This window comes from Bactrocera neohumeralis, chromosome 6 (genome assembly GCF_024586455.1).
Source record: "Bactrocera neohumeralis isolate Rockhampton chromosome 6, APGP_CSIRO_Bneo_wtdbg2-racon-allhic-juicebox.fasta_v2, whole genome shotgun sequence".
Lineage (NCBI taxonomy): Eukaryota > Metazoa > Arthropoda > Insecta > Diptera > Tephritidae > Bactrocera > Bactrocera neohumeralis.
Window position 1 is genome coordinate 19,844,747 of NC_065923.1, and position 288,358 is coordinate 20,133,104.

Below are 288,358 nucleotides of genomic sequence, written 5' to 3' on the forward strand. Positions count from 1 at the left end.
ATCTTTAAGGGGACTTATTAATGATCTTTCATGGTTCGGATTTCAGAGTTTAAATTTAAGTGTCCGGAACAGGAATAGGGTCTGTTTTATCATTTAGCTGACTCACCAATGATTTTTTCATATATCACTGTTCAGATCCTTTCTGTGAAGTATTTGAAGGAGAAAAGGCTGCATATCGAAAATAGCAAAAAAAAAAAAATCAAAAGAAGAAAGGACTTTAGCTTCGGTTGCACTGAGGAAAAATGAATCGATATCTCAAAAACTGAGGAACCAGCTAGACAGATGGACGGAATTATGCATCGTATATATTTTATAGTCTTTCTAAATGTTCCAAGCTTCGGTGGCAAACTGTATGTTCTACCTTGTTCAGAGTGTAAAAACACGAAATCGTCGATTCTTAAGGGATGATGAGCCCTACTGAAGTCTCATTTCAGACATTTTAAAGTTCTAAAATAATGCTTTTGGAGGAATTGACTATCGTGGAATCTCTATGAACTCTAGTTTTTTGGTACTGCTCGAGGGTGCAGTCTGCTTCAGAGAAAACTCACTCAGTCGAGACTACCTACTTTGAGATAACTGTCATATGCACATCTGGCCATTACGGAACTGTGGGAACTGCAAAGGTGATCAGCTTGCAATGATACTCACAGCTCATTTTCATTATATTGGAAACGGGACAATACTTGAGGTTTACTGCAGCTCGGACTTTCATGAACTTACCGAGTGCTCGTCAATTGAAATTGTTTCCGGCCTGAATCGTTTTTCTGACGCTACGTGGAAGTACCTAAGGAATTTAGAAGATTCTTCTCTCACTTTGTGAGGTACAAAGCTAAACATACGCTTTTGCTGCTGTCATATCTTCAACCATGCAAGTAAACCAGTGGGACTCCAATCAAACCTGTCCAATTATGATCTATCAATAAGATACTAAGCCTTAATATCTAATCCATTATGTTCCAAAGTGTTTCGTTTTCAGTCAACACATTCAGAAATTACAAATCCCATTTGTTCTTGCAAATACCGGTTCTATAAATAGATGGTTCACTTTAACTGTTTTAACCTCTTTTTAGTCGGAAATCATAGCGATGGTTGTTAAGTTCACTAAGTATAAGAACACTTCATTTGAGTTCCCGGTCACCGCAAAATCGTAGGAAACTGGAAAGTTGAACAGTTTTCGTTAAACATTTCTCATTCGGTTGGAAAAGCTTCGGTACTCCGTTGTTCTCTTTGGTTCTAGTATTGAAAATATGGACCTCCCGTGGGCTCGGCAAACGTTAGTCAACAATCAGAACTTGTGCAGCTGCGAGATTATTACTTGCTCTTAGCTTAGCAGTATACTGTACAAAAAGTCGCGTGTGAACTTTGTGCGGCTAAATATATTTTTTTTTGTTCAAAGCTGTATGGTGGAAGACAAGGTAGATGTTGTCACTTATTCCTTTATTTCCTGGCTTTTGCCATAATGGGATTTAAATACCTTAGTAGGCACATCTTCAGAGAACCATTAACGGCCTTAACAAATTTGTGGTAAGCTCAAAATGATTCGTCGATCTGTGAAGATCTGGTGAACCATTTGTAGGAGTTTTTGTGTATCATTAAGGATCAGAGTTCAAAGCTGGCCGGCTGAGATTCATCGATAGGATCAACCCTACGGCCTAATCGAAGCTAAGAACTCTTTTTCTATAAACTTCGATCACTCTGTCGGTGGAAGAACCCACACTGAGTATCGTTTCGAACCTTGAGATTCGGCTTCCTTTTAACCATTAAGCCGAAAGCGCATACGGATCAGAGTAAGGCTTAATTTTTTTGAATTTGGTCGGGGAGTTTGAAACCTTATCGCGCATGAAATTGAAGTTCGTGATCTCGGCGATATTTGGTTTCAATAGGATGACGCCACTTTATTATTATTTGGATTTATTGAGAGAACACTTCGTTGGGCAGAGAATTTCACGTTTTGGGCCGATCGATTGGCCACCAAGATCGTGTGATATCACACTGATATACCTGAGGATATGTAAAGTCTAATGTCTATGCGGATAGTCCTGCTTCGGTTTAGGCCTTGGAGCTATTTTCCACTTACCAGTCGAAATGCTTGACCGAGTCATAAAAAATTGAGAAGTATCCGCGACGGCCAACATTTCAAAGAGATAATCTTCAAAAAATAAATCCGAAACTTCGAATGATTGTAACATTCTCCATTAAAATTGAAGTTTCTGTGATTTTTTCTTTAAAAAAGTAAGGAACCTCGATGTGGATCATTCTTTATATGTTCAGCAGCTTTCTCTATCTTACTCTTGGCTTGGGTGGTCTTGTGAAAGTTACACCGATTGCGATTGCGGCATACCACAATCTACATAAGTATACATACATATATAATTATACGTTCTAATATGAATATTGAGATCGAATCGAAGATTAAACGCCGCGCCACAATAAAATTAAATGTCATAATAAAATAAGAACTCCAGAGCAATATTATAAATTTAGCATAATTAATTTTATATGTCTGCATATACGATAAAATGTTGAACAGTGCACCAACCATATACAAATATTTGTACTCGTATTTATGTGCTGGCAAGCTTTGTCGGTCATGTGCTTTTGAAAAGAGTATATCGAGCATTTTTACTCTGGGGCACTTAAAAATGCATAAAAAATGCCATTAAGTTGTTAATAAAAAGCGTAACAACATTTTCATTTTATGCCCAACCATTTTGAATGTGTTCTTTGTTGCATGTTGAGCCGCTAAACAATTTTAACTACTCCACATGCCGAAGAAGTTCAAGCAATATTTGACGAGCATACAATTAATGTCTCAAGTTTCGGCTATGCAGTGCTTTCGAGTTGATAATCCCGTTCTACTCCGATATAAAAGTAAAATGCAACACTGGAGAAATGGGATTCTTATAGAAAAATGTTATAAAGTTTATTTAAATAAGGTAAAAAATAATGTTGTACGTAATCCAAAATTGTTTTACGATTTCGCTAACTCCAAACGCAGAATTGCCAAATTTCTGTCCGCGATAAAATGCAAATAAATCATGTCATGTGACTATCATATTATTTCCAATATGTTTGCTTTTTCATGATTTTTTAAGACTACACTACTCTACTAACTCTCCTAAAATGTTTTCTTATCAGTACGCGCTCTGAACGAGTACTTCAATTTACGCTCCACTTATTTCAGAAGAAGACGTCTTCCTTAGTTTAAATAAGTTAACACAATTTTTTAATTACGGCTCGCCCCGAGCTTCCTGTCAAATATACCAAATACACCTTCTTACCTTTGACAAGGATATTTAATTTCTCTCTTAAACAAGGCATATTTCCTTCAATATGGAAACCGCCATTTATAATCCCTTTGCATAAAAGTTGATTTAGATCATACATAAGTATATAGGGATGGGGGAATTTCGAAACTGTCAGTTATACTAACATCAGCTATCATTGCATACCAATAACTTTTTCGATGTCTCCGTTAATTTATTCTTCTTAGTATGGATTTCGTAAGAAGAATTTACTCCAACAAATTTACTTGAATTTGTAAACCATGTATCAGCGTGTTTTAGTGGACACAAGAATACGGATGTTATATAAGTATGTACACTGACTTTAGCAAAGCTTTCGATAAAGTAAATCTCTCGACTCTCGTACATTAACTTGATCTTCTGGGCTTTCAACCAAGATTTCTTCAATGGGTATTTTTTATCTTTATAATAGGACACAACGAGTGATATTTGAGGATACTCTGTCAGACTCAATTAATATCGCTTCAGGTATTCTGCAAGGTAGTCATCTTGCCCGTAGTTCCTCTCTCTTTATATAATAAAAAAAAATTTTATTTAAGCATGTTTTTAACTTTATTGATTGGGTGTTATTATGGACCCTAAGCTTAATTTTAGTTTTCATATTGATACCATAGTCTTGAAAGCAAAAGGTATCTCAGCTTTATTCAACGTTGGTCTAAACAATGTAGAGTTCCGTATGTTACTAAAACCCTTTTTTACAACTTTGGTTAGAACTAAGTATATTAGAATATGACTCTGTTGTATGGAAAGCTAGTTACTATACCCATTCTGGCAAGTTAGAGTCGGTTTAGAAAGAATTTTTACTTTTCGCCTTAAGGGCATTTCCGATGGGATTCTAGGTGAGACTTAACCTAGTCCATGTAATAGTCCTTTAAAACTTATAAATCAACCTACACTTACGAGTCGGATAGAAATGATCGTATTAAATTCTTAGTAAAAATGCTGAGTGGAACAGTTAGCAGTTCTTTTAACTCCTGTCTGAAGTTAAATGTAATATCCCAGTACATTTTTTGAGGCAGTTTAGACCCTTATCGTTAAAATCTTGTAGATCAAACCATGTTGTATGGAAGCTTAGGATAGCTAATATCGAAGAAGAATAATAATTTGGGCTTAAAAAGTGAAAACAGGATTGGCTCCAAAACCACTAAAGTTTTTCTTAAAACAGCGTCTCTTTAGCGTATGTAAAACAATGCTTTTCGACTACCAGGATGTCATAAAACGTATCACTATTATCGATGAGTCTTGGATCTATGCTTATGACCCGATAACAGACGACCAATTTAGTGAATATCGTGGCAAAGGTGAACTGAAGTCGAAAAAACCACGCCAAAACAGGTCAAAAATCAAGATTATGTTGATAGTTTTCTTCGATTATCGAGTTATGGTGCACTCTGAATTCCGTCCGACCGGCCAAATTGTCAACAAGGAATACCATTTAAGTGTTATGCTTCATTTTCGCTAAGCTATTCGGAAAAATCAATCCATCAAAAAGGAGACCCCACAATCTGCGCCAACTACCGTGGGATTAGCCTCCTCAACATGGCATATAAGGTTCTATCGAGCGTATTGCGTGAAAGATTAAAGCCCACCGTCAACAAATTGATTGGACCTTATCAGTGTGGCTTTAGACCTGGCAAATCAACAACCGACCAGATATTCACCATGCGCCAAATCTTGGAAAAGACCCGTGAAAGGAGAATCGACACACACCACCTCTTCGTCGATTTCAAAGCTGCTTTCGACAGCACGAAAAGGAACTGCCTTTATGCCGCGAAGTCTGAATTTGGTATCCCCGCAAAACTAATACGGCTGTGTAAACTGACGTTGAGCAACACGAAGAGCTCCATCAGAATCGGGAAGGACCTCTCCGAGCCGTTCGATACCAAACGAGGTTTCAGACAGGCGATTCCCTATCGTGCGACTTTTTCAACCTGCTTCTGGAAAAAATATTTCGAGCTGCAGAACTATATAGAGAAGGTACCATCTTTTATAAGAGTGTTCAGCTGCTGGCGTATGCCGACGATATTGATATCATCGGCCTCAACATCCGCGCCGTTAGTTCTGCTTTCTCCAGGCTGGACAAGGAAGCAAAAGAAATGGGTCTGGCAGTGAATGAGGGCAAGACGAAATATCTCCTGTTATCAAACAAACAGTCGTCGCACTCGCGACTTGGCTCTCACGCCACTGTTGGCAGTCATAACTTTGAAGTCGTAGATAATTTCGTCTATCTTGGAACCAGCGTAAACACCACCAACAATGTCTGCCTGGAAATAAAACGCAGAATAACTCTTACCAACAGGTGGTTCTCAGGTCTTCGGACTGAGTTGGTAATTGAGAAGCAAAGTCCTCTCTCGACAAACAAAAACCAAACTCTATAAGTCACTCATAATTCACGTCCTGCTATATGGTGCAGAGTCTTGGACGATGTCAACAACTGATGAGTCGACGTTGCGAGTTTTCGAGAGAAAAGTTCTGCGAAAGATTTATGGTTCTTTGAGCATTGGCAACGGCGAATATCGCATTCGATGGAACGAAGAGCTGTACGAGATATATGACGACATTGACATATGTAGTTCAGCGAATTAAAAGACAGCGGCTACGCTGGCTAGGTCATGTTGTCCGGATGGACGAAAACACTCCAGCTCTGAAAGTATTCGACGCAGTACACGCCGGGGGAAGCAGAGGAAGAGGAAGACCTCCACTCCGTTGGAAGGACCAAGTGGAGAAGGACCTGGCTTCGCTTGGAATATCCAATTGGCGCCACGTAGCGAAAAGAAGAAACGACTGGCGCGCTGTTGTTAACTCGGCTATAATCGCGTAAGCGGTGTCTACGCCAATTAAGAAGAAGAAGATTCGGAAAAAGAGACCGGAATTATGGGTCGATAACTCTTGGGTTTTCCACCACTATAATGAACGACGATTGATTCTATGTGAGTTTTTCGCCAAATTTTCAACTAATACCGTGCCGCAACCTTCGTATTCGCCTGATTTAGCTCTGTATGACTTCTGGCTGTTCAGCAAACTCAAACGACCGCTCCGTGGAAACCATTTTGAGTCATTTGAAGTCATTAATCGCTACGTGCATTGAATCCTATTCCAGAAACCGACTTTATCAACTGTTTCGAGGATTGTAAAAACCCTTGGCACAAGTGTATTGGGATTGGATTTTGTAGAATATCTTAAGAATTTTAAAATTGTGAACTATCTTTTGCTTATAGTAGTAAACGGAAAATTGGATAAAGCGTTGGTACGATTGTAATGGCTTAGGAGCCTGTTTTAAAGGCGATAATATAGCTTTATATCTGAAAATTTACTTTTTTGTTAGTCTCGGTTAAATTTGATCAGATGGCATAAAACTCAACAAGTCAAATACTAATAAGAAAATATTAATAAGAAACCAAAATTCTGTATCTAATGCAATATTTTCGGGATTTATATCACTCATGGTCTCAAGTGCTCTCGCATACCTTGCATACTTCAGATACATACATACACACTTTTCGATATAAGTATGTAAATATGTTTGCATGATAAGCAAACTGAGGAATGTGCGCCACAGCTGCACGCTTATTGTAATTCGACAGACTAAAATTTAGTAATGAAAATTCATAGAATTCAGCTACAACATCCGTAAATGAATCACAGCACTTCGTATTAACTGTTTGCCCAGCGCGCATTCTTAACTCAATAAACATGCATACATACATACATACATTTATGTATTAAGAAGAAGAACAATATATATACATACATACATAGTACATATATTTATATAAATTTCTATTTGTGTCTACGCATGAGTCTCGTATCTCTCTATTTGTCAACCGCTGGCTGGCTGCCTCCAGCAATCTACAGCACAACAACACAGTCTTAACAACAACTAATAGAGCAGTTTCTTCAATGTTTCTGACCTTATTTGTTGTTGGCATACTCGCTGGCGTTCAACTTTTCATGCTTATTCATTGACAACCGAAACACAACAAGAACAACAATAACAACAATCGAAAAGCACAAATAATTTAATCTCCACAACTAGCTAGCCGCCGCACACCGCCACTTTTGGAGCAGCCCCTCGCACGCTGGCACAACAATTGCGCGCTACGTTTCACCGTTCACCGTTCGGCGTCATTCATGGTGTTGGCGCTTATCGACGTAAACAAACAGCATAAAATTCAACAAAACAACAACAAAAAATCAAAAATAAAAAACGACGAAAAACCGAAAAAAGCAATAAAAACAACAAGTCTTTATACATACTTATATATACATAAATGTTGTTGTTGTTAAAAAAATTTTTACTCGCATTCCATTTTGTGCGGCGGTTTGTTTAGAATATGCATAGAATGAGCGATTGTGTAAAATATGTGAATGGTGAATGGAAAGTCGCGCGCACTCGAGAAATACTCGAAAAATGCTTTAATGCTTGACGAAAGAGTCGTTTTGGATTCAGCGCCACGCCGCACACACACACACACGCATACAGCCAGCCAGCGTTGGTGGGAATGACATAGTTTAAAATGGTTGTTTTTTGTTGTTTTTGTATTTTGTATTTTTGTTGCTCTCTCCCGCTAATTGCACAATTTATGGTTTTGTTATGGAATTCGTGTGTGTGTGTGTGTGTGAAGCTCTGTGCTGTTTGTCTGTGTGTATGTGTGTGCTTACATTGCTGTTACGTCTTTGTTTTTAATTTGCCTCATGTTGCTTCTCTTGGACTTTTTAACGCTGGCATTATTGTTGTCATTGGTAATTTACAGCTAAAAGACGTGTGAAAATGATGGCGCTGGTGACATTCCTCTGCGCATCAATTCACCTGAAATAAATTCTTGGCATTTCGGTGTGTTGCAACTTGCCTTCACAATCCAAAAAAACAAAACGGAGCATGTATTAAGTGGCAGAAACGATTACATTCTAAATATATGAGCTCATACATATGTACATGTGTGTGTATGTATGCATTTCTTATTAGATTAACTGACTTAATTAAATGAATTCGGGGAAATAGTTCTCTGGAAGTGTGCTACTTAAATTATTTGTATGTATGTAAATGGTTGTGTGCGTAATAGGAATAGGGTGGATCCAAAAACTGAAAATTTTATACCTCGAAATTTTTTTTAGAAGCGCCCTCAAAATAAAATTCAACCAACTAAGAGCTCTTAACAACAATATGTAGGTCCCCCCCTTTTCAGTTTCCTATTTTTGTACCCTGAGCAGGATACACTAAATTTGCCACGAAGCCCGGCAGGAAACGTCGGAGACCTTTCAATATACTTACGTAGCTTGTCTTTTATTTGCCGACATTTGGCAACCCTATTTTTGCAATTTGGTAACTAACAACTTTATCGTGAAGTTTAATATTTTTGATGGTATGCATACTCAGAACATTTTGACATACGAGCGCTACTTGTGTTGCTTACAGTAACTTAAAATATTCATCTCGTTCAAAAAATGGAATTAAATCATCATCATTTTCATGCGTTTTTTTTCAACTTTCGAAGGGGATTAACGCAGTAACACCACCTTTGGCGGTGAAACTCCATCAAGGAACAGTGTTTATCGATCGTATGGTGAATCCAATCGTGGTCGTACATCACTACAAGAAGAATTTCATGAAGGTCGTCCAAAATCAGTTGTTGTTGTACAAACTGATGTTCATAAACTAATAAATCATTCGTCATATTATCTATCGTGAGATAGAGGCAACAGATTTATGGTCCTTTGCGCATTGGCCACGGCGAATATCGCATTCGATGGAACGAATACCTGTACGAGATATACGACGACATTGATATAGTTCAGCGGATTAAAAGACAGCGGCTAGGTCATGTTGTCCGGATAGACGAAAACACTTCAGCTCTGAAAGTATTCGACGCAGTACCCGCCGGGGGAAGCAGAGGAAGAGGAAGACCTTCATTCCGTTGGAAGGACCTGGCTACGCCATGTAGCGAAAAGAAGAAACGACTGGCGCGCTGTTGTTAACTCGGCTATAATCGCGTAAACGGTGTCTACGCCAATTAAGAAGAAGAAGAAGAAGATAGAGGCAACTATAATCAATAGTGGGACGAGCATACATTCCACATTGCATAAAAATTTTATTGTAAATAAATTTTGTTTAGATTAAAACGCACACAATATTTCAATCACTGAAAGCAAGAGCTTGGTTCGATCGAGAGAAATGTTAAAGAAATACGATCGCTATGCTTCGAAACACGTTTATGACATTGTGTGATGAATTATGGATTTCTGAACCAGAAAGTAAACAACAGTCCTCTGCATGGGTGTTTCAAGATCAGCCGAGAAGATCCAACGAAAGTTTTTCGTGCACACACTTCCAAGCAAATGGTTGCCTGTTTTGTTGAAAAACCCGGACATATGTATAGAAACCATATCAGTAGAACAACACAGAACAGTAAACTCCAAGTCATTCACAATCTTTAGTTTGCCGATTGTCTTTCAAGAAATCAGTAAAACCTACTGGGAAATTAAATCAATTTCACCGCGACAATGAGAGCTCTCAGATATCGACTAATACAACTGCATTTTTGAATACTTAAAAAATCGGTTTGATGGGCACCTAATGACTCATTTTTCTAGTAGTTAAAAGACAAATTAAGAGGCCAACGTTTCTGCACACCTAATGAGACGGTTGGTGCATTCAGAACGCATGTTTTCGATATACGTACATACCTTTATCTAAGTGGCAAAAGTACTTCGAAAATTGGTTCAAACGCATTTAAAAGATCTTAAGTTTTAATGGAGATTATTTCGAAAAGTAATAAAGCGATTTTCGATGATTTAAATCGGCCTTAAATAATCCTGAAATATAAAAGGCAACCTACATATAACTGGGAAATTGAATTCTCTACAAAAATGTTCTCCCACAATTTTTTCTTAAACTTCACGGTTAAAAAGTTTTTGAGGGATATATCCGCTTGTTGATTTCAAAAAATCAACTTTAAAAAGTCATTAAGAGTTTATATCTACTTATCTCGAGTACATTTATTTAAAAATATTCTCCGAAAATTTGAAGTAGATCCGCCAAATATTTTCGGATATACGGGCGTATTCTTTGGTAGGTAGGGGGAGTGGCTATAGGAGCACCCCCGTAGGAGCCCCATTGTCATACTACAGGGACAAAATGTCCTTACTCTATTGTCTTCCTTCTGACTCATGCAGTTCATCAATACGAAAGGTTTTATAGTTTTATATGTGAAAACTCCGAAGCGTCGTCAAGAAACCCTCGATCGATAATTGTGATTATTTTCCTATATACTTGTACAGCTTTGCAATCGCATAGAAGATATTTCATAGTCTCCTCCTCTTTTACCTTCTTATATCTTCTACAACGCACCAATTTTTATAACGTTTTTGTCGATTAAATATCTACAAGTAGCCAATGGCATATAAATTCTCTCTTTTCCGGAGTCTAATTATAGGGTGGTACCTTCTATGGCTAGTTCATATGCTTTACAGTTACCTGGTATATCACTAGGAGGTAAAGGCATTACATCACTATCTTAGACGAAATGCTATGGATTTTTAAAAAGCAATTAGCTAGCTATCCATATGTATAATAGATAGATTCTTCGTTGTGGGTACAGTTCTTGTCAAAGAAGGCCTTCTTTGATTGCTGTGATCTCCGCTTGGAAAACACTTCAGCGGAAGGTACTTCTGGTTTCTAATTTTGCTGAAAAGACACCACCTATCACTTGCTTATCTAGGATGGACGCATCCATAAAGATGCTTGTCGATGCGTAACTGACCACCTTACCGCTTTCCCACTCTTCATTGGAACGGAAGGCATCATTGGAGACTGAAATTAAGTTAAATTGCAATGAATTTCTGTGGTATTGGGTAGATATGGGGACCTATTAGATATCATAGTATGTCTCTCAATGCAGGCGTCTAATAGGAAGGATTTCCTCAGTCGAAGAGCTGATTAAATCAGAAATATGTCTTAAAATAATTAAATTTTAACCGTAAGTAACCACCCTAGTGAGCACACATGTTGATAAGTAATTATGTCTGTATGTAAGTGTGATTGCATAAATTATGTATTATCTTAATTCGGTTTCCATGAGAAGACGTACATATTTATATACTTAAATCTTGAAAAATACCACCAAAGTAGAGCTATAAATAAGATTTTGTGGTTCTTTTATGACTTTTCTTCACCGCATAAACATACCTAGGTTCATCAATTTGATCAGCTAAGAAGACAATGGTACAACACTTTTCTTGATACACACATACATATATTATGAATTTAGTCAGAACTATACACCCATGCAATATAGAACACTCATGCTCTCTTGCAAAATGACAAGCCTTGAAGCAACACTTGCAAGTTTTAGACTAACAATATCCTTTGTTTTCTACTGAACTATTATACTTTAATCGGTTAGCTTTTGAGGTAGGCTAACTGATTAAATTAGAATCCCATCCTTATATAGATTAAAAGCTCTCGAACTTATTTGAATGAAACCTATTCAAGGTCTCCAATAGAGGCTTAGGTTCTCATTGGTCGTCTCAATCTATGTAATATCTGCTATTATATTTATATGTATATGTATCCTGCATTTGGGAATTTCTCGCTGCACTTTTAATATGAAACTTTAAATATGAAAACGGTTAGCTTAAAAGTCTGAACTAGCTGCCGCTTCGTTGTAGAGTTTCGATCTCAAAAGCTTTATGGATCATCAAAAAAATAAATTGACAATATTAACAATAAATTTTCTGATATCAGGCAATTCTTTACCGACATATTCAAATCTCAAAAAAAAAAAAAAACATTTTTACAAAAAAATCATGTGGAGGCGGCTTAAAACTTGTACGTGACCTTACCTGTCGGGCAAAATACAAATTTATGTCACAAAACAAAGCCGCAAATCAGAATTTATCTTGTTGTTCTAATAAGCATTTTATCAGCGCACCAGTCCTTTTCGCCGTTTGGCGAGATTCCAAGTGTCCTTCTCCACCAGGTCTTTCCAACACAGTGGAGGTCTTCCTTTTCCTCTGCTTCCCCGGGCGGGTACTGCCTCGAATGTTTTCATCCATTCGGACGACATTACTTAGCCAGCATAGACCCTGTCTTTTAATTCGCTGAACTATGTCAATGTTGTCGTATATCTCGTACAGCTCTTCATTCCTTCGACCGCGTTATTTGCCGTTGCAAATGTCCAAAAGATCTTCTCTGTTCAGATCTGCAGCTCGAATTATTTTCTCCAGGAGTATATTGAACAAGTCACACGATTTGGAGTCTCTTTTTCTGGAGCCTCGATTGGTATCGAACGGCTCAGAAAAGTCCTTCCCGATCCTGACGAAGCTTTTGGTATCGCTTAACATCAGTTTACACAGCCATATTTGTGTTGTAGGGATGCCAAATTCAGACATAACAGCATACCGGCAATGAACAACCATTATGTTCACCTAAATTGACAGTTTGGTATGGTTTTTGGTCTACTTCTTTTGAAATGAAGCTGATGGCACCGTTACTGTCAATGGAGAGCGGTATAGAATAATAACTACATTTTTCTGTTCGCAAATGGACGAAGTTGATCTTGACAACATCTGATTTCAACAAAACGTGGCTACGTGCCACACAGCAGGTGCAGCAACCGACTTATTTCAAGAAATTGTGACATATTCTCGAAAAAGTTGTGATTTAACACCATTAAACTACTTCTTGTGGGTATTTGAAGTTATTCGTCGACCTCTTCAACTGATGAAACACACTCCTGCTCAAAAGTAGTGGTCGAATTTAAAGCCAAAAACGCAAAGAATACCATCGATCAACCATCGTATTCACTAGATTTGGCTCCGATGGATTTTTTCTTGTTGAGCAGACTTTTATTGCCGCTCCGTTGAACTCGTTTTCAGTCGATCGAAGTGATAAAACAAAATTCGCTGAAGGAGTTGAAGGCCATCCCGAAAAGTGCTTATGAAAAATGTTTCGAGAATGTTTTTTCTGACAATGTGTACCATATATTTATATTCGTATACATTATACATATGTATGTAGTTATATAAACTGTGGAAACTATTTGAAAGACGGGCTTATAGATATACTTTTGTACCTTGAATTGGCTGGTTAATGATTTGGAAAGTGTTTAAAGGAACTGCTAGAAGTCTCCAAATCACACCAGAATTTTACAAACTTCTGTATATAAAATGTATGTGCATACATATGTATAGTATATCAATTCTGTGCGTACTTAAGTTGTCACATCTCAATGAGGAAATGATGCCGATGATTATGATGAGTAAGTTTTTCAGTTTAAACCAATGACCACATTTCAAACGACTGCAAGAAGGTGTAACTTTCCATTTCATCGCAATTAGAAACCCCAAAGGCAGACACCATGAAAATACAAAATTACACCTTGTCTTGTTGCTTACTCAGCAAAATTCTGTGGCTGATGGCACACACCAAGCCTTCTTCACTCTCTTCCTTCCGCTCACTCTCTCTCACTCTTCTACCCTCCCTGACAGCCAACTAAATAGCTACATCAACAAACTACTGCGAGCGCGTAGACAAATTATCGTCTAGCTTAGATAAATCATAGCAAGCTAGCGTCATATAGGGGTTGACTTAGAGATGCATGCATGCCAGGCACGTTCGCAACGCCACAGCGACCTAGCCGAAAATCTATTACAAAAGAACACACACATTCGTACGAACTAGCATGTTGATTTCGCCTCGCTTCGTTGGCTGCGACGTAGATAAATGCACGCACAGCGAATTCGAGGCAAGCGAGGCAAATCCGTATGAGCGATCGCTCGCTGTAGGTGTGTGTGTGTGTGCTTCTGGGTGTGTGTGAGTGCGATTATGTGTCGGCAATGTTGAGCGCTGGGCGAATATCTAGCGGATAGATTACTAAAATGTTTGTGTGAGTGTTGATATATTTTGTAAGTCCATAGCCGAGCTGCGTAGTTTCATAAATACAAATATCACACACACATACTTACATGCATGTATATGTACAGCGCTGTATCTGCATTCCATACATGCATTGGTGTGTGTGTGACTTTGCGCTGTCGACGCCAACAGCGGCAGCGATATCAACGCGCTCACCTTCATACCTACTACATGGCCACATGCACACTGCACACGCACACACACACACATACAAGTATTTGTGCTAATCGAAGCATAGGACGACGAGTACTTGGGACCGCATAGCTAAATGTTGATTTGGAATTCTATTTGATATTACTTGTTGTTGTTGTTTTCAAATTTCGGCTACTCCACGCCGTCATTTATATGTGTGCGACGACAAACAGCGTATTTGATGGCAGCAAGCACCAACACTACCACTACCAACACACACACATTTCAACAAGGCATTTTATTGGGATTTTCTAGTTTGGCATTTTCTAGTCAATCGTCAGTCGTGGAGTAAGCGTCATCATAGTTCGTCATTATTGCGTTTCGGTTTTGTTGTTGTTATTGTTATTGCTACGCTCTTTCTTTCAACATTTTTTCGGCGTTTTTTGTTATTGTAGTGACGTTTTCGCTTGGCTTAGCTATTTAATTTGGAGTTATTTGAAATGGTTGTTGGTGCTATTGTTGTTGCTGTTGTCGTTCTTGTTCTACCACTTGCGTATCGGAGCGCATGAAAACGGCGCGATGTTTGAATAAAAATTTTCGGGCTTCCTGGAAATCGTACAACGCGACCATGCGTCAGTTTTGAAGTGTTTGTCCGTCGTGTCGGTGTGTCGTTGAAACTAGGCGGAAACCGGATTTCTTAGTCATTGATAAAAAGAAAGAAATAGCAGCAACAAACAACAAGAAACAACTATTTAATAAGTAGAGTCAACGCATTGGCTAAGTGGAGTGCAGACGATCACTGATTGATGAAACAAGTAAATGCCTCGAACGAAGTGATAAAAAACAAACGGATTGCAAAACAGAATATAAAATATTAGATGAAAATTAAATAATCACTTTAATTGATTGAAAATGAAATTCTAGTTCGAAAATTTAATTAGTTTAGTATTCTTGATTGTTTTTGAAGAAAAATTAAAAAAGAGTTATAAAAATATTTAAAAATAATAATAAAAGGAATTTTAAAATAAAAAACTGTCGAAGCAAACGTAAAAAAAGTATGAAAAAATATTTCGAAATTTATTAAATTTTGTGAACAATGAAATATATGAAAAAAATATTTTGAAATTTATTAATTTGTTTGATATTTAAAAGACTGTTGCAATAATAAAAACATTACTAAAATACATATAAACTAAAAGTAGCTGTTTTGAAGAGCATTATAATTTATTATTTATTTTTTTTTTGCGTATTAAGAACTTAATTGAGTTAGAAATAAAAAAAAAATCACTTTATTTAAAATAAAAAAATTTTATATAAATAATAATAAAATATTTTTATATGAAATAATAAGGAAAAATATTTAAAAAAATAATGATAATAATTTTTTAAAAGTAAACAAACAAAATATTCGTATGTAAAACGCAAAAAAAATTTTAAATATTTTTATATAAAAAATTTATAATACTTAACTAAATTACAAAAAATAAACACTTAATCTGAATGAAAAATTATTAAAAAATAATAATAATAATTTTCTCATATTGATAAATCATAAAAATATGATATATGCCGAAATTATTTTAAAAAATATTTAAAACTACATATTTTGAAGAATAAACAAAAATATAAAAAAATCATTATAAAAAACACATAAATAAAAATTTCTTTCAACTAAAAAAAATAAATACTTTCTAAATAAATGAAAAAAGTTACATTTTAACAAAAACTAAATAAAAAAATATTTAACAAACTATTGACATAAAGATACTTAAATTTAACGTAACTTTATATGAAAAAATAATTTTATAATATTCATTAAAAAATTAAAAAGAATATACATATATATTTAACTAAAAAAATAACTATTGAAAAATAAAAATTAATTTCCTAAAAAAGTAATTAAAGTATCCTATAATCAGACATTTTTTGAAAACTACCGCTAATTTTTAAAAATATTAAATTGTGATAAGTAATTATATTTTAAATTAAAAATACTGAAACTGAATTTTTTTTTAATATTTATTTTCAAAGCTAATTTTATTTTTAATATTTAAAAAACAGTTTTAACATATTTGAAGCTTATTGAAAAAATATATAAGTAAAAAGTTATATGGAAAATAATTTTATAATATCTACTTCAAGAAAAGCACAAAACAATATTTAAGTAAACAAAATCAATTGAAAAATAAGAATTAATTTTCTTAAATTTAAAGATTTTTAATTGGAAATTTTGTTATTGTCAAATGAATTAAAATAAAATTTATAATTTAATTTTCTAACATTATTAAAAATATTAAAAATATATTTTCTAGTATAAGAAAATTCAAAAATAAATATTTAAATTTCTAATATTGAAAAAGAATAATATTGAACATAATTAATAACAGCCCAGAACTCGAAAATTTTTCTATTTCAAAATAATATTTTTTTTCAAGAAAATATTTGTTTTTTCAAATAATATTTGGTTTTCAATAATATATGTGTATGTCATTTTTTTTTTTAAATAATACTTTTTCATAATTATTCAAACAGCAAAAATAAAAAAGATTTATTTTTATCCGAAAACAACAGAAATATTTCAAAAATTAACAAAAAGAACTCTCTGTGATGCGAATCTAGTCATATATGCCGCTAAATATGAGGATCCATGTGAATCCAATACAAAAACAAACGAATAAAACTTACTAAAGTACCTCAGCATGCAACAAACAACCAGCGCTAATAGCCAAACTACTATCAACAACAACAACAACAACACCAGCACCATTAACAATAACACCAACACAAACACCACCCATACATCGGGCAGCACAACTGCAGCTGCATCAACAAAACCAAATAATAATAATCTTAATAGACGAAGAAAGCCACAAGAAAAAATGGCACAACAACAACAGCATGCTGAGCAAAGCGATACGTCGCCGCCTGATGACAACAAAAACAAAGGTGAATAACATTTCTATATCAAATACAATAACACTTTTGTCTTTACTCACACTGTTATAAATGATAAAAAATGCGACGTAAAAAACAAGAACAAAAAACAGTTAATAGTTCGCCAGCGCGCTTTATTTTTATTGGTTAGCCATTAACTGTGATTTCTTTTGGCCAATCAGCCGTAAGCAAATTCGATTTTCGCAATAATATCAATTCGTTTTTTATTGGCACGAAATTAAAGTGAGTGTGTGTATGTATGTGTGTATGTCTACATATGACTATATGTATGTATGTACTATATGTATGTAGATGTATGAAAAAATGAAGTTAAAACACTCGCAGTATTATTATAAAAATTTGCCAGCTTCAACCCTCTGCGGCATTATTTTGATCGAACTAACATTTATGCATTTAATTGTTCGTACATAAGCAGTTCGGGTGGTTTTCCAAGTCAATTGCATTTTAGGGGGTGAGGGTTGAAGCTGCAATTAGCACCACATGCAGTTTACAGTATCCACCTCCCTTGCCCATAAATGCTTATAAAAGTGCATATGGTGCACCTATGAATCCAGCGATCTAATCAGCAGCCCTCTAAATAGGCCTATTCAAAGTTTTGTAGTTTAGAAATAATCGAAAGGATGCATATGTATCAAGATCCGGCATCCGTATCTAACAGCATTTTTTGACGAATTTACTAACTATTTTCCAAAGGCAAGTACAGGTCCCTTGTATTAACAGATGGAGGTTCATTTTAATACCCGTTGAAGTTTCCGTCGGGCAGGTTGTTAACGCTTTTTGCGAATGCATTAGAGACTTCATATATAATTCTGGCACTGCATCCAGTCTTTTGAGCTGTGTAGCTGCTAGAGTTCTAAGTTGAGTTCTAGATAAGACCGGACAGAGGTGAAGACAGTATTCTAGCGTCTCTCTCTCTCTCATTCCTATATCCCTTCACTTTCTCTATTCGTCATAAGTAGTGCCCATAGAGCTCACAGTTAGTTGTGATCTGTGACTAGGCCAACAATCGTCTTGTAACATTTTCCAGACTGTGTGAGTACAAACTTATTTTCTTCTGTTCCCTTACACATGATCTTGGTTATCCTTCATATCTTTAAGGCATTCAATCTCACCCTGATCTGTCTGTCAGCCATTTCGGAAATTTCATTGTGTACTGTTTGTAGCGACTTGCGTATTTTCTGAACCGTTCAGTAGACAAACGAATAGCTCTTTTGGCAATCTCATCGGCTATTTCGTTTCCCGTAATGCCCTTGTGTTCTTAAACATAGTATATATGCAGCAAGTTTACGACAGTGACTATATCCACTATCTCCTTGCTAAGGACATTCTTTGACAAATGCGATGCAAGACTATCGCCCTATGCACGTATATATTGAGGTTTTTATGTCGTTTTTTAGGTTATAGCTGAAAGGGTGACCTAAGATCTAGCTCCGCGCAGTAGATCCAGGCGTACACTTCAACAGCCATTTTTATATCTGTCCGTGTAGATGTTGAAAGTTTTACTGGTGGGACGCATGCCTCTGTCCATCTATTTTCTTTTAGCGTAATTTGTAATCATATCCGCTAGATAAAGCGTTCGGAAGAAATGCTTATTCACTGACCCCCATTTTTATCAAGGTCTTCTACATTGTTTTCATGTCTAGATCAAGTTTTTTTGCAAATTACATTATTCTTTTGCATATACTCAGTAAAGGAATCAATATCAAATCATCTCCGCCTCCAAATTTATCTGACAATCAAGGATGTTTAAAGCAATCTCAAGATAATAGTCCATGTAACCGAGGGATCTGAGCTAGAAAGGCTGAATTGAGCCAAAATTCAACTTGCTTTAACCTCTTAATACCGTATGAGATCAATATCTCAATGAGTACAAGAAAAAAACGTTTAATTCGGCTGATTCAAAACTAGAATACCATTGACAGGTGAATTTCTTTGAAGCTTATATAGCAAACTCAGTCAGTTTGTTAGGAGCCGTAGCAGTGCTTTGGATAGCATATCGTGTCAAATAAAAAAGTTTTCCATAAAAGAGATACATTTTGATGATAGCTTTATCCTATAGTAATGTATTTCAATAACAAATGGCTTGCTTCTTAGGGAGAAAGTACGTATACAAATTTCAACGTCGATATCTCAAAATCTGAGAGACTAATTTGCTTATATAAAGACGAACAGATCTCTAATGTTCTCTTCTGACAAGCTGGCCGAAAAGATACGGCGACTAACAGAAGATTTCTGGACCAAAGCATACTCTTGTAGAACCCCCAGAGATGATATAGTTATTGATGCACAGAGCATAGTGAAATTATAGAGGGAACGCTTCTCCAATCTGTCCAATGGGAGTGAAAGCAGACCACCTGAAGACGGAGAACCCAATTGTCCGACCATGAAGAAGTTCGAATAACAAGTACCCGTCTGAAGAAGGGTGACGATGGTTTGCCAGCCGAGCTACTCAAATGCATCGGCGAAGAATTGATACGGAGCACTTATAAGCTTTTTTTAGTGTGCTCTGTCCAATGCACAAAACGGAAGAGCCCACAATATGCATCAACTAGGTGCGGGCCTTTCGATTCCAAACGAGGTTTCAAAGAAGACGACTCCCTACGGTGTGCTTTCTTCAATCTTCTGCTGGAGAAAGTAATTTGAGATGCAGAGTTTAACCGAGTAGGTAAATTCTTCTTTAAGAGCATACAGCTGCTGGCGGACGCCGATGATATTAGTATCACTGGCCTCAACATCCGCGCTGTTAGTTCTGCTTTCTCCAGGCTGAATAAGGAAGTGAAGCAAATCGGTCTGGTAACGTGGACAGGATGAAATATCTCCTGTCATCAAACAAACAGTCGTCGCACTCGCGACTGGGCTACCACATCACTGTTAACAGTCATAACTTCGAAGTCGTAGATAATTTCGTTTATCTTGAAACCAGCATTAACACCAACAACAATGTCAGACTCGAAATCCAACGCAGAATAGCTCCTGCCAACACGTGCTACTTGGGACTGAGTAGGCTATTGAGAAGTAAAGCCCTCTCTCGACGAACAAAAACCAAACTTTATAAGTCACTCATTATTCCCGTCCTGCTATATGGTGCAGAGGCATGAACTGATGAGTTGACGTTACGAGTTTTCGAGAGAAAGGCTCTGCGGAAGATTTGAATGCATGAAAACGCTGAAATTATTCGATGCAGTACCCGCCGGGGAAGCAGAGGAAGAGGAAGACCTCCAATTTGTTGGAAAGACTAGGTGGAGAAGTACCTAGCTGTACTCCAGTTGGCGCCAAACAGCGAGAAGGAATAGGTCTGGAGCTGATTGGTTCGAAAAATAGGTTATATAAGGTATAAATAGAATACCAGAAGTCGTAGCTGCTAAGTAAAATATTTTCTCTCACTTTCAACAGCAGATCGTCTTAAGAAATGTGGAAATGGCTAAAAGAGTTTACGCTTCCATAATTAAAGCGGTTGCATGCATAATGAGAGTGAGTTCATGCGAATGAGGAATACCCACATATATACATAGATACGCGTAACGTCATAGTTACCAGCGGCAAAAAAAAAAAAAAACAAATTAAAACTTATATTTATGTAAATTTACATTACAGAAGGATTTACAGCAGATGCACTGTGAGCAGCCAACCGGTTTCATGCTCTCAAGGATATATGTAAGGATATATGAATATATGTAAGGATATTTGTAAGGATATAAATATGTATGTATGTATATATGCATGTTTAGGAGAATATGAAGTTAGCAGGCAATTCAGGTTTCTTGTAAGATTTCCAGTTGTATGGGAAAGGAAAGTGAGTTAGCAGAATTGTTAGACTAATTTAAATGTATGTTTGTATGTGTATGGGAAATACTAAAGTTTTTGGCGAGTGTATAGCAATGGAATGCTTAAAGTAATGTAAAGTGATATCTTCACCACATAATTCAAAATAAATATAGCGATGAATTGCTTATAATTAACCGCTGAGCAAGCAAAAAGTAAGCGTTGCCATGGCGGATATAAATGTAAAAGGAAATGAAGAAAACATAAATGATTGCAACACGCGCTGAGAAATTCGTTATCCTTTAAATATTTATATGACTATATGTTTGTAGTACGTACTTAAAGGATATATGTATATATATACATACATACACATGCAGTCAAATATTCACAGCGAAAGAAGTGCGTAGCTGCGAGTATATTAAATGACTGCTGACAATTATGAAATTGACGCAGCGCGAAGGAGTGGGAAATTGCCAGACTTGGATATGAATAACACAGAAAAATATTCAACGTTAATTTCGGCTACACCGTAGCAATAATACCCTTCACATGTATTTCTTAAAGCATAGAAAATAATAAAAAGATTTTTATCATAATTTTGAACGGTCAAATTGTATGGGAGCTATATGCTATAGTGGTCCGATTTATACAATATGCTCAGAGATTATAGGGTTGTCTTGGAAATAATAGTTGGTATAAAAGTTTGTGAAGATATCTCGTCAAATAATCAAGTTTTTCCTGCAAGGACTTGATTTTGAACGGGCAGTTTGTATGGCAGCTATATGTTATAATGATCCGATATCGGCGATTTCGACACTTGAACAGCCCCTTGAGACAAAAAGAATGTATGCAAAATTTCAGATCGATATCTCAAATACTGAACGACTTAATAAGCCCTGTTCGGTGTATAAAAATACTAGATTTTGTATGGCAGCTATATGTTATAGTTGTCTGATCTGAACAATTTCATTGAATGTTTTTGCGATGACTCTGATAATAATCCGTGTCACATTTTGTGAAGATATCTCGCCAAACAAAAAAGTTTTCCATGCAACGGCTTGATTTTGAACGGTCAGTTTATATGGCAGCTATATCGTAAAGTTGTCCGATCTGAAAATTTTTTTCGGAAGTTGTGGTATTGCTGTGGATAATAACAAATACATAAATACAATACAGATATCTTATCAAATAAAAATTTTTTTCATACAAAGACTTGATTTTGGGCTGCCAGTTTGTATGACAGCTATATGCTATAGTGATCCGATATCGGCGATTTCGACACTTGAGTAGTTTTTTGAAGCTGAAAGCATGTATGCAAAATTTCGGAACGATATCTCAGAAACTGTGCTACTTTATATGCCATATTGAGGGTATAACAAACTGAGAAGAATGAAGAATCCAATAAGCATTCACGTAAACCGAACGCAAAGAGCGTGTGAATACTTCACTTTACAATTGAATTGTAGCACCACAACAAAAGCAAAACAACAAGAACAAAAATAAAATTCCCATATTTGAATGACCCTTTTAAAAAGTATGGGTACTTGTGGTGTGTGATTATTTTTAAGTCAGAAAGAAATAAGGCGCCCAAATTGTGGAGTCGTTCACCCGCCCTTTATGTGGGTTAGTAGATAAGATAGGGATAACAACATACAAACAAACAAACATGCACATATGCATATGAAAATACAGGCATATATGTGTACAAAAACACATACATATAAGCACACATACATACCTATATATTTATAAAAGAAATTCACATAAATATATTTATAGGTTTTCCCTCAATGAATGTCATTTGAAATAACTATGTCGGTGTGTATGTGTATTAGTATGTCCGTCTGCATGTTTGTACAACTATTTTTATACTTCAACTTTGAAATATGATATTTACCGTACAAAGCAAGCAAAAATATGTCCGAATAATGTATGTGGCTTGTCCAAAGTTTTCATTCATAAAAATTAGTATTTATTGTGCGCGTATATGTTTGTATACACATACATACATATATAGATACATAAGTATAATATATACTTAAACAAATAGCGTACAACGCACTAACAGATAACAGATTGATTGTGCTGATATGAGAATATGTACGGACTCTAGCTTTTGTCACAAACATAAAAAATATTATATTACGCATAATTCGAAAAAGTTAATGAAGGGCAGTAAATACACCCTTGGGATTTCGAAATTTACATATAAAGAACTAGAAATGTTTCGTTTCCTTGGAGTTCACAGTCTTATATGTTCTGATGAAGGATCCAACTAAGCTCCAAATATTAGTTTCGGGATTATGTTATAGTGGTTGCGGATAGTTTTTGTAGAAACTGTATAAATACCAAGAGAGTTCGCGTTCTGCTGCGGTTCCAGTAAAAATATCATCTATCTGTAGAACTTTTTATAAAAATATTAACGGATTACTGTATTTCGTTTTTATCCTTCTATCACGTTTAATTCATGTGCTTTTTACTTAGTTTTCCTTATCTTCTTTTGTAGCTTATTCCATCAACCTTTAGAGCACTACCGAAAAGAAAATAAAAAGAAAAATAAAGTTCTTTGAAGGCAGTGAAGGCCTTCTCAGCCGAGGCTAACAAGCGTATGGAAATTGGATTAACCATTGGCATGCTCTCATTTCCTCAGCCTGTTTTGAAGGCGTTCATTAAGATTTATATTAAAATTATGAAAGTATGTATATGTCTGAATGAAATTTGGTCATTTGTTATGTAGTAGATACATATGTACATACATGTACGCCTTCAAAACTGGCTGAGGAAATGAGAGCATGCCAATGGTTAATCCAATTTCCATACGCTTGTTAGCCTCGGCTGAGAAGGCCTTCACTGCCTCCAAAGAACTTTATTTTTCTTTCGGTTTCAGCTCATTTTTGTATCACCATTGACTAGCTTGTTGTACACTTTCGACGTCATACTCGTAAACCACGTAGTATATAGAGATTTCCTCAGCTACGTTGTCAAGCATCTGTTTTGCGATCTCTACTTAACGTTAGCTTTGCAAACGATTCAAGTATACCTACTCGTATTGGTACAAGTCTAGCATTGATCCGCTTCATACCCAAAACATTAACCAAAATATGTTGAGTCGATTCATGAGCGATGTTGAGATCCTGTGCTATATCTTTGATGTCAACACGATGATTCTCAAGCTCTGTTTCTTTTGATTTATCGATGTTATATATCAAAGGAGATCAAACTTCACACGAACACAAAAAAAAATTGTATACCAACCTAGAAAAAATATTATATCAGTTCGATTGTGATTAAATGATATTTAGTTTTAAAGAAAAAGTCTTTTAATATGAATCTACAAAAGTACTAAAGTAGGAAACACAACATAAAAGTATTAAGTATCTCAAAAGGATCATCCCAGATGTTTCTGCAAATGGAATTCGACTAAGCAAACAAAAATAGGAACTTACTTCTGAAACTTACCGAGCCCTTGGCGGGATAAAATCCGGGTCAATTCCGTGACGTACAAGTAGAACCTGTCGTTGTAGGAATTGGCGAGTGTATGATATACATCCTTGACATCTAACACCCCTATCCCCAAATTATTTGAACCTTACCATTCCAATGAACATAGATTTTTGCACGTTTCTCTCAAATAGTTTTATATGTATGCTATAATAGCAAACTAAGGTCTAATTGTGGAACTGACAACAATTTGTTTTCACATCAGAAATTCTCATTTTTGATCTTCCAGTGTTACTTCATGGATAGCCATTTCATTAATGAAGCCATTTTCGGTTTTTATGACGTATTATATAAGGAAACACAAGTACTAAACAAGTTCAGATTGTCTAAAGGACTTAGATGCGAAAATATTTGTGATCAGAAGCTTAGAGTTCTCAAGATTTCTTTTAATAACTTTTGGAGGTTTTCACAGTAAGATCAAATAAATGAGTGAATCATAAAATCCTGAAACTGTAGGCCTGTTCTGAGTCAAGAAATTATTAGTCATTGTCCTTAAATATGTATGTTTGTTAAAATTTTTTTTGAATCATATAATGGTTAGGTTAGTCTAGTAGGCCAATGAGCCACGCATAGACCAGTTTTGGTCCTTTGCGATGCGAGATAGCCTTACTATCGATGCCTATTTCATTGTATCGTACCATCAGTAACCCAAATGCTTACAGCATTTTTGGTCTTGCCAATGCAGAACAAGTGCATAAGAGATGCTTCATTGTTTCCCTGGTGCCTTGCGTAACACATTTCCAACAGCCTTCTCAATCTGTTACCCTTATTCTGCGAGCGTATGTCTCTACCAGACGATAACCAGTTAGTATTCCGATCACGATCCCACAATCTCTTCTTTCAAACTCCAATGGGAACCTCGTCGACTATTTGATTGCTCTCGTTGTCCTTGTGGCCTGAAACCAAGTAGAAGTGAAGTTGCTTGCTTCTGGCATTTCCTTCCACTGCTGCCCTGCTTCCCAAGACACTTCTAATATAGATGCGATACGAGTTTACTGCCTTGATTGCTGCTTGGCTGTCTTGGCGAATTAGAGGCCAGCTCTGAGGCTTTCGCAATAGCAAAGATCTCAGCTTGAAATATACTGCAGTGGCTCGAAAGCTTAAAAGGCTGCTTATGCCTAACTGTGGACAGTATATCCCCGCACCAACTCTAACCACCATTTCCGAGCCATCCGTATAAATGTTTAGAGTGTTGCACGTAGCTAACTTACCTTTACGCCAACTATTTTTTTCTCTGTTTACTTTGAAATTTATTTTCCATTTGAAAAGTGGGACAACGTAGTCGGTGATTTTCAAACCGCCATTACCTATCGAGCAACTATCGAGCTATGCCCTAAGGTTTTATATTCTCCTTCAGCCAGTAGTTATTCTGCAGATTTTCTGTGCTATTTTGAGCGAAGAGGTCTATAGTTGGCAGGTTTAGTGCCAGTTCAAGAGCCGCCATTGGAGTTGTTCTTAAAACTTCCGTACGCCTCTGCACCGTAGAGCAGAATTGGTATTACAGTAGCTGTGTAGCACCAGTTCAAGAAAGAGGTAGAGAGCAGTTTGCTGTTCAAGACTACCCTAGACTACGCGCTTAACTTAGCCAAGAAGCTACGGAACCAAAATCAGTTTTCTGTTTTCTCACTATACTTATTTAAAAAAGTATTTATTAACTGGTAAATCAAAACCTGAGAGAAATATTTATCTGTAAACAAGAGATTGCTTCTTTATTGCCCTTTCGACACACGGTTGAATGTATTCAAAGGTCATTTCAGTATTGGAGTGGAAAAATATTTTATGGTTGCCATATATCGCGTATGTATTTTTCAAAGCTCTCTCTCTTCAGGTTCATCATTCAAAAGACCATATTGTTCCCATATAACTACAACCTATACTGATTTGTTATGTGTTAGCTAATATGAGGATGGTGCATATCTTTCAATCATAATCTTGAAAAACTAGTCTGCTTACCAACAACAAATAAGCAAAGCGAAATTAATAAATCCACTTTTTAAAGCTGTAAGAAAATGTATAAGTAACAGCTTTATTTCATTTATGTAGAGCATTTCTAATGCAGCAGCTATCTATTTGCACTATTTCCACCCTTTCGAAAGCGTTTGTTGCTTTCAAACCGGTTGACAGCTGAAAACTCGCTCTTGATATGTAAAATCAAAGCTTACGAATCCAAAACATTTCCCTAACTAAACCAAAGCAACTGAAATGCCAAACATTCTCTCCGCTTTATGTGAATATGGAATGTTGCAAGACGAAGTAAACAGCAGCAAGGATTCTTTCTACTTGCTAAACGTGTTCTATACAACGAGTAATGTCAGTTAGATCAATGCTGAAATGTCAGGTAGCCGACAATGGAATAACAAAGGTGAAAAATGTGCAAGGATAGCACTCGTCTTCGTCCACGCTCACAAATAGGCAAACATGCAGCGCCTTTGGCATATTTCATTTCGCATTATTGTTGTTATTGTTGTCATATACAGTGCATACTTATATCTACATAATAGGATACTCATCTACCTGTATTGTAGCTCCTTGTTTGACGAAATATAATTACAAATTTTTTCCATTATAGTTTTAATTATTCTACAGTTTTGTTTTGCTAATGCGTTTTGGATATATACATATCTCCAGATACATATCTATAAACTTATATGGGTATTGTATTTATTCTTTGTAGCAGAGTTGTTAGCTAAAGGAAAATTAATCTAAGAAATCATATTTGAATATGTAAGATATTGACAGCCTTAACTGAGAGAGTAATGAATCGAAGAAGCAACTGGTATAAATTGAAAGTACTGGTATAATTAACTCCAAAATTGGATTCTACTTCTTCTTCTTTATTGGCGAAGACACCACTTATGCGGTTAGAGCCACGTTTACAATAACGCACCAGTCCTTCTTCCTTATCAATGTTTGACGCCAATCAAGATTCCAAGTATAGCCAGGCCTTCTCCACCTGGTCTTTTCAACGAAGTGGAGGTCTTCCTCTGCTTTCCCCAGTTGGGTACTGCGTCGAATACTCTCTGAGCTGGAGTGTTTTCATCTATTCGGACGACATGACCTAGCCAGCGTAGGCGCTGTCTCTTAATTCGTCGAATATCTCGTGCAGCTATTCGTTCCGCGGTATACGCCGTTGCCAATGCCCAAAAACCTGTAAATCTTTCGCAGAACCTTTCCCTCGAAAACTCGTAATGCCGAAACATCAAATGTTGTCATCGTCCATGCTTCTACACCATATAGCAGGATGAGGATGATGAGTGATTGACCGACTGGCATAAGCCGGGCAATAGAAGAGTAATAAAACAATTGTACCCTGTCTTCCCTGAAAAATTGACTTTGATGAAAACAGTCAGTTGGAAGGGCTTCTTACGGTTCACTTTGGAAGTTCTTGTTAGCCAGCGCTTGCCGAACTCACTGGAAGTTAATAAGTCCAGCACTCGACTGCAAGAGGTCATCGAAAAATCGACTTCCAATCCGATGAGATTCATTTAAGGGTGTCCTCTCTAGCAAGCTCATAGTTATCGGCGACAGACCCGGCAAACAAGATTGATGCTAATGCCAATGAGGTCATACTCTCTTTGACTAGCTTTTAGTGCCCAATCAATGAGCTCAAAGGCAGTAGTGCCACTCAGAATGACGTGCACACCTCTTTTAAGGAAGCTGCAATTCGAAGCAGTACATCTACCGCCGCCTTGTTGACGGCCACCTCTGCCTAAACGACGCTATAGGGGTCTGACAGTCTGAAGTTAGAATTGATGAAGAGTTCAATACAGAAGGCTCCACCAACAATCTACCGTACCTCTTAACTTCGATCCATCTTTGAAAAACCTCACAGCATTTCTTCCTTCACGGCTTGGCTTCGCCAACATATCTCGCGTAGGTTTGTGAGCAGAGAAGGAACTACCTAGACATGATTCCACGATGCAAGGATCTAGATCGTATTGAGTGCAATCGAAGTACTTGTAGTGTAGAATTAAAGTATGTCCATGCTTACCTAAGTCTGACAGGTGCCCTCGCCGCTAAGCAGCTATTAATTTACTTCAAAATGGCAACAAAAAATAAAAAACCTAAATTGGATCATTTCAACTATGCTTAATAAATCAATGGTACTGCTACAAAAGAGACCATAGTTAACTACCCAACGCCGGTATAAATTCCCAGTATCAGTCTTCATAAGCTCTTCCTAGCAAACAAGAGATTTTATCCCTGAAGACGAACCAATTATGATGAATATCAGAGTCGATAAATATTTATGGCTGGTCGGAAAGCTCATAAGACCCTTGACAGCTGCTCCTCAGAAGCGATTTTGGTCTTGTCTACAGATAACAGTAAACCGCCGGTCTTTGAAAGTCTTATACATTTGTTTCAGTATCTACTCTGCTCTGCAGCTATTGAATATTTGTTTGGAAGAAAACTAATTACTCTCATAAAGTAGACTTCTTCCTTCTGAGATGAATTGAGTTATCACTGAATCATTAGAAAATAATATGAAAGATACTTATCTCCGATCTCGGAGATATTTCAGCAAGTTCTGAAATTGAATTGAAGGCCCTTGGATCCATGTTGCCAAATAGGGATCACATTGCTTCGCTTGCACCCAGCAGAATATTAGACTTAATCAATATCTCCAGCATTTAGTTGAGTCTTTGTGATTTAGGAGAGTGTTTAATAGATCTAAGGTCGCAGTGCATTCCTCATTTATCAATCTAAGTTCTGAAATGCGAATAATGATCCTGAGGTCAACGTCGAGATCCTATTTTATAAAGAAATATTGGATAATTGAACAATATCATGTTGATGACTCGACTTTTCAGTTATGTGTGAAGGCACTGTAATCAAGCCTTCTCATTAAATATGTCAATTCTAGGACTGAGTTGTTTATAAAAAATAGATGGCTGACTTTCTAAAATCATTGGATAATGGCTTTAAGGATAAGTATGCCAATTTGTTCCTAGACTGTTCCAACTTTTTGTGAAGCTTCTTCCGATTACTTATGTTTATTGTAAGTATTATACATTTAAGTTCGTTACTGAAGCTTGATTTTCTGATCTAATTATAAAACAGTTTATTTTATATTAAGGATCGCAAAATTTCAAAATTAAAGGATCTTTAATCTCAATAAAGAGCACCTAAAAGACTGCTAGTTTCTAGCTATTAATTTAACTATTAAAGTAATTTTTCTGCATATACATATTTTAGAGCATTCTTTTACATTTATCTTTCAGATTCCAATCTGATAGAAACGGGTTGTGCGCGTTTTGGCAAGTGCAAGTGGTTTAATGTGGCCAAGGGTTGGGGCTTCATAACACCACACGATGGCGGACAGGAAGTGTTTGTGCATCAGGTAAATTATCTCAATACCCCCACGCTTCCACACATTTCTCTTTCAATGCCATTTCTTTTCATTACCATTTACATTACGACTCTTCGTCAACTGTCACAGAGTGTCATACAAATGTCCGGCTTTCGTTCGCTGGGCGAGCAAGAGGAAGTGGAATTCGAGTGTCAACTAACCGAGCGCGGCCTGGAGGCGACACGTGTGAGCGGCAGCAAAGGACTCGACTGCACGGGCAGCACCTTCCGACCGCGCACGAAAAAGCGACGACGCGTACGCTGCTATAATTGCGGTAAATTTGCTAATCACATTGCCTCGATGTGCCCGCAGGAACCGCAACCCAAGCGCTGTCATATATGCAAATCCGAAGCGCATTTCTTTGCCGATTGTCCGATGCGGCAGGTGAGTGGAACGACGAGAGAGAAAATGCATTTAAAACAACAACAAAAACGTATTTTAATTAAATTTCTTCCCCCTCCCACCGGTCATTTGTAAAGGAATCAACTGCGCACGTTGAGTCAGCGCCAATATCTAATGACGATAAGAGCCAGTGCGAGGATGCAGCCACGTGAGAGTGACAGATGGGCAGTGGCCGTGGAAATGCAATAGAAGGACAAAGAATTACCTCAACATTTCTCCGTTTAAGTTGCTCGCCATTGCAGTGCGCTTTAATTTACCACCATTCGCCGCCATTTTGAAGTATTTGCTTGGACCAATTGAACGGCTCCTTGGCTGAAGAATGCTTAGTACAAACTTGAAGAACTACTACATTTTTACACACACATATACATATACATATATATATATATAAATTAAGTGAACATTAAAGCTTAGTTCAAAAGACATTTTTATGCAAAAAATTATAAAATGATTATTTATTTTAAGTATCCTTCAGGTATCATATACTATAAATTACTATCGACCTAGTTTTTTCTTTAGTGTAAACGCATATATTATATAAGATTTACTTAAGCTCAAAGTAGCAAGCATTTGCATGCAATTAAATGTACAATCACAATGCCATTTTTAAGAGTACTTAGATTTTAGAGAAAACTGTACAACCTACTACCTCGAAAATACATGCTGAATTACATAATGTATGTATGTAGTTGTAAGTATATATTTACAAAAAAAAAAAATATTTTTATAATAAATTTTATGGTACAAAGCATAACGGTAAAATATTTTAACGGTGCTTACGTTATACTTAGTCTTGCCATAAATTCTGTTACGAAGTTTACAATGCATAGAGCGACAAATTAAGAAATTTTCGCTGTTGAAGAAGTTTTAAAATTACACAATTTACGAAAAAACTTCCCAAGACACTAAACATTTTATTCCAAGGGTTCAACTAGGTCACGATCCATTTGCTGCAATAGTTTGGTGAGGGGTCGCCTGTAAAGGCGTTTAATTTTTACAACGGCCTGAACTTTTAACAGAACTTATGGCACGACTAAGTATATGCAGAGTTATTGCATTCATCTAGGAATTGAACTTACGGTATATTATAATTACAATACTCGTCAGCTGACTGATCACTGATCAAGATATCAGTACTTCTATGATCACATGTTTACTAAATGATTGATTATTTCGTCACGCCACGTTTATAATCTGATCTCCAACTAATGTCAGCAAATTTATCACGTGATCACTACCAACACATCATATAATCATAATCGGGTTTATTATGTGATCACTATATTGACTTATTGGGGTATCATCCGATAATAACATGATTGTGCATTTAATGATAATCTTGTTGATCATGTGATCTCTTACTAATTCATCAGGTAATTTATAATAATATGTATGATGGAGCATATGATTAGCAAATAATTGATCATTTCATCTTAGTCAAGTTGATCTCATGACCATGACCATCATCATATGATCACTACCTAATTGGTCATATATTCAAAACTTGATATATGATATGATTGGTCATGTAATCACTAAATGTTAAACATATTAGAACAAACTAATTGATCATGTGATTTTTAAATGATTTTTAATCTAATCATAATCTGTTTCATCATGTGATCACAAATTAATCATGCGATCACCACCAAAATCGTAATGAATGATATCTCAGTTGAATATGTGATGAGTACCTATCTGAGCAAGTAATCATAACATATGACCGAACATATGATCACTATCTCATGGGATCATCAACACCAATGTCAATGAAGTCTCCAATTTAAATTTATGAAAGTAATATATGAATACTGTGGGCAATAGAAAGAAAGACTTGTTAATTTGACACAGTGATATCTCAGCCAAATGTCACATGGACCATTAAGAGTTAGAGAACTTCCAGGCATCGTTGGAATATCGGAAGGATCAGTGAAAACCATGTTGATTCATTTGACCCCAAGAAAAGTGAAAGCACGATTGGTTCCAAAATCACACAATTTTTTCTAAAAACAGCATCGTCATTAATAGGTCGTAGTCAACTGGTTCGTGGGCCGGATTATAAGATTAATAAAAAAGTGCTTCCTAAATCTTTAGACAAGTCCTTGTTGATGTATGTTACCAGACATTGTCCTGATAGAACTCAATTCCTCTCACTACTTTCCAAAGCTTCCCGCTTCCGAGCGATTGCTTCCTTCAGACCGTCGAGGCGAGCAGCTCATATGTGTATTAAATGATTTTCTTACCAATCTCACCGTACCTTAGAAAAACCTTCCTAACCGTCAATTCCGGCTTGGCCACCAATTGTGTCGGTTCACCGCAAGTCGGCGAACAATACTTTTTGCTTGACGTTATCGTATGTGACCCAGTTTTTGACGAGTTTACCGAATTCACAGATCGAAATTGGGCTTATCGAGTTTTTGTTTTTGGAGTAAACTCGTCTGGTACCCATAATCGTATAACGAGCATCGAGCTGAGAGCTTTAGTACAAAATCTTTCTAACTCCACATAGCAAAACACAATCGGAGCTTTACAACGTGAGATACAGATTACTAAAATCATCTATTCTAAAAACAACAGCTTTTCTATTACTGGACCTAATACGTGGTAGAAAAAGTTTCAATTCATAAGGGTGAGTATTTTGGTTGTGTGAGACCCGAAGCTTTTATCTGACGGAATTTGAAAATAATTTACAAAATCGAAAACTGTTGTTGTTGTAGCGGCAGAATTCTGTGAAGTTGACAGTCTTTGGCCGGATAAAAATACAGGTCCGTTTCGTTTACGTAGACCCGACTGCCGTGGGAACGGACTCTCAGAGTCTGGACAACGACTTTGGAGCAATACTATTCACAAATCGATTTTCTAAATCATGTTTACTGAAGAAATAAAAGGAGAAATTTGTTTTGAATAGTAGTTTGACCCATACCAAGCTTAACATTTTCCAAATAATTTTCTTTTTCAATTGAAATCTTTTAAAATATACTGTTATGATTTGCCCAGCGGAAAATATATTTCCAAATAAACACTTTTACCACAATAGCATCTATGTGTCTTTGAATAAACATGTGAACCCCGTTTTTGCCAGAGGAGAAGTATTTGTCAACATGCACTTAAACTTTTATGAAATACTTAAAAGCTTGAACGAACATTTTTACGACTGAATAGTAGTAAGTGCGGAACAAGGATTTGCGGAAAACACACTTACCTTCATACACAGAAGCTTGTAGGCTAACATATTTATGTTGGGCTTTCATTACACTAACAACCCCATGAACATGTGTGCATATGTGTGAAAACTTGAAAAATATTCGTGGAGAAAATCGCAACTATTTGAAAACAACTTCAAGTGAGACTCTTAACACTAGAGTTGCTACACTTTACCACACTTTTCGAAGTCTTACAATTGTTGGTTGCTTTGTACAGTTATGTACGTGAAAGAACAAATATATTTATATATTTAAAGTGAGTATTAAAAGTGAAGAAAACGCTTGATATTGAACAATATTTGAATGGAAAAGTCGGAGTTTTTAGTTTGTACTTTGGAAATTTAAAAAACACCACGGAAATTTACAAAGTCTATGGTTATAGCTATATGGTACTGATGGCGGTTACTAAAAAGCAACAAATTCTATATTTGAATCCAAATAATTTTCTATACAGTTTGTGGTATTTTAATCAGTAAATGGATATATTTGAAGAATATACTATAAAGTCTTGATCTCATCATAATTTAGTTGAAATTAATGAGAAGAACAAAGTGACCTTTCGATATCATTTTTGTAATGCGATTTGTCTTTGGATTCAAAACAGGTCACAGGGTCATCGCCGAGACCATTAATTCCATGAAAGTTGCTTCCAAGCGAGCATTTTTTGAGATCTGAGAATAGGAAATAGTCACCGGAGGGTAAAACAAGAGAATATGGTAGATGCGAAAGCAATTCTAAACCCAATTCATAGACTTTTCCTATCTTTTTCGCTGATTTGTGATACGGTACATTGCCTTGGTGAAGCAGAACTTTCTTTTTCTTCAAATGAGTCCTTTTTTCACCGATTTTATCATTCAACAGTCCAATAACACTATGTAATAGTCGCTATTGATAGTACTTCCGTTTTCGAGATAGTCAATAAAAATTTTTCCCTGTACATCTCAAAATGCAGACGCCATAACCTTGCCAGTCCACTCGCATGACTGTTAATCGAACTTCGGAGTAAAATTATGGATATATGTTTCATCCATTGTCACATATCGATGCAAAAAAAGTTATGTTTATTGCGCTTGAACATCTCCAAACACTATTCCACTGGTTGGTTTTCCTGTGGCAGTGTCCGGAAACTCGTTATCAAACCAAGTTTTTGCTTCAACTATATTAATTTTTTCTTCTAAAGCAATATTTTATCAACACGCGAAATTCCTTTTTAAACATTTTTTTGACATTCCGATTCGACGGCTCCGACATATGAGTAGCTTCTTGCGAAGGAGGTGTGTGCAAAATTTCTGATCATCAGTTTATGATGATGAGGCACTAGTTTGCTTTTATACAAATGAGTATACTATACATTGTTAAACTTACTAAACTGAATAACACGATCACTTATGGATATATATAAGGATTCAACGCTTCTTTCTTCGTGGCATTTCTGTTCAAGGTTTAAAAATGTAAAACAGCAAATATTGCTACTGTTGGGCTTTAAAAATAGGTTCGACAAACATTTTCTAAAAATATTTTCGGATCTTAAAAAAAATGGCGCATAAACAACAAACATCTGTATGAAAAATAAAAGAAAGACATGATTTTCCAAGTGATAGTCAAACTACGCACACAGATAGGTTGATAGGTCTCTCACTTATGGTATGCCAAAATATCGTAGAACACCACTTTCGTACTACCGCTTCCTGCTAGCTCTTTCGCCATCAAATACTCTTAAGCACTAAAGCTTTGACATCGCTCTCCCTTGATCTTTACTTCTTTTAAAATATTTGCATATTGCTTAATTGTGGTAGTTTAATAGTCAAATGTGAAAAGGGATAGATGCTGTGTGTTGTGAACAATTCAGCAAATAAATGCTGTCATCATTTTAGATTTTTGAGTAAGCACATAAAAGGTACAAATATTATACATTACTCACCCACAGTGAATTTAAATATAACCGAATTCATCTGTTTCTCATCTTGTATTAATGCTTAAATTATTGAAAGGAAAATGCGATTTTATTTCGAAAATATTTTTTATTTAGTAGTGGTATTTACCATTTACTTTCACTTTTCACTCTATGAACCAACATTTCGCAAATTACAGCCACTTGCTTCCTCTCACCTTGCTTTTTTATAATGTATTTCAAATTCCAGTGGCGCTAAAATTGTTTTTACTCTCCCTAGCTTAGATAGCAAATCCAACAACTTCAATAAATCTTCAGTGCCTATTTTGTGCTGCTTTGGGCCGTTTTCTGAATGCGTGGCAGCTATATGTCAGTTAAGTTGGTTAAGCGGTTACATGCGTTCTCGGGTTTCAAAAAATCGCATTGTTTTATTCTCTTATTAAATTCAACAATATCTCTAGAGTATTGTCCTAATCCTAAAATTTTCAAGTTGATCCGAGTAATAGTTGGGAACTTGTGCGCTCCGAGACTAGCTGCACTATTTTGTGCTGCGTTGCGTGGCAAGATTTCTCGAAAAATCGCAACGATTTTTAAAATTTTACACATACCTTTGATATACAATTTTTAAAGACTTGGACGAAAGGTTTTTTCGATAAAATTACATGAAAAAATAAAAATGTCGCGACATTTTCACATACCTTTGAGAAATTTTTTAAAGACTTGGACGAAGGGTTTTTTCGATAACAATTATTTGAAAAAAAAAATGTCGCGAAATTTTCACTGAAATTTTAATTTTTTTTGTAAAATGTCTGCCAAAATCCAATTTGAAGACAAAGAGAGAGAAGACGTGTACAGTTGAAGGGTGACTGAATGAAACCACAATTTGAAAGGATCTTATTAAGATTATAGGGAATTTACAGTGGAACTGAATTGCGTAAGGAAGGGTAGATTTCTGGCGGTACGGAAATTATATCATGTAGAAATAAATTTTAGAAATATTTAGTATTTATTAACAAGCTTTCATAGCATAAATATGAGAAAGAAAAAGAGCATAACTAAAAAAAGAAAGGTTTCTTAATTTTGAAGAAGTTCTTGAGAAACTTAACAGGTTTTTTACAAAACGAGATGTTTTTAAAACTTGTTTGGAATCAATGTTTTCAAAGTACTGCCACATGTCTTAAAAAAATTACTACGATTAAATACGTCTCGGAATTTTATAAAATAGGTTTTCCTGAATCATTTCATTTTCCAAAGTAAAGTTATCATTTATTGGGAAAAATATTGCAATTATTAAAATACATTGTTATACTTGTAGGTGATGTTTATTAAATATTTGCTCAAATCTCACGCGTTGTCTATTATAGCCTGTCATATTTGATGGCAACTTGCCACCAAATTTTCCGCATATTCCAAGTGATGTGACTACAGGTATGTTGGCTAATCCAAAATTACAATATAGTTTTCAAGTTTCCATTGAGTGCAGAGGCATGTTGCTGTATTCAATCATGGTTACTTTTGCGTTTGGTTATGAGAAACCTCTGTGCAAAGTAGGTGCCACGCGAGCTCACTTTTGGCCCAAAACAACGATGATTCCATGTTTGGAGATTTTCGTCGATATATTACATTGGATGAAATATGGTTCTATCATTTCACTCCTAAGTCCAATCGATAGTCATCCGAGTGAACTGCACACGATGAACCCGATCTAAAGCGTAGAAAACGCGACAGTCGGCTGGCTAGGTAGTGGAATCTGTATTTTGAGAAGCGCATAGGAATAATTTTTATTGCCTACCTTGAGAAGGGAAGGATCATCAACAGCGACTATTACATAGTGTTATTGGACCATATCTAGGACGAAATCGACTTAAAACGGCCGCATTTTAAGAAAAAGGAATTTAATTGCTTCCACAACCACCGTAGATCTGGCCTTCAGCGACTATTTTATGTTCTCAGAACTCAAAACAATGTTCGGAGGGAAGAAGCTTTCGTCGAATGAACAGGTGATCGCCGAAACTGAGGTCTATTTGGAAGCAAAAGATGAATCGTACTACAAAAATGGCATCGAAAGGTTGGAGGTCGCTCTAATGATTGTATCACCCTTGAAGAAAACTATTTTGAATAAAAATAAGTAAGAAAGGGCTAAGTTCGAATGCAGCCGAATATTTTATACTTTTGCAACTTACAGGAATGAAAGACAGCGAAATGCGTTAAGCGGCAAAACGTCTACGAGAGGATCGGTATCCAAGAAATTATACTAGTATATATGTATATACATATATATATATATATGGAGGCTAGGTCAACTTTTCGCCAAATTTTATCTATTTTCGGCACAAAGATTCACAGTTGTCAGTAAAAAACTCTCTTAATTTTCACAATAACTCACATATTGGCTGATGTGTGCGGCATAAAGTCACCCAGAAGTTCGAAAACCTTTATAATAGGAATATAGGAAGGAGGAGGCTAAACAAAATACTGACCCAATTGAAATCATTTTTGACAAACAGACTAACTATTTTCAGGAAAGGATTATCTCTGTATTTCAATTATATATTTCACACAATGACCGATATTTTATGTCAAAAATCAACTATAAATACTGGGGTCCACATATGCAGTACCCAGGGGCTTGAACTGTTTTTGTGGAGTTTAAACAATTTTTGGTCTTGAGGTTGCAGTCATATTTCGTTCATTTTCGCACCGTAACATAGGAATGTGTAAATAGTGTCACGTACGAAATTTGGTTGAAATTGGTATAGCGGATGCCAAAATATGTAATTTCACCTAAAAGTGGGCGGTGCCGTTCTATATGGGAAGTGAGTGGATTCATGGTCCGATTTCATTCATTTTCACACCGCCGGAAAAAGTTCTTATAAGAATTGTAAATGTATTTTTTACGAGTACATTCCTAAACCATCTTAAAATGTTTTTACTCCAAACTTCATTTACAACAACTTACATAGTGCTAAAACTAAGTACTCAACGAAAGTTTTTCGGCGTGGGCGAAGTGGTAAAGTGCATTCGCATTGCTTTCTACAACAAAAAAGGCAGTCAAACACACAAACATACGCAAAAGATTCGTGAAAACTAAGTGTTTTCTTACTTTTAAAGCCCATTGCAGGCGTTTTACCAATCTTCAAAGCGTACACTCAACACTCTTCCGCCATTTTATGTGAGTAGTTTTCACTTTTGCAACCACTCATCGGGGTTTTAGTGTTGTTGCAGCGGTGCGGCGCAACTTCCTTTTACTCCACTCCAAAGAAATGCCAGTCTGGATGGATGCTTTTCTGCTTTTGCTTGTAATTTTTTTGTTGTTGTTGCATCGCATAACTGCGCTGCTATGTCAGACGCTTCGTGCAGCCTATAAATATGCCAGGAATGCCATTTACCCCATCATCTCTACAGCTCAATGTGAAGGCGTTTGTTTGAGTTGTGGGTGTGTGTGTGTGTGTGTGTGGGTTTGCTCGTGACATGCAGTATCCGCTGACGGATGCATCTGTGACTGCTGCAGCAGTTCAGGCGCGGCTTTAAGTAAATTTTATTTTATTTCATTTCGCCTCCACTTATCATTCTGCAGCTTTTGCCTTATCCGTTGGCCGCCATTTCGCAAAGCTCTGCGCTTTGTAATTTATTTCAGCTTACAGTTGCTTTGGAAAAGTTCCTTGGAATCTAATTTGTGAAAATACATTTATTTGCATTACAACTGAAGAGTCACTGAGAAGCAGTAGGAGTTATTAGATGTATGGTTTATGTTAGAGAAGGTCAAACATTTCTTGTTGAAATTCAAAATGTGAAGAAATTGTGAGGATAGAAATTAATTATTGGAAGTATCGCCCATCGCTTGTCACAATTTTCCCCATCTTTTAGGCAAAGCCAATTTTCACTATCGTCTGGTGAGTTGAACTGCTTCTGGTTTTGGTTATAACTGGCTTTCAAACGTTTGGCCGAGTCAAGCATCAGAATCACTTTTTCGTGTCTCTCGTATTATTGATTTTAATTGAAGTCGGTACCGTTCCTCACTTCTGTTATCGTTTGGTTTCAGAAGCGCAGAATAAATAACGCCGGCCTGATCCCACCAAATACACAGCATAGCTTGCACAGCGTGAATATTTGGCCGAGTTGACGATGTTGAAGCATGAACGGGCAGTCTTTATGATTCGAGCAATCCTATAATGCTTTGATGGATGCATTTTTCATCACCCGTTACGATTCAATGAAAAACCCTTACTGGAGACAACTATTGACGGGCAGTGGGAACTTTGATGCGCCCCTAATACTTTCTCACGCGGTCTTAACTACATCAAGCATTTGTTAAGGGTTCAAGGCTGCCATTGAGGTTTTAGTACCCTCACCTTGCAGTGAGGTGAACGTTCACTCTGGCATACGAGCGAAGATACTAAATTAAATTCCCACGAATTTTTACGTTATTGGAATTGACCAGTATTTTATCTAGCCAAGGGCAGTTTTTTCGGAGATCTAATCTCGTTTGGATCGGTAAGTTTTAGATTAGCGACGATACTAGTGTTGAGCTCGAACATTGTGAGCTCAAAATTAGTCAAGGAGTATATAATCTCTCTGACCTCACTATCAATAGCATCAAACTTCTTTTTTATCTGACTTCTTTAGGATACTGGCCATATTTGAATCGCTGGAAACTTCAAAACCAATGATCTCGCAGTATGAGGTAATTTAGTATGAATAGAACTCAGAATATCGGCTGAACTGCCTTTAAAAATATTCATCTTACGGCAATCGTAGAAGTTCTTAATGATTATTATCGAACAGTTATTCATACGGTAGGGCTAGAATTCTTGTCGGGCGAAAATTGGCACACTTGGAAATAGGAAAGTGAGGTGGAAACATCCAAGCACTTTATCGCCCATTGTCCAGCCTTTGCAAAGCTGAGGTTGAAGCATCGCGGCAGTCACACTTTCTGCGAACAAAAAGAGATAGTCGATTTTTATATTAGTCTCCTAAACAAATTTGTGATAGGCTTAGAGTGCTTAGTTGATGTGTGATAGCCTTTATGATCATCAGGAGGATGGAGCCATGTGCAGAAGTTCACCCGAGAGAGTAAAATTTTCAGAGCGCCATTCACTTGGGAGGGGCCAGAACTGAATCTTTTACAAGCCGGTTTTAGATCAAGGCGAGCTGAAGTGAGAAGGGGAAACATTCCTCCCCAGGGTTGTGCAATGGGTTTGGGAGCCGCCACGAAAAAAAACACCTCCAATGAAAAGATCAAAGCAGCCTCGAATGACGACCACTTCAAACGTATTAAAGAAGATTGTCTGAGCGTGTTCAACCGACTCAGTGCATTTTCCATCCATTTTCACATCCTAAGACGGCAGATATATACATCACAAGAGCTGTATGGACATGACTAAATCGAACCAGCTCAACATACTGATCATTTATATATATCTTTATAGGGTCTCCGATGCTTCCTTCGTGGCAAACTGTTCAAAGTATAATTAAATATATAGTCTACTATTAGGCGCTTTCTTCATAAGTATTTTATACCAACTTAAAAAATCATAGACACTCTCTAAATGACAGCAGCACTTTTTGCACTCACTGTATTTCACTTTACTTAATTTCCTGCCATCCTGCCGGTCGGTGGGCAACCGCAATCCTTATCCGACCAGTTACTCCGAATGGTAATTAAGTCCCCTTTAGCGAATTATTCAGCAACAAACTGAGGACACATGTAAAGAGCACTCGGCTCCACGAAGCAACTAATTTTCAATTTGCATTTTTAAATTTAAAATATTCCACACACATACCGGCACACAACCGCATGCCAGCATCTTTGCATACAACTCCGTGCAGTTACTCCTTGTGAACCGCTTTAATGTGGCTGATGTGTTGTTGTTGTTGTCAGAGCCATAATCCTTTGCGCTGCGCCATCTTCGTGGCATTCCTGTATGAACTTAATATACAACTGGCGAGCATTTTTCCATGCATCCACTTACGAACACACACACATACATATATATGTATGCGAATGCACGCCAAACAAAATGGAAACACAAATAAATGGAATCGCAGAGCGAGAAATCAGGTCACATAGTTGGCAACGGCATACTTGGCAAAAATTGCTAAAATATAAAATACGAGTGCATATCTTGCACGTTTTCGCGTAAAAAATACACTCACACACACTCACATACACATGTATATGGGATGTTGCTGGCATATGTGGAGTTGCAGGCAACCGCTGTGCGATGCGCTCAAGCAAAAACAAAAACCAATAAAAGTATTCGCCCGAATAAACATAAGAAAACATATATCAAGGAGTATCTATGATTTAAATTGAGTATGCATTGCAAACCAGTGTTGGCGAATGCAATGCAACTTTTGATTATAAATTGACAATAAAGTGTGGCGAGTAGAGTAGTAGAGTCAGCGCAAGGTAGTCGGGTGGAAAATTTCAAAAATAGTGGTAATTCGGATAACGGTATTGTTGTTGTAGTATGAAAAACAAGAAAATTCGTTACTTGCGATTTCACCGCAGCTAAAATACTCTTCACAAATAGAAATGATTCCATACAAGAATTTAATTTTGATTGGTCCGTTTGTATGACAGCTATATGATTTAGTGGTCCGATCTGACTAATTTCTACAGATATTGCACTGCGGTCTTAAACAATAATTCTTGCCAAATTTCGTTAAGATATCTTCTCTAATAAAAAAGTTTTCCATATGAGGACTTGATTACGATCGTTCAGTTTGTATGGCAGCTATATGCTATAGTGGTCCGATCTCAACAATTTCTTCAGATATTGTACCGCTTTTCTAAACAAAAATCAGCACCAAATATAGTGAAGGTATCTCTTCAAATAAATAAGTTTTTCATACAAGCATTTATTCCGATCGTCCAGTTCGTATGACAGCTATATGATATAGTAATAGGATCCAAAAGATGTTTTCAGATATTTTAGCGTTGTCTTGGAAAATAATTCGTGCCAAATTTCGTAACGATATCTCATCAAATGAAAAGCTTTTTCTTACAATCATTTTATTCCGATCGTTCAGTTTGTATGGCAGCTATATACTATAGTGGTCCGATATCTTCGATTCCAACAAATAAGCAGTCTTTTGAGGAGAAAACGGCGTGTACGAAATTTCAGATAGATATCTCAAACACTGAGGGACTACGTAGCGTATATACAGACAGATTGGACAAACGGACAGATCACTTCGTGGTAACCTTAAAATGACATCTTCAGAGTATAAAAATTATAGATTTCTATCGCTATGTCATATTGAGTGGGTCTATTGAGAAGTTAAGAATTTTACCTTCGAGACGAACTTACTAACAAAACAGATATTTTTGAGTGATTCGATCTATCTGCAAATAACTGGAAGGCCCTCGAAGCGCAGACATATTAAACATTCAATATTCTTAAAGAAAAAAATGTCAGGATGTCAAGTGACTGTCTGTTGATCCGTCTCGCCGTCTGTTCGTAAAAGCGGTAACTTAAATGAAAATTTAAATATTTTGATGAATTTCGGTACATACATATGTTTCTTGGCATCTGAAAAAGTTGGTATTGCAGACGGATGAAATCGGAAAAAGAAGTAAGCTGAGCGATGGCAAGGCACAAATCACGGTTCAAAACTGTAACGCGCATCAAAGTAGAAAGGGGCATCAATGTTTCAAATTCTTTTAAAAAGTTAGCGTGGCTACGCCCCTCCTGTATTATGTTTCATGCACATATCTCACAAACAACTAAAACCACATCATGTCCGAAGGAAGTTAAGTTTTGCTAGTTCTTCTTCGAACAGCTGGAAAATGAGTGAAATCGGATAATAACCACGCCCACTTCCCATATAACTATTATGTGAGGACGATAGCTCACTAAAAAATACGTCAAGGCATTAAATTTTGCAGCTAAGATAGTTCGGGAAGCCTTTATGCCAGCCGGAGTCAACACCAAAAATCAACAGATGAAATCTTATGTATTATAAGTCATATCTATCTATCATATATCAAGTCCACCAATATCGAATATGTGTGTATGCTTGTGCCATTGACTGACTTTTCATCTAAAATATCGATCAATTTGCGATATATGTAAAATTATTGAAATTCAAAGAAAATATTCTGTCCTTTTATCAAAAATGGGTTAAATTGGTGCAACACATCCACTAGCTCCATTAAGCCTAATACAAGTATAAAGACCTGCTGAATTTGACGTTGCCTTTATATCGTATGTAACAGTCGATCTGTGAGATTTCTTAATGAAAGTATCTTTTCCTGGTAATTATGTGTTCTGAAGCCAGAAATCGATAATTTTCTGATGGTTTCAAGGAAAGATATTTAAAAAGTCCAAGCTATCGAAACGAGATTCTAAGTCTTCTTCACGAAAATTACAAAACGGAGTCTAAAAGAATGTAAGCGGTTCTCAGATGTTCTTGTACAGTTTTTTTGCCAAAAGTTTAGAATAAACAACTTTTGTTGTCCGACTATAGAAACTCCGTACTTATATTTCATGTTAGCTAGACTCCAAAGCAGTGGGAAAAAAGCAAGACGCTGAGGTTTTGTTGTTTATTTTATTTATATATATTTCCAATATAGTTTGGTGTTCTGGTAAAACTTTCACAGCTTTGAAACCCGAATTAAATACCACTTCCTTTCCAAGTATTCCCTTAAGGTCTAAGATTATCTGATATTGTTTTTTAGACTCTTTCAAATAACTCTCGTTCTTTACGCTATGTAAATTTAAGAGACATTCGAATATCCTCCCTGCCGATTATTAGTATTGAAAAACACTTTCACGGTTCGTAATCTTTCGTCTTTTTCTATTTCCAGTCCTCAGTCCCATTTATACTTCAACCAGGCCATGAATAACCTATTGTGACTGTTTTTTAACTAAATTTCCCGAGTGGTCAGGACATGACCTTGCTGAAGTAAATACTATAATTCGAAAAGAGTTTTCTTTAACACTCCTGTCGTCTATCGGCATATAGATTTAGAACTCCATTTATGTTATTGAATTCAAGTAACACTCGGCTTCTCCGCACTTTCGAAGTATGTTGAAACTCCGTAGAATTCCTATTTAGTGTAAAAAATATTGAGATGAACACTAATAACAAAAGGAGAGGCTTCAATCTGTTAACTTGGATATAAGTGTCACCTTAAGTTTAAGTTCTATCAAACGAATTAAATGAAGGAGATTACATGCTTTAGATGTATAAATACCAAATTCTTCAATCATTCGATAAGAAGATTTCAGAGATCCTCACTAAGAGACCTTTTAAGATTTCAAAGTCCACGTCTTAAATCATTGGTCAAGAAACAATTTATCATTTCAACATTTTCAAACCAAATTTCAAATCTTTGAAGATAATGGACTCTTACATATCTCAAGAGATTTGCTTATATAACTTGCGAATCGTCTAACTTTCGAAGATCATCTATCTAAAAGCTTCCTCGTATATGAGACAACATATTAAGGAACCTTCTTTGAATTTCCCATCACTATAGTCCTATTTGTATTTATATATACTTAAACAACCTTCGTATATATAGTTGACCTACTGCATTATGGCTTCAATGTGTCTAAACAGCCGTTCACTGTACATAAATATACGCATGCGCATGGGTAAACATTCCTACCTTGGCAACTGCATAGCATACAAATAGCAAGAATGCTTCAATTGGGGTACGTCCATGTGTCGAACGCGCTGGAAATGTAATAATGCAACTGTCATGGCGATATTAAAAAAGCAATAACTTAACCGGCAACAACAGCGGCTGCAATAACAATAAGTAGGATTATTGCTACACAAAGATTTATATAATACTTGTATATACTTGTACATACAAATATATAGTATTTATGCAGATTATAAATATGTAATAAGGTTTGTAGAATGCGAATGGGGTTAGGAAAATAATAATATGCCAGGTTAGTAATGGTACTTTGAATATAGTTGAGGTGGTAAACTATATATAAAGTCCTAGATTTTGAAGGAAGAAAAAATAAGACTGAAAAGAAAGATTATCTATCCATTATTAGTGAAGCAAATCACAGAAATTTGTTAGTTACACCTGGTACCCGAAACATATCGACCTACGGTGGACATATGTATACACCTTAAATGAGAAAAGAAGCTTCTTCATACTTTTACTTAAAGGTGAAGGTCGTGAAGTCATGAAAAACTTGCCTCATACGAGTTGTCCATCCACCTCTGTTAATAACGATATCATCAAAAAAGTTGAAGAACCAGTGCCCGAAAATCGTTGCGCTAACATCGAAGATATATCAGAGGATCTCAACGTCTTTCATGGGTTGTTTCAATACATTGTAGTTATTGGTTAATGTTTTGGGTATGAAGCATATCAGTCTCGTCGCAAAATACATGCTGGACAACATACCTTAGCTAAAGGCCTTACATTACTCAAATGCATTATAAATTATGACCAAACTTGGGTTCATGAGTATGACGTCGAAACTGTCCAATAATCTAACGGATGGCGCTCCGAAAAATCAAAATTTGTTGGACATTCCAGCCGAGGCTTGTTATAAGTTTAATTAATTCTAATTGAATATTGATTTTTGGGTTAGTCTGGCTATAATTTTTATCAGAATTATATATTGTCCGGAGTGTGTTTCGAACGTTGAACATTTTGTAAGCATATGGTCCCTCAGGCTACTTTATTTCGATTTATTTTCTTATCAAAAGAATAAATTAAAGAAATTAGAATATGTGAAGTTGTCTCGTTGGGTTTCACCTATCATCTTGGTTTTAATAATAGTGTGCAAGTCGAGAAGCTTTGTGATATAGATATAACAATATCATACACTTTGTTCTTGATCTATGAAAGTCTAAGCTAATGAGTTATTTGCCTATTGAGTATTACCTTCTCAGAGTTCTGAATTCCGAAAATTTTTCTTTTCTGATATAGTTAAGTGAAATATATTTTAGCCCATTACTATAATGAAAAATATCTTTGGACCATTACTGAAAAGCTTTTACACTACTTTAAACGAACTCGTTTTTAATTTTTTACACATAAGCCATACAAATATTGATCTGCTTGAAGAGATATGATGAAAATCGACTATAATACCAACAAAAATGGAGATACTAGAGAGATCCCGTTTTTCAGTTCAAGATACTAACTTTCTACTCAGATTAATATATGTATAAGTTGTTTTGTTATAAAGACGTTTATGAATACATATAAGACCAAGTACTATCTCGATAAAACGAGATAATCCTCTGTTAGAAGTGAAGAGGGTAAACCTTATCATCTCGAAAAATTATACCTCAGGTCGTATAATTGAAGTAAAAATTTGGACAAAATTCTTCTAAACGATACTTAGATGTACCAAATTCGAGTAGCATAACCAAACAAAGGGATTCCGACAGATCTTAAAAGCTTCTTAGAACTATGACTCGACAAGTCAGTAAACGTCAAAAATTTCAAGCTGGAGTGTTATGTTAAACAGTTTTGGTAAATAATTTATATGAAAGCACATTTTTCCAATTTTGTAAAGAGTTTTGCAGCAATTTGGAGTAACGTTCACTTAAACCTTAGTTGCAAGGTTCCAATTCGTTATTAATCCTGAAAAAAACTTAATTAAGTTTGGCATGAATATAATGCCCAGAAGGATAAAGTATGTATTATTTAATTGGGTACCCAGCTAAGTGAGAATCACACCACTGTATTTAAGTTTAAGGAGTCACTAGCACTCACGACTAATATTTCAAATTGAAAAGCATTATTTTAGCGGTTAAGAAATAAGTGTTAATTTATTTGTAATATAAACTCCGGTTACAACAAATGGAAACTTATTCTAATAGGGAAACAAAGGCGGGATCGATATAGAACGATGTGAAATTAGTTCAGGATCACGGCTTATACAAAGTTACGTAGACTGCCTCAAAAAGGGGGTATTTTCAGACGAGTCGTAATTATCAGCACGGGTATGTGTAATGAAGTGTGTAAACGAATGTCTTGTAGATGATTGTTTGCGAACTGTATTGACCAAAATCAACCTTCCTTTCCCTTTTTTTGTCCATCCCTTTTAATAAGTGGGTTGATAAAAGCTGTGGTGAGTTGAGTTTGTTGCGATATGGTGAATTGCACTGTAGCATTAGGATGCGCCAGTTTTACCGAGTAGAGGGGGTGGATGCTTAACTCATTTAAACATCTATATACCTAACAGGTCAGCGCAGTAAAACACATTTTTTTAGCAAAATTTATTTTTTTATACAAAATATTTCCCTTCAAGGATGGTACACTGATTATAGCGACCCTCCAATTTTTCGACACCACTTTGGTAGTACGATTTGTCCTTTGCTTTAAAATAAGCTTTGACAAAAAATTTATTCACAGCGAGCATTCTTTTGAGATCTGAGGACGGGAAATAGTTTCTGGGAACCAGATCTGGACAATATGCTGAATGCGGAAGTAGTGCGAAGCTCAATTCATGGATTTTTGGCATCGTTTTCATTGACTTGTGACACAGTGCATTGTCTTTGTGAAACAGGAAATTTTTTTCTTCAATTGCGGCCGGTTTTCGTCGATTTCGTCTTTCAAACGGATCAATAACGCTATAGTCGCTGTTGATGGTCTTTCGCTTTTCAAGATAGTCAATAAAAATTAATCCGTGCGCCAGTCGACTGTTGCATTTTCCACGCTTTGGACGGGGTTAACTCGGATGACTGTCGGTTGAAATTCGGATTGAAATAAGGGAGCTATTTTTCATTCATTGTAACATACCGACGCGAAAAATCGGGTTTATTATACATGTTCGGAATCATCGTAATTTTGGGCCAAAAGTGAGCTAGGGCGGCACATACTCTGCACAGAGCTTTCTCATACTCAAATATTTGTGAATGATATGATACCTGCTATGCCGAACAACTTCACTTTACGGTCATCCAAAACAATATTGTGTACTTCTTTGAGGTTTTCGCTTTTAAGAATCTCTTTTGGGTGTTCATTGCATTCACCTTTTTCGGTGCTCATTTCACCACGATTAAACTTAACACACCAATCCTTGATGGTTGAGTTTGCTGCGAAATTGCTCGGAAACTCCTCATCAAGACAAGTTTTTGCTACTTTACTAGAAATAAGATAATTTGTCCTAATTGTTTGGATATTTTTTTTCACATAACTAACCACGTTAAAGCACTAGAGCTAGAAAAATGCTTGGAATATATGCAAAACCGTTGCACAGTTACTTCTCCGGATTCCTTTATTTAAATAGTAGTTGCTTTAAGAAATGCACTTGTGGAATTTCTTTTGGTCCCGGTCCCCGATATCAATCATTCACTCATATTATGGGATACCTTGGACGATACTCGTATCAGAAGATCTCAACCTATTTTGGGGAAAAGATATTTTTATGGTATCATTTGTCATTTGAATGCATATACATATATATATATTATATATATATATATATGGTATATATATATATGGTATATATATATATGGTAATTTCCTTCTTATTGGAATCCTGAGTATAAAACTTAGCTGCTCTTCCTTCACTTTCAAATTGAGTTTCTCTAAATTTTCAATTGTCGAAAAAGTAAGAGAGGCATTTGAATGAGCAGCAAAGTTCCACTCAGTACCAGCTGCAGCAAAGGGCACACGCCTAACCATTGCATTCTCCACTCAATAATTCGAAAAGTTCAACCGCCCAACTTGAAGTCAATTCTGACATTGCTCACTTGAATTACAAATATTTTGCGAATAAAGCAATTTATGAAGAACAAATATATGCGACTCTAAATAAATACAGAAAGTAAAACAGAGTGAGCCGGCATGAATTTAAAGAAATGCCATAAATAAGAGAGCCAAGAAAGTAGTGTGCAACATCATCATTTGAAGTAGTAATAAAAGTTTAGCGAAATTTCCAGCACTTCAGGGCGTGTGCTGCGCATTGTTTGTAAATAAACGAAAGCGGAAAAGTAAAATGGAATGACATATATTGTAGCGAACAAATGCCAAAGTAGAGCTCATAAGCGAACTGAATAAAGTTATGTCAACCATATATAGGTGTGTGTGCGTGCATGTATGAGTGTGAGCTGCCATTCGTTTGTCGTTCACGGAAAAATGGGGCAACAACTCAAATGTCAGTCATGTAGGGCATCCCATAGAAGATTCTCGGGACCCCAGCGTGGCTGTGAGTGTGTCATGCGCGTGTGTGTGTGTGCTTACGATCATAAATGTGCTCCTTATAGTAGGTGTGCCAACTCAGGCAAAACATATGTCTGTTTGTGCGTATGTGCATGTGTGTGTGTACGTGTGAATTACAGTGCAAACAACAAGTATAATCAGTGCAACACAAAAGTGACAAAGCTGACAGTTGTCGTTGCATTCATAGCTGTTGGCAATGAATGTGCATGTGTGGGTGCATGGTGTATGTGACATGTCCGGAAATTAATGCGAACGCCAACTTTTAGAATGTGTGAAATTTCTAAAAATAAACGACAAATCCATAAGCCATAACTGACTTAAAATATATTTTTGGGTTCTTTTGTGGCTTTGAAGAGGATATTTTGTCAAATGTGTTGAGTGCATAAACTTGGTGCGTGTCATGATTTTGGCAACAACAATTTGTCTCTCTAAATTTCGTAAACTATTATTCCATTTTAAGGATTAAGTTAGAAATTGCAGGATTAATGCAGTGTGATGAAGATATACTAGAGACAACATGGTTCTCTGCTTAATGACGAAACTCGAATGTATTACTACGGTAGATCCCATATGAGTAACCACTGGTGTATGACTAGCTGAGTCGCTAGCTAAACTTAACGTTGCGCGTGACACTACCCACATTTAGGTGAAAATCCATAACTCGTGACCTACTTCACCGATTACAACTAGTATTGAAAGGTGGACCTACTCTGATATTTCTATTCCGCATTACGAAAATGGGTAAAATCGGACTACAATGTAGGCGTCTCTTGTATAAAATCCTATTCAGTTCCTCTACTTTTGAGTATACAAATAAATCACCAAATAAAATAACATTGTAGGACTTTGTACTAATAATTCCTTTAAAGTATGCCACCTTTTAACCAAAAATTGTCCAAAACCAACCAAAACTGTTCAAGTCCCCAGGTATGGAATATTTGGACCCCGGTACCTGAATGTGTGATATTGTATATATGGTCTACAACTTTGCTTCCGCCGTTTTCCAATAGATGTCTCTAGGGTCAAGCACTGGTCGATTAAATCGTTTTATATCGTTCTTGGACATTTGTGTCAACACTAACCCAACAAACTATTTGTCGAGATCTGTTTGCATTTCAAACTTATTCTCAACTGAAAATGCCACTTTTTGAGCCGAATTATCGACATTTGCGGGAAATTTTGCTTTCTTTTTTAATTCCAAGAAAAGTGCGGCTGAGGCTCATCGAATGCTTTCGGATACGTACAGTGAGGCTGTCCTAAGTGAAAGAACATGTCTCGAATGGTTTCAGCGTTTTAAGAATGGTGATTATGAAGTCGAAGACCGGCATGGTGATGGAAGGGAGAAGATTTCCGAAGATGCTGAATTGGAAGCATTACTCGACCAAGATTCGTTTCAAATGCAAGAGGAATTGGCCGAAATGTTGCAAGTGACACAACAAGCCGTATCAAAATGCCTCAAAGCCATGGAGATGATTCAGAAACATGGAAACTGGGTTAATTACGACTTGAAACCAAAAGATGTCGAACGGCACTTCTTTGCATGTAAACAGCTGCTTCAATGGCACAACCGAAAGGGATTTTTACATTGCATTGTAACTGGCGGCGAAAAATGGGTCCACTACGATAATCCTAAGCCAAGAGAGTATGGGGAAAGCCTGGACATGTCACGTCGACGGCAAAAAACATGCGCCAAGGTCATGCTCTGCATGGGACCGATATTATGAGCTGCTAAAGCCAAGTGAAAACATCACAGGAGATCGATACCGAACGAAACGACCATAGTGCGAGGAAAGACACGATAAAGTCATTCTCCAGCATGACAATGCTCGGCCTCACGTCGCAAAGGTGGTCAAAAAATATTTGGAGACGCTGAAATGGGAGATTTTACCCCACCCGCCGTATTCTCTAGACGTTGCTCCATCTGACTACCACTTGTTCCGATCGATGGCACACGGTCTAGCTAACGAGCACCTTAGTTCTTATGAAGAAGTCAAAAATTGGATTGATACTTGGATCGACTCGAAAGATGAGGAGTTCTTTCGTCACGGAATACGCATGCTGCCAGAAAGATGGTCAAAAGTAGTAGCTAGCGACCGCCAATATTTTGAATAACATTTTTGTAACCGTTTTTATATAATAAAGCCTTAAATTTACAAAAAAAAAACGGCGGAAGCAAAGTTGTAGACCAATAATTGATCAGAATCTTTTCTTGTTATCTTAACCTCATACACCTAATATAAAGACTAATGACGGTATGTGAGGTGCCTTACTGAAATCTAGAGAGCATTTAATTAGATTATGCCATGTTAATATGTAATATTGGCAAAAGTGGATAAAATCATTAGTCAGCACCTGAGGGTATTTAGCCAGCTGTGATCCTTGCAAGTTGCAAGAGTATAATGTTCGGTTTCATCCGAACGCTCTTCCTTAGACAGTTTTTGATGAAAAATTGTCTTTGCGAATTTTCGCTTAGAATCTCGAAAATTGAAACTTTTGATTTTATAACTATTTTCTTTCGGTTTGACAGGAATAGAAATAACTTGATTATTGCATTGTTCTAATATTCAAAACAGTTAAATATTTGAAAGCTTATATAGAACAGCGTTTTTTTCGGTATATGTCACTCAATTGAAGCGTAAACAAGAATATTTTTTTCCACCCAAATATATTAAACTTTCTGCTTGAAAAAGTTTTTTTGCAAATAGTTGTCCATTACTTTAATATGAAGAAAACCGAAAAGTTTGCAAAATTTTTGGCAGACCATGAAGCAGCCATTCCGGCTACTTGGAAAATATCAGCTGGAAAGTTTCGCCTCATCATCAAAATAATCTAGACTTTGCTCCATACCACCATCATTTGTTTCGATCAATACCGAACACCCTCACTGGAATATAACTCACATCAGAACGTCATGTCAAAACTGGATTGATCCATTATTCCTGAAAACATATTATAGAAGACGGTATTACTACGTTGTCCATGCCAAGATTTTAGATTTGTACATATTTACCTACACAATGCTTTATGTCAGTTCAGATTAGTTGTTAATTATTGAGTTTGAAATCAACGTGTTGACAAAATATTGCTTTTTGGGGGAAAAAATTTAGTTGTAGCAAAAACTTGGCATTATGTTGAGATTCCCGATATTCAACCATTAAGGGTTGGTATTCTAAATTTAGGCGTGGTCAAATGAGCGTCGAAGACAGCGAACGCAGTGGGCGACCAAAAGAGGTTTTTACCTAAGGTGAAGCCGTGCGAGATAGCAGGCACAGGCACGATATCAACTGAACGTGTGCATACGAGTAATATCATTCACGAATATTTGGATACAAGAAAGCTCTGTGAACTCTTCACCAAAAACAACGACTAGTTGATGATTCGGATCAGTGTTTGGAGATATTCAATAAACCTAAATTTTTGCATCGATGTGAAACATGGCTCCAACATTTCACTCCGAAGTCCAATCGACAGTCATCCGAGTGGACTGCATACGATGACCCGCTCCAATGCGTGGAAAAACGCAACAATCGATTGCCGAGGTCTTCATTTTGGATGCGCATGAAAAATGTTTTATTGACTACCTGGAGAAAGGAAGGACCATCAACAGAGACTATTACAAAGCATTATTCGACCGCATTTGAAGGTAAAGAAAAAGCTGCTTCGACAAGACAATGCACCGTGTCACAAGTCAGTGAAAATGATGTCGAAAAACCACGAATAGGGCTTCGAGTTCACCGAATTTTCCAGATTTAGTGCCCAAGGACTATTTCCTGTTCTCGGATTTCAAAATAATGTTCACTAGGAAGAAGCTTTCATCGAATGAAGAGTTGCACGCAAAGGAGAAGTTTAAAAGCAAAGGACAAATCGTACTACAAAAATGATATCAAAAAGTTGTTGAAGAGAAGCGATCCTTCCTGTTATATCTTTGAAGGGAACTATGTTAAATAAGAAAAGACGAATTTTGGCAAAAAAAAATTATTTCACTATTCATTATTGGAACAGATATAAATACCTTCAGATATAATGCTCAAAATATATGCCGAATCACACAGGTCAGGCGAAATTAACAAATATTTACACCATGGCGCCGCCTAGCCATTAGTTTTTTTGAAATTCTCTCTCTGTATAGGATTCTATCAAACGACGATTTCTAACATAATACTTCCTAAAGTTCACTTAAGAAATAATCAGTTTAAGTCAGACCGTTCTTTCATGCATTTAATGCTGTTATTTACCATATTTTGTGCACACCTATATATTAAGGTACCGTACATACACATACATACAAATAATTTTAATTATAGCTTGCCTTTGGTGCATTAGACACATTCCGTTTAATGATTTCGCAAGCAACTTTTTAACTGTCGTTAATCCTGCTTCGTTGTCATGGACATCCCTTCGCATATGCACACAGACTTGCATTCACTTGCCAAAGAAGGAAAAATATGAAATTTCTCCATTTTCTACAATTTGCTTTATGAAAAATAATCGAAGAAAGTGGCACAAGTTTAGTGAAATGCTTGTCATCAGCGCTGCTTGGAAAGTTTTTGAATTTTTTTCGCTCAACGAGAAACTATTCGCTCGTTGCTCGAAGTCATGAATTTCATTAAAAGTTCATTTTCAAATGCACAGTTACTTACAGTTACTCATAAAGTGGCCAGTCAACAAAGCTTAAGCCGCCAAGTGTGGCAAGTATGACAGGACAAAGACAGTGCCAAGAATTTATAGAAGAGTTAAGCCGAATAGAAGTGCGATTATGAGTTGTGTGAGTCGTTGTTGTTGTAATCTAATTTAATTAATTAAATTAGTGATTAGTTAGTTTGCAGTTTTTAAATTAATTTTGAAAGCAGCAAAAATTAAGTTTGAAAGTTTTCCGAATTTGTGGCAACAAAAGTGCGTTAATTTGGTTGAAAGCAAAGTTTTAGTTTTAATACACATTTTATGAAATTTTCTAAGAAATATTGTAGTCTGTTGAAAATAATAAATTTTATGAGTCAACTGTCATAAAAAATGGCAAACATTTATACACTTTATCAACATGTTGCTGAAACGTTTAGCTACACAGCATGTTTCTAAACAAAAGAAAATTTAGAAACAATTGAAAATGATTCTTTTTTATAGTTGTTCAGTTGTCATAAAACTGCAATGGAAATGTTCTGAAACAAGCATTCGTTACCTTTATCAACATGTTTCATAAACATTTTGCTTCGCAACATGTGTCTAAACATTAAAAATTTTGAAAAATTTATAATAGTACTTTTTTATGCTTTAGCTTAACTATAATACAATTACAATAAAAAATGTTCCTTGTACCTTTTATCAACAATTTTCTAAACTTTTTTGCTTAGCAACATGTGCCTAAGCAAAATAGAAATTTAAACTAAAATTTCTTATGGTTTAGCTATCAGAGAATTGTCATAGAAATATATACTAATAAACATTCCTTCGCTTTATCGACGTGCTGCAGAGAACGTAATTTATAAATATACGTTCTCTGCGTGCTGCTTAAACTTTCTACTTTGCAACATGTGTCTAAGCAAAAAAAAAAAAATTTAAATACTATTTCTTATCGCTTAACTGTCATAAAATGACCATAAAAATATGCACTTACAAACATTCCTACGCTTTACCAACATGCTGCTTAAAATTTTTTTTCGCAACATGTGTCTAAGAAAATAAATTTAAAAAAGAATGTTTTTAAAGCTCAGCTCCCATGAATTTTCAGTACAAAAGTTCCCCAAAGAACATTCCAACACATTCCATCAACATGTTGCTGAGACTTTTTGCTTCGCAACATGTGGCTAAGCAAAAAAAAGTTTTTTTAGATACTATTTCTTATAGCTCAACTGTCATAAAATTGCCATAGAAATATACCCCAATTAACATTTCTACGTTTTATCAACATGCTGCTTAAAATTTTTTTTCGCAACATGTGTCTAAGCAAATAAATTTAAAAAATAATGCTTTTAAAGCTCAGCTCCCATGAATTTTCAATACAAAAGTTCCCCAAAGAACATTCCAACACATTCCATCAACATGTTGCTGAGACTTTTTGCTTCGCAACATGTATTTAAGCAAAACGTTTCAAAAATGAAAACTAAACAGCAATTATATTAACTAACTTTAAGAGTCATAAAAGCTTTTACTTAATTTTACAGTTTCAATTTGTCAGACAGGCTGGACAAGGTAGCAAGTATTGTAAAAGTAATCAACAGCGGCCCTAGACAAGCAAAGGGGATTTTCGAGAAAAATGTTTACCTCCATTTACATAGGTACTAGTTAAACATTTAAACTCGTAGTACCCAGTAGGAAACACTTAGCTGTGATATAATGTAAGAACAGTATAATGTCTTGTATCTACTTATATGAGATTTACTTGAAAAATGGATTTTTACCCAGTTTAAGGCTTACACATACAAGTATAAGATCTGGATACTGCGAATTATCAGGAGAGACAAGTGTTAGGCCACATAAGGAGACTACTCAATGTAAAGGTCACATTCAAGACCTGAGGTCAGTGGAGGATGAAAAGGGAGAGGTAGAATTCGATTACAGGACCGGTACACAAGTGGAGGCCTTCAGTCTACATACATATAACACAACTTGGAAGATGTTAGAGAGATCTTCCCAGAGCTATTTTTATTACTATGAAGGGTAAGGACGACGATGAAAGCTTTTACACCGTTTATATTTAGTTGCGCTGTTCTAAATCCTTCTTAGATGCCCTGCAGGCCGTAATACACTTGTATATCCCTACAAATGTCTGTCCGCGTATGTGCATGCATTTTTAAAATAAACACGTGTCTGTACATAACTGCCACTTAAGGTTAACCTGCTTGCACAAGTGGAGAATATGTGCAAAGGCAACAAAGTGAGATGTGAGTGGACAATGTCAATAGTAAGAGTGTGCCAAGTAAGACAACACAAAAACACGAAATGACATGATTCTTGGAGCTAGACATAGCGCCAAAGCGAATTTGAAAATAAGTGCAGAAGTGGAAATGTAATATGCGGCGGCAATCAGGCAATCAAACGCTCAGGCATTCAAGCAAACTGAATGTAAGTAAACGTAACAAAGTTTATTTAAATAGGCATTGATAGCACCAATTGCAGGAAAAAAAAAAAAAAATTGCAGAGAAATAAAATTGATGACACGGCAATACAAGAATAGACAGGAGTGTTAGACATGACGAAAACAAAACAGAAAAGTACGAGTTTGAGTATAAGTAAGGTATTTCTGAAAACAGCAAGGAATTGAGACATATACACATATGTATACATAAATATGTAGGCTATGGAAACAAGTAAAGGTATAAAAGCTGTCATAGAAGTAGCTAAAGCATCATAAGCCGCCGCTTCTTTACTATTTACGATTCAATAAAATAAAATAAAAATGGTTTCAAGGGGTTAGGCCACTGGCTTATAATACAAATTAGGGTCTCAAAACATTAACAATTTGCTGAAAATATATTTCTGTTCAATCTGCCGTTTTGTGGAAATACTCGAGTCAGCCAGTCAACGATGGCACTCGGACACTATCATAAGTATCCTGTTTAAATTTTAAATATAACGTGTGATCCAAGTAGAGGTTCTTTTTTCAATAGCCATTTTTGACTGATCACGTGAGAGTTGCGTCTTTATTCGAGGGCTCTTTCCAAGAACATCCGACTAAATTTTTTTAGCTAAATTTTGTTCAGCGATCAGGCCCACTTCTAGCTCAATGAGTATGCAAACAAACAACATTGCCGCATTCGTGACGAAGAGCAACCGAAATAGATTCAATAGCTGCCATTTTATTCAGAACAAGTAACGATTTAATGTGGTTTGTGGGCCGGTAGAATCAACGGCCTACATTTCTTCAAAAATAATGTGGCGAGAATGTAACCATCAATTGCGACCGTTATAGCGCCATGATAACCGACTACTTGATGACTGAAATCGACGCTCGTGACTGGATTTATTAAGATAATACTTTGGTGAGAAGATAATTTCACGTTTTGGGTCGGTCGATTGGCCATCATTAGGCTTTTTCTAGTGGTGAAATGTAAAATCTGAAGTCTATGCGGACAATCCCACTTCGATTAAGGCCTTGCAGAAAAACATCATGCGTGTCATTCGCCATTTACCAGTTAGAACGAGTCATCAAAAATGAACCCAATGGATGGACTAAAAGTGATTGTATTGGCATCAGTAGGGCTTTTGGAAAATCAAACCCTTAATATTAAAAAAACATAATTTTATTTATGTAACGAACAGCTCTATTAGTCTATTCTCCATTGGTGATTAGTTAGAGAACATTGTGATACAATTTCGTTTAAATTTAAGATATTGTTGTCTATAATAGACATTTTTCTTTAATAAAGTACATAAACGATTTTTGTAAATAAATTAATAAACGATCAACTGGGAAAATTCCGGACTATAAAGTGGATACACAAGAACCACCCAACCAAGCTCTTGAAGCTACTGGCAGTAACAGAGCTGGAGTTTTCGATGACTTCACGACCTTCACTGAATGCGATAAGCCACTTCCAAACAAACAGTAAGTAATTGACATTCTTTTTTTATTCGACCTTCGGTTTTCGAACTTCAATTTTCGAACTTTAGTTTTCGAACTTTGGTTTTCGGACTTCAATTTTCGAACTTTACTTTTCGAACTTCAGTTTTCGAACTTTAGTTTTCGAACTTCGGTTTTCGAACTTCGGTTTTCGAACTTTCGTTTTCGTACTTCGGTTTTCGAGTTTAGGTTTTTCGGCTTAGCTTATGTGGTCCGAGTCTAACTTGATCAGATGGTGTCAATTAGAAGCGTTAATATGTTATATGTGTAATTTTTCTGCTTTCATAAAAGTTTTAAGACATCTAACGGTACCATCTAGCCTATAATTTTTCCACAATTATGTCCAAATATTATTTATTTACTCTTAAGAGTCATATAAATTATTAAATACAAACATACTCATACATAGTTATGCAATAGATATACAACTGTGAATATTTATGGCCATCTACATCCCCTATTGCTTTAAGTTGCGACATGATAAGCAAAAGTTGCATTTTATTATTACTTGACTGGAACTTAAATATGTAGAATGATTTAAGACAAAATAGAACAAAATAGAGAGAATAACTGTGAAAATAGATAAATAAATCGCTATGAAAAGCAGGTCAACCAGCAAAGTAGGCAGTAAAAAAGTGTAATCCTTGATGCTGGCGGTCATAAAGCATAATGTACACGTGCAACAACAAATTCACAACAAAAGCGACACTAAAACGCGACAACCAGCAAAGAGAATAGGTAAAAAGGGAAAAAAGAAGAAAAAAATAGAAAAATTTCATAGAAAAAAATAGAGAAAAAAGTGGAGAAAAACGAGAAATATGATAAAAATAATAGCAGCGAGTTCCGTTGACAAATTGCGAGGCCGCTGCGGTTACGAACAATGCAAACGAAGCGAAATGTTGTGAGGACAGCTGGCGCATATTTTATTGCGCGTTTATAGGCGCACAAGCGCATGCACGCATACACACACACACGCACATACAACGGAACACAGTAATTTAGTAGAAAAAATCATAGCAAAATATCTAATATGTAATAATAATGTGCAGCTCATAAAATATATGCGAAATGTGCGCTTGAATGTGTGTGTGTGACCGGGTATATACATATGTGTGTGTGTGTGTGTGTGAAGTTAGTTGTATCTTGCATTCCTCTTCTTCCTTTTTGCGCGTATTGCTATACAGTTTATTTTGCAATGAATTTCTGTCAAGTTTATTTGCACGGACATGTGTGTGTGAGTGTGTGTGTGAAGCTACCAGACGCGCGACAGCTGCCACGCTGACCAACCAAGTTCTCATTATACGCACACACACTTACCAAAACTTGCTGTAATAACTCCACAATTTAATTTTTATACCCTCAACACATTTTAACACCCAAAAAGAAACGCCGGAAATGTTCAGATTTACACGCTGAGTTCATTTAGCCATGTCCTCCTATCTGTCCCCCAGTAGGTGTATTCGCGAATTAATCCTTTAGTTTTTGAGATATCTATCTGAAATTTTGCACACATTCCCTTTCCACCAAGAAATTGCTCATATATCGCAACCACCGATATCGGACCGCTATAGCATATAGCTGCCATACAAACTGAACGAACAAAAGCGAGGTCTTGTATGGAAAACTACTTTATTTGAGGAGATATCTTCACGAAATTAGTTACTGAGTATTGTCCAAGCTAATGGTGTAATCTTCGAAGAAATGGTTAAAATCGGACCGCTATTGGATATAGCTGCCATACAAATTGAACGATCAAAAGCAAGGCTTTGTATGGAAAACTTTTTTGTTTCACAAGATATCTTAATGAAATTTGGCTCCGAGTATTATACAAGACAACGTTATAATCTCCGAAAAAATTATTCAGATCGTACCACTGTGGCATATAGCTGCCATACAAACTGGCCTTCCACAATCAAACTCTTGCATGGAAACTCTTTTATTTGTGAAGGGTATTATTTCCTTTTTGTTTTTTTTTTTTTTTTGTGGTAACTTTTCCAGCAAATTTGTGGCATCCACAAGCATTTATTAACTGTACATTACGCTTTCTCTACAACAATGTACTTTCTCTCCCCCCCTTCCTCTCACGCTCCCCTTCCGCATGCATTTTAGCACCATCAACAGTTTATATTTGAAGTTAAAATTTGTCTTTTGCTTCAAACCACACACACACACATATGTCTCTCTGTGCCATACTGGCTCCAACTGGCAGCTTTTATAACCCTGCAGTCTAAGCCCGTCTTTGTCTGCCGCAAACATACTTAGTTGCCACAGCGGTCGCCGCAGCAAAGTTTTGTCAAAGAAATTGAAATAAAACTCTGCTTTATGTCTTTAAGAGTCGCAGTTTCAGCCGTTAGCAGTTGTTGTCCGCAGAATTTATTGCAATATCCACTACAATAACAAGCAAATTTGTAAGTTAAGTTCTTAGCAGCCAGCAGAGGGAGCGTTGACTGGCGATTAGTTTTTGGCTAGAGTTAATTTATGAGCATGCTGAGGGGTAAATGACATCTGCGGATAAAGAGCTGAAAGACAGTCGCATATTACTGAGCAACTTTTTGCCACAAGTGTTGGCTTCTTTTTGGCAGTTATTGTAGGGGAAATTTGTTGAAGTGCAGATAGTTTAGCTGAAATCATTGAATTATTGCGCTTCGGCAGATAAATGGCAAAATCTTAACGAAAGCAATCTACGAGGAAAGCTCGGAAAGCATATATCATGGAGTAATTTATTTGAATTAGATTTTTTCACAGGCCTGGTAGAAAGGCATTAGGTTATGTCGGCTTACGTTAAATAACATTTAGAAGCAAAACAAAGACCCTCAAGTATCTACAACGAGACCTTGTCTATTCACAAATCTGCTTAGACGATTTATTTCGATACCACCTAGCCCACCTGAGTGGCTAGAGATATGAGATCCATGGTATTTCAAGCTGGGATTCTCAAAAACGGGTCCAGTGGGAATCAGCGAAATAATATTTCTGCTTCCAAGGTGATCGTTAAAAATTAGGTTAATGAGTCTCAAAGAGATCGTAGTCGATTTTTTTAATGAACCATGCCTAGGTGTTTCGAAACTGGCAAAAATGGAGGATAACGTAATAAAAATCTACAATCTCATATTGGCAGACTGCCGATTGAAAATGGTAGATATAGCTGAGATAGAGCTCTCTTAAAAGATAGCGTGAAAGACAGGTGATACTTTGGACTGAGTAGGCAATTGAGATGTAAAGTCCTCTGTCGACGAAACAAAACCGAAATCTACAAGTCACGCATTATCCCCTTCCTGCTATATATATATGCTATAGAGATATGGACTATGACTACATCTGATGAGTCGGCGTTACACGTTATCGAGAGAAAGGTTCTGCGGAAGATTTATGGCCCTTTGCGCATTGGCAACGGCGAATACCGCATTCGATGGAACAATGAGTTGTATGAGATATATGACGACATTGACATAGTTTAGCGAATCAACTGACCGTGGCTACGGTGGCTAGGTCATGTCGTCCGAATCGATGAAAACCTTTCAGCTCTGAAAGTATCCGACGCAGCACCTACCTGAGGCGAACAGAGGAAGTCCTCCCTCCATTGGACAGATCAGATGGAGATGAACCTGGCGCCTGAAACTGAACGCCAAACAGCGAAAAGGAAGAACGATAGGTAGGAAAGGTAAACTCGACTATAACCGCGTAAGCTGTGTCTACGCTAATAAAAAGATGAAGAAGGTACCGAACTGCTCCTCCACCGTATTTTCTAGCTTTTGTCTCGACCGACTTCTATTTATTCCCACACTTGAAAAACTCACTCGCGAAGCAAAAATTCCAGTCGAGTGCGAAGGCTATCTATGCAACCAAAGCAAACTTTATACAGCTTTGGAAAACAGATATTTTTTTGAGAATGGACTTAACAGATGCTTGGGAACCGTTGTATAAGTGTATATGATCATAAGGTAAACAAATTGTGGATAAAGATTTGGCTGTGAATTTTGAGTATTTTCTTCGGGTCAGAGATAGGTAGTATGGTTTACGATGAAAGGATTAGATGTACTAAAATATCGGTGGATTTGTTGAGTAACTTTTTTTTGATATACACTCTTTGTAGACAAATCTGATATCTAATATAGAGGATGGAGGGAGGAGATGTACTAGAAGATTGGTCACATTAGCTGGATAGATTTTTTTTTAAGTCCTTAGTAGAAAAATCTTACGTAACTGAAAATTTTCCTATACCTTCAGCCAATTCAGGCTGGATATCGGCCACGGTCCTGCATGTGTTCTATGGTTTTGGCTGAATAAACTGAGTTCCTGGACAATGGTTAATGGATTATCACTTGGAAGTACAATAGGCCTAATGAAGGAGAGGAAAGAGTGAGTCCTTAATAGAAAAGCAGTTGGTTAAGATTCACTTTCTTGAACCACGACAATCGGGTCGGATCGAACCCGAAACTTTTTTCGGCCAATAATTGTCAACGAGTGCACAAAAACGTTGGCACCAACATTAGACGACTATGCAGTAAGGGCACTACTTCTTACTTATGAGCTTTGCATTTTAATATATTCTTACTTTAATTAGAATTTCTGCATACCAGCATATAATGCCGTTATACAACGACTTTCCACATTGTCCACCGCAGCGACAGAGCACAGTAATATGCATATGATATTTATGTGCCTGTATATGTGCCGCTTTGCATACACATGTATGTGCGTTTGTGTGTAGTAGTCATCATTATCGACATTTTGCACAATGCGTTTCTGTGTCGTGTCAAATGTGCAGTCATGGCTCTATGCTCTTTTAACTTTTGGCTTTCACACTCATGCCCATGCCACAGCGCAGCCGCGCCCACTTGCAGCTCGTGCCTACACGCCAACTCGGCAAGTTTACTCGAGCTGGCTGCGTCCTCATTGCGTTGCCTTTCTGTGCTGATTTTATTTTCAATTTTTTTTGCTCTTTTGCAACTTTTTTTTTGTTGTTTTCATCCTGTTTGCTGTTCACACCGTAATTCAAGTCAAACGTTTGTTGGTTGCATGACACACTTGGCAGCCGCTGCCGCTGCCGCTGGCTGCTGGCTGTTGGCAGAGTTCGCCTGCTTGCGCCGTCATTCATGCTACATAGACAATATTTTAATTTGCCCCTGCCCTTTTCATTTCCGTTCACATAGTTTTTTGTTGTTGTTTGGTGGTTGTTTGTGTGCTTTCGCTGCGCTTTCTTTCTCTATCGCTTCGTTGCCGTTTTTAACGCATTTTGAGTAGTTTTTTATTGTTGTTGTTGTTGTTGTGGTTGGCATTATGCGTTTGCCGTTTTCTTGCTGCAGCCGCCGCCCATACGCCTTGTTCCTTAATTTGTTCGCCGCAGCGAATGGGGTCACGCGGGCTCAGCATTTGTGGATTATGCTTTATTTTATCCTCTTTTTATTGTTATTATTGCTTTTTTTTAATTAGCACGCAAAAATTTTGGCAAGGCTGCCACTGTGCTCGCTTGCCAGTGTATACTATGTGAAAATTTACATACAAATTTGTAAGCGGAAGGAAGCCTTGGTGGTAAAAAATCCATATTCGTGTAGGCGTGTGGATCTCGGATGAACAACTTGCATGTAATTCATGAATTCATGTTTTATATATGTATAATATTTAAGTTGACAACTGTTATATTCTTTAGCGAGCACGAACCCAAGACTTTGAGGAAATATGCCGGAACTCAAATAGGAAATGAAAACAAAAATAGTTAATGGCAAGAAACCTTTCATAGAGCTTCTGTGTGCGCTATTGACCAATGAGAATTATAGTAGAAACTTCTTCCTAGATATATAGACTATAAATTGATTAAGCGCTTTGAGCCAGAAAATATAACTCAGCCTTGTCAAAGCCAGATATTTGAGGAGAAAGAATCTGCATGTTCTCCTCTCCCCTCCCCTCACCTCACCCTCCTGTCCTATCTGGTCGAGATGTTGCAACCTAAGGCTTGCAAAAGCTGGATTATGAAAGACAAAATTTTTGGATGCTTTCACCTTCCTCCATACAACTTTAACAGCTTGCGTCTGACAAGATTTTTAGTTTTACAACATATATCACTATTGAACTAGTTCCAGTAATAACTCTTTGGATTGTTTCAAGATGAACATTTGAAGTAGTTTAATGGATTCTTCTTTATATAGATTATAGCCGAATTTACAACAGCGTTCGCTATTTGGCGCAAATTGGAGATTCTAAGTGTAACCAAGTCCTTCTCCCCGTCTTTCCAACGAAGTGTAGATCTGCATCTTCCTCTGCTTCCTTCGGCGGGTACTGCGTCGAATACTGCTGGTTCCCAGATAGACGAAATTATCAAGAGATTACAAGTATTATATTCTGAGTCAGACGGTTTCAAGATTCAGCGTTAGAACATAAGAGGACAACGGAGACCAGCATCGTTAGAAAGACTTAGCCCCTGTTACTAGCTCATCGTCTTTGCAGTTTCCAGCATTTACCCTGTGACAGAGCTCCTTAGAGAACTCCACATCTAACATTTTGACTGAACTTCTATCCATCCGTATAAAAACTCACTGCGCCTCTTCCTTAGCGCAGTCCACATGTTCTTCGTTTGTATGTGAGCAGATAAACAGCCAGCAGGAATAAGTTCTGCGACGCAATAGTCCAAGATGCTTAGCTAGACTTTTTAGACTTATGATTAAGTCTGCCAAGGATCTACTTTTCTTGAAGTATTTTTCTTTTATTGCGGTAAAACTAAATATTCGCAAAAAAATTACAGGATGTAACCATATGAAGGGTTCGGAACAAGAACACGCCGAAATTCTCACCTCCATCAGCTGCATTCCTAAAAAATGGGCGGTGGGTAGAGACCAAGCGGGGCGCCTTTTCTCTACTCACATACCGACGTGGGAGATGGAGATGGGAAAGAGTCGTTTATGAAGTAGCGCTGTGAGCTTTTTCACTGATGGGTCGGAGCTAGGAAGGAAGCTTGAATGGAAAATTTTCTGTAAGGATCTATCCCTCAATCTTTACCTTAAGTTATCGAACCACTGTAGTCTTTTTCAGGTAGAAGTGTCGGCTATCAAGGTGACGGTAGAAGTACTGCTACGAAGTGCATCTTCTTTTGGGTGGTGAGCACTCACTTCGACAACAGAGAAGAACCGAGTTGGATCTCTAGGGTCTTGCTAGCATTGGAATGCTAACAGGCTCTGCTCGTTGGATCACCAGAAAGTGATATTAGCCGTCTCAACAAATTTGTGATAGGCGCTAAACAAAGCGTCTATAACGGTGTTATTATCCTGTATAGAGGCGTTCTAAGCTATTGAAGTGACGACCCTCTTAGGACAGACCGCTTAACGTAACTTAACATATATTGAAAAATATTTTTATTCGATAGAACTTTTTAATTCTCTCTCTCTCTCTTTCTCTCTCAGTTAATAAAGCTCTACAGAGGTTATTTTTGAAGACCGTTCTCTAATTCTATAGATATCGTTAAAGGTATGGTTTAACATGGTCATCTATAGTACCAATTTTGGGCGGGAAACATCGTTGCCTGGCAAGATTATGGTTTTCTTCAAGTGCTTATTAAAAATCGCGAAATAGGAGACCCTATTAGTCACATTACCATTCAGCCACTTCAAGAAGAAAGTTTGACCTCGAAGGATTTACTAAAACTAAACTCTAGGAAAAAACAAGAATTGTTCAATAATGAAGACACGTTGTTTTATCGTTGCTATACTTAAACTGTCAGAGAAGAAGAGCCTGTGGAACTTGCATTATAAAGTTATAAAATTCAGTCATGTTGATGTTTCGCTTGGTCCAGCTCATAAAATTCGTTGGACGTAGCAGAGAACGGTCTCGGTCCAACTACTGTAAGATCCTACACATATGGCAATCAGTCCGGGTCAAATTTGATCTGACTGTATTATGGAAACCTCTATTAAAACGAAAAATAGGACAAAACCCCAAATTATATTAAATCTTAAATACTAAACCATCACATTCTAACCTCCAGAAACCAATTTAAAATAGATTTTACAACCCGATTTTGCAATTTCCCCCGCTGACTGTCTTCTAAACCCAAGCAGCTTTCGGAAATACAATAAAGACTTAAGTATTATCTTTATATACATACAAACAAACGAACACATACCGTTAAACCACAAGTGCGCATTAAAGCACATACATACAGACGGACAGATTAAAATTGCGTGCAGCACCGCAAATATAAAAACAAATGCAAACATACAAACAAAAGCTCAGGGTGCGAGCTGATGGCAGGTAACAAAGCGATAATCTCCGCAATCACAGCGAAAGCAGTGCAAGTAAACAAGGAAAAAGGTAAATGAAAGCTAAAAAACGGTAAAAAGAAAAGTTGTATAACGGTAAAAAAAAGGATGCCAAAGTAGTTCAGCTTGCGTTTAGAGAGGCAAACAGGAAACTAAGAAGATTTCAAAAGGGTTAAGGCTAACCGTAAAGGTTAAGGACTTACAATGCCCTCGACAAACAGCCCCACACCACCGCCACCGCCAGCACCACTGGATCGCACAGCCTAAACTGGTCCCAAATACAGTTAGCTCTATGATTTTCGACAGGCAGAGCAATTAGGTGACACACATACCAGCAAACACAACTCGAGTGTATGTATGTTTGTTGGAGCGTTACCGCAAATAAAGAGCGAGTTGCCAGTTCGCACAGATAGCGCCAGTGTTGCCAATGCGGCTGATTCTCGCTTTTCTGCGCTTTTGTTTGCCACCACCACGCCACTACAACTACCAGTAACAGTACCGTTATAATGTGCTATATCCATGCAGGCTTTTGTGTGCGGGCCACTGCTGGCCGCGAGCCACTCGAGCGGATATTTGTGCACTGCAGTTGCGGCGTTAGAAGTGCGCGTGTGGGTGTGGATGGCGCTCCTAAGCAAGTGTTGGTGAGGTGGGTCGCATTGTGTACAATTTGGGCTGTTGGGTGTGCAGTTAGTTGAGGCATTGCATTCACAACTTTTACAGCTTTTGTCTCTTTATTATTGTTGTTGTTATGTAATTATTTAGTTGCCTACACGAGTCTTGTACGAAATAGTTACATTTTGTCGCAATAGAAATGATGGCAACATATGAAGTATTTCCGTTTATTGCTGAAGTTTGTACTAATTGTTATATTGGGAGAAATAGAAATGGCGCTTGTCTCTTTGTGATGTAAACTAGGATTTGAAGACACAGATATGGCTTATATTAAATTTTGTCGACTTTTGGTTATGTTATGTTAATTCCTAATTTGTCAGTTTAAAATAGAGATTACTAAGAGCATTTCCGCTAAAAAAATATACATATATGTATATATTTTATATATTTGATATTAATCTGGTGTTAATATCCAAAGTTATTTTAAATCTTATTCGAGAATAAACTTTTTCTCAGTATTAATTTTCGAGAAGTAACTATATAGGTAATATTAATATTATTTTGAAGACCAAGTTTATAATATCCTTGTTTGCTATATCCTTGAGCTAAATAATATATTATTGGATCATCATCAGCAAGATCCTTTCTAATCTAATTGGTGCTCAGAAGATTAAATACCTGCTTTTTACCGACAAACCTCTAGAGCTCTCGCAAAATAACAGGTCTCCAGGGTCTATAGTAAAACACATGTTTTTGTCAAAATTCGCTTTTTTATTGAACATAGTGCTTTCGGGGTGAGCGACCCTACACCTTTTCCATAAAATTTTTGGACTACGATTTGTCCTCTACTTTAAAACGGCCCCCAGTTTCGGCGATCACGTCTTTATTCGAAGAACTTTTCTTCTCAGCGAGCATTCCTTTGAGCTCTGAGAACAGGAAATAGTCACTATTCGCAACACCATCACACATCTTGAGACCCATAATTTATTATTGGATAAAATTCAACCGAATAGACTACATCCAGGACGCAGGGAAGAAAATATAGCAGTTTTAGCTGGGGGTGTATTGAGTCGAACGGTCGATTCGGCGCCGTTCGCAGCAAATCGGACTGACGTATGAAACATAGCATATTAAATACATTGTTCAAGAACTGAAGCCGCTCGACCTTACCAACCGACATCGCTTCGCTCTATGGGCTTATGAAAAGTTCCAAGAAGATTCGATGTTTTCGAGCCAAATTTTGTTTAGCGATGAAACCCATTTCTGGTATGTAATTCATCCAAAAAAACCATGGCTTGTGTGGTTCGTAGGCTGGTAAAATCATTGGTTCATATTTCTTCAAAAATGATGACGATGAGAACGGAACCGTCAATGGTGACCGTTATCACGCCATGAAAACCGACTTTTTCCTGTCTACCAATAAATCTCGTCGACATTGGGTTTCAACAGGATGGCACCGTTTTCACACATCGCATTAATCAATGGATTTTTGAGAGAATACTTCGGTTGGCAGACAATTTCACGTTTTGTGCCGGTCGATTGACCGCCAAGATAGTCTTCAAAAAATAAATGCCAAAAAATATGCTTTGGAGTGTTAACAAACATTCCCCAATAAATTTGAAGTTTTTGTGATTTTTCATTAAAAAAGTAAGGAACCGCGAAAAGGATCATCCCTTACGTATGCATGTAAAAACTTCTCTGCATTAAAAATTACGCGTTTGGTTGAACCATCATTAGAAGTTTTAATCATTACAATTTTTAATGCAGCTTGTAACCAAAATAAAACATGCTGTTTTGTACTAGTAAAACCAATATAGACCTTAAAACGGTGTTCATATTTGATATTAACCCCTTTGATAGGTGGCCTCGATCTTCTTTAATAAATGGTGGGTCCAGCAAGCTTCAAACCGGCTAGTACTACTAGTATTTAGTTTAGTAAAAATTAAATGTTGGTTAAATTAAACTTTTTCCAAACTTTTTATACTGTAGGAAGGGCGAGTGTTTCATAAACCGATACTTTATAGCAATTTAGACTAAATTTCCATAAAAATTTGTTTTACTATCAGGTTTTCATTAAGCCAATATTTTTTTCGAAGTTGGTATTTTTAACAGCTGTTACTTGTACTTGTTTTATACTCAGTTTAGTTTGACATTTCACAACACAGACTTACTCCTGAACAACGTTTGCAAATCGTCTAAATTTTTTAACAAAATAATGGTTCGGTTCGTATAGCGCGAACCCACAAATTTTGTTCGGCGATAAAACACGACTTTGGTTAAGTGGGTACGTTAATCAATAAAATCATAATGTTGGAGTTAATGGAAAACACTTTAGAGTCATGACTAATGACCTTTCCAACCTCTAGTTCCAACAAGACGGCGCTACATGCCACACAGTCAACAAAACAATCAGTTTATCTCGCGTCGTTGACACATGTGATTAACACCGCTGGACTATTGCTTGTGAGGTTATGTTAAATTGTCTACTCATATATGTTCGAGAGGCTTGAAAGAGAATTTTCGGTGCGGTATGGGCCCCAATTGTCATAATATGTAGTATGTTCTCACAAATATACAAAAAATTATATACTGAACAAGAAAAGCATAAAACTTAATTAAACAAACAACTTGAATTTAGTTGAATGTCGCGTAATATTATGCAAAGTATAAGCGAATGTTACGTCAAAAGATGCAACAAAAGAAGAAAAGCGAAAAAATATCACTGAATACAGCAATCCTAGGCTTTCTATTAAGTACATTCTCGATATAATCAAAATTAAATGTAATGACCTAGAAATCATCAAAGTAATAGTGTTTGTAGGCTGTTAGGAGTCAGTTTGGTTAAGTAAACGCTTACTTATTCATAAGTGGAAGATTATTGCTAAGAGAAGTGTTTGTGTCAATATCTTAATTAAAGTTAAGTTATTTACACATGCATGTGTTGATAGACACAGTGGCTAGTGGCACGATAATCAGATAAACGAGGGCGAACAGGTAAGTTCGCAGCTTCACTGAGCGATAGCGCCACTATCGCAGGAGAAATTTACTATCATGAAATAATATCTCTTAGACGATTAGAAATAGAATAAATCTACTGATCTGCTGGCACATCCAGGACCAAAGTGGACAGTGGAAAAAGTGAAACAATGGAAGAAGTGTACAATGCACACACTACTCTACAAACCAATTCGAAAGAATGCGAAGGCTAACTTTGCGACATAAAAGAACTTCAGCACTGATTTTTGCGATTAACATAACATAATTTATAATGAATATCTAAAAAACAAAGAAAAGAATCACCCCCAAACTGAATTTTAGGGCCGATTGTTAATTTTTGCCGGGCAGAAATGTTGGTCGAATTAGGAAATCATCACTGCCAAAATTTCTTTCCACCGAGCGTTCTTTCTCTTTTGGGCGTCCACTGTGTTCACCGTCTACGGAGGTTCTAGACAGCGTGTTCGTCGACCGCCAAACATTATACGGCATAGTTAGAAAACACAGTGGCCTTAAAAGTTTGGTAAGTGCCTATTTTTTATAGCTGTGGAGGTCCAATATATACGATGGATGGGATTATGGCTCAGAAGGTGGAAATGGGGATATTAAGGAATCTTATGCTGGATTAAGTCTGTCGAATTAAGCCCTTAAAATGAACATTTCAGCAGTCTAACGTTCCATAACAGCCCACCAATTAGCTAAAAACTGGCTTAACCAAGAAAATAATGTTTTAATACCTTGACCAGCTCAGATCACTGATCTCAAATCTACAGTAAACTTTCGGGGATATCAAAAGTTATGTTTCAATACAATCCCTGTCTTTTAAATCGCATTTTTGGCAGGTTGTTCAAGAAGAACGGGAGCAGATCTAAACTCAAGGGTCAAAAGCATATCTTTCTTGGAGCAAGGAGCACAAAAATTAAAAAACTTTAACAGTTATAGTCCATTGAAGTTTACATTTTATAAATCTGTTCTATTAAGCTCTCTATGTAGGCCTGAAAGTCTTGGTAGTCTATTGGTTCTATTTTTAAATTGCCTTAATATGTCATCACAGGAATGCTTTGCGTCATATTAGAATAAAGCAAATACCTTGTCTGAACAAATTTACTATTTTCTTGTGCAACATGTTGCTAGAGTTTAATTAGCCTCAAAGCATACTTAAAATTTTATCGTCCGAATCAAACTACTTTTCTTGCGTGTAAAGCTCAACAACAGCGTTGATTCGTAGTGCATAAAGCAAAATTTCAACATGTTGAGCAACATTCATAATATTGAGCAACATTCATAGTATTTACCAACATGTTGCAGCAACAATAACTTGGTTTCCTTATCAACTTTCGTACAACATTTGAAAGATTCTGCATTATGCGCATGTCCTTACAATGCTCACCATTCACAAATGCTCTCAGCATCAATTGCTCGCCAATTTCATTTGCTGCTCTCAGCTACTGATAAGGAAGCTTAATAAAGTCACGTGCAATCGAATTCAGTTGGCAGTACAAATAGCGCGCCAGAGATGCCAATAAACTATGGCAACGCAGAACCCTTTACACACACATACATACATACATAGGTCTTCGTATATGTGTGATATGTATGTGTGCGTACAATAACAATAATAAAAGGCGGCAAAATAAAACTGGCAACACAAAGAGGACTCAGGAAATCGTAATAACAACAACAATTGCTACATACATATATATATGTATATGTATAGTTGTAAATGTAATTTTGTTTGTGTGCATACGCAAGAAGGCTAACGGAGAAACCGTAAAAGCACAAGGTTGCTGCCACAGCGCGCGCTGTGAGCGCCAGCGCGAGGACTTTCGCTCAGCTAAGCATCCTAAAGGGATATACGAGGCTAAACCGTTCGAAACGCCGTTACAGTGGCCATTACCGTTAGCGTTGTTGTTGTTTTTTGTTGCTATTGTTGTTGTTGTTCTTTGCTTTTTTGTGATACATTGCTTATTGTCGACTAAATTTAGGTTTGCAACATTTCCACAAGCTCTCTTGCCATTGAGCAGTTCAAACAGGATATTTTTAAATGTGTGTGTGTGTGTGTGTCGGTGTATATGTGTTAACAATGGCGACCAGCGCAGCATATTACCGCCTCAAAGCATACAACTGTGCGCTAAGTAATAGCACAAAGCGAGAGAAGGCGCTCAGACCTTCCGTATAAGCTGAAGATGCGGGGTGAAGGGGGATTACCGAGGGCCAGCACTGTAAAACGCTTGAGGAGCGTAGCGCGCGCCACAGAAGTAAGGCCGTGGCCATGCTTTGCTGGAAGTTACTCATTGTTGTTGTTGTTGTTGTACTATTATTATTGTTTTTGTAGTTGTTGTTTTTTATTGTTTCTTCTTGCTGTTTTTCCTACTGTTTCTTGTTGTTTTAGCTACTGTCTACTGTTGTTGTTTTTATTGTTGTTGTTATTATTGTTATTGTTGTTGTGTTTACTACTACATCCATTGTGTTGCTGGCCGTGTACGGTTTGTCATAGCAATGGATGCAAGTTGTTGGCGCTGAATCGCGGCAACCATGTGGCTGAGCATCGCCGAGATGTGTGGCATGTGGCAGTTGTAGTTTGACTTCGCACGGGAGCTGTCAGTGGATCTCGATATAACGAATTTGGTCGAGCAAAAGTAAGCGCGCTCCTCCCCGCGGGGATGTTTTTACTGTGAATAAAAAAATTAGTTTGAATAAAAAATTAAAAAAAAAACAACAACAAAAATTTTACAAAATTTATTTGTGTATAACGGAAATACTAGAAAGCGACAAAATATCACAGGAAGGCGGCAAAAGTGTGCGGAAATGCGAAAAATATTTGTGAAATTGAGTGCGTCTAACTGTTTGTGTGTTCGCGCTGTATAACAGTAAATGCTTTAACTGCCAAATAAGTGTTGACGGAAACCAGGTGTGACAGTTGATATTTGAAAATTTAAGCTTTGCCAGGTAATTTGTGGAATGTGTGGAAATTTTAATAAGAAAAAATGTGTGGGAGTAACTGAAAATAATAATAATATAAAATATAAAAAAATATAAATTAAAATAATTTTTAATATTAAAAAAGGTTAAAAAACTTTAAAAAAATTAATTAAAAAATAAATTTAAAAATTAAAACAAAAAATTAAAATTAAAAAAAATTAATTAATTAAAAAAAATCAAAATTAAAAAAAAAAAAATCTTAATTTTAAAAATAAAATGTGCGAGAGTAAAACTAAGAATTAAAACATCAAAAAAAAAAAAATAATAATAAATTAAAAATAGTTTTAAAGAAAATTAAAAAAAAATATTTTTAATTTTTAAAAATAAAAAAATTTCGAAATTAATTGAAAAAAATTTTAAAAAATCCAAAAATTAAAAAAAATATATCTTAATTTTGCAAAATTATATTTGAACATGTGCGAGAGTAACTAAAAGTAAGAATTAAAACATCAAAAAAAAAATAATAATAAATTAAAAAAATAGTTTTAAAAAAAAATTTAAAAAAAATATATTTATAATTTTTAAAAATAAAAAAACGTTGAAAATTCGAAATTAATTAAAAGAAAATTTTAAAATAATTCCAAAATTAAAAAAAAAAATAAATCTTAATTTTGCAAAATTATATTTGAAAATTTTCAAAAAAATTATTTTCAGCAAGCATCAACCTCTAAATTAAAACAAAAAAAAACAAAACAAAATCTCTTTTGTGCCTATATCACAAAGCTTATAGGGCGTGGCACCTTGCCGATAGGTGCGCGCATATGTGTTTATAAATAATCGCTGTTTTTTGTTGTTGTGTGTGAGTGTGCTGAGGCCCCAAGGTCATTGCAGTTAAATAGGCTGGAACAAATCGTTATTTGATGCTTAATCAGTGTGTCACTTAAACAAAACAGGTTTATGAAAAACAAAATGTAACAACAAAAACAAAACTAAAAGCAAAACAAAGTATACAGTTGCATAAAGGCGCCACTTGCGGCAGATGCGCTGGGAGAAAAATAAAAAATATAATAATTTTCGTTAGACAAAGGCTACAAAGGACTGTGCACTTGACACATATGTGAATGAATTGTAATAAAAAGGAAAAATTATTGGTGTAATTTTTTTGAACAAAATACAATTTGTATGCAAAATATGAATACTGGAATACTGTTATTCACACTAATGTCTACTTTAAAGTGTAATTTGAGTAAATGTGACATATTAAATTATTATAAATTTTTCGGTTGATTTCGCATATGAATATGAATTTTTCTAATATTTATTTCCAACAATTTTTTGTTCTTTTGTCAGCTTATTCAAACTGCATGTACTATATTTATAAATACAAACACATGTGAAGCTAACGGAATTATTTTCGGTGTCTCGTTTGCAAAAATAAACAAATAAATAATTATTATCAGTGTTTCGATCCATTTAGCAAATAACTATTCATATATACAAATTAAGAAATTTGTTTTAATTAATACCTCGGTCAATAAGTGAGTTAACTTACAAAATTGAGCAGGTGAATTTTTCTTATATCATTTCATCTTTGTGCCTACAACCGAAAAAATTGGAGAAAATCTTGCTCAAGCCTCCATATAACTAATAACTGGATTTTCACACACTCGGATGACTCACCACATATATTGGTGACGTTATGTGAGGAAACCTTATGGAACTCAGAAATCATATTGTTCTGTTAATGAATTGTAGTAATGACAAAAATAGGTGGAATCGGGACAGTACTACCCCAATACCCCATATACCTAATATAAGAATATCAGACATCCGTTTTTTTACCGTTTATAACGGTCAATACATAAAATATCTTAGTACATTTCGTTGAGAATCTTTTTTTGATAATGTTGTATTCTAGTGTTAAAAACAAATAAAATATGACAATACTTCCCTTATAGCCTTGACAGACGGCAGCGTTAATCCGGATTAACTGCGCACTTAATCAGATCCAAATTTGTAGGTGACAGACGGCAGCTATGCGAGTTTGAAACTCTCATAAACAGCTCATTGTCCTTTTTATAATATTTTCAATGAAAATTGATAGAAGATAAACCTTACGGTTGTTAGCCGACCAATTTTTACCAAACCATTTTTTATTACAAAAACATATCAATACATTATTTTTAAAACTGCATCATAACATAGAAGTTTTATTGATATTATATTGAGAATTTGATAAACAGCTGTCAGGGTTGCTTGTATTTCATTCACAATAGATGAAAATTGGCCATTTTTAACAATGTTGCCAACGAAAATCTCACAAACTCCCTAAAATTTTGCGAGTTATTTTTGGATTCAGCAACGGAGTTAGCTGTGGTAACTGCTGAATTAATCCCGAAAAATGCAATTGATCTGGTTTAACGCTGCCGTCTGTCAATGCTATTAGCCCCAATATAATTATTATTAGGATTTTAAATCATTTGCTTGAATTTATGCCTTATATATTGGTCAAATTATGAGGTATCTTAATAAAACTGTGAAAGCATCTATTGCTGGTAATGATATGTCGTAATACCAAAAGTGGATAAAATAAGGTCAATACATCTCTTATATCGCATAAAACGTATATGGGGCACCTTAATGAAAAAAAAAATTTATAGATTTTTAATATTTCGGTTGACTTTATTTCGTATATAGCGGTCAATAAACAAAATATCTTATGAAAAATAGATATATCTAATGTATATACATATATATTGCAGTTTAATGCTAAAAATTTGCGAAATCGGTTAAACACAGGCCCCACATACATACTCACCACATATAATGATCTCTGTAATTCTCCCTTCCACGATAGTCGGATCTAAATAACCGGAACGGTACCGTATTTTTATCCTGCCAAGGATTCTAAACTCGACACGATGCCTCGAAATTACTTCAGGAATACTTTCTGTGGTTACAACAACATCTTAGCAGACTATATGAAGAAAATAGCGGGCAGCAAATGAGTAATATATTCATAAAATTGCTTCAAAATATGATCTCGAGCATAGCTGAGCAATGAAAAAGGTTAACAGCTTCAGCATAGAGCTTCATTTAGTCCCGTCACACATGATGTAGTGATTTCCGATATTTTCTCCTTACCTTAAACCATTTATGGTGGTCAAAATGTGTGATCTTTTATTGAAATGATAGACAAGATTTCTTGAAAATTATGAAATTAGTCTACAATTGGCCTAAACCTTATAATATTATGTAGTAATTCGACTTCTGAGCCACTTATTGATTTTTCCTTTATATACTCAATATAAAAAATTTGGTCCGTTTGGTTGAATTTGAATCACATAAATCCCATTTGAGTTAACTAACTTCACTTATCAAAAGTAGTGATGAAACAAGTTAGCATATCACCTAACAGGTTAATTGAAAACTCGTTTTTTTTATTCAACATAGTTCCCTTCAAGAGTAATACTCTTATCATAGTGTGCCTCCAATTTTTCGAATTCATTTTTGAGTGTTCTTTTAAGAGCTGATAACAGCAAATAGTCGCTGGAGGCCAGATCTGGAGAATACGTTGAATACAGAAGCAATTTGAAGCCTAATTCACGGAGTTTTGCCATCGTTCTCACAGACTTCTGATACGGAATACTGTCCCTGTAAAATAGCACTTTTTTTTCTTCAAATACGGTTTTTCGAGGATTTCGTTCTTTCAACCATTCAATAACACTACGTGATAGTCGCTGTTTATTATTCTCCCTTTTTTAAGATAGTTAATTAAAATTATTACATGCGCATCCCAAAATATAGATGCCGAAAATTGCGTTTTTCTATGCTTTGAAGCGGGCTCATCGTGTTCAGTCCATCGGATTACTGTCGATTGGACTGCGGAGGGAAATGATTGAGCCATGTTTTATTGTTTGTCACATATTGATGCAAGCACTCGGGCTTATTACGCTTAAACATCTCCAAGCATTGCCCCGAATAATAAAATCATGGTTGTTTTTGGTCAAAAGTGGATACCGCACTTTACACCGAGCTTGCTCATTCCCAAATATTCGTGAATGATATGATGTACACACTCAGTTGATATCTTTAGATTGCCTAATATCTCGAACAACTTCACTTTGCGTTCATTCAAAATTATTTTGTGGACTTTTTTTTATAGTTTTTTTCGTAACAATCTCTTTTGGGCATCTTGTCTTCGGTGCTCATTTCACCCCGCCTAAACTTAGCGCACCAATCCTTGATGGACCAAAATTAAGCAATATTTTTGTTGTACAAACCGTTAATTGCAATATTTGAAATGCAAAATTATATACTTACAATGTATCTATGCTGATGCTCAATGCTCAAACGTATACTCAATAAAGACTTTCAAAGCTTGGCTTAATCGATTTGAAATTTCATTTGAATTCTAATGTAATATTTCTACTGATTTGGTGACCTGGAAAAATTGCAAATATTTGTTATAATTGACCTCAAAATCACAGTGTTATTTGTTCGAAGTGATTAATTTCAAAAGCTGCTGTTTTATGCACTTTATAGACTTTTACTCCCGCAACAGCAGCCACTCACTCTAATGTATACATAAATCTATTTTTAGCCTTTAAATCAGTGTGTATTTACCGTTGTTAAATTTGTTATTTTCATGTGCCTGCTCATCGCAAGCTCGCACACAAGTCAACATTGCGGTCATTAGGCGCCTAAAATTGTGCTCATCCTTCCGGCAATGTGTAACTAACACCAGCCCATCGATAATTTGGTGCTGCGCAAGCAAACATGAGCGTGCACATTGTTTACACACAAAGCCAACAACAAAAACGGGGCGTGTTTGTGTGCTAAAATAGCGCATATGTGTGTGTGTACATAGAGAAAGCTGTGATTTTTTGTTGCTTGCTTTGGCGTGTGTGCGCGAAAATTTTACAAAAAAAAATATTTGATGTTTTTATCTGAATTTATGGCTTATAACTGATAAGTGTTATTTTTTTCTCCTTTCTGCCAGCACTGCAGTTTTGATGTGAAAATTATGAATAATAATTAATATTGCACTTACATGTTCATTGCAAGCAGTTGAAAAAATAATAAATTAAAAAAATATTTAAAAAAATTTTAAAAAATTATTAAAAAAAATTAAAATATTTGCATTAAAAAAATAACAAATATTTAATAAAAAAGTGCGAAGAGCTCAATATTTGTTTAAAAAGTGAAAACCATCAATATGCACGTATCTACATGTAATTAACAAAACTGCCGCCGGAATTCGCTAAAAAGTCAACATGTCGTATACGTAACATATTTGTACAGCTGCTCATCACTACAACAGATACTATGCAAGCAGAGGTCGCATAAAGTTGGTTAGTTTTAGGGTAAGTAGACTTTATAAAATTTAATAAATTTACAAAAATATTAGTAACAATATTAGACAGTGTAAAACAAAGTCAACTTCCCTGCATATCTAGTACTGTTTGAGAGTTCGTGTGAAAGCCCAAAAAATGGCGAATTTTTGGAATTAAAAACAAAACTATCGTAACAATTGTTTTAACATTTTACAGCTTTATTTATACATATTTTAAAAATATACATTTAATTGAAAATTGTTAAGTTACATGCGTTCACTGTCGTTGCTAAAAACGGTTATCAACCATTGCTGTGATTACATGTTTTTCCGTTAACGTATTACATGGGTTTACAGGTTTAAGAAAATCGAATTTTTCTATTAACTTATTAAATTCTACAATACCTCTGAAATATTGCACTAAACTTTCAAGTTGATCTGGGGAAACAGCCTTAAGAACTTGTGTGCTCGAGACTAGCCAGTCTTTAAACGCATTTTTATCGAAGCTGTCATTTGAAGTCGGTTGACAAGATTTCTCGAGAACTACTCAACCGATCTTCATGAACTTTTACATAGATCTTTGCTATACAATTCTTGAAGACTTGGATGAAGGGTTTTGTCATTTTTTTTTTTTTTTTTGATTTTAAAAAATTGAAAAATATGTCGCGAAATTTTCACTCAAATTTTCATTTTTTGTAAAAATGTCCGCTAAAAATACAATTTTCAGTTTTTTTTGTTTTCTTTTGAGGTTTAAACTCAAAAAGAAGTTATCCTGCCAATGCGGATGTATTTTTTTACAAAAATTTCAGAATTTCTTTGTTAATATTATATGTTTGTAACAATAAAAAAATTCTAATAAAATATATCATTTTTACCCATGTAACCCCTAAATGTTCAGTAAGAAATTGGCTATACGCCTTTGATAAGCAGAATTTTTTGTACTACACATTATAATAAATTCACGGTTTTGAAGTTTTACCAATCGAATCAACTTTGCTATTTTATATTACACGAAAAAAGGTATCAAAACTCTGAAATAATGCCAGGCTTTAATTCAATTCAAACTAGATGTGTACTTGGAGTGCTGTATCTTTTCATTTCTGTCCATATATGACACAATACACAAATACTTTATGCTTTTTAATTTATAAGTATTGTGCCTCTGGAACTCTATATTCCATACAAATGAAGATGAATAAAAAAATTTGATGTTTCTAACAGCCTCTGCAATTATTATGCAATTAAAACTTACACTTTTAAAGATTCAAAAAAATTACAAAGGACTTTTAGAGAACTTTCTAAAGATTCAATTGCTTTCTTTCCATGCAATTTAGCCAATCTTCGCCTACCATTATTCGTATCTGCTTTTAGTACTTAACGTTACGGTAAACGTAACATGTATATTCAATTTCCACATATGTATGCATATATACATATAACATACATATATAAATACTATATATCAATATATTTCATCTTTGAGAATGAAATATAAATTTCAGAAAAATGCCTTCTATACTCTTTTGCTCGTATATGTAGCGGTACATAGATAACAAAGTGCCTATCAAAGCGTTAGCGCGATGTGAAATGAGACTTCAAAGCTTTACTTTCATTTCAGAAAGAAAATAGGAGAAATTGCGAAATTCTATTTTTGTTTACGTTTACTTGTAATCTGCTAATGCCACGCATTCAAAGAAGCAAAGCAGCTTGTGTAACTGACGCAGAGTTGCCACAATATGTAACTAAAATAAAAGCAAAATTTTTGATATTTTCTGAACGCAATGCCAAATATTAGTCTTTATAGATGTTCGATTTTTTTTTTGCTGTATACGAACTTCAAGGTTTCTAAGATTTATTCTCAGGCTAAATGTAGGCAACATTGAGCTTAAAAGTCTAAAATTTACACTATTTAAGCCCAAATGTAGGCAGCGTTTTATTTTCATTCTCAGAAATCAGTAATAAAAAAAATTTTAAAAATCGTTGCCTAAAATTTGGCTGAAATTCATATTAAACTATGGTTACACAACTCTTATTGTAAAAGGTATAAGTACTTGTTGCAGAAAATACCGTTTCTTTCAAAACTTTTTACTAGTTTTCACAACAACCTTTAACTGCAAGAAATTCACATTATTTGAATAAAATTTTGGAAAAAAACGAAAATCAGTATCAACTTTAAAGTCAAAAGTGTGGCAACTCTGCACAAATATAAAGCTAACGCGCAGTATTTCACTCCATAGAAAACAATGATAAACTTCCATTGCTTTGCTACTGGAGACGCCAGCTGCCTGCTGCCAATAATTTTCGCTTTTTTTTTCATCGAAATAGACGGGGCAGGTTGGTAATAAGATTGCTCGTACGTATCAAATGATCGAATGCCGGCAACTAAATCTGTACGAAGAAAGACACCTCGACAAAATGAAAACTAACGAAAATAAATGAAATGAAAATAGTGTTAGACGAACAGCGGAGTGAAAAGAGAACACACATAACCAGCAAATCAGTGACAACAAAAGATGAACGAAAAAGAATCCCATTCAAACTTATAAACACGTACAATACAGTTAAATGTCGACCTGCCCCGCCCAGCGACTCAAACGACCATTACAGCAATACCGTTACGTAAGCAGTGTTACGAGGCCTGCTGTAGTGGGTTGGTAGCGGGTGGCGACACACAACACGAACCAGCTTATACGGAGATTGTGTGAAGTGTGCGCACTCGAGATGGAAATTATAGATAAAGTAAATAGTGGAAAAAGGGAAATGAGTAGATGACAGCCCAGAGCTATAAAATATATTATTTTTTGGTGTATTTTTGTATTCAAACAAAATATGTGCTGGCGCATGGAATAGAAAACGAAAATGTTCGTACCGTAAACCACAATTATTTGGGAACCAACGAATAGCGAGTATTTAGCAAAAAGTACAACTTTACTATTAAAATGCAAGGGAATTGTTGGCATTCGTAGCACATTTTGGCTCGAGTTTGCTCATTTTTGGGTTTTGGAATGTTTCTAGCACTAAATTAAATACAAATGGAAATTTTTCTCTGCAAAAGTGTGTTAGAGTCTTCAGCCATACACACAATAGTAGTAAGTAGTCAGTAGAGATTCCATTATATTCTTAGAATGCCACAATATATGTATTCACAGATGTTTAGGATTTAATAAATTTGAATGAAACAGAAAAAAAAACAGAATTTCAATCATTTCCTGTTAAAACCCCAGTGGTTATAAAAATGTTGAAATGTCATATTCTAAATATAATGAAATTGATCTCTCATTTGGTTTCAAGTGAACCAGCATCAACACCAATAATCAGCTTTGAAGTCTAACGCAGAATCATTCTTGCCAACAGGTGCTACTTCGAACTGAGTAGACAATTATAAAGTAACTTCCTCTCTCGACGAACAAAGACCAAACTCTACTAGTTCCTCACCATTTTCGTCCTGATATATGGTGCGGAGGCATGGACCATAATAACATCTGATGAGTCTTGGAAGTGTTCGAGAGAAAGGTTTTGAGGAAGAGACAGCGACTGCGCTAGCTAGGTCATGTTGTCCGGATGGAAGAGAAAGCAACGATTTGAGTCCTGTTGTTAACTCTGCTATAACTTCGTAAGTTCTGTAAGCGAAGTCTACGTCAGTAAAGAAGAAGACTCGCATTTCCAAAACCATACTAAAGTTTGCTTAGTATATTTTTTGGAGCATTTTAACTCTCTAAACCGCGTTCGAGCTGCCATTTTCATTTTTATTTTCCAGAAACTCAAAACATCATTTTTCCTAAGTTTATTCACATCAAATCAAAGCATTCTATAAATTTAGTCACTTCAGTTCCCGAATTTATCAATTTTGAGTTATGACCTATTTTTCTAGAATGGAATTCGTTCACTTTAAATCGGAGATGAATATACCTCCGATTTTGATAATTTTACTTCCTATTAGTTATGCCATTTCCGGCATTATTCAGGTAGTAGTTGTTACTAGCAAAGTAATATCTGAGAAAATTTGAGCCAGACTGAAAAATAAGCTGTACTTTCAGGTTTTCAATACAAATTTTTATTATCGTCTTCAAAATAAACACCTTTTGAGTTAATAAAAGCATAATAATGCTTAATCCAATTTTCCATACACTTGCCGTATGTAAGACTCGGCTTAGATGGCCTTCAGTGCCTTCAGCGAATGACTTTTAATGGCCTCAAGACGCGTTTCCCGAAGTCTCGACTGCGATGCCGAATGATTTTTAATGGCACCAGTGCACTTAAGACGCGTTTCGCGAAGCAAAGTTTTTCAGTTTCGGAAATAGAAAAGTCGTAGGGAATCAAATCTAGTAAATAGTATAGCTGAGCGATTACTCTCGTTTCGAATCTTGCCAAAAAGAGAGTCAGATTCATGGTGGAATATGCCACAGGTCATTTAAAACAAATTGCCTTACGTATACGCCCAAAAACTACCAAAAAGTAATATACCTAATTGACCGTTTGACCGTGAGACACGATACTATGGTCAACCACTAAATAGCATGCTACGAAAGTGACGTGTATTAACTATAGTTTTTATCTACTTTACTAGCTCTTTCGAATTCAGCTTGTTTTTGGAGCGTATTCGCTAGTTGGTTAATTTCGACATCGTAGTAATAAACCCACTTTAAGTGTTTAACAAGACAATCAGAACACAGCAAAGGTATAGATAAGTGCTAAATATTACATTTTTCTTTTTATGTTTATCTCGTTCTTTAAGGCATTCCATTTGCTCCGTCTAAGAAATTAGGTGTGTGTCTTCGATAGAGTGTGACAACTGTGCTCCCAAATGTAGGCAAAAATATGTGTATATTTGAGATTGTACCAAATAAGTGTCAAAACTTTGCTTATAAAACAATAAATTTACAAAAAATGTGTATTTTGGAAACTACTCCTTTCATTTGTGGGCTCTGAATCACACAAAATTTAAATTTACAGCGTGAAATATATAAATATAACTATTTGAAAGTATTTGAAAACCGAATTTATTACTTATAATTTTGCTCTATTTTATGGAATATATTAGTATGGAATATTCTTGTCCATCAATTTCTGATAACCGAACGACGACCCTAAGATCACTCAAAGTCTTCTTTCGTTATTTTCAAGATAATTGGCCAGCCATTTATGTGTGATGAAGTTTAAAGTTGACAGGTACGCTTTTCCAAAGTAGGCAACTATTTGGATAGCAACTCTGGGAGAGTAACGCTTGTTAAATAGATATGAGTAAATCTTTAACTCGCCAAATTTAAAAACATTTTTATAACCATATATTAACTTTAAATCCAGTCTTTTTCTGCATGAGTTCCTCTCTGCATACCACTTCTACACAGTACAGATTCCAAGTTTCGGCAGTTGTAATCATTTTCCCATTTTCAAACAGAAAACTCCACTGTTACTAAAACTTTTTGAATATTCTTCTTTCCAACTTCTTTCCGAAAAAGTACAGAAAAGCTGAACAACACTTTAGGCACAAAATAAATGCTTTAAAGCACGCACAACAAAAATAAACTCCCCAGGTCATCAGTGTGTGTGCGAGCATGTGCCTGATACAAGCGTGTGACAACAACTCGCGAGATAACAACAACGGCGGATAAAGTCAAGCGTAGCTTGTACGTGGCGCTTGAGTGCTATTTTTGTTGTTTTGGCTTAAACGGATATATTGTGACGGATTAGTAGGTGTGCCTGCGTGTGCTATAACTGCCAACACATTGCAACGTGTCGACAATCTAAATGAACACATGCAAACGCCAGAGTTTGGGTATTCATATAGCCCGCTAAGAAATTTTAGAGTTGGTCGATTGAGAAAGGAAAATTAAATTTTTTCAAAACAATTATAGAAGCAACAATTAGTGAAAAGAAAAGTGAAATAAAATTATTCTACAAAATTTTGGTGATAGAAAATTATAGCAAATAGCAACTTTGGTTAGTTTCAAATAAAGCAGAACAAAAAGTTATATATAAAATGTAAAACAAAATAATAAAATAATACCACACCTCGATAATCGAAGAAAACTCTCAACATAACCTTGGCACTTAACAGGCTTTAACAAATTTTTTTCGGCATAGGTTCACCTTTGCCGCCATATTCGGCTCTTTTATCGTCTGTTTCCAGATTGGAAGCATAGATCCAAGACTCTTCGCTAGTAATAATACGTATCATGACATCCTAGTAGCCGGAAAGCGGGTAAAAACATCCCTTTTCAAATAATTCTTCTCATAAAAAAAATTAAATATTTTGTTATATTTTTTTATTGCTGCAAACATACACTACGAGTATTAACATATAAATTCTGAAATTTTTGGGAAAACAAAATTTTAAACTCGGTCATTGCGATGACATTTCCGGCAACCACTCGGAAAAAAGTTGCAACCTCGTTGGGAGGATAACTGCTTACAGGTTCATCTAAAGTGAAAAACAAGGTAAAATCCTAACATAGGACTTGAACGAAGGAAACAACTGAAAATTGGATTTTTAGCAGAAATTTTAACAAAAAAATTTAAATTTCAGTGAAATGTTCGCGACATTTTTTTTAATTAGGTGTAATCGAAAAAAAATTCTTCCTCCAAGTCTTTAAGAATTATATCCCAAATATCTATGTAGTTCTTGAGAAATCTTGCCAACATTAGTTTCGAGAAAAATGAGTTTAAAGACGGCGCACTTAGCCTTACTAGCCTCGAGCGAACAAGTTCTCAAGGCTATATCTCCGAAACTGTTACCCAGATCCACTAGAAAATTTAGGACAATATTCTAGAGGTGTTGTAGAATTTAAAAAGACAATTAAAAAATCGATATTTTGAAACCCGTAAATCCATGTAACCTCTTAATGGAAACAATTTCATAAAAACATATTAAATAACAAACAGAAAATGGCTTTAAAATTTATAATATACCATATAAAATAATTTTAAAATATTTTGTGGAATTGTTAGTCATTATTTACGATATTAGCAAAAAAATTCTCAAAATAATAGGTTGTCAAAAAAGTCTTGTGATATTTTAGCTAGTTGGCGCTGAAAGCGCGTAGTTTTATTCGTCGCATCGGGTCATGCTATACCTTTTTGGAAAGCTCATTTCACGCGCTAACACGTGTTTGATTGATTGGCGTTTCTTTTAAGTCGTTCATGAGTTATAGCGTCGCAAACATGGAGCAAAATTAAGAGAAAATACGGCATATTTTACAGTACTACTACGATAAAGGCAAAAATACATATCAAGCCGCCAATAAAATTTGTGCAGTTTATGGACCCGATACAGTTTCCATTTCCACCGCACAACGTTGGTTTCAACGTGTTCGTTCTGGTGTAGAGGTGGTCGAAATTGCGATAAAATCGCTGAATTGGTCGAAAGAGACCGGTATAGTAGCAGCCGTAGCATCGGTCAAGAGTTGGGCATGAGTCATCAAAAATTCATTTCAATTTCAATAAAAAAAAAATTCAATAAAAATACCGCAAGACTTTTTTGACAAACCATTATTTGACCGGGGGAAATATGATTAAAAAGGATGCTGTTTTAAAGGTTGCGTGAAAGTTAGTATAAACTTTATGACAAAAGAAAAATTTTGAATTTCGAAAATAATTTATAAGTTTTGAAGATAATTTTATAATTTTTTAAAGTTTTGAAGAAAGTTTTTAATACTTATTATATTATTTCTTCCAAGTTATAAGTATAATTTCTTTTAATATATGTGACCTGGTCTACGGAAAGGGGGCTTAGGTGTCAAAAAATCTATTTTCACTTTTTAGTTGATTCGGATGGAAGATGAGATGCTTTTTCACATGACGGAAAACTAGTTTTCGCACGTTAGCTCCCTTTTCGTAGACCAGGTCACATATACTATTCCAAGCGAACCCTGAATCAACACCTCACCCATTTTCAAAGCCTTCCAAAAAACATGACACCATTTCTCTACAAGGTCTCTCTCTCTGTTTATTTTTGCTGTGAGCAAAGCAGTTGCTGAAATGTTGTTAACACTGATTTTTATAATTTGATTATTCCCTCAAGTGCATGTATGTATGAATGTATGCATGAGTATGTGTGTGCTTATAGAGTTATCTACACAGCTAAACGGACAGCTTTGGGGCATTTTAGACAACATCACTGCTCGTCACCGCTAATGCGCTGTATTGGTGTGTAAGTGTGTGTGCCGGCAGCTCATGTCAGTGAGTGTTAACACGTAAAAGGATTAAAATGTCGGCACACAATTTTTGCCAATGTGGATTTTAATTCGAGTTACTTCTTTCTTTTTGTGCTCAACCATTTCCATTTCAATTACTTTTTTGTCGCTTGACCATGAATATTGCAAAATATAAAAAATGTATGTACAACACACGCACAAAGTTATATATAAACATTTATTGTGTCAAATTTACATATATACATGCAAGTACAGTTACACTTATACATATGCCATATTTGTGGACGGGCGACTAAAAAATAGTTCGATTTGTGGCTTCCGTTGGAGTAACAATTTGCACGTTGTTCAAACACCGCAGCACATTCTTTATTGAATGCATTGTTTTGGGGCAAAAACACATCACAAATTAATTTCCATTCGCCCTTGAGCAAATACACATAACGGCATGCGAATGGTCCAGCCTCAACAGTTTTCGAGTGTTTACTGTTGTTGATTGTTTGTGCACCGTCAGCACTGGTGGCGTGGTAATTCCCACATGTACACAAATACACATATGCCAAGCTACATATGTATATGTGTATGGGTTTGTGTGTGGTGTTCGCCACTGCTGTGTGGGCAATGTCCGGAAACGGCAGATAAACTGAATATTATGCCAGCGGCAAGGACGCACAAACTATGCTTGTGCATTATACGCTACGCCTACATATTTATATACAGTGGTGGCAGTTATAATGAGAATAGATAAGAATAAATTGGCGAAATGTAATGTAGGAATTTATCAAGCATGTGATTAGTACTGATTGGAATAATTAGGTTAGTAAAAATATAAATGCATATCACTACTAGCGCCCCCCTGTAGCGCCATCTATAAGTCGACTAGTGCGGTAGAATCTGCTCTCTTTATCGAGTGTCCAGTGATGATATTTCATTGATTGGAAGTGAAGCGTTTTAAGTGTCAGTATGTTTGTGTTATCGGTGCGAAAATGAGCTTCGAACAAAGAGCCAACATTAAATTTTGTTTAAAAATTGGCAAAACTTTTACTGAAACATTTCAATTGATGAAACAAGTTTATGGCGATGATTGCCTATCCTAAAGCAGAGTGCACCAGTGGTTTCAATGTTTTCAAAGCGATCGTGAGAACATAAATGACGATCAACATGTGAGCCAATCAAAATCCGTGATCATCGGAAATTCCATCGAAACTGTTGGTGAATTCATCAAAAATCAGCTGAAATCATCATTGAAATTTATGGGAATGGAATTGAACATCTCCAAACCATCGATTTATCGCATTTTGACCGAACGTTTGGGCTTAAGAAAGGAGTGTGCACGGTTTGTCCCGCACGAATTGGCAGACGACCAAAAATTACTCAGAATCCAACATTCGAAGGACGATTATTTGACCAAAAATCACATTTTAACCATTAACCACTCCCCGTATTCACCTGATATGGCACCGTGCAACTTCTTCCTTTTCGGAGAAATGCATTTGACCATGAAAGGAAATTCGATGGGGTCCTATAGCGCTTCTTTTACAGACCCTGCTACTTCCTCTTTTGTTGTAAGTGATTGGTAAAGCTCTAATAGTAGAGCCGCGGCTCTTGTTTTGCGGATCCCTTTGATCTTAACCTCTGCTTCTTTAAGATTTACCTTCCAATGGATATTCTTAAAAACAGCCTGCAGTTATCCCAGCCAATTCGATGGGGTCCTATAGCGCTTCTTTTACAGCCCCTGCTACTCTCTCTTTTTTTGTAAGTGAGTGGTCCAGCTCTGATAGTAGGGCCCCGGCTCTTGTTCTGCGGATCCCTTTGATCTTGACCTCTGCTTCTTTAAGATTTACCTTCCTATAGATATTCTTAAGAACCTCGGCATAGCTATTACCTTCTACTAGCTTTATCATCACATCCTCTGATTGTCGTTTAGGGCTATTACTTGCTCTCTGGCATGCAGATATATTTCTCCCTTGTTGTCACTCTTTTGCGTTTTTTCACCGTTCTTTCGTTTGTGTGGGCCTTCCTTTCTTTCTTAGGCAAAACTTTTTGCCACTGGCCGTCCTTTTCGTTCGTGGTCGCACTGCTACTCGAGGCTCCACAGAGCTTGCCTCACGCCGAAGAGTTCGTCTGGCTGTACCGCTCCATTCTTAACATCCATGCTGACGTTCTTTTGTTTAGCCATCATCGGTTTCATAATTTGCACGACACGCCTGCATATTTCAAGGGATTCCTCTGCTGCCCTTTTCATTTGGGTAATGTACTATTGTTTCGGTGAGCTTTGGGGTCCTTCTGTGGTGGCAACTAGAACGCTTCTCCTCTTTATTTTGCTGATGGTGCTTGTGCGGCTGGAGTTTTCCTTAAGGCTATCTTTTCTCCAGTTTTGTAGGGTTATTTTGGAGTGTTGGTGAGAGAAGGGGATCTATGTATCGTTCCACTTCTACGGAAGATGATCACGTATTGCTTGTTTTGGCCATCTTTATTTTATTGTTCTTTCTGTTAGGGCTTTTGTTGTTGTTGCGGTGTATATATTTTTGTTCTAGTGGGTCTCCACTTCAAGCCGCTATGTCTGCAAGTTGTAACAGTTGCCATTTATTAGAAACTCGTCTCAAATGAACCTGTACGGCCAGAAAATTATGGCGACGAGCATTGAACGTACTTGAAGACCTGCCAGGTATTTAACGATACGGAGGTAAAAACAGTACTGGCTAGACAGCCATTTCGGTAAGATGTCACTCTTACCTACTGAGGTGATAGAATACTACCCTCACCAGCCTTTTCATTTATGTGTTGAGTCGCTGCAGACAAATAGACCAAGACAGAGCTGAAAGAGAAATTGAGATCCTTTGCTATCTCTCTGATGCCAACACGACGTTTTTCAAACACTTTTCCTCTAACTTTTTCGATATCATCGTCATTAATAGAAGTATATGCCGATATCGGACCATTATAGCATATAGCCGAGATACAAACATAACGATCAGAATTAGGTTCTTGTATGGAAACAATAATTTTATTTGTGAAGGGTATTATAGCTGCGGTGGTACTGAAGTTAACGTTTATTCCAATCTTCATTGAGTCGCACAATCTTTTCTTTGTACTTTTGTATACGAATTTGTGCTCTTTTCTGCTTCCCACCAGTAGTCGGTATTAATTATTATTAAACGGACATCATTTGTGAATATTTACGCCATTCGTAAATCCTTTCATTACTTTAAAGCGTGTAATGAGTCCGCAGACAGACAGCCAGAGCTGCAAAAGTGAATAATTTCAAGAGTAGATCGCATTTAATTTGACCATAATTGCAATTATAAACTTAATCAGAGCGACGGAAGGCGACATACGCACACACACTAACATGTATACACCAATATATGTGTGAAAATAGATCAATTCCACACAAATATTCGCACTTCAACACTTTGTGCGGCCAGCGGTGAAAGTTGTGTGACAGTTGTTAAGAACGGAAAGTGGAAAGTGAGAAAAAAGCCAACGGAATAATGGATGTAATGAAAACAAACGGGATAAATGCCATGGACGACGCGGTAATTAATAAATAAAAATGCACATGAAGACGCGGCAATTGCAGAGAGTGAAAAAATCATGGAGTGAAAATGCCCAGAGCAACAAATGTTGCATGTGAGTAACGGTAAATGCATGCATACATGCTCATGTATTAATTACAGTAACGGAAGTCATGTAGCATTGCGTATATGTGTGAGTGTAACTGTGCTGTTTCCTTTGTGTCGCATTGTAGGTGGTGTACTGTTATTACACGGACTGCTGCAATCATTATTTTTCTTTAATTTTCAGAGTTGATTTACAGCACAAAGTGAAATCGTTGTAATGAATATCGAGTGCATAAATATAATATGATAAACTGTATTTTAAATAATAATGAATTGCAATTGAAATGTTAATGCATTTATGGCATACGATAAATCACACACAATTTTTGTTAAATGGGCGAACTTTTAACTTTCGAACGTAATAAATAATTACTCGAATAATATAATAACAATTTCATTGATTTTTATATAATTTATGACTAGTAAGCATTCTAAATATCTTTATTATATAATAGAAAAACTCTTTTCAAAATAGTAGTTGAACTGCCGGCCAACAACATAAAATCTTAGCATGTGCTTCTGTTCTGAAAACAAGAAAAATGTTAACTTCGGATGCAGCCAATTCAATTCAATTCCCCTAAAATGCACCAGAGAGCATTTCTTACAACGTCAACGAAAAGTCATATATTGCGGTATTTTTATTGATTGTCGGTTTTTTTTTTTATTGAAATTGAATAAAAAATGAATTTTTGATGACTCATGCCCAGCTCTTGACCGATGCTACGCTCTGCTGCTACTATGCCGGTCTCTTTCGACCAATTCAGCGATTTTATAGCAATTTTCGACGACAGGCCTTCCGAGCGTGGCGCATCTTCGACCACCTCTACATCAGAACGAAAACGTTGAAACCATCGTTGTGCGGTGGAAATGGAAACTGTATCGGGTCCATAAACTGCACAAATTTTATTGGCGGCTTGAGATGTATTTTTGCCTTTATCGTAGTAGTACTGTAAAATATGCCGTATTTTCTCTTTATTTTGCTCCATGTTTGCGACGCTATAACTCACGAATGACTTAAAAGAAACGACAATCAATTGAACACGTGTTAGCGCGTAAAATGAGCTTTCCAAAAAGGTATAGCATGACCCGATGCGACGAATAAAACTAGAACTACGCGCTTTCAGCGCCAACTAGCGAAAATACCGCAAGACTTTTTTGACAACCTAAATATAATGAATCGCTCAAATATTTGAAAATAAAACTTACAGGACTTTAGATACTGAACGACGCCTTAAAAATTATATGTTTATAAGTGTAATTCGTGACATATTTTCTAAAGAGAGAAATTTTAGATTCCGAGTTGATTTCGTATACCGGCGGTACTACAACAACAATGAGATTATTCTGAAGGCTGCAAAAATTTTTTCTTCACACTTTTCTTTTTCTTCTTTAATGATGTAGACATCGCTTATGCGATTATAGCCGAGTTAACAACAGCGCGCCAATCGCTTCTTCTTTTAGCAATTCGGCGCCAATTCGAGATACCAAGTGCAGCCAGGTCCTTCTCCATGTGAATTCACCAACGGAGTGAAGTTTTTTTCTCTGCTTTCCCGGCAGGTACTGCGTCGAATACTTTCAGAGCTAGAGTGCTGTCATCCATTCGGAGCCGCTGCCTCTTAATTCGTTGAACTATGTCAATGTCGTCGTATTGGATTTGACCGAAAAGTAATAAGACTGAGTCGATCGAAAAAAATTTTGTGAACCAATCGTTATTGTTCTTTAAAAACTTTCAAAATAGGCTCCTTTTGCGTCGACGCAGTGCTGCCAGCGTGATTTCCAAGCATTGAAGGCCTTGACAGCCGAGGCGCATGCAGGTTGGATTCCCTTTAATGGTCTTTTCAGGCAAGGAAACAAAAAAATTTCGGGCGAGCCAGATCTGGGTTGTAGGGCGGCTACGTAAAAGTTGGGATGCCCGCCTTGGTAGGTAGCTGTTCACAAGAAAGCCGGTGTGAGCCGGGGCGTTGTCGTGATGCAACTTTCAATCAGCTGCGATGTCTTATCGGACCCCATCGACCCTTCGTTTAAGTCTCTTGAGGACTTTCTCGTAAAACTTGGCACTGACGGTTTGTCCAAGAGGAACAAATTCATGGTGAACGATGCCTTTGATGTCAAAAAAGGCAATGAGCTTCGCTTTCACTCTGGAATTGCTCATTCTTCTGGTCCTCATCAGCGACCTCTTCCCGGCCCTCCAAAAAGGCCTGGTGCTATCAAAATACACCACTTCCTGCTTAACCAACATCTGGGTAAGCCTGCTTGATCATATCAAACGTCTCTGTCGCAGATTTACCGAGTTTCACAAGGAATTTAATCGCGTACCTCTGCTCTAACGAACGCTGCATTTTCAGCTTGCACCACTCACAGAAACACGTCGCGCGAAAATGTTTGTCCTGACTCTCCAGGTGCTCGGAGACAACTGATCGGCAATTGGTCGCGGCAGAAGAAAATCAGTCCTATTACTTTCCGGACAAACCCTGTATATCTCGTACAGCTCATCATAACTCGGCCATCAATCTATCGGTCCCCGCCGCTTTGTTGTTCTTCAGGCGGTTAATTGCTATTCGCACTTCTTCGTAGTAGGGCAATGGAACATCTTCCTACTTTTACTGGGAATAAAACAAGTGAACTCAGAATCAGTTATACGACACCACAAATAAAAGTCACAGAAGCATACGATGTTACCAAAATGGCAATATTTTGTTCCTGTAGAGGTCAAGTTCTTTCCGTTCAGTTTCGGACAAATTGAAAATTACTATATTACCTGCTGCAGCACGGAGCTATTTTTTAATGTTTCGTCTACTACTTACACGCCTAGGTTCCTTAGAGCATAGTTCATAAGCCTTTCCAAGTTATGCTTATTTACAGAGCTTATTTAAAATGCTTAGTTTGGTGTCTCAACGAGCGTTTAGCAATCGCTTTATGAATAGTCGAAACACGCTGCGTGCACTAATGTTTTCCTCGTAAAAATGCAAATAGCATAAACTCACATTTTAGATGACATTCCCTAACTTTTTCCAAATTCATTTAATGCCATTGCGAATTGACATTTCGTAACATTTCTTTTCATTCCGCTTCCATTTGCAACGGCAACTTTTCACTATTTGCTTTCACTTCGCTTCATCACATTTAACTTGGCTTGTTTGTTGATTTGCAGCGAGTCATTTGCTTGCTTAACGGCACTATACACACACACATACTCATACATATACACATACATATATGTACACACTCAACCATACACAGAGTTACTTACATTCCACCACATTACACTGCGCGTTACAGCTGGTTGTTGTGGAGGTCCCTTCCGCTCCCGCTGCCATGAGCCAAGCAATAAGGCGCAAATAAATTATGACATTCCCTTTTGCTAAATTGAAATTCTATGCGCACCATTAGCAGAAATTTGTCTAATTTGTTGAAATGCAGTAATGTGTCTTCTGTTTCGCTAACTGTTGCTTTGCTAAACTTTGTTTGAGATTTGAAAATGTCAAGAATGTGCCGAAATTAAGAAAACAGAAGTTTTTGTTTGAGTCTTATTAGAAGACAAAGCTCTCATGCTTGAGTCGGAAGTGTGGCAATTAAGGAATTTTGAAAATCATTAATTCAAGTAGTCGAATTTTTCATCAATCATTTATGCAGTTACACTGGAGTATTGTTTTAGAATTTGCACGAAATACAGCAAGGTGTATGTTTTTTGAATCTTGCAGACACATTTCTACACTGTATTGCCTTAAAGGTATGCCTGTGTAATAATTTTACCCAAAATACTCAAATTTCTAATAGGAAATTCTTTCTATATCTAACTGATTTAAAAAAAAAGGAGCTCCTAAGGTTCCTGAAGAACGAAGAACACCATAGTAATAACCCAAAATTGCGTCTTCCTCATAAAACTAAATTTTTTTTGAAGCAGTTAAGCGTAGTCAGAACCTTAAAGCACATTACAAATTTAAAATTTCAAAAGTAAAGGCTGTTTGTGTTGATCTAGTTTCATCACTAATCCAGACAAAGAAACTTAATTGCCTTAATAGGTAATCTAACCTCTCGATTTAACGTTTACAGGGAAAACCAACAGCAATTTGTTTATAAAATATTTACAATAAAAACATGCTTCTACGAGCCGTCCAAATTTCTTTGAAACCTAACTGATTCTTCACGTCACCTGTTCGTAAGATATAGTTTTGAGCGAAACTCTTTTGAAGTTTACACGAACGGGCCAGAGCGGCCTTGAACCCATTGCTAATTACAGCATAACTCGAAAAGTATTTTTTTGATTTACTACAAAATTTTCGAGAATATTTTCAAGCTAATAAACTTTGAAAAATGCACAAAAAAAAATATTTTTTGAAAATTTTGCCCACTCCCAACCCCCTAAAGAACCAAATGGTAGAAATAAATCCGTTATCCATTAAATATTTTTTGTTTTAGTTTACACATAAACAATTTAATAAAATTAATGGTAAATTAAATAAAGGAAATTCTGAACTACTTGGTTAAAATCCACTGAATTACCACACCTTTTATAGAGAATGCCAACAATTAGTGAAAATCAGACATTTTACTACTGTGGGCATAATATTGTAAGACTTTTAATTTAAATTTTGCATGAAATTCAACCCATTGAAATTTTTTTCTAGATTGGTATGACTTTCAGTGACTTCTTTCTGTTTGAATCACATCACAGTGTATAGTATACGCTTGTCTTTCTGTTGAAAGTGTTACGCATCGAGCATTGCTTCTGCTGTTTCTGCTCACCTAGTAAAAGTGAATTTCGAAAAAATGCTCATGCAAAGCTTGAGGAAAAAAAACATAACAACAAATCCATGAAAGCTTTTTAAGGTTGTGTGTAGTAGATTGCTTGTGTGCCAAGTAAATGGGAGTCATACGTTTTTCCATAGGCAGCAATGTTGCTGTCAGGAGGCTGCAATTTTCAGTTAATACACACACCACATGTAGCCAGAGGTGTCGAAAATGCTAAAAACGATTTTATATAAATTTGCTGAATACATATAAGAAATAATTCAATATTTTCAGACTGAATTGAAGACTAAGTTGATTAAAAAAAAAAAAAAAAAAAAAAAAAAAAAAAAAAAAAAAAACAATTTATTCAAGAAAAAAATTTCATTAAATTTTGTGTCTGGGTTCATATTGTTGGACAAGGCCTTCAGTGATGATTGTTTGTCGCTGGTGCTTGAAAATCGACGATTAACATTCAGAGATCTTACTGGCATCGTTGGAATATCGGAAGGATCAGTTATCATTTCGAAAGCTTATTTGGGCTTAAGAAAAGTGAAAGCACGTTTGGGTCCAAAATCACTCAATTTTTTCGAAAAACAGCGTCGCGTTAACGTCTCTGAAACAATGCTTTCCGACTACCAGGTTGTCATAAAACATATTACTGCTGGCGAAGAGTCTTGGATCTATGCTTGTGACTCGGAAACAGACGATCAATTGGCCGAATATCGTGGCTAAGGTGAACCAAAGCCGAAAAAACCACGCCAAGGCATATCAAAAATCAAGATTGTGTTGACAGTTTTCTTCGATTAACGAGGTGTGGTGCACTCCAAATTCCTTCCGACCGGCCAAACTGTCAACAAAAGATGCTATTTTGTATTCTAAGAATTATGAGCCGACAACTCTTGGTGTTTGCACTAAGATAATGCACCGTCGCATACTATATTAATCCTTCAAGAGTGTTTCGTCAAATTCTCAACCAAAATAAGCCGCAACCACCGTATTCGCCTGATTTAGCACCATGTGACTTCTGGCTGTCCGGGTAAACCGTTTTGAGTTTAAAATAAGCCTTTACCGCCTCAAAAGTACTATTTTTTTCAATTTTAATCCACTCAGTCTACAATTGAGTCTGAAAATATTTAATTATTCCTTATATATATGCAGCAGATTTATATAAAATCATTTTTAGCATTTTCGTCACCTCTGGCTACATGTGGTGTGTGTACTTACTGAAAATTGCAGCCTCCTGGCAGCAACATTGCTGCCTATAGAAAATCGTATGACCCACATTTACTTGGCACACAAACAATTTACCAAACTCAACCTTAAAAAACTTTCATGAAATTGTTGTTATGTTTTTTTTCTCAAGTGTTGCATGAGCATTTTTTCGAAATTCACTTTTACTAGGTGAGCAGAATCAGCAGCAGCTAAAGCTCGATGCGTATCTTTCAACAGACGCACCGAGGAGAGACACAAAAAAGCGACAAGGCACAACAATATACCAAACTTTTACCAACATGCAGGCATATATGTACACACTTGTAAGCGTATATATATTTATATATGTATGCACAACCATATATCCACATTCGTCTCAATAAACACCCACACATACACTTGCCTGCGTAAATACTCGAGCTTGAAGTAAAAAACTTTGTTTGTGAAAATTTTGTAGATTTTATTTTCGAAATAACACACACATCTACATGCACACACACATGCATATTTATATGCATACATATATAAAATTGAAGGCAGTAAATTCGATTTGGTTACATGCCAACAGCAAAAGTTACGTATACGCACCGTTCGCCCATATGAATATGTGTGTGCGGCCACAAAAGGAGTAAAACACGCACACACATGCGCAATAAAAGACATGTGGCTGTGTGTAAACATATTTACGCTCATATATGTGCGCTTTTGTATGTACGTGTTGTACGTTTATTTCGTATTTTTGGTGAATGTAAAGGAATTTTTCGGTTAAAAAGATTTGCTCTGCTACAGAATTTTTACGTTGTTGCTGTCTTTTCACATCCATTTGCCATACCTTGGATATGAAAGAGAATATAGTCTTTTCACAGAATACAGTAGCGACAGCTGCAAGTTGCTGAGCGCCTGGATGAAAAATTTTTATGAAAAAATTCTTAACCACATGGGGGCATACGCACAAACCTACCAATATATGCGACATGCATGCACACTTATATCTACTTTGAACTTACAGGCGACGCAAACCTGCAACTTCTGACAATTGAGCGTATCTGTACATTGTATAAGTTTGCTATGTGTGTGAAAAATTGTAAAATGTTGCAATATATTCGCTTGAATGCAAGAAATGTGAATGGATTGTTATGTGGTAGCAAGGAGCTGCTCGAAAATCCATACAAATTTTCTGCTCCAGAAAGCATTGAAATTCAATACTATTACCTGGCTTTTATTTTGCACACAGTTACACACACGCATATACACATAAATGCTATTTTCGATTGCTAGTCGATAGCACAACATATTGGCATGCACTACAATCACTGGCGCATATCTACTTAGTTGCTATCTGCCAACATATTTTCGTTGAAAGCAAAGACAGCGCACACCAAAACCCGTAATTTCTTCCAAGAATTGGCGTAATTGAATCATTTGAGCAATGTACACCGTTGCTAGTTTATATGTCTACTCGTAACTGGTTGCCGCTTCGTTTAAAGGCCTTTGAATTGCCTAATCTACTTTGCTCAATGGTGCGTATGAGTAACATATACTTGGTATCATATCTTTTTTGTTGTTGTAATTTGCGTTGTGCCATACTTTTGCTGCTTCTCATGCCTGACGGCATCTGTAATCTGCAACGAGATTAAATGCTGCAATTTGTGTGGTAAAAATATATGACCATAGGTGCAGGCATAAAACGGATTTATTTATAATTTTTAATGCTGCCGATTATTCTTGCAATAATTTAAGCTCAAGTAACTTTCTAAAGGGCAGGCCACTACTTTTAAAATTAGCAAAACAACAAATGTAGCAGCTTATTTAAAATATTAATTCCTTCAAACATATTCTTAACAATAAAATTTTTTTGAATAGTGTTGCCACCTTATAAAAATTATATTTGAAAAAATGTATTGAAAATTATTAAGTTTTTGTATATATAATTTTTTAATTTTTTATAACATTACACTTATTAAATTTTTTCAGTAGTGTTGCCACCTTATTGGAATTAAATTTAAAAAATCAACTTAAAATTATTAATTTTTTTTATTTTTAAGTATTTGATAATACCCAACTTATTAGAGTTGCCACCTAATTTTAAAAGTTATTAAAAATAAAATAGGACTCTTAATTTTAGAAAGCTGTTTTTCACACAAACTTTAAAGTAGTATTAAAAAGTTTTCAAAATTATAGAAATGCTGCCACTTAGTTATAAAAATAATTAAATTTATTTATAAATAATTTAAACAAGGCTCAAATGTATTAAAGAAAAAATAAATATTTACATTACTGCCACCTTCTGAAAATGTAATCATTTGTAGATAATTTATCAAAATGTATGTATGTATGTATGTATGATTTATAGGTGAACAAAACTGTTGTACTTAATAGCAACATACTGCAAGGGAATACATATTAAAGGCACTCGTTGATAACGGTTTTGGCATTTTCAATTATTTCTACTGTAAACTTTATTATTACTTATAATAAATTTGCTGCTCAAAATAAGTTTTATAGTTGCCACCAAAAATTTTGTTTTGTTGAAAAATTATTATATTTTTTTCAAAAATATTTCGATATAAATAATATATGTATAAATACTAATATTTAAAATTAAAACAGTATTATTTTAAAAGGGTGGCCAGATTATCCAAAGCCATTTTAGTGGTATGAAAAATATTTAAATATTGAAAAATTTTACTACAACTTTCTTTTGTTGTTTTTGGGACACTTTAGAGCATTTCTTTCCCAATAAAGTAAGGTAATTTTCAAACTTTTCTATTGTTGTTGTAAATTTTTTGTAAAACTTTTATTGTTGTTTTAAAATTATTGTAAATTTTACAGACATTCTAAACATTATGCATTAACTCAGAAAATTAAAAAGTAATTAAGACGCAAAAAAATTTTCCATTTTTGCTTTTTTTTTGTTGTACAACATTTTTTATTGTTGTTGTAAAATTTTTGTAAATTATCCATATATTCTAAACATACGCATCAACTTAGAAAATTAAAAAGAAGTTAAGAAATTATCTTCCATTTTTGATTTTGTTTTTGTACGGAAATTTTTTATTGTTGTTGTAAAATTTTTGTAAAGTTTCCTTTCCTTCTAAATATATGCATCAACTTAGAAAATTCAAAAGAAATTAAGACGCGAACAAATCTTTCATTTTTGTTATTGTTGTTGTAGTTTTTGCAATAATAGTCCTTCCGCCAATTAGCTATTTTTTAAAATGTCCGTGTATAATAAAACATTATTGAAAACAAACAATCTTCGATTCAATTTTTTAGTTTTTTGTTATTGTTGCAAGGTTTTGTAATATAAGAAAGTCCCAGTTGAAGGATATTCTTAAGAACGGAAGTATCTCAGGATCATCAGCAAAGATCAATTCAAGCAAGTTAAGTGAGCTGTACATTCCCTCAATTTGGTTGAAAGCTTAGACATACCAAGTAACGAATGAACCAATCAAACAACAGTTATACACTCAAATATTTACCAACAATGCACTTGAAATGAAAAATTTTCAACAAACTTAGTTTTTCCCTTTTACGATCTGTTTTTTACTTAAAATTTCTTCCATTCAAAAGTGCTGCATAAATCTGCTTAATCCACGCGCTTCAACAATATTAAAAATACTTCCAACTTTTCCAAAATTCATAATTTAAATGAAGCTCTTGCAAATTTCATACAAAAAGTATATTTTTCATTCTCCCTGCCTGTCCAACGACAACGCGCTACAAAGCAAACAATACAGCAAACTGTTCCAGCTCATAAATACGCGCAGCAATAACAGTAAAAAATTATGGCTGTAAGACTGGCCGTAAGCCACTCAAACAAACGCGCAACTATAAAACAGAATACGAATAAAAATTGCGAAAGTTAAACAGAATAAAGTCGTCAAAAATCAGTCATGAAAAATAAGACGCTTTTTATATACTCACGCTTACAAGCTACGGTATTGCTGACCCCACCTTCAGCTGCCAGTTGATTGCCGGCGTCTTGATTGACGCTTTAAACGCCAAAGTGATTTTTTGGGTTTTTTTTGGGAGAAGAGGTATTTATGTATCAGTATATACATATATATATACAGTTGCATTTCCCTAAATCGAATCACCATAATACACAAATAATCTTCAAGTTATAGAGACTTCAGGTTATGGAAGAAATTTTTTATGAAATTTTACTTCTATTGCCAATTCAAGAGTTTGAGTTATGAAGAGCTTCGCGTTATAGAACCTCGAGTTATAGAAGTTCGAATTATGGAAGTTCAACTGTATATCCAAGCAATAAATATTTTCGTGTGAAACTGTTAAATGTTTACCCTGAAGCGCCAGAAGAAGGCAAAATTAATAACCTAGTTTGTCTATTGAAAGTAAGTTACTTGAATATGTTCAGCTTACAGCTCACTCTTCTGCTTCATGCTCCACCACTTGCTCCTCAACTCGATGCTCCGAGCTGTTTGCTATAAATTAAAACGGCACTTCTTTCGTTTTTCGCTTTTCGAGAATTTTATACTCCACATATAACTTAATTATCCAGACTTTAAAGCTTTGCTCGAACAAATCAGAATCTCAGCGTGTCACTCTGCGTTGAAGACTCTATTGTACACCTAGCAAGTAGCAGAAGAAGCAGCACTGATTTGGCGAAAGCTGGCATTTTAGCGCGCACAAGTATATACTTTGGCGAAAGTTTCAGAAAAAAAGGAAACATAATAAAGCACACAACACAATTACATACACAGAAAGTAGCAAAAAAGTGAGGAGCGAGAGCGGGTATAAAACAGCAACTAAACTCTGTGCTCAGTGGCATGTAAGATTCAGCAGTAATTTGCCGCCTGCAGCTGCTGGTAACTTCATTTTGTCGATGCAGTGCGAAAATGCTAAAAACAGAAGCGAATCAAATTAAAGGTTGCACGAAGCGCGTGTCAGGAGGATTTCGGTGGAAAACGCTTGTAATTGGATGTGATGGCAGCCTGAAAGGCTGGTAAACAAGTTGGGCGCGCGAACAAAAGCGGCTGGTTGTTCAAATTGCGCTTGTGTTGCCATAAAATGTGTCATAAATGTGCGAATGAATGGCGAATGTTGGCGAAAGAAAAAGAGTTTTGTAAAAGTATTTGATGGAAAAGTTTGCAGCTGAAATTTTTTAGTAGAGCAGAGAATAATGTGATATTAAGTGAAACTTGCATTTGGAAGAAAAGTTAGTCAAGTGTAATGTGTTTTGAAATTCAGCGAAGGCAAACCGATATATTTGAATGAGAGTACAACTGAAGTCCGCAGATCGTCAGTGGTATGTTTTAGCACCATCGGTATGATTTTATGTTGAAACCATTAAAAGTGGTATACACTATAATTGGGACTTGATTCGTTTATAACATCGAAATTTTTTCGTTGACTATCACTTCCATCAGGATTCATACGAGTAGTCTTGCAGAATTTTTCGTTAATTTCGGAAGGGAACTTTAAGTCAGTAACCCTAGAAGTATGTTATGATGAAGGTATTAAGGCATATAGCATAACTGGGTCATATGGCTTTTTCCATTGAGAAACTTTGGAAAAAATGTACAATTTAATAGACGAACAGGCGTAACTAACATGACAGAGATGCACCTGTCGACAATGTACATGAGAGCTATGTAACATTAAGTACTGCAGTTTAGTAGTTGGTATAGTCCACAGAGTAACGAAGATGCCGATGAGTGCCGCACTTTGGACTCGCTCAAGCTTCTTATAAAATATTATCTTTTCGAGTGAACTCGTGCTAACAAATACACTTTAGAACATTATTTGCTTTACTACGGTTTCATAAAACCAAAAGACCACTTTTACTCTACCTTTTATCTATACATCCTCTAAAGCAATTTAAGGCAACTGCTGTCTTCTTTACTCTCGCCTCAATATTTGGCCTTTCTATCAATGATAAGCACTAGGTATTTCACATTATCAACTAGTTGAAGACGTGAGCTTTCGAAAGCGGAGGAAGGAACTTTTGAGATTTTTTACATCCTGGAAAATATAACCATTTCAGTGTGTGGGACCCCTAATTCGCCTTTATTTGCCCACCTGGATTCGGTTAGCTCGTAGACGATATTTTTTTTTTTACAAGAAACAAGTTCGTCTGCGTAGCGCATCACTCGATAGTTCGCTACTGAAGTTCTTCGAGTCGAAATAGATATTTCATTCCTTATTCATGACCAGGACCAAAGAAGTGGTGTTCTACTCTTAACTTACAACATGAACTTCCTAACGTTTTGGCGAGCAGGATTACTTTTTTCGGAGATAACTTTACACATTCCCACTACTTCGCTACTGAAGACATTCTCGATGTCGAAATAGATATTTACCGCAAATTCCTTATTCATAAGAGTTCATGCCATGCTGTAAGCCTGCTGGACCATTAAGAGTTTACTGCTTGGTGTTCTACTCTTAACTTACAAGTCCATGAGCTTCTCTAACGTTTTGGCGAATAAGCCTGAAATCTGAAAACTCCACTTTAAACAAAAGCCGTTCACCCATACGGTCCAGAATGCCTATACAATTCTCCCGAAGCTCGCACAGTATCACGTCTTCAGCGAAATGGTTCAACAGAAAGTGAACGTTGAATAGCTTTATCGACTCTTCCTTGATCACGATCCATCCACCATCACCATTTCTTAGATACTCCAGTGGAATAGCATTTTACAGCACTCAGCCTTCTACACTTCCGCAGAAGGCTCTCCCTGAGGCTATCTCGGCTTTCTCTAAGTCGGACTTGTATATAGCTAATCTTGTCTTATATGAACAGCGTCCAGTCGAAAAGTATTCTGCTCGAAGTTCTGATCTCAGTCCGATATCCACCAGGGAGTTTGCTTTTCTTTTATGAGGTTTCAGATCATATAAATATGGTCATACTAATGATTACGGACTGAAAAAAAATTATATTTTCAGATATTTTAATACAAACCACGGCTGGGATGGCCTTCTGTGTGTGCAATTAATTTAAATTTTTTTCATTTTGTACAAGGTTGGACCAGTCCGGGTCAAATTTGATCAGATGTTATAGTTTATAATTGGTAAAAACTACGACAAAACGCCTAACTATGATAAAACGCCTGAGCTAGACTCAAACTTAGATTAAGTAAAAAAAATGGGGCCGTAGCTTACATAGTTTTTTTAATAGTTATGTGAAAACCTTCTTCAAAACATTTATAAAATGATTCCATATATCTCTTTAGTTCGAAAATACTGAATATTAGTATTTATGTTTTTTCAATATACCTTATACATAAATGACAGATACATAATAACATAGTTAGATTGAAATTGGTGGAGATATATGTATAGTAGAATATGGTTTGGTACAATACTTGGAATAAATCGAGGTTTTCCATATGCGTTTAAACCTTCGAAATGCACCCGAATTGATTCCTAATTCAAAAATAAATAAATCTATATAATCTCTACCACCTTTGGCCTATTGCACCTTTACTTGCTCCTTAAACATACCACATAAATGTTAGTTTCCAAATCATATCCAAATTCACATGCTGTACGTGGTTGTTGTTGCGCTGATGTTTCTTAGACATCATGTCCGCTAATTACATATTCATAACCACAAACACTGTAACAGATGCCTAAATAAATAAGAGCGTGTGTTAACAATATTGGATAATTGCCATGATAAATGTACTGGTTGTGCCAATATTGCTGTGCCACATACACTGTCGAGGAAGCAATGGCAAATGTGTAGCAAACCCGTTATAACTAATAGGCATACAAGCACTTAGCACTATTGGCACGGTCCTTTAATATTTAGGCGAGGTCCACGCATATATTCAAATGTTGCGAGTGTGGTGGAACCACTTCGGGCAGCCGGAATATTGTGGAGCCACCACAGTCTGTACACACAACCATATATATTATGCACACATACATATTTAATGTCGCAGTAGCCACCCAATTGCCGCAATATCGGCAAATATGCAGTTGAGTGCCGCACTGTGACCCATCCAGTCAAGCGCATCCGCACACACACTCACACGATTGCCGTTGGGCTTATCGTTTCGACAAGCCAACAGCATATGGGCCAATGGTTCGGTCGATAGTAGGCCGATTTATTTGTTTGGCCAACGCTATTTGGGAGCAATGCGCAGTTATGCTGGCCATTTTGACAAATATGCCGCGATATCGACGACTATATGTGAGTTAATGGCAAGTCACCTGTATTGCTGTATAAAATGTAATAGGTCCGACTTAAAAATAATTAATAGAAATAAATGGCATTTATATATTTAAAGTTTAAGTTGATAAGTGTTGTGTCATATTATATCTAAAATTTAATTATTTTAGTCATTTTATGAAAACAATAAGGGAAATTGGATATCAATGGCGTCTACTGCCATACCGTCAAAACTACTACAAAGGCTAATGGACGTGTTACCACCAATTACGAGTATTATAAAAAACCTTATACTCCTCTCTTTGACACCTTTAAATTGACGTTTATAATCGAAAAAATCGGACTAACAGGACTGTATTGGTTTAAACAACTGGTAAAATCTGATATACAATTAACAACTCCACCAATTTTAACATTCCTTGAACTTGCAATTTAAAAATTGGTTCTTGAATTGGATGAAACCGTGACACGACCCATTTGTGGGAGAAACCTAAAAACCCCTCCACCTACACGAGCAATTACAACCAAAGATTTTCTCTACAACTTTAATTTACAGTTTAAAAAGTATCGAAATCGACCTATCGGGGTTGTATTGTTTTAAATTCGTTTTAAAAATTCCATAAGAGGGAAGCACCATCTACTTTTAGAGGAAACCTTATGCCGCATCATATGTATTTTCCATCAATTTCAGCCAATTACAATTTAAAATTGGAAAAAAATTGACTTGCGGGATTGTAGTCTTTCAAAAATTGGATAATGAACGTAGCACCATCCATATTTAGCTCTCTCAGCTACTCGAGCAATTTCAAACATTGTTTTGATATCTGTAGTTTAGAGCTTAAAGACGGGCATAATAGGACTTTCAGGGTTGTATTGGTTTAAAAGTTGAACTATGGACCTGGCACCAGCCATTTCAATTTGAAACCGCGTCACCTACCATCTATTCAACCAAAGGTTCTTTGATATCTTTAACATAAATCTACCATACATGCATACGCAGTTTGAAAAACTTTGAAAATGAGCGAAAAAAGGACAATAATCACGTCCACGTCCCACATAAAACAATGTTTTATTCCATTAGTCTCTTTCCTTCTTTAATTGATAAATCAAATCAAAACTTTGAGCAAGTAGTGGCACTTCTTACCAAAACCTGTTGGTCGGGTTCCCAGATACCCCAGGGCCTGTGGCTGGCTGTCATACCGAAAATATTGGTCATCCTGTAAGACATCATAATGAAATTAAGGATATGTCTTTCTGATAATTATTTGTAAAAATGGAAAAAATTCGCTTCGATACTGTCCATAGCCTGCAAGGGACTATTATAAAAATTTAAAATTTTTAGTCGAATTCTTCATATTCTTTGTTTGTTGACGTGCATTTGCTGCAGAGAGGCAGGTGCGTGTCCTTGCTGCAACAAGATAGTGATTCGAGTCAACGCTAGGACCTCGGTCCTAATCGATTTGGTTTGCGGCTTTTGAATTTTTGAGCTTGATGAATTTTTCTATGCCTAGAATCTAGTACTACAGATAACCATATTTCGGGCGCCAGCGAAGTCGACCCAAAAGGGGATGTTTCATCATGGACGCTGAATTTTTCGACTGTTGGGACAAAGATACCTTCTTTGTCAACCCCGGTGTTTGACGTCGTGGCACGGGCAGCTCTCATAGGTGTGCTCCAAGCGCTCATAGAAGGCATCTGTGGTCACATCGACCTTCTCTTCCGTCGGGGCGAGGGCGCAAATCAGCGATATGTTGAAGAATATCGCTTTGATGCCGATTGTGGCTGACGTTCATTCACCGGGGTGAATGCCAGGACTCGGCAACGAAGTCTCTCTCCCACCACGAATCCCACACCAAATTTGCGCTCCTTTATATGGTCACTGTAGTAAATGTCACAAGGACCTACTCGTCTCAGTCGCACTCCTTGCACGGTCGTGATATCAGTTTTTACTCTTGCGAGGCGACGGCACCTTCGGACCGGACATTCTAGGTGCATGGCTAAATCGTAATCCGTATCACGTTTCCAGGGGAGAAAATGGGGGTCTCTTATCCGAGGCTATTTTGAACTTTTCATTCGGGGTGTTTTTTTACGTGGTGGGTCCCAAACCCAGCGCTAAATCATGAAGAGGGATGATTAGCCTCCTCACTTGCTTTCAAATGGATGTTTTGACTACCCAGGGGATACTTGGTCTTAAACCGGAAGTCGCTGCTTGACCCATATGTAAAGAACCGTTTCTGGCCACTCTCAAGTGTATGGCGCTCAGAGAACTTTCTTCACTTGCGTGAACTTCTATCTACACATGGCTCCATCCTCCATGTTTGTACTTTAAGTGAATGTCATGTGTTGAGGATAACTGATGTCGTCAGACCTTCTTTGAGCCCCAATATACCTAATATAAAATCGGTCAAGAAGCATTAGGTGAGCAAAAGTTTTATATAAAGCAGCAAATCGGTCAAGAAGCAAGCTTTTTACCAATAACTTACAAATTTACATATACTTGAAGCGAGACCCGCGTGACCTTTTCAATTTAGTGCCACTCTAATCCCCACAAATTCAACGGCAATTAAATTTTAATTTTTTGGTCCTCCTCATTTTGGTTGGCCCAATTTGTGTACTACGTGCTACGTGCAACAAAACGTGTTGTAAGCGTTGACAGCTGTCTATTTTGGTGTTTAGAATGCGAATGACCAGTGTAATTAATATTTGCTTTTCGTACGAAATTGAAAATCATGCCACACAATGAGCAGCAATGCGGTTGCATAATTACGCTGGCTGCTGACTCTGAAGTTGCCAGCGAAATTATGCGGTTAAAATTCTGCGACGAGCGCCATTGAATGCGGTGAAATGTGAATGTTGTGGAACTAGTAGCCACTGGGCCGTTGAATTTTCGGTGGACGAGAAATAATTTTTGGAAAGGGTGTAATTTTGTCAACATAAGTATATATAAATATTGAGGTTATGTTGCATGTGCTTTAACAAAATTGTTTTGTTTTTGTTAAACATTTCGCCCATGAGTGAATCGAGAGTGGTTTGACCTCCAACGCAAGTAAAATATGTTGTCATTCTAAAAGAGTATATGAAAATGTTACGAATTTGGCTCACTTTTAGTGTATATATATGTGTATATCTTTGCGCCTCCTACAACAAAGTACTTAACCTTCTATAAAAAGCTTTTAGCACACATTTTTGCCAAGTATATATACGAAGAGTAGCTACATACTTTTAAAGTACCCCTTGGTGTAGCATAAAAAAGCAGCAGAATAAAAGAAAGTTTAAATATGTTGCCATGTCTAATATGTATGTATGTTTATGTAATCTCCTTTTATCTCATAAATCAACACGTCCAACATGTGTACGGTATCTGAACGCGCTTTACAAAGCTTCAGCCACAAACACAAAGGCAACAAAACACGCTTCTGTTCATATCTGATGATTTAACGCCTTGTTGAACTTGTGGAACAGTCAAAAGAAAAGTCAGACGCACCTGCGAAGTTCACATTTAAGCTTATAGAGCAATATATGCATATATTTTTGCATATGTGCATATAGTTATTGAGCACATAAGATAAATTGTAAGGTGTTTCACGGTGAGCTTGAAGTTTTTGTTAAAAAAATGCTGTTTTTAAACGAATTTTCAGCCATATTTGTTGGTAGAATGTGATATATTATATTAAAGAAAACTCTATTGGACGTAAAAATAATAAAAAATTTGTTGAAATTGCATGGTTATATTTTTCAGAGAATTTCAGAAGTTAGTCATTTAAAAGTATTTTATTTAAAATATTTCCAAACTTTTGTTTTTGTTGTTTTAATAATTTTTTTATATTTTTGTAATTTTTTTTTAATTAGAATCATTTAAAATTTATTATTCAGATAGTTTCAAAAAAGTATCATTTAAAAGCATTTTATTCAAAATATTTCCAAAAATGTATTGTTTTTTTTTTAATTTTTTCTACTTTTGTAATTTTTCCTATTTTTGTATTTTTTTATATTAGTATCACTTAAAATTTAAACCTGCCTTATACCACTGTATTTACAATTTAAAAAAATCTATAATATATATATTTCTCTAAGTATAATCGAAATAAAGCTATAAAACTCGGTATCTACGTACACCGGTTTGCATTCATGTCTTCATTTATATCCATCATGACACCACCAGCCAAGATGTCATGAAATAAATTGCTTTGCTTGCTCTCATGTAATATGCAAATTTCGTGCTGATATTTTTATTCGCAAAGTCAAAGTTGTTGTTGGTGTACTTTGAAATATGCTTACTTACGTATCGCAGAAAACGGATGGTTGATGCATCCGCATTAGAGCGGGTATCCAAAAATAAAAAATAAAAAAACGCATATGAAGTATGAAGGAATGTTCTACAAATCTTTCTTAACAACTATGCCTCAGAGACTATGGATCTAAAATCCTTGTCGAATCAGCGATTTTTAAGATGAAGTTTTTTGCGATCATAAAAATGTGTTCGCCAGTTTTAAGGGGTTACATTGGCTTACGGAGTGCACAAAATCTATTTTTTTTTCTTAAAATTACACTACCACAGCTCAAGAATATTGTCCTAAATTTTCAAGTAAATGCAGGTAATAGTTAGGGAGATACAGCCTTGAAAACTGTGTTTTTGAAGTCAGTTGACAAGATTTCTCTAGAACTACTTTGTCTTTACGACATTTTACTCAGGTCTTTGAGATACAACTCTTAAAGACTTGGATAAAGGATTTTTTTCCAATTACAACTATTTGAAAGGAAATATCGCGAAATTTTCACTGTCATTTTCAGTTTTTTATAAATGTCTGCCAAAAATCTAATTTTCAGGTTCTTTTCCTTCGTCCAAGTTCTAAGTTAAGGTTTTAACTAAAAGCACTTTTCACTTTTTTTAGGGGACACCGAAAATGGCGTCGCAATGGCCGAGTGTAAAATATGTTTTTTCCAAAAATTTCGGAATTTTTTGTTAATATTGTATGTTTGTAACAATAAAATATTTCATTTTCATATGAGAAAAAATGTTTGAAAAAGGGCTGTTTTTTACCCGAGGAAAGCCTAGTAACCTCTCAAAGATATCCGAATGAAATTTTATTAGTAGATGCATTTTGTTATTAACTTGGTCATTAGTTGAAATCGTCCAGATCAGACATACATATGTATAACATATATATCCCATACAAACTATAATTCAGAGTTTTAAACTTCGCCATAAAAATCAGTCGCTGGAAACCAGTTGTTCAGAATAAATGCGCAGAATATTTCCCACATTAGCAATTTTAGAGAAAATAATCACACTAATGTTCATATACTGTAAATATAAGAAGACAGTTGCGAAAATTTTGATGCTTGGGTTCTACTTGCTTCGCCAGATTGTGTTTGGCATTTCTAATAAAGGGTTTTTAATCTAATTTAAATTTAAGGACGCTACAAAAGTAGACCAATAGGGACAGCAAATGACGCCATATTTTTCCCGTTCTTTTGACATTTCTCTTCAGTAAGATTTGCCATTTCATCGTGGAAAGATATACGATCCAACAATAAGTCGAAATTATTAAAATTTACTACCGAAATTCGGAGTCGGTGGCCTCAACTTTAAGAGCGCTACGTCTAATTTATGGTCTTGCAGATCAACAATTGAGTGTCTAGTGGAAAAATTTGCATCCACAGTCAGAGTACAAATTATTCCTGTGCCAATGGGACAAAGAAGTGCCCATAGTGTGGAGAATATTGCTGCCGCTATATTATTTACATAATGTCGTTGTGGCGAATGACGTGTTAAGTATCTCACGAATTAACCTAGTCAATTGGCCGCCTCGGTCGTGCGATTTGACGAAGTTGTACCAAGCCTATGCCAACAACCCAGCGATGATTGGTGCACTTCGTACGAATGTCGGACGCGAAATTGCAGAAGTATCTGCCGATTTATGCTTGAAAATCGTCGAACATTGAGTTCATACATAATGGAATCGAATGTACCATTAAAGAAATAAAGAATTTCATTGATTTCCCAAGCCATTTTGTAGCACTCTTAATGAAAAACTCGTTATACCACGGCACCACAGAGGTTGATGTGTGAGTTATTCAAATGCTTTTTCTATTGGTTTTAATGAGTATTTTATAAGAAATGTATTAGTGGTCACGTGATAATGACAAGTATATAGTATAAACGAAGACTTCTCTTAACAGTTCCTTTCAGCAAAGCCTATTTTTTTATAATTAATTCATCAAAAAACAACCTCCACAATATAACTTTTACAATGATATTATCGTCAAGGTATATGAGTTCATATTGTTATTACTAAAAACTAAGACTTAAATACCTCCTTTGTTGTTTTTATTATTATAAATTAAATTATAATGTCATAAAATGAGACAACCGATCTCAAAAAAATTTAAAATTTTAGTTAATTTGAAAAAATACTTATTGAGCGATAGTAAAATTATATCTGAATACTTACAAAAAAAACGTTAACTTCGGCTGCACCGAATATACCCTTCACATGACCATTTTTATTTCATAAAAAGGTATACAAGATAGTTATATTGTTATTTAGTCGGTTTGTATGGCAACTATATTGCTATTTGATCCGATCGTGACCATTTGTTTGAAAATTTGGAGTAGCCTTGGAAAATTCTATGCGAAATTTCGAGAAGATAATTTTCGAATTAAAAAAGTTTTCTGTACAAGGACTTGAGTTGGATCGATCAATTTGTATCGCAGCTATATTCAATATTGAGGATTCCGACAAATGAGCAGCATTTAGCAAGAAAAAGCTTTGTGAAATGTTAGATTGATAACTCAGAAAATGAGGAACAAGTTTGCGAAAATGTAGGCGGACAGATGGAAACAGACGAATATGTCGAAATCGACTCAGCTTATTACCTTGTTCATTAATTATATATATATATATATTATCTATAGCGTCTGCGACGTTTCCTTCTAAGTGCAACCAAACCAAACTTATAATAATAAGAGAAATCCAGTTTCTCCCAAATAATAAAATTCTATGTATATACATATGTCATCTACATGTCATAAAGTAAAATTTTTATGAAAGCATATCAATTACCCTATATACACACATACATATACGTATCAGTTTATGTACGTGCATATTTACAAAGTGAAACTGGTGTGAATTGTCAAGATAAATGTTGCGTATACGCCACGCATGACAAAATCCGAAGGAGAATAAATTAATTCAAAGCATTTGCATACAGCTTTTCAAATATATGTATGAGCATGTCAAATTCTAACTAGCACACAGCTATACATTTGAATATTTTTCAGTCCCTTAGCAATTGCTTAGCCAAAATGTACTCAAACAGTGGCGACAGTCGCTTTCTTTCTTTTAGCAGATAGAAGCGTAATCAACTTAAAGCCGCAAGTCGTGAGTAAAAAGTACAAAACGTTAAGCATACCAAATTTGAGGAACATTCAAGCTTAGGCGCTAATGTATATTTATATGTTTTTAAGTGGCGTACATTTTTCTTAGAAATGAAACAATTTTGGGGGATAATGGAAATGATGGAAAGCCACTTTAAAGTCATTAAATGTTGGCAGTTTTTTGTAAAGCAGTCTTATAAAAAAAATAAATTTGTTTGTAAATATTGCAGTTGATGTATGAAAATATCCAATATTCAATGAAACAATTCTTCCACTTTCAAGGCATAAAATTTTGTTCATTAAAATAAATCTAAAAGTTAATTGAAAAAATTAATTATATAAAATGTATATGTACATATATATATTAATTATAACCGTCGCTTAGGCGAGAGGTTCAGGACATTCGTTTCTGTTGCACAAGGCTTCACCAAGTAATGCATTACTCATGAATTTGAGAAAACTTGATACACGTTTTCCGTGGCACTCTGAAGGCGTTGGTACAACAATAGGGGATAATCTAAAAATATTGGGGTTTCATAGACATATCGCCCAAAGGATGTATGCTTTTTCAAACACGCTTAATAGAAATAATTCGCCTCCATTCAGTTCATTTTATTTATGAGACACTCTAAAAATATATGATTTTGGATTAGAACCACTTATATTACAAAAAAAAAAAAAACAGAAAAATTTTATTTTTTTCCGGCTAAAAGTAAATATTTATATAAATTGGTACAAAAATTAAAGACTATCCACAGTTATGCAAACACTCGTCCAACAACTACTTGCCCCACTTAATTCATATTTTGTACATAACATTATTTCAACAGTTGAACTGTTCCAACATGAGAAAATACTACGGACTAAAACCACGCTTACTTAGCTTATAGGACAATATTAAATCCCATCAAACTCTTGCAGTTTAAATACATGATGAAAACGATAAAACCGTTCCACAACTGGCCCAGCCCCGTGTACAATACAAGGTGCATTCTAATGTAAACAAGACTTTTTGAATCTAGCGTCCCCTGCTGTAGCCATCTATATGTCGACTGGTACGAATCTGCTATCATTATCGATTGCCCAGTGAGAATTTCATGACATTTCATAGATTGGAAGTGAAGTTATTGCGTTTTAAGTGTCAGTATGTGTGTGTTATCGGTGCGAAAATGAGCTTCGAACAAAGAGCCAACATGAAATTTTGTTGGTAAAACTTTTAACAAAACGTTTCAATTGATGAAACAAGTTTATGGCGATGATTGCCTATCCCGTAGCAGAGTGCACGAGTGGTTTCAACATTTTCAAAGTGGTCGTGAGGACATAAATGACGATCAACATGTGGGCCAATCAAAATCCGTGATCCCGGAAATTCCATCGAAACTGTGCGTGAATTCATCAAAAATCAGCCGAAATCATCATTGAAATTCATGGAAATGGTATTGAACATCTCCAAAACATCGATTTATTGCATTTTGACCGAACATTTGGGCTTACGAAAGGAGTGTGCACGGTTTGTTCCGCACGAATTGGCAGACGACCAAAAATTGCTCAGAATCCAACATTCGAAGGACAACTTGTGACCGATTATTTGACCAAAAATCACATTTTAACCATTAACCACTCCCCGTATTCACCTGATATGGCACCGTGTGACTTCTTCGTTTTAGGAAAAATGTATTTGCCCATGAAAGGAAAGCGTTATGCAGACGTAGAGGCCATTCAAAAGGCTTGCACCGGCATACTGGCGGCCATACCGGTCAACGAGCTAAAACACTCGTTTGACATGCTTTTGGACCGTACAAAAAGGTGTATTGAAGCAGAATTAGACTATTTTAATTAAAATAAATTGATTTTTCGAAAAACACCATTTGTTCTGTTTTTTTTTTAGGTCCTATTTACTTTGATATTGATTTTCATTATTCAAGTGAACTATAATACCAATATATGGTCCAATGTATGAGAAATTTTAATAAAATTACATGGAAAAATTCTCCAGTATACTTTAGTTTATCGCGTTACGTGTAGTATCTAGTTCCAACCGAAGTTCTTTGCGGTGACAATCATTAATCTCAAATCCATCGGGTAATAAATAGCTATTTTACAGATTATCTAGTGCTCTGATCGATTTTTTTTTTTGTTTTAAGTTAACAAAACGGCGGCCTCAGAAAAAATTTTTGGGAAAAAGCAGTTAAGTGTTTATAAAAAACCGAAATTAAAAAATCATTCAGGGCACTAGTTTTTCATGTTTTCCAAAATTTGTATAAATTTCATTAAAATCTACCGAACGGTTTTCCAGCTTCATTGGTCATCAAAGTGCAGTTTTGTGAAAAATGCATTTGAAGTTTTTTACGAACGTTCCAGACCGCACGAGAACCCTTTGACAATAAATCGAAATGTATTTGTCTGATCATCATAACCGTCCTGCCACATATATGGTGCTGAGGTAGGGACGATGACAATATCTGATGAGTCTGATCGGCATTACGAGTTTTCAAGACAGAAGTTCTACGGACGATTTATGGTCCTTTGTGCATTGGCAATGGCGAATACCGCATTCGATGGAACGACGAGCTGTATGAGATATTCGACGACATTGACATAGTTCAGCGAATGCAAAGGCAGCAACTACGCTGGCTAGGTTTTCTCGTCTAAATGGATGAAAACAATTCAGCTCTTAAAGTATTCGAAGCATCCTTTTCAGGTTTGTTAATAATACCATTTCGACAAAACAAAAAATTATTGATATCGATATGTACCTACCTACCTATCGATTACTCAACATACAGATTTTATTGGTCAAAGCGAGGAGGACGGTGTGGTGCCTTCTGATTCTCATTTTCTTCGAATTCCCAAACTAAAATAAGATATATACATATGTATGTGTATAAGCATCATGAAAATTATATACTTATGTGCTTGAATACATTTACACACACATTTGTATCCTTAAATCCTTACACCTTAGGAACGGCAAACAGGCGACTTACCCATCTTATCAATTAACTTATAACACTGGCAACTCGTAGACAACAATTTCATTAAGCACACTTTACCATATTCCTACTGACCCAGAAATTGGTGTTATTGCCTCAATGATTACTCGCATACAAATGTACGTACATAAGTATAAATATGTACACATGCACACGCTCACAAATAAATATATGCAAAATAGACCTCTTAACATTTAAGTGTCCCTTGTGGCTTTGTCGATTTGGCATTTCGTTACAAGTGTACACAAAATATATATATATATATATGTATATATACATATATGTAAATACACACAAATAGCATATACGCGCAAGTAGTTATATGAACATGTGCTGTTGGCGAATGTGAGTGAATACTCGTACTCTGAATGAAGATCGACATTAACCACAAGTTCACTCGGTGTAATGCGGTTGGAGAATTCGGTTTATTACATTTGTTGTTGTAATCGCATATGTCGAATTACGCAACTGCATATTAGCAGATTGTTGTGTGTTATGTAAACAATTCCCCCAACGGTAACGCGTATATGTACGCCTTTACTTATGGAAGGAATAGTGAGTGGAAGCATTTGGCTTAACTAAGTGGCAAGATGAGTTTCTGTTAATGGCATGTGCCCTCGCTAAAATTTGAACATTTTACAACTACAAGCAGATTTTCATGAGAGTAAATTAATGTGAGTACGACAAACTACTGAATTTCTGTTAGAATTTACTTATTGACCTATAAAGTAATAGGTAATTAAGTAGGTATGCTTCAATGTCTACTATACGTATCACAGGGAATATCAAGGCATAACAGCAACTTTTTTTGGGTACTTCATAGAGTATATGTTAACATATTATATTTATTGAATTAGTTCATTTGTAAATCAAGTAAAGGCTTGACATCCATATTATTTCGAAAGTGTGACGAAAACATTCCGAGATGTTTCTCCGCCTTTAAACGTTTGATTTTTGGCTACCCAGATGATATCTTGGACCAGAAGTCGTCAGCTGCTTAAGTGAATGGTGCTCGAAGAACTTTTGTCACTTGAGTGAATTTCTGCACATGGTTCTATCCTCCTACCTATCACCTCTTCGTCGATTTCTGTAGTGAACGAGGACAAGACGTAATATCTCCTGTCACCAAACAAACATTCGTGACACCCGGGACCTGGTTCCCATGTCACTGTTGACAGCCATAGCTTTGAATCCGTAGATAATTTCGTCCATCTTGGAATCAGCATCAACACCAACAACAATATCAACCTTGAATTCCAACGTGGAATAACTCTTGTTAACAAGTGCTTCTCCGAACTTAGTAAGCAATTGACAAGTGAGACTCTCTCTCGACGAACAAAGACCAAACTCTATAAGTCCTTCATTATTCCCGTTCTGCTATATAGCATTGACGGTATGTTTCTTTCTCCATTTAGGCATGTTAGCTATAGAATAACCAAAACAGAAAGATTATAATCTTCCGCTGCACCCGAAGTTGGCTGATCCTTTCTTGTCGAGCTTTCTTAAAGCAATAAAAAGATGGGCGAATCATTGAAAAAGTATATACCAAACTAAGCAAAAGTACACTCATATAATCGCCGGTGAAGTGCCATCAAGTAACGGTGTAATTTTTTAACTTCCATCAACATTTATTACCCGTGCATGCGTGTATAACCATATTTATATGTCATACTTTTTATTGATATCGCCTGGTGTGTAATAAATATTTATTTGCCAACAGGGCTTTCTACCACAGTTAAGCATATCTCATTTCTTTCTGTGAAATATAAGAGAAAATGCTTAAAAAATTAAATGCTTTAGAGTGGTAATATTTTTAATGTGTGGTCGCGTTTGTTACGAGATACATTAACGAGTAGCAACCTTTTAATGAAATTGAAATGTTAAAGTTCAAAACATAACATGCAGTGAGACAAAGAGAGGGAGAGAAAGTAATATTATGTTGATGCGCTTTATAAACTCGAGTGCAGATTTGCCAACTACTTGTTTGAGCAGTTGTGGTTTTTGGGAATATTTTTTTTTCGAAACTATAAAAATTGGTAATTGTCATATCAGAGGCCTAAGCCTGCTCAAGCAACCTCTCGTCTCATACCATATACTTTTTTCTAACAGTGACGATTGCTAGGACAGATTTAACATTTTTAGATCTTTGCCGAAAAATATCAAGGTCTTTTATATTGGGAAAAATCAACCAACACTCCGTACAATATAAATTATTTATCCGTTTTTAGCCGATTATACTGATTATCCATCTACAATATCAGAAACCTTGTCGGATTAGTTTAAACAACAAAGTTTCCAACTTAATTTAGAAATCTCTCATTAATGATAGACAATACTATTACCCTTAGGTTAGTCCGGGACTTAAGGGGATCCCACTTGGACAGTTGAAATCTCCATACTTTGATACGTCGAAAATTCCTAGGTATAGATAAAGAGACCTTCATACATTATATCAGCAAAGCATATAGAGCCGGTAGGCAATTAATTTCGATTCTAGCATTTCGATTCAACGTTTGTCCAAAAATATGACTTTTAAAATATTTCAACCTCACTTTTTTGCGTAATCCGGACAGTCAAGGCGAAAGTCTTGAGATGTTGTAACCTCACCAGCCAACAGAACACTTATTAATTTGAACTCCTTTAAAATTGATAATAAAGACCCCCACAAAACGCTTTAAGCCGATCAGATATTGTTGAACAATAAGAACATTCTTTAGCACTTATTTTTTGAAGATTATTTCATTCAAATGTTGGCCGCGGGTACGTCTCAGATGGTTCATCCGTTGAGCTTAATTTTCGATGACTTGTTCGAGCATTTCGACTGCTAAACGGCGAAAGACACGCGTAATGTTTTATTCCAAGGCCGGAATCGAAGCGAGATTGTCCGCATAGAATTAAGATTTTACATATCCCCATAGAGAGACATCTAACAGTGTGATATCACACGATCTTGGTGGCCAATCGACCGGTCCAACACGAGAAATTATCTGCTCACCGAAATGTTCTTTCAATAAATCCATGATTGATGTGATGTGTGGGAAATGGCGCCGACTTGTTGAAATCAAAAGTCGACGAGATCATGAGCTTCAATTTCAGGCATCATATAGTCACATATCATGGCGCGATAACGGTCGACATTGATGGTTACGTTCTCACCGACATCATTTCTGAAGAAATATGGACCGATGATGCCATCAGCCCATATATAACACCACACTATTGTTTTTTCTGGATGAAACAGCAGCTCGTGAATCTCTTCAGGTTACTCTTCATCCCAAATGCGGCAATTTCGCTTTTTTACATACGCTTTGAGTCAGAAATAGGCCTCATCGCTGAACAATATTTGACTCAAAAACGTCGGATTTTCCTAAAACTTTTCAAGAGCTCTTAGTTCTGACACAAATTTTATTTTGTACTGTTTCAACTTAAGATCTCGCTGTAGGATGCGCTAAGATGACTGAGAATATTTTCCTTTGTGACCAAAACTAGTACAAATTTATTAGTTCCTTAAAAGACCAGCTAACTTCTAATAAATCTCAGTTAAAATCTGATTGTTGAAACTAATGAAACCGTTTTTTTCTCCATTTTTTACAGTTTAACAAGTTCGTTGAGTGTTTAAAGGATCCATATACATATAGATATGTATGTACGAAGTAGGTGGTTCGACAAATTTCGCTCGCAAATAATTTAATTAATACTACGAAAGGCAAATAAAGAAAATTGGTGCAATAAATTAAAATTTACAAAAGCGACAAAATACGAGCAACTAGAAAAACAACAACAACTGCAATACACCAAAACTCACACCTACACACACATTCGTAGCAAAAAACTGCTAAAACAACAAACGTTGAGCACTCTTGTAAAAAACATGAGACTGTTAAGGCGAGTAAGCAACACGCAAACGACAAAGTAAAAATAATAAAAACAACAACACGAAAAATTCAAAAAAGAACTGAAAATGAACACTTAAACCGAAAAATAAAGGAATCAACGAAGCAGCGCCAAACGCCAACACAGAGATATGCAGCCAATATAACGGTATATTCATAGTCGGTTTTTCGCGCGTTAAAATAATATTTTAGTACAGTCTGCCGTAAAAATATATACATACAAATGCAATGAAAATACAGTGGCGTTTGTAAGCGCAGCAAAAAATAGAAAATGTAAATTTATTTAAAAAAACGCGGTTGTAAAATTGAGACAATAAATAACGAAATACTAACCTAGAACATTTTTAAATTCCGCAGTATTATATATGTATGTGTATGTATTTCAACCTAACCTCAATATAAGTTAGTTATGTACAGTGCGTTTGAGTGTGTGTAAATTTAAGTTACTTTGTGTCGACTTTATTTAATTAAATATAACAAAAACTACAACTCTTCTAAAACCAACGGCAGCGGAAATATAAAACAACAACAATAGCAACAGAAAGGTAAGTAAAATTGACTGTCAAATGCAGTTAAATGGTAGAATATAGAAAAATTTTAGTAAGCAATTTGCATAGGAAAATCTTCGATACACTCTTGTACATGTATGTGAGGCTTCATATATTATATATACAGGCTGTGTGCATTCGTCGTCGTAAAAAACCAGAAACCCGTTAAAAAACGGGTATAAAAGGATATATACCTCTATTTGCATCGATCAGTTTGCATGTGAGCTATATGATATAGTGATTCGATCTGAACAATATGTTCGGAGATTATGCCCTTGTTTTGGATAATAATCTATATCAAATTTCATGAAGATATCTCGTCAACTAAAAAAGTTTTTCATACAAAGACTCTATTTTGAACGTTAAGTTTGTATGGCAGCTATACGATATAGGGGTCTGATCTGAAATTTTTTTTTCGGAGAATATAGTGTTTCCTTGGATAATAATTCGAACTAATTTTCGCGATGATATTTTGGCAATTAAAGTTTTTTTCTATACAAAGACTTTATTTTGATCGTTCAGGTTATATGGCAGCTATACGATGTAGTGATCCGATCTGAAAAATTTATTTGGAGATTATACCCTTGTCTTCGATAATAGTCTATATAAAATTTCATGAAGATATATGGACAAATAAAAAAGTTTTCCTTACAAAAACTTTGTTTTGATCGTTTATTTTACATTACAGCTATACGATATAGTGGTCCGATGTAAAAAAAAAAAATTCGGAGAATGTAGTGTTTCCTTGAACAGTACTTCAAACCAATTTTCGTGAAGATAACTTAACAAACTTTCTATAAAAAGACTTTCTTTTGATCATTCAGTTTATATGGCAGCTATACGATATAGTGATCCGATCTGAAAAATTTGTTTGGAGATTATTGCGTTTTCTTACATAATAATTTAAGCCATTTTTCATGATGATACCTTGACAATGGAAAAAGTTTTCAATACAAAGACTTTATTTTGATTGTTCAGTTTGTATGGCAGCATATTCCATAGTGATCCAATATCAGCGGGTCCGACAAATGAACAGCTTCGTGGGAAGTAAAGAACGTGCGCATAATTTCAGTTGGATATCTCAAAATCAATAGACAGATCCTTAATATACACTCAGAGAGTTGAACAAGACAGAGATAATTATATATACACTTTTTAGGCTCTACGAGTTTCCTTCTCGGTGTTACGAAACTCAATATACTTTTAACCAAATGTTTATTTGAAAATTGAAAAGTTTTTTTTTTTTTGAAAATTATTTTGCCTTTTCGAGCATTTCCAGCGGCATAGCGATGATTTCGGCACTAATATTTGGCTTTTGAGATCTTCCATCAACCGACATTTGGTAGGGTGAGCCTTTTTCCTAACAAAAAATTGAAAATTTGGGCTGTCATTCGATGTACCTCTATTTGATATCTGAACGTCTCGGAATTTCAATTGTAGTAACTTAATAGCTTGACTATCAAAGTAAAATGGTCCCCCGTCTGCTGGAAACCTGCTTCACATATAGCGCATAACCTTCAATGTCACTGTTTAAGAAAGAAAATCTGTACCGCACCAAAATTTAACATCAATAATGCATCCCATAGGGCAAAAGTCAATATTCAACATTTGCACTCATTGAAATATGCCGCAGACATACTTTTGTAGATCGCATTTCAAAGCTTACAAAAGCAGCTACTCTACAAATACATACTCATATGTAATTCTATACTTGACGCCGCATATTAAATGTCGCTATGCCGTTATTAGCTTGAAACAGCGTAGCTATCGAAGAAATAGTGTCAGTGGACTGATTGAAAAGCAATAATACTAACAACATGCCATCTTAAATTCTCAAAGTGGCAATATCGATTTTGTATTTTGACACACAGACACTGAAGATTTCACTGTAGCCGCTAAAAAGTTATCTATTTCACTCTACAAACATGTCGACAGAGTTGCCAGCGCGTTGTTTGAGCAGTCGTGATTCTTGGATTTTTTTCTAGTATAAAAAAATGGGTTATTGTAGTATCAGAGGTTTCAGTTCGGATCAAATAAACCCTTAGCTCATATAACAAACTTTTTTTCCTTACAAAGCTGGCTCTTCGACAATTAAATTTCAGCTTTCGAGTAAATATCGGTAACAAATTTCCCAAAACGTCAATGTCTCAGCCAGAGAAAAGATTTCATATTTGAGGATCTTTCATTTGTCCAAAAACATCAAATTATATTATTATGGATGAATTATATTATAAAAGGTGATCCATTTCGAGGTTTCCTACTTTCTTAAATAAAAGATGCAGAAACTTCAAATTTAATGGGGAATGTTTACCATCATTCGAAAGAATACGTATATTCTTTGGCAATTATTTTTTGAAGATTATCTCTTTCAAATGTTGGCCGCGGCAACGTCTAAGATGGTCCATTCGTTGAGTCCAATTTTCGATGACCCTCGAGCACTTTGACTGGTGGTTGGCGAATGACACGCAAGATGTTTTGCTTCAAGGCCTGAATCGAAGCGGCATTGTTCGCAAAGACTTTAGATTTCACATATCCTCACAGGAAAATGTTCAACAGAGTGATTTCACACGATCTTGGTGGCTAAATCGACCGGCTTAAAATGTGAAACTATCTGCTTACCCAAGTGTTCTCTCAATAAATGAATACATTGATGAGTTGTGTGAGAAGTGGCGACGTCTTGTTGAAACCAAATGTCGCCGAGATCACGAGCTTCAATTTCAGACATCAAATAGTCGACTATCAGGGCGCGAAAATTGTCGCCGTTGACGGCTACGTTCTCAGTGGCATCTGTCTTTGAAAACATTTAGACCGGTGGACAGTAAACCGTGGTTTTTTCTAGATAAAATGGCAGCTCTTGAATCTCTTCAGGTTACTCTTCGTCCCAAATGAGGCAGTTTTTCTTGTTATATACATATTGCAGCAGAAATGAGCAGAAAGACATTCTTTAGAGAATGTGAATTTTCGTAATAAAGTTGAAAGATTTGTAAACGTTGTTGAGGCGTAAGTCTTTCCATCATGAAATGCTAAACAAAACTGAACAAAAGAATATGACAGCTTGACACAACTCACGCACGATCTGTCAAAAAAGGGCTATTGAAGAAAGTAGGTACATCTACTCGGATCAGCCGCTATTTGTCTCTATGTCACAATAGGGTCACGGAACAACAATTTATTTTGGAAGAACTACCCGAAATTCGTCTTGGTGTGATCTACGACTTCGGTTAAATTCACCATATCATCGATAAACATTGTTCCTATATGGAACTTCATGGCCAAAAATCGAATTAAGTTCATCGATTGCTGAGATGAATATTTTAAGTTACTGTATTATAACCGAAAAGATTTTTCTTGAACAGTTATACATACATAATAAAAACCAAGCAGTGCCTCATATTTGTATTAAAAATACAGAGAAAAATGAGGTTATAAAATTTTCGAAAAATCTGCAAAAAGCTGCTCCATAACATACAAAGATTAAAACAAAGTTGGTAACCTTTATAACGGTACACAAGCGTTACGTGCGGCTGAAACATGCGCATACAAATCAACAATGCAATCACGGCAGATTGAGGCCGAGTAGCAGGCCACACAACACTCACAGAACTAACGCGTTAGCGAACTGGCATAAATCTATATATGTATGTATATTTATATAGTATGTACATACATGAGTAAGTGCGCTTTAACGGCACAGCTTTGCCGCAGCCCACTGTGCTCGCAGCAATACAATTTATCGACAATTTGCCATTTTCGTCCATTTACAGCAATTTCAGAATTTCCGAACTTTTTTTGCACGAATTTTCAATTCAGCACTACAAGCGAGCATAAGCGAGCGCCAAAAGTGGGCGCGAAAGCCAACCGCCAGTCGTTCATAGTTGCAGTTGCAACAACGCGGCGGAACAGTGCCGCTAATAGATACTCGGCATAAAAAATGTCCACTTTTAAATGGCACTGAAGGGAAAAAGAAAAACAAAAAATAAAACGAAAAAAGGAAGAACATCGGATGGCACTCCGAATCACCGAGGCGTACAGAATGGCGTTAAACCAAGCGCAGTCGGCTGCGTACTCGGGCGATGGAAATGCTGTGCGCCTGCTGGTCCTGCGCGACTACACACATACATGCGGGGAAGGCAGGGAAGACGGATGCATGTAAATGTGGGGAAAAAAGTGCGGTGAAATGGCAATTGAGTAAAACGAATGAGTTGTGCCGTCGAGGCTGGTTAAAAACGAAAAAAGAAAAGAAACTATTATTCAGCTCTTTCGTGGTAACGTAAAAAAAGGTAGAAGAAGAGCAAAAGGAATGCACCAAAAAAGAAGAGAAAAGTGTCATAAAACTTTTCTGGGTTTGCGATGCGGATTTGTATTAATAGCTTGAGTTGTGTGGGTGCCTAGATGTGCGTGAGTGTGAGTGTAGAGCTGTCGCATTGCTGCCAAACTTGTTCTTTACGAGCACTCAGAAGTAGACCAGCATCACTAACAAGCCCGCATTCGTATTATCATATATCTACATACCATGCATAAGGCTAAATATACGGATCATACCTGGCAGGACAGAGAGATGGAAAAGAGAGTCAAAGAACTTATGTCGAATATTATCGAAATAAATATATGCTATAGTGATCCGATCTAAATAATTTATTAGGAGATTTCAACGTCGAACAGTTGGTTAGATTAGGTTATATTGGCCGGCTGCCATGTCATACACAGCCCTATTGGTCCGAAGTAATGCCAGATGGAGGTCCAGTTGTTGCTGTTTATATCATACAGAACGTCAGCACTTTCTGCGAACTTTAAGCGCAACTTGATATCTACTTTTGATACTTTATCTAATCCCTTGACATCTAAGAGGAATTTTAGATTATGCTGAAAAGAAGCATCAGGGCTGTTCCAGCGTCTCTCTCATTCCAACATCCCTTCACTTCTTGCATGTATCGTCTTTACTTGTGCGCATCAAGCTCGCCTGGAGGTTGTCACCTAGGCCAACAACCGACCTGTGAGGTCCTTTTGAGACCGTTTGAATAAAAGGCATGCATATTTCTCTTCGGGACTCTTGCACATGATATTGGCGATCCTGCATGTACTTAAGATATTCCATCGTGCCCTGATAAGTTGGTCAAATTTCTTGGTTAATAACCAAAAATCGTGGAGACATTGTCAAATAAGAAAGTTTTCCTTACAGAGTTTGTACATCAGCTATATCCTATAGTGGTCCGATATCGGTACTATTCAAGCTCTGCGATCCTTCCGAGCCGAGCTCAAGGGTGAAATTGTCCTTGAGGTCAAAATGAGATCAAGAAAAGGTTTTTGTTGCTTTACCAAGAGAATGAAAAAAGTAACTCAAATCTATCTTTAGGAACATATATAGGTTGTCAAAAAGTCTTGCGGTATTTTCGCTAGTTGGCGCTGAAAGCGCGTAGTTCTAGTTTTATTCGTCGTATCGGGTCATGCTATACCTTTTTAGAAAGCTCATTTCATGTGTTTGATTGGTTGTCGTTTCTTTTAAGTCGTTTGTGAGTTATAGCGTCGCAAACATGGAGCAAAACAAAGAGAAAATACGGCATATTTTACAGTTTCCATTTCCACCGCACAACGATGGTTTCAACGTTTTCGTTCTGGTGTAGAGATGGTCGAAGATGCGCCACGCTCCGGAAGGCCTGTCGTTGAAAATTGCGATAAAATCGCCGAATTGGTCGAAAGAGACCGGCATAGTAGCAGCCGTAGCATCGGTCAAGAGCTGGGCATGAGTCATCAAAAATTCATTTCAATTTCAATAAAAAAAAAATTCGATGAAAATACCGCAAGACTTTTTTGACAACCCATTATATATCCCATACGCAGTCAAAAAAGCATTAGAGTCCGCGGTTGAATATAACCAAAAAAATTACTCATTTCTAGCACTAATGTTTCTACGACCATGTGCCTACAGTTCACATTCGAGCTAGTCTGCCAGAGTCCTTTCCGCAAAGATGGCTCCATCTCGTCGTCTGACAGGACCAACAAGATTTTTCTGGCGCTGCTCTCTAATGGAGACAACGTCCTCTTTGCAAAAAAGAAAGATATTTGGTTAATTTCTGACTAACTACCCGCACCCGACTAAAACCCGAACGCTTAGCCGCTAGCAGCTTGTGACTCGATGCCTTTGACCCAGAAATGCCATAACTGCTGTGGACAGCGTGTGCGTTAGGACAGCGTCGACTTGCGTCAGCCCAAATACAGCAAGAAATTGGTGAGGGCCTCTTTTTATGCGCCAGATTAATTTGGAAGAAGTTTGACTCCTAGACTCCTTCTCAGAAGTGCGAATTTCGTCTTGATATCATGATCCGCTTGATACTCTTCTAACAGTCGTTCGTAACTAAAGTCGATTCCGTCGATTCGCGATCCGCCTAAATACTGACTTTTATCCAACTGAAACTAGTTGAATTCTATATTCTTCTTTTCTAGATCCCTTGGGACCTACGACTCATTCTTCCTATCGCCCATCGGTAGCATCTCGCAATTGTTTCTTGTTTTTTGCCCCATAATATCATTCCATGAGTATAAGTATGACATACTGCTTTGAACCTCACTTTCTTTACTTTTCCTCATCCCATGAGGGCCTGTGCTCACATATGTATGTAGGTGGGTATGCGTGTCTACATTCGACACAAATCACCGCAGTGTAATAGGACTTTAGCGCTGCCACTTCGTGGTCCATTTAACGGTTAAGGATGTACACACAAACATACATATTTACATAGGCTACTAGGTATGAGTGCTGAAAAGCGCATTGCGAAGTTCGTGTGCGAGATTTATTATGTACCAATGTATATATGTATATGTATATGTAGGCGAAATCGACTTGGGCGGTCGCCTTCGTGAAATATGATTGAGATTCAAGCGTAATAAAATCAACTGATAATGGCTATTAAATTTGGATTTTCCGTTTGCCATTTTACTGCGCTGATTTACAGAAATGAATATTTTCACAAGATTCCTTCAGTTCCTCCTTCACTGCCTTCGCCACGTGGGAGTATATCGTTATATATGGCATATCTGTGTGTGTGTTTGTGAAGGTATTCAGCAAACGAAACGGAAGGAAACGAGAGAGATTTAATAAAATATAGCATGTCACAAACTCAACGCTGAGAGCGTTAACATTTTCAAATTACCGTTAAAAAGTTGAGGATATGCGGCATGAATTTTGCATTTGTGTGCAGTGGAATTCCTGTGGGTCGGTGAATTTATCGCAAAAAGTGAACTTAAACGTGCGGCATAAATTTGAAAATCCACAAAGGCATTCTAACAGTACCTGTTAGAGATTTTTTTCCCTGTGCAACTTGTCGTTAAATTGACGTTTTGGTTAAAAAAATATAATTTAAAGCTGATTATGCGACGGCTTGGTCATTTTATATTATGCAAACTAGTTGCAGTCAAGTTTGGAAAAAGTTAATTGGAGTTTTATAAAAAGAAGTTAGAGAATAATTATTCAATTATGGGATATACATATATTTAGAGTCAAAGAAATATGTCTAGTACGTATATCAAATAAAGTACTCAGCTTTAGGCAAGTTAGACTTCAAATAACTCTATTGTATGTAGGAAATAGTATGGAAGCTAAAGTAATGTTTACAAGAAAGTCACTGCCTCGATGTTTACGATCATTTTGTTTGACCATGGAAAGCTATAGAGAACTACCTTACATAAAGACATTGATTGTCGAAAACTAAAGGACTGAAAAATGTTCAATAATATTCTTAACTGGATGGTAATTTATTTCTTGAATGTAGGCTGCCGAAATTCTGGCAAAACTCTTCCAGGACACAGTTACTTGTCTGTCTGGGGGTAACCGGTGTCAAAATAAAATAAAATAAAGGATGATCCATTCCGAGGATCCCTAATGTTTTACAGCATTTCAACATTCTTGGGCATTTATTTTTTGAAGATTATCTCTTTCAAATGTCGGCCGCGGCTACGTCTTAGATGGTTTATCTGGAAACTGGCAGGGTAATCTTTTTTCAAATTTTTTTTTTCTTTTTTTTTGCATTTTCTGTTCCCTTATACCCTTAGAATTAATGTAGAAACCCACTTTACTATTGGAAGGTTTCGAAAAAGGCCCAAAAATTTTACAGCACGCGTTTTTTCAACATTCTTGGGCATTTTTTTTATTTTTTGAAGATTATCTCTTTTTATAATTTATCGACAATGTTATGACAAAATTTATGTAAAAAAAACATGGGGAAATATTAAAAAAAATAATAATAATAAATAGAAATAGATCAACTATAGTAGGTGTTCAATAAGCGTGTCCCCGAGTATCAAAATGTGACTGTTTATAAAGGAAATCCTAAGAAACCATAGGGACGAATCGTCACACTGCTAATAAAAATAAAAGTTTTCCCATACTGAAACTTACATAACTTTATTCATTTTTTTTTGCTGATAGAAAGCTGTAAGCGGTGACTTCAAAAATATTTTTTTGCATTTTCTTTTCCCCTATACGTCGATTAGAATTAATGTAGAAGCTCACTTCTCGTTCTTACCATTGGAAGGAACAAAAAAAAATATTTATCGAAAATTGTTTTATTGTTTTTTCATATATTCTCCATTAATATATATATATATATATATAAGGTCAAGTCAGAACTAACGGAGGATGACTCATTAAATAAATGTTTTGAGTGCTGAAAAATGCCACTGTTTCAGTCGATGTGTAAGAGCTTTCATTATCGTGGTGAAGAGTAAACCGCCTTCAGTGGTTGGTTTTCTTGTTTTCTTGAAAGACAATTGGCAAACGGAGGGTTGTGTATCACTCAGAATTTACTTTTCAGCAGTGGTCTAGTGGTATGGTTTCAACATGGCCAGATTTGCCACAAAAACGGGCAACCATTTTGCTGAAAGTGTTTAAGGCATGAACAACTTTTTTTGGCTTAAGTTCATTTTGAAACACCCATGCAGTCGACTGCTGTTTACATTCGGACGCATACACGTAAATCCACGTTTCATCATCTCTCACGATTTCACATACATGTCTCGAAGCACCGCTATCGCATTATTTTTAACATTTCTCCCGTCCAATCGGCACGAGCCTGTTTTTTAGCAAGTGTGTGGGATCCAACGTGAAAAAATTGTTTTACAATCAAATGTCCATGCAATATTGAATGCACGCTCTATCTATAGTTGGCTCTACATCACAAGAGTTCAAATAACGATTTGGCAAAATCAAGAAAGTTTCAGGAACAACAAGAGGAATTGAAAGAGCCTCATGAAAACCAACACGAAGTGTTCTACGACCTCTATTGAATTCACCATATCATCCATAAATACTGGAACTTCATCGCCAAAAACTGAATTAAGTTCATCGGTGAACGCTTGATGAGTTAATCCCAGTCTAAAGTTGTAAAAAATAACCGCTCGGAAATGTTAACGATTTAATTATATTTTTTGGTCGAGAAAAATATTTCAAGTTACTGTAAACAACACAAGCAGTGGTAGTACTTTTCTTAGTTGCGGCCGTATGTCAAAACGTTTGCAGTATGTATAACAACAAAAATGTCAAACATTACGATAAAGTTGTGAGTTGCCAGATGGCATCGCTAGGATTGCCAAATTCCGAATATATAATATAAAAGGCAATCTACGTAGTCCAGTACATAATTCATCAAACCCGGCTATTTTTTGTATCCAAAAGTGTTGAAACAGAGAAGTGGCTAGAGGTTTATCAAAAATAAGGAAGTTTTTTATGAAAAATTTTATATATTTTTCGAACCTTAACCTTTGTAGGGAAGAAAAATAACAAATGAACAATTTTATTTTGAAAGAGTCTTCTTTTTTATACTCTCCCAACATAGTTGTTAAGGAGAGTATTATAGTTTTGTTCACATAACGGTTGTTTGTAAGTCCTAAAACTAAAAGAGTCAGATATAGGGTTATATATACCAAAGTGATCAGAGGGACGAGTAGAGTTGAAATCCGGATGTCTGTCTGTCCGTCCGTCCGTCTGTCCGTACACGTATTTCTTGGCTCCATAAGAAGGTTAAGTTCGAAGATGGGCAAAATCAGCCCACTGCCACGCCCACAAAATGGCGAAAACCGAAAACCTATAAAGTGTCATAACTAGGCCATAAATAAAGATATTAAAGTGAAATTTGGGACAAAGGATCGCATTAGGGAGGGGCATATTTGGACGCAATTTTTTTGGAAAAGTGGGCGTGGCCCCGCCCCGTACTAAGTTTTTTGTACATATCTCGAAAGCTACTATAACTATGTCAACCAAACTCTATAGGGTCGATAATAACCCCGCCCACCTCCCATACAAAGGTTATGTTGAAAATCACTAAAAGTGCGTTAACCGACTAACAAAAAACGTCAGAACACTAAATTTTACGGAAGAAATGTCAGAAGGAAGCTGCACCCAGGCTTTTTTTTAAAAATTGAAAATGGGCGTGGCGCCGGCCACTTATGGACCAAAAACCATATCTCAGGAACTACGAGACCGATTTCAATGAAATTCGGTATATAATATTTTCTTAACGCCCTGATGACATGTACGAAATATGGGTGAAATCGGTTCACAACCAGGCCTTCTTCCAATATAACGCTATTTTGAATTCCATCTGATGCCTTCTCTGTAAAATATATATGTACATTAGGAACCAATGATGATAGCGGAATAAAACTTTACACAAATACGGTATTTGAAAAATATGTAAATGACGGATAATGAAATCTCGATTATCACTTTATCATGCGAGAGTATAAAATGTTCGGTGACACCCGAACTTAGCCCTTCCTTACTTGTTTTTATTAGCTTAGACACCGCTTGCGCGGTTATAGCCGAGTTTAATAGTCTCTCATCCAAGGCTGCTTTCTTCTTTTTATTGGTATTGTTTTCTACGTGGCGGATCTCAAACCCAACGCACTATCTTAGGGAGGGGAAAGAGTCTATGAGGTGCAAAAACATTTTTCTGTGAAAAAAAAATACAAATGTCGTGCTAGAACTTAAGGTGTACTTTGAAATTTAAAAATTACTGCTTAAGCCCTACGCTCATCCCCACATGCATAAATTAAATACAGCCTTAGGCCTGAATATATATCCACACTCATATACTATGTATAAACATATACGCCCCCGCGAGTGTATCATTGTTAACTTAGTGAAGTTAAATTTAATTAATTCATTCATGAGCATGACTACGTTATTACACTCGCACCTATCTATACATATACACATGCATACATATGTACGCCGAAATTAATGCATATAGTCGCACTTAAAATGGAGTGCCATAAATTTGCATACAACGCAGTACAGTTAATCACATTACACTAACAACGCCGGCGTTATCACTTCAACAACAGCAGCGACAGCAGCCTAGAAAAGCAATTGTAAGCAGCAACAACAGCAACAACGAAAACAACAGTACATGCATAAATACATGCGCTTTGTTTCATTCATTAATTGTGTTCTGCTCGTGTCGCATTAACTGTGCAAATTTGTAAGGAGCTTTAAGAGTCGCAAATGCGACAAGCCACCAGCACGAAGAAGCATGTTCGGGAAGTTGGGAGGATGGTTTAGGTGGCTGCAAGTGTCGGAAAATGTAATAAAGCACAAGCATACAGATGCCAAGGCATTAGTATATTGACGGCAAATACAAATGCCCCATTTCCCACGTTCATTAGTCACTTAATTCATTTGCGTTTGAGCGCGCGCGGAATGTTTGCCGCAGCTGCTGTTGAAGAGGAGAATAAATATGCACGAGTATGCAGATGTGCTTGTATGTATGTGTGCGGGGAAATGCTGTGTACTGAAGCTGCATGCAATAAATTTATTATCTGCGTTTATAATCTTCTTGCTCGTGTGCGCTAATTTGCCTCAGATAAATACATTTGTATTTTTTTATGTAAGTATTAACTAAATGCTGGACAGTTCATGGCTTTGAGCGCATGCTGCGGGAAATGTAATCACATGTGGTCAAAGAATGTGACATTTATGTCGTCTCGCTCTCATTTTGATCTACGCTATAAGAGATGACCATTATATAATACATTGATGACTCGATCTTGAGAATGTAATGCTCTTTCATCAATGCTCCTGTCATCCAATTCGGGCCAAAAATATTCGGTTATCATTGAGCGGTAGTGATTCCCATTCATAGTAACGTGCCGGTCTTAATAATCACGGAAGAAGTACGGATCAATGACCCCGACAGCCCATAAACCGCACCAAACCGGAATTTTTTCGGGATGTAATGGTGGCTCATGGAGTACGTGTGGATTGCTGCCTGACCAATAGCGCATCTTTTGCTTACTGACGAAGCTATTCAGCCAGAAATGAGCCTCATCGCTGAAGATGATTTTTCGATGAAAATCTTTTTACAAAATTCGTCACAATGAGAGACAGAGACTCAATGCTTGAGAACGGTGAGAGACTGATTTGGGTGTTCCTCAATTGATGCGCTAGCGACAGCAATATTCTCGACACTACGGGCACTTCATTGTCTCATTGGCACAGGAATATTTTGTACTGGGCCTGTGGATTTAAATTTTTCCACTAGGCGCTCAATTGTTGATCTGACAAAACGATTATGGCGACAATCCACTTTTGTAGCGTCTCTATTGAAAAATCTTTTTTGAAATTTTAAAAACTAGCTTACTACTCATTGCCATATTTCGCAGTCTCAGTATTAATTGCTCTATAATTTCCTTTCATTATTATTCCCTAACATCCTAAAGGTAGGCAACGTTTCTTGTTTGGTAACTCAATCAATAATCAATGATGTAGAGGTACAGTCTTTAAAATGGAAACATATAGAATACAATTTGGTGCAATAATGACTTCTTTTTTATATTTATGAACACGGCTCTGCACTTGAACAGGACATAAAATTTATACCTGACAAACATCTATCGGTTAATGTGCCAAATTTGCTTAGAACAAGTATTTCGAGCTCCTCCATAAGCACTGTAAAAATAGAAGAAATGAGATGATGATCATGTCTTTTTCCCCAACCATTGTAAAATACGATAAGTGCAATAACTGACTAAATAAAATCTCAGAAGGATTAAATTTCACACAGTTATGGTATGAAAAATTGAACTCAATGCAAATATTTGACAGTAGGCGTGCCAGCACCTACTTTTAGATTAAATTTTATATATCAGGAACTAATCAGGAGCAGTATCGACTAACAACATTTTAATATTGCCATGTCCGCTCCCAATCTACATATATCAATTCCATCTGATTTCTTTACAATATAAGATATAAATCAAGTACGAATGAATATATCAGCCTTGCACAACTAGTGTCTTGAAAGTAGGTCAGCTCCTACCCAAAAATGGTCGAAATCGGACCATAAATTTCCAAGGCCCCCGTGACCTCATTGCTATTTGATGACTTATAGCGAACATATCGATAAAAAACTGAGATATGTATGGTATTAATGAAATTCAGAGACACATTTTCCTGATAATAAAGAGCTCTTGTATCAGCCCCTACAAAAGGTCTGTCGCAAAAGAATCAGAGCTTTTTAAGTATAACTGTTTCTGGTGGCGCCACCTATTGGTGGGTATATGAAATAAAAAGTTTGATCTCTTTTTGACATTTCATAAAAATTTTAAGACAATTGGATAACTACAATCGATGTTATCGATCAAAAAGTTACAGCAGCTTTTGGTCATCGGTCGTAAAATGCAAAGAGCAATTATTAAATTTTGTTTTAAACTTGGGAAAACGTTTACTGAAACATTTCAAATGATGAAAAAAGTTTATGGTGATCAGTGCCTATCCCGTAGTAATGTGCATGAGTGGTTTAAGCGATTCCAAGAAGGTCGTGAGGACCTCTGTGACGATCAGAAGTCGGTCGTCTTCAGAAGCCAAAAATAAAGACAATGCTGATTTGTTTTTACGATTCCGAGGGTATTGTAAACCGAGAGTTCGTCCCACCTGGCCAAACGATTAATGGTGTGTTTTACCTTGGTGTTATGAAGCGTCTTTTGTCACGCATTCGTCGTGCTCGACCACAATACCGTGAGGCAGGGTCCTGGCGCCTGTTGCACGATAATGCGCCGTGTCATCGGTCGACGCTTGTCACTGATTTTTTGACAAAAAACTCCATATTAGCCATTAATCACTCACCCTACTCACCTGATCTGGCACCCTGTGATTTTTACCTCTTTGGAAAACTTCATTTGCCCATGAAAGGACACTGGTTTCAGGACATTTCAGCTATCCAAAAGGCGACGATCGATATTCTCAAGAGCATTTCGCAAAATTACCTTAAATACTAATTTGAAATGCTAATTGACCGGGCTAAACGCTGTATCGAAGCACAAGGAAACTACTTTGAATATAAAAATATAACTTTTGAAAATATTAATTTTTTGTCGTTTTTTTAGCTGTCCTGTTTCTTTTGCGACAGACCTTGTATCTCAAATATAAAGCTACGAACTTCCAGTTGACTCTTATGGCTTATATCGAGCAATGTTTAACCCATGTATACATGTCTTAATATATATGATCAAGGTATACTAGTCCTGTACGCGGTAAACCTAATATTCTGATGACTTCTAGGTGATTTTAAACAGTTTTTTGGGCCAATGTGTGTGATATTTTAATGAAATTATGTGTCTTTTAACTACTATGTCTGGATATCAATAAAAAAAATGATTATATGACTTTGAGCTTAAGTTAGATGCCGAATCTTGTTTTTCGTGTTCTTTTTTTATAACATAAAGATTTGCCAAGGTCTGAAAGCATTTTCTGGCTTTGATCTTTAAAACTCTAAACTTATCCTTTTAAGACTCCAAACTAATCCATCTTTACTTGTTTCTTGCTATTATTAATACCTTTTAGTGCTTTTTGGTTTCCAAGTTTTTCCATTTTGTTAAATGATTTATAAGTAATACTCGTAACATCATAAATGTAGGCAACATTTCGTTTTTCGCAACTTATTTTAGAGTTTATAACTATATAATATGACAATATTGCCTACATTCAGGCGCATGATACATATTCTGTTTTATTCTTCCCAAAAATTATGTAATTTTCATTTAAATTACACTTTAAGCTTAAGCATAGTTTAATATAGCTGAAACTACTTTTAGCGCATAAATGTTACTTTAAGCGTAATGAAGTCATAGCTCATACAACATCAAGTGAGCGAGTGCAGCGCAACTGTGCACCTGACTCTCACAACCGCCAACCAACTAACGTTATGCAATTTTAATAAACAAAGAATTACGCACCTCGATAAACGTAAACAGACTTTTATGGCCCAACAGGGATGAAACGAAGCAACTGTTAGTAAACACATATAAATTTGTAAAATGTACGGAGATAGTGGCTGGATTATTACTCAACGAAAGAGTTCCTGAATGAGAATATTTGAGGAATTTTTAATAAGGTCACAAATTTCTCATTATTAAATTCGAACCCGAGCTCCATCAAATGCTTTCCAATAGGTTCTGCACTCAGGGGTTTATTCAGCTATTAAACTGAATATATGCTGGAAGCCAGAAACCTGGCAAGCCGACTTCAAGCTTATTTTCTCTATAGTTAAATCCCAGCTCATAAGCTAAGTATGTTATGATCTAGCTGGAGTAGATACTTTGAAAGCTTCAGTGCTTACCATATCTTTGAAGAATCATCCAAAGTAGATAATAAATTATCTCGTAATTTTTTATATTGAAGAAATAATAAGACTAGTTGGTAAGAAGTACTTTTTCTCCTACTGTGGGCTCAATTAGCGCAAGTAGCACCATTTTCATAACTATTGTGTAACCTTATCTTAATATCACGTTCCATTGTGGTGTTCAAACCATTTGGGCCCTTAGTGAAACTACTTACATCCGTTATGCTTTTTGTAGTTATACATTCAAGGTATGGTATGTGATGGATTTCAAAACTTCTATGTCTGATTGGCGATAAAACTAGGCACGTACCGAGGAAGTAAAGAACGGTTTCCTTACTTCCTTCGAGTTTGCCTCTTCGACACGTGCTATTGTGGGAAATTTCCATTTTTAATGCATGCTCTCCAAATGACCTGCGCTCCATTAAGGTAACTGTCAGTCTGTATATACTTTTCCTGGACCTATGTAATAAGTCCTTGGTTTTTGTTTTGTCATTGTTTGGCCATATCTGTTTCGTTATCTTGCATTTGGTTGTAGATCTTCATCTCTAGCACTCTCTTGGTTGCTTCTAGCGAATAAGGTTTTGTCTCTGGTTCGGTTTCGTTTAGATCGTCTGCTTTTCGTTACCAAAAATTTTCCTATGACCGAAAATCCAAATTATGCATAAGTCGAGTTGACTTGCCAGTGAGCTTAAAGCCAAGGACGGTCCGGTTTACTACGCTGGAGTTGATGTTTGGCGACGACAAGGCTAGTGGTGACGCCTGGCTGTCTGTGTAAATGGTTGCCTTTTGTACTTCCGCTTAAAAGATGCTAGCTGAGTTCATTAGACGGTAAGATATAGAGATATCAAGGACCGCAGTACATTTTGCCCCCGTGGGTTGGTTTGAAGTAGTATTCTCCTCCCCTACTAAATCTCTTCTTCATTCACGTCTAGAGTGTATTCTCACCTGGAAGTCCATATTGAAGTCCAACCTTAGAAGGATATAATCTGATTTATTTCGATTAGTTTCGTGCTGGTTCAGAACGCCACTTTTTTCTTCTTCTTTCTATGCGTAGACGGTTATAGTCGAGTTAACAACAGCGCCCCAGTTGTTTCTTATTTTTGCAATGTGACGTCAATTAGAGTTCCAAGCAAAGACAGATCCTTCTCCGCCTGGTCTTTCCAACGGAGTGGAGGTCTTCCTCTTTCACTGCTTCACCCGGCAGGTACTGCGTCGAATACTCTGGATTGATTTCATCCATTCGGACGAAATGACCTAGCCAGCGTAGCCGCTATCTAATTCGCTGAACTATGTACTGTCAAAAGTGGTTTTGAAATCGGTGAAGAGATGGTGTGTGTCAATCCTCTTTCACGTGTCTGTTGATTTTCCAGGCCTAAAGTCACACAGATAAAGTCCAATCATTTTGTTAATGGCGGGCTTTAAACTTTCATACAATACACTGGATAGGACCATAATGCGATTAGCGCAGATTGTGGGGTCTCCCTTTTTTTAAATTTAATAAATTCCCATCGTCGGGCATGCTTTCGTCCGACCATATTCTACAAAGAAGCTGATGCATGCTCCTTATTAGTTCCTTCACCGCCGTATTTGAATACCTCGGCCGGCAATCCATCGGCTGCACCGCTTTTTTGTTCTTCAGATAAGTAATTGCTATCCGAACTTCTTCATGGTCGGGCAGTGGAACGTTTGTTCCATCTCCATCTATTGGAAAATTGAGTTCTTCATACCCAGGTGTTAAGGTTTCACTGCCATTTAGCAGGCTGGAGAAGTGTTCCCTCCATAATTTTAGTAAGCTCTGGGCATCAGATCACCTCTGGAGGTTCTAAAAGAGTGTGCTTCGGTCTTGAAGGCTTCTGGCCAACTTGTCAAGCTCTTCGTAGTCTCTTCAACTCTCGGTGTCCACTATGAAAATGTCTATGGCATGGCTACCCAAAGTAGCGCCACCATCTCGGAACATATTACTCAGATCAGACTATTATGGCATATGGCAAGACAAACGGGCCGAAGAAAATCAGGATAAAGATTGGTTTATACCTTCTTTTGCTATATAAATGCTACTGTGAAGGATATTGTAGCTTCGGAGTAGCTGAAATTTATGTTTTTTGGTTTCACACTCTTATCTAAGAATCTTCTTGGAAATGGTAAATATCGTGCTCTTGAAATCTTGAACATTTTCTTCAAATTTTTTACTTTTATTTATTTTATTATATTAATTATTATGAAAAAAATGATGATTTTCGTAGAGGTGCTATATACTCCGTCGATTTCCTACAGGGCTGCGTTGACACATTTCTTCAGCTGCGTTAATTTTTCAACGCCATGCTGCGGAACTGCAATTATTATATGTTTATTAAGATTTATTGTTACTACGCTACGGTCTCCTAGTCTCTGCATTTTGTTTTGTTGTGGTTGTTGTTGTTGTTTACCTGTGATTCAGCCTTCCGTGAAGCTGTGTATTTTAGAAGCAAGCCGTAGTAAATTCCATATGGGGCACTTAAGGCTTCTTTATTGCAGTTATACGCAAATATACTATACATACAAATGTATATGTACATATATGTAAATGTAAACATACATAGACAATTATGTACATATATACTTTATATGCTTATGCGCCTATATCTGAGGCCCATTTATAAGCTCAATAAGCACTTCATATTAACTGTTGATATTTGCTCGCCGTTAAAGCTCAGCGCAACTATTAAATCATAGATTATTCATTAAGCAAGTCATTAAGCGAGTGGCGCGATAATCAAGAATACTCATTTCAGCGGACTAAATCTGAGAAAAGCTTCAATATTAAAGCAGTGAAGTAGAATATTTACATGAGAAAGATTTAAGTTAAAGCGAAATTGTGCCATAATTCCAGCTCCTTGACTAAAACTATGAATTTTATATCTCTGAAAGTACTCTTCAGCGAAACACTCCAGCAAAAACTCATTGCAAATCAATTTCAATTCGAAAGTGAGTAAAACTCTCTCAAAATAATAACATTTCCAAGTGTAACTCAACTCAAATGACCCCATTCTATGACAAGCCAAGGGTGCTGTGAACCAGAAAAAAAGTGAAGCTGTTGATGTGAATGGGCAAAAAAAAACGAAAAGAAAAGTGAAATTGAAAAGTACGACCGTTATAGAAATGAGAATGAGTGAGTGGACACACATATACACACACACATACAACTTCAAGTGAAATCAAAGTTTGAAGCGTATACTCATAACTGTGAAAAGCGAAAAGTTTACCATTTCATTTTGTGCAATTTTCCGCTTTTAATGCGAGCTCTCGCATTTGCTTACATTTGCCCGAGTGCGGCCATAAAAAGTTTCGTCTAACTTGTCTTATTAATAAATATGTACTCATGCATCAGCGGTAAATGTAAGTTAGAGGCTAGAAATAGCGTAGAAAGGTGAAGGAAGACTTGTTTTTGTTGGTCAGGGCGTATGAGTGATGTGTTTATTTATTAGAAATGACTGATGGCAGTGAATAGCGACATACAAACAATTTAGTATTGGATCCAACTTATCTAATAAGGCGAATTGAAATGACATTACATTGCAGAATTGCTTATCATCATTTATTCTTGCATTTAAAGACGCTGCTTTAAGGATATGCTTTTGTGTGTGCGAACTGCTTTATTTTTCTTGAATTCTTGAAGTATAAATACCGCTGATCTTCTGAGAATTATTTTCTATTTACATTATTCTCGAAAATATTTGTGTCGAAAATATGGTTTTAACGAAAAAAATTTGAAATTTTCATCTAATCAAAATTGACCCGGACTGAAAAAAACATATCAAGCATTTTAATGAGTTTCAAGTACCGTCTAAATACATTTATGATTTCATATTACATTTTCAACTCTCGACTCGCATGTGACTAATTTTCGAAGACATCATGACCTTCACGAAATTCTTTGTACCCCTCAAATACTTATGCTCGTGATAAAGTAAACTTTTCAAAACATTTTTTCAACATTTTCGACGATACTATGACCGTGATTCCAACAGAAACACAAAACTTACCAGTCCGGGTCAAATTTGATCCCATGGTATTTATTCATATTTTACGGAAAAATAGTGCTTTTTCACCAAGCCACAACCACAGTGTTACAAATCATTGAAAACTATGGAAAAAATCAATAAATTGGGCTTTGAATTGCTTCCGCGTCTACCGTAATCTTGAAATCTGACGCCCTGCGACAATTTTCAGTTCTCAGATCTCTAAAGAATGTTCACTGGGAATAAATTGTCGTCGAATGCACAGCTGATCGCCGGAACTGGGTTCTATCTGTCATAACACAGTCATGACATTTTTGTGGAACCTCTTCTTAAATATCCTGTGTCGTTTTCTATTAAAGTTTGTCCGTATCTCAGGTACTTCGTAGCAATAAAAAAGTAGATTTTTGCTGGGACAGCTCCCTACAGAATGTATTTTGACTAAACTAGGTAGATAGTAAAACGAAATTTAACCTAATCTAACATTTTAATTTAAAGTTTTTGAACTTGACAATTCCATTGGAACTCTTTTCTCTTGAAATACGTTTCAATATCTCCTTTTCTAGAGGCCAGCAGTTGAGTTTTGGTTCCCTGTCTTTTGATTGAAGTCAATTGCGATATCTTCACTTGCAAACCAATTTTTTCACACCTCCAACTTAATCACTAATTAATTGCAGTACTTTAAAAAGTTAAACGCCACAATAAAGCCATAAAAGCTCTCCGGTGTTGATGCTTTTTGCAAAATCTTGTAAATCGGCGGCATAAACATTGGCTTAAATGTCGTTTACAGGCCATTTGCTGCTAGTTGACAAACAATCTAGATGAAAACAAAAACAACTTGGAAGAAAACAAAAACAATGAAAGCAAAAACCGCTAGCAAAAAAACCGCTAACTCAAGCTGCAAGCGCAGCATAAAGTGCCAGCGTGTTGCCGACCACAAACCGGAAGTGATTTATAAAGGCGTCCAAAGACTATTGACAAACTCTGTCGAGCGCATTAAAAGGCAAAAGGACCAAACTAAGCAAGTGAGAGAGAAGATTTTGCACTTCACCCCTTTTAAAGCTCGCTATAATCGTGGTCATTTGTACTGCTGAAGTCTATTTGTGTGAAAATTTTGGGAAATAACAGTGTTGGTTTGTAAATTGTGAGTTTACGAAGAATGGATAAGTGAAAATATGAAAAAACGTTAACGAAGGCTGCACCGAAGCATCAAAGGGTATAAACAGATTTTTAAATTGATTCTGATCGTTCAGTTTATATAACAGCTATATGCTATAATGGTCCATTATCGACAGTTTCGATAAATTAGTAACTTCATGAAGATGTTTCAAAAACTAATGAACTAGTTCGCCTCTATACAGGCAGATGGGCATGGCTAAATCGACTCAGCTCTTCAGCTGTTTTTGTAACGGTTATCTAATCCCCGCTTGGGTGGTAAGGTTCAGGCTGGTTGTTCTCGAAGTAATCTAACGGTAGTTCTAGAAACGTGCTGTCTCGACGGGATCGGATTATAGAATGAATAGTGTTACATGAGTGCTGGGTATTCAATGAAGTCTTTAGAGCCATGCGAAGACTTGTTGCTTGCTGGACATATATTCGATATGTCGGGGTGGATTCTGGATAAGTAGGAATTTAACTTGTGACAGTATCCATAACGAAATTGCGCAGGGATCACTCTAGGGGCTTGCGGCACTCAAGTTTTTCGTCTGCAATGGGTGGTTATTTGACACTAAGTACGACAATCACTGAGAGGAAGTCGGTGAAGGTGTTAATAGCTTCACTGCTTCACTGTGAATGGCGGTCAGTGCGTGGCCGAAGTGAGTTGCGTCGGAAGTGTGGTCAGCGTACTGAGCGATGTCGTCGACGTGGTCAAAGAAAGACCTCCTGATGTTCCTAAGGGAAGACTCCGATTCAGCGGACGAATACAGAGATAGTTTCTGTCAAAATATCCCAGCAGAAAATGCTTGGAAAGAAGTTCGTTATATTCCTTATTGGAAGCATGCGGGCCTTTTTGTGGAAATGTTCGACCGGAGACATCAAGAGGAATCTTGTTATAGTCAGGAGTGCAGTGTTCTGACATGTCTGTAGTTACTTCGTTTCCGTTTCACAGCATCCAAGCGACCAAATCGGTATGGCGTACTTTAATACATACCGGCTGATGGCCTTGTATGTTGCCAACAACGTTTCTTTGGCTTTTCCCCATGAGCCGCCCGCTAGCAACTTGAGGATTTTGTTGTGGCTCTGTACTTTAGCAGTTATCATTCTTTCATTCGTGTGGCGAGTGAAGGAGCTCAGGCTTTCGAAGAACTAAAATCTTATGATTAATAACAGTCGATTCAATTTCAACGTCGAGTCGGGTCAATTTTAACCGTATTGACGGCTATGTTATGTTAAGATCCAGTCTATACTTCGTCGGGCAGTTTATGAATATGGTCGAAGTGAGTTTAGTAAAAGAGAGTGTTGAGCTCCTTGCAGAAAAGAAGGCGGAAAGGTCGGAGAAATAGCCGGCTATTGAGCACATGTCATAGATTTCATTGGCCGTCGTCAATATCGCGTCAAAAGATTTTGACAAATCCAACGCTACGAGGAACGTGATCTCACAGGTCGGCTTTTGATTTAGGCCATAAACTATCTAGTCATTTATGATGCTAACTGCTGTGCTGGCGCTGTGCACTTTGCGGAAGCCATGGTGGTGGTCTGCTAGAATCAGGTGGTGAGTAAACGTCGGAAGTAGCAAGGCCTCAAGTGGCTTCACTACTGGCGAAAGGAGAGTTATCAAGCATTAAAAATATCCTTTTTTTGACTAGTTTCCCCAAGTTTCTGCAGTGAGACCACTCGTCCGACTTTCCATAAATGAGGTATTTGAAGAGTGGTCAGTGACAGATTGAGGACCTTGGTTTGGAAGCTTACTCCCGCCGAGCCTAGGTGCTTTAACATCAGCATATTTATTCCTTTTGGGCCAATGGATTTAGAAGATTTCGCCTTGTTGATAATACTTCGAAACTTCTAATCGGTGAAAGAGAGTGGCGTGCAGTCTCTTGTTGTTTTGCACAGCCTTCGGGTAACAATTCGTTTGTCTGTCGACGGGTACTCGTCAACTGATTTTATAGTCTCCGATGTTTCCTTCTGGGTGTTACAAGCTGCATGACGAACTTAATATTACCCTGTTCAGGGTATAAAAATAATTTTTCAAGCTTTAAACGCATAGTTTTTTTTCTGTGAAAACCTATGAATCTGGAAATATTTTTTTTACTGAGAAAAAAGTTATTTTTCTCAAAAAACTAAGAGAAAATCAAAAAACACAAAACCGCATATATTCTAAACTTATATTAAATTCTTTTATTATATTTAAACACCTAAAGCTATTCCTAATTAACATGTAGAGGCTTAAGTAACTAACGCGTGCGCTTCCAAATAATTTAACACACATGCAACTTTAACTAAAATCCCCTAATTAGTGCCAAAAAGCTAACAATTTTACATACAACTTACTAAAACTGTGAAATACAAACGTATACATACATAACATGCGGCTTAAATATGACAAGGAGTGCGCAAAGCAAACGCAATTTACATATATACATAAACCAGCTAGTCAGGTAACGGTTGAACATCGCAATTCCAGACTGGCAAGCCACGACACACGTACGGCACGGTGTTGTAGTGGCGGGTTTCGTAGCGGCGCTGATGTATGCGCGCCAAAATAGCGCACAGGCTGCCTTGCTGATAGATTGGCGTGTCAGCGACGGTGGGCAGATCACATTTATATGCTGAAAATATTTCATTTTCATAGAAACTTTGGCAGAGTCTTCAATTTTCGAGTATGCTTACGCTTGATTACACCTTCCTTGAGCCAGCTGCAGCGATCGATGCATTGCCAAGCGTAGACGCTGCTCGATTTGGGCGTTATCCAGCGGCTGAGAATTTCCGTGGCAACGCCATCCATGTTGGCGTCCAAGCCAGGCATCAGCGTGCCCACCAAAGTGGGGCTGCAAAGAAGGAAATATATATATGTATGTATGTCTAAACATTCAGAAACATACCAAAAACACAACAACAACAGCAAAAACAACTTAGTCATTGGCGTTGTTGTTGTTGTGTGTACAAAAGTTTTTTAATTAAACTCGCACGGCCTCAACTATTTCTCTGGCCGTTGGCATACCACGTTATACTCACCACTTGGCAGCGTGGTAATACAAATGCGAACCCACCAATTCACTGTAGAGGCCATTTGAATGCAAACGTGACGAGTCACAACCGAAAAGGAACACCACACAATCCATTTGTTGACGGGCGATATATTTGCCATTGATGTATTGCAAGCCGGAGCCGTGGCCAGCGTACCTACACACAACCATATAAAGGGAAAAGAAAGTGGCAGCATGTAATTAGTCTAATTGAATTTTGATGCAAAAACAAACACAAAAAACAATCGCATGGAATTTTTTAATTTAAATGTTAGTGGCTGGCGTAAAAATTTGGCGTTTTTTGTTGTAGTGCAGTGCCACAAATTGCAAAAATTAATCAATAGTAGTAAAACAACAAGAAAAAGAGGTTACTTCGGCTGCCTCGAAGCATAAAAAGGTATAAAAATTTATTTATTTTGATTTTGATCGACCAGTTTGTATGACAGCTACATGCTATAGTGGTCCGATCTGAACAATACCTTCGGAGATGGTAGCGTTACATGGAATAATAACTCATGCCAAATTTCGTGCAGATATCTCAACAAATAAAAAAATATTTCCACATAAGGACTTCATTTTGAACGGTCAATTTGTATGGCAGCTATATCTTTTAGTGGTCCGATTTGAACCATTTCTTCAGAAATTGTAGCATTGGCAGGGAGAATAATTCATGCCAAATTTGGTGAAGTTATCTTATCAAATAAGAATGTTTCCCATACAAGGACATGATTTTAACCGATTAGTTCGTATGGCAGCTATATCTTTTAGTGGTCCGACTTGAACCATTTCTTCAGAAATTGTAGCATTGGTAGGGAGAATAATTCATGCCAAATTTGGTGAATTATCTTATCAAATAAGAAAGTTTCCCATAAAAGGACTTGATTTTAACCGATTAGTTCGTATGGCAGCTATATCTTTCAGTGGTCCGATTTGAACCATTTTTTCAGAGAATGTAGCATTATCTTGAATAATAATTCATGCTAAATTTCGTGAAGATATCTTAACAAATAAAAAATGTTTCCAAATAAGGACCTGATTTGGAGCGATCAATTTGTATGACTGCTATAAGCTATAGTGCTCCGATCTGATTATTTTGTTCAGAAAATGTCGCGCTGCTTTGGATAATAATACGTGTTAAATTTCGTGAAGATATCTTAACAAATAAAAAAAGTTTCCAAATAAGGACCTAATTTTGAGCGATGAATTTGGCTGTCATCATATCCTAAACGGGTCCGTTGCATAAAAAATTATGCGGAAATTGTAGCCTTTCGCTGAATAATAATTTACACTAAATTTCGTGGGGATCTCTTGTCATATAAACAAGTTTTTCATTCGAAAACTTCATTTTGATTAATAAGTTTGTATGACAGCTATATGCTATAGTAGTCCGATATCTTCAGTTCCAATAAATGAGCAGTCTTTTGAGGAGAAAAAGACTCGTGCAAAATTTTAGAAGATATCTCAAAAATTGTGGGACTAGTTCGCGTGTCAGAGTTCTAATAAGCCAAAGTGATACAAAAATAGGGTTATGTGCGATTTTGTTTTTTGAAAACTAAAATACTTTACAAAATTAGTGTCAAAAATTTAAATATCTACATCGACTACGTTTCTATATAAAATACCGTTACAAACAACTGTTAGATGAACAAAGCTACTACGATCGGTCTCACATATTCCTAGTGTATAGCAGTGCTGTCAAATTAAAAGCTTGTGATATACTTTACAATGAACATTACAATAACAACAATATTTAACGTTAATTAGCTTAAAGGACTAAAGTTCAAGAGACTACCAAGCTATAACCTAAAAAGTCGATTAACCTCTTTGTGTACATAAAACTGTAAAGTAAACGTGCAACATAATTAGCAACAACAACAAAACGCTTACACATAACAGCTGCGCTTAAAGAAGTCCTTAAGCAGTTCATCCTGTGTTGGCTTCTGTCCGACCTTCCGCTGCCAATGTGGTAGCCAATACTCGAAAAAGGAGCGCATACGCGTCTCGGTTTTTGGCAAATTGTTATCTACAAAAGACATTAAGCCAGTCAATTGTTGTGCCCCGTGGAGTTGAAGATGGCATAAAGAGGAAGAATAAGTAATTAAAATTAATACCGCTATTAATTCGTAGTGGAGAGCAAAAACATACCGGGATTCAGCAGGCAAGCACCGTCGACAATGTTGACGGGTAAATAACCGCGATGCATGCGCTCGCCATAGAGACAATGTAGACGCCAGAGACATTGTAGAGAGTTGACTCGGCAAAATTCTTGTTGAGTATTTATTTCCTCCCAAAAGAAATGATCAAGACGCTGTAAGCGACAGCAAATAGATTGCGTTAAAACGCTTAATTTACAAGCTTTTTGTATTGGCGCACATATACAAACCTCATCCACAATTAATATGACCGGATAGTGATGAGTGGAGGGACCTGTTGTTGCACCATTGCCGTCGCCTTCAACATTACCTTCAGCGCCTGCTGCTGTTTGGGAAATCAAATCAAAAAATAAGAAAAAGGTTAAAAATTAACTAAAACGCTTAGTAGAATTGCTTACGGGCATTTTGCAACTTCAGTAATAATTTAGCAGCGTTGCTCTTTTCGCGTTCGCTGCTGGTGAGCAAAGCGCAAATTGCATGAATTTCCAGTTCAGACAGCGCATCGACATTCATGGCGGTCAAGGAGAGCAGCACGCGTTCTTGCGCCGCCCAACGGTACTCGTTGCAAAAGTCATCGACACTGGCGAATGCTTTCTTTTGCTGAGCCATTAGCGCGTTGGCTTCCGGCGATGGTCTTATGTACGGTTGGCCGGTGAAGAGGAAACTCCAAGGGAAAAAGAAATTCTTCAACTCTTTCAGCACTTGCTACAAACAAAAAAATAATTTATGTATAGTGTCAAATACCCAAATACGGATGTGTTTTGTGTTTGATTACTGCAATATACTGATCCAATTCTGACAGCATATCCCAGTACAATTTTTTTGATTCTTTGGTGTTGTATTCTTTGGGATCAACATTAATGCATTGCCTGAATTGTTTTGCAATATTGGCGTATTTACGAAAAAGCTCCTTTTGCTCTGGTCCACTAAAGCGCAGGCAAATCGGTGTGGGATATTCAGCGCTACGTATATGCCTCAAAACAGTTAAATATATGCTGGCGTCCAATTCATGAATTTGTGGATACACTGAATATGTGGTCTCCGTCCGCGGCCCTTTACACAATTGCAATATTGTCCACTCTAAATGTTGACAATATGAAAATTTTAAAAGCAATTAAAATATTCTGAGTACTAATCAACAACCTTTTGGCAATTCTTGACAAATTCCTTCTATTTTCTGCACGCCCTTCAAGGGCTCTATTATGTTTTGTAAAAAATTGCACGTTGTGTTCTGCGATTTCTCATTGTGGTTGGCTTGCTTTCCGTTACTTATTTTTCTCACCACATACTGCATGAAAGGATTACTACAAAATTTAATAAAGTTAGTTTTTTATTATAATTGACTATTTAATATAATTGTTTTCACCTTTTCAAATCTTCTTTTTCCCACTCATTCATTTCACTACATAGCTTCTCTACCAATGTGGGTTTGTTGTCGCCCTCCTCACATTTAAGATTCGCCTCAATTTGAAAGTAGCGTTCCTCTGAGGCTTGATATAATGCACGCACTTGATAAAATATCGAATTCAGCAAATTTCCATTATTAAATTCATTTTCTGCCTGATCTAGAAAAAACTCTGTGGGAGTAAAAAATATTTATCATTATTTTCCAGAAGTCTGCAATGTTAGGCTTTCACCTTTAGCATTTGGCCCTGTGTTTACGGCGACATTATCCTTCAATAAATATTGCACAATATCTTCTTCCATTTCCAATCGGTTATTTCTTTATTACTTAATAATACAAATAATATTACAATCAATAAATATAAATGAAATGTTTTAAAATGGTTCGCGCCGCTCAAATGTAAACAATTGTCAGAATTTAATTTTGACAGCGGCATATTAGAACAGGGTGCATGGAGATTTAGGAAATTAATATATAATGCAGGGTGGCTCTGCTGTTAATTAGAAATGAATCGTTGAATTCAAGTTTTTATCGAAATTAGGTGCGGCGTTGTTAACAAAAATTTTGGATCGGGTAAGAAAGTGAATAAAAAATCGTCGAAATAAATAAACAATTTAGTAGTGTCATACAGAATAGTTTGCATTATCTATTAAGCTCAGAATATACTTTGCAGATAAATATTCCTGTGCCTATCGCTCTACATTTTTAGCAGGATTCCAATTAGAAATTGGTGGAGCACAGACAACGTTTTGTAAGGATAGCTGGAAATATTTGTATATACCTTCATATAACACATTAGGGGTATTCGCTTACTCTTGCAAGATTGCAGATTGCAAAATACTATACCGAAATATACAAGAGCACCCATTGCAGAATGTAGTGATATATGAACGGCTGATTCAATCAATCAATTTATTGTGAATGACTATTATGCATGGCTATTGTGAATATGCGCACCTTTTGCATACATTTTTAACAAAAAAACTGCAAGAAATCTTTGTAATTTAAATAGAAATTATAAAATCTATTTAAAACTTACCTTCCTCAACCATTTAACGACGTAATATGTCTTTATGTAAAATGACAGCTAAAACAGGGTTGCAATTATATTTTTGCGTGACATTGCACGCAAATATACATGGGTTTTGGTCTGACATATTTTACAGCTATTGCAAATAATTTTCTGCGTGTGTTTGTTGTTATGCCGGTGCCCCAAGAGGAAATACATGCAATTCTTGCACCGTGCAATGGTTTTGCAAGAGCAAGAGAATACCCCTATTATACAACAACTCACAATTAAAATATAATACTTTATTGTTGAAAATGGTTTTAAATTGAAATAAATTACTATAGTAGAAATATGCAGAATTATTTAACATTCTTTCAATGGCTTCAAAACTGTATAACGAAAATTAAAAAATCTCTCCCAGAATAAACGCAACCCTGTGTAACGCTATTTCCGATCAGCTGGTCTAATTGGCGTTAGCGCCCTTTCGGAGTTGAAAGAAATTTTTAAAAATTGTGATAATTGTTTAAATTTACCAGAAATTCTGTTATTTAAAAACGTTTTATAACATTTAGAGTAAGTGTAACTAAAAACTGTGTGAATAAGCACAATATTTGGTATGCTTTGCATATATGAAAGAATACAAAGGAAGTCTTAAGTAGCTAGGAAGCTGAAACTTTTATGTTTTAGCTAAAAAGCGTTGCAATAAGCTACGAATTCGGTATGTAATAACGTTTAATTGGCGGTAGCTTTTAAGCAATCTAAGTGTGATCTAATTTCAAATACTTGCAGTTTAATGTACCAAGAGTTAATTTGGGGCACTGCTGTTTTGCGACGGAAATAGTTACCGGATACACACAGACATGCACGAGTAGTAAAATTTTCAAAAAACTAAACAGGTACATACACTTCTGGTTGAACTTGTTACACAAAAACATTTCTGAAAGTAAGCTACAACACTTAACTAACCCTTCCTTCTTATTATCCATTTTCAGGTAAAATATTTAACATTTTCAACATTCATAGAAATTTATAAGTAATGTTAATCGCATATTGTTCCGTACACGCTTTGTGCACATAATATTCGCACTTTATCACCTAATTGACATTATGGTCCCTTGCGATGATGACGAAGTGTTACTTTTGAGAATTCACTCTGTGTATAAACAATGAAGAGTGACGAGGTAAACTTGTAAATCAAATTAATGTGGTGATTTAATGCTAAACATGATTAAAGCTAATCAACTTAAGTGTAAAACAAAAACACCAACAGCGCTGACAAGAACCGCAACATGGCGCTTACCTGTGTAGCAACAAGATCACAAACATGCACACTTACTTACACACCTTACTCTTGGTGAGTTTGCTAAATGTGCACCGCTCTGTCGCCCCGAAATGATTACCCTAAATATCGGGCACTTAACAGCTCCGGCTCGCAGTGCAAAGTACAAAACAGCCAGGTGGTCGCTGTCAGCCAACAACAAAACGTATTGTGGCAGCAATCAAGTCATTAATCAAACTAAACACAGGACAATGCTGCCCATTGCATAGTCCGTCCGTCGCTTGAGTTGCGCTGTCTTGCTCAGCTTTATGTGTTCTGTGTAACTTTTTTTTGCTGCTAAGAGCTAATATACGTTTGCCTGAAGTTGTTGTTGTCGGCAAGTTGTTTTCTAAACAGATGTAAGTACTGCTAGGGTAAATCGGAAATTGAAGTTGTTTTTTGTTTCACTTCGGTCTAATTATGGCTTTTGTGGGCGCAAATACTTTCGCACATTCAAAGCAAAACTTACTTAACTTTTAGTGTACTAAATTGTTCAAAGCAATAAATAATTTTTACGATTATTTTGCTAAGGGGAATATTTTAGTGTTACTTATGTTTGTTCTGTTTCTGTATATCTTCTCCGTATTGTTGAAGGAATTTTTTAAGACCGAAGATTCATATTTAGGTTAGGATCTCATTCCAGTGTCTAATATTTTTTTGTTTTTGCGTTTGAAAATACAAATTTTTTTAGGTTAGGGTGGAACATAAAAGTTTTTAATTTGGTTCACAAATGGAAAATATAAAATAGGTGCGACTGACAAAAAGAGTTTTTACTTTCTATTAGAGCATATTATTCTCAATTATTATAATTTTTATTTCCAAGTATTTTAAATCATAAATTGAAGAATTATTTTTTGTTTTAAAAATCAGAATTAGAAATTCAATTTATTCAAGTTTTTTAGAAAAAAAATGTAATCCGAATTTTGGAAATAAAAATTTATAAATAACCGGCAATTTTATTTAAAAAAATTTTAAAATAAATCAAAGTATTTATAAAACAATTTAGTCCGTTTTTTATAAACAAAAAAACATTTAATATTTGGAAAAAAAAAGTTTTTTTATAAATAACTGGCAATTTTTTAAAAATAAATTAAAAATATCAAATTAAAGATTTTTGGAACTCTTTTTTTATTATAAAATACATGAAATGTTATAGAATCCCAAAAATTGGATATACTATACATTGTATGTAACTTAAAAGTTAAATTTTGAATCTCAAAAAAATTTAAAATTTTAATGAGCAAATTTTAATTCCATTTTTAAGATTATTTTTTTGAACCAACAATTTAAAAAGAAAAATACATTTTTAATCACAGATTTTTTTGTTTTATAAAATAAAACAATTTTTGTTCCATTTTTAGGATTAATTTTTTTTGTTTTTTTTTTCTTTGGTTAAACATTGATTAACCAAAAAAAACAAATAATAATGATAAAAAAAAATTTATATATTCCATTTTTTATATATATTTTTTTGTTTATATTTATTTTATATTTTTTTTTTTTTGGTTTATATATTCCGATTTTTTATATTTTTGTTTTTTGCTTAATTTTTTTTGAACTTTTTTTTATAAAAAAAATTCAATCCCAAAAGCGGACAAATTTTTTAAATAAAAAAAATTTATAAATATTTATCAAACTTTTTACCAAACTTTGTTTTTTTATAAAAAATTTAAAAAATACTATCTGTTTTTTGGGAATACATTTTTTAATAAAAATTAAATTTGAAAGAATAATTACAAATAAAAAAAATAAAAATTCAAATAACAAACAAAAAAATAATTATAAAAAAATGGAGTCCCAAGCTTTTAATTAAAGAAAAAAATTTTCCTGAATATTTAATTAATTCTAATTAAGATTTTGGGATTACAAAATAAAAAAAGCTTAATTTAACTTATTATTTGGAACTCTACTGCCCTGTAAAACAATAGTCTGAAATGAACAACTGAAAAATTTTGTTTTTTTAATTGTCAATTAAAAGCCGATATTTTTTCTCTTAAGTGCTTATATATTTATGTGTACGTAACATCCATATACATACAAATATGTATGTACTATATATGTTTCTAAGTCAGCGCAATTCAATCCAACTGTGAACGCACTCCGCGCAATACTCACTCAACTGAGCAGAGAGAGTTCTACAGCAATTCTAAATTCGCAGTTCACTGAGCTGTAAGGCAAACACACCGATTTATAAAAGCAATTAAAAGTTTAATTAGTATCGGGTGTAACATTAGCAAAATTCACGCATGTTGGTGAGTAGAAGATAAAAAAAAGTGAAATGCTCACCGCCAAAGTGAAAGCGCGAAGAGTCAGTAAATGTGTCAGAAAAGGTCAAGATAGGATTTCCGACACCATCACGTACAACTTTTTTAAAGTATGTTTGTATATTAGAGTACGAGTATATGTATGTAACAGTTTTGTTTTTGTGATCCTTTGCTAACTGCGCCTTTTCCTTTTGCTCTTGTCTATTGCAGGTAAGCGCGCAATAATGCTTGGACTTTATATATAGCGACTTCGGCAAGGCATTGAAAGTAAGTTATTATAATAAAACTAAAAAACATAGAATAAATTGCAAAAAATCTCAAGGCTTGCGATTGCCAACCGGCAGCTTCGTGTCTATGTGCCCCAACAATTGCCTAAGAGCCAACCGCATTTAGGTTAGGTACGCCCACTAAGTGAAAGCTGGGTGAGATTTACTCACTTTCGCTGTATTTTAATACCAATTTCTAGGAAATTTTTAAAATTCCCGCATAAATATCATTTATTGGTCCCAAGTAAGTAAAATGTTATGTAAAAATATTCGTTGATACCACGAGACAAAAGGGTTTGCGCCAAGTTAGGTGAAATGGAGACGGCTTAGCCGCAAGAATTCGAGGCATAGACACAAGTACTTCTGTAGACTTGTATATATGCATTTACATGTATATATATATACACAGTATATATGTGCACATAATGTGTATGGGTGCCTCTATATAATAACAAGCAAAACTTTGCTTGCATAAAATTTTGCGGCGCGTCGCGTCGCCATCGGTAAATGCTTTAACGGTTTGCGTTTTTGACTTCGGCCACTTATTTGTGTAAACATGACGTGAAAAGGAAATTTCTTTTATTTTTCTTTGCTGTCTGAAGATAACAAGCCTTTGCGCAGTAAAGGATTTCGGAGAGATAATAGAGCCAAATGTTTTTTTCTTCAAGCAATTATTATGTAAATTGAAAATGCGCCGGCGATATTAGAATAATTTTGCCTCAACATACATACAAACATACACATATATTTATTCCTTGTATATAATGTTTATATAGAACAGTGCTTTTATCGGCTTTTTTATTGTCTATTTTGTTGGTTGCTTTAAATTTCTGCTTGAGTGTACCTCCAACTCGACTTGTGGCCGCCAGCAGTTGTTTTAGTTGACAAAATTTGGGTTTTCTCTCGCTGGTTGTTGCTATTGAGTTTAATCAATTTAGCCATGTCCGTCTGCCTGTCTGTTCGTCTGTCTGGATACACATAAGCTATACCTTCAGTTCTCGAGATATCGGTCTGAAAATTTTCACATGTCGTTTTCACCCCAAGAAGCTGCACATTTGTCGGAACCGCCGGCATCAGACCACTATAGTGTATAGTTGTCATACAAACCGAGCGACACAAAGCATATTCTTGTATGGAAAACTTTCTTATTTTACGAGACATGTTCACGAAAAGAGTGGTTCTCATCGGCATCTGTGGTGCACTAAGGACAACTCTCATAACGGCATTCAATGCCATTCTACACGTTGAACCTGTAGAAATCGTTGGTAGGTACTTGGCGGTGAAGAATGCTATTAGACTTAGGGAAGACGGGTATATGAGGTGCCCCGGACATGTAACGAGTCCCCGCATGACTCTAACCACCTCTTTGAATGCCCATCAAACCTCACTAATCTAACACTTCTCTCCATATACAAGTATACCGACCCCATCGAAACAGCATGTTTCTGGGCCTACCGTTAGATGACTTCGATGACAACCAACCTGAATCTTACCACCCAAGTGGGCATTACATAACCGTTACAACAACAATAACAACTACAGGGGCCCGGGCAGAGACACAGTGAGCTCTTCCACTGATGAATTGAAGTTAAGAGAGAGCATAGGTGGAGGAGTCTTCTGTCGCCTGTCGAAAATTCTCTCTAAACTCTAGTTTCAGTCTACCATAATATTGTAGCGTCTTTTAAGCGGAGAAGGCTGCCATCAAGGTGGCAGTAGATGTACAGCTACGAAGTGCAGTTTTCTTCAGAGACGGAAGCATTCACGCTGTTAGCCGAGCGGCTACATTAGCTTTCAGCTCGCTTACTGTAGGCTCAAAACTAGGAATGCATGACCTCATTAGCAATAGATTCGAACTTCTTCCATATTAGGCTTGTATGGGTGCCCGGGGAAACTGCAAAGCCGATGAGTTTTCTAGAGAGGGCACCATTTCCCAATTTCACCCGATTGGGAGGCAGTCGGTTTTCCTTTGTCTTCTTCCGTCAATAACCATAACTTGACTTGGCTAAGTCAATTTCGACGCAATTGTAGCGGACACTGTGCAATAGGTACGGACGCGGGGCGGGAAAGCGAAGATTATTGCCCACGACAACGCCACTATCCCCGAAAGTATTTTTCAGATCGGACCTTTATAGTATATACATAGCTGCCATACGAACTAAGAAATTAAAATCAGGACAAAGATTTTTTTTCATCCTTCTAAGCTATAAAAATGCAACCGTGACGAGTATTATAGCTTCATTGCTGCCGAAGTTAACGTTTTTTCATGTATTGAGACTTCATTTGATTTGAATTTCAAGGTTGGCTTGCAAAGGGTATAAAATTAACTGAAATCCTTTCGTACATCAAAACCTTTCGAGCCAAAAAGCTTTTGAAAATATAAACACAATCATTGTAATTTCGAATAACTGTTATATATACACTACAAAAATAGCTAGTCAACATAAAACGTAGTCACCCTGCATTTAAGTTTCCTACTTGTGGGTGCGAGCTTAAAGCTTTTTTACACAAATGTAACTTTTCTCAACTATACGATTAATTTTGTTAGTTCAGCGAATTAAAAGCTAGCTGTGCGAAAGCGCTTACTAGGCGCATGAGCTTTCAAGCTCTTAAGCTTTCAAACTCCTGGCATTTACGTCATACCTGCTTAAAAAAAAATAGAAAAATATGCGTGGCTCTCGAAAGCTCGCCAGCCACTCCTCAGAGCTTTTCATTCATAAAATTCAGCCGCCCTTAAAGCTTTTCTTGCGACTGCAACATTTATGACGCACTTCTATGCGTATACACATCTAGTTGTATGAGTTTGAGTATGCAAAGGAAACGCATGTGACCAACACATGATTTCGCAGGAGACAACCCACCACTTAAAGCTTAAAGGAAGACAATTTGAAAGAAAAAATGTGAAAAATTCGGCATACAAAGTATCTAAAGAAATTTTAAGCGTAGAAAGCATTATTTGACTTTTGTTATTTTGATGTTAGTGTATTTATTTGTTTTTGTATGACTTGCAAACGCCACTAACTGTTGCATGCACATAGATACACACATTGCATACGTCATCTAGCACCACTTATACTTATGCATGTGAGTGTGTGTGTGTATAAATTGTGTCATTCATGTTCTGCGTGTTGGGGTGCTTCTTGCGCTGCTCTGTCTGCTCTTTCTGTGTTCATCATTTGTTTTCCTCTATCTTTTCGTTGTTTGCGTTAGCTTTCTCTATGTAACGCTCGTAGAAGCTCCGGCTTTGAACCACACCCTCTTGATGCCCTAAAAATAATCTGCAAGCAAAACAATTTGTCGTCGTAAGCACTGCATTCAATGCACGGCACTGTCGCCTCTGATCCGAGGCATCGTCAACAACTAGCCAGGGAGCTTTGTGTGAGAGCTTTTGGATTTCGCACTTGTTGTTTCTACCATTTTTCCTTAACGCGTTTTTTCTGTTTTGTTTGTGGGTATTTCATGGTTTGCTGCAGCCGAAGAGCACTCTGGGTTTAGGCATTATTTATGCAGGGAGTATTTTTTCTATACATTGGGTGCGCCAATGGCGAGTAATAGTTGTTGGGTGAGAAATAGAAAACTTTAGTAAGAAAACTATAGTTATTTTGAAAGAAATACATTGGAACTCATTAAACAATTCAGCGATTCATTCAGTTTCTCATTCATTCTTCACTCAAAGTCTATAAAATTGTAGACTAAAATATAATATATTAGATAATTTATTGAATTCTGAAATCAGTATTATCTTCTCCTATATGAGACACGTTTTAACATTTTTTCTGTTCTAAAATCCAATTAATATATGCCTGTTTCATACCAAATTAATGAAATCTTAAACGAAAGTACTTGGCGTGACAAAAAACGAAAGTACCTTTAGATGACAAAATAATAGCGACTCCATCTGTTGAGTTTAATTTTCGATGACTCGTTCGAATAATATGCGTGATGTTTTGTTCCAAGGCCTGAAACGAAGCGGGATTGTTCGCGTAAAACTTTAGATTTTGCTTATTCCCATATGGAAGTGTAACGGTGTGATATCACATGATCCCAAAATGTGAAATTATCTGCTCACCGAAGTGTCCCCACAATAATTGCATTGATTAATGCGATGTGTGGTAAGTGGCGCTTTCTTGTTGAAACCAAATGTCACCGAGATTATGAGTTTTAATTCCAGGCATCAAATAGTCGGTTATCCCAGCGCGATAATGGTCGCCATTTACGGTCATGTTTTCACCGGCATCATTTTTGATAAAATTTCTTCAGGTGGCTTATCGCTGAACAAAATTTAGCTCGAAAATTTCTGATCTTCTTGGAACTTTTCAAGAGCCCTTAAAGCGAAACGATGTAGCTCGGTAAGGTTGAGCAGCTTCAGAGAGGGACATATTTGGGTAAATTATATAATCGCAGAGCTATTCAAGTCCTCTCAAACCAACACATTTTATTCCACTTCTTTCTGTAATATAACGTCGATGAAAATACTCACTTTTGCCATATGTCACAACTGAAAAAATATAGATATAATTCTAATTAAATATAAATAAATTATCAGAATGACGAAATGTGTCTAATTCCAGGAAGATCTGTTCTATTCGAGCATCCTTGCATCCGTGCAGGCGATAATTTGAGCAAAAATGAAAATATCTCAATAAGACACGTGTGCCTTAGCACCATAAGAAGGTTACTAATGCAGATGGGTTGAATCGGACCATTGCCACACCCACTATAACTAGCGAAATTGCTGATAACTATGCTCTTTCTTCTTTTAACGGTTATGTTTAAAAATACTAATAGGAAACTAAAATATTGGACCATAAAGATGTCTTCTTTATATAGTACAAATATTGTTTTTAGAGTTTCTCCTTCCACGTCGTCGAAATCTTCTTTACTAGTAGTAGTATTTTCATATCTGCTCCTTCGATAATTCTGTGATCGGTTTGCTTCATGTTTCTAGAACTCATTTCAGGTAATTTTCGGTTTGCAGTTCGATCGGATGTCTGAAAGTATGCACTCCAAAGTGCTTAAGCTTTGATATTCCAAACGCGGGACAGTCAAAATGGAAGTATTGAGTTGTGTTCACCTCGTCTTCTTTCATACAGCTACTGCAGATGGCGTCTGATAAAATTCCTAGTCTTACGGCGGGGATGCCAATAGCGCAAGGGCCTGTTAAAACCACCACAGCTAGGGAGAAACTAGCCTTACTGAGGGCACAAAGATCCCTAGATCTCTTGAGATCGATCTTGGGTCAAAGGATTTGGCACCGATGGGGGCCCAGCCCTAGCCAAGCTCCCGTGAAGCCCATCTAGAGTGTATTTCCTTGCTAGCTGAACAGTTTTATAATTGCGTGTGATTTCGCTGTGGCTTGGCACCCTGCCAGTCTTATTACAAAGAGATTCGGAGCTATTGATAATAAAGTTTGGCCAACCCTGACCGCACTGTTAATGAATTCATGGCTACTATCACCGTTTTGAGTGGATGGTCTCTTCTCTGAAGGAGGCTGTATTCCGTAGTAGTAAATCTATTGCTACCTTAATGGTTGCAACCTCGGCTTGGAAAACACTGCGATAGTTAGGAAGTCTGAAGCTGTAGTTAATAGAGAGCCCCTGATAGTGAACTCTCCCACCAACCTTCCCGCAAAGCTTTGGCCGATCCGTAAAGAAGCTCACTGCCTCTCTTCTCCAATGGCTTCTTCCCACCCACAAGTCTCTCACCGGTATATGGGCAGAGAAGGAGCCGCCAAGGTTCAGTTTGGTGACTCCATTATCCAAGTGAAACCGGTATGAAGTCAAAGTGTGGGAGGATTTCCGACAGTTTATTCACGTATTTTTTTAGGAACCCAGATTTCTTGAGTCTGATAGCAACTTTCGCAGTCATACACCTTCCGACGATGTCTACGGGCAATATGTGCAAGATGGCGTTAAGTGATGACATGCTGATGACAGCCACCCGTTGAACGGTCTCGAATTTCTTTGCAAGTGTGGTCTTTTCTAGAGCGCTCCGTCACATAAAATCTCCATAGAACATAATGGACTTGAATATGGTGTCATAGAGCCATAGGACCCCTTTCGGTGAGAAACCCCACCTTTTGCCAATGGCTCTTCTACAGCAGCATAAGGCAATCGAAGCCGTTTTTGTTGTCTCTTCGATATTTGGATTCCTTGAAAGCTTCCTATCCAGGATGAGCCCTAGAGGCTATTCCTCGAAAAACTTATAAACTATAAAACTATAAAACTTTCCTTGAAAAAAAAAAATCAACTGTACACTTTCGGTTTCATTAGGAACACCATATTTTCGGGTTACCCTCTAATGTTCTTCATCTTCTTGAAACCTACAATGAATCACGTTCCTTGACTTCTCTTTTATAATTTAAAGAGCGAAGATATTGTCTCTTTCCTTAATATTGGATCTTTAATATTCTTAAAAGACCTTATGGTGAACCCATGCTAACAAGACAGCTCTCCAGTATTCCAAGTCCTTTGCGTTTGTATGTCAATTATCATTAGTAAACCAGCTGATATTTCACACACATTCACACACACACAAACTCACAGTGACTCTTGCTGGTAGCGCCTTTGTTTACATTAACACAAATGTTTTCTAGCGCACGACGAGTCCAGCACCTTTACACCTATACGCGTAAGCATGTGATTACCTCTATGCTCTTGTGTGGCTGTGTGCATACATGTCCGGATGTCCGGATGCCAGCAACGAAATGCAGCGGCAAAAAGCGAGAACTTGCGAGACCCTCGAGTTCGCAGCGCTGTCGTGAACACGCCGTGCAACCGAGCCGCAAACTGGTGAAAGGCAGAAAAAGTGGCTGCCAACCAGCGCCAAAAACGCCCACGCAAGCACAAAGAAATCCAATGCACGCCAGCCAGTCAGCCAGTGTTAGCAACAACAACAACAAAAACAACAACGAAAAAAGTAGTCCTGCTTGTGTGTTGCAAATGTTGTTTGTAGTGGTTGCGCTTATCTGCAGCGACAGCTGAGCAGTGCAGCAATGAAATACTACACATATATATGTATACACATATATATATATGCATACTTTCGTGTGTGTGTTTGCACGGGCATGTAATCGCTTGCTCATTTCATCATCATCTGAACGCCCACTGCTGTTCCATTCTTTTGACTGAATTTTCGCATCATTTTCGGTGCAACCAATAACCTACCCGTCCCCGCTGCATGGCGTGTGGGTGTGGCAAGCTTGTGCATTCGGCTGCCTCTGTGTACTTAGAAAAGCATTAGCATGCGTGAGCGTTCGCTTGGCGTGGGCGTTGCGACAGCAGCGTTTTGCCTTTAACATAATCTTTGATTACAAGTGAAAGCGCGAAGTATCAAGTGTCGATGAGCAGAGCGCTGATTTGCGGTAAATAACGGTTAATGTTGGAGGTTGATAATATAAAAAATAGAGAGAAAGCATTGACTTCGGCTCACCGAAGCTATAGCATCCAACAGAGATGCATTTTCTTATAATATAGGACTATAAAGGTTATAAAGTGGTATTTTTATGGATTTTGAGCGATAAGCTTGTATGGCAGCTATATGCTAAAGTTGACCGATCTGAACAATTTCTTCGAAGATTGTAGCGCTGCTTTGGATAGTAATCTATATCGAATTTGGTGCAGATATCTTGTCAAATAAAACATTTTTCCATGCAAGAATTTGATTTTGATCGATGACTTTGTGGGACAGCTACATGCTATAGTGATCCGATCTGAACAATATATTCAGAGATTATGACGATGCCTAAGATAATAATCTGTTCCAAATTTCGTGAAGATATCATGTGAAATAGGAAAGTTTTTCATATAAGGACTTGATTTTGACCGATTAGTTTGTATGACAGCTATATCTTTTAGAGGTCCGCTTTAAACAATTTGTTAGGAGATTGTAGCGTTGCCTTGGATAATAATTCATGGAAAATTTCGTGAAGATATCTTTTCAAATATAAAGTTTTCTGTACAAAAATTTGATTTGGATCGGTCAGTTTGTATGGCAGCTATGTGATATAGTTGTCGGATTTAAACAATTTGTTCGGCGATTATAGCACTGTCTTATTACCTAGGACAGTGCCAAATTTTGTGAAGATTTCTTGTCAAATAAAAAAGTTTTCTATACAAGAACTTGATTTGGATCGGTCAGTTTGTATGGCAGCTATGTGATATAGTTGTCGGATTTCAACAATTTGTTCGGATATTATAGCACTGTCCTAGGTAATAATACATGCCAAATTTTGTGAAGATTTCTTGTCAAATAAAAAAGTTTTCTATACAAGAACTTGATTTTGATCGGTCAATTTGCATGGCAGCTACACCCTAAAAGGGTCCAATATCGACGGTTCCGGTAAATGACACACATCTTGGGAAGAAAAGGACATGTACACAATTTCATGTCGATAACTAAAAAACCGATAGTCTGTTTCGCCTATATAAAAACAAACGAACATGGCTAAATCGACTTAGTTCATCGCGCTAATCTTTTATGTATATACCATATAAATATGGAGTCTCCGACTTTTGCTTTGATGTTACAAACTTCATGGCATAATGAATATATCCTTTTTAGGCAATAACCAGAAGAAAGAAAACAACTTTAATATTTAGCTTGCACGTGGTGGCCTGAAGCAGCTTACACCTCTAATATAACCCAACTTAAAAGAGCTGCTAAACACATACTCTTTCAAGAGATTTTTAATCTAAGCCCAGCATCCCATGTAATCGCACATTTTTTTGGCAGCTTACATCCACTTTGCTACTTTGACTCTTTGACTTGTTGTTTTTGCTGCGTGATGACGTTTTCAAATGGCAAATGTCATTAGTGTAATCAGCCTTCGTGTGAGTTACAGTTGCCAGCCACTCCCTGCCACCCGCGTTACTATTCACGGCATGCGCTGCGTATGCGTTCGCCACTCGACTGCCGACAGCCGACGTACTGACGTAATGACTCGCCTTGCTATTACGTCAAAATCAGCGATGCACTAAAAAGCCAGCTTTTTCCCGAGTTTTCACTACCATTTCCACTTCCTTACAACGGATTAAGCGATGCATAACGTGAAGGCGCTTAACCACCGCTGCGCGTGTGCTTGCCACTCAACTGCCGCGATAAAGTGTGCGTTAAATGCGTGCATGGGATTAGGGCGTCTAATTACAAAAATTGGAAAATTGCATTTATTTGTGGTCAGAAATAAAATTGAATTTGTTTGGTTTTTAAAATATATACTTTTTTGTATTAAAGGAATGCATCAGTGATGCATTATTAAAATTTTTATTTTCGCTATAAATTTTGACAAATGTGTGCAGTGCGTCACTACCATTCGGTGGTATGTTCTTCTGTTTTTTTGCTCAGATTATATATATATTTATGTTTGTTGTTGCTAATCGCAAAAAATGTTCTTAAATTTAAGATCTTATCAGAGAGCAGTCGCCCTTTATCTTGCAATGCCAGACCACCAAATGCACGTTTGTCATGAAAATATAAACCCGTTATATATTCACATATATTTATAAGTAGGTATCAAACATAACATCCAAAAGGAAACGTCTTCGACTTTATTCTTCTTCTTTATTGCGGTAGACACCGTTAGAGCCGTTTTTATAGCAGAGTTTTTTACGTAGCGGGTCTCAAACCCAGTACAAAACCTTGGGAAGGGATGTTTTATCTTTTTACTTTAGCTCGCCTTCAAACGGATGTTGTTGACTACCCAGAGGATACTCGGTCTAAGACCACGAGTCGTGAGCTGCTTGAGCCGTATGTAAACGTATCGTTTCTGGGCACTCCCAAGTGAATGGAGCTCAGAGAACTTTCCTCACTTACCTGAACTTCCACATATAGATCTATCCTCCAACGTCGAGACTTAAACCCTATTAAGTACAAAGTTCAGAATCGATTTAGACACATCCGATTGTCTTGACTACAACTAGTCCCTCAAGTTTCACCCTTTTTTCGTTCACTTCCTTTTTTGCCAGAGACGCCGATGTCGGACCACTAGAGGAATGGTTTCCATACAAACTGATTTATCAAAATCTAGTTCATGAATGAAAAACTCACGGACTACTATGGTATAGAAGTCATACAAACTAACTGAAAAAAGTAAACGTAAAGATCTTCATAAATTAGAATAGAAAGTTTAATGTTGCTTGCCATAAACAGAAGATGGGCTATAAAGAACTAGCAAAACATTTTCAGGAATTAATCACTTGGTGTCAGGTTCGAACTATAAGCTGAATGCATAAGAACCTCCCAACTAAGCTTCTGGAGTTTCTGGCAAAACATTATTGATGTGTGTGGTCTGGCGCTATTCGGAAAGAACACAATTATTCTTCTATTGGGATGGGCTGGCCGCTTCTGGGCGTTAGCTTCTTTCAGACTTTCCAATATTGATTACAGAGACTTTCGAAGAGCTCATAATGAATTTTCAATTCGTGGGCACCGTTTTGACCTGCCTTGATTTTGTCATAAGTGACCCACATTTCATCAACAGAAACTTTTATTAGAACTAGGTCAATTTCGTTGCAGTTTATAATCGATTGTTATATGGATTTTTTCCGTTAACTGCCCACGGTTCATAAAAGCACATAGATCAAAATAACACTTGATCAGATCCAATTGGTCAGGCAGAAGGAACACCTTTTCCATCTTGGTCGGGTTCGAGGCAAACTTAAAACCTCTGCCTTGCTGTGGAGCCACTCCACACTAAAGTGAATTTTCAATTCTACCTGCCTTTAGGATTAACCCAAAACCGGCTATGAATTTCTCCAAAGGGCTAAACCCAAGGAGCACACTGGAGCGAACTCCAAGAGCTGACTGCTCCCCGTGGTACCAGATTTCAATCTTCGGTCAGACCTTGTAGCGCTTGCTACTACCAGTTGAACACTCATCAAACTCAAGGACTGGTGACATTTGTCGTTTGAACTTCAAATGTCTTTTCATTAGAAGGAGTCTCATTCAAAGTCTATAATATCCATTCAAGCTGAGTGTTGTAGCACTATTTCTGACAAGACTATGCTGAAATTGGAGACAAGTTTAGTAAGAGAATTAGGGCATACTGGATTTTAGTCGTCTCTTACGACACGCATACCTTACCGTAGGTAAATTCTACTCCCTGCCTTTGGGCGCAATTTGGTATACAGTACGTATGTTGCTTACGCGGTTATTGCCGTGTTTACAAAGCGCGCCAGTCGTTCTTCCAAGATTCCAAGTGCAGCCTGGTTCTTCTCCACCTCATCTTTCCAACGGCATGGAGGTCTTCCTATTTATCTGTTTTCACCGGCTGGGACTGAGTCGAAAACCTTCAAAGCTGAAAAGTTCACTTCCATCCGGTCAACATGGCCTAGCCGGCGCAGCCGCTGTCTTTTGATTCGCTGAACTATGTTAATGTTGTCGTACAGCTCATTGTACAACTCATCGTTCCATCGACTTCAGTATTCGCAGTTACCAATGCGCAAAGGATCATTAGTCTTCCGAAAAACCTTTTTTTCGAACACTACCAAGGCCGACTCATTAGATAATGTCATTGGCCATGCCTCCGCACTATATAGCAGAACGAGAATGATGAGTGGCTCAGTCCAAAACAGCACCTGTTGGCAAGAGTTGCGTTGAATTTCAAGACCAATATTGTTGTTGGTGTTGATGCTGGTTGCAAGATAGACGAAATTATCTACAACTTCAAAGTTATGATTGTCAAGAGTGAAGTGGGAGCCAAGTCGCGAGTGCGACGACTGTTTGTTTGATGACAGGAGATATTGTTGGCGCGATTGTTGAGGCCAATGATGATATGGGGTCTCCCTATTTGTGCATTGGGCAAAGTACACTTAAATTCGTGGGCTATGCTTTTGTCCGACCATATTTTACAAAGAAGCTGATGCATGCTCCTTATTAGTTCTTCGCCGCAGTATTTGAATAGCTCTGTTGGCAATCCATCGACCTCCCGGTTTGTTGTTCTTCAGGCGAGTAATTGCTATTCGAATTTCTTCAGCCTTAGCTACATCGTCATCGATTGGGGAATCGTCGTTCGCCTTCTTCTAGCGTTATGCTTTCACTGCCTTTCAGCAAGCTGGAGAAGTGTTCCCTACATAATTTTAGTATGCTCTGGGCATCGGTTACTAGATCACCTTTGGGGGTTCTACAAGAGTATGCTCCGGTCTTAAAACCTTATGCTAGCCGCCGCATATTTTCGTTGAATTTTCGAGCATTAACCATGTCGGTCAGCTTGTCAAAATATTCGTACTCAAGCATTTCGGCCTCTCTCTTTTTTTGGCTGCAAAAACGTCTCGCTTCCCTCTTAAATTCTCGGTATCTATCCCAATATACATAAGGCGCCTGAAAGGCCGTCCAACAGTTCCCTTATACTGACTTGCTGACGAGTGCTCTCTGAGAGCAGAAGTACAAGTCGAGTAGATCGCGATTAATTTCCATTTTTGGCCGAGATGAATACTTTAAGTTGCAGTAAATAATACAAATAGAGTTCCAATCTCAAAATGTTCTGAGTATGTAATATGTATATATGAAATATTACAAAAGGAAGGGAAGGAGTCCATAGTCAAATATTTTTTGTGGGATGGACACTTATTGTAGTCCAACCATACCATTAAATTTTCTTTAAACTTCAATTTTTACCTTGCTTTTCACTGGACAAGTGCCCAAGACCACATTGAGTAATTAAGCAAAAATTCGCACTTCGTTTGCAGACCACACAAACTCAACCCATTTCGATCTTAGCAAATGTGTTTGTAAAAGATGATGAGGATATTTAACAAAAACAAATACAAAATATTGTTGAAGTACAAAAAGGGCCGAACATAATTGAAAAGCTGCAAATGAAGCTGCCAGATCAGCATTTTCTGCTGCAAACCGATTAAAATTAAACTTACAAATAAATATTTGTGTACTTACGGGCACAAACGCATATATGTATATGTGTGTATATAAATATATCAACCACAGGTAGTTATTGTTGCTTTCATGCTATTTAATTTTGTTAAATGGCAACCCCTTTTATCCCTAACTCTTCATTTGGAGGCTGCGAATGCAGGTGCATTTGAGAATATACATGCATATACATATGTATATGTAAGTGAATGTATGCGTGTATGTATTTTTGTATGCGTATGTATGCGTATGTATGTATATACATGTATAAATATGTCTATGTATGTGTACGTGTGTTCGTAAATCGAATGAGCTGGAAGTTGTTCGGGAACAGCAGCATCCCTAAAAGCACACACTGACATATACATAAGTATAAACGGATAAAAAATCTAGCTTAAATATGCACGCACACTTGCACGTATGTATGTAAATGTATATGTACCGTTATGTGTGCCAGCATCAACGCTGTTGTTGTTCATATTATAACTGTTGTTATTGTTATGTATGTAACTAATGTGAGGCAGGTGTGGTCGCATCAAAGTTCATTTCGCCACACACACACACGCCGGCACACATACATGACATATACATAGGTGTTGGTGTGTTTGTGTATGTACCGTGCCATGCCATGCAGGCAGCATTGTAAAGGCTTTGAGTGCAAGAATGCATGCAGAGCATGTCCTTGTAACGATAAAATGGGGTAAATAGCAAAATGCCTGCCAGTGAAGGAATAGTGAAAGAAAAACACGACCACACCGCACCGAAGCGAGTGCGAGAGAGGAAACGCACGCAAAAGGAAGGATTGATGGCGGAAAGTGATAGAAAAGCTAAAATTAAAGTAAAACATTGCTGTTGTTGTTGTTGCTGCTGATGGAGAACATTTTAGAAAAACAAAAATTAAAGTAAAATATGTTGTTGTTGTTGGGGAAAATATAAGAAGAACTAAAATTAAATTCAAACATTACTTCTGTTGTTGTTGTAGGAGAAAATGTTAGAAAAGCTAACGTTAAAGTAAATCATTGCTTTTGTTATTGTTGTTCAGGAAAATGTTAGAAAAGCGAAAATTGAAGAAAATATTAGAGTTGTTGTTGTTGTTGTTGTTGGGGAAAATGTTAAAAAAGCGAAAATTAAAGTTGTTGTTGTTGTTGGGGAAAATGTTAAAAAAGCGAAAATTAAAGAAAAACATTGTAGTTTTTGTTGTGTAAATGAAAAAACTAAAATTAAAATAAAACATTGTTTTTGTTGTTGTTGTCGAGCATTGCGCATTTAAATTCGTGCAAGCAGCTTACGGTGTTATCAAAAATCGCATGAAAGTTAATTTTAATATCCCTTATATGCCTTGTTAGTGCTGCAATAAAACACCGTTACTTGCTGCAAACTTAAAGCTACTTAACAGCATTTAAATTTCTTTCTTTTTGATTGTTTCTTTTACGCCACTCGACACCTTTGCCAAAAGTCATATGAAATCAAACGCGCTCGCCGAGTAACTTCATTTTGTGTCAATGCACACGTCAAAACCACCCCCCACCGCCCCGTGTGCCACGTCAACCCACCACTTATGCCGTTAAGCAGGCAGCACGTAGCGCGTTGTCGTTGACGTCGACGTTCGCGCTGTCAGCAGAACTTGACGAAAGCATCTGCTCTTTATTGGCTGTTAAAAGAGAATTTGACAGTAAAAATTTGGTTTTGACACTTGTAGCGCATGCGCACCTGCTGCTCGCACTCTCTCTCTCTCTCTCTCTCTCTGGCAGCTGTCAGTTGGGATGCTGTGCAAGCTGCAGCTGTGCGCAATTTTCTTCATATCCCAACTTTCCCTTTAACGCGCTGCTAATGTGCTGCTGTTTCAGGTGTGTGTGCTTGTTCGTGCTGGTATTTGTATGTATGTCAAGCTGTAAGTCGCATGGCATTATTTGACATTTTCTATTTGCCTTAATTTCCCTTTGCTGGCATGTTGCGACTCTCTCATAAAGTGCGCTTACACCACCCATACAACAAAGGCGTCCATCTAACGAGCACTGCGCTCCGCTAAGTAAATATATGCGAGCTTATTAGTGTTGGTAAATATGCCGTTTTAGGGGGGGCCATGTGAATTATTTGTAAAAAGTACGAATTTTATTTTTCTTGTACTTTTTACTGACACTAAATTTGTAAATAATAAAAGTTTGTGGAGAATTTTCTTCAAAATAATAGCAGTGAAGAGAGAATATGGAATTTCTGTTACAAATTTATGACATATTAGTATTCAATCTAATTAATATCTGACTTGAAGAATAATTTCCAAATCCCAGAGCTAAATCCTCGGAAAATAGTTATAAAATTATTCCAATATCTCGTCTTTGCATTTTTTAATAGAAGTCATTCTCTCTTAATATAATATTGGGTAGTCGAAAAAGTATTTTCGTATTTCTAATCAAGCTTCAACTTATTTTTTTTTTATATTTATAATGAACTTTAATGAACCAGCTGTATACCATTTTGGTCGACCATTTTTGCCATTTTTTCGTTAGAGACATTATTGCAACAGTGTAAAACTTTTCTGGTTCCTCGGCGAAAAGCTGCGATAAGTAATTTTCGCAGGTTTCTCTTGAAGCCAACTTTACTCCATTAAGGGCATTCTGCATTGACCGAAACAAATGGTAGTCCGATGGTGCATGATCAGGGCTATATGGTGGATGCATCAAAACTTTCCAGCCAAGCTCTCCCAGTTTTTGCCGAGTCATAAAATATGTGTGTGGCCTAGCGTTGTCCTGATGGAAGACGAAGCCCTTTCTGTTAATCAGTTCTGGTCGTTTTTTTTGTCAATTTCTTGCAACAATCTCATCAGTTGTTGACTGTAAAATGTAGAATCAAGCCTCCGACCAGGCTGGAGCAGCTCATAGTGGATGATTCCTTTCCAATCCCATCAAACACTCAGCCTAACCCTTCGAGGCATCAATCCTGGCTTTGCGACTATTTGTTGAACTTCATCACGCTTGGACCATGATCTTTTTCGCACATTATTGTCACATTTGATCCACTTTTCGTCTCCGGTTACCATTCGCTTCAGAAATGGTTTGATTACCTTACGTTTCAGCAAAGAATCTCAGATGTTAGTTTGGTCCATTAAATTTTTCGCAGACAATTCATGTGTTACCCAAAATTCGAGCTTATTTTTGTAGCCAGCCTTTTTTAAATGGTTCAAAACCGTCTAATGATGAATGTTAAGTTCCTTAGCCATGTCATGGCTGCTTATGTGACGGTCCTGGTCAATCTTTTCCATTATTTTATCGACTTTTTCAACGATCGGTCGACCAGAGCGGGGTGCATCTTTCACATCAAAATTTCCAGAACGGAAGCCAGCGAACCATTGTTGTGCTACACGAACTGATACTACGAACTGATACATCGTCTCCGTGAACTTCAAAAATTTCATTGATGACTTACGCGCGTTCGAAAATTGTTCTTTAATGCTTGAAGCTTGTTAGTGCAAGTAACTTTCAACTAATCTGATATAGCCCTTCAAAAAATTTTATTGATGAAAACTAATATAAGTCTTTTCAAAAATTTAATTATCAATTCTTACCCTTTTTCATAATCTAATTATATATTTCTTATCAGTATTTCAGCACATTAGGTGTGCGTCTTGGTTAAAATTATGAGAATCTTTAGTAAAACACCCAGTTGTAGGCAATATTTTCTTTAAAATTCTGATTCAAACCAAATATTGCCTACATTTAGGCTGACGGTTGACAAATGTAAATAAAAGGCAGAAAAAAAGCAAAATTACTGTGTTATTTCATGGAATAGGATGAATAATAAAACGTAAGAAGAGTGACTTTATAAAGTAAGGCGCCGAGTTGTAGCAACGTATTGCTTTTTGCTTCAAAATCCAAATGAAATATTGCCTAAATTTAGAAAATAACTATTAGAAAGTAAGTGAAACGCAGCACAAAAAAAGCATAGTTACGTTTTTTATGTTACTTCAATGGACATTTTTATTAAAAATGATTTATAATTGTTAAAAAATATGTGACATGTATGGATTATATCCTTAGTTATATCAAGTTTAGAAAGTATCTAAACTCTTTTGCAATAAGCAACCGAGCAACCCTAATATCTATACTCTTTTGTAAATATGATGTATAGTATTCATGTGTCTCCCAAAGCATATTTATTTATATACCATATAGCATATATCTACACGATGTTCGCGATTTTATTGTTGCTCCTGTTTGCACGCAAATTGTGTTAGCATACACCGAGCCATAAATCAACTGCTGGTGGCTGGCCCTTCTGCGTAGTCAAATAGTTACTCGTCTATATAGTGAGCTTATATCAGCATGATTTATACAACTCCAACATGATACATATGTACATACAAACCATTGCGCTAGTTTAGTTAGGTGGTGATAAGCATTAAGGTTTACTTCGGGTTACAGAAAATCTTTAAATATCTTTTTCAAGGTTTTTTTTTTTTTGAAAATGTGTTTTGATTGATGTGAACTCGGAATCTTAAAAATTATTTAATTTAAGTTTAAGCTTGGATTATAATTGTTCGCAAATCCCAACTTTTCAAAAGCAGCTGATTATAGTATTTTACGATATCAAGTCGTCCTTCGATTAGGTTTTTTCTAACGCTTCCCACCTTCTTTCGCACAGAAGTTAGCCACTTTATATTATTATGTTGAACTATGTTTCATAATAAAGATCGACTTTCTTTTATTAATGTTGAACTAGTTTATATTTGTAGAGAACTCAATATACGAAAAAGACTTTTCATGGAGGAAATATACAAACAAATTTCAACATTTATCTCTATATTGTACTTCTACATGATTATTTAAATTTCAATACGACTATTAATAGTGAAAGAAGACATCGTGGAATGCTTTTGAAAATTTAGATATATATGATATTTATAAAAAAAAAACATACCTATGTTTCCAGAAATTTGGTTGAAAGTCCAAAACGGAGAAAATATTAAACTCTATTGTTTGAAAATTAAATTAAAGTTCAAATGTACGCAATGGGAATATAGAAGTTAAACTTGAAAGTACTTAAAGTTAAAAAAAACTCAAAAATAAAAGAACACAACACTTTTTCTCATCATATACTCAGTCTTACATACACCATAGCATATTAGGGTGCGTTGACGCCTATAACAATCAATTTATTAAGACGAGCGCCTGATTGTAGGCAATACTTTGCTTCTAAAACTCGATCATATTTGATCAGGATTAAGAAAAACCTACTTTTTCAGGTATTTTTATACAAATCTGTAGTACTGTCTTCAAAATTGGCTTCTTTCGATCCAAAACGAGTATTTACAACCCATGAATTAAATTTTCATACGCTTTTTATAAGTAGTAAACTATATTGAATTCCTAAAGTAATTAATAGATATTATGTCCCTAAAGATATGCTTTAACAATTGTACGTTCGACAATTAAATGTTTTCTTTGAAAAAAAGTGGAGTTAAATAGGTCAATTGGAAAGTCTGACACATAGATGGCGTATCATTAGTTTGGGAATTATGTAAATTTGAGTGAAGCAACTTTTGTTATTGTAAAGAAAATGGATAAAAAAGAATTTCTGGTATAGATAAAATATTACTTTTTGAAGGAAAAAATACAGATGAAGCCAAGTTTGGACTCTCCACCGGGCAAATCAGTCGTTGGGTTTGCTAGATATGAAAGAGGTTGTTACCGATGAAAACATCAAAGAAGTCGTTTCTTTTTACCAAAAATAACGTTTAGATGATGATTCGAAGGAGTTTTTTTTTACTTACTACATTAAAAAAGGAATGACCATCAACAGCGACTATTAAATAGTGTTATTGGCGCGTTTGAGGGAAGAAATCGTCGAAAAACGGCCGCAATTGAAAAAAAGTGTAGTTTCACTAAGGCAAGTCATTGAAAACGTTGACAAAAATAAGTAAATTGGGCTTCGAATTGCTTCTGCGTCCATCGTAATCTCTAGATCTGGCCCCCAGCGACTACTTGTATTTCCTGCGCTCAGATCTCAAAAGAATGATTGTTGCGAAGAAATTTCCGTCGAATGTTTCTTACCATGGTAGACCGGGGACTTTTCAATTGAGCTGTTAGAACAATCTATACAGTGCTCCTGAAGGTATGCTTCAGTCATGCTTTTTTTTACTTATTGAGCACTTTTCCCTTTTAAATTTTATACGTAATGACATTTTTAGCAGTCTTTCACAGAAAATTGGGCATAAAGTATCAACGATTATACAATTGCATTCTAGACCGCAAGGAACTGTAAGAAAAATAGGCAAAAATTTACATTGTCCCTAAATGTATGCTATTGTATGAGAGTTCACTTACTACATGGCTCACACAGCTATAAAGTTCTATATTATTCGTTTAGTAAAATTTAATATAGTAGATAACCAAAACATGGCAAAATTAGGCACAAATTATAGTGCTCCTAAATGTATGCTTCACAAACTTGAATTGACGTTTTTCTGAAATTTAAGTTGCTTCTTGTGAACTAGAATTTTGCCAACTGCACTGTAGCCGAACAACTTTTTTCTACAGAAATTTGATAGAAATACTTTACATTGCCCCTAAATGTATGCTGTGGTGCGAAAGTACAAAAGGTGCAAATTGTAAACTTTTAAATATTTACATTCAAAAAACTAAATTGAGTCTAAGTATAAAGCAATTGAATCAATATATTTATTCCAAATATCCAATCTTAAGAAGTGAAAGTGCATTTCTATGAAAAAACAAAGACCTTTCTCTATATGCATGTACGTCTCTATCTACTTAATGACCCTGACCAACCGTCAATTTAATCAAAAGCGAAAAAAAATCAATGGCAAATTAAGCAAAATCAATGAATGTAATGCAAAAGTCATGGCAGGCTCGAACTCTATTAAATTAACACCTTCACTCAAACGCTACAACAAAAACAACAACAACTCAAATGCAGTTATAATAACTGCTGCCCTACATTAATTTGAAAAATCATTATAGACGGCTAAAAGCCTCTCTATACACACAGGCATAAAAACACAAATTTACACATAAACACACATACATGCATACATACATGCACATATATGTATGTGCATGCATATGTGATACGAAAGACAATAGATACAAACTTGAAAGTAATGGGAAAAAAACAGAAAATAGAAAAATAAAAAAGACGAACGTGCAAACGAAAAGTGCTAATAAAAACGGGATGCTAACGGTAAAAGCAGCCGACATAGAGCGAGCCACATCAAAAATGCAAGAGTGTGTGTGCGCCTAGTGTTCCTTTGCTTGCCAGCAGGCAGCTTTACTTTCACAACAGAAATTTTGCAAGCAACAACAAAGTCAACAAAAACAAAAAATTACAAGAAAACAACAAAAACAAAGGCAAAAAATGACAAGTGACAGTGTTAATAGCGAACAACTTTCACCAGAGAAATGTGCAAAAAGCTGTGGGAAAAGTGTTTTCCACATGTGTCTGTGTGCGTGTGTGCGCGAAACTAACGGCAGCGACGTTAAAATAACAAACTAGCACAACAACAATGCCACAACGCCCGCTTACAGGGCGCACAGCAAAAAAATAAATGAAATAAAACACACATACACACACATACAGGTTTACGCATGGCATGCATACAGGTGCATATAAACACATGCGCGCAAAGAAAAAAATAATAACAGCAGCAACAACAAAGGAAAATATTTATGGAGCAGCTACGGGAATGCTGAGGCTGTGTTGTGGCTGCGGCGCAGCTTGACGTGCAAGTCATGGCATCCATTACAATCGAACAACAGCAACAACAACGCCAGCGAATTGAGTGCACTCGCCACAACAAAAATGTAAACACACAGCGCTGCGCTGCGCTGGTGTGCGTGCCAAGTGTATTTAGCGAGTGAGAGTTGCTTAAACAAAATTCTCCTTATTTACTTTTTGTTGTTGTTTTTTGCATTTGTTCTTGTAATTTCGTAGTTTTCGGAGCGTGATGCAAAAGCATTCGATTTTTCGCATAAGCGCGGCGAATTCGCCGAACAGCAGCTGGACCAAGCACCAGCCAGAGTTGGAGCTGCGGTCAAACAATTTCAAAACTTCGAAGGCTTCGGTTGTGTAGCGGTGTTGTTATGCTACTAGGCGAAAGCTGAGCTGTCAAATATAGAGAGCAAGGCATCTACACAGTTATATAGTAAATAATATATATACATACATACAAATTTCTAGGTTAATTAAAGTGAAAAGTGTGAAAAAAGCAAATTTTAAAGCAGAAAATTTTAGCAAAAGTGAAATTTAATGAATTTTAAAGAAAAAGTGGCAACGCAACACCTCGCCTTGATGCTGCAAAGTGTGTAGTGTGTGTGTGTGTTCGTTTGGCAGTCAATATTAGCGGAGGCTGTAATTTATTAAATAAAAAGTAAACAACAACAAAGCAGTGTACAAAATTTTGCAAAATAAACTTTTTAACAAGAAATTTGCTTTCATTTGTATGCGTGTGTGTGTTTGTTAGCGATTTTCGCTTTTAATTAAAAAGGCAAATTAAGGTGTGGTGATTTATGCAACTTCTACGCCGATGCTCTCATGCCACAGCACCACGCACAGGACGCAAAGAGCTGGTGCACGCAATAAGTGAGGGAGAAGTGAAGTGCTGCGGGTAAATGCGAAATTCATTTAATGAAAATTATTTATTTTTAAAGAAAAGTGAAAATATATGAAAAACGCTTGTGCAATTTGTGTTAAAAGGAAAAAATTGAAACTTTTCGAAATAGCTCCTATAACTGCAGGGGAGCGCGGAATTGCGCTCTTGCAGCGCGCTGAAGTTTCGTTCAGTTTTGACATTTCCTTGGCAAGTGGTTTGGAGCAAGTGCTGACAAACGTGGTGGCACAAACAATAATAATGAAAAATAATAATAATAAAGACTAAAATAAAAATGAAATCAAAGATATAAATAAACAACTACAAAAACCATAAAAAATATTAATATATATTAAAAAAGGTGATAAATAAATATTATTAAAATATTATAAAAATATATAGCAAAATTAAAACAAATAAAATTAATAAAAACTAAAAAATTTAGAAAAATATATACACATACACACATAAATCTAAAAAACTAACATAATAAAATATTTAAAAAAGAATACTAAAGAAATATTATTAATATAAAAAATACAGCATAATTAAAACAAAACAAAGGCAAAAATAATATTAAATAAAAATTAAAAGAAAATACAATAAATATATTAATTAAAATAAGAAATCAAATACTGATATCAAAAATGCATATGTATATGTATACTCAAATAGCAAAAATAAAAATGCTAAACATTTTCCGATAAAAGACGAAATCAGCAAGTAGTGTGTGCAAAAAAATTAAAAAATAAAGAGAATTAAGAAAAAAAGGTAAAAATAACAAAAAGAGTGCGCAAAAAAATTATTTAAAAAAGAAATAAGTAAAAACAAAAAATATAAGAAATTAAAAAAAAAAATAAAAACTGAAAGTTAAAAAAAAATATATAAAAACTTAAACAGCAAACAGTTAAATTATTAGTAAATAAAGATAGCATTTCGATTTTCTAAAAAAATAGTGAATAAAACTAATAATAACAATAATAAATAATAAAAAATTATTATAAAAATTTATAAAAACCAAAAATATTTTTAAATAAAAACAAAAAAAATATTTTTTAACTAAATTAAAAAAATGTAGATATAAAACATGAAAACTTAAAAAAAAATAAAAACTATGAAAAAATACTAAATCTTAATAAATAAATGTTGTTTTATTAAATAAACCATTCCAATGCATCATTGAAAAAAATAAATAAAATAAAAAATTAATTATAAAAAACTAAATATAAAAAGAAATAATAATAAATATATAAAATCATATAAAAATAATTCTAAAAATCTGATTAAAAAATTATTAAAAATAATAAATTGTATTAAACAAAAAACTGCAAAAATAAATAAAATAAAACAAAAAATTACAAATAAAAAATAAAAAATAAAAACAGTAAAAACAATTACGAAATACTTTATTTTTATAAATTAAAAGTTATAAAAATTATAAAAATAAAACTTTTATAAACAAAAAATTATAAAAATAAAATCAATGCTTTGAGCATCTAAAAATTAAAAACAAAAACTATTTAAAATAAAAACAAAAATTGACAAAAGAAAATATGGTATATAATAAAATAAAATATAAATAAATAAATTTAAATTAAAGAAAAAGATTTAAAAACTTCAAAACTATTAAAAAGAAAAAGTTTTTTAATTAAAATTAGTCCAAAGCACAACTAAATAATATAAAAAATACAAATAAAAAATATTTAATATAAAATTTAAATATAAATTAAAATATAAATAAAAGAAATGTAAAGTAAAAACTAAATAGATAAAACTAAATAATATATAAAATATAAAGATTTGAAAGAATTAAAAACTAAATTGTATTATAAAAAAATTTTAGAAACCAAATCATTACCAAAGCATCACTAAAAAAATAAAAAGTAAAACTGACTAATATAAAATAATAATATAGAAACAAATTTAAAAAAGATTTTAATATTTGTAAAAAAAAGTAAAATTTAATGATTAAAATTTTTTTTAAAATAACTCTGAATATTCGGCATTACTGAAAAAAAAAAATACTTTTTTATAATTTCAATAAAAATTTAAATTTAATAAATAAAATATTAAAAAATAAATAAAAAATGAAACATATAGACTTAAAATTCCACAACAAAAAACAACAATAATATACAAAAATTTTAATAAATTTGTCTTTCAAAACAAAATCATTCGACAGCATCAGTACAGAAACAAAAAACATAAGTGTATAAAAAAAAAATATTAAAAAAACCATAATTACTTAAGAAAGTTCAAAAAAATATATATATTATAAATAAAGCAATTTTAAAAACAAAAAATTTCCAAAACATCACTTAAAAAAACTCTGAAACAAAAAATATTCTTAAATTCAACACACAACACTTCGCTACATGCGCTGCGCTGCGCCACATTGTTGTATCGATCCGCAACATTGTAATCATCATTATTATCACCAGCAGCAAAATACAACACACCAACCTCCGACTGCGCCAACAGCAGTAAATCCTCCCCAACTGTGCGCCGACATTAACAGCGCACAGCTGACGTCGTCGTCGTTGTCGTCGTCAGCAGCAGCAACAGTGCACCAGCGAAAGTATCACAACATCGGTGTAAAATTTAACAGTTATCCATGCATAAGCATGTGTGCGTGCCACAGGGATGCTGACTGTCAGACGATGAGCTGCTGAGCGCGTCCGTGTATTTGTGCCTGAGTGTGTGTGTGTGTGCAAGTAAAAGTGGTGGCCGCATCCGCCGAATCTGCTTTAACGTTCGTTGAAACGCTCAACGTGCGCATTTGTCGTATAGCCGTCGTGCTTACTAGCGGGAGTAGAGCGTTGCTACCAGCTACGTGGAATTCTACAGCAGATAAAACACACAAGAAAAAACACATATATTATTGCATACTTTTCAGCGCTATTGTGCAGAAAGTGAGTAGTTGTATAATAAAAGTGCGTACAATAATAGAAAAGTGTGTTGGAAGCGCGTAAATGTTGCTAATTTTAACAAAAAAGTGAGAGTTGTGACAAAATTGCTTTTGTTCTGTTCTAAAAGAAGTTCGTTGTGAAAGAAAATTGTATGAGCTGTGTAGTTTTGCAGGGCTGGGCGCAAATTTGCTGCAAAATACTATGTTACGCCTAAAAGTAGACTAAGAATGATGAAAAAAGTGTTCGCTTCGTGAACTGTCTAAGTGTGCGCCTTAAAGTATACTGCAATCACTAAAATAACGCTTAAATGTACATAAAAAAGTGATTACTTCAAGAAAAGCGCCCCAAAGGATGCTACAAATATTAATTAAATGCCTATAAGTGGGCTAACCTAAATCTTAAACTGTTTACTTTGTGTATTCTTGAAAATATTTGCTCGCACAATAATTTTCGAAACACTTTCCTCGCTTTGGCCAGCTGTATACGCCTGTTGGTATGCTAAAAGTACATCTCTAAAGCGCACTTACCTATTTTAAACGCCAAATACTTGCATATTTCGCGGCGCAGCTAATATTTTCGAATTTTACGCAGTGAAAATTGCATATAATATGTGAAAATAAATCGAAAGACGTGCAGAAGTGTAAAAAATAGCTATATACATATATTATTCAAAGGCAGTCGTTAAAGTTTTCGCATTCGTCGTATTTTCGTGTAACGGCATACAACAGTGTTGTATATTGGTCTGGTTGTGTGTGCTTGACTTTTCTCGTTACAAAAGTCTTTCGGTGCAAGCGACAAAAAGAAGGCATTATTTTAGTTAGAAAGTGATAATCGAAGAGTGGAAACGCGTGCGAGACAAGCAGCAAATAATAGAGTTGGTGAAAAGTGAAATTTCAGGCAAGAATTTGACAAGTGTGTTGTCTAAAAGTTACAAACAAAATCTGAAAGAAGCACGAGAAGAAAATTTACAGTGTATTTGTAAAGTGGAGCATTAAGAAAAAAAATATTGAGAGCAAAAAGGTTATATTTGAGAGTAAATAAATAATTTTTGAGAGCAAAAATTTTATTTTTTAGTTCAAAAAAGTTTTGAAATTGTAGATGTTTTGAGAAAACAAGAGAATTCGAACCAAAACTACTTAAAAAAATCATAAACAAATCGAAAATCGTAAAAGCCAAATTACAAAACATTGAAAACACCCAGAAATCTTCAGCTGTCGCAGTCGCGCTGGAAAATAGCGCAGCAGCAGCGAAAGCAACAACAAATTTAACAATCAAAGGAACTTAACGAAAACCCTAAAGAGCAACAATACGGCAAGCAGCAACACTAACACACACACACAACGAGCCAAAAGAGCGCGCCACATTAAAGAGCGTACGCGGAGCAGAGAAAGAGAAAGTTGTTGTAGCAGCGTCAGCGTTTTTCCAACTAAAACGAAAATTAAAATGAAAATTTAACGAAGAAGCAGCATCAATGTGGAACACTTAAAGTGAATGAATAATTTCATACACACACGCACACGCTCACACCGCCACAGATATAACTGTAAGCGAATGGTATCAAAATAAACAAAATCTGACAGCTGAGTAGGACAAAGTGACAAAGCGAGCTGCACCTGCGACACACGCACACACACACTGAAATAGAATTGCAAAAAACAGCAAGATTCTTGCATTTCGCACAACAAACGGCCGAGTGACACACGTTCTCAGCAATTTTGAATTATTTTTGACTTGTGAAGAGTGCAAAAGGAGTGGCTTAAACATAAATAATATAATAGTAAATAAAGGCTACGCAGCATTTCTTTGAGTGGTTTAGAAAATTCCTTTTTGAAAGCTTAACATATCATTTCTCAAGCAGTTCAGCGCCTCGAATCGCATATATAAATCTTCAAAACTAACCTAATTCCAAAAAAAAAACAAAACTAAAAGATTCGTGAACAACTTCCAAAGACTATATTTGACAAAATCTACAAGGCTCGCACCTTAGTATAAACTTCAGTGCGTAAGCGAAGCTAATACAACAACAAGATGGGCGCTAAAGAAAGTGTCGAAGCAGCCGCGAAGATGAATGCGGACGGTTGGGGTCACGTAGAGGTAAATCAATTTATAGAAGAATATGAGCAATAATGAAATGTTATAAACAAGTTTTGCGTATATAATTGAACGAGTTTCAAGAAACATTATTTAAAATATTGAAATGGAATTGTTGGCATATTTAATTTGATAGATTTTACTGTACTGTAGCATACTTTTAGGCTGATCCATGTTTACTTTTTCTCAAAAAGCGTTATGACAATGCTAGAAGTAGAAACTAGAGGAAATATGAGTATAGAATACTGTATAGTCACACCTCTATAAACCTACTTCATTGAAAACTGTGCTTTCTCTACTGTGTGAAAAACTTCGAGGGTATTTTCATACACATACATTTTAAGGATACTAAGTGAAATTAAAAAAAAGAAACAAGAAAAAACGTTAACTTCGGCTGCACCTCAGCTAATATAGCCTTCACAGGTGCATTTCTTTTAGTAACTATGTGTTCAGTTTGCATGGAAGCTATATGCTATAGTTAACCGATCTGAACAATTTCTTCGGAGATTATATTATTACCATAAGCAATCATCCGTGTTAAATTTCGTGAAGATACCACGTCAAATGCGAAAGTTTTCCATATAAGACCTTGATTGCGATCGTTCGGTTTGTATGGCAACTATATGCTATAGTGAGCCGATCTGAACAATTTCTTCGGAGATTACATTGTTGCTTTAGAAAATAACCTGTGCCAAATTTCGTGAATATATCTTGTTAAATGCAAACGTTTTCCATGCAAGCATTTGATTCCGGTTTGTATGGCAACTATATGCTATAGTGAGCCGATCTGAACAATTTCTTCGGAGATTATATCATTTCTATGAACAATAACTCATACCAAATTTCATGAAGATATATCGTCAAATGAGGAAGTTTTCCATGCAAGCATTTGATTCCGATCATTCAGTTTGTATGGCAGCTATATGCTATAATGAGCCGATCTGAACAATTTCTTCGTATATTACTATATAACCTAAGAAATTAATCTATACCAAATTTTGTGAATATATCTTTTCAAATGTGAAAGTTTCCAAACAAGAACTTGATTCCGATGGTTCAGTTTGTATGGCAGCTATATGTTAAAGTGTCCGATATCGGCAGTTCCGACAAATGAGCAGCTTCTTGAAGAGAAAATGACGTTTGCAAAATTTCAAAACGATATCTTAAAAACTGAGGGACTAGTTCGTATATATACAGACAGACGGACAGACAGATAGACGGACAGACAGATAGACAGACAGACAGACAGACAGATAGACGGACATGGCTAAATTGACTCAGTTCAACATACTAATCATTTATATATATACTTTATAGGGTCTCCGACGCTTCCTTCTGGGTGTTACAAACTTCGTGACAAACTTTATATACCCTGTTCAGGGTATAAAAACGAAATATTTTTTTAGTTATCCGATATCTTCAGCGGCGCTAAGAAAAAGGTTCTTCCACTACTGCAGTGATTCCGGCCTTCTCCCGCAAAGTAATCCTCCTTGTTCCAATATACTTCTGCCAACGTTTTTTCCAATCCTTCAACTGACTCAAAAAAGTTTCTCCGGAGTTTGCTGAATAGCCAGAAGTCACACGGAGCCTAAACAGGCGAATAAGGCAGTTGTCGACCCATTATTCCGGCCTCTTTTTACGAATAGCTTCGCGCAAACAACTGTTTTTCGAAATCTTCGTATTTTTTCAATTTGTTGACACTTTTTGAAGTATCCGTGACCGGATAACAGTTGGGTTCTGTAAAAAATGGAATTTCAAAATTTAAGGCATGCCCATAAGTCTTTTATTGGTCTGTCTGTCTATCTGCCGCGACTCTAATTCTGCCATCTTCGTTGCCTTGTTGTTATTGTATCTTTGTTTATTTGTTCTATTGCGATCTTGTTATTTTCGGATGTTATGCCAGAAGGTCAATTGGGACATTACCGCTTATAACTAATATTGCATCACCTGACACTGTTCGGTAAGCTGATGCAACTCTGAGGGCTGCGGTGCGTTGCACTCTTACCACTACCTTACGCCGGTTTTCTTTTCTTTAAGGTTTTTTGTGCCCTAAGAATATCCGTAGTCTTTTGCATACTTATTTCGAGGGTTATGTACTTATTTGTTAGCATTAGTAGTTCTGTTTTTTTCCATAGAGAGCTGGAGGTTGTGTGAGTCGGGTCCGTAGTATGACCTGATTAAGCTTTTTTCGCGCTTTTTCTGTGTCTCGTGTTGTAATTACTGCTGCAATGTCGTCAATTAAGTACCATCCGTCTGGCATTTCGAGTTTTTGGATAGCGTCCATAAGTCTGGGTCTAGAATGGATCCTTGTGCCGCTTTCTGTTGTTCTCGCCTCTCCTTGGTACAGCAGTTTTCTGTTCCTAAGGTAGCTTCGCACCACAGCTCTGAGATAGTCGGGGATTTTAAATATTTTTTCGAGAGCGTATGATCAACGATTCACCCATCTAGCGCTGTTGAAGGTGTTCCCAAGATCTAAAGTCGCCAGCAACACTATTCTTTTGTGTTTTGTCATCTGCGTTGTGCGTCTTTTACACTTTAAATTACGCACTTAATAGCTCCTAGAGTTGATCTGCCGGGTCTCAAGCCATGCTGTCTAGGAGAAAATCCTCCAGCGTTGTTGATAGCCATTTCGAGTCTGGATTTAAGTAGCCTGTCATGGAGCTTTCTCGATACGTCAAGACTACATAGTTGACGGTATGCTGATGGTAAGTTGGGATCTCCTTTTACCATACCGATTGGCACCAGCCGTTGCTTTCTCCAGGGTTGAGGGAACATTCCGGCTTAGGGGCAGGCAATATACATATTTAATGGTACTGCCGGTCGCTCTGCAGCGATTATTTTCAGCATTTCTGCTGGGATCCCGTGGGGGCCGGGAGATTTGCTGGCCTTGAGCTTGCCAGCTCTTCGAGGGTAAACTGGCCGGTTTGCGGAAACCTTAGAGTCTGTACTGAAGCACTAACCCTTTTTTCGTGTGGGAAATAGTGCGCTTACGTTGTGATCCCTTTTGGCAGCGAATTTCTCAACTTTGGTGACTAAACTATATCATCCTTTCATTCCCAAAGAGCGCATCCCAAATTGGCAAATGCTTCGCCATCTCCTAAATTCCCATTACTTTTGGAAAGAATAGATTTCGCTGACTTTGCACAATTCCTTTAAATTTTTCAGTGGTTTAACGCATTACGAGATCTTACTCAGAGAAAACTCAGTTTTCACATTCATCAATTGTAATTGCATGTTGTACTACCATAAAACTGTTGCTCAACGCATTGGACATAATGAAATGTATGGCAGTTAGTTTGCCGAATACGACATATTTTATGCATGTAAATGCAACTTCCCAAATGGATGTGTCAAAAAGGACGACACATTGCACAAAAACTAATCTGCAACGACAGCATACGAGACTGCACAAGTTGCGAACTAGCAAAGAAACACGACACAACAGCAGCGCTACATAGCACTGCATAACGGTAATCCAAACAAGCAATTGCAAATGTAACTTTCAGAGCTTTATAGGAAGGATGTCAGCTGGAATTGTAGAAAAGCAACTCGAATGCAGGTGAAAGGCGGAGCCAAAAGAGCAAAGACAACAAAGATGCATTGCCGGCGACACGACACCTGAATCTATGAGTGTCACAGCTAATAACACTCGGATATTTGGCGAAATGCAATGTAGTTTGCGTCGAAAGAATTGCAAAGGATAAAACATTACTTACGGTTTGTTTAAGTCGGCAAAAAATATGTGTGTGATTGTGAATGAGATACAAAAGGAATATTAAAGCAGTTATCGCATGAAAAGAGATTATTGCAGGAACAAGAAGATTATTGGCAATCAAATTAAGTGAAGTGAAATGCAATTCTTCGACTTGTTAAGATCACATTTCGTATTTAATGAAGTGATAGCAATTTATACAATAATTGATTTTATTTACAAATAACTGGAAATATGCTATAGGAATCTTTGGAAACGATTTCTAGCGTTCTTTCTCTTCATGTTTGAGTGACTTGATCTACAATCCTATGTTTATTAAATTAGTTTAGAGAGCAGTACTAGTTTTTGTACTCTTGCAACAAGTTTACATCTTAAGGTATTTCCCTGGCTTTGATTCCTGCAAGTTACAAGAGTATAAAATGTTTGGTGGCACCCGAACTTAGACCTTCCCTACTTGTTTTTGAATTTTTTTCGTTTCCTTGCTCAAGGTGGGATTACGAGGCGATATTAAAGTGAGATGAGTAAAGAACATAACCCATAAATGCTGACACCGGAGTAGGAATGAGCGAGCATAGATCTCGCATGGGCTTAACAAACATTGGTCGATGATAAGCCGTTGAGAAAACTGCGCGATCCTTCTGTGCTTGGAATTGGCAAGAAAATCTCGCCGAAAATCGTAGGAATACTCACAAAACATTGTCCATTAGACTTCCATTCGGTAAGTCTATATATCTCTTCGAACGAAAATAGCCAAAGTTAATATGTAATTTGAAAAGTTCTCGGCCTACCATAAAAAACACACTTTTTTGGCAAAATGCGTTTTTTTATTCAACATAGTTCGCTGCACTTATCATAGTGACCCTTTTCCTCCTGATCGATACCATTCTTGTAGTATGATTTGTGCTTTGCTTCAAAATAGGCCTCAGTTTCGGTGATCACCTGTTCATTCAACGAAAATTTCTTCCCAACGTGCATTCTTCTGAGATCTGAGAAGGAAATAGTCGCTGGAGGCCAAATCTGGGGAATACGGTAGAAGTGGAAGCACTTCGAAGCCCAGTTCATGAATTTTTGTCATCATTTTCGCTGACTGGTAACACCGTGCAGTGTCTTGGCGAAACGACACTTTCTTTTTCGGTCATTTCTTGGGGATCACGTCTTTCAAACGGTACAATAACACTAGGTAATTGTCTCTGTTGCCGGTATTTTCTTTTTCAATATAGTCAATAAAAATTATTTCATGCGGATCTCAGAATACAGATGCCATAACCTGAGCAGCCGACTGTTGCGTTTGTCCACGTTTTGGAGCCGGTTGATCGTATGCAGTCTGCTCGGATGAGTGTCGATTAGACCTCGAAAAGATGGAGCCGTGTTTTATCTGTTGTCTCAAATTGTTGCAAAATCTCCAGCTTATTACGATTGCATATATCCAAACAGGGCTCCGAATCATCAACTCGTCATTATTTTTGGTCAAATGTGAGCTCGCGCGGCACCCATTTTTGTTCTTATACCCAAATATTCGTGAATGATATGATGCACATATTTAGTTGATATCTTTACGGTGCTATATCGATTGGACTGAAGTCGTTAATTTCTGAGATCAAAATACTCTCATAAAATTTAAAAATTTTGGTGGAAAAATTTATTTTGAGTTGAGGACGCCACTCCCATTTTCCCCATTTATCTGCGCCACAAACTTTGACTTTGTTTTAAGAAACTCAGTTTGTTCGAAAAATAAAGAGAAGAAAGCTATTCCGACAGCAAAACATGAAATCGTATAAGATACGTCATTGTTGTAGGTTCCAGAAACTATAATATGACTAACAGTTAAGAATTATAGCTTGGAAAGACATGGTGGACGTCTTTATAACATTTTAGTTCGAACCTGGAGCCAACTTTCTTTCTTAGGAAACATTAGCCAAAATGTACTGAAACAAGCCATAAGGGCATGGAGAAACTCTTGTGTCTAAGGCTAACAAGAGGCCAGGTTTCTACAGTTTTAGCTACAGCTAGGTGTTTTATATGTTTCAAATGATTCAGACACCCTATTTGTATCGAAGGTTTCGTAGCTGTAAACTTAAAATATAAAAAAAAAGATTTCTAAAGAACGACAGTCTGAGTTTTTGCTCAATAAAGTATTATTTACTATATATACGTATATACAACTATATATCTACCACATCTGCAGATTTAGATATGCATATATCGATAAATACGTATTGCTATATTCGATTTTCTTTTAGCTCTATAGCAAATTTTATTACAAAACTTTCTGCACAAGATGCTTTTTCGTTAGTCAAACTATAACTATAAATATGAAAGAAGCTTTCAATTACAGCGACATAATGAAGACACGCCATTTTACAGTTTGCAATTAAATGGAGCGAAATCGTGTAAAAATGGCAAGCAAATGGTTGTGCCATAATTTCATTATATGCAGCGGGGTAAATCACAACGGTTGCAAGCAAAAATTGCGCTGAAAATTATTATCATTTTTATACCCTGAACGGGGTATATTCAGGATACTGAGGAATGTATACGACACCGAAGGAAACGAGCTAGTCGCACAGTTTTGGAGATATCGATCTGAAATTTTGCGCACATTCTTTTCTCTTGAACAAGCTGCTCCCATGTCCGAACCACCGACATGGAACCACTATATCATATAGCTGCCATGCAAATTGAACGTTCAAAATCTAGTGCTTGTATTGAAAACTTTTTCATTTGACGAGATATATACATGAAATTTGGTATAAGTTATTGTCTATGATAATAGTGTAATCAACGAAGAAATTGTTCAAATCAGATTACTATAGCATATAGCTACCCTACAAAGTGGCCTATACAAATCAAGCTTTTGTATGAAACACTTTTTTATTTCTCGAGATATCTTCACGAGATTTAGCATGAATTATTAGTCAAAGTAACGGTATAGTTTCCCAAGAAATTGTTTAGATCGGATCACTATTGCATGTAGCTGTCATACAAAGTTACCAATCAAAATTAAGTGCTTGTATAGAAAACATTTTTAATTGGCGAGATATCCTGACGAAATTTCGCATAGGTAATTATCCCAGGCAACGCTACAATCTTTGAAAAATTTGTTTAGGTCGGATCACTAAAGCATATAGTTGCCATACAAACTGAACGATCAAAATCTAGTGCTTGCATGGAAATTTCTTTTTTGTTAAGGGTATTCTAGCTTCAGTGCAGCCGATGTTTGCTTTTTTTCTTGCTTTTTGTTACTTGTGATTCGAACAAGTCTTGTTGTTGTTTCGCGAATTGTGCAGGGGCAGCATTCCCTGAATAATGCGCTCCTTCCGAATGTAGCGCAATCATTTCAACACAAATATAGCAATAAAAGTTTTGTAGCTCCGCACAAACACACTTACAGACACATGTCGGAGTATATTCCAAAAGTTGATATTCCTTTCGTACCTTTTGTGGCTTTGGCGGTTTGTTGCAGCACCCACTCCCGCAAACACCGCGGCACGCGCGAAGCTAACAGTTAGCTAGGTTTCGGGTGGAAAAAAGTCGCATAAAAAGTGAAGTGCACAAAGGCAAAAGATTCAAAATGAACGAAACTGGGTCAAAGTACACCGAACCGCTACACGGTGTGCGCCACACAGACTCTCAATGCAGTCGTACACTCTCCACATATATGTATGTATGTGTGTGTGCATGTGATTTCATATTTCCATTCGCGTTGAGGTTATAAAAAATTGCATTTCATTTGTAAAACATTTTGTGGTTGAATTGAGATTTACTATGGCGCACAGATTGTGGAGTGAGATTTAAAATTAAACGTTGCAAATGCAGTTACTCATGCCTCAGCATGCTTGTGTTGTAGTTGTGTAAAATGCTTTTGAACTTTACTTCGTTTTCATATTTTTCATTTAATTAAACTGCACTCTTATATTTACCTGTCCCCAATAAATTGTATGCGCTTGATCCTTACGTGGCCTTATTAGTATTACTGAACGGAATGAACCCCATAAGCTAAAGCAAACTAAATGAACTGGATGTGTGAGAAGAGAGGGAGAGAAAGTGGATAAGCTTAGCATCTGATTTTACAGCATATTCAGTTTGATGATCAAATAGTTCACTATATTTAATGAAGAAATTACTTACTTCACGGAGAAATGAGGCAAAGTTTGGGAGGTTAGGTTCAGGTATACCGGTATAAAGTGAGCATTAAGATACAAACATTTGTTGTGAACGAGCTTTAATGTTTTTTCTTCTTGGTTGGCAGGACATCAGTCAAACATATTCAATAACTCTGCAGTCATTGAACAAGCAACATCATATTTCTTCATTGTGTTGCAAATGCCAAATTTTTTACAGAAAGGTGATAATTTACAGAAAGCATTAATAGTTTGTTTCCATTTGAAAAAAAGTGCAGCGGAGCCGCATCGAATGTTTGTCGCGACATATGGTGATCAAGCACTTTCAGAAGCAACATGCAAAAGATGGTTTCAACGGTTCAAAGATAATGATTTTGATGTGAGAAATGGGGAACGTGGAAGATCACCAAAAAAGTTTGAAGACGCCGAACTGCAAGCTATGTATATTGTATGAAGATGACATTTTGAGTCAAAAGCAAATGGTAGCCATGTTAAATGTTGGACAACAAAACAACTTCAGTCCGTTTGCAAGCTTTGGGAAAGATCCAAAAGTGTGGAAAAGGGGGGCCACTTGAATTGAATGAAAGACCAAAGGAAAACAGAAAAAACACCTCTGAAATGTTGCTTCAAAGGCACAAAAGAAAATCAGTTTTGTATCGAATTGTTACTGGCGATGAAAGATGAAATTATTTCAAGAATCTTTTCCTTATAGGCGTAGACACCGCTTACGCGGTTATAGCTGAAATTACAACAACGCACCAGTCATTCTTCCTTTTTGCTGTTTGGCGCCAACTGGAGTACAGCTAGGTACTTCTCCACCTAGTCTTTCCAACAAATTGGAGGTCTTTCTCTTCCTCTGCTTCCCCGGCGGGTACTGCATCGAATAATTTCAGCGTTTTCATGCATTCAAATCTTCCGCAGAGCCTTTCTCTCGAAAACTCGTAACGTCGACTCATCAGTTCATGCCTCTGCACCATATAGCAGGACGCGAATTATGAGTCACTTATAGAGTGTGGTTTTTGTTCGTCGAGAGATCCTCTCTCTTTATTTCTCAATTGCCAACTCAGTACGAAGTAGCACCTGTTGGCAAGAATTATTCTCGGTTGGATTTCGAGGTTGACGTTGTTGTTGGTGTTAATGCTGGTTCCAAGATAGAAGGAATGATCAACGACTTCGTAGTTATGATTATCAATAGCGACGTGTGAGCCAAGTCGCTAATGCGACATTTTGTCTTGCCCTCGTTCACTAGCAGACCAACTAGCTTCGGTGGACTTTTAATCTTTCGATAGAACCTTATGTGCGGTGTTGAGGCTAATCCTACCGAAGTAAGCGCAGATTGTGGGGTCTTCTTTTTTGTGGATTAGGCAGAGCATACTTAATTTTTAATCGTAGGACATGCTTTCGTCCGACCATATTCTGCAAAGAATCTGATGCATGCTTCTTATCAGTTCGTCGACGTCGTATGTGAATAGCTGGCCTGGCAATCCATCGGCCCCTGCTGCTTTGTTCTTCTTCAGACGGGTAATTGCTATTGGAACTTTTGTATGGTCGGGCAATGGAATGTCTGTTCCATCGTCGTCGATTGAGCAATCGGGCTCGACATCACTGCCATTCAGCAGGGTGGAGAAGTGTTCCCTCCATAATTTTAGGATGCTTTGGACATCGGTTACTAGATCACCTCCTTGGGTTTTACAAGAGTATGCTTCGGTCTTGAAATCTTCTATTAGTCGCCGCTTTTTCCAGCATCATCCCTGTCGACCAGCTTGTCAAGCTTGGTCTACTCACGTATTTCGGGCTCTCTCTTTTTTGTCTGCCAATGTCTCGCTTCCTTCTTCAACTCTCGGTATCTATCCCATCCCTCACGTGTTGTGGTCGACTGTAACGTTGCGACGCAGACAGTCTGTTTTCTCACCGCTACGACACGGCACTCCTCATCGTACCAGCTGTTCTTTGGCATTTTCCAAAAACAAATGTTTTCGGTTGCAGCTTGAAATGCCGTCCCAAAGTTCCCTTATACCGAGTTGTTGACGAGTGCTCTCAGAGAGCAGCAGTGCAAGTCGAGTAGCTGTCTGTTGTTATTACCGCTTCTCGACATCTAACCTTCCTTGGAGTTTGGATTATATGAATTTTTCATATAAATTTTGAGGTTATGTCCAAAATGTGTCTTACAAAAGTTGTATATTGTCTACAACATTGCCATGTAACTATTCTATTGGATTCGTAGTTTTACCGGAAATTGAGATAAATCCTTAAATATTCAACAACGCCCCTTCCCTTCCTTTTCCCGACCTCAAATCGTCCATAAATTCTTTTCTCCTTAATGCATGTTATTTCATCTTTCATTTCCGAACGGTTTCATTATATTATGATTTTTTTGTTTTCAAAAATTATCTACTACTTCTGTTCTATTCTGCGAACGACCGTTATTCTCACCATCTACTACTTCAACATGTCCTTCAATCTTCGGCAGAATCGATGGTGCTGTTTTAAAGTAGGTCTAAATGCATATATCATCGATATGTATGGGCTATATATCTTTTGATTTATTACCTTTAGCTAGCTACAAACTAATTTTCTTAATTTCTTCACCTACTTCTGCGCATGTGTGCATGTAGTGAATATTTAAACTTCATTTCGATGGCTTGCGCCAATAAACTTCACTTTTAGCATTTCTATTAAGTTGCTCAAGCACATATTTATGCATACTTAAGTACGTAAGGGTGTATACACACACGCACCCACATACGTGGTAGATTCCTGCAGCTTTCTAGGATAACGAGACCTTCGCCCACGCACGAAAATTATCGCCAATAAAGCTAACAAATGGCGCTGAAGCCCAACAACCCTTTCACTAGCGTCAGTCATTCACACATACGGAGAGAGAGAGAGTTAGGGAGAGAGGAATTTAGCGTATATGTGCACGTACTTACACATTTATTGCATACTTTCACTTATCGCCGTTATTGCTGTTGTTGTGCTTGACGCGAAGCTGGATCAAAAATTGGCACTTAAGACAAATTGCTTGGCCTTTTTCCACTCGAGCTTTTAAACAGACGCGCAAACACACATACACACACATATCTGCACTTTCGAGAAAGTTTATATATTGGCGTGTATGTGTGTGTGGCTTGGTGTGTTTGCATCGCATTGAGGCGTGATGTTGTTCATCATCGCCTGTAGCGCATTTTGTCAGCTTTCAGGTCTCAATTCACCAGCTCATTTGACAGCAGCCCTGAGCTCTGCAGCACTCTTTATATACATACAAACATACACTTAGACATACATTCATACATACACATTTATGTGTATGTTTGTGGGCACATTGCTTATCAACTTCCTTTCGCTTGATGTGTCACACGAAGAATGGCAATGGCAGCCGCGGAGGCAACGGCGGAGGCAGCGTTGGAGACAGGGCATAAAATGCGCACTCACTCTATGAAATTATATTTTATTCATGACACAATCCACTTCACTCCATTTCACAGCTGCCTCGCACACGACGTCGCCGTGGCTTACCCGGTTTGCCGCAGCCATAGCCGTAGCCGTGGCCGTTGCATTGATGGCCGCGCCACGCTCCAGTCATCATATTCTCTTTTCGTTTGGAGCTTTTTGCACTTCAGCATTTAACTGCGCCGCAATTTACTAGTTCTCCAAATACATACATATGTATATATACCTATATATATTTATACACACACACATCCTTCTAAAGTCGCCCATACTCAGCAACCAGCGCTAGCCTTGTCGACTTTTCGCCAGCGGCGCAAGGTTATTCCCTTGTTCCGTTGCGCTGCTAGTTTGGCCGCCTTTACACGTTGGCATTAAGTTGGCAGCGCCCCGCTCCTCACCGTGCCAAAACATTGAAGTGCCGCTTGCTCCGCTTCAAGTTGGCAGTTCGTGACATTAAACTGACATTTTACTACCGCACTTTGCTGCCATGCCATGCCACCGCTTTTATGGCAACACACCTAACTACACAAAGTGCTTATCACTGTGTGCTCGTGTGTGTGTGTCGTAGTTAGGCGTAAACTCTCGTCGCACACGTGCCTTGTCCGTTGCTTCGTTATGTGCCTTGGCCTCCGTATCCTGCTGCAGTTGTGTAATTTTTCACTTTTCTTCCACTTGTTATTGTAATTGTTGCTATTGTTGTAGCATGCACATAAGTATCACGGCAGTTCGTCGCTTGGTTCGGTGCTCGTTGTCCTGTAATTAAAGATGGCTGCCAACACGGCTCCATCTTAAGTCATCTTGCGCCACTGTTGCTTCACCTTAAGTTTTCATAGCGCATTTTTCAGCAAATTCGTTGACATCCCAAAGTCAGCGGTTGTCAAATTTATAACGGTGATTAAAATGCTAGAAGAAGTTTCAAACACTTTTTTGTCGCCAATAATCTTACAGTTAGCCTTGACGGGTGGACGAAAACTTGATTATACTTATTGAGTAATGGGAATGAAAATTAAAACAAAGCATCCATTTGCTTTTTAACTGCACTCTAGCTTATTTACTAGCCTGGAGTTAACTGAGTTTACCACCTCTAGTCTTTTTAGAGATTTTATCAGGTTTTTATTAGCCGAGTTTACAAAATTGTCAGTCGTTCTTTCTTTTTGCTGTTTGGCGCCAATTGAAGATTCCAAGTGTTGCCCGGTCCTTCTTCACCTGGTCTTTCTAACGGAGTGGAGGTCTTCCTCTGCTTCCCCCCCCCAAATGTTAAATACTCTCAAAAATATGCATTCATTCCAAAAGCTGATCCGCAGTGATAGCCCTAGACTCACTGTATGATCGAAACTAGTTAAACGAGTCCTGGAACTCAGTATCGATTGCGTCAATTGGGTTCTTGGTGGCAACAAAACCATCGGTAGTGTGGTGTGGATAGTCTCTTATGCTCAATAAGTTAACGTTTTCCTATACGTAGGTTATAGAGAACAAAAACAAATATTAATTATTTTCCTGATGTTTTAAAGTGGATCAATAGTTTTCGGAATCACAACTGATTTTGGGGGAACTTCTTGAAATTCATTTAGGAGTAATCTACGGCCTCGATTTAATTCACCACAATATCAATAAAAACTGGTCCATGATGAAGCTTCATCGTCAAAAGTTGAACTAATCATCGACGCACTGGTTCTGATAGGACTAACTGACACCCACTCAATAAAGCCACCAATTTCAATTGATACAGCCGTGTTGAAGTTGGTTGGAAGATAGCAAAATTAAATCATCCCAGCTACATCAAAGTCACACTTTGGCAATGCAAAGCTTGGAGCAATTTGCATTCACTCCATAAGACATCATGGAAAACTTTCTAGTATCGAAACAAGTATACCAAGAAGATTTGTGATAGGCTCAAGACATTTCGTCCTTGCTCAGTGGTCCAGAATTTTGCATATCCCAAGATATATCGATAGCAATTTTTGATTGAATCATAAAATACATAAGATATGGGTTTTTTTATGGAATAACACATCGCACAAATCACTTCCACGGCACATTCGCACTCCTTCGATGAAATTTCCATGCCTATTCGGCATAAATGTGGCTGAATTTTATTGATGCAACATTGAGTCTCCCCTTTAAAGCACGCGTGGTTGCGGGGTTGTTGCAATGTACCTGTTTCTGAATAAGCCCATAAAAAGAAATCTAATGGTGTAAAGTCATAGGATCTAAGAGGCCAATTCTTATCACCAAAATGAGAGAGTACACGACCTGAAAATGTCTCATGCAGTAACTGAAGTGTTTCGAAGCATCGTCTTGTTGAAACCACATATTGACCACAGCAAAATCACTCGAATTCGGCAAAAAAAAACCAGGTCGCGATATCGAGCACCACTAGCAAACACTGCTTGACCGGCATCATTTTCAAAAAAAGATGGTTCAATTATGCCTCCAGCCCTAAATCCATACCATAACGTGAGACGTTGTGCTTACATTTTTTTTTCGACAATCATATGTGGGTCCTCAGAACCCTAAACTCGACAATTTTCACCCATCAAGGTGAAAACGAGCATCGCTTATGAATTTCGCTCGAAAAATTGATGAAATGTGAAATATTTTTCAATAACGAAGGCACCATTTTCTGACGTGTAACGCTCCATTAACCTAAACTGTCAGCTTTCGATTATTTTTTAGGGTTGTTAACAATTTCCTACATAAATGGCGGCAAATTTAAATCTTTTGGGACACCCTGTATTAAATAACACTAAAAAAATAACCTAAATTCTGCTATTTGGTTCAAGTGCTACAAAGACGGGGTTTACCCTCCAAATGATATTTGTTGAGTTATTGTTTCAGAAAACGGATGGCGAGTTGGTTAACATGTTTTGAATATAAACTTTCACTGCAGACTTTTCTAGGCTTCATTGACATTATTTGGTATTTTTGTTTGTAGACGATGTAATTTCATTCCTGCCTCAAGAAAATTTATCGATAAAAGCCTAATTAGGCGATTTGGGTTTTCATCAGCAATAATGTTGGGATGATAGAGTTCTGGAATGCAGTTGGTGGCAGAGAATGATGATAGATTAGGTAGAAAAGGCTAAAAGCCAAAGTATTGAAATAAATTTTCATATATGGCACCGGGTCACATATTAAAAGAATTACTTCAAATATTTTATAAATGAAGATCTTTCGAGTTTTCTTACTTTTTTTTTTTAAAGAAAAAACACAGAAGCTTTAAATTTAATGGAGAATGTTTATTAGCATTCGAAAAAGCATTCTTTGGCATTAATCTTTTAAAGATTGTCTCTTCCAAATGTTGGCCGCGGCTACGCCTCAGATGGTCCAGCCGTTGAATAAAATTTTCGATGACTCGTTCGAGCTTTCGACTGGTAACTGGCGAATAACACGCGTGATGTTTTCCTCCAAGACCTGAATCTAAGCCAAATTGTCTGCTTAGACCCAGAGAAAAAAGCGTTAACAGTGTGATATCACACGATCTTGGTGGCCAATCGACCGTCCCAAAACGTGGAATTATCTGCTCACCGAAGGGTTTCCTCAATAAATCCATTGATTGATGCGCTGTGTGGAACCAACTGTCTAATCTACTAGTTAGTTATCATGGCGCGATAACGGTCGCCATTGACAGTCACGTTCTCACCGGCATCATTATTGAAGAAATATGGATCAATGATTCCACCACTTAAACCCGTTGTTTTTTTCTGGATGAAATGACAGCTCTTAAACCTCTTCTGGTTACCCATCATCCCAAATGCGGCAATTTTGCTTTTTTACATACCTGGGCCTCAGCGGTGAACAAAAGTTAGCTCGAAAACTTCAGATCTTCTTGGAACTTTAAGAAGATAGTCTAACATAGGAGATAATATACAATTTTAACTAATAAATTATGAAAAGACACTTATTTTGATATCAAACATCAATTATTTCCTACTGGGTTGCTAAGGTTATACGTAATGGAACAAAAGAAACAAAAGCCAAAAGCAAAGAATTTTAAAAATTTTATTCCATAAGTTAACATTAATTAAAAACCCAAAATTACAAAAAAAAAAAAATATTTTCTGAAATTTAATTCTTTCCTCCTCACCCAAATTGAATTATTTTTCATTTCCTGAGGGCCATAAAAAACCACTTCAAGCAAACAACTCAAAAGCCGCTGAGAATATGTTAAAAATAACAAAGAAGCGTGGGCAGACCGGGTGACTGCAATGCCATGTGCATGCGGGCCCTAAATAAATTCTAACGGTACTACAAATGCAATACATAAAACAAAATATTAATCCAAATACGTGACACTCAGACTTCTTTAATTACTTTTATCGCAACACAAAAGCTACAAGCATATGCAGAGCAACGGCGCCAGAGAGCATTCTCAGCGATCTTGAGCGATCAGTAAAAAACGAAGCAGTTCTTAAGCCAAAAGCAGCAACAAGCACTTGACTATGCGCATAGAGTGCGTTAACAGCGGCGCGGAGTGTTGAGCGAGAGCGCAGCGCAGCGCTGTGCAGGTGTGGGCGCTACTCAGCCTTGCATTGATACACTCGCAGCATTGAGCGGCGACGAACGAACACCTTGCATCTGTGACGACTACAGCAGCGCTGCATTATCACTAAGAGACCTCACGACACGACCACACAACAGTTCTAGTCACATTTGCATACTCGTACTCACACCTTCTCGAGTGGGCCGGCCGGTCCCATTCAGCGCGCCGACAAGATTTTGTGTGGCAGCTCTTCAGTTGCACGTCGCGTGTCTCGCGTTTTTCATCGTTTTAGTGGTAACAGTTTGGCCGCTGCAACCAGCTGACTTTATCGCGTAATTCACGCTGTGTTTTTGTTGCATCCGTTGTTTTTGTGCATCTGTTGTTTCTGTCACAGCATAATTTATGTTTATTTTCGGAAGCGGCGCATAGTGTGGGCTCTTGATTCAAAAGTGATTTCATTGCATTTGTGAGCTGTGAAAGTGACGAATATGATTCGTTGCCAATCTCATACAAATTTGTATGTATGTGTGTGCACATGTGTTGTGAAAAAATATTAAAAATAAATATGGTGCAAACAAAAAATTAGCGTCTAGCTGCAACAAGTGCGAAATTGCCAATTTTTTTGCATCCGTCAAAGCGAGTCGGGTGCGAAGTGCAAACAGCGTTTATTTATTTATTATTTTTGTTTGAGCGTGGAAATTTGTATATATTCGTTGTTTGTGTGATATCAAAAGTTGTTTATGAGTATATATTCTTAAAAAAAAAACTAAAACGAGCCAAAAAAATTATTTTTTTAATTTGTGAAAATCAAATTTTGTAAATTTTGATCTCATCTAAATCAGCTGTCAATTTATTAGAGTGCTTCTGTGAGTATCTGCAATAAAAACAATAAAAAAATATTAATTTGAATAATTGGGTTCATTATTTATCTTTTATTTAATATCATTCCTCTTAGTTTTTCTTTTTTGTGAGATATCAATCATTACAGCATAAATATGCTTTGATATCCCTGTCATTTGACTTTAAATTGTTATTTCAAATTTGTGCTAATTTAAAATACTTTGACCACAGTTTTAAGGTGATTGAAGGTGTTGAAAATATAACTTGGGTCCGATTCCTGTTTTGAGGAAAATCAAACGTTTTTTCGAACAGGGTATATCTGCCTAATTCCATCTGATCAAATATGACCTGCACTGACAAATAGAAACTTTTGTATTTTAAAACAAATCTGTGGCAACGCCATAAAAATCAGCCAATGTAAGGATGCCAAAGCTTAATCCAGTTTTCTAAACACTTTTTATCAGCTTCGGCTGGCTTCGGGATGGCCGTCAATGCTTCTGCGAATTTTGTCCTTTTCGATTGATTTTTGGTGCGCCATTCCGCAGATTGTTGTCATATTCATAAATCCACGTCTCGTCACAAGTAATGATGGGTTTTAAGAATGTAGGATCCCCAGCTACGTTGTCAAGCAACTCTTTTTTTACTTCTAATCGATGCTGTCAGCTCTTTTAGTACAAGTTCAGCACTGTAAGCATTGTTTTTTCATTTTATCGATGCTATCGTCATCAATACAGGGATATAGACGAGTCTCAGAGGCAAGGCCTGTTCTAATATGACTTCTGAGTAGTATTAGTGACTGAAACTCTATTCGAGTTTGGCGAATTTTAATATTATCGTCCGAAGAGCGATTTTAGGTTAGGTTAGTTTAGGCTGTCACGCCATACATAAACCTACTGGTCCTTAGTTATACCAGATAAAGGTTCTGTTTAATATGAGGTGAAGTGTTCATCATACATGACGTCAAAGCTTTTTGCGAACGTTAAAACAGTGCTGGACAAAGGCATAGCAGGTGTTCCAGCGTCTCTCTCATGCCTACTTCTTTGTAATTTCTGCATATATCGTGCTTACTTGTGCTCATCCGGCTATATGGTATATGTGTCGGCAGTCCTTTCTGACCGTGTGAGTAAAAACCATGCAAATTTTCTTATGGGGATCTTGCATATGATCTTGAGGATCCTTCGTATACTTAAGGTTATCCATCTTGCTCTGATTAGCCTGTTAGCCCTTACAAGTTCATTGTATACCATGTTATTGTCTTCCGTATAAACTCTTGTTCTATAGGCACTTTGGCAATCCCATCAGCTATTTTATAGCCGCTATAACTGGACCTCCCTGCTTCTAAGGACATTCTCTGACGCCGCTTGGCTATCAACGCAATATTTATCTTTTTTATGTTGCTTCCCGCTTTGTTAGCTATCTCCACTGCTTTCCTGAATGCAAAAACTGTCGTCTGGAGGATACTGCAGTATTCCAAAAGCTTGTGTGGCCGCCTGATATCCAGCTCCGAACAATAGATTCCGGCGCCCACACCATAATCTACTTTTGAACCATATTAAGGTTGACCTTTGTATTACTTGCTAAAGGAGAGTGGGGGAGGTGGTGGAGAGGAGATAATACAAAGATCTGGAGTTCTCAGAGGGCTTTGTCTTTCTTCCACAATTCTCTACAATCATCCCCGGGCCCTGGATTTCTCTCTGCGGCTCTGAAAAGACTTCAGAGATGGTTTTACCTATTCTAATCTCCTTTTCGTTCGTGTTTCTGAATCGATTTTTGTTCGTTGCTTACCAAAGTGGGCTGTGCAATGGCCTTGCCACTTATTTCCTATTCTGAAAGTTTGCACAAATTGGACATATTTTTATTTCCAAAATTGTAAGTAAAAGTTGAAGTATTGAGATAAAATTAGTCTATTTTTAAAACAATGGCTTTAACAGGGTGTTTTGTTGATGACTTTATTTTAAGATATTACTAGAGGGAAAGATCAATTCAAGATAACGTTTAGTACAAAAATTGTATGAAGTGTGCACCCAGTGAGCAAAGGTTGAATGCTTTTGTGCAGAAATTTTGATTTAGTATAACTAAGACACGCCACATTTTGCTTGTATCTCTCGAAAACGGCGGGTGTGTGTCTCGTCTGGGAAATGAGTGCCAGCATCGTGTTTTTTTTTTTGTAATCTCTGGGTATGATATATTATATTATATCAATTCCTAGACTCTTTGAATTTACATGAGCATAAATATAGGGAAATGTGATGAATGTTTTAGGAGCACTAACTGGCATTAATTAGAGAGTATATACTTCCCTTACCTACCTACCATAAATTTTTTGATAATCAGAGAAACTTTGTGTGTGTTTTTATTGAAATGTTTGCTTTTAGAAAATAAATAGTTGGTAATAATCCGTGAGTTAATTTTTTCGTACACATTTATCTCTCAAAAAAGGTTTTAATCCATTTAATCTTAACATTTGTGTGCATAAGCTTCTCCGTTTATTTATAAAAACGAATTTAGAACTAAAAAAATTTCATTCTCAAGAAATTATTGCCAAAAAAATTTCAAATTGCGATAGTTTGTATGTCTCCCTTTTTGTTTTCAGTTTCAGCATTTGATAATTACCTCGGTTTTGTTGAAAATCCAATCTAAAGAAAATGGAATACATATATGTATATTGAAATATTTTTCGTCGTTCACCCAAATCCATCAATTTATGCTTCGCATTACCGAAGACTTGCACAATGTTTCTCATATTGTTTTTGGCCATAAACATTTTGTTTACTCACATGTTTCCCGCCACACAGATGCCAACAGGCTAATAGGCTACACAAATAGCTTTCTGGACCCGCGTCTAGATTTCACGTCAGTCGTATAAATTATTATTAGAAATCACCAAGTCGCCCAGTCGTCCCAGTAGCGAAAGATTTTCATGGAAAATAAGACGCAGCTAATAAATTTCGTATTTACATGCATAAATATATAGGACAGGCACATACAAAAACAATGTCTGAGCATAATTGCTATGTCGACACCTTAGTTAGGGCGCCCTAAACTATTTCTGTCGCCATGAGAATTTATGTATTTTTGTTTATTTATAATTAGCAGGAAATAAGTTTTTATACAAAAAAATTCGATTTTGCAATGAAATATTTTTCTGATAAAGTATTGAAAATTGTTGAAATCAAAGCTTTTATCAACAACGAGTATAACATGTGATCATATTTCTTTGAATTTGTTGACATATAATCCAATATATATGTACGAGTGTGTCTTTTTCCTCAACATTTCCAATCTCTTCTGCAAAATGCAAAACACAAGAGCTCATAACTGCCATATATACCAACACACATATATGTACATATGTATATTGTGCAGAGTTTATTTACTTACATGCCATGGTCTGCTGGTTAGAAACAAAAGCAACCAGAGTTGCGAGTTTATGAAGTCAAAAACCTTAGAAAGCTGGAAACATAAGCCACAAAACGCGACTTACTAAATTATCAACCAGATGCTGATTAGGTAACGGCTGTATTGCTGCACATACCTTTGTTTTTGTGTAAAGAAGAGATGCAAATTACATAACTGTAGTGTTTGTTAACTGACCATATGCGAGTATTTTCGCTAACACTAACAAAGCATTACATACTTAAGAAGATAAACAAACAAGTAAGAAAGTACTAAGTTTCGGTGTAACCGAACATTTTGTACTCTTGCAATTTACAAGAATCAAACTCAGGGAGCTACTTTAAGGTGGAAAACGCCAATCAGGGGTTCGAAATCCAAGCAATTTTATATTTACATAAGCTATAAACATATACTATCTCATACACTAATCGACATATTTGGCATAAGGTTTGTTAGAGCAACGAAAATCACTTTTTTCTAGTACTATCTAGGAATTTGGGTAATTCGTAGATCAATTTCACATATTTTTGGTATTAGCGTTCTGCTAATTTTGATGAAAGTTTGAAGATCTTATATTAGGTTTATAGGATATAGTATTGTTCCGATTTTATCTTAGTTTTGCCCATAATACATGCAGTTGTAAGGCAACAGACTAATTAAATGCTCCCAGGGTTTCATGAAGGTTTCTCACATAAAATCACCAATAATATGGAGTAAAGTCAGCCGTATGTTCCAAAATCCTGTTATTAGTTATATGGGAGCTAGGTCAAGTTTTAACCTGATTTTATCTTTCACGGTACAAAGATACACTGTTATTAGTAAAACCCGCCATCTCAATTTTATTACGATGCCGATATATGCGGTATAAAGCCACCCAGAAGTTCTAAAATCTTTATGTTAGGTATATGGGGGCTAAGGGAAGTATTGACTTGATTCAAACCATTTTTGACACAGAAACACAATATTATCAGGGAAGAGTTTTCTCGGAATTTTAAATACATATCTCACACATTGACCGATATTTTCTGTAAAAAGTTAGCCTTGGCTTTGGGTGCGCATATTCGGTACTTAGAGGCTTGAACAACTTTGGGAACAATTTGGACAATTTTTGGTTATAAGATGACATACTTTAAAGGAATTATTATTGCAAACTTCTATCCCGTTATATTAATTACTTCTTCATTTATATACTACGCAGTGAAGGAAACAAAAGGAATTCTAAATTGAGTTATATGGAAAGTAGGCGTAGTTGTCGCGGGATTTCGCTCATTTTCACATTATGCCATAGAAATGTTACAATAATGTTATGCACCGAATTTGAATGAAATCGGTCGAACAGGTCACGAGACATGAGATTTTTCATAAAAGAGGGCGATGCCAGGCACATTGTTTAATTTTGACACTTGCTTGTATAAAGCTGTCTAATAGTATCTCGATGGAAAAATTTAATGCCTCTGGAGTAAACGCTTATTGATTAGTAGTTTTTAACTGTACCGTTATATGCTTATTTTCACTCCGTCGATAGGGGTTCTTTAAAGATGTATCTTAAGCGAATTTGGTTTTTTAGGCTTGAACAGTTTAAGAGATTTATGTATGTGTACATCAAACCTCTTAATGGCCGAGACCACGCCTAATTTTTTTAGCCAATTTTTGGCAACATTAACTGATAACACGTCAAAATGAGAATCGACGTTTAATAGTCAGAGATCTTACTAGCATCATTGGAATATCGAAAGGATCAGCGAAAACCATTTTTAAAGGTCTAAGAAAGAGGCCTGAAAAACAGTGTCGCGTTAACGTCTGTGAAAGTATGCTTTCCGTCTACCAGAATGTCATGAAACTTACATTAAAGGCGATGAGTCTTGGATCTATGCTTATGACCCGGATACAGACGATCAATCGGTTGAATATCGTGGCAAAGGTGAGCCGAAGCCGAAAAACGTCAAAGCAGATCAAAAACCAAGGTTATGTAAACAATGTTTTCTTCGACAACTCTTTGTCTTTTGCACCACGATAATGCAACGTTACATATTGCATTGATTCTTCGTGAGTTTTTCACAAAATTTTCATTCAATATCGTACCGCTACCACCATAGTCGGCTGATTTAGCTCCGTATGACTTTTGGCTATTCAAAAAACTCATACAACCGCTCCGGGGAAATCGTCAATTGAAGCCATTTAACGTGAAATACTACAAGCTATTCCGGAAATTGACTTTAACAAGAAGGAAAGAAATTAACTTTAATTTCGAGAATTGGAAACACATTGGCATAAATTTATTAGAGCCAAAGGGGATTACTTTGAGAGAGACGACATAGATTTTGAAGAATAAATTAAGAATTTTAAAATTTTGTACGGAACCTTGCTATTTTTTGCTCATATTAGATACTCAAATTCCTTTATTTAAAATATTCTTGTCTTATTTCACTTTTTTTATTTTCTATAATTTGCAACTCTATTTTCACATATGATTCAATTTAAGTATAGAATTTTTCTCGAAGGCTTTCTTAATCTCTCATAATATGACACATATGTATACATAATATAATATATAATTATGTTTCCTTTTGCCGCAGGCGGATAGAGTTGTAGCCAAACTTTTCCTGTATTCCAGGCAAATATTTTTTCTAAAGTTTTCTTAAACCTTTCATATCATCCGATCAAATTTGACCCGGACTGGCAAGAAAGCTACTTTTTCACATATTTTTAATAGCCTTCATTATAACTTTTATATTATTCTGTATGCCAGCGCTTAACCTTGGGAAGTATGGTCTTCAATGATTTCTGTGAATTTTGAGTTTTACGATATCAGCTCATTCTTGGAGCGCCATTTGATAGATTGCTGGACGGATTTGACGGATTTTTCATAAACTCAGATCTTGTCATCGCTAATGATGCTTTTGATGAATATAGAGTACTCAACTCTGTAAACAAGCACTCCACTCGACCTTGTTTTTGCAAAAGATTCAGTTGTTTTGGTACGAGTGTAGAAAGTGTAGAGTGTAGAAATATTTTTGAATATCTAAACTATTTTACTGTGAACAAATAAATTTTTAAATTTTTTCAAATTTCTAAACTACTAAAAGACCTCCTTAAAAAATAAAATAAATGATTATTATTAAAATTATATAAAAAGAGAATTTATTTATTTGCAAATAGAAATGCTTTCATGACGCTAAAACAAGTAAAAATACTAGTACTGGTACGCCTGGAAGTTGAGAATATATTAAGCATTGACAGGTGGCTGTTAACCAAAACTATTTTTTTTTATATTTATTGCAGAAATTTCTATATTTTCATTTACTATATATCTTCAAATGTCTACATCTAATGTTTACACTTAGCGTATTCACACACACACACAAGTAGTGTTATGTAAATAAAGATACCCGTTAGTTGCATCTCTGAAGACATGCTGTATATCCTTTGATATCCTGCCGCTTGTAACATGCGTTTATTGCGTTTTAGCATTTTCGTATTTTCTCCCTCTGCAGCCACTGTTGCTTGTCAAGCTCGCAGCGCTCTGCTTTGACTACGCTGCGTTGCTAAAAATAGCCAACAAAGGGTGGCATCCTTTCGTGTTTGTATTTCAATGCTTTCGTCCATATGCTAGTGTGCGGTTGTGTTAGTGTGTGTGTGTAAAATTCCGAGAAAAATACTGTCGAGAGAATTTTCATTTCCATTTTCGTGCATATTCGCTTTTATTGATGTGTACGTCACACGCGGCGAATTTTCCAACTTCAGATGTTAACAACAACAATTTTTGGGGTGCAAATACTTACATACATACATATATTTGTATATCATATATATAATATATATTTGTGTGTATACCTGTGCTCTGTGTTGCATTCGGACTGGGGTAGGACATTTGTCGCGCCGCATTTTATTAGATTTTGTGGTTATTATGATTTTTTTTTTGGAATTCAATGAAGTACGCTTAAAATATGTACATAAAGACACAAATACATTCTTGCACATATGTATATATGTTTACTTCTCTAAAGCACAATATCGATTTTAGTTCTGCGTTTGTTGTTATTTTTGAGTGGCTGCGAGTCAGTTCACCGTTGATTTTGTTGCACGTGCGTCTCTAATGACTTGCCAAATTATAAATATGGATTTTATTTTAATCAAAATGGCATTGGTAGTCATTCTAATTTACTTTTTACCTGCGTGATTTTCATTTCAAATTTTCTATAATTGGAAATTGCTGTCCAGTGTAACATTATCTTATTGCAATTCGCCATAAATTATAGAAGTACTTAAAGAGTTCACTTAATTGTACCCTGGAGACTTGTTTTTTATAGCAACCGTTTTTTATTGCCAACACAATTGATTATTCCATAGAAAATAAATTAAATTAAATTTTTATGGTTTCTGTAATAAATTGCTTTGATTTTAGATTTTGTTCTCTTTAGCTCATCTTCGATTTTCACAGCACTATCGGGATATGTGTATACTTTAGGCTTTATGTAGACTAAATTATATTGTACTCTTTCCAAAATATAAATGTAAAAGTAATACCTTATTCATCATGGAAAACTCGGAGGTTAGAAAATCTTCATATTAGATATAGTTGTAGAGGTTAAGGGAAGTATTGACCCAATATAACCAATTTCTAACACTCAGATATATTATTACATTTCACACATTGACCGATATTTGCGGTATAAAGTCCACTATAAGCACTGGAGTCAGCATATTCGATAACCAGGGGCTTGAATAGTTTTGACCCGATTTTGATAATTTCTGGAAACTGTGCTATATGGGAAGGAGGCATGGTCCAATTTCTATACTGTAACATAAACATCTTATAAGAATATTACATTCCGAATTTGGTTGAAATCAGACGAGCAGGTTCTGACATATAAAATTTTATCTAAAAGTGGGCAGTGCCACGCCTATCATCCAATATTGACCTCGGTTCCATTAGAGTGCTCACATTCCATTTCGGGGATAAAATTTAATGTCTCTGGCGTATTTATCGGCTTTTAGTAGTTTTAAACAGTACCGTTATACGGGGAGTGAGTGGAGTTTTCATTCGATTTCATCCATTTTCATACCATTGGTATGAGCTGATGTGGCAATTGCCCTAACAGAATTTGGTTATTGTAGTTTTAATGGCTTAGGAGATATTTACAAGGTGCTTTCCAAAGTAAACAGGACTTTTTGGATCTAGCGCCCCTGGTCGCGCCATCTATATGTCGACTAGTGCGTTAGAATCTGCTATCTTTATCGATTGTCCATTGAGAATTTCATGATATTTCATCGATTGATCGATTGGAAGTGAAGTTATTGCGTTTTAAGTGTCAGTATGTTTGTGTTATCGCTGCGAAAATGAGCTTCGAACAAAGAGCCAACATTAAATTTTGTTTTAAAATTGGTAAAACTTTTACCGACTTTCCTTTTCAATTGATGAAACAAGCTTATGGCGATGATTGTCTATCTCGTAGCAGAATGCACGAATGGTTTCAACGTTTTCAAAGTGGTCGTGAGGACATAAATGAAACTGTGCGTGAATTCCTCAAAAATCAGCCGAAATCATCATTGAAATTCATGGAAATGGCATTGAACATCTCCAAAACATCGATTTATTGCATTTTGACCGAACATTTGGGCTTACGAAAGGTGTGTGCACGGTTTGTTCCGCACAAATTGACTGACGACCAAAAATTGCTCAGAATCCAACATTCGAGGACGATTATTTGACCAAAAATCACATTTTAACCATTAACCACTCCCCATATTCACCTGATATGGCACCGTGCGACTTCTTCCTTTTCGTAAAAATGCATTTGCTCATGAAAGGAAATCGTTATGCAGACGTAGAGGCCATTCAAAAGGCTTGCACCGGCATACTGGCGGCCATACCGGGCAACGAGCTAAAACACTCGTTCGACATGCTTTTGGACCGTGCAAAAAGTTGTATTGAAGCAGAAGGAGACGATTTTGAAAAAAATAATTTGATTTTGCCGAAAAAACCATTTGATCTGTTTTTTTTTTTTTGTTTTATAGTCCAGTTTACTTTGGAACACTTCTTGTACATCAGACCTATTGTAGGGCGAAGTTACGACCATTTTTTTAAATTTTGTGTGCCCCAGGTGCTCCTTTCCGTTTCCATTGCCATCCCCTGTGCCAAATTATAAGTTTTCGATTAATATCGTTTTGTGGGCGTGGCAGTTGTCCGATTACGCCCATCTATGAAAGTTTCAGCTTACATACAGACAGTCACTCGCATTTCAACTCGTCTAATCATCCTGATCATACTCGTATGTAATATAGAATATACACAACTCTATATATAACTCGATTATTTGTAGGTGATACAAACAACTGTTAGGGGATCAAAACTTTTATTCTCTGTATCAAGAGTATAAAAACTGAAAACTTGGATATTTGAGTTTTTAACTTAAGGTTATATTTGAGCTTTTAACAAAAAAGCTGTAAATATTTTTACTACCTACATCTATTTTTACTTTTTTCCATTGGATATGTAAATCGAGATAAACCGCTTTTTTACTTTAAAAAGATTAAAATTATTATTTTTCCTTAAACTTTGTATATTCCCTTCCTCTAGTAATGGGTTTCATTCTACTATTTTATGCACTTTTTACTATTTCCATTTTACGCTTCAGTGAGTTTAATTGGCAGTGTAAATTTTAATAATAAATCTACCAGCATACTTTTTTCTCGATTAAAAATACAGTTTTTTAAGTTAAGAGCCGAAAACATGTAAATTGACTCAATTTTTTTGGTGTTCAAATATAATCAATTTAGCAGAAAATTAAAAAAAAGAATATTCTCAACATTGGTCTATAATGTGTTTGGATTTTACAATGAAGTTCTTTAGTAAATAAAAGCAATATCATCGGATCATATTTGAATCGGACTGCCAAAAAACAAACCGAGCCCATACAACAATGCTTATGTCTAAACCAATTTTTTATACACCAGGGCTTATACATACCATACCCTGCCTGGGATAGCCTTCAGTGCCTTAAGCGAATTCTTTGTGGAGCCCATTTCGCTTGGTTATTGTATCGACAGCACGGCACAAAGGTTTCTCAGCTACGTTTTCACGTATCTTTTTGGCAACTGCTACTTGACGCCGTTTTTGCAAAAGATTCATACTCATATTTAAAGGTAGTTTAGCATTGGCAGGCTATATAAGCCATTATCCAAAATATGTTTAGTCGATGCACAAGAGATACTCTCTCTTTGATGCCGACACGACGATCTTTAATTCGTTTAATTGGCGAAAAATTGTGGGTATAAGATATTCTTCTGTACTAGTATATCGGGTAGAACTGTAGGTGAATCAAATGAGGTCTCAGCTGAAATGGTTGGCTCATCGCCTCGTCCATGTAAGGTAACAGTTTCAATTTTGTGCTTTTATTTGAGGTCGTCGATAATGTCAAGGTATTTCCAGTTTTTATTGGATAATCTGAAGCCAACTCCATTGTCAAAAGTCTCTCAGCACAATTAGGTCAAAATACCATAAAATGTATCTCAATAAGTAACAACAATAAAAATGAAAATTTTGAAAATTCAAAAGCGTATACATACATATGTATATGAAAATTAAGTCCCTTTGTTGAGTGTAAGCTCTTTCCACACTCGGGTACGAAGTTTATGAGATAAAATAAATTCAACAAAATAAATGTCGCCGAAAATTCGAAGATTTTTGTGTCTGCAATAACTTTCGTATTAGTCTCCTTACCATCGGATAACGCGCCATCAATGGCCAATTTTTACTTCTAGCTCTGTAAAGTTTCTCCCAAAAACTTCAGCTATAAAACCATTTAAATATCAAAACACAAATAAAACTTGAAACAGTTTAGATTTTTTGTCAACAAACATCCCTTAATGTCGATAACAATAATCGTCTTAAATTTATTTAAATTCGCTGTCTGCGAAGCAATCAAGACAATGCTTATCTGCTGGACATATTAGCAAAAACTAACCCCAGCACACATAGACAGTCTTCTTATGCCACATGTAACAGCTTCCATGCATTGTGATTTCATCAGTGCAAAAAAAAACCCACTTTATTATATAAATGTCTTGATGACTTTTCCGTGCGTCTTCGCCCCGCCCAATCCACTGCTGCTTTTTAGTCCCTCATAATGCTCTCGGTAATGTTGTTTTTGTGCGCATCTGCTAAGCTTTCCAAACTACTTGATTGAAGTTGACACTTTAGTTGCGGTTTAATTGTTTGCTGTTGTTGTTGTTGTTATTGCTGCTGTTGTTAGTATTGTTTTCACAACTAGCGCTGTTGAAGCGTTGACTGCACTTAGGATAAACTTTTTAAAACGCTGCAAAAACATTGAAAATAGAATCGATAATCTTCTTGAATGCATGCGCTCACCCCACGCCCTTCACTCTAGCTCACTCTCGCTCCTTTCCTCGCGCCCTCTCTCTCTCTTAATCGTTCCCTTTCTATGCCATAGTGATTATGTTATTCTATCCGTTGGCGTCTTTGTTTCAGCTGACAAAGTAAGAATAATGTGGTTGCCGCGTTCGGAACTTTCCTTCTAATGTTATAAATTGCCACCATAAGTTCAAGAGATTAAACAAAGAAAATAATTTATTGTTGGTAAGTGTGGCGCTGCTGCGCACACATCTCACGCTCAACCAAGCATTTGGAATTGAAAGCTTGCACCACACATGCGACTTTGTCTGTGCTTTTTTTAAACTTTGTAAAGTTTGTTATTGTCTTTGGCCTGATAACTAATTTCTTTTGTGAGAGATTACTTTGAGTGCTGAATTTTTGGTTTTAAGACAATTACAGTTGTGGTGCCGGCTAATTGAATGTGAAAATCTCATTTAACGGGATTTTATTTTTGGTAGCTTTAATTTTATATTAGAAAAAGCTATAAACATATTAGTTATTACTCCATTGTATCGAAAGGAATATAACACATTGCTCAAGCCCTAGATTTTGGGATGAGAACAGTGTTTCTTGTTTTTAGAAAATAATTTAAGATTTATATTTTTACTTTCATCTAACTGTAATGAGCTTCTTAGAAGTCTTTCCCTTTAAGGATCTCTCAAATCTTCTAGGAATATTATATACGATTAAAATTTCCCTTTGAGTGTGAAAGCTCGGCTTCTCCTTACATATTCTGACTTTTGACAACTGCAGTGTACTCAAGCGCCATCTGACGTTTCCATCGTAAAGCTTATCATATGTGACTCTAACCGCATTTGAAACACTTGATAAGAAGTGCAATTTTAGTTCAATTCCACTGCCAGAAAATTGATACGGATAATGGAATAAATGTCATTGGATTAGTTTGCCAACTTGTTCTTCTCTATTGGCGTAGACATCTCTTACGCGGTTATAGCTGAGTTTACAACAGCGCGGCTGTCGTTTGCTCTCTTCGCTGTTTGGCGCCAATTGGAGATTCCACCTGGTCTTTCCAACGGAGTGGAGTTCTTCCTCTACTTTCCCAGACGGGTACTGCGTCGAATACTTTCAGAGCTAGAGTGTTTTCATCTATTCGGACGACGTGACCTAGGCAGCGTAGCCGCTGTGTTTTAATTCGCTAAACTACGTCAATGTCGTCGTATATCTCGTGCAGCTCGTTCCATAGACTGCGATATTCGCCGTTGCCAATGCACAAAGAACCATAAATCTTCCGCAGAACATTTCTCTCCAAAACTCGTAACATCGACTTATCTGATGTTGACATCATCCGTGCCTCTGCACGCAGGACGAGAATGATAAGTGACTTATAGATTTGGGTCTTTGTTCATCGTGCACAGAGGCGAGTGTGTATCTTGGCTACAACAATATAGATATCCGAGTCAATGTTAGGACCTCGGAGCGTACGCACATCTAAAACACTGGAGTCGTGTCTTCCTTCTATCACAATATGATCGATTTGGTTGGTGGCTTTTCGGACCGGAGATAGCCAGGTAGCTTGAAAATCTCATCTGGAATAAACCACTGAACTGTGAAACTTTAAAAGCTGGAAGAAGCGGTTTTCCGTTAACAGTTTCCGGCGAGACAACCATAGCAAACAGTGGTCGGGCCAGGATTAAGAACATTTCGCTATTTGCTTAGTGAGATTGGTAGAGTATCCTCCAGTTTTAAATTGATTTTGACTCGCCAGAAGTTCCGACAGTTTAATAGAGAGGTATTTTGCATTCGCCTTAAGATTCGGTATATATTTCGTCTGATGACAACAGCTGATCTTATTGAAATTTTTCGCGTCCAACCTCACACTTAACCGCTTTACCGTTATATATTTGAACAGCCAAACCAAAATTGGTTTAGAAAATTTGGTTCCGATCGATATAAATTATCGAATAAGAACGGGAGCATTGCTGATACGTTAAATTTGTCTAAGGCGACTGTTCACAAGCGCACAAAACGTCAAGGATTAATTTCGAAGACTGACATATGCGTTTCTCATGTTCTTACAGAACAAAATTCAGGGCATTAACCACTGTGATTTTCTTATCAAACGTCGAAGAAGTGATCCTCGTTTTAAGCGCTTTTGAAACAGCTCAAATCACTTAGAAGGTCGATAGTCACCAAAAAAAAGTTATGTTGTCTGTTTGATGGGATTTCAAAGAAATCGTTTATATATCTTATCTTAGAATTTCGAAGACCGCAATTTGCCGATTCCAAGATGTTCTGAAGAATTGGTACTGCCTCAAACCACAACCTATCGGATTTTGGGAAAGGATTTTGCCTTGCATCCGAATAAAATTGTTCTCACTCAAGAACTAAAGCCTTTAGGCCATCGTAACCGACGTGAATTTGCTGACTGATTTTTTTAAGAAAATCATCTACTCCGATGAGGCTCACTTTCATCTGATTGGTGCGATAAATAAACAAAACCTGTCGATTCCAGTGCAAAGAAAATACATAAATTATTCATGAACAACCCTTACATTCACCTAAATTGACATTTGGTGTAGTTTTTGGTCTCGTGGAATCATCGTTTCGTACGTGTTTCGAAATGAAGATGGTGATGATGGGTAAAGATCGATGATAACCAACTTTTTATGGTCGCAATGGGAAGAAGTTGATCTTGACAACATCTGGTTCCAACAAGACGTGGCTAAGTACCACACAGCGCGAGTAACAACCGAATTCTTGCGAGAAAAGTTTGGAACTCCGATACTTACAAGAAATTGTGACATTGAAGGGCCTTCAAGAACTTTTGATTTAACGCCATTGGACTACTTCTTGTAGAGTTAAAGTCATTGAAGAAGTTAGCAATAAACTAGACTCTCTTCAAGCTTTACAAGTCTATATTCAACGTGCTGTTCATGACAAAGTCCTCCAAAACTGAGTTATTCGAATTCGTTCCTACAAAAGACGTCGTGAAGGCGATTTGAATGATGTTATATTCAGCACTTAATCGTATCGATTGTACTTCATATGAAATAATGTGTGGAAAGAAATCTTAACACTCTTATTGGAAATCCCTGTATATTAGTTATAGTTCATGTATCACTTAGTAAATAACAAACTCAAATGAATTTACCAACTACTCCAACTAAATATGTTTAAAGAAATACAAAAAAATTTAAATAAGTATAAAGGAAGTTCAAGCATTAGCGCAATGATTTTTCATCCTTTAACCGTTTTATTTTTCCCTAACCATTATGTGCCTGCAGTGAGAGCAGTTTTTCTCTACAAGTTCTCCTTTGTATTCCCGTTTTCTGTGCGGGCATGAGAAGCCTGTGTAAATAGGTTTGTCATTTGTTAGCTTAAGTGCCTGTCGTCGACGTCGTCGTCGTTGTTGTCGTTGTAATTTTTCATTGTTACCAGAAATGTTAGAAATGCTGCAGCTTTCATTGTTATATAAATTAACTATTTCCTTGCGCGCTTTCAACTCGTTTTTTGTCATTACCTTTTTTAATGCATCTCCTTCAATTCCGTTATATTTATATAGACTAGTATGTAGTTACTAATACACGTACATTGTCCACTATTAATTTTCTTAAAGTTCTTTTATAAAGATGGAGAGTGTGTTTATCTTTTTTTGTATGTAATTAAGAAGAGAGAAGAGCTTGAAAAATGCAACCAAAATGTCAAAGCACTCTTGGTGGAGTAAAATAGGGTAATCTATCTCTTATTCTTCTTAATAAGCGCTTTAACCGTGCAAGTAAACATCATACTTTCAGAGAAGAAACTGAAGACCACAGAACTTTAATTCGTTAGGTATTTACCGAGTTATCGGAAGACGTTATACGAATTTTTTAACGGTTTTGGGTCTCTACAGATTCTTGAACAATATATTTCTGAAATAGAGAACCATAACCAAAATTTTACAGCATTAGGTCGATTATAGTCGTATATTTTTGCCTATCTCTGGCGTTTCCTGACACGATCTCACTCACACAGAAAATAATAGTGTAACCTGACCAGTGAGCTGTGAAAGCAATACGATAACTTTGCTTTCCGCAAAGTTTTATATCTCTGACATTTTTGTTGTCTTCCATTTTTTCATTATAATAGGTCTAGTAAGTTAAAAGCATTTTATTCATTAGATTTAAAATTTTATTTGGTAGAGTTTGAATGATCCACTTTTAAGTCAAATCAAGTCACGGTTTGTTTGATAACTTGTTGTCATATTGAAGATGGGACAATCAATTTTCATAAGATTTTCTTGAGGCGATGTTTTCATCAGCAAAATCATTCGCTCAGTTGACCACTTTTGTTTTGGAATTTGGGATTGTTTCCTTCGGGCCGTCCAATTGTTGACAGTACGGATCCGAATTAAGAGTTCGGCAGTTGTATGAGCTCATAATATCTGATTCCACGCCAATTCCTCAAAACACAAAGAAAAACTTCCTGATTGTAAATCCCAGATTGACCTTGCGGCGGCTCACCCCGAGGGAACCACGAACGTTTTCGTTAACGTTGTCGTAACACAGACCCATACATATTTGAATTTAAAATTATCGGAACGCGAAGTCGCTGTTTAAATACCCATTAGCGAGAAATGGGCCTCATCGGTCAACAAAATTTGGCTCGAAAACATCGTATTTACTTTGAACTTTTCAAAAGTCCATAGAGCGAAGCGATGCCGCTTGGGAAGTCTAGCGGCTTCAGTCCTTGCACAAGCCGTATTTTGTACGCTTTCAATTTAAGACCTCGACCTAAAATGCGCCAACTCGTTCCATACGTCCGTCCGAGTTGTGTGAGTGGTAATTTTCGATTTTGTAATTAAGTTGAACGATTTGTAAACGTTGTTCAGGGCCAAGTCTTTCCATGATGAAATGTCAAACAATACTGAACAAAAATAACATGACAGGTTGACACGACTCACGCATGACCTGTCAAAAAACGGCTATTGAAAAAAGTACCTCAAACGTGTACCACCCGTTATCATCTGATCACATTCGGGCTGACTGAAACAACAATTTTTTTGTATCGATTCGGTTTGCGCGCAAAGTTTATATGGACCAGTCTGGGTCAAATTTGATCATATGGTAGTCTTGGTTTAAAATACTTTTATTGTATCGATAGGTATCGTCTGTATATATTTTTATTTTTGAAAAATGAATTTCCAAAATTATTTGTTAGAGCGCTTAAAAATTTGGAACATAATTATATAATTTAAATCAATGAATTTAGAAACGATTTTTATAGTTTTAAGCTCTATGAAGAAGTGGTAGGTTTTGAAAAAGAGTTTGATACCTACACAAAAAAATCATTTTCTGTTACTATCTCTATAAAATTATTCAAAATATACTATGATTTGCTAAATTTTGACATTTGCTCTTTACAGCGCGGTAGTCGTTATCACGCTCATCGTCACAACCAACGTTCGCAGTCCTTAAATCGCGGTCAAGCGCTTTCACAGGCAGATGTAAGCGGAATGTGGTGACATCGGGGTGCCTCAGGTAAAGGTAGGTATCATAACAAAAAGTTAAATTTATGAATATAACAAAAAGTGCAAGCAAATGTACAGGCATTGCAAGAAATTGTAAAGTATAATGCAAACACAGGGTGACATGAAAATTAAAAATTTATTAAACTAATATTTTTTTTAGTTTTTTTGCGCATTGTTGTGGTTTTTTCTATAAAAAATATATAAATATTATTGAAAAAATAACAACAACAACTTTATTCCAGCTGCTGGAGGTCAGGGTGGTTGTGCCAGCTGCGCCATGGGTAACAAGTTGAGCTGCTCCTGTGCGCCATTGATGCGCAAGGCGTACCGTTACGAGGACTCACCATGGCAGACATCACGTCGGCGTGACGGACATTTATTAAGGTAAATAAACTATTTTATTTCGCCAACATTTACAACAAACTTAATTGTTCAGAATTCTTCGAATTTTGTTATATAATTTTTGACTTTTTCGTAAAAAAAGATGACAACAATTGTAAAGCCAAAATTAATTTCTTTGTATATTTTCCTTCTTTCTTTTATCTCTTTCCTTTCGCCGGTTTATTTTTCCTGTGGTCTCCTCTATTCTCTACCAACGTCCACCGCTCTCCACAACCAACTAATCAACACCAACAATCGACAACAACAACAAACAAACAAACAAATTGCAACCAAAAATAACAACAAATGTGTTTATTAAAAAATAATGAAATTTATTTGAAAAATTATATTTATTAAAAAAATAATATTTATTAAAAAAAATTATATTTATTCGAAAAAAAAAATTAAAAAAAAACAAATTATTTAAAATTCAAAAATGTTCTGATGTAAATTAAAAAAAAAAATATTATTTTTTGCGCCATTAATAATATGAATATCAATATTTTCTCTTCAAATTTTACACAAAAATAATTTTTCACTTTAAAACTCTGATTACAATTTTTTCAAAAACAATTTACATATAATATTGAAAATGTGGAATAATTGTCAAAAAATCAACAAACAACCGATAAAAATATGCAAAAATTACAAAACCAACAAACTTACAACAACTACTACAATAAACAACAACAACGTCCTGTCTTCCTTACGTACTTTTCGTGCTTGGTTTTCGCATTTTTTGTATATTTGTGTGAAAATTGCAAAAACAACAAACATTTTCCAAATATGTACTTCCTACTTACACAACAACAACAACTGTCTCAATATGCATATGTAAATGAAATATATATATCTAAAATCTTATTAAATGCTTATATATAATATCGCTTGCAATAATATTCAATGAATATGGTTAACCTGCGCCAGTTCATTCAGGTTGTGGGCTGAGGTATTTCATGTTTCGGCTAGCGGTGCCGGTACCGTTAAATGGCAGCAAGTATCTGAAGATTTGGTTCCTGTTAATATAACCTGCATCCAGGATTCACCAGAATGCGTATTTCATATAACGGCATACAATAGTCAGGTGGACAAAATATTGGACGTACGACTTGTGCAGCCAGGTGAGTAAAAATCTAATATAAAATAGTGAAAATTCTTTTAAATTTATTTTTATTGTTATTTAATTCAATTTAATTTAGCAGAAATAATGCAAACTTCCCATTAATGGCGATTGTAGGAGAGTAGGTTCGGTATTTTTGGTCTATCTCTAGACTTACCTATCAGTTATCTGCAGTTATCTGTAAGAAGTTCTCCTTCAAGCATAGTTTTAGGCTACCAGACCACTGTAACATTTTTCAAGAAGTTGTGGCTGCCATTGAGGTAGCAGCCTTCTTAAGATAAGTGTGCATTCACTTCGACAGTGGAGCTACAATACCAGCTTGCTCGATGTGTGCTCAAAGTTTTTCAAGAAGTGTATATTAGTTCCATCAGAGGGACATGTACTTTCTTCTCATTATGAATGTAACTATCAGGTTGTTCAATAAGTTTTGTCGTTTGACAAGAAAAACACAATTTTATGATTCAAGTACACTTTATTATTCAGTATAAACTCCCTGAACATTAATAGACTTGCCCCAATGATCCTTTAATCTGTGGATCCCATCCCTGAAGTGAGAATCCAGAAGGTCTGCAAAATACGCTTCAACAGCCCTTATGACCTCTTCCTTTGATGAAAAACGCTGGTCACGCATACATTTTTTGAGTTCTGGAAACAAATGGAAGTCTTTGGGGCCAAATCTGTTGAATACGATGAATACTCCAACAATTCGAACTTTAATTCATGGATTTTAGCCAATTTTTCTGATGAAGAAGGATTTTTTTCTTCTGCAAACCGGGTCTTTTCTCACGAATTTTTTTCTCCAGCTGGTCCAAAAGGTTACACTAATACGCAGAATTAATTGTTTTACCAGTTTGCAAGTAATTCACAAACAAAATTCCTCTCGCATCCCAAAAACTGATGCCATAACCTACTTGGCCGATTTCCGGACACGAACTCGTTTCGAAGCCGAACAACCAGGTTCACGCCACTCTTTAGCCTCTTGTTTTGATTCAGGAACATGGTGATAGAGCCAAGTCTCACCCATAGTGATGAATCGACGCACAAAATCCACTTTATCCTTTTTAAAACGCTCTAAATGTTGCTGAGAAAGTCGCATTCGAATGTGTTTTTGTTTCATTGTCAGCGAATGTGGCACCCACTATGCACACAGCTTCCTAAAATCCAAAATTTCACTTAAAATATAGCTCACTCTGCCTAATGAGATGTGCATGGCCTCTGCTAAATGAAATGTTGATGCACTTTTTGGACGTACTTCACGTGGATCGTCTTCAAGGCTTGTACAACCGCGTTTAAATTCAGCAACCCATCTTTCTAAAATAAAAAATTTATCACTGCACGATATTCAATTTTTTCCATTTTCCAAATTCTGTGACAAGGCTTGTAAACAAAGAATAAATTGACAGATTGAAATGAAATTTCTCATATGTAAGTTCATATGAAGAGTGTACCAACAAAACAAAAAAAAATTTTGGGCTAGAGCAACGCCCTCTCTTTTCAAACGACAAAACTTATTGAAGAACCTGTTTGACAACGCTTTGGTGTTGAAGATAATAAAATTTTAGTAGATGCCCTAATCGGTGAGACGTGACTTCATATATAGAATTAATATAACAATTTTGACGTTTTGTTATGAATCAATCAGTACTATTTTTTATTACTTTTGATGTTTGCAAGTTCAAGTTTTTCTACAAAAGTTGTTACTGATATATCGTCACTTAAAATGCAAAACAACGTATCAAAAAATTTGAAGTTGTTCTTCTTATTGCTTACAATTCACTTTATCATATTACACATACTATGTTTCATAAATAATTTTAAGCTACCGCTGTCCACTATATCCACTAAATAACCATTTTATAACCAAAACGTGAATTTTATTTCAATATGATTGGTTTCTATTTGATCGTTCTTCCTTCACTTGTAAACTTATGAAAAGTGATGTTACGTTATTTTGCATTTTAGGTGACTATATATCTACATATTATACTTATTTGATATCCTAAATATCCCTCTCACTTTCTTCCAGGCACACGCATTGGTCAGGCATCAGAATGCTTTGTTTACTGGAAGGATCCGATGACCAATGATACATGGGGTCTCAATTTCACTTCACCCATTGATGCAAAGCAATTCCGAGAATGTTGTGTAAGTATTCTCATGCGGATTAGCAAGGCCAACAAATGCAACAAAAGCGAACTGTTTGTATGTCAAAATGCATACGAGATTATTTGAGCCATTTTGCATAAGCACGTGCTCAAATACACAGAGAAATATTTATATGTGGACATTTGTCGGACGAGTTTGAACGAAAAGTAATGGTCATATTTTGTTTTATCATAAACTCGAGTTATCAAATTAAAATTAATCATTTCATTTGTTTTGAACCCTACTTTGGTATTTATGGATATAAATTATCTTTTTGTAGGCAAAATTTTATTTGCCTTTGAGAACTTTTGCTATCAAGGTTTTCTGCATGCATACTCCAAATGGTACCTCTGACGGTGTCTGATAGTACTTCATAAACTTCTAGTTTGAAAATTGGGTACATTGTCCTCAAGTATTGAGTTAAGAAAATAAAACTTTGTCTTTAACACGAGTTAAACATCAAATTTTGGTGTTTATGTCCCTAAAATTGTTTTGACGGAGACAATTTCTCAGGCTTCTTCTTTTCAAATACACCCAAAAATAACCCTTTCCAGTCTGTTATAAACATGGTACCATAAACTCTAATTTATTATCTTTCCATGGAGTTTATCAAAGAAGTGTTTTCCTATGGACATAACGGGGGTTTTCACTAAGAGCTCTACAAAAGTTTTTTAAATAAAACAAAAACGGTTTGGGATATCAATGAAGTTATTTATTCGTGCCATTATGTATGAAATTCGACTTCTTTTACATGGTCATCACGGAGACATATGTTGCTTATTTACGAAGCCATTTAGCCAAAAATGAGCCTCATCGCTGAGGATGATTTTTCGATGAAAATTCGGATCATTTTTAAATTGTTGCTCAGCTCAATTCACGAACATACGACGATTCTGGTGGTCAAGCGGCTGCAGTTCTTCAATCAATTCATTTCAATTTGATCTTGTAAGGATCAAGATCTTTTCACAAAACTCGCCGCAACGACGTCACAGAGTTTCTTAACGCTTGAGAACGAAAGACTGATTTGGGTCTTCCTCAATTGATGCGATAGCGGCAGCAATATTCACGACACTGCGGGCACTTCTTTGTCCCACTGGCACGGGAACATTTTCTACTATGCCTGTGGAATCAAATGTTTCCCCTAGACGCTCAACTGTTGATCTGACAGGACGATTATGACGACCATAAATTGGACGTAGCGCTCTTAAAGTTGAGGCCACTGACTCCGAATTTCGGTAGTAATGATTTCGACTCATTGTTGAATCGTACATCTTTCCATGATGAAATGACAAAGCCTACTGAAGACAAATGTCAAAATAGCGGGAAAAATATGGCGTCGTTTGCTGTCCCCATCTCTATTGAAAACCCCGTTACAACTCATTATTGCTTCTTAGTTTGCCATAAAGGTGAAACCTTAAAATCGAGTTAATTTCATATTAGTGTTTAATATTGCACGATACACAAAAATTGAGTTTATAAAAGAAGTTGTATTAGATAAGAAAATAATTTTTTAAATACTTTGTGTTGACTTTTTTCTATAAACTGAAAAAATTAAACTCTAAATTGTGATAGAGCGTAAAATATTTTTTTTAGTATTTATTATTTATTTAATTTATTATTTACTTATTATTTATTTATTTTATTTTCTTTTATTTTATTTTATTTTATTTTTTTAATTTAAGCTCAAGTGTAAATGAAACAAAAATATTTTCTTAATTAAAAAGTTCACTCGTACCATTACTTTTCGTTCGACTGTACATATATAGTATGTCAAAATATGTATGTGTGCTTATGCAACTTGGCGACGGCAGCAACAGTCCGAAATGCTGATGATGTTTGCTTTGCTTTTACGTGTGTCCGACAAGGTTCAGTGCAAAATCGAAAAACCAAAAAAAAAAAAAACAAAAAAAAAAAGAAATAAAATCAAAAAGTAGTTTTAAAACTAAAGCGAAATTTAAAAACCAAAACTAAACACTAAATTAACAAAATCAATGCAAAATTTGTGAAGCGCTGCCTTGCAGTTGAGCGTTTCGAAAGCAGTTATGTTTGATCAGTTGTGATTGAGACTTTATTAATCGAGACGTGATTGTGTGAATTGGAAGATTATAAACTCATTTTGTTTTGCTAAAAATCAAACAGCATTGATTAGAAATTGCAGAATTAGTTGAATTTTAATTAATTTAAAGAAAATATTTATATGAACTTATATAATCCTACCATAATATCTATAATGGCTAAGTGGTTGTTACTCGTAATCTTGAGTTGTTCATTGAATCATTGTCATTTCTTTGAAGTATATATATGTATTCAGTATATGTATATATATATGCGTATGCATAAATACATGCGTATATATGTGTATGTTTATTTGCTTAAGTACTAACTAAAATCATATGTATCTCATGCCGTAGCTATGTACTATATTGTCGTATCCTTTCATGCATTCCTCACTCATCGATTTAGTTTAGAGCATTGCCACATTTTCAATATGTTCATATAACTATGGATTCATTAGCGCTGCTTTCTGCATTGTAATTAGCAATACTGTGGAGTTCGCCGCTAGTTAAGATGGTTATGTGCAAGTACAAATTAATTGATGACAGTTAATAATAGACGGAGATTAATTTGTGGGTTCGCTTCTAGTAGCTTATGTTGATGGAGAGGGCACCGCGGTGCCTTAAATACATGTGGGTTGAGATTTTCATGTGAAACTCCGTTTAATGTAGCGCAATTTCGCTGCTTTACTCAATTTGTGCAATTCTTCTTAAAAGGCTCTTTGAAAATTATCCCAATTTCAGCTCAGTTTTTGTTACACTGTGCAATTTTACACAGATGGCAGAATTTTTGTTTCAATTACCACTGCTTCACTCCATATCTTGAACACATGTTTCAAGATTTTTCTTCAAAATAATTTAATAAATTTTGGTTAGCATCTGGAGGGGCTTCTTCGACGTTTGCTGTCCTTTTTGTGCGAAGGAAAAAGGAACTGAATCTACCGAACAGCATTTAATTCCACAAACTCGGGGTTTTCTTCGTTTAATGTAAATATGGTTTTTGGGCTTCGGTATTTCGGAGAACATTCTTCAAGAATTTTCTTCAGTTGTTTAAAATCGGGAGGGGATTCTCCAAAGTTTGAGGACTTTTTTGTGTGTATTACTGCAAGTTTCTTTGCAACATAGCAATAATTTTCAAGTCCAACCTTTATCGTTGCGGCTTCGTTGTGACCTTTCTGGGTTTTTCTAAACTATTTTTTGGAATTATTATTACACATCCATTTAGTCCGCATAACACATCATTCCGGCGTGATATTATGCCTACTACATATAAACCATACAAGCCGATATGGTAAAATTCATAATCCAGATGTTTCCTCCAATATTATATAGACCTCGAGTCTCAAGATATTTCATGCAGCAAAATTTGGTTTTGCAGATTTGTGTTATTTTTGTTATTGTATCGTCAAATAACATACTTCAAATGGTTTTGAGTAAAATTTTGCAAGTTAAAAGCCAGAGTCCATTTTGGGTATGTAGTGGGTAGTTGGGTACTAAGGTTTGGAGATTTATAGAGAAATTGACGGTTCCTTCTCGTAAAACTTCCAGTTTGTTCAAACATTTTCTTACTAAGATTGGTCGTGACTTCGAAACAGAACTGAAGTTCCATCTGACCATTTGTAAAATGTATTTCTCTTGTTCTCGCCTCTGAAACGAAGTCCAACAAAGACGCTCCGCATCTCACCCTCTTTTTCTCGCTCTTTTGCATTTGTCCGACCACGTAGCGGAACTCGGCAACCGAAGTTGTTTGTGTGAAGACTTCTTTAATAGGTAAATTAGCCGAGCTAAGCTTGATTTAATGAACACCCGAAGGCTGTTCGACCAAAGATTACTCTTTGTAATACTAGTAATACAACTGATGCCTTCCCGATCGCCTTTGAACCTCTCAAATTCTAACAATTCTTCTTGAGAAATGCTAAGCTTCTCGGTATAGAAAATGAAAATTTGAGGTTATGCTCGAAAAGTTTCCCTTAAGAGATTCTAAAACTTCTGCGGAATAAAAAATTAGGTTAAGTTCTAACATTGCTTTTTGAGGGATTCTCGACTTTCTGCTGAATAAAAAAATTGAGGTTAAGCCCTAGCATTGCTTCTCCTCAGGTTCTAAAGCTTCTGCGGGGTAAAAAAATTGAGGTTAAATTTGTTTATAAAAAATTGAGGTTAAATTCTTTTACTGCTTCTTCAGAGATTCTTAAACTTCTGCGGTAAAAAGAAATGAGTTGAAATTCTGGCATTGTTTCTTGAGAGATTCTCGACTTTCTGAGGAATTCAAAAAATTTAGGTTAAGTCCTAACATTGCTTCTTCAGAGATTCTCAATATTCTGCGGAATAAAAATAACTTTAAGTTCTAACATTGCTTCATAAGGGATTCTCAACCTTTTGCGCAATAAAAATTATTAAGGTTAAGTTCCAACATTGCTCTTAAATATTGAGATTAAGTTCTAACAATTCTTTTTGAGGGATGCTAAACCTTCTAGGAAATAAAAAAATTTTGGCTAACCTTCTTGAATGCTGGAATTTTAAAGCCAATACCCAGAGTTAGATGAAGTAAGCTCCGAAAAACACTATCTCTGCTCGAGTTCTACACAGCAACGAGCTCTATTGGCTAATATTTTATAATGTTTAGGCTAGAATTACAGTTTGTTTTTATAGATTTTCACTTTAATCCGGTGTCATATTCCACAGTTCTTGCTAAACTCATTCGAATATTTACCACCCATAAAGCGCTTGATATTTAATACGCGAAATAAACTGAGCGCCATTAAAGATCACGCCACTTGTATATGCATAATTAATTAATCAACGCTTTGTCATTACTTGATTAATCATTATATGTGTATTTTTTCTTTTATTTTCAACATTTTCAGGTATCTTACATTGTAAAGAAATACGTTAGTATAACTCCATGTAACTTAACTTTCGCTTTGTCTCCACTTTTGTTGTAAATTTTCTTTTTCTGTGTAATCGTATTTTGTTTTTCGGTAATCATTCCTGAGTTTGTTTTTTTCACCTATGCGAAAATATTCCATTACTCAACCTTTTTTGAACCTACCATGAAAAGGAACTGTGTCATTGCGGTTTAGTATACACATTAGTAAAATACTGTTATCTTTCTTTGTGCTTAATTTTCTAATATTATAACTATGTCTTCAGTTCCTTTGTTGTATTAACTAGTAATTTGGCATGTTAATTACTTGATCTCCAACTGTTTCATACACCCATTTAAACATAAGCTATAGTAAGCACTTTTTCGATGTGATCAAAAGCGCGAGGTCGTGACATTTAAGTATTAGTTGAGGTAGGTCCACTAAAAAGTGAGTTATATTTTAAAGATAGTAGCTTTTTTATTTATTTTTGTTGGAATATTATTAATTGCTCTTCGATAAAATGTCAAAACCACTTTAATTGTTCAAAAAAGTGTCAAAAAAATTATGAATTTCGAAATTTTCGAATACAATTTTTTTTCGAATAGCTCAATTTTTGTTAATCGCTCGGATAGTGTCTTCGCAACATTCTCAAAACCACTTTTAATTGCCCAATAAAGTCTGCATTAATGCATATAAAAAATTCTGAATTTCGAAATTTTCGAACAAAACTTTTTTTTCGGGTATTCAATACCTTTTTATTACATATAGAAAAAATCTTTATTTCCAAAAATTCGTATATAATTTTTTCTGTGCATTCAGTACTTCCCTTATACAAATAGAAAAAATTCTGAATTTCGAAATTTTCAAATATAATTTTTTTTGGGTATTCAGTACCACCGTATGTATAAAAAACTCTGACGTTCAACATTTTTGAATCCAATTTTTTTTTTGTGTATTAAATACTTCCCAAATACGAATAAGAGAAATTTTAATTTCGAAATTTTCGAATATAATTCTTTTTTCGAAATTTCGAAATTTTTGGAATTCAGTACTTCCCAAATACATACGTAAAACAAAAAATTTTCGAATATTCATAAAAACAATTCTGACTGTCGAAATTTTTGAACATAAATTTTTTCCGGTGTTACATACCCCCCTAATTGCAATTCTGAATTTCGAAATTTTCGAGCATAATTTTTTCGAGTATTCAGTATCTTCCTAATATATTAAAAATTCTGAATTACGAACTTTGTTTCAAGAATTCCCTAAACGTACAACAAAAATCTGAATTTCGAAATTTTCAAACCGTATTTTTTTCGAGTATTCAGTACCTTTCCAATACATGTAAAAAATTCTGGATTTCGAAATTTTCTAATATAAACTTTGTCCGGTAACAGTACCGTACCGTAATACGTAAAAAAAATTATTTACAATTCTGAATTTCGAAATTTTCGAGCATAATTTTTTTCGAGTATTCAGTACCTTCCTAATATATTAAAAATTCTGAATGTCGAAATTTTCGAATCCCTAATACGTAAAAAAATTTAATTTAAAACTCTGAATTTCGAATACATAATCTTTTTCGAGCATTCAGTACCTTTCCAATACATACATGTTAAAAATTCTGAAATTCGAAATTTTCGATTATAATTTTTTTCGGGTGTTCAGTACCTCCCTAATACTTATAAACCTTCTTTGTCGTAATAGAAATTGAAAATACATATGTATATATATATCACAACCAACGCCCTCAAACGCACTCTATTCTAAATTGCACTCACCTGTTGCCTCTCGGTAGTGCTCCATTGTCTCTTTGCGCCTCCCTTTTCGTACATGCAGTTACCCAGATACATACATATATTTCGACTTCTATATATTGTACCCATCCCCTTAGTGTTCTTTTCTCTTTTAAATCGTCAATAATTTCTCATTGTCACATTTGTATTTTAGTCTTTCGTACTTTGTATGTATGTGTTTACACCATTATTCAAAAATACTGTATTTATTGCTGCCAATAATAACTTCTCACACCTTCACTCACGTTATGTTGAAGCCGATTAACAATATAAAATATGATTGTATTATATTATATGTAAATAACAGTCTGTTTTGTTCTTTGTAAATAAAAATTTTTTCGAAAATGAATCAACACTAAATTATTTATATTTATATTGTATTCTTTCATTCTTTTTTCTCTTCTCCTTTCATCATTTTCGTACATTGAAATGAACCGAAACAAAAAATTTTAATCCTCATTCATATTCATTTACTTTACGCTGAAAAATAAATTCACTGAACATTTTTTACCCAAAATTCGTTTCACTCGTGCCTCACAATCACGCTCACTCACTCGCTCTCGCCCCCAACTCGTTCACTCACCTTACTCGCTCTTGCGCTCTATAAATATGAATATAAACCTTTTTTCTACTAATATATCTATTTGTTCGTACAATAACAACTTTGATGCAATATATAATGTATATAAACTTTAATTTATATATGTAATAAATAAATATATATATATACATAATTTTATTTATATATTTATATATATATTTCTCACATATCTATTATATAACTTAACACTTTTCAACAATCGTTTGCATTTTACGGTAACGCGTCGGTTAACTAACCAAAAATAATTTTGAAAAAAATTTAAAAAAAATGCACAACAATTAAAAAAACTATTTTTAAAAAATATAAAAAAACTAAAAAAAAAATTTTAAAATTTTGAAAAAAAAAATTAAAAAATATTAAAAAAAAATACAAAAAACGAAACATAATTGCAAAACTTATTTTTGCAATTTTTTGTAACGAAATTAATTATTTTTCCGTAAAACAAAAAATCCCTTCCGCCGCCGCTACAATGCATTGTGCAATGAAATGCAAAAGAAAAATGCAAAACGATTTAAAACAATCGCACGCATCCTTTACTACAACACCCTCTCCTATCCCATACATCCTATGCCCGATGACGAGCCCTGAGGTTCGGCTGTTGCTGCCAGTCAGTCGCTCGATTCGCTCAATGTGTGTTGTCACACACACACCTATTCTAATCACAATAATTCCCTTCCGCTATTTTGAATACAAACAAGCAACCAAAAAGCACTGGCGGTTTTGTTAAATATAATATTACATAATAACAACAACAACTAACTAAATGACAAATTAAAAAGTTAACATGTAACAGTACATACTTAAATAAAATATAAATGAATAATTAATTATAAAATTCTTTAAAATGAAAAAGCTTAGCATTCAAAGCTTTTGTTACAATAAATCAAATCAACAGAACACCAAACAGCAATTTCAACACCAACACAGTAACAACAATTACAGTTAAACATAAAATAAGTATCTATTTTCTTGACAAATATGTAGGCACATATACAAGTTTATGTAAATAGGTCTATGCAGTGCCGGATAAACCTAGTAAAAGTACTTCGTTTTACTACCAAAAACTATCTAGATCCTATAAAAGCTAATAGGCTTTTTTCGGGACATCAGAACTAGAAAATGCTGTAGATGGAAGCTTGCGAGCTTCTCCAAGTATTTATCAGCATTAAAAAAACCGGAAAAATCACTTCGGTTTTTCACACGAAAACTAACTATGATCGCATAGAAGCTCGTAAGCTTTTTTCAGCACTAACTGATTAAAAAAAAAAAGTCGTAAAAATACTTCGTTTTCTATGTCAAGTACTTTTTTAATTACTATAATAACAATCTTTCAAGTATCCATCAGGATTAAAAAAATATCGTAAAAATACTTCGTTTTCTATATTAAGGACTTTTGAAGAAAGCTTTCGAGCTTTCTTTCGGTAAAAACAGTTTTTTTGAGTATCCATCAGGATTAAAGAAAATATGTGAAGGTACTTCGTTTTCTAAATCAAGAACATTTTAAGAACGTATGAAAGCTTCCAAGCGTTTTTCTAGTATGTCAATTTCTCCAGTTTCCAACGGGATTTGAAAAACAATAAAAGCACCTCTTTTGCTCTACCGAAAATTACGTATACTTACGATCGTATGAAAATTTTAGGATATTTTTGGTTTCAGTTTCTCCAATATCCATTAGATTTGTCAATTAGCAAGCTCTAAAAAAAGCCTTAGATATCTCTTTGAGTTGGCAATCGCATCCCCAGGCGGTGAATTACTAAACAATGAGCATTACTGATGTAAACAGAGTACAAATCATAGCTGAGTAGTACAAAAATCTCCGACCAAGTCGTCTGAATGATAACTTTAACAGATCCAAAAAGATTATCTTTTATAGCCGTTGAATGCATTGCGTCTTCAAACCAATAGAAATTACTTTACTCACTAACCCAAGAAGTCAAATATCACCAAGCTTGACCCGAAACAGTTTCAATTCGACAAAGCTAGACTAAATCTTTAACTCCTTACCATTGCTGAAAAGGTTAGCGGGAAGTTGTCCACAAAGGCTTTTGTATCCGATTTCGAAATTTGGCTCAAAAACGTCGGTTCTTCTTGGAACTTTTCAAGAGCCCAAAGAGCGAAGCGATGTCGCTAGGGAAAGTCGAGAGGCGTCGCAAAACGCGCCACGTCGTTCCATACGTCAGTCCGAGTAACTGTGAACGGCGTCGAATCGACTCTCCGCGGTCTTCGCGTACACTCTCAGCTTCGGCTGCTCTATTTTCTTCACTGTGTGCTAAACGTGGTCCATTCGGTCGAATATTATTCAATAATGAATGCTGGGTCTCAAGATGGGTGATGGTGTTGCGAATATTATGGGCAGTAGGCCGATAATGTTGACCATAAGCAAAATGAGCAAAGCGCGCGAAACACATTTTCTGGAGAACGTGAATTTTTCATATAAAAGTTGAGCGATTTGTAAACGTTGTTCCGGCGTTAGTCTTCCCATTATGAAATACCAAACAAAACTAAACAAAATTAACACGATAGCTTGACACGACTCATGATTGAAAAAAGTACGCCTACTTGGATCACCCCCTAAATACATATTACCAAATAAGTCTTTCTCTCGAACAAATATCCATGAATGACTAAAAATAATAATTATTGCTCTTACTGTGGTTAATCCGGCACTGCACATATAAATTTCAGACTTTTCTAAAAGATATTTCTCCAAAAAATCAACATATGAATTAGGGCAAAAGTTACTACTTACAAAAATAATAACTCATAGCCATACATACATATATATAAATACTTATAGTAGTCATGAGTTTCAATATATACATTCTACATATAAACATAGGCTAACTAAAATGCAAGAGAACAGATTTTTAAGAAAAAGCTAGAGAAAAGAAGCGTTAGGAAAAATAAGAGAGTAACTCCGAAACATTCAGGAATGAAAGCAAAGTTAACATAACATGAAACAGAAAAGCATACATATATTTTTGTAAAAGAAATTTAAGAACGAAACTATTTATTTTTAGATCAAAAATCACAGAAAATTTAAAAATTCAAAATATTAAAATAATAAATCATATACTAATATATAAAAAAATATATTTTCATAAGCGGTTGGTTGAGGTTAGGATAAAGTGAAATATTGCTTAAAGCATGAACTTCAAAAATGAAAATCTGTACTATTTGGTTAGTATATAGATGAGATAATAGATCAAAAATATAAGCTTCCAAAAATAGTCACATAGGTGGGTTGTAGATAAATGTAACTAAATATTTTCTGAATCAACTTAACAACAGTAAACAATAACTAACAAAGTTACTGCAGAGAAAAAGGTGCTTCCTTAAACATATAGTACATAGGTAGGTTATGTGAAAAGGTTATTTGTGAAATAGGTCTGGTGTTGTATGTTTTCTATTATGACAGGATTAATTGCTTGGAATCATCAATCTTCACATTGTAAGTGTAAATCAAAAGTACATCATATTCCAATATTGAAGTAAAAATGTATTAACTGGCCGCCCTAACGATGTTTGAGATTTTCTCTTGATCCCTTTTGACCATTTTGTTCGCGTAGAGATATACTTAAGTTAAAGCATTGAGTTTCAGCATACTTTTTGGCTGATATAATATATTTTATTCTCATACAATTTTATATCAAGAATCCTTTGGCTGGTATTTGGTTAGAAAAAAGCTGTGAAGCTCATATGGTTTTAATGAAAACCTCATATCTTTTGACAGAAGTAAATGTCATATTCCACTTTACTTGCTTTAAAGATGAGGCCTGATTAGCTGACGATTTGACCGCCAATAAAATTGCACATTTGTGCATAAGAAATTTTATTAAAAGCTTGTTAGCGCAATTATTTCCAAGACGTTTATCATCTTCATTTTTCATAGTATTTTCTGTAAATTTTTTTGTATCAAAGATAAAACATTCCATATTTCGAATATGTGATTGATTTTTACCAACTTGCAAAACTTCAAAATTTGTATTAAAAATCGATTTTGTCACTGTACAGTCGATGCCCCTTCCCAAATGGTCTTATGTAAGACAGTATCTAAAAATCCAAAAGGGGAAACGTTTCAGCCCGAATGTAGAATAATTATCATTTTCGAAGGCCTTTATCACCTTTCTTGAAGTGTCTTCCAAAATTTTCATTTTCTAAGGTCTTTATCACCATTTTTGAAATATTTTCAAAATTGTTTGTTGAAAGTTGAAACAGTTCAGATTTCAAATAACATTGATTTTGAAGATTAAAAAAATATCTTAAAGATCTATATATATATTTTTTCAAACCTATAAAATCAAAAAAATATTTTAAAGATCGATATAAGTCTACAAGCATTCGACAACCCTGCCTCAGTTCTACTTCGAAAGGTCAGATAAACTTAATTAAACAGTAAAATAGATATTGTGAATGTAACAGAAATGGAAAATGCGTATAATTTACTCGCTGAGGCATTTCAGCTTGCATGTAGGCAACAGCAAAGGTTAGAATTAATAAAAATGGCTTATCAATGAAGTTTTAGCTATCTATTTCATACTTAAATATGCAATAAATTACTAGGTCTGCTTAGAAACATCGATGTTGTTATAAATATATATAAGAATATTAAATTTAAGGGCATTGTAAAAAATTACTTTGCAGCCCAAATGTAGGCAACAGCAAAAAATTAATCGTTGAAAATAGATATGTATAGCAACGAGGTTAGATTAGTTAAATGAATTTAGAATACTAATTTAGTTATAAAACAATGCAATTATTTGAAAAAGAAAAGCAAACACAAAAAGAAAAAATAATTCGTGAGGTTTTGAATAAATTGGAAAGAAGGTAGTTATTAGGAAATAATTATTTTTGAGTGAGTTATAAAAAGTTAGTGCAGTGCAAAGTTTATATTTGGTATATAACAATCATAAATAAAGAAGATTTAAAAATTAAAATTTAAGTTTAAAAAAATTTAAATTAAAATTTAAAACAAAAAAAATAGTTTTGAAATTTATATTTAAAAGAAAACTTTAAATTTAAAGTAAAAAAAATTAAATCAAAATTTAACATAAGAAAACAACAATATTTAAAATTTAAATTTTGGCAAGAAATTGAAATTTAATGTAAAAAAATTAAATTAAAATTTAAAATAATACAAGAAAATAGTTTTAAAGTTTAAATTTAAACAAAAAATTTCAATTTAAAGTAAAAAAAGTTATATAAATTATTACTGTAAATTTATAGTTTAAAAATAGTTTTAAAGTTTAAATTTAGACAAAAAATTTCAATTTAAAGTAAAAAAAATTAAATTCAAATTTAAAATAACAAGAAATAGTTTTAAAATTGAAATTGAAAAAAAAAAATTAAATGCAAAACAAAAAAAAAAGAAAAACAGTTATAAAAATTTCAAGACAGTAAATAATTAATTATTAAAGAAAAAAAATGAAATTTAAGAATCCATAGAAATGAAATATTTTGAAAAATTAAATTTCAAATTTAAAACAAAAAAATTAGTTTTAGGCAAATTGAGTGTCGCTCATATAATTATCAAACTAAGCTTAATTCGGGTTTCTATATTACATATGTATCTCTACAAACGCACATATTACTTATATATATACATATACGCTAGTGCGGGTTTCAACTACAAGTTGCGTTTAACTGCAAAAAAATTTCTCCTAAAGAAATTGATTAAAAAATGTAAGCCAATAGTTAGTTCAAAACTTTATATTAGCGTAAAAAAATAATTTAGGGTTACTAATTGCACTAACAGTAATATAACACCTTAGCACTCCACAAAAATACACTAAAATAATATTGACTTTTAGTTGGAAGGAAACTTCACGAATATTTCAACTATGAAATGCACATTTACGAATTTATTTTTGTTTAGAAAACCAATAGTTAGCAAAAAACATACAACATATTAATTATAATAATTATTATAAGGTCTATAGCTAAGGTCTAAGAGCTTAACGCTTTAGCTGCGTTACCGTTCGTGTTTTACTTGAAGAGTTCTTAGTAACACAATTTAATAGTATTTCAGCGACCAAAACAGTCGGAAAATTAGATTTTTTTGTATAGTTTCGAATAGATTTAGAATATATGCACATTTTTCGAATATTTAGTGAACTAAGAAGCATACTTACTTGTTAGTAAATACTGAAATATTATCTGATCAAATTTGATTCGGACTGACAAAAAATCACACGTTCACCTATTTTAATGCCAGCCTTTATTATCACCTACAATATTGGCTCTTCTTGAGTCGATAAACACATATATATATATATGTCAACGCTTAATCCAATTTTCCACAGAGTTGAGTTGATTTAGTAAGTCCTAAGGGAATTGCTTTCAGAATCCTCAGCGATTGTTTTTTTTCGGGTTCGGCTCATTTTTGGAGCGCCATTCGATTGTTGGTTAGTTCATCTTCATAAACCCATGACTTGTCACCAGCGGTGATGCGTTTGATGAATTAGGAGCCATAGCCACGTTGTCAAGAAGCTCTTTTCCACCTCTTCGCCACGTCATTTTTGAAAAAAATTACGACCTTTTTGTTCTCAAAAAGCTTTATACCCAAAAATTTAACCAAAATTTGTCACATAGATCCACGACGCTTTGTGTCTTTAACTGTTCGATGTTAAGGCCACTAACACAGCTAAATGAACTCTTATGAGTCCAGTTTTCGATTGCTTTGGGACCTTCACTGTACGTGTTGTGCCACTTAAATAACAGTATTCGTGAAAAGGTGGACTTTTCAAAACACACCATCCGTGGTTTCGATTTCTTTGTAAATGCAAAATTTCAAGCAAACTCGTTTTTTATACCCTATTTAGGGCATGCTAAGTTTGCCACGAGGCTTATAACACCCCAAAAAAAAACGTCAGAGGCCCTAAAAATAAGTTTATGCAAAAGATCGGCGAGCTGAATCGTTTTAGCCATATCCATCTGTGTGCCCCTATATATGTGGAATAACTCGGTCAGTTTTTTGAGATTTCCATTTGAAATTTTGCAGACGCTTTTTATTACTAAGGAACTACATATATGTGAAGGGTGAACCATTTCGATGTTTCTTACTGTTTAAAAAAAAACCCGGAATTTTGCGGTCTCAAATGGTCCATCCGTTGAGTCCAATTTTCGATGACTCGTTCGGGCATTTCGACTGATAACACGAATGACACGCGTGATGTTTTACTCCAAGGCTAAATCGATGCGGGATTGTGCAGATATACTTTAGACCTTCATATCATACAGAAAATAGTCTAACGGTGTGATATCATACGATCTTGGTGGCTAATGGACCGACTCAAAACATAAAGTTATCTGCTCAACGAAGTCTTCTCTCTATAAATACATTGATTGATGCGATTTGTGCGAAGTGGCGACGTACCAAATGTCGCCGAGATCACGAGTTTCAATTTCAGGCATCAAATAATCGGTTATCATGAGGCAATAACGGTCGCCATTGATATATGGATATTTCTATGTAGTATATGGACCCAAGATTCCACCGTACCACAAACCACACCAAATCGTTGTTTTTCTGTGTGAAACGGCAGCTCTTGAATCTCTTCAGGTTGCTCTTGGTCGCAATTTGTGGCAAATTTTAGAAGAAAAATTTTTTAGTTTAGGTTTATATGCATCATTCCGGGTCAAATTTGATCAGATGGTATTATATATGTATCTCAACTTTCGTTACTTGAAAAAGTATAAGTAGTTGCATTAAAAATAAAGTAAATCTCACATAAATACAATAAACCTACACAAAACACACACATGTTGATGCACAATATAAAATATTTGCTGTTATAAAAACACACCCAACACAGCGTATCCTTAAAGCGCTGACACACCTAACCACACATATACTAACACACGCACTGAAATGCGTACTAATATTTCTAACTCAAGCTTAGGCGCTTCGGCTACTCAAAGAAATGACTATGAATATGCGAAAAATATGAAACAACAAGCAAAACAAAGCAACAAATTTACAAACAACAAAAACAAGATTATTTATATAATATTTTTCCATGCAATTGCAATTGTACGCCACTTATGAACGCTTGGTACACAGACACACCTTCCCGAAAATAATAAAAATCTAAAAAATTTCAACACTTTTCACTTGGAACTTTTTACTAAACTCTAAATATCGCTCGTTTTCGTCGTTCGCTCTCTATCTCTCTCTTTTTCGCTCTCGCAAACTATAACCCCCACTCTCGCTGTCTTTGTACGAATATTTGCTCTGTCTCTCTCTCTCTCTCACTCACTGTGTTTTTATACTCTTTCAATTACAATGCAAAAGCGTAAAAATTGTGTGTTTCACGTCGTGATTTTGTGCAGATTTGTCCATTTGTTTTCCTAATTCCGCAGTAATATTTTGATTTCTATTTTAATGTGAGCATATTTTTGAAATAAGCACAAAGAAGGATACATTTTTGAGCAGTTGCAAACGGTTGCGAAAGCGCTCTAACAGTCCAACGAACACACTAACACGCACACAAAGAAACAGATTCGGTCAAGCAAATGATTATCACGGTTACTTAAAGGCCTCGAAATTTATTAAGTAAAGCTTTTTGAAATTTTTTGGAAAATCTCAACTATGTGGCAACACCAAGTGTACCTCGCATTGAAAATCGTAAATAATTTTGACAAAAACAGAAAAATTTTGAAAGCATTGATAAATTTATATTTTAAAATAAATACTAAAATAAATTCTAAAAAGAAAAACATAAAAACAGTAAATTAAACCAAAAAAAAAAAACAGAAAAGAGAAAGAAAGTTCGAAAATAACAAACCGCACACACAGAACCTTGTAACTCCCAACCAACTAACCTAATGATAGTGCGACGTTTTACAGTCGCCTTCTTTCAAATTTTCACGAAAGGCCTCGTCGAGTTACTCGCTGAAATTGGACCCGCCCGGCAAGGGAAAGATCAAGGCCAAGCGAAAGCCGTTGAGCACACCGGCCTCGCCGTCGCGCGTACGCAGCGAACCGCAATGCACCTGTATGTCGGCCGAACAATACGCACGCCTACGGACCGATCCACGTGTACGAGGTGAGGATCCACAACTACCCCCACTACCACTAAACTACCTCCCCACTCTACTCTACTATCTACTTTAGTTTATGCAACTAATCAATTAACTAACTCAGTATCCTTTAGAGTTGTACCAAAAGAAAAAAAAAACAAAAAAGAAAGTAAAAAATACAAAAAAAATGTTGAAATTGTTAAATATGCCTAGCGAAATTTGATATACAACTATTATTTGCATGCAGCCACAGACATACTTAGAGCTGAAACACATAGCACACAAAATTTATATAGAGTCACTTTAAATGACCCACAATTTTATGAAGAAACATATTTTTACAAAATTATGATTTCTATTATTTATTTATTATTTTTTAATTCATTTTGGTGATTTTTATTATCCTGGATGAGATGTAGCTTAAGGAATATAATAGTTATTTTTCCAAGTACCTTTTCTTTGTGTTGCCTTAAAATAATGGGGGTACATACCATATGCAGCCATATTTAACCTAGATTAACCAAAAAAAAAACATTTTCACCTATTTTAATAAAAAATGGTTGATATGGTCTTCAAAGAGGGCACAATGGAACTTAGTTCGCGCTGCAATCCCCATTTTTCTATCTAATGGACTTCAAATTTACCTCCCGGGCCAATACAAATATGCCAACCTAGCAAATTCTCCATGCACTTGTTATAAACCGCGGCTGGTACGGCTTTAGAGCCTGCAGCAAGTTATGGTTTTTTCAGTTACGGGTCGTTTTTAGAGCGCCATTCGCTAAATTGTTGGAGAGATTGGTCCTAATATCCATAAAATATAAAGAAAAGATACGTTCGTTCATACGATTGTCAATAAAAGTAAGATATCTTCACATGTTCCTGCATATTTTTGAAAGTCCATTGCTCAAAATGGCTGTTAAAAGAACTGAGGCAGTCAAATGGCCTACACGGCTTTTCATATTTATTTCGAAATTTTCTGTATATAGTATGAGAGTGATATCATGATGCAATGTTGAAACTCCTCCTTTAAAGCTCGCGTGGTTGTGTGCTTCTTGTATTTTTATTTAACCCCATAAAAAGTAATCTAATAGTGTAAAGTGTGACAATCTATGTGGCCAATTCTGATACCCAAAACCAGGTAGTATAGCAGCTAGAAATGTCTCATGCAGTAATTGAAGTGTTTCACGGGCACCGTCTTGCTGAAATCACATATTGCCCACATCAATATCATCCAATTTCGGCAAAAAGAACTGGGTTAACTTGTCGCGATATCGAGCACCAGTAGCAAACACTGCTGACCGACCACATTTTCGAAAAAATATGGTCCGATTATGGCTCCAGTCCAAAAGAGCTCTGAGGTTACAGATGCAGTTGTTTTACGACAATCACCTCAGAACCCAAAAATCAGCAATTTTTAACTACCAAGGTGAAAATGTGCTTCATCGCTTGGGATGATTTTGCTCGAACTGCGGCCTTCAAGCTTCTATTCCTTTTGAAATATTCTACAGTAAGTAGTTTAGTGTAATTATTTATTCTCTCTAAAAAAAATAATATATCCTAAAAATAGGTTCTAGTTATAATAATTATTTTTTTGACTTATTTTTTTCTTAAAATTTCTTAATTAAGACCTATAATTGATTCTAAAAATTGGAAGCTGTTAATATTGTTTCAATGCTAAATGTATTTAACTTTTTTATTTTTATTTTTTATTTTGTAAATGTAAGCATAGAATTAGGTTTTGATTTTCATAATTATTTTTTTCTTTGCCATATTTATTTATATTAATACGGAATAAAATATTACCCGACATAAACAAAATATTTTTTTCGATTTTTGCGTTAAAATATTAGTTTATATTAAAACTTAAATACTTTTTTTTTATCATTAATTAAAAAAATTAAAAATTTGTTTTTTAAAATAATAATTATTATTAAAAAAAATATTTTATTTTATAAAAAACACAACTGAAAATAATAAAAAAAAATGAAGGAAAAAAATTTTGACAAAATATTTTTTAGCTATTTCCTATAATATAGATAAAATTTATATAAAAAAATATTAATTTGTTACATTGTTAATTTATTTGTTTTTGAACGAGAAAAATTTTATAAAAAAATATTTGTTTTTGGTTGCATAAAAAATAATTTTTCCAAATATTTTTTATCATTTCCTAAAAGAGATAAAATTAAAAAAAAAAATTAATTACATAATTAAATAGTTCATCACTTTTTTATATAAAGTATATATGTTTGTATAAAAAAAAATTTATTTGTATTTGTTAATTTTTGTGATTTTTATATCAAAAAAGTTTAAAGTAGAAGTTTTAATTTTTTTGTTGCTTATATAATTGTCGAAAAAAAATTAATTTGTTTTATTGAAGAAAAAATAATAAAAAAAAATTTTTTTTTTTAAATCGAAAAAAAGTTTAAATAAAAATGTTTCAAAAAAAACAAATTTAATTATTAAGAAATATTTGATAAAAAAAAAAAAATATTAAAATAATTTTTAATGAAGTAAAAAAAATTAAAAACAATTTTTTGTCGTTTTTTTGTCTATGTTTGTATATGTTATATATGTATTTGCTAATATAAAAAATAATTTGTTTGCACTTAAATGTTAATTTATTTGTTTTCTTAAAAAACAATTTTTAAAGAATATATTTTTGGTTGCATAAAATTAAATGTCTACAAAAAAATACTTTTCATAAAAAATTATTTTTTCTAAATTTAAAAAAAAATTATAATAATATTAATAATATTTCTTACTTGTTATATTTTTTAAAATCCATAAAAATAATATTTAAAAAAATATATAATAAAAATAATAATGATTTTATTAAAAAACCAACTAATAATAACAAAATAAATATAATAAAATAAAGAAATTTTGATGATAAACTATTTTTTATGTAATTTTTTTTTTCGCTTTTTCTTAAAAAAATTTAATTTTTTCAAATTTCGAAAAATAACTATTAAAATACATTAATTTTTCTAAAATTAAAAAAAATAAATATTATATATTATTAAATTTTCTAAATATTTTTCTTATTTTGTCTGAAAAAGTACTCTGTATTATTTTTTTTTTAATTTTGCTGTAAAAACTTTCAACTAACTTAGTAATAAAAATTTGCATTAAGGAAATATTTTTTTTTGGTTGCACATAAAATGTATGCAAAAAAATAGTTTTTCTAAAAAAAATAATTTTTTAAAAAAATTTATTAAATAATAGATACGTAATTTTCCTAAAACTTTGAAAAAATAATTATTAAATAATTTGAAATTTTCCTAATTTTTTTTATTATTGTGACTGAAAAAGTATTCTGTAGTAATTTTTTTGACATTCTTGTTTAAAGAATTTCAACTAACAGTAAAAAGTTTTACAACAATATATTTTGGGTTGATTGCTTATAAAATAATTTTGTGCGAAAAAATAAAGTTTTTCTGAAAAAAAAATAAATTTTTCAAAACTTTAAAAGAAAAGATAATAAAATAATACGTAATTTTTCTGAAATTTGGAAAAAAATTATTGAATAATATAAAATTTTCGAAATTTTAATTTTTTTATCTTAAAAATTACTCTATATTAATTTTTCAAATATTTTTTTTTAAATAACCGTATAAATCTTTATTTATTTTGCATTTACATAAATATTTCCAATATTTTTAAATTTTATTTTTAAATTTTTTAAACTTATTTTAATGTATTAAATTTTATATTTAAAATTTTTTTACTTATATTTTACTATATTTAATTTTGTTTTTTACATTTAAAATTATTAAACCGAATTTTTTGACTTCTACATATACATACATACATTCTTATATATTTTACCACTACACTCACAATTTTAATATTTTCAATTAAACTTAAACTTTTTTATTGTTTTACTCTTCACCAAATATTGAGCTGCAACGTTTTCCAAGTAAGAAGCATAAATTTGATTTTGAATTATTACACAGCATAAGTAATTGAATTGTGGGTCATTTAAAGCGTAACTAACGGGGCGCTACCGGAAATCGGCTAAAAAAGATTACAGTGACTTCCAAAGCTTTGCGCAGAGGAAATGAATACAATGTACACACACACATACTGACACACATGCAGACTCTTACACAGATTTTGTCAATTACAATGTCGTGGCTGGAAAATACAGTTATATACGTATATAAAGTAGTTATGTGGTATGAAACACACACATATACACACACATACACCCAACAACAACGCTCTGCCTACATAACACTATTATCGCCTATCTTTTATTTACTTTTCTACTTTCATACCACTTTATTCTACCAAACCAATATCCGTCTAAAATCCAATAAAACCCTTGGACACTTATGCGCGCACACAAATACACGCTCACACACACACACACCACTTATCACTCACTGACCCACCGCTTCCACTTACCACTTATTGCTACCAACCACCCAACCATTCCAACGCAATCCAAAAACAAAACAACAAAAAACAAAAACAAATACTGTCAAACGCCTGTTCATGCCTTCATACATATTTACATACATACATATACATGCATACATACATACATACAATACATACTTCGCCATCGCAATCTCATCACACCTCATTCACATTTTGCAGGTTCATCCACTTTGCCACGCTCCGTAGGCTCTCGCATAACCGATGTCGATGTCGGTGGACAACAGAAGGTGATGGCGAACGCCACCAGCAGCACATCATTGTATGATAATGTAGCCGGCAGTGGCGGTGTAGGCACACAATCTATGAATGCAGTTGGCGGACAGGGTAAGTGCATAATAATATACATACATACGTATTATATATGCGAGAAACCGATTGAAAAATCTCTATTTACCATGTGGGTACATAGTTATTAATATATTTATACATATTATATAAGTTTTGGTAGCATTACATAAGCGCTTAGCGAAAGTAAGGCACTGTGAAAAAAGAATTATCAGAAATCTTAGGTTAGGTTTCAGGGGTTCGCTGTTGGACAACTGAAACATCAAATTAATGTGAAAGCCCTAAATATAAAGTGAATAGCCTTTTGTTGATACGAAACGTTTTGACTTAAGGGGGTTGTATGCCCTAACAAGCCAGAAAAAATGAGTTACCTTGGAATATTTTTTTTTTCGAAAAACTTTGAAGTTTTGGATTCCCTTGTTCCCAAAGTCGATATCTAGAAGACGTCCGAATAAAAGTGTTTAGCGGTGAGGAAAAATTTTCAGCTTAAAATTATCACGACTCCCACAGCCAAAATAATAATTATTACTAGACAATAGTATAGGGAATGAATCGAAGAACCAATCTAAATCTTGAATTTTACTAACAATATAGGGAATGATCGAAGAACCAGTCAAAATTTTGAATTTTATCGAAATTCTCATTCCTTTGATCATTAACTGACAAATCTATCTAAGAATTATCCAAGAAAATTTCAAGTCAATCGGTCCTGCCGTTTTCCATTCCATTTATTCATCGACTTTGGAAACAGCCTTTGACAAAAAAGCGTTTCAAATTTTACAATAAGTTAAAAAGTTCTTACAAACACTTTCTAACTCCGAAACTTATTATTGGATCAACTTTAAATTGTCAGAGAATATTTTCTAATATATATTATATATATATTCGATATGTAAGCAAAATCAAGTAGATATTATCCCCTAAGACATGAGATTAACGACGTTTTAATCTCAGTCAACCAAAACTGAACAGTCCAAGAGGAAATATATAACATCGTACTCCGCCTTCTTAACAATTTCATTGAAAACAACGAGCTCACTTTACCGTCAGACATTGAGTGCACAAGTCGAAATGTTATATTAACAACTATCCAGTCCGGAAACTTAAATACAAATATCCATTAATTTCCAGTTCTTTAATAAACTTTTGTCACGAGAAATCATTTCTTTCACTTTTCAATCATCATCCATCACATCTGCTTCTCCAACAGCTAATACTTTTGGTAGACATGGCGAAACCTGCAATAATACATTCTTTAAGACATTTCATGCTCTAACTCGCACTAATATATAGAGCTGCACAATCATACGTTCCCGTTTTCGACCGTTCACCAGATATTCTGGTCTACATAAATGGAAAGAGCCCGATTTTATATCTTCCCAAAAACTATCATCAGGGTAAATTTTATGATCCCAGTAAGTTTGCTTAGCTTTGTAATTTTCTGCATTTCGCAGCGTTGGCTAAAAATATGAAAACTCACTTGCGCCAGCGGGAACTTCAAAACTTCTTTTGTCCTTTTGCCCTTTTTTATAAGTAAAAGGTCAATTGAAAAGTCTCCGACCTATCATCGTAAAGCATATTTTTGCCAAAATTTGATTTTTTTATTCAACATAGTTCCCTTCAAGGTTGTTTGTAGAGAACGTCCAACTTTTCGATACCATTTTTTAGCTGAGGTTTGGCCTTTGTTTCGAAATAGGCCCCGGTTTTGGCGATAACCTCCTAATTTGACAAAACTTTCTTTTTAGCGACCACTCTTTTGAGTTCCGAGAGCAGGAAATAGTCCCTGAGATTGCGATATGAAGAATATTGTGGAAGAGGTAGCAAATCAAGGCCCAATTCATGGATCGTTTTCACTGACTTGTGGCACGGTGTATTTTCTTGGTGAAACAGCACTTTCTTTTTCTAAAAATATAGCCATTTTCGACGATCTCGTCTTTCAAACGAATACAGTAACGTTATGCGATATTCGCTGTTGATGTTCATTCCTTTACCAAGGTAATCAATAAAAAGCATTCCATGCGCATTCCAAAGACGCCATAACCTTGCCAGCTGACAGTTATTTTTCCATGCTTCGGAGCGGGTTCATCTTGTGCAGACCATTCGGATGACTGCCGATTAGACTCCGGAGTGAAATGATGGAGCCATGTTTAATTCTCTGTCTCATATCGATGCAAAAGCTCGGAGTTATCAAACTTGAACATATCCAAAGACTGCTCCGAATCATCAAAATCATTTGTATTTGGTCAAAAGTGAGCTCGCGCTTCATCCATTTTGTATAGAGCTTTCTCATACCCAAATACTCGTGATTGGAATGATGTTCATGTTCAGTTTATGTCTTTACAGTGCTTGCAATCTTGAACACCTTCACTTTACGGTTATGCAATATGTCGGTAACAACCTCTTTTGGGTGTTCCCTGTGATCATTTCACCAAGCCTAAGTTTAGCATTCCAGTCTTTGATGGTTGATTTTCCTGGTGGAGTGCTCGGGCAGTCATCTTCAAAGCAAGTTTTTGCCTCAACTCTGTTTTTTTCCTTCAAAACGTGATATTTTATCAACACGCGAAATTCTTTTTATCCATTTTTTTCGCAATTACAAAAGTTGTTTAACTCAAAATGACATAATTCACAAACTAATGATCCGACAGCTGTGAAATTTATACATGAGCTTTTTGAAGGTTAGTGGTAACTAAAAATTATATGGACTTTAGTCTAGCAGCGCCATCTATGTCAGCTGGGGACTGTTTTTCCTTTCATAAACAGACCTTCTTTAGGATACCTTATTTAGGCAACTTCTTGGTAAATAATATAATCAAATAATGAATTTGGGGAACCATAGATAGTTCTTTGACCTTGAGTCTATATAGTTCGATACGGGAACCCCAAATAAGAATTGTTATTCTTAAAAACAGTCCTCAAAACAATTTAATTTCAAAATTTCCTCAATTCTAAGTCAACATATAAAGTATATACATACATATGTATAAGCACCGACATGCTAGCAGAGCTTTTTTATGTTCGCCCAAATAAAGCTTTGAAAAGCTAACACAAATTCAAAACCAAGAGCATTGGCTTGCTGCAGGTGCTTTTATTTTGCGCATGCGCACTAACACAGCTGCATTATAGCAAATGCAAAGCTGCAATGGTACTGAACTAAACTAACTGTGCTAATAAGCTTTCAGAGCATTATAGCATAGCAACTTATTTATATATGGGTGCCACAGGTGGTTGATACTTTTTGTTGTTGGAATTGCAGTTGTCATTTTTTAGCTATTTATACAAATATACATTTCTACTTTACAGATACTTTGGGTCGCCAAGTCAAGTCACAGGATCCGAATATTGCCGCTGCCAATGCAGGCGTTAACACAGGCACACCCAGTGTTATGGTGTCCGGCGTTGCCACAGGCACAAATGATTTATGCTCACAAAATCATGTTGGCTCACAGGTGGGTCCAGACGATGGACTCATTGGCGGTCAACAAGATATGGATGTTTCGAAGAATGAAGGCACACAAGTTGGTGGACCATTACATCAGAATGTTGGCACATCCACCAAATCTACTGGCACACGCACTAAAGACTACGTCGATGATATGGTGAGTGAATATAATTAAAATTTTTAATTTCATCTAGACTTTATGCTAATGCTTAGACTAAGTTATTCGAGTATTTTGAATGAATTTTATTAACTACTTTTTTGCAATAAATTTAAGATTTATTTCAACATAGTCCGCATCTTTCTTCGATATCTTATTATTAATTAAGGTAGATTAATAATCCCACTCTCTCGTCCCTAATGGCAATAAATTGGAACAGCCAATTTTCGCAAGCTTTTCTGCAGCTGAAAATCATTCACCACGCACAGTCACAGGCAGCAATCAATTGCTGATACGTTCGAACTATAAAGTGGATGTTGAAAAACATTCCAACTGAGCTTCACAGGCTTCTTGCAAGTTGCTATATCATTAGTGTGATCCGGTGTTGAACTGATGGAAGACACTTCTATTGCAAAATTTGGCCGTTTCTGGGCATTGCTTCCATCGGTCCAATTGTTGACAGTATAGGTCCGGATTATGAGTTTGTCCGCAGAGGAGGTACTCAGACTAGATGATTCCCTCCCAATTCCACCAAACTTACAACAAATCTTTCTTGACCGCCAATCTTAGCTTGGTCATGTACGGCCCACCGCGATTAATTCCAAGTCGTTTTCATTTCACGTTGTTGTAAACGACTCAATTTTTAGCAAGAATAACCAACCGCTTCAAAAATGGATAAATTCGATGAAAATTATTCTCATTTTCAGCCGTTTGGCTTACGTTTTCGCATTTTTCGAAGAATAGCAGTGAAGCATGGCTTATTTTCTTGTTGTTAGTATCTGTTTTTGGCCCTTGCTCTAACTATACTGAGTCAAGAAATCGAAAAATTGTCTGATAAGTTGTTTTAGTGTAAAATATTATCTTTCTAACGCAATGTAGCGTGTAGATGGAACGGCAGATACGGATTACTGAAGTTTTCCTTTGAAAAAATAATTGATAATTTTTAATAGACCTTATAAATGGTGATCCATCTCGAGGTTCCTTACTTTTTTAGAGAAAAAACACAGAAACTTCGAAATTTAACGGAGAATGTTTATTATCATTTGAAAGAACATTCTTTGGCATTTATTTTTCAAAAATTATCTCTTTCATATATTGACCGCGGCTACGTCTTGAGTCCAATTTTGCTCGAAGGCCTGAATTGAAATATTATTGTCCACATAGACTTTAGACTTTATATATTTCTACAGAAAAAGTCTAACGGTGTAATATCACATGATCTGGTGGCCAATAGACCAACCCAAAATGTGAAACTACCTGCTCATCGAAGTTTTCTCTAAATAAATCCATTATTGATACGATGTGTAGGAACTCTTGTTGAAACCAAATGTCGTCGAGATCACGAGCTTCAATTTCAGGCATCAAATAGTCGGTTACCATGGCGATAACGTTCTCACCGGCATTCTTTTTGAGAAAAAAATGATCGATGATTTCACCGGCCCACAAACCCCACGAGACTGTTGTTTTTTCTAAATGAATTCTCTCTTCAGGTTGAACCCATTGAGCCAAAAATGCGCCTCATCGCCGAACAAAATTTGGCTTGAAAACCGGTATCTTTTTGGAACTTCACAAAAGCCCATAGAGTGAAACATTCTTCTCTCTTCCGATGAAATTTAAATGCCGGTATCTGCCAATAGTTCTATAAGAAATGTCCTTACAATAGACCCTTGGAATTTGGACAGTAACAAAAACTGCCTCCACGGAAGCCGTATAACCTGTTTAGCCACTTGCGGTCGTATGAAACTGATTGCTCTGAAATTGGTTTAGTTTCATCAAAATGGATCTAGTGTGAATATATACCTTTTGGCCATTTTTTTCTGCAAGGACTATCTGTCTAAAAGAGTTAGTTTAGGAAACACGTTCCAGTTTCATTTAAATATTATTAGTGTTTCATTGCGGGAATTTTTTTACGTGACGGGTCCCAAACCCAGCGCTCATCCCTTGAGAGGGAAGTTTCATCTTCTCACTTTTGCTCGCCTTTAAACGACTGTTTTTTAGCTACTCAGAGGATACTTGGCCTAAGACCGGAAGTCGTGAGCTACTTAAGCCATATGTAGAATACTCGTTTCTAGCCACTACCAAGTGAACGGCCCGAAATGTGCTTTCTTCATTCTAACAACCCGAGCCACTTGTGATCTAAAGAAGAGCTAGTTTTTCTGGAACTGGTCTGAACTTCATCAAATTAGATATAGTCTAAATTTATACCTTTTCGTCAACTTATTTCTGCGTGTGTTGCATGTTTCGTCGCTTTTAAGTAAATTACGCTCGTCCCACGAAATTAAGGCGACATTCATGGCGTAACTGCAAATATATTGTCTGCGTAGATTAAATGTGTGGCACCGCTGCCAATTCATGGGGCTTGCTTAGTAGGCGACAGGCTCAGGTGCACAGACAAATGTTTGGCGACACGCAAACGGCTAATACGAATGCAACAGATTACCAGGGGTCTGCTACATATGAGTGACCGTAACCGTACACAGGCTGCGTGTTCTAGCCACACCAGCGCACACACCTGCCGAACACGTGGTTGCTGGTGTTTCGAATTCAAAGCGCCACTGCGCGCTGACACTGGCTGGCCACCCGCTTTGGCAGATTTTGCGTAATTTCGTGATTGCGATTACTGATTTGTCGCCGCCTCCCAACTCACTCATCAATTAAATCAAAAACAACAACAACAACAACACCGTTATAAATTTTATGCTATGCTAGGTGACATTAGCACTTCTATGTATAACTATATGTATTTCTATGTATGTATTTATTTATGTATATTTATAAGAAAAAAAATCTGCAATAAATGCTTGTGCATTAGATTACATGCAATAACGGTATGTGTTATCGTTGCAGACACGTGATGCACGCGCACATGACATGCACCAGCACCAGCACAACATAATCAACAACAACACTAGACGCAAGACCAAGAGCACCGAGGATATGAATGTCGACACGAGCACCCTGAAACGTATGCTCAAGCCAATGCCCAGCACTGAGAGTCCCGTTACATCGCCGGAGATGGGACGGCGCCGTTATAATTACTATAATGCCAATGTGGCCAACACACTGGGGCCACAACATATGCATCAACATGGTGGCGGCATGGGCGTTGGTATGGGCATGGTACCGGGCGGACCCGGCGGTGGTGGTATGCATCACATAATGAACAACAACAACACTATGGGGCGAATAAGCAGTCAGTCGTCGAGATTCTCGGGATCAAGGTAAGTGCGAGCGGTGTTTTGTTTTGATGGTGGTACTATGTGGGGGTAGGCTTAAACACGAAAGTCACAGCAAATAAATTTATAGGGGAATTAGAGAATAAAAAACACAACAAAAGTAAATAAAATAGTAAAATATTTTGGCACTGAAGCTTTAATACCCTTCACTGGTGCATTTGTTATAGTATAAAAGAGTATAAAAAGATTTTTATCTTAATTTTAAGCGTTCAGTTTGTATGGCAGCTATATGCTATAGTGAACCGATCTGAACAATTTCTTGGGAGCGTATATATCTGCCTTGGCTTATATTCTGTTCCAATTTTTGTGAAGATAACTCATCAAATAAAAAAGTTTTCCGTACAAGGACTTTATGTTGATCGTTCAGTTTGTATGGCAACTATATGCTATAGTGACCCGATTTGAATAATTTCTTAGGAGATTATACCGTTACCTCTTATAATAATCCATGCTAAATTTCGCGAAGATATCTTTTCCAATAAAGAACTTTTCCGTACAAGGACTTCATTTTGAGCCTTCAATTTGTATGGCATAAGCCAGTTTCTTGGGATATTGCTAAATTGCGTCAAGATATCTCATCAAATATAAAAGTTTTCCATACAAAAATCATTATTTCATCGTTCAGTTTGTATGGCAGCTATATGCTATAGTTATCCGATATGGTCGGTTTTAACAAATAAGTAGCTTCTTGGAAAGAAACAGATATATGCAAACTTTCAGCTTGATATCTCAAAAGCTTTGAGGCTAGTTTGCGTATATATTTCGTTGTAAACTTAATATATTCTATTTAGGGTATAAAAAATAAAAGCGGTTCAGCACAAAATAGAATTGGTAAATGAAATCAAATAAATACGCTGCAATAGATGCAAAAACAAAAGCAAAATACCTCAATATAGGAATGAAAAAATCGCTTTACTTGCAACTTATTGTGACAAATAGCATAATGACCAGGCCAAGACCAAAGCAAAGGTAAAGCAAGCGACTAACCAAAACACGACAACAACAGAACAATGACACCCGCCACCAACACTATTTAGCGGCTGTTAAGTTGTTGTGTTATGCCGCTTAAGCCGGTCCGCACCGCCAAAATGTTCCGCAACATTTTTAGTGTAAATTGGTGACTTAGCCTTTCAACGTGTTCGCGCCGATATGTGGCAACAACGGCGCTGGCTGAGCATAGACGGCATTTTAGGCGCGTAATTAACGTGGTGTTAAAGTGTTGCGGCTAATTTTGGACCGCTTAGTTTTGGCTGTTTTCGTCTATGGCGGTATTTGTGGAGAATCGCTGTGTTAAAGAGGATCAAAAATAAAAAAAAAACAACTGTTGAGATTTTGTCTAGTTATTGAAGCTCACCTTTACCGTGCATAAAAGGTAGTGTGTGTATATATTAACAGTAAAATACTAAGCAAAGTTTATAAACTTGTTGACCTCGAAGGTGTTTTTGCAAATTATTTGGTTACAAAGTAGCGCGTGTTAAAATTTTGAGAATGAAGCTGCTAATTTTGGTCGCATATTTCGACCGCCAATTGTTAGGAAATGTGATTAAGAATATCCTTATACCCTAGGAGTGTAGAAATTGTATGTATTTCAGTGGGTATTAAACTATAATCATGCAGTTTCTTGTTGGCCAATCGACTAGCCCAAAATGTGAAATTATTTTCTCACCGTAGTGTTCTCTCAATAAGTCCATTGATTGATGCGATGCGTGGGAAATGGCGCCGTCTTGTTGAAACTAAATGTCGCCGAGATCACGAGCTTCAATTTCAGGCATCAAATAGTCGGTTATCATGGCACAATAACGGTCGCCTTGATGGTTACGTTCTCTTCGGCATAATTTTTGAAGAAATATGGACCGCTGATTCCACCATACCACAAACCACACTAAACCGTTTTTTTCTGAATAGAATGGCAGCTCTCGAATCTCTTCAATTTACTCTTCGTCCAAATAGGGCAATTGTGCTTGTTTACATACCCGTTGATCCATAAATAAAATTTAGAAGTGGCAAAGTCTTCTTCTCTCTCCAGACTGGACAAGGAAGCAAAGCAAATGGGTCTGGCAGTGAACGAGGGCAAGACGAAATATCTCCTGTTATCAAACAAACAGTCGTCGCACTAGCGACTTGGCTCTCACGCCAAGTCATAACTTTAGTCGTAGATAATTTCGTCTATCTTGGAACCAGCGTAAACACCACCAACAATGTCAGCCTGGAAATCCAACGCAGAATAACTCTTGCCAACAGGTGCTACTTCGGACTGAGTTGGTAATTGAGAAGCAAAGTCCTCTCTCGACGAATAAAAACCAAACACTATAGGTCACTCATAATTCCCGTCCTGCTATATGGTGCAAGTTAATTGGAGATTCCAAGTGTAGCCAGGTCTCTCCAACGGAGTGGAGGTCTTCCTCTTTTTCTGCCACCGCCGGCGGGTACTGCGTCTAATACTCTCAGAGCTGAAATGTTAACATCCATTCGGACGACATGACCTAGCAAGCGTAGCCGCTGTCTCTTAATTCGCTGAACTATGTCAAAGTCGTTATATGTATATCTCGAACGGCGGTATTCGCCGTTGCCAATGGCCAAAGGATCATAAATCTTCCGCAGAAAAGGTCTTTCCCAAAACGTGTATTGCTTAATGTTTGTATCTGTCATAGCTTACGCTTCTGATAAATGGAATGTATTGAAAAAGATGAACCAAGGTCATAAAGCTTTAAAAATTCTAACTTTTCGAAGACATCTCTCAGACTATCGCTCGTAGCAGCCTGAGCCGGCATTGTAGAGCTCTCTGACAAGTTTTGCCTTTATAAATCACACAATTTGTATCCCAGAAAAAGTTATCCCCATCGCTTTTGGTCTCAGGATTGCTCTTTGTTTTCCGAACAAACTCGGCACCTTTCGCGTCAACAGTTTTCTCGTGCCTAATATTTCATGAGATTTATAACCTGCTCACCTTCATTGAGGGATCCAGTATGGGATCCTGAAGTAATTTCCAAGCACGATGCCGAGTTGACAATGCTTGATCGAATAAAATTCCAGGTCCGTTCCGGTTACTTGAACCCGACTTTCGTGGGAACTCTCCGGTACAACCGTTACGAGATCGAAGACTGTGGTTACGATAAGCTCCGTGCTAGGCATTTTCGGGCCACAAAAGCGACCAAATTGATAGTTCTTGGGCGTATAAAAATCTACGTCCGTTCCGGTTACCTAGTTCCGACTGTGGGAACGGTCCGGTTTAACAGGTACGAGATCGCAGACCTTCGTTCTAGGCATCTTCGAGGCACATAGGCGATCAAGTTGCAAATCGTTTAAGCAATGTTGTAAGCTATCGAAAGAGAAGAATTGTCTCACGCAATATCTCAGCGATGTTTGAGCTCTCTCTCATTCACAATTTTGTTATATAACACAGATATAATCAAGTGAATTTTGTCATAAATATATTTTTATCGTTTTTTTATTTCCTTTCCCACTATATCCGCGGACAGATCATCACATGAAATCGGTCGCGGCTATCCGCAACGTAATCTCTATTTGGAATTGGAACGCGAACGCAGCTGCATTGAGGGTTCGCCACCCTCCGACAACGTCATGTTCGACAATCAATGCTACGCCACCACGCCCAGCTCCAGTAACGGCAATTCCGATCAGGATCAATCGTATGGGCAACGCAACGCCGGCGGTGGCGGTGGAGGCGGCGTCGGCGGCGGTCGCCATTCACATCATCACCAGGCGCCAAATGTCACACCCACACCCGGCAGTCCCACATCACGTCTACTGCTCGAATATGAAATGCATTTGCGCAACACCTTAGCCAAAGGCATGGACGCCGAGTCGTACAGCTTGCATACATTTGAAGCTTTGCTCTCACAAAGCATGGAGAATCTGGGTAAGCTAAGCGTTGCGGCGCCACCGCAAGCATCACCAACTATTTATTTACTTCTACTAAGTGTTGTAGTTTATTTATTTTTGAGATTTATTTTTTTTTTTCATTTCGCTCATTTGGTCTTGTTAGTGATAGCGTTTAGTTGGTAGCGTTTTATAAAAATATTTTTTATAAATTTTATTGAAGCTTTTAGTAGTGGCAAGCTTTTTTAACCCAAAAATAATTACAAATTTTGGTACTTACATACATACATATATTTAGTAGTGAAAATAGCGCAATTTGTAGCAACCCCTCCTTCCCGCTTGGTCCGCCACACATACATACTCCCGAGCTAGAAGTATACCCAGAAAGCTTTCGATGAACATTCATTGCTTGGCTCACACCAACCTGTGTATAACTATTCGTACATATCTACTAATACATGTCTACGTCCAACCGTACATACTTGGTAATATAACGGTTAAAATACCTGCATACATATGTAGCGTATGTAAGCGTTCAGTTGTAATGGCAAAGTTTTTTGTGGCGAGTGTTTTCGATGAGCTCGACCTCGAAGTTGGGTAAGACTGCCAGATCTAGGTTGGTCACAGCTGCTTAATTGGATAAAAGTAGGGTTAATTAAAATTGACAGACATTTTAGCAAATGTCTTTCTATTGACTTTTTTGTTTCGAATTGTTGGACCAGTTAAATATTTAATTGCTAGTGGCAGGGAAGTGTAAGCGAAAGATGTCATTAATTATAAAATATAATATGTTATGACGAAAATATTTAACGTTGACGAATCGGTAATTGTAGTTTGTCTGATATTTAAGAACAAAAAGTATAAGAATTAAGAATAAAGAAGAACTTTCATGATAAAAACTACACAGTGCTAGTAAATGCGAAAAGTCGAACGTCGTTCTTAGATGGATTGTGAAAAAAGCTTTCAAAAAGAAGAAACAAAGTTTCTGTATCCTCAATCCGTTTGAGGATTAATCGGCTATTATATGGTTCAATAAATTCCTTTCCAACGATTGTTAGACTTTGCACATACCATCTGATCTCATTTTGACCCTGAATGAATGTCGTCTTACTCTTCATCGAACTGGAGGAGATAACGTTAGCCTCCATCTTTCTAGACGGGTTCCGCAATTCTCTACATCATCCAGTAGCTAACTGAAATGTCCGGATTCTGACGTTGTAGTAGCCGGAGCGCATGTTCCGAGTCTACTACGCGAGTTATGAAATCACCTTAGGCACCGATACAATGTTGCTGTCGTCCATCATCTCCAGTCTCGCGTTTCCCCACAATTTCGGAAGCATTTTCAAATTATTTCACACGGGTTATATTTAAGATATTGACTGAGCTAAACCATCCTACTCTATTAACTAAAGGGCTTAACGGGTGCATTTACCTTGGAGTCAACCCTCGAGAAAAGGTCTTCTAATAGTGTTCAAAGCGCTCAGATAGCTTCAGCTTCACTAGTTTTCACCACTCCTGTGACATCTGTCCCATTGGTTTACTGCGTTCAATGAGCACCACGATGAGATGTCGGTCTGCAAACTTGCTACCACTGCTGCTTTACAGTGCTCGAACAGTAACTTCTATCAGCGATGTGATTTTTAACGAGTTTGAAAACTCTGTATCTGTGGCGCTACACCAGTTGCGTGTAACGAAATGTGTCTTGCCGTTTTTCACTTTCTTTTCGTCCCAAGAAATATTCATAGAATTCAATCGGAAAAATTTTGTACTGTTATCCAAATGCCGCAAATAATGCAATCGGGGGGATTGTGCACTTCACCGCATTTGGATGATAGTGAGCAATAATCTCAAATGAGACAGACAGATTCTAGATTTTTATATTTAAAATAATATTGGAGAAACAATGGAGCATATCTTTTACACTTGTCCCGCATTGGCAAGACTACGCTGTAAGCATTTGAGGTGCCCACGGTATGATACACTGGAGAAGGTATTGATAGTGAGGCTGCTTCCTAAACGATGACTGCTCCTCTAGAACTTAGGCACTGAACTCCATCTGAACCAAACTGGTCTATGCGTGACGTATTGGCCTACCAGATTAACTTAACCTAACCTAATATCGGGCAGAAAAAATTTCTGTGATCAGTTCAAATTATTATCAATAAAAACTAATAAAAAAAGTCTGTTTTACGATTTTAAGAATACTAAGTTTTTATATATGTGACCTGGTCTACGAAAAGGGAGCTAACGTGCGAAAACAAAAAAAAAAGCAAAAAAAAAACAACATCTCATCTTCCATCCGAATGAACTAAAAAGTGATTTTTTGACACCTAAGCCCCCTTTCCGTAGACCAGGTCACATATTTTTTTTAAATAACTTGATTTTAATTTCTAAGCACGATTCAACTGAATTTCTGAACTTTTTTCAATCTAAATGTTTACATAATTTTATATTCTATATGTAATTACTCAGCCGAAACGCTCATATCGCATTTTTCATTATTTCATTATATTTCCACGCACCAACCTAAAAAAAAATTATTCGAAAATTTAAAACAAATCGAAATAACCATTTCACATCAATCGATAATCGATAATTGTTTGCCAAAACCAAAAAAAATATGTAAAGAACTCGCCGAAAGCCTGCCTGGATCAACACAGCGCAGTCCATATCCAATGCGTAGGCGTAAGTAGCATCCATACCTACATATAAACATACATACATACGTCACAATATATATATTTAGTAAATGTAAGCAAAGTTTAGATAAATTGGTGAACTAAAATTTATTAAAAAAAAAATTTAAAAAACTACTTGCATATTTGAAAAAATATATAGTTTTAAAATTTTTGAATATGAAAGTTCTAAAAATAAAGTATTAAAAAACACACGATTATGCAATGCTTTGAACGACTACCTAAACAAATAAAAGTAAACGCTTCCTAGTGCTTCCCACGAACACTTGAACAATTCCCAAGCTATTGACCCAATAGATGAAACCTTACTCGTTTTGGAATGATCCATTATTTTGAACGAATAAACAAATACCGTTAATTAGTATTGCACATAATTTCTGCTAACTAATGTCTTTACCAACTTACCTTCATTGCCGACTTTAAAAATTAACCGTATAGCATTTTCTAATTTCTTCCAAAAACAGCCAGCGCCAAGTCCTCGACATTGCCATTGCCACCGCATCGCCCCTTGTCTACGCTGCGCGACAAAGAGCGCGATCGCGAGCGTGACGGTTACTATAGCGATCGCAATGAACTCATACGCGAAAGAGAACGCGAGCGTGAGCGCGATCGTGGCTATCTCTCCGATCACAATACAAGGTAAGTGTCATTATTGAAATTTTCTCAAACTATTCTGTTCACTGATTTTATCATATTTGTAATGTCTGTTTCGTAAATGTTTTAGCTTCTCAACTTCACGTTGCGCCTCGTGCATTGGTGAATCGGCACGTGCTCAATGGTTTCGTCACTCGGATGGCTGGCGTTCAGGCAGCTCCACAATTGGTTCGGGCTCTGGTCAGGGCTTAATGTCACAACAGACTACCGGTTCGGGTCATAAACGTTCACCATGGGACTCGTTACCCTCATTGCGTCAAGATAGTAGTCTTAATGATTCGGGTTATAAAAGTGCACGCGCTGATTCGCTTGAGCAACGGTGAGTTAACTTAGTAGAGTAGTGGGAAAGTAAGAGAGTGTTTGCAAGTGAACAATGTTTTTTATAAAGGTATCGAGTGAAATTATCAAATTATAGAGAGAGAAATTTTGAAATTTTGTAAACGGTTTGAATTTGTAACGAGATTTGATGAAAAGTCAGGTTATGTGTTCGTTATATTGAAATTATTGCCGTGAAAAGGTTTGTTTTAGAAATTAGATATTATTTCTGACTGATTTCAGTAAAAATCATAATATTATTATCCGTAAATTTTAGAAATTGATAAACTAATCAACACTTTTGTATTTCATTTCCTCAGCGCTGAATTCATACGTCAAGATAGTTTACGTTCAGATTATTTGAGTGATCGTGATTCACGTTATGGCATTGTACAACAGGCTTCTATCGACAGCACCGACTCGCGCATGTGCTACTTGACATCATCTGAGGTGAGTACAAAATCTAACTTGGAATATGAGTAACAGGCCATTTTTTCAACAATTTTTTTCCATTAAAAAATGAAATATTTTATTAGAATTTTTTTTATTGTTACAAACATACACTGTTAACAATGAAATTCTGAAATTTTTGGAAAAGATATTTTAAAGTCGGCCGTTGCGACGTCATTTCCGTTGACCTCTGTGGAAAAAATATGCTCCCGCGTTGGCAGGATAATTCCTTACAGGATCATCCAAAGTGAAAAAATACATGTTTTAGTTAAAACCTTAACTTAGAAGTTAGGTGAAGGAATTTCTAGACAATGTTCTAGAGAATGAGACAATAAAGTTTTTGAAGCCCATAAACCCATGTAATTAGCTCACACATTTGTGGTTGATGTCAGTAGAACACTTTACAGCACACTAGAATACCTCATAGCGCTATTTAAGTCCGCAGAAGTCCTTACATGCCGTTAAAAATCGGCAGAAAAACTTCTAAAATTTCTCAGACGACCTTTTGAACTTAGGTGCCTTACAAATTACTAGCAAATTTGGTTCTGAAGGAAATTCTCCTTCTAATATCACTTCTAAAGATCTATGTCAAAGCTCTTTCAAAAAGAGTTGTGATGGAAACTCGCCCTGGCGTCGTTTCTCTGCTCACATTCCTTCGAAGAAGGCTTGGGAGAGAAGGACTCGCTGGAGGAGAGGGGCGGTGAGATTCTTTACGCATGAATCACAGTCTGCGGGGAAGTTTGGCGGTGGAATATACCGTCGAGAACTTTTTATTAGATCCAGTTTTAGGTGTCTTGAACACTTGGTAGAACCAAGCAGAAGTGGCTGCCTATTACTTCGATAGAAGCGCAGCGTTACTGTTTTTGAGTTTGCTGACTGTGCACTCCAGCATAGTGAAGGGTTATTTAAACTCAGCATAGTGAAGGGTTATCTAAACTCCTTATCTCTTGCGTCGAATTATTTTATGATTGGTTGCTTGACCTTAATAATATTGAAGGAAACTGTAAGGTTGATGAGCTTGCTAAGACAGGTACTTTCATCCCAATATGGGATATCTTGCTAAGACAGGTATTTTCGTTTCAATATGGAAACGGGTAGGAGCTCTGTTGCCTTCTTGTGCTTCACTGCGGAACTATTCAGCCTCGAACCAACTCAGCACGTTTTATTCAACTACTAGCAGGTGTGCAGTCGTAAGGTCCTTCTGGCCCAGGGTAAACCGAAAGAGATCTACAGAGCTCTTGGCTCTCAGCAAGGACCACTTTTCAATGTTTGTAGTAGTTATGATTGTCTGATCGGCATTCATGCTGGGTGCCAGTTTCATAAGCTGTTTTGATGGAGACTTCCTTGTCAAATGTCTCGCTTTTGCCAGATCAAGGCAAAAACACCTCGGATTTCAGACTTTTAGACATCCAGATAAAATAGCGAATATAGAAACTTCTGAAAAGATTTGTTCTGCTGATAGCTGATATGCAACTACAGGACTTTTTGGGCAGGCTTCGCAAAGGACTGAACATAAGTGTGATCCCTCCGCCTGCTTAGGGCGTAATGAGGCAAAACCAACTCGGATTTCATACTTTTAGACACCCATAATAAAGTAGCGATAGGCTTCGCAAAGGACTGAACATAGCAGTCTAAGTATGATCCTCCCCCCTGAGGGCTCCGCTATTTAAACTGCCTATACATTATTCATGTCGTAACGCGGCAAAAGAAAAAGATAAATCTGTTTTATTTTTGCACTCTACTCTACTATTAAAATATTTCAGAAAACGCACTGACTTATCCAATTGTCCTTGTGACCCCGTAGAGCTTTTCGTTCTCTGCACAGGTAGTATTATTCTCCAGGAAGTTGACAACACCCAGAAGGGCTATTGTGGCCTATCGTAAGTGACAACGACCCACTTAGCCCCAACATATTGATGAATTCCAATATATGTACTCCTAGGTGCTAGTGAGGCGATGTGATTCATATTTGGAAACATGGATCCAAGGTCCTTTATCCTGCGTCTGTAGACTACTATATAGTCAATTAGAAGGTGTTCTGAAGTTTCAGGCTCCCTGTCGTAGAACCGGCAGTTTACCCAAGAAACTAGGCCCATGTTATATAAGTGCTTCCTGAGCTTACATAGGCCAGTGTAGAACGCGACAAGTAGCCTGAGTTTCCTCGAGAGGTTGATTACATATTTAAACCTGCACAGGTTGTAACCCCTTATTAGTAAATTGCCATGGCGCATGCCTTGGAGTTGTTGCCAATACATGTCTGTTTACTCTTTCTTCCTTGCGGAGCCGCTCCTTTACGGTATGAGGACCCACCGCAATGAAGGGTTCATATCCCACCATGTTAGTGGATGCTGTAGAGCGGGCGAGCTCATGAGCCAGTTCATTCCCGACTGTACCCTTGTGACCGAGTACCCAGATAAGGTGCACTTGATTACGTTCTGATAGATTGTTAGTTAATCAAAACAATTATTCTCCATTCCATTTTCACTCCGTCTGCGACTAGTTAAAAACAAATATAGCAACACAAATTAACTCATCTTCAATAAACAAGCCTCCATTCTGAGATTATCACTGAAAGCCATTTCCAGCGTTAAAAAAAATGGCAAAAAATCAGCGACACAACTGAGTCAACAAAGTCTTAGTCATTTATCCACCGATTTAATGAGCTAATAAATTATGAAAAGTGTAAAATTATTCGCCAACACAATTAATTACGAATGCAGCAGCGCTGACAAGCGACAAACGAGAGTATTCTACTTGTAGTACGGCTGTGGCCTCGACCTGTTACCGGTCAAGGCATTTCAGCTGTCAAAGGTGCACTGAAAGTAAGTGTGTGACAAATTTCAGCAAATACCAACAAAAAGAAAAACGTGAAAAACGCCAAAGTTTTGCCATAAAAGCTGTCACACGCCAAAGTCGGCACGGAAAAGCTTTTTAAGTCGCTGTTGTCCTGATGTTAGGCTATGCTCGTTACCCGCTGGAAGTCAACTGGAAGGCATAGCGCATGGAAGTGCGCCGAATGTTCGCGACACGCTCGTCTTCGTACTTCGTGATGGCAATAAATCAAGAGGCGCTTACATATTTACATGCGGGCGCGCATTGTTTTGGTGAATGAATTTCGCAAGTTTGTCAGTATTTTGATTTATTGTTATAATTTTTCTGCTCGCTTGTTGTTATTGTTGGCGCGTTTTGTGTGTTTGTTTTGCTACATTTTGTGGCAAAAAGCTCATTTGTCGGCTTAATGTGGCATAACTTGTTAATTTCTTGTGTTTGCCTTACAATTATTACATACATTAGTATGTGTATGTATATATGTATATCTATATATATGTGCATTGCAAATACACATACTTATTAGTAATCAGCTTCCCCTTGAAGCATAAATCATTGTGGTATTGCTTCTAATTAAGGCACTTTTGATAAAATTGGCACAATTTGTCGATTGTGTTTTCTTATCCGTCAAGGTTTGTTTTGTATTGATGTTTTCGTTCTTGGGAGTTACCTTTTATGGATGGGTCAAGAACTGAGGGGAATGATTATAAGGGAGTCCATTGTGGGTAATCTCTATCATTTCCAGTTTGAAGCTGCCAGACTAGACTTCACATCGTAATTTTCAAGCGGTAGCAGGGATTCTAATTCTCCGTAGTATAGCAAGTATTCACTCCAATAGCAGGGCAACAATGCAAGGCTTGAGCAAACGATATTTGTTAAGATAAGCTAATATTCTTCAGATACTTTTTGATAAGACTAGTCGAATGTCAGAAAGCTGCCAATGTCTTCTTATGAATAGCACCCCTTGGCAACGGTCTATACGTGGTCGGAAGGTCATTATATTCAAATCGACAAAGATTTGACGGACTTTACGTCCTTTGCCACCAGTCCAGAGCAGTATGGAAGCTCTACTGGCCGTAGTTTCGGTTACAAGGTCTGACCGGAGACTTAATTTTGGTAACACAGGGAGCAGAAGCACTTGGAGTTCGCTTCAACCAGCTCATGCGGACTGGACCTGCGGGACTGACACTTTGTCAGTTGGTTGTGGAGTTGCATTGCAAGCGGTTGCCGGACCCAAAGTACGGCAAGGATTTTAGATGGGCCTCGAACCCTACCAAAGTGGTTAGTATGCCCATTCCACACTGCCAATCGGGAACTGATCAATGCATTGATTTGATCCGCTGTGCTTTTAAGCGCCGTAGGGTAAGGCTATCGTCAGCAGATACCCATGTTAAATACACCGGACGTTTACGTCCTCTGCCTAGTTGCTTTCCTTAGATGTCATAATTCTATTCGATTGACGTCCTTAGGTAAGACTAGAAAATTTTCCGAATGCCAGTATTTAACGTGATTTAGAAGCAATCGAGCTGAAGTGATTACATCACTTTTATTTGTTTTGTCAAAATTAAGTTGAAAATTAAGTTGAAATACCTCAGATCTGATACATTCAATTATCCAGGCGCCCTGGTCAACTGTCAGTACATGTGTGGTCGCAAGGTTGTACCGTTGGTTAACCAAATAGTTTTGACGGATTTCACGTCCACAACTTTCCTTTTTTCTAGTTGGTAGTTGTTCAATGCAATGAACTTTCAGGAGGTGAGAGAGGACAACTTTTTGGATGTCATCTGTCGAGCTTGCTTGTATCGAGCTATAGATATTAAAACACTTTCTTTTCGACTGACCAGAGTTTATGCAACTAATGCTAAATTACCTTAGATCACATATCCTCAGTTATACAGGCGAACTAATGGGTTTAGAAAGCAAGCCATAGGCTTTGTGATGCGGTCAAGGGACTTTAGCTGAAAATGCGAGCTGAGTTCCATCTTACGTAGAAGTTTTTGGTATCACGAAAGACTTGCATCTAGCTTCTTCCCTAATAATGTACAGTTATGGGAAGTGTAAGTCTATCGTCTATGTCTTACGTGTCCGTTAATCCAGAAAAGTCTCTAAAAGCTACTAGTTTGGTATTTTTCCCGTAACTTGCAATCACAGCCGACAAAGCTAGACTGACCTTCAGAACATCGACAGTAAGAATAAGTTTTGTACTGTTTACCACTTATCGATCGCAATAGGGTTGAATTGCTGAAATAACTGCCCTTGATGGGATAAACTCCGGGTCCACGCTGTTGTCAGGGAATCGGACGTTGTGTTGGCATTTCATCTAAATAATTGTTATTTTTCTATCAAAACCTCGACCTCTTAATTTTAGTTTAAATTCCAGTTTAAGTTTAATGGTTCCAATGTTGGAACAATTTATTTGAAAATCATTAAAAGTATATTGGTAATGCGGCTACCTCTTATTGAATATTCGGGCATTGACAATGAAATATAATTGAGGTATGCTCAGGAGCCCAATTCGTCACTAAAGAAAAATATGCTCCAATCCAAGGATCGAGACAGTTGACGAATCAAAGGAAGAATACAGAATTGCAAAAATGGGTTGCATTATGATGATATGAAATATAATTTGTAGATACTTCCGAGCAGAAATTCAAAGTTTAGTTCATATACACCTGGATTATATGGTCGAATACGTACCTAACCACCAGATAGATGCCAGAAACAGATTGGGTAATTACCTTATCAGAAAGTATTATCCTCTTTTAGCTAACCGTGCTACATGTGCACGATTTATATATTGATTATATTGATTATATATTGTGACAAAAACGTACCCCGAAATTGTAAAAAAAACACGCTAAATATATAATTATGCTTCAATATTTATTTTGTTGACTTCAAAGTAATTCCTACCAGATGTATTATACTTATGCTTACGATTTGTTCATTCCTTGTGGCGTAGACATTTTTCATAAACACTTTTTGGGATGGGCTTCAGCTCCTTCAGCGAGTTTTGCTTTATCTCTTCGATCGACTGTAAACGGGTTCCACGGAGCGGCAATTTCAGTTAGGGGAACACGCAAAAATCACACCGAGCCAAGTGTGGTGAATATGGTGGTTGGTCGATGACATTCATTGCATTTTTGACTTTAAATTCGGTCACAATCGTGGCTCGATCCGATGGTGCATTATTATCGAGTAAAATCCATGAATTGCTTTTCACCAATTCCGGCTGTTTTCGACGAATGTTATCACGCAAACGTCTCGATACTGCCACATATAACTGCTTACTGACCATCTGTCTCTCCGGAACTAATTCATGATGCACCAAACCACGAATGTCGAAAAAAATAATGAGCATCACCTTGATTTTTGATCGACGTGATTTTTTGGTTTCGGCTCGTTTTTTTCCCTCCATTTCGTTGATTGTTGACTTGTTTGCGTGTTAAACTCATAAACCCATGTCTTATCGGCAGTTTTAATGCTCTCCATGAATGTGGGATAGGAATTCACACGATCAAGAAGGTCCACAGAGACCTGTTTAGGGTACTCTTTTTGAAAATATTCAGCTTTATTGGAACGAGTTGAGCAAGAATGCTTTTTACTCATAATATCAACCAAAATCAGTCAAACGGACTCGTGAGAGATGTGGAGCTCTCTTGTCATCTCTCTAACACTTGCCTGACGATTTCAGGCACCATATCATTCACTTTTTTAATATTTTCTTTCAGTGGTCGAAGGTCGTCTAAAACTAAGCATGTCTTCAACGATCTCTAGACCGTCTTTGACACCCTTCTATGCTATGCTTTCTATCGTTTTTATGTTATAAAACGCACTTGTAGAGGGTATATATATTTTTATCCTGATAGTGCTTTGTTTTTTGTTTTTTGTTTTTAAAACAGTGCTTTTTTATGCTTCGTTGTTGGGTGCCTAAGCCAAAATAATACAAATTAAACGAAGTAAATGAGCTAATCATTACAAAAAAACAAATTCACTAACAAAAAATCACAATTCATAACAGCAAATCTCCTTCTCAATTTCACACAAAATTTAAAAATGTTCCGCCATTCATTGCACTGGTGTTTAAAAATTACTTTCACAGCGCAGCCAGAGCTCGGACGTTTCAAATTTTACTTAAATCTCGAATATTTGTAATTTTCCCGCAATATACAGAGCATTTCGCTGTGTGCCATACAACCATGAGTACGTGTGTATGTATGTATGTGTGTGTGTATATATTTGTGTGTTTGCAGCAATAATTGTAGTTGTTGGTGTTATTGTTTGTAGACTTCCCTCAGTGCATTTAGCAGCAACTAGCAACGGCTAGTAGCGCTCACTACGCCGCCCCGCCGCGCCCCGTCAGCATACTTTTGCTGACTGACCTAGTTGTAATTTATTAAAAGAACCAAACACACACACACACAGAGGCACACAGCAACAAATACTTGCTGGTGTGTGTGCGTGTATTTGTTTGTTTGCAGCAAGTCTGCATGTTTGCCTACATACCTATGCATATATGCAGAGATGAATATTTGTTTACTTGCATATACCATATACTATTTGTGTGTTTATATACTATGTTTGTGTGCGTGTAGTGCTGTATGTGTATGTGTGTGAGACACAGGCGACAGCTTTGGCGTTAGCGAACTGCAATCACTATGAATATTTTATCGTTGCTGCTGCAGTTTTTTCCCACTCTTTACCTTCACATCGATGTTTATTGTTGTTGTTGAGTTTTTTCACACACACACACATACATGCATACATATGTATGTATGTTTGTGTGCTTGGAATTTATGCTGCAGCATGTCTTACTTCATTTTAGACTCATTCAACTGTTGGCAGTTAGGATTTTATTTTCATCAAACGTGCTTCTGCAGCAACTGGATGTATAAGGCTGTGGCTGAATTTACTTATGTATAAGTATAAATGTGTATGTGTATATATATAGTATATTTTTTTTGTTTCTATATGTGTTTAAGGCGTTTTGAATTTTTCTGACACTTTTTTAAATGATTTTCGTTTTCTGTACAAACATATACTCGTAAATACCCTGGACCACATATCGGAAATGCGTTCATCCACCCGAGTTACTTATAGTCTAGACGGTATACCGCATACTCGTATGTAACATATATGATCTCTTAGCTATTCTTTAATCTACACTTTCTAACAGAAAGAAACAATTCATTTAGCATTGATAGGTTAGGTTGAGGTGTGCTAGGATATAGGTTAGGTCAGTTTCAGTTTGATTATCGTCCATAAACCATGCAGAGAGAGAGTAAGGAATTTCCAGTAATTGTCAAATAGAACATGAGCAATGAAATACGTTAACTTTTGCGGCACCGAAGCTAGAATACCCTACACAAATGTATTTCTTACAGCCACCATATGTGTAACTAAATCCGAAAATCTAATCAGCATTTGTTTGCATTCATTGGAAAACGTGTTGCTAGTTCTTTCTTGCTATTTTGTTTGATATAACGAAGCTTCAAGCTTCAAGCTTCGAAAAAATGTTAGGTTAGGTTAGATGCCTGATCTAGAGAGATCGCACGTGCACTGCTGGATGTATTCCTTTTTGAAGGGGATACGGGAACACCGACCCGCTGCCATTCTACCGATAATATTTCTAGGATACCTTTCCGTGTTTTTTTAAGAACCCAGATTCTCTGAGTCTGTTCGCAAATATCGCAGCCATACACCTTCCGCCAATGTCTACGAGAAATATGGACCTCAGTGCATCAGTGCCGCCCGTTGAATGCTCTTGAGTTTCCTTGCAAGTGTGGTCTTTTCTAGAGTCGTCCAGCACATAAAGACTCTTAGAACCACTTTCGGTGAGACACCACACCTTTTGCCAATGGCTTCTCTACATCAGTATAAGGCAATCGATGCTTTCTTGCTCTCTCTTCGATATTCGGCTTACATGCAAGTTTCCTATCCAGGATGGGCCGCAGATATTTCACTGTATCCGCCGGTTGCAGACGGATGTCTCTCATTGCTGCAGCCACCGGGTTATTGTATCTTATAGTTAATAAAATCATCTCTAAGATTACTAAATAAGGAAACAAGATGTCTGTGCCGGTTCCGATTTTTATAACAGCTAGATGCTATAGTAATCCGACCCGAACAATAAGATCGGAGGTAGTTACATTGTATTGTGAAGTAATCCATTCCATATTTTGTTTTTATACTCTCGCAACAAAGTTGCTAAGGAGAGTATTATAGTTTTGTTCACATAACGGTTGTTTGTAAGTCCTAAAACTAAAAGAGTCAGGTTATATATATCAAAGTGATCAGGGTGACGAGTAGAGTTGAAGTCCGGATGTCTGTCTGTCCGTCCGTCCGACCGTGCAAGCTGTAACTTGAGTAAAAATTGAGATATCGTGATGAAACTTGGTCCACGTATTTCTTGGCTCCATAAGAAGGTTAAGTTCGAAGATGGGCAAAATCGGCCCACTGCCACGCCCACAAAATGGCGAAAACCGAAAACCTATAAAGTGTCATAACTAAGCCATAAATAAAAATATTAAAGTGAAATTTGGCACAAAGGATCGCATTAGGGAGGGGCATATTTGGACGTAATTTTTTTTTTTTTGGAAAAGTGGGAGTGGCCCCGCCCCCTACTAAGTTTTTTGTACATATCTCGGAAACTACTATAGCTATGTCAACCAAACTCTATAGAGTCGTTTCCTTCAGGCATTTCCATATACAGTTCAAAAATGGAAGAAATCGGATAATAACCACGCCCACCTCCCATACAAAGGTTATGTTGAAAATCACTAAAAGTGCGTTAACCGACTAACAAAAAACGTCAGAAACACTAAATTTTACGGAAGAAATGGCAGAAAGAAGCTGCACCCAGGCTTTTTTTTAAAAATTGAAAATGGGCGTGGCGTCGCCCACTTATGGACCAAAAACCATATCTCAGGAACTACTAGACCGATTTCAATGAAATTCGGTATATAATATTTTCTTAACACCCTGATGACATGTACGAAATATGGGTGAAATCGGTTCACAACCACGCCTTCTTCCAATATAACGCTATTTTGAATTCCATCGCTGTATAATATATACATTAGGAACCAATGATGATAGCGGAATAAAACTTTACACAAATACGGTATTTGAAAAATATGTAAATGACGGATACTGAAATCTCGATTATCACTTTATCATGCGAGAGTATAAAATGTTCGGTGACACCCGAACTTAGCCCTTCTTTACTTGTTTCTATTTCATTTTCTCATGCACGATATCCATTAAAACAAAACAAAACTCGTTTCTTCGAAATACATGTTAATACTATCGCTCTCATATTCATTTACATCCTGTGCTTCCTGATTTAATTTGTGTTTCCTTTGCTTGAACGCATCCTTATTCGTTTTAACCAACCAGTATGCCCGAACAAACATAAATTTTTTCAACTTTCACCCAACAGTTATGTGGTTACAATAATTACGAATTAAAACAATATGACGAATCAATTCACCACTCAGCTGAAAACTGACCTACAGACCAGAGCAGCCAATCGTTAGTCACAAAGCTCTGTCCATAGTAAACAAACAACAACTGGCTGTAGTAGAAATACAGAAAATTGTTCGACTTACTCGTAGCATTTGGGAATTTGAGACAACATGCAGCTCCCTTACTTCCTTTCCCCCTCACGGACTTTTTATGTTATGTAATGCTTAGCAGTGTGTGTCTTCATTTGCATCTATGGCAATGTTAGCGAAAGTGAAACAAATTTACTGGCAAATTGACGATGTCCGGAGGTAGACTTAACAAACACAATCACAATAAAAACACCAGCGACAGATTTACCGTTGCACACATGAATGCATTTTCATTTGCTTGTCGAGAGTATTAATTAAATATGCGAATAACCACATGAATATCGGAAATACTTTGAAACAGCTTCACTGTTTGAATGTTAAAATGCAAAAACGCTTAAGTTGGGTTTGGGAGACTTTGAGGTGACAATTTGAAGGGTTGATTTTTGTTAACGGTTTGGGTTGTTTGGCAGCACCTGAGGGAATTGGCAAGTCTTTAAAATGTGACGTAGCATAATTTCAGGGAAGGACCAGTTTAAGCTCCCAACTTTTTGGTCCACCTATAATTCAGACCCAAAAAAGTTGTGAAAATTTAATCTTAAAAAAGAATTTTTTAGAAGACTTGAAAACAGTAGCTCTTTCCTTCAATAGAATACTCATATAACTAGTCTTAGCTGTTGTTAACTCGGCTATAATCGCGTAAGCGGTGTCTACGCTAATTAAGAAGAAGAAGAACTAGTCTTACGAGCTACTGGAGTGGGAGGGATCTAAATAGAGTTCTTGTTATGTCAGTTCCACAGTTGTTGTTGTTGTAACGGGTACCTAGTCCCCATTAGGATGGTAAAGATTAGATAAGTTGTCGTCGGCGTAATCCAACGGTAGGCTCAGGGAACGTGCTGTTTCGATGGGGTCGTACCAAAGTGAGAAGGGTGTCTGATGAGTAGGGCATGTAAAGAGGTGGCCAATGTCATGCGGTATATATATAATATATATTGCACATGTCGAGGTCTATTCTGGGTAAGTAGGGTCACTCTCGTTTCTCACGACAACTCGGGTTCTTCGTCTGCAATGACTGGTGGTTTGACTACAAGCACGCCATTCACTGAGACGGAGTCGGTGAAAGTGCTATTGACTCCACTACGAATGGTGCTTGTCGGAAGTTAGTTGTGTCCGAAGTCGGGTTGGCGTATTGTTTGATGTCGTCGACTTAGTTGAGGAATGACCTCTTGATGCTCCTAGGAGGCAGATCCGCTCCAAGCTGGTGACTGCAGGGATGATTTGGTTGGTTAGTTCCATAGTAGTAACGCACGGGTCAATCGACCAAATGGGTTTCATGGGTAGCCATATACGAAAGAGAATCTTCTATGGTTTTGATAGGCTAACTGGGAGACTAAACCACAATGAATAAACCATTATTCATATTATTCGAAATATTATGAATATTATATTATTCATATTATACGAAAGAAGTATGTGGTTGCATTTTAGATTAAATACCATGCCCCAACTGTATCTTTAAATTCATTGTTTTTGCAAAACTTGTTTAAGTTAAGCTTAAAGTCTTCACTTCAGTTCATGGTTTGGTGGCATGATTTCTGTGTCGATAGCCCTTTTGTGTGCTCATCTTTATCGACTTTTTTTCTATTTGAACTCAAAGACCGGCGGGCTTTTTTTTATGTGTAAAAGGAAATTTTTAGTGTGTTACAATGGTCACTTTTCTTTTCTTTACCCTTTCATGCTCACTGTGCTACCAATTTTGGTGTCAGCTTCTCGTTTTTGTTTCTTTAGATCCGTGTCAGTGCAATTAAAAACCAAAACATTGTATATTTTATAGTACTTTCCTTTGGTCAACACCAAAGCCCTCATATTACAAAGACACCTTGCGTTTCTGCAGTATAATTTGGCAACATCTTTTATATTTGTGTAAGACAAACCAACTGCAGTGCCTCTTACTTTTCGCCAGTGTTTACTTTTGTGTTCTTATGTATACGTATGTATGTATTTGTATATGTCTGTATATATTTATGGTAAGCATGAACATCTTTTAGGGTTAATGAGTGTCCTTCATGACATGGTTGTAGAGGCTTATTTATTCAAATAAATTTATATTGGCGCCCAGTAAAAAGATACACTAAGGGATATTTATAGTAATCAGTTTTGGCAGGTCATATTGATTTTCAAGTTCATCACCTCTTCAGGTTGACACTACAACCGAGTATCTCCGCCAGTGGCCTCTGCATTGCGCACGACGGCGCCAGGTGAAGGTTTTCAAATTTCACTAGGTATGCATGCACTTGATCTTTCCATCTGAGTTTTAGTCGTCCACCAGTGGCCACCGAATCGTACATTTTGCGCGCTGGAGTGTTTTACTTTTTTCCGACAATATAACCAAGTTAGCGTGGACGTTGAATGTTAATGCATCGATTTATGTCGAGATCGCTGAAGAGCTTATACTGTTTGCTTACGCGGACTAAGCAAGGTTCCGCAACTCACAGCTAATATATAGCATTATTGAGCTTTTCACCAGTTGCTACTGTTAGCAATAGTGATTCTCCGGTTGATTTCGTGACGGACGCCAGTGTTGGCTTTTATGCTAAATCCTAAATGGATAAAAACTTTACACTACATTGAAGTTGTAACTAACAGTGACGTGGTTTCCCAATCGTTGGGAACTTTTGTTTGATGACAGGGGGTTTTTCGTCTTGTGCTCGTTCACGACCATATCCTCCTACTTCGCTTTCTTTTCTAAACATGAGTATGCCACATCTTCGTCTTCATAAGTTAGTAGAAGGTCGCCTTGTCTGAAACATCGTTTGGTATTGCATGTCTCGGAGAAGTCTTCAACTATTTTGACCAAGTTGATGACAGCGCTCAACGTCATTTGCATACCATTCAGCACAGAGATGATCTCTTTCGAACTATCGGAATCAGCTTTATATTTTTGTTTTTGGTTCCATTCCAGGAGTTGCGTATCTTGAATATCTGGTCTATTTACCAGGGCAGAAGCCATATTCGTAAACTCCAATCAGTTTGTTTGCGATGTTCCTCAGGATTTTCAAACTCGCGTTTTTATAATTCGTAGATAGAATTCGAAGAGTTAAATAAGCGATTGCTAGAAACTTTACTCCTAAGAAAATGTTTGGAGGACAGCTTTTTCAAACAATGCTTTAAGCTCTATTAAAAACACTATAATGGAATTTCATTAAACACTGGAAAAAAATAACAAAATTTACTTTACCATTATTATATCTTCATCTTCCTTGTTAGCGTAAACATCGCTTACGCGGTTGTAGCCGAGTTTACAACAGCGCGTCAGTCGTTCTTCCTTTTCGCTGCTTGGCGCTAATTAGAGATACCAAGCGAAGCCAGGTTCTCCTCCACCTGGTCCTTGCAACGGAGTGCAGACCTCCTCTCACTCTGTTTCCACCGACTGGTATTGTGTCGAATACGTTCAGAGCCGTCGCCCGGAAGTACTTATGAGCTGTTTGAACCGAGGAAGATTCGTTGTACTGTTACTATCGGATATGCTGACAAAGTTCTGACAGCTCTAAGGTTTAATGGTTTTGAAAATTTATGCCACGTTTTAAAATAGACTACGGTTTTTGGCGAAAAATTATTAATCTAGCTTTACCTAACTTAACCTTAACTAATTGGATTGATAAAAGAATTCAACTTAGAGACTGCACGTTCCATCAAAATTTTTAATAAGGTGTATGGTAAAGGGTTTAGAAAGATATCAAAAAAGCTTGCTTTGAGCTGTGATTTTAATTGAATGAGTTAGCTTCAGACGAGCTCTGCTATACAAAAATTAGTTATATTTTAAAAAATCTATTTTCCAGACTACTAAGAGTCAAACGCTGTAATGTGACCAACCAAGTAAAAAGACAACTTCAGTAAGAAATCAACATTTCCGGTAAAAAAAAAAAACCAATTCTTTCAAACTCTCGCCAAACAGCCATTATAATGTTCCTACAATTGTTTTCATTTCGTAGGCAGACATTTTTATTGCCTGCTTCTACCTATTTGGGCGTAGAAAAAGTGAACAGCGGAAATAAAATTGTAAAATGAAGCGAATTGTTGCAAAGGGTTGTTGCCAAAAACAGCACAACTTGCACGCACACATGCCATAAAATATACAGTTAGTTTGCTGTATGAGCCAAAACATACCCATGTCTCCCGTAGCGACATGTTTGTAGGCTTTGTACAATCCACTCTGCTTCTATGAAAGCTATGACACCCACATGACAGCATTTAAGAACTCGATTAACTTTTTTGCAGCAAAAATTTCTTGCTTGCGGTCTTTCAATATTTATGCGCACCAAAACAGTAGGTAAGACCAAAGCAAAACAAAACTATTCGAGTGGAAAAGCAATAACTGCAGAATAAAAAGTTTAGATTTGTGTTGTTTTTTTGCATTAAAGAAACAACAACACCAAATTTTTAAAGGAGTTGGCTACTTGGTATGTTAAGTTGGCTGGTTGAGATGCTTTACATTGTAAGGTTGTTGTTTGGGAATGAGAGGCTTTTAATATAATTCTGTATTATTTTCTTCCAATATACCGTTACAATTAATGTGACTTTTCAAATTTTTCCTTGCCAATTTGTGATTTTCATGCTTATGCTATTAAAAGCCAACCATTCTGATGCATATCACTACTTATTTGGGTAACAAAGAGCTCATTCCTAAGGTATGAACAATTTTGAAACCCACTCTCATGGATAACAGCATGTGATTGTTTATCCCATGACACAACATAAAATTAGCTCAAAACTTTATAATATATAGTTTGCTTGCGTTGACCTTAGGTGGACCTGGAGGTGTAAATTGTTATATATATGAACTGATGAATAAAAAATTAGCCAATCCGGATAATAGATTCTAGTGTCTGGCAGAGAGTAGCGATATCGCTACTAGGAGTATTTTTTTAAAGTGGGAAAGTGTCTCTCAAGTTGAAAGTTGTTGGGGGCATAAAAATCCGGTTTTCTGCCGATAACTTAGAGCCAGATGTCGTGTTCGTTATATTCGAAGAATGTACTAGTTCTCCTCTTTATTGACAGCCTTTTGCCGGACTGAGATTGGAACATCTCGTTAAATTTTGGCAAACATGTCGAAAGTGAATCGATGGCAGCTCTGATCATGTTTATAGCAAATTATTTTGCTGGTGAAGAAGTCGCCTCAAGAGAAGCTTGCGGAAATCGGTTATATTAGCATTTTGTCAAATTGGCAAGAGGTTTTCTGTAAGGAGGCATTATGGAATTGCTTTCAAAATAGCGGCAAGTTATCGAAAACAGCGGTGCATATTTGACAAAAATCGGATCATTCTAATTAAGCTGAATAAAATTTTAAATTTTATATAAATGTAATGTATATTTTTACTAGACCGTACTCGTATATAAAAAAGTATATTAAATTCTACCTAAAGGTGTTACTGTTCTGTGACGTATATACGAAAATTTGCGCAAGTATCCAAAATGTTGCCTACCTTTAGGCGCAAATACCCAAAGTGTTGCCTACCTTTAAGCTCAAATACACAAAATGTTGCCTAGCTTGCGGCGTAATCACCAAAAAACTACCAGATTGCCTCCTCTTCTGTGCAATTATCCAATTATGTCTCATATTTTTTTCAAACATTGACACTTAACACAGGTTTTTCATTCTGAATTCATTAACTATTTATCGAGTGTTTTTATGCGGTGATATTGAAATTTGGACCAAACCTTTTAGTATAAAATTTTAGTTAACAAACTAAATACTAAATACTAATATATGCTATGTATGTATGTATACATAGCATATATTAGTATATCATAAACATAAAAGTGTTGAAAAATTCTTAAAAATCGAGAATACAAAGCCAAAACAAATTAATTAAAGTTTGGTAACATTCAGTTTTCTTAAAAACATTTTTTTTTATATAAATTTTCTCAAAGTTCCCGAATTTTCCCCCTTTCTCAAATGTTTGATCTAAACAGAACTACGATTTCCAGAAACTAATTTAGCTAGTTAGTCTGGCAACCCTATTAGCACACAAGCAATAAGAAATGCGTTTGATTACGTTGTCAGCGCCACCCTCTTAGCTCTTCTCTTGCCGCGTGCACCTCTTTCTAAATTAAATTCAAATAAAATGCGAGACACGAATATTATAGACCCAACTACCAACAACAACAATGGCAAAATAACTACAATTTGCCCGTGCAATTGCGAGTAGTGAAAGCAATAACTGCATCTAACGATATTTTGGCAACGGCATTTTAAGGCCAACTACTTTGGCCAAGCAATGCACTGCAGTGCAAGCCAACCAAGCCAAACCAATCAACTGCATGTATTTGTATGTATGTGTGTGTTCGTGTGTCTTGCAGCGCAGTTCAATGCTCAGCAGTCAACTACGACGCGACGCTCTTAATTGCACGCTACTGGAATGTGCACAAACACAGTTTTACTATGAGCTGGCGAGTGGAATAGCGGTTTAAATTAGAAGTTTGTCAAAAAATGAGTGCTTCCATAGCACTTACTTTGGGTGAGCACTAGTCTATTGTGAAAAGAGAATAATTTTGAAGTCACTTTTCTGAATTTTTTAGTAGAATTGTGTTCGTGATTAGCTAAAAGTAGTGAGCGATAAGTAAGGATGGTCAAATTTTGGGCGAAGGCGAAGCTGGAATAAAAGAAAATCGCAATTTCTTCGAAATTTTTAAAATCCTAATATTTTTTTCTGAGCTGTTCTACAATTTTCGTGTTTATTGGAGGTGTGCTCGCATGGCTTCCATTGTTACACTGACATACAATGCTCGCAACTGAGCATCTGGGAAATGGGAATAGAGTATGCGAGAGAAATGGAGCATATGAGTGAGAGAGTCGTGTGTCAACACGAAAATATTCAGAAATGCATACGCGAAATAAGCATCAAAAGCAGTGAGACTTACTGATGAGTATACGGGAGAGCGTAAGTTTTGAAGAGAGAGAGCATAAGTTGGATAGAGAGAGCATAAAACATGCAATAACGCTGACAGCTGGACTGCAGAGAGCCTACTAGAAAGCGATACGTGACCTGCTAAGACCACTAACTGTCAATTTTCCTCAGCAAAATTGGCGAGGACAACGTGAGCAGCGAGCGTTAGCTTTTGCGCAGTCGTCAAGCATGTGCTCGGTTGTCAAATTTGTGCTCACACGTAAAACTGAGGCTCAGTGGAAAGTTGTTGAGCGCGACAGCAAGAAATGTGGGTTTCTTATGAGGAAATAGGCAGCTTTAATGTAAGAAGTAAAATATTCCAAATATATATTTCTTAGTTTTATGAAAAAGAAACACTCAAAAGTACCGTTACAGGTGAGAGTATATGCATTTACGGTTGCTTACTTGCCTTAGCGCGCTCCAAAAATGCTTTTTCACTGAGCGCCACATTTCCCAGCGCCGTGTCCGAGCTTTTCATGCTCATCCCAAACATCATGTGATTGGAAAAGCTTCAATGATGCTGCGCGCGGAGAGACGCGAACGCGGCGAGCCGACTCTCCGGCAGTCGCCTTGTCGCGCTTAATTTGTGGCCTAGTGTGGTATCAGCATTCATGCGGTCATTTTGTAACTGAAAAATTTTTATTATCTTGTAAAATTGCATGTGGCTTTTTGTGTGCGTCTTCGCAGCAGCGTTTCTTTTTTGACGTGCCCGTGTTTTTGATGCATCAACCATTGAGCTACAAGCCTCAAGTCTCAAGCCAACAATGGAATACGAATTAAAAATTCAATTATTGAAACGATAATAAAAGTGTTTTATGGCTTAGAAAGATAGAAGAAATAGCAGACAAGTGCTAAGAGTGCTCACAAATCTGGTAAAAAGAAAACAACAACAACAAAAAGTGTAAATCTCTGCAATACACTTATATATGTGTTTGTGTGCGTGTATTTGAAGGCATTCACTGGCGCTTCGCCCGTTGTTTAGGGGCGCACCAATTTGTGTCAGCGTTTTTTAGCGCTTGAGGCCATAAAGCGCGCGTATTTACAGCAACAACAACAAAGCAAAGTGCAGTGAAATCAAATGAAATGAAAGTGTGGCAATGTGCATAAAACAAATGGTAATAGTGACAACAACCCCTAAAACAACAACAAAACCTGAAACAACAACAAAACCTACAACAACAACAATAGCAGTGCGCTAATCTACCGAATATTGTGTTGAGGTGGCTCAAAGTTGCAAGCCTAACAAGCCAGTGTCACCTTTTACGCCTAAAAGTATGCAGCAAAAAGCAAAAAAATAGAAAAAAATCATAAACGTGTTGTTCTATGTACCGTTATGTGTGCTGCGTTACTGATTTTATATAGTGTCCGCGTCACAGTGTTCGTTTAGTGGCTACTACTTACACACACACACTCGTACATGTGCTTACACGCACACATATACACACAGCAGCGCATAGTTAGCTAGTCTCACGCTTAGCTGCTTCTTCTATAAAATTGCATACAATACAAAGTGCCTGGCAAAGAGATGAGGTAACTTTTTTTCAACTAACTGCTTAAATATTGTGTGTGTTTATTTAAGATTTTTTCTAGTATGATTTGCGCTTTAAGACAGCAAGAAACGTTGATTTAAAAGAAATGTATTATTGTGTATTCTTTGTAAAGCGTGTGGCTGCTGGTTCAACTGTGTACTACTTTGTTCTACTTTTGAAATGCAATTTAAAGTAAATGCAGTTACTTTTTATTGACTGAATGTTGGCTTACATGCCTTCTTTTAGTACTTAATGCACTGAATTCTCGATTAGAAGGCTTAGTTGTCGGAAAATAATACTTTTTTCTATGTAAATAATAAATTGCTGTTCAAACCAAGTTTTCTGTGGAAATAATTAATTGATGTTCAAAGCATTTCATCAATTTTTAATGCAACTGCAAATTGCTTTTGTAATATTTCGCTCGCTATTAAAGATTTCTGGCTTATTTTGCTGGGATCTGAAACGATATCTCCGAAATTTAAAGTCTCCTACCATTTTGTTATTAAAAACAAGAAAAAATATTAACATATATTGCACAGAAGCTGAAATACTATTTACAAATAAAAAAATTTTCTAACAAGAGCTTCATTTTCATTGCTCATTTTGTATGACAGCCAGCGATCTGAAATTTTTCTTCGGATATTCTAGCGTTATGTAAAAAATAATCAATTAAAAATATCGTGACGATATTACGCCAAATAAAAAAAATATTTTATACAAAAACTTGACTTTGTATCTTCAGTTTGTATGGCAGCTATATGTTATAGCGATGTGATCTAAACAATTCCTTTTGAGAATATGGCTTTGCTTTGGATAATAATCCATGCCAAATTTAGTGAAGATATCGCATCATACAAAAAAGTTATCCATATAAAGACTGGGTTTTGATCTTTCAGTCTATATGGCAGCCATATGCTATAGTGATCGGATATCGACGATTCCTATGATAGAGCAGCTTCTTGGTGAGAAAAGGTCGTATGAGGAATTTGAAATCGATATCTCAAAAGCTGAGTGACTAGTTTGCGTATATGTAGACAGATAGACAGATTTATGGCTTAAGCAATTTAGCTCACCAAGCTAATCACTTATATAAAATGTTTTTCTATGTTTCTCTTCCTGTGAAAGTACATGACTCCTGTATGGAACACGATTCTTTTGGCCACCACGTGCACGTTTGCAGAAGTCCAGAACGCAATTTTCGACGGTTCTCAAGCTTAAATCGGCCGATACTGCTGCAATTTCACGTTCGATATTCGTACGAAGTTCGTTAATCGTCGCTGGCATGTTGGCATAGACCATAGACTTGACGTAGCCCAACAAGAAATAGTTTAAAGGCGTCAAATCGCACGACCGAGGCGGCCAATTGACTGGGCATTTCGTGATATAACACGTTCACCAAACTTGCTTTTCAATAAATCGACTGAGACATTCGCTGTATGGCTTGTGGTGCCGTCCTGTTGGAACCACATATTGTCCAAGTCCGTATCATACAATTTAGGGCAAAAATATTCGGTTATCATTGATTGGTAGCGATTCCCTTAAGACAGTAACGTGCCGGTCTTGATCATCCTGGAAGAAGTAAGGCTCAAAGCTGCAACCGGCCCATAAAACGCATCAAATCGTAATTTTTTGAGGATGCATTGGTGGCTTATGGAATACGTGTGGATTGCTGCCTAACCAATAATGCATATTTTGCTTATTGAGGAGGCCATTCAGCCAGAAATGAGCCTCATCGCTGAAGATGATTTTTTGATGAAAATCCGTATCATTTTCAATCGTTGCTCAGCCCAATTCACGAACATACGACGATTATGGTGGTCAAGCGGCCTCTACTCTTACGTCAATTTGATCTTGTAAGGATGTAGGCCAAGATCTTTTCGCAAAATTCACCACAACGTGGTCATACAGATGCCCAACGCATGAGAACGACGTGTGAGAGACTGATTTGAGTCTTTCTCAATTGATGCGCTAGCGGCAGCAATATTCTCGACACTACGGGAACTTCTTTGTCTCAGTGGTACGTGAACATTTTGTGCATTAAAATTTGTACACTAAGCGTTCAATTGTAGATCTGACAGGGCGATTATGACGACCATAAACTAGATGTAGCGCTCTTAAAGTTGAGGCCACTGTCTACAAATTTCGGTGGTAAATTTGAGTAATTTCGACTCGTTGTTGGATCGTATATCTTTCCATGATAAAATGGCGAACCTTGCTGAAGAGAAATGTAAAGAGAACGGGAACGCCAAATTATGGCGTCGTTTGCTATACCCATCGGTTTACTTTTGTAGCGTACCTAATGAAAATCACTATATGTGACCTGGTCTACGAAAAGGGAGCTAACGTGCGAAAACTAGTTTTCTGGGAAAAGCTGTTAAAAATAATCGTCAGTTTCTCGTTATCTCATTAATTGTTCTCCCTTTTTTTGACACCTAAGCCCCCTTTCCGTAGACCAGGTCAGATATAAATCTTATGATCTCAGACTAACAATCTTCTGAGTGTTCGTTGTATACTTACACTGCTCAGGGCATACAAATAAAACTTAGCTTAAGACAGATATAGAATTCAAGACTACCAATCAATTAGTCTAAATGCTTGTCTTAAGATTTCGAAAAAACCTTAAATACTAAAAAACAATACGTCAAAGGCTTTAGATATCACAGCTAAAATGCTACGCTAGGCCTTCAAAGCAGCTGGCATCAAAATTATACATAGACAGAGATAATTTTTCTACTGATAATTTTCTTAGAATTCTGTGATATACAAGTATTGAACTTCAAATATTATATTTTCCTCAAAATTGATGTACTTTGTATCAAAAGTTGATGAAATCACATGAATACCTCCCCTCGTCTCCATCTGGTTAATACTAAGATTTTTAATCTCACGTACCATATACAATACTTGTATGTATATAACGGTCAGTATGTGAGATGCTTAACGAAATTCAGAGAGTTGTTTTTTCTAATAACATTATGTAATTGTGTCTAATATGGATAAAATTGTAGAATTCTCTTATAATTAAGACACAAATTTCAAAATTCTGATTGAACTATTCGCACATATTGGTGAACAGGTTGACTATCTCTTAAATTTTCATCAAATCAGGTGGGCTGAAAAGTTCGTAGGCTAACACAGATCATTATTATTTCCTTTTGTATAAAATTTAATTTCATTATTCAATTTAGTTATCTTTAGTTATCTATAATTTTTCAATGGCATTTTTATAAAACATTTTCCTCAAGCCTCCAAATAAGCCCCAGTTTCGGCGATTACCTCTTCATTGGTGCTAAATTTCTTTCCAGCGAACATTTTCTTGCAGTCTGAAGACGTGAAATAGTAATTTGGAGTCAGATCGGGAGAATACGATATATGCGGAAGCAATTCGAAGCTTAGTTGATGAAATTTTGACATCGTGTTTATTGATTTATGACACAGAACATTGTCTTAAGCACTTTCCTCTTTTTCAAAAGGGTTATTGTTTCGCGATTTTATTTTGTTAACGTTCCAATAACGCAATGTAATAGTCGCTGTTGATGTTTTTTCCTTTTAATAATAGTCGATGAATATTATATCACGTGCATACCAGAATAATGATGTCTTAACATTGCCTGCTTTTGCGTGTTTTCCTCGCGTTGGAGCGGCTCATCGTATGAAGTTTACTTGGTTGGCTGTCAGTTGGACTCCAATCTGAAATGACGAAGCCATGTTTTAGCCATTGTCGTATATCAAAGCAAAAAATTCTGTTTTATTGCGATTCGAGAGCTTCAAACACTGCGCCGAATCATAAATTGTCGTTATTTTTGGATAAAAGTCAGCTGCTTGGCATCCACTTTGTACAGAGCTTTGGCATACCCAAATATTCATTCACAATATATAAAATATGTTCTTATGATATCCGTAAGGTCTCAGATATCTCGAACAACTTCACTTTATGCGCATTGGTAATTACATATTTTAGGGACTGTTTTGATGTTTTCGTCGGTAACAGCCATCAACAGTGCCTATTTCCCTTTCTTTGAACTTAGAAAATCAATTTTCAAGTGTTAATTTAGCTGGTGCAGAGTTCAAATAATGTTATCAAACTAGGCTTCAACAGTATTATTAGCACACAAAATTTCTTTCCATCAATTTTTGTAAACCAACACAAGTTGCTTCGCCCAAAATGGTATATCTCATAAAGTAATAGTTCGGCAGCTGTTCTAGCAGCTCTTCTAAGAATCTTATGAATTTAATAGTAATAGTATAGTAATAGTACTATCTATGTATCAGCCTACGACTTTTCAAGCCATTTGTTATAAAGTTTTGCCAGAGTACATATTAAATGTTCGATTAAACCCAAATAAACCCTTTCTTAGTTGTTTATTTTCAACAGCTTTGATGCACCCATGAAAGGTGTTACGCCTATAAGTTCCAATGAAGTTATGAAACTTTTTGCTAAGTTACCTTTCTATGTCTCAAAGAGATCCAGTCATCCAGTTGTTTTTCTACAAAAAAAAAAGAATACATACAATAAACTTAAATTATATTGAATTTGGTATATATGTATCTCTCATTTGTGCCAAAGAGACTGCGGAACATCACAAAATAACTGAGAAAGAAATGCTAACTGATTGCATATTTAATTTACATATTTATGCCACACTTTCCCCGACAATTTTTAACAAATGCCACCGCATTCTAACCAATATATAATTTTTCTGCACGAATTAACTTTCCATAACAGAAATAATATTTAAATTACTATTACTTGACACGTTATTTTAACTAAAAGCACAGCACATATACATACACACACCCATACACACACACTTGTGTGCATTGGCGCATAAGTTTCGCCACACTAGCTTATTTACTGCGTTGCGGGTTAATCTGAATTTCCAGCGAGTAACAAACTTTTGAGTGCCGACAAATTAACAAGCACATATAAGCGCCCAAAACACACGCACACACACTCGCACATATGTTTTAGTATATGCAAGGCCGCTCATGCGTAACGTTTGCCTTACCCAACTTGCATGCACTAACGTGGTACGTACATATATGTGTGTGTGTGTGCGAGACATTCTTGGTAGACTTGCACTAAGCAACGTGTGCCTAACTCAAAATTTAACGTACCGAAATTTCGCACCAACGGCGGAGCAAAAGCAAAAGCCGCAGCGAGTCCACGCCATATGCTGTGCGGTGCTTCAAAGTGCTGGCTGTATGTGTTTGTGTGTGTGCGCTTTGTGTGGGCCCTTGGGATGGCGCAAAGACATGTGCATTTAGATTTGCGGAAGTACTCCATTTTTGCTTTACATATTATGCGCTTTTATGCAATTTGATGCATTTGCCTGCTGGCAATTAGTCGTGCGGGGGTGTTGGTGCCGGCTTGAAAGTGATAAATTTCATAGTGTGAAGGCACGTTTACTTTTTAAATTGTTTAAAATGTGTTAATTTTGGAGGTTTTTAGTTGGGTGCGACAGGGCGTATGAGTGATGGAATTTTTTAGTGTACGGTGTGTTTCACTTTTTACAGCTTTTTTATTCGTCTGGTCTTGGTATACACATTTTTAATAATTAAAGCGTGTTGAAAATAATATTTTTGATTTCGTACAATCGAAACGAAAACTTTAGTGTAAAAAATTTGTTGGATTTCTCTGAATTTCAAACTTGTCGCTGCCTTCATTACGTTTCAACTAGGGATGGTGAATGGTGAATTTCTTTGCTTATTTGTCGATTCTCTTACAATGTGTGATCCATCATCGAAGGATACGTTATACAAGTACATATGCATGTACATATGATTTCGGTGCTGCAGGGCGTATGAGTAACAAATTCGTTAAATATTCGCTCTTTATCGCTATACTTACTTTATTTGTTTTATTTCTGCTTTACATTTCCCCAGTTGTGTTATGAAAGTATTCTAGTCTAGAGGCATGAATTACGGGCTTTTTTTGTTGAATATTCGAAGTATCGTAAAAACTGGAATTAATATTTTTACTAAACTCGTTTATTAGTTATAAATCAGCATCACATAAGTAAGGGGTAAGTTAAAAAAAAATTAAAGTTTCCACAAATTAGCAGCTGATACAGGAGGGTGTCTAAAAAAATTGTCATATGACCATACCCCCTATTTAAAAAATAGTATTCTAGAATAATGTCCCAATAGCTGGTTCTGCGCATAAATTTTAATTTTTTTCACGAAATTTCGACAGCCTGAAAAAAAATATTTTTCTGCTTTTAGACTGTTTGGAATTTTGGCGATATGGATACTTTCAGATATCGACAACTCTATAAGTATGACTCGCTAAAAATTTCTTTTAATCGGTTTAGTAGAACTTGAGAAATCGTCGTAGAAATTTGACAAAGAAAATTTGTTGAAAAACGGGTTTTAGGTTTCTCGTATAACTATATCTCCGAATGCATATATAGTATATTCGAAAAAGTTTTAATATTGAAAAATCCTTTTGTATTCATATTCTTGAATAGCTAAACTTTGAGAATATAAAAATAAATAAAGTTGTTTATTATTTATAGGCTATAATACCAATTAATTTAAACTGGCAAAAGGTATTTTTCATACAAAACCGAAAATTGTTTTTTACATTTTTTAGAAATTGTATTGAAAAAGGCATAGATACGATAGATAGCTTCCATTTACCACTAACTTAATCTTTAAATTCTTCAAAATGTGTTAATTTAAGCAGAGCATCAATATATAAAAAACAGAATTTTGGTGCCACGTGGCGTATGAGTGACCAAATTTCTTCATGATGCTTTGTGTCTTTAGTGTGCACTGTAAACATATTTGAACCCTCCCCGCCGCCGTATCATTGCTAGAAGTGTAGAATTGGGGATACGGACAACTCCCAGTGGATAGAAACTTATTGAAATGTTTACCAGCCAGGAATTCAGCTTTGTGCAGTGACATTGTTCGAGCCTTGGACCAAATCAGCGCCGATAAGCTTCTAATATTTGTTGGTATTTTTGTCGGAAAGCATTTTGCGAGATTTACTTGACTAGAAAAATAACTATTAAGTAAGTTTTTCTCGTTAACTCTTCAAATAATCATATCATTTATGACATCTGCGCTTACTATCCTATTGGAGTTGCCTTTCGCAGGTCTGGAACTCGAATATTTTTTGCCAAGTGAATTTAAGCTTGTCTTGTCTATCTTTGGTGCTTCTTATATAAAAGTTAGTGCTGTTAGAGCTAATCCTTTATAGATTTTTTTATTGGTTAAGGCCTAATATATTACTTCTACGTATTTATAATGATCTTGGCGACTGCGTTGAAGGTGTTCTGTAAATATTGAATTGACTCATATAACTAGTAAGTGCTTACACAATAAATTCCGTTAGCAGTTTTGACTAGGAAATAGAATTTTAACAACTATTTCCAACAATCTGACTCGCACTTTCTGAAAAATTATCAATCTCTTAGGCTAATGTCGGTTCCAATAAAGTAATAATTAAACAAGAAAAGCTACTTACTTCGGCGAACGGCTTATAACTTTTTTAATATGCTCTACAGGTGCAATTTTTTAGCATAAAAGGGTATAAAAGATCATGGTCTTGATTTTGTTCGGTCAGTTTGTATGGCAGCTATATGCTATAGTGGTCCGATCTAAACAATTTCTTGAGAGACTATACCGCTGGCTTTACCTATATCTTGTTCCAATTTTTGTGAAGATATCTCAACAAATAAAAAAGTTTTCCATACAAAAACTGGATTCAGATCGTTCAGTTTGTATGGCAGCTATATACTATAGTGATAGTATTAAAACAGTTTTTGCGGAGATGGTAGCGTTGACTTGGACAATTCTTCATGCCAAATTTCATGAAGATACATTGTCAAATAAAAAGTTTTCCAGACAAGGATTTGATTTGGCTCGGTCAGTTTGTATGTAGATATCATATCGATATCTCAAAAACTGACAGACGAGTTTACTAATATAAAAAATTCATTCGTGCTAATTTTTCTATCTACTTGAAACATCTGATTAACATATTATATATCCAAGTAGTTGAAGCTACCACCCCAAGGTCTATGTAACTTAGTATAAAAACAAGTACATTTATTCAAAAGAAGTTGTATGTATACATAAAGCGCTAGCAATCAATGCTAGAGGAACTAATATTTTGAAATTATTATTATCTTTTTTGAAATCACTTTAAAATACATATACTGAATGTAACAAAAAGTACAACAACGCTACCTGCTTCTAAGTTAATTCTAAGTTTCCAGTGTGAACTTGTAGACACAAAGTTGACCGTCACTCCAGCAGCCATTTTAATCGGCTTAGAATTAATTAGACTAAATGTTGCATGCAAGTAACCACAAAATGGTGTTAAAGCGGTGTTGTAATTTGTTGTTGTAGCCATTTTTCATCATTAATAAAAAACAATTTCATTTGTAACACAAGCTATTTGTAAATGTATAGTTGTTTGTGTGTGTGTGATGCTGAGCAAACGCCAACATGCATAATTAACCGCTAAACACCAGCAAATAGCGGAAATTTTATTTAGAAAAAACGACGCCCAATATGAGTGTGCATAAACAGGCGATGTAATTATGTTTGTATGTATGTATTTAAATGTGTATTAGGGTGAGCTTTTGTAAAATTCAGGCTTTAGTTTTTGCACTAGAAAAATTCTACATCTTGTATACATCTCTTTATTTTAAATTTAGAATGGTAAATTACATATTTTTCATGAATCTGAGGTGAGATCTTTTCATATATTGCATTAAAGGTTTAAATAAAAAAATTAATTAAAACTAAATTTTAGTAGAAAATTGAGCGCTCTACAAAAAATCCGTTTGATGTTTTTCGTTTAAACCACTCCTTTCAAAGTTATTTGCAGTTAAAATTATACATCAAGTACTATACTGAGCTTTGGTACAAGAGAATTTCAGAATGTATGTTGCCTATACGTCATGGTGTACTGTATGTACATATACCGTGAAGTTGATGCCTAACTTCAACAGCGTATAACTTTTAAAGGAGTAGCTTTATAGAAAAAACATGTAGACCATTTTTGGAGTAGTAATAAATTTAGTATTAGACTATGCTATTTTCAAAGTTGAAGGTTTATTTTTAGCGAGAAAAAAAATTTCATGCAAAAATTTTGAAAATCTTAGTTTACGTTAGCTAAATTTTTAGAGCAAATGCTGAAAACTAGCAGGTATTTGCAAAAAAAAAACAACAAAAACAAAAAAATCGTTAACTTTGGCTTCACTGAAGCAGGAACTCCTTTCACAAATGAAGAAATATCGGGTAAGAACCTAATTTATTTGTATGACAGCTATATGATGTGGTAAGCCGAGCTGGAAAATATATTCAGTGATTAAAGCGATGCCTTGGAAAATAAGCTGTGCCAAATTTCGTGAAGATATCTGATCAAATAAAAAATTTTTCCATACAAAGGCATGAATTTGATCTTTCGGTTTATATGACAGCTATATGCTATAGTGGTCCGAACTAAAAAACTTCATTAGATATCGTAGCGTTACTTCAGAGAATACCTCTTGCCAAATTTTGTGAAGATATCTCGCAATACAAAAAGTTGTTCATACAAAGACGTGATTTTGATCGTTCGGTTTGTATGGAAGCTATATGCTATAGTAGTCCGATCTAAAAAAATTCCTGAGATTTTGTAGCGTTGCTTTATAGAATATCTCTTGCCAAATTTTGTGATGATATCTCGCCAAATAAAAAATTTTTCCATACAAATTCATGAATTTGATCGTTCAGTTTATATGACAGCTATATGTTATAGTGGTCCGATCTAAAAACTTTATATAGATATCATGGCACTGCCTCAGTGCATAACCCATGCCAAATTTCTTCAAGATATCTCCCCCAATAAAAAAGTTTTCCATACAAGGACTGAATTCCGATCGTTCAGTTTGTATGGCAGCTATATGCTATGGTAGTCCGATCAAAAAAAGTTCGTAACTCATTGTAGCTTTGCCTTAGAGAATAATTCATGAAAATTTTTGTGACGATATCTCTTCAAATAAAAAACTTTTTCATACAAAAACTAAGTTTTGAACGTTCAGTTTGTATGGCAGCTATATGCTATAGCGTTATGATTTCGTTTAGGTGTTCTTTTTTAGGTGTTAAAAACATCGTGGCAACTTAATATACCTCGGTTTACTTATAAAAACATCAATTTTGTAAATAAGTGAACCCTAATGCACACATACACAAGCACATACCCACCAATATAAAATTCTAAAAAATGTTAAAATAATAAATAAACACGCGACCGCATTAGTAGAGTTGCCTGCAACATTAGTTTGCGCCAAAGCCGACTCGACATTGTTTTTTATGATTGTTGTTGCTGTATTTTTTCTGTTCTGCCAGGCGCCATGCATTATCTACAGTGCTCGCTCGCTGCGCTGCACATAAACAAACAATTTGTTATGCAACTAACATGCTCGCATTCAGCAAATGTTTTGTTGCCATTGTTGCAATTGTTGCTGTTGTTGTCACGGCGACTGGCGGCAGGCGCCACGGCGTTGCGGTTTCGTTGCTGGTTGGCCCGCACAACTTTCTAACTAGTTTATGCGTGTGTGTGGGTGCAGCACCTGAAAAAGAAGCTGTGACTGCGGGCGTGTATGCATGTATGTGCGTGCCAATATATATGTTTGTATGTATATGTGTGTGAGCGTTATGAATGCGAGGCCACAAGCCATGTTACTCTTTTATTCTTATTTTGTACTTTTTTTTGTTGTTTTTATATAATATTCTTCCTCGTTTTGTTTATATTAATACTGCCTGTTTTGTTGTTGTTGTTGTTGCTGTTGTGCCCATAATTTATGCGAGCATCAGCAATTGCCAACAATGATGGAACAGCAACAACGAACAACGAATATTGCAGACAACGCACAGCAATGCTGAATATTCATTACTTGCTACTCACACAGACGCACGTGGAGTGGACCAAACACACACGCGCATGCACACAGACATGTATATGAATGCATGTTGCGTGCGTTGGCTGTTTGTGCATATGAAAGTGCGCGCTGATTCACCTGTGCGCCCGCCACAGTTGGGGGTTATTAAAATTATCGCTTTGGCTGGTAAATGAAATGAAATGAAATGAAATATTTCGCAGGAGAATACATTTCAAAAGCTAACAGTTTTTTTCGGCATAACGCCGATATATTTTCAATTGGTTTGTACTGTTATTAACTTCAACAATTTTATATTTATATCTAAATAATAGCATGCCAAGGGGCTTAATTTTCATGCGAAAATTAGAGCAATAAATTTGGCGGAAATTAAGCAAACAAAAGGCAACAAAAAAAAATACCGAAGTTAACTGTTGAAAAGCAGCTATAATGTGCATAACAGCACCATTTCTTTTCTTTAAAAGCGTGTAAAAGTATCAGAAGCTTGATTTTGATCTGTCACCCAGTATGGTAGCTATATGCTCCAATGTTTCGAACCAAACTATATAATCGGAAATTATAGCGAAGATAAGTTATATGCAATAACTTATGCCATATTTCATGAAGATATCTTGTCGAACTCAAATATATGGCAGCTATATGTTACAGTGGTTGGAATCTGAGCAATTTGTTAGGAGATTGTAGCGCTGCCTTGGGCCATAACCTGTGTCAAATTTCATGCAGATACTTGTATATCGAATAAAAAAAAAAGTTTTCTTCAAGGATGATTCAATGATTATGACGACCCTGCAATTTTCTGATACTATTTTTGTAGTACAATTTGTATTTTGCTTCAAAATAGGTCTCAGTTTCGGTGATCACCTCTTCTATCGATGAGATTTTCTTCCCAAGCATTCTTAAGAGTTGCGAGAACAGAAAATAGTTACTGCGGATCAGATCTGCACAATACGATAAGCGGGAAGCAATTTGAAGCCAAATTCATGGCTTTTTTTCATCGTTTTCAGTGGCTTGTCTTGGCGACACACCATTTTTTTCTTTCAATGCGACCATCTTTAGTGATTTCTTCCTTCAAACGGTCCAATAATATAATGTAATAGTCGCTCAGTGGCGGATTCAGAGGGGGGGAAATGGGGGAAATTTGAAAAAGGATAATATATTGAATTGGATTAATATTATTCGTCTTGAAATTAGTAATTTGTTTTTGTATTAGATACACCAAAATGAGAGGAGTTCAGAAGAAATACGAAACCTATCAAGGATTTCTTCTGGCGGACCCGATGTTGTTGGGATGCCTAGCACCAAATTTAATTTTAAAAATTACTAAATATAGTGCCCCTATATTCTCTTAGGCTTTATATGAATGGACTGTTTCCATATAAGACGTGTTGCTTGTAGCGTTCCGAAATCGAAGACAAAAAGTCGAGGAATATTTCCGAATCATTCAGCCACGAAAAAAATGGCGGTAGAATTGAAAGAAAACCCAAAAATCTGCGGCCGACAAGCAAAACGCGAAAATTTCTGCGTGAGAACTTGCGAAGAATACCAGAGGGTACATTCCTTTGTTGCATACAATTGGCGAGGATTTAAAGACGTGCTTTTCTAGAAAAGTATGCCATTGGGGGCAGAAACAAAAATCGAAAGACAACAAGTTACCGACTACTGCATTGGAAGCGTTTAAGAACTGCAAAGTAGACCTATGTTCCATAATTCATAGTTTTTTTCGCATATTCAGCACTTCGCCGCATGATAACGTAGCTGAGGATGAACATGCTTCGAGAAAGATTTATCAGCCTGGCGTTGCAGCACACGGATAATGACATTGAAGTCCTTGCAGATGAAGTTATCGAAAGATTCGCAAAACTTGACCCACATCGTGAAATTTTTTTATTCAATATACGAACTGACTACAGTATTACATGTTACAAAATGAAGTACTTATGTCCCCTTTAGTATGAGTTGATATTAGTAGGTCGATTTAAAGCTTTTTCACCATGATATTAAACTATATAAAGACGACTACATTTAATATAATAATCTTCATGTTTCAAGTATAAGTTTATCTCCCTCCTCCAAAAACTTTTTCTGAATCCGCCCCTGAGTCGCTGTTAATGGACCTTCCTTTTTCAAGGTACCCAATAAAAATTATTCCATGAACATCCAAAATAGAGTCACCATAACCTTGTTAGCCATTTGTTGAGTTTTCCGTTTTGAAGTGGGTTCATCGTCTCGGTTGACTGTCGCTTGAACTTCGGAGTAAAATGATGAATTCATATTTCAACCATTGTCACATATCGACGCAAAAACTCAGATTTATTACACTTGAATCATCAACTCGCTGGTCAAAAGTGAGCTCGAGCGGCATTCACTTTGCAAAGAGCTTTTTCGTAACCAAATATTCGTGAATCATATGATGTACACGGTCAGCTGATATGACTAGGGTGCTTGCTATCTCGAACAACTTCACTATACGGACATTTAACATTATTTTGTGGGCTTTTTGTTCATCGACTTCGGCGCTCATTTCACTACATCTAAACTTAGCATACCAATCCTTGATAGTTGACTTTCCTATACCAGTGGCAATGCCCGAAAACTCATCGTCAAGCCAAGTTTTTGCTTCAACTGTATTTTTTCCCTTTCTCTATCAATGTTTTGTCAACACGCTAATATTCTTTCAACCGTTTTATCTCAATAACAAAAGTTGCTTCATTAAAAATGACATAATTCGCAGCTATCAAATTCATACATGTGCCTTTTGAAGGTTAGAGCTAACTAAAATGCCATGTATTGAGTTCTAGTAGCGCCAACTATACTATAAGTCAGGGCGTAAACTTTTCAAACGAGCTGTTACTAATTGCTGGCAAGAGTCAGACTGTTTGGACTCGATCATGTGGTACTACCATTTCCCAGCTCGGAGCATCATGATCGAATTCATTATCAGTAAACACAGAAAAGTTATTCTACCACGAAATAATTACAATGTAATAGCCAACGACGGAAAGGCTGTCAACAGCTCGTTTGAAACTAAAGAAACCGCTGCGCTTAGCTTACTCAGAGGGTCACCTTCCATTGGCAAAAGAAGTAATGTCCTTGCATTTGAAGGGCAATATTGTGACCAAGATATTTAAGCAGTCAGTCAATGAAAAACTGTATGAATTCAAAATAATCAGTTTAGTGCTGCGGATCGATATATTCATTTATTCTATATATTCATATAAACTGTCACCACCTATGCAGTTAATTCTGTCGAATGCGCTATAAAAATTGAAATAAATAAAACACAACACACAAATAATACAAAAAAACTGAAGAGCACATTGCCCATTATATACTCGCCGAACATGTCATATCAATTCGGTTGCAGTGCTTAACCTTGACTCGGCGAAACTCATGTGCCGCCCACATTACCACCAACATACGAATGTATATATGTGGCGCTGTAGATATGTAGATATTAATCTTTATTTATTGGTTTCCATGCAGATACCATCGCGGTACTTGGCGATAGTGCTGTGTGCTCGTGCAATGCTTAAGCTCAAGGGTATATTAAAATAATAGAAGCAACAACAGCAGCAACAACGGGCGTGTGGTTGGGTCATGCCTTGCCGCGATTTCGGCGGCTGATTTTTTCTCAGCATGCCGTGCAATTTGAGTAGGAATTTACATATTGTGAGGATAAGAATGTGTTTTTCGTATTTCTCTGAATAAAGAAATGAACTTAACGCGTATTTTTGCATAAAAATGCAATGTTTCCGGTATATAATGCTTTTTTATAAATAGCTGCTGTGTTTCTTTTCGCTTTTTAGTTAATAATTTGTGTTGGAAAAATAAAATGTTGCCTACATTAAGGCGAATAGTGGATTAAAGTTCTAGCGGCTTAAGGATGTGAATTTGAAAATTGTGAAGAATGGTTTCTTTTAGTCTACTAATAATAAAAAAGTGAAATTAGAAGACATTTTTGAATAAAACTGCAATTGTTCTAGCAAAATAAAATGTTGCCTAGATTTCGACGAATTCTGAATTTGGTTTCAAAAAAGAAAAAAATTAAATTTTTTAGAAATAATGCGCGGTTTTCAGTCAACAAATATACAAATTAGTCACTAATTTGACAGCAAAAGTGTTATTGCCTGCTTTTAGGAGAATTCTGAAATGTTGCCTACCTTTGGGCGAATTTTGGTTTTTTTATTAAAAATCAAAATGAAAATTTTTAAGAATAATACAATTCTATCAGTCAATAAATGTATTTGGTGACTTATTTGACCTAAAATGGTAATGTTGCCTACATTTAGGCGAATTAAGAAATGTTGCCTACTTTTGGGCGAATTCTGATTTTGGTATTAATAATCCAGATGGAAATTTTTAATAAAAATGCAACGTTATCGGTCAATAAATATATTTGGTCACAAGTTTGACCGAAACGGGAAATGTTGCCTACATTTAGGCGAATTATGAAATGTTGCCTACCTTTAGGCGAGTTTTGAATTTGGTATTAAAAATAGAGAGACTATTTTAGTCAAAATTTAACATTATCTGCCATAAATTTATTGCCTCACTAATTTGATGGAAACAGAAAATGTTGCCTGCATTTAGGATAAAAGTGAATTACAGTTACTGTGCCAACAAGGAGAAAAATATTTGGCGAATTTCATAACTTCAGTGTCGATAAAAAAAAAATATTAGTATTTTCACTTTACGTTCATAACGGTAAAAATACAAGTATTGGTGATTCATAAAAATTTTTACGAATATAATTGTGAAACAAGTTGAAAATTGGCATTGAATCCAAATAAAGCGTCAATAGTACTGAAATTACTAAAATAAAGATAAATGCTAATTAAAATACTTCAATAAATTTTTGTAAGCGAAAGGTTGAAAAGCCGTTGCGTGTGTTGCATAACCTTGAATCTGGTAATTATTTAAATGAAAGCACAACAACAACAATATGCAAAACTAGCAATGAATTGAAAGCAAAAACATTCAACACACCAGAAAACGTATTGAATAAGTGTGGCAACAACAACAACGCAACTGCAACAACCTCGCTGCTGACAGCGCCTGAAGTGAGGTGAGAGAGAAAATGAAAAAAACGCAAAAAATCATTGCTAAAGTTGCTTTAATTGAAAGGTGAAATTATAATTTGCCGCACAGCCACGTTGCATGCCACTTGACTTACGCAAATTAGTAAGAACTTGAACTAGGTGAGGAGGAGCGAGATAGAGAGCGGGAGGGGGGCGGTCGGTGGCAAAATAAGAAAAAAGGACGCAAATGCGGGTTTATCTGCAACAGCAGCAGCCACACGTGCCAGCAAATGTAAAGCATATGTAAATGTACACTCACACACTCACCTGTTCACGTGTGAGTGCGTTAGTGTTGTGTAAAAAGTGTTGCATGCGCTTTAGTGCACTCGTAAAAATTCAATTGCAAATAGAATATAAAAATCAATTGACCGAATTGTGTTGCGCATATAAAAAATCGCACATAAAAAATCGTGCATGATTGCCATGTGAGATAAAATAGGAAATTAAAAAAAACAACAAGAAACCATAGTAATAAAAGGGAAGCATAACGTAACCAATAAGGGAAGTGATAGTGGGAGAATTTTAATAATTGTTGTAATTTGCAGATTGTTGTGTGTATTGAAATGATTTTGACAAAAGTTATCAATTAATAACTAGCAAAGGTTATAACTATAAATGGTATCAAAATTGGCAAAATTTTATTTTTTCAAAATTGTATTTATTTCGATTATTTTTTTCACGAATTTCATTTCGATTTTAAGATTAATCGTCAAATATAATGATTGTTAAGTGTAATCTCTACCGATATGTTTTTTACTTTCACTTTTAATACTCTTTTTTAATATTTAATTATCATTAAATGCAATTAATTACCATTAATTATAATTTTTTAACTTTTAATTGTAATGATTACCGATTATTTGCAACCAATTCATTTTTAATCTGATTATTTGATTAAATACCATATATTCTACGTATTAGTAATTGCTAAGTGTAATGATTACTTATTATTTGTAATGACTACATTTTTAAAATTCTCTTTTTTTAACTACCATTAATTGTAATTTTTAGTAGTTATTAATTGTAATGATTACCGATTGTACTGATCTGATAAAAATATGATTTTTTGGTTAGTTCCCATAAACGTTAGTTATAAATTATTGTGAATTGTAAATGACTACAAATTAATTGTAATGATTACATTTTAAAAATTTTCTTATTTTTATGAATTACCATTAATTTTACTTTTATTAGTTTTTAATTTTAATGATTATTTGCAATAAATTCATTTTCAAAAATCTGATTTTTTGATTACTTACCATAAATTTTAATTATTGTTAATTGTAATGATTACCTATTATATGTAATTATTCAATTTTTCAACTTCTCATTTATTTATTAATTACCATTCAATGTATTTTTTAGTAATTATTAGTTGTAATGATTACTGATTAATTGTAATGATCTGCTAAAAATCTGGTTTGTTGATTAATTACCATAAATTCTTATCTTTAATTATTGCTCATTGACTACCAATTATTTGTAATTAATATACTACATTTTTAAAAATTAGAGTTTTTGATTAATTATCTTTTATTAAAATTTTCAAAAATCTCCTTTATTCTTACTTTTCTTCTTCATTTCGAATGGTCTGTTTAATTGATAAATTACCATTAATTAAACTTTCTACTGTTTATTCATTGTACTCTGGCAGTCATTGTAATGATTATTTTTTAATCTATAAAAAGTATGTTTTTTTATAATTACTTATTGTAATCATTACCTATTCATTGTAATGATTACGTTTTTAAAATCCAAGTTTTTGATTAATTACCAATAATTGAACTTTTTAATGATTATTAATTGTTATGATTACCGATTTCCATTTAAAAATCTAATCAATTTATTAATTATCGTTAATTATATTTCATAATCAATATGATTCTAATACCATTTAAAAAGTTAAAAATAGTTTAGGTAATTGAAAGAAAAAATTAAAAGAGATCCTTTGTAATTATTATATCTTGAATAATTACCAAATAAATTTTGTAATGAGTATTTATCAGCACGTTTTCGAGGTAATCACATAATATCATCTAGCTTATGATATAAAAATAAAAAGAAAGTAAGCTCACGTAATAAAATTGCTTTTAATCGAAAAGATAAATCTTTGAAAATATCAAAGTTTAATTGTAATTATAATTACATAATGATTACTAATGTAATGATTAATGGCAATACTGCTTAAAAGAGTTGCTTTTAGATGCTTTGAACCTTAACGCAACGAAATAGTTAAAACTATGTAAATTTAAAATAGCAATTAGAAATTTAAAATATCAAAGAGTAATTCAACATATAATTACATAATGATTACTAACGTAATGATTAATGGTAATGCTACTTTAAAAGAATCGCCATTAAATGCTTTAAGTGTCAATTCAACGAAATAGTTAAAATTATGTAAATTTAAAATATTATCAAAGAGTAATTGCTTAATGATTATTAATGTAATGTAATGCTGCAGGTTTTTAACAATTCTTCGCAAACTTTTGAAGAAAGCTTTAAGCGTTTATTTCAATATTATGAAATTAAGTATGAAGTTCATTTCGATATTTCC

General features: G+C 35.9%; 3 protein-coding genes across 5 annotated transcripts; 2 read left to right on the forward strand and 1 right to left on the reverse strand.

Annotated features, from left to right (window-relative positions):
* The first annotated feature begins 17,051 nt into the window (after positions 1–17,051).
* On the forward strand, positions 17,052–30,675 carry LOC126761801 (protein lin-28 homolog). Its single transcript, XM_050478205.1, has 4 exons — positions 17,052–17,298; positions 29,796–29,914; positions 30,014–30,307; positions 30,403–30,675. Exons 1-4 carry the CDS (start codon positions 17,052–17,054, stop codon positions 30,475–30,477), a joined length of 735 nt encoding a protein of 244 aa, XP_050334162.1. The 3' UTR covers positions 30,478–30,675.
* Positions 30,676–72,580: 41,905 nt separating this feature from the next.
* Positions 72,581–227,335, forward strand: LOC126762206 (protein still life, isoform SIF type 1-like). 2 transcript variants are annotated; one of them, XM_050478774.1, is made up of 8 exons: positions 72,581–72,944; positions 77,920–78,283; positions 118,080–118,923; positions 211,357–211,477; positions 211,704–211,845; positions 212,770–212,963; positions 214,989–215,107; positions 222,918–227,335. In XM_050478774.1, exons 5-8 carry the CDS (start codon positions 211,739–211,741, stop codon positions 223,008–223,010), a joined length of 513 nt encoding a protein of 170 aa, XP_050334731.1. In that variant the 5' UTR covers positions 72,581–72,944; positions 77,920–78,283; positions 118,080–118,923; positions 211,357–211,477; positions 211,704–211,738; the 3' UTR covers positions 223,011–227,335. The 2 variants fall into 2 exon arrangements, with proteins under 2 accessions (XP_050334731.1, XP_050334732.1); XM_050478775.1 differs by lacking the exons at positions 72,581–72,944; positions 77,920–78,283; positions 118,080–118,923; ... (1 more) ...; positions 214,989–215,107; positions 222,918–227,335 and adding exons at positions 172,038–172,150; positions 177,362–177,597 and having other exon boundaries at positions 211,704–211,801.
* On the reverse strand, positions 141,847–146,628 carry LOC126762203 (uncharacterized). 2 transcript variants are annotated; one of them, XM_050478770.1, is made up of 11 exons: positions 146,510–146,628; positions 146,239–146,449; positions 146,016–146,176; positions 145,648–145,952; positions 145,271–145,577; positions 145,103–145,194; positions 144,865–145,027; positions 144,607–144,742; positions 142,709–142,876; positions 142,364–142,521; positions 141,847–142,302 (listed from the first exon to the last, which is right to left on the reverse strand). In XM_050478770.1, the coding sequence occupies exons 1-11, from the start codon at positions 146,577–146,579 to the stop codon at positions 142,124–142,126; spliced, it is 1,950 nt and encodes a 649-aa protein (XP_050334727.1). In that variant the 5' UTR covers positions 146,580–146,628; the 3' UTR covers positions 141,847–142,123. The 2 variants fall into 2 exon arrangements, with proteins under 2 accessions (XP_050334727.1, XP_050334726.1); XM_050478769.1 differs by having other exon boundaries at positions 145,103–145,197.
* Positions 227,336–288,358: the final 61,023 nt, after the last annotated feature.

Coding starts and splice junctions, on each gene's coding strand:
- LOC126761801 (XM_050478205.1), top strand. CDS start 17,052: ATGCAACAAACAACCAGCGCTAATAGCCAAACTACTATCAACAACAAC. Junction 17,299..29,795: donor TGATGACAACAAAAACAAAG/GTGAATAACATT, acceptor TTTATCTTTCAG/ATTCCAATCTGATAGAAACG. Junction 30,308..30,402: donor CCGATTGTCCGATGCGGCAG/GTGAGTGGAACG, acceptor TCATTTGTAAAG/GAATCAACTGCGCACGTTGA.
- LOC126762203 (XM_050478769.1), bottom strand. CDS start 146,579: ATGGAAGAAGATATTGTGCAATATTTATTGAAGGATAATGTCGCCGTA. Junction 146,450..146,509: donor CACAGGGCCAAATGCTAAAG/GTGAAAGCCTAA, acceptor TTACTCCCACAG/AGTTTTTTCTAGATCAGGCA. Junction 142,522..142,708: donor TATTACCACGCTGCCAAGTG/GTGAGTATAACG, acceptor CCTTCTTTGCAG/CCCCACTTTGGTGGGCACGC.
- LOC126762206 (XM_050478774.1), top strand. CDS start 211,739: ATGGGTAACAAGTTGAGCTGCTCCTGTGCGCCATTGATGCGCAAGGCG. Junction 212,964..214,988: donor CGTACGACTTGTGCAGCCAG/GTGAGTAAAAAT, acceptor ACTTTCTTCCAG/GCACACGCATTGGTCAGGCA. Junction 215,108..222,917: donor AGCAATTCCGAGAATGTTGT/GTAAGTATTCTC, acceptor GAAATGCAAAAG/AAAAATGCAAAACGATTTAA.